This window comes from Prionailurus viverrinus, chromosome F1 (assembly GCF_022837055.1).
Source record: "Prionailurus viverrinus isolate Anna chromosome F1, UM_Priviv_1.0, whole genome shotgun sequence".
NCBI classification, from domain to species: domain Eukaryota; kingdom Metazoa; phylum Chordata; class Mammalia; order Carnivora; family Felidae; genus Prionailurus; species Prionailurus viverrinus.
This window is the reverse complement of record NC_062577.1, coordinates 45,490,218-45,778,575: the sequence shown is the minus strand read 5'-3', so window position 1 is coordinate 45,778,575 and position 288,358 is coordinate 45,490,218. Positions and strand designations below refer to the sequence as shown.

Below are 288,358 nucleotides of genomic sequence, written 5' to 3'. Positions count from 1 at the left end.
TGAGAAGGGGAATAGGAAAGTATCAACCAGAAAAGTGATCGTTAAAATTCTGTCATTGTGCCTGTAGCAACATACAGAAGGATGCAGTAACATTTTGACCAAGGGTGCGTGTAGTGTACGAGGCACATTTGGCTGGTGTGTTGTCTGGCAAAACATCTCATAGGTGGTCACAGCCAGTGTCTCTAAAAAATAAGTAATTTCCTTTGGACCAATTCTACAGTTAACCAACCTTCTGGTCTTAATTTGGTTTTCTTGGTAAATTTATCTACCAGGGAGAGAATGTATTGATAGGAGTGTCTGGTCCGCTTGGCAGTTATAATTGTAAAGTAAATTGGTAAAGTCTCTTTCAGGTGTACATTAGTCTACAAGTTTTATTAAGTTGTCTCAACTACCCAATGTCCTTATCACCTTCAGTGAGTGTACACTCAATGCCTCCAATCATAAGCTGAAAGGGCAGATCCTGGACTTTGGTAACTTCACTAGGAGACACACCCTGGGAGGCCCAACCTGGAGCCTGTTAGTCTCTAATCAAAATCGTAATTACCAGCCCACACAGAGCCCCTGGATCCCAGAGCTCATGATTACCACTTACCCTATGTATTCCTTAATAATTCAGCGAAGGTAATTACTGTCTCTTATAAAGCTTTTAATAAATTTTCACTGTATGATTCTGTCCATAATGCAACTTTCACCCCTAAGAATGCGGGGAGTGGGGGGAGGTGGAGGAAGAAGAGAGCAAAGGAGGGAGGAGGAGGGGAAGGGAGAGAGAGGGAGGGAGGGAAGGAGGCAGGGAGGCAGGGTAGGGGAAAGGGGGATGATAGGGAGAGAGAGGAAGGGAGAGAAGAAGGAAAGGAGGAGGGAAGGTAGGGAGGAAGAAAGGGAGGGAGGGAGAAAGGGCTCAGGAGCCAGTTAGTTGAGTTTGAATCCTACGTTTACTGCTTACAAGTTGTGTGAACTTGAATAAAATTACTTCCTGTTTTAGTGCTTTAGTGTCCTCATATGAAAAATGAGGGTAACAGGATCTACTTCACAGCTTATGAGAATTACACAATATGTAAAAATACTTAGAACAGTACCTAGCACATTGTGAATGGTTTTGCATTTTCTTTCTTTTTTTTTTTAATTTAATTTTTTTTTTTTTTTTTACTTAAGTAGGCTCCACACCCAATGTGGGGCTTGAATTCATGACCCTGAGATTAAGAGTCATAAACTTAGGGCAACTGGGTGGCTTTGTCAGTTGAGCATCTGACTTTGGCTCAGGTCAAGATCTCACAGTTCATGGGTTTGAGCCCCATGGCAGGCTCTGTGCTCACAGCTCAGAACCTGGAGCCTGCTTTGGATTCTGTGTCTCCCCCTGACCCCGCTTGCGCTCTGTCTCTCTGGTTCTCAAAAATAAACATTAAGGGAAATTTAAAGAATCATGTTGTCTACCAAATGAGCCAGGCAGGTCCCCCCCGCCCCACCGTTTTTTAAAGATTTGAGTTTTAAGTAATCTCTGCACTCAATGTGGGGCTCAAACTTACAACCCTGAGATCAAGAGTCACATGCTCCATTGACTGAGACAGCCAGGCACCTCTTGCATTTTATTTCTAATGAATTTTCTAATCCATTACGCTTTTGAATTTTGCTACTGAAACTGCAAATATCCTAAAATCAATAAAATCAAGTTCTTAACTGCAGAAAGTATAGCACACTGCCCACTGATTATGAAAACATTTCCACAAATATAAAAATAACCAATGAGGCTGTGCTTAAGTTTGAATGAGCACAGAAATTAACTGGGCATCTTGTTAAAATGCAGATTCTAATTCCATTCGCCTGGAATTCTGCATTTCCAACAAGTTCCCAGGTGATGCTGACATTGCTGGTCTAAGAACTACACTTTAAGTAGCCCAGTTATAGACGGTTTGACTCTAAATAAATAAATAAATAAATAAATAATAAACAAATAAAATGAACAAAGTAAAACATTTAAAATGCTAGGCACTGGGTGTTATGTATAAGTGATCAATCACTAAATTCTACTCCTAAAACCATTACTACATTATATGTTTACTAACTTGGATTTAAATTAAAAAATAAAACAAAATGCCAGGGATGGAGCTAGAGAGTATTATACTAAGTGAAATGAATCAGCTAGGGAAAGACAAACACTATATGATTTCATTCATATGTGGAATTTAAGGGAAAGAAACAAATAAAAATAGAGGAAGGGAAAAAAAGAGGGAGGCAAACCATAAGAGGCTTGACTATAGAACTGAGGGTTGATAGTGGGGAGGTGGGCAGGGGATGGGTTAAACGGATGATGGGGATTAAGGAGGGCATTTGTGATGAGCACTGGGTGTTACATGTAAGTGATGAACCACTAAATTCTGCTCCTGAACTAATATTACACTATATGTTAATAACTGGAATTTAAATAAAAACTTGAAACTAAAAAAAATAATAATTAATAAAAGAAAATGCTAGGAGAATGGCTACCAGTGGGGAGTACCCTGTAATCATCAGTATTATTATTGTTAGGAAGACATTATAGGTATGCCTCAGATTGTACAATAAATGTATTACTCAAATGTGTATGTACATATACATATATATATACTGCATTTATTTCTGTTTTCTTCATGTTTAACTGCATTTTAGGGACATCTTATTAAAAGAAATTATAGCAATACTTTTGTCACAAGAGTAATTGGCTAGTTTACTGATATGGTTTATTTACTTATTGTTTAGAATACAAAAGTAATATATTCTGGTAGGAAACATTTCAATCATCTCAGGACACTATAAATTTAAAATGAAAAATTCCCCACTTCAACCTTCCACTTCCCTGGGCCAGTAACTGTTGAGAATCTGGTGTGATACTCTCAAAAATTTTTCTGTTCTTACATATACACATTTAAGGTTTTTCTTCAGAAAATGAAAATGGATTTATACTACACCACTATAGTGCAACTTCCATTTTCCTCAAAAATATATCAGACGTCCTTCCATGTTAACACATAGAAATTTATCTCATTATCTTCAGTGATTGGCATAGTATTCCAATAACATACTATAACTTATCCTCCCATTCCTTTTTGCTATGCTTTTAGGTTGTCTCTAATTATTTGTATCAAGAATAATCCTATGATGAATTTTCTTACACGTCTGTATATAGTTTATAAATATATGTCTTTATATATAGTTTATATAGTTCTGCAAATACAAAGATAATATGGTTCTTGCAAGTGAAATTACTGTAAGGATATGTACCATCTAAAGTTTGAGAATTGCTGAACTGTTTTTTTTTTAATTTTTTTAAAGTTTTATTTATTTATTTTGAGAGGGACAGAGACAGCACTGCACTTGGGGAAGTGGCAGAAAGAGAGGGAGACAGAGAATCCCAAGCAGGCTCCATGCTGCCTACACAGAGCCTGATGCGGGGCTTAAACTCATGAAACTATGAGATATGACCTGAGCCAAAATCAAGAGTTGGATGCTTAACTGACTGAACCAGCCAGGCAACCAGTTAAACTGCTTTTCAAAAAGACTTCCACCAACTGGTTCATGAGCCTGCCTATTTATACCCACCCTGTAAAGTGGGAGTTTACAATCATTCTAACTTCTTGATAATCCGACAGGAAAAAGGCATCCCTTTAATATTTTGATTTGCATTTTCTTGATCACTTGATCACAAACGATTTACCATCTTTTATATTGCCTCTAGCCATTTTAATGTTTTCTATGAATTGCCTGTTCATATCACTTGCCAATTTTTCTACTGAGTTACCTTTCCTTCCCTTTTTTTTTGAGGGGGGGGTGGTGAAAGCTCTCTGTATATTAGGTATTAATTATATTTCTAATATATATCTTACATCTTGTTATGATGAAATTTTATTGTCTGGCTTTTAAGTTTTTGTGTATAGAAACTTCTATACAGTCAAGTATTTCTCTTCTGGATTTTATGTTTTATTTCTTGCTTAGGAAGCTTTTCTCTATCCCCAAATAAAATATTATCCCATATTTTTTCTAAAAACTTCAGTGTTTTAGTTTTCATGTTTACTTCTTTAACCATGGTATATATCAAATTGTTTTTAAAATACACTTGCATGAGACTTTTCCCACTGGTTTTATGGCTTATGTAATATTATACTACAATGCTACAAGAAAGTGTCACATAAGTTTATTATGGGGAATATCTGGATAGCCTAAAAAAGCACATAGGCCAGTGGTCCTAGCCTTTTCTATATGCAATTTTTATTCAACCTATTTTCATATTGAAAATCAAATCAATCAAAACAAATCAACTTTTATAAACCAGTTAACTATCACACATTATTAAAAATTAATATTCAAAATTATTGCATGTTGGTTGTCTGTATGAAATCCTCTTTCATAGTGCTGAGTCAGTACTACAGAGAAAATGCTCTTCATTTAGATCTCTGTTTAAATGTCATCTCTTCAAAGGCATTTTCCATGGCCATCCCATTAAACCTCAGCTCCCTCCATTCTTTTGAGCTGCTTTATTTACAGTTTTGGGGGTTTATTTTTGTCTTTTTTTTTTATAGTTTTTTAGTTTTTACAGGTTTTTGTTTTTGTTTTTGTTTTTTTTTAATAGTTCTTACTACTACCTGTAGTAGTAGGCTTGCCTATTACCTGTCTCACCACAAGGGCAGGGGCTTGATCTTGTTCGCCAATACATCTTCAGCATCTAGAACAACTCAGATATATGTTGAATACATTATCAAAGAAAGTTCTCAAGACATTAATATAATCAAGTCAAAAATAAAAAGAAGTACTTAGTATGCTAGAAGTGGTGAATCCGTCACCTATCAGCCACTGGATTTAGGCCAATTACCCACGAGCTAAGGAAAAGAACAAACTGAAGAACCTGCATGTTTGACTGATCTAGGAATTCATATCAGTTTAAAAACTAAATTCCTCCCCCCAAAATCAAACTATCCAGTTTGCCCATTTTATTTCTATGCTTTATCCCACACTACTGCAAGCCTGTTAAATATAGCATACCTACATAATGGAATACTAAGCAGCTATTTTAAAAAGATGTAATACAAGCATTACTTTTCAACATGAAAGGTTTGTGGGGAGAAAAGCATGCAACGAAATATTTAATTGTAATCCTGCTTTCATAAAAATAAAGTATCTATTATTACACATGTGAGTGTAATAGTGCTGATTATCTCTGGGTAACAGGATTAGACTTGATTTTCACCATTTTTTTCTTCTTAACATTTTCTCATTTCTCCAAAATAAACATCTCACTTCAGTGAAAAGAAAAATTGTTACTGTATAAGAATGTAATAATGTGTGTTTAATGGATTTACCAGCCTCCTCCTAGAATGCCTTCCTACTCTGCAGAGCCTGGAGAGCTAAAAACTAATTTCCTAGATTCCCTTGCAGAAAGTTAAAAGTAAGGCAGAGGCCATCCGACCTGGTGCTTTACCTATTCTGGGTGGCATCCTTAGCCGCGGAGAGGTTGAATTTTTCTCCAGTTCGTGTCTAGTCACTCGGTGACAACACACAGCTGCACCACATTCCTCATTGCCGGACCACAGCTCCCACAGCACGTCCTATCATCAGCGACTCCAATCGTGAACCCCCTGGACTGCTGCGGATGCAGCAGTTCCCCCGATATGGGCGAGGAATAGATGTTTTGCTAGGAGTCCTTTCTGGAGACCCAAACTTGAGCCTGTTCCTCCATACCTTCCAATGACTTTATAAGAAACTAAGTAGTTTCAAAATTCCCAGTATACTCCCCATTCCTCTTCAAATAGCTGGAGTGGCCTGTTTCCTGCAAGTAAGTTGTGATACAAAAATGATAAACTGCATATCATCTGCTCTAAAAATAATTTATACTGAACTCTACTCCTGAAACACATATTGTACTGGCATGTTGGCTAAAATTTAAGTTAAAAAAATAAAAATAATTTATACGACATCAATCTATTTTGGAATACGGGGAGGACATGCAAGACTAACACACAAAAACATGCACACATATGGGGAAAAAGGATCACACTAAAATGTCAATGTAGGCATCCCTGATGGTAGAACTATGGGTGATTTAAATTGTATTTTTGCTTATCTTTCTTGAATTTTTTTTAAAGGAAAAACCTTAAAAGTCATTGTTTTTCCTCAAAAGGCACAAAATCTTCTTGTAGAGAAGGAAAAAAAATGGAGTAATTTCTGAACGCATCTTGAAATGTTTTAGGCAACTAGGTTAACTAAAGTTATTAATCTGCATGTAACACCATATACACACTGAAGTATGGATCATGGTCTAAAGAGGGGAGCAAGTCCCAATGGTTCATGATCTCAGAACAAATATTTGTCTATTCTAGTGGCACAGTCAAGCTGACTGCTCTCTGCTAGAAAAAGGGCAGCTATCTTGGGAACTAAACATATGAGGTGAGACTACCCAGTACCGCAGCTGTTGGCAAGCTTTCTTTGTTTATAATAGCAAAAGTATATTGCTTACAGTTGGCTAGCTATTTTAAAAGGCACACAACAGAATGGAAGTGCTTTCACCTACTGAAGCATTAAATGAGATTTTAGAAAAGAAAGGGCAAAAGTGAAACGAACAAAGAAGACTTCAAATACTTTTTTAAAAAAATTTTTCCACATTAAGTAACATTTATATATTTCTGGATTGCTCTTTATTTGTCCATTTTCTCTACTCACCAGCTTCATGACTTAAGACCCAGACAAAGGCAAGTCATATTTCTTTATTCACTGGCAGACATTACCATGAAGGATCAGATCACAAAGCATTTACAGTCATCAAAGAAGCAGATAAAATAAATCGTTCTTAAGCTATGGAAATTCCTATCAAAGAATTTTATTAGAATTAGATTAATAAGAAAATATCCTTATACCTATTAACACAGTTTTATAAAGCTATTTTTAAATATCATTTGATACTAGTCACTCTTGTTAAAAGCATCTTTCAATGACAAGTTTTTAATTCCTATAAACACTGATTTTGGATCTTTCATGGTTATTGTTTTCTGTGACCTAAGAAACCTATGGCTATCCTCAAGTCACAAAGATATATTCACCCATGTTTCCCCCTAAAAACCTTTGTATTTTAACTAGTACATGAAGGCCTATGATCCATCTCAAATTCATTTTTGTGAAGAATGGGGGAGGAGCGTCTTGGTTCATTTTTTTCCACATGGATGTTTAGCTGTTTTGGCCTCATCTATTGAAAAGACTTTCCTTGCCTGTCAGATTGCTTTGCTACCTTTGTCAAAAATCAAGTAACCATATAAATGTGGATTTGTTTATAGGCTCTCTCTTGTATTCCACTGATTTAACTGTTAATCCTTATGCTAGAATCACACTGTCTTGATTAATGGATACTACTGACTACAATATTCCTTGTATTGCTTTACAAAATTTGGGCCTCTATAAAACAGGATATATAAGGGCACCTGGCTGGCTCAGTCAGGAGAGCATGCGACTTTTGATCTTGGGGTTATGAGTTCAAGCCCCACATCGGGTGTAGAGATTACTTAAAATATCGTAAATACAAAAAAACCAGGATATATAACTTAAGTTGAAATAATTGAATGATCTCAAGATGAGCCTAAAATAATCCTTATGAAATCATTTTTTAAAATTGTATCATGGTTTTGAAAACACTCTGTAATTACTATTGTATCCAGAGCAAAATACATTTACCCACAAACAAATGAGAAACTACAAATTCTTCTTTATTACCTTCAACTGAAATTGTGTATGAAAAATATTCATTAACTTTTCTACTCAATTTCCCACCAGATTTTCTCACATTAGTTTTTTAATAATACCACAATGTAGTTAAGTTTTAAAACAATCCTTAAAAAAATCATGTGTTTGAAGCTAGAAGATGAATACACAGTCCCCCTACATATGTTTAAACTTTTCCATAATAAAATGTTAAAAAGTCATGTATCAATTTCAGAAACGTATCTAGAAAAAAAAAAGTAGATAATTGCCTTTATAAAAAGAAGTTTTATAAAATCTCCTTTAAAGTTTAACTTGGAAAAGATTAGGAGCAAGAATACAATTATTTCATAGACTCAAAAACAAAGCAAATCCCAAAAGCAATTTTAAAAAATCCATTGTCAGCTAACTATACATGGTTCTTGGAAACTATTGGCTACACCAATTTCATTCAAATTGCCATAGAAGGATCCTCCACCATGACATCATATTTTTTTTAAAAAGCAGATAGCCTGAATTGTCAAACCTCTGATTTTCTTATAGATACATACAGCTTAGCAGTTTGAAAAATGTTGCCAAACTGAGAGCAACACCGAAAGTCTTGAAAATTTATCATTTGTTCTTAATCTGAAATTCTGTTTTGAAGAATAATACTCACACCTTCCTAAAATAATTCTATAATACATAAATAAATAACCCCAAACACTTAAAGAAAGTCTGCTAAAATAATTTGGACGTTTATTACTTTTTCTACTGGCAGCAATGAAAATCACTAAAAACTATACTTTTGTCTTTTTCAAATGGTCTGCATTAAAACCATACTTTCTCAAGATAAAATTCAGCTTTAAAATCCTCAAAATGTTTAGATATCAAAGACATATACCAATTTTCTTTTCATGATGAAGAGAAAACAAGAGATCCAGTTTAATCAAGATCTGACATTCATAAATTTTAAGCTTGTAACTGAACTAAGATTAATTTTAACAATTACAGGTAGAGAATATCATTTGTGCAATTTCTAGGTTCATTGTGATAGTATATATCCAGAGAACCAACAGAAGTTCTCAGATCCAATGTCAAATAATGGGATTTGGGCAAGCACTCTCAACATCACTTTTATTTAATATGCACCACATGCACATGATGCAGGTAGGGAAGGAATCCATGCATTAAAGACAAGACAGACTGGTACTACGCCAAACGTGCATTGAGTCAATTAGGATGTTGCTCAAAGTTCTTTATACTTAATGGTTTCCATGAAAATAAGTGCAGAAGCAGAAATGTGGACACATCCCAAAGCATCGTCTTCATTTGGTTTCCTGCACTTTCTTTGCATTCTGTTTTTCTTTTGCCTAGAAGTTAAAGATTGTATTCTATAAAATCTTAAAAGTCCATTTTAGGTCACATTAAAATTTGTGTAAGAGGGTATCCTTAAATTAAAAAGATTGAAACACATAGTTTTTAAGAGTTCTAGAGCATTATCTTTCATAACTCGAGACTTAGAACAAACTACTGCGGACAAATTATAGTTATGCTTTACCCTCAGTAAAAAAGGATCATGTTTGGTTTGTAGTTCTTTCCTATCTGAAGTTAAAATGTATTATTATAATGATCTAAAAATACATAATTACTAATTCCATAAAATCATACTCACTCATAAATATTTCAAAACAATATATTTACATATGTGTCCATTTCTCATTCAAATTGAGTAAAAGAAAAATCTTACATTAGTTTCTGCATATTTGAACAAATGAGTTTAACATCTCACTAAGGGATTATGTATCTGTAGTATTGATAAACTTTATTTATACAACCCAAAAAATGCTCTCACACTTTATTTCATTTATCCTCATAACAATTATATAGTTTGAACCCAGTAATTCTATTTTATTTTCAGCAGATGAATAAGACAGAGCTTACAGATAACAAACTTGACCTAAGTCACACAGCTAGAAGAAAATAAAACCTCGAGAGGTCAAAGACACCTGTCCTAGAGCAGTGCTTTTCAATGTACATACCAATAACCTGGGGTCCCTGTTATAATACAAACTGATTCAAAAAAAATAACTGAGGTTCTAAGTTTCTAACAAATTCTCATATGATACCAATTCTGCTGGTCCTCAAATGATACTTTGAGAATAATTCAGAGTACTAGAATATAATAGTCTTTCCACTATGCCACTTGAATCAGAAAGGAATAGAGTTTTGCTATTATACAACTAAGAAAAAAACATCCTTAGATTAAAAAATAGGGTAATTAGGACAATTACAATCTTTTTTATAATTCATTAGGTAGGGGTGCCCTTGTGGCCCAATAGGTTAAGTGTCCGACTTGGGTTCAGGTCATCATCTCACACAGTTTATGAGTTTGAGCCCCACAACGGGGCTCTGTGCTGACAGCTCAGAGTCTGGAGCCTGCTTCATATTCTGTGTCTCCCTCTCTCTCTACCCCTCCCCTGCTCACACTGTTTCTCTCTCTCTCTCTCTCTCTCTCAAAAATAAATAAGCATTAAAAAAAATTATAATGCATTAGGTAGTATAATTATTATACAAATAGTGTATTTTATTATGATAAAATAGAGTGCTATGACTTAGAATATTAAGAGGAAATATGTTGGGGCGCCTGGGTGGCTCAGTCGGTTAAGCCTCCGACTTCAGCTCAGGTCACGATCTCACGGTCCATGAGTTCGAGCCCCGCGTCGGGCTCTGAGCTGATGGCTCAGAGCCTGGAGCCTGCTTCCGATTCTGTGTCTCCCTCTCTCTCTGCCCCTTCCCCATTCATGCTCTGTCTCTGTCTGTCTCAAAAATAAATAAACGTTAAAAAAAAAATTTTTTTTTAATAAATAAATAAAAAATTTAAAAAAAAAGAGGAAATATGTTATGTGTATCATATAAAATAAAACTGCTGGGGTGCCTGGGTGGCTCTGTCAGTTAAGTGTCCGACTTCAGGTCAGGTCATGATTTCACGGTTTCTGAGTTCAAGCTCCACATCGGTCTCTGTGCTGACAGCTCAGAGCCTGGACCCTGCTTCAGATTCTATGTCTCCCTCTCTCTCTGCTTCTCCCCCACTTGTGCTCTGTCTCTCTCTCTCTCAAAAATAAATAAAATGTAAAATAAAACTGCTTGCATGAACATTTTTAGTTAACGGGCATAACTTGTAATTTGATATGTATACAATTTTTACAACAGAAATTCTGTTTCCAAATAATGAAAATACAATTCAACTTCAGATATAATTTGAAATTAAAATACATATTTTTTCCTTATTGACCCCTGAATATACAGAATGTTTAGTTGGATTAACAAAAATAAATTTACTGGTTTATGACATAAACTTTATAACATAATTAAATGAGCAAAGACATAATGCAGAGCATGTCCATATAATTATTAAAATATATAATTCAGATAAAATTAAGAAGAAGTTAAATAAGTTTTATAACTATGTATTTTTAGGTTACATCCTGAGCAGTGTTTATGTAATGTATATTCAACACCTCAGATAAGAGTAGAAGCCTTATGTAACAAAAGTACTTATAAGCCAAGATCTTAACCTAATTCATTATAGCCATATGCCCTTGGAACAAAGTCTTGATCTTTTCTTTATTATTCTGTAAAACAAAAAGATTTCCAAACCCAAACACTTTCATGCCATCACAGGCTATAAGCAACTGTCTGAGTCACTCTGAGATCTGATCCTGGACAGGTTTGGCATTCAGCGTCACTGCCGAGAGTAGTCTCATCTTTCCTGTTTGGTTCCTTCTACCCCTTTTATGCTTTGTTCCTTTATTCTACTTTCCCTTGGCATGGGGGTTTGGGGGGGAGGGGAGGAGCATTTCAACTTACTAATTTCTTAGTTAACTTCAACTTATCCATTTCTGAATTCTACATGTAATTTTTCTTAGAAGTATTATCATTAAGCATTTATCACTATTAAAGCCCTTGTATATAATTATAAAATCTCATCTTTATTCTTTCATTTGTAACATTAGCAGAAAGTGATATTCAATATGATACAATAACTCCTTTTTTCCAAATAAGATGAACAAAATATATTTGTGCTTAAGGAAGCGGACTTATTGGTAGACAATAAGCATTTAATTCTAACTACAGATTTAAAATTTTGTGGATGTGAAACTTCAAGGGGCATAGCTATTTAGGAGCCCCGCTGTGCTCCCCCCTGATCTTCAGCATGAATTTATTCTGGCACCTATCAGAACAATTCTATTCGACACAATACTATACTTGTTTATTCCTTGCCCCAACTATATCATGAATTGCTTAAGAGGGAAGACATCTCTAGACTTTAAGAGAGGTCCAGGAATAAAGCTGCAACTAGATAAATGATGAATGATTTTAAAATTTCAAAAACTTTTATCAGGTAATGCATCTGAATTCCTTTAGGGGATACTCCTTAAAGGATATATTCCTTTAGGGGAATCCCTTAGGGGATAACAGATATTGCATATGCACAAAGAATAAATGTAACCTCAATATTGCTTATGCAATATTATTAATCAAAAAACAGTTGGAAGAAAGAGGCAAGAGGTAGAAGATCAATAACTACCCCCTCAAAAAAACAGATGCAAACACAAGAACACACTGAGCTGGTGTTCCACCAACACCAGACGCTCATACTGCCACCCTGTGTCCAAACTAACGTCAACTCAGAAATTACAGTTCCAATGGAAAAGCTGAAAAGCTGTTCCAACTACACTTTCAAAAAACTCTGGGGATATACGGTCATTAAAATCAAACAAGAATGGTCGTTTTCCCAATTTGCACCAAAAAGTTTATTCACAGATCAATTTTGAAGCAAAATACATACATATTAAATTTCCCTAATAAACATTTGTCTGGCCTTTAATAACACTTATGTATATTTAGAATCTGATGTAACATGATTTAACATAACAGCCTACATATTAATATTTTAATATTTTTAATAGTGAAATATTTCATAGTGTTGCATGCAAAGAACACACTATGGAGGTACTTCGGAGACTCCCAGAATCCTAATTGTTAATCTGAAAATCTAAAAATCAGTTTCCCATCTTACACTTTTATAGCTTTAATACCCTGGGATACATGAATAGAAAACCTATATGGAAAAGAGAAGATTGAGGGCGCCCTAGGTGGTGGCTCAGTCGATTAAGTATCCGACTCTTGGTTTTGGCTCAGATCACGAACTCACGGTTCCTGAGATTGAGCCCCGAAATGGGCTCTGTGCTGACAGTGCAGAGCCTGCTTGGGATTCCCTCTCCCTCTCTCTCTCTCAAAATAAATAAATAAACATTTTTTTTAATTTTTATTTTTTAACGTTTATTTATTTTTGAGACAGAGAGAGACATAGCATGAACAGAGGAGGGGCAGGGAGAGAGGGAGACACAGAATCCAAAACAGGCTCCAGGCTCTGAGCGGTCAGCACAGAGCCCGACGCGGGGCTTGAACCCATGGACCGTGAGATCATGACCTGAGCCGAAGTCGGACGCTTCACCGACCAAGCCACCCAGGCGCCCCAATAAACATTTTTTTAAAAAGGGGAAGACTTAGCAGTTTTCTGCAATAATTTGTGTACTTAGTGCTAAAAGCAGAAGCACACGTTTCAGGATCTGGGTAATAGGTATACACAAAAACCATAACTTTCACTTCGTATCGTTTAAAATTTAAAATTTATGATGATATAAAAAAGCTGGGTTGAAATGTATCTTTGCTTCATACTTCAATTTTTTTTTTTTTTAACGTTTATTCATTTTTGAGAGACAGAGAGAGATACAGCATGAGCAGGGAAGGGGCAGAGAGAAGAAGACACAAAATCTGAAACAGGCTCCAGGCTCTGAGCTGTCAGCACAGAGCCTGATGCACGGCTCGAACTCACAAACCGTGAGATCATGACCTGAGCCGAAGTTGGACGCTCAACCAATTTGAGCCACTCAGGCGCCCCTCTTTGCTTCATACTTTAAAATTAATAAGAAACACATACCTACCATGTGCTCTGCTCTTAAGTTAATGATCCAAAATGTTATTTGCCTAGTACTGTCTTCTCAAAGTGTTTCCCAAAACGTGGTACACAAACAAGCTGCATTAGAGTCACTTAGGCTGGGGAGGGGCCAGGTAACATGTATTTTAAAGAGTATCCAGTGATGGTCACTTTTAGAAACACTGATTTACAGTATAAACTTAAAAACAATTTAATTGCATTGCATTTATTCAATAAATACTTAAGTGCCTTGTTCTGAAGATAAAAATCTTAGAAATCAGAATTTTTCACAAACCTTTGTTAGTTTTTCTTCAGCGGAAAGAATACTAGCTTAGGAATGAATACAAAAAACCTATTTCTTAGTCTAGGCTGTGGTTATTTTTTCCCCCTTCAATGTCCATTCTAGTTTTAAATTCTACGATAATTCAAATTTTTCTTAAACTAAAGAACAAAGAATCTATTATCTCAATTATTAACATTAAAAATTTGCTTTCAGAGGCACCTGGGTGGCTCAGTCAGTTAAGCGTCCAACTTCAGCTCAGGTCATGACCTTGCAGTTCATGAGTTCAAGCCCTGAGTCAGGCTCTGCTGACAAGCTCAGAGCCTGGAGCCTGCTTCAGATTCTGTGTCTCCCTCTCTCTCTGTCCCTCGCCTGCTCACACGCTGTCTTTCTCTCTCAAAAATAAATAAACGTTAAAAAAGTTTTTAATAAACAAATTTAATAAACAAAATTTAATAAGCAAATTTGTTTTTAATAAGCAAATTTAATAAAATATATATGTATATATATCTTTTAAAATGTTGCTTTCAGCTTAAAGAAAGGAAAATGTTTTAAATTTTATTCTAATATATTAGGTACATTCTGAGTTCGTAACACTAAGGATTCTGGAAGGCTAAACAGTAGGGCAATTCCTTATTTTTATTTTACAATATCTGGTTGAATTAATGCTTATCTGGAATATAAAACAATAGGAGAAAGCCAAAAAAATAAAATAAAAATGCTTCAACAAATTTCACCTCTACTCAAGCCAAAAAAAAAAAAAAAAAACACAACACTGTTTTGGGGGAATCTAAATCTAATAAGTATTCACCAGTAACTTACCTTTTCTACTAGTGGTATTAACTGCTGGTGTTCTGCTAAAGTCTTTAATAATTCCATAATGAAAGGCAGATAATTATGCTTCCTTCTGATATTTTCAATCTGAAAGTAAAACAAATATCAAAACACACTAACTTTACATTTCTACTAAGTTCCTAATATTGTAATTTTTGCAACCTACTCAATAGAAATGGGGAAAAAATCTTCCATTCTCATGAGAAAAAAATATTAGAAATAATGAGATTATATCCCCACTGAGAATAAAGACTAATACAATAAAAAATACGAGGAGTTTCTTGGGTTATGGTTTCCCACCCTTGGCTTAGCAAATAGCAGAGGCTTTTAAAAGTCTAAAATTATTTATGAAAACTTAACTTACGAAAGCAAACTTAAGAAGGCCCACGTGGTAAATTAACTTGCTATTTGCTACTATAACTATGCAAATAATCAGGAAAGCCTAATGAAAGTAGCTTTATTCTGCGATCAAGAATAATTTTTCTCTGAATTACTTTTAATCAAAATAGGGTGGACTATAGGGAAAGACCTATACTTCAAAGGAAAACTATAAATTGTCTAGGACACCTCTCCCAAGTTACCCAATTTGAGGTTTTCACTGCCATTAAGCTATTAAATATTCTGTCTAGCAATTTTTTTCCCTTCTCCCGTAGAGAAAAGTTTCCATCTTTAGTAAATTCATTTCAATATTCCTTCAGATAAACTTGAGCTTCTTGACTTCTCACTTGAACTAGCTGTGACATCTTACAGGTTCCTCAAATTAAATAATGAATTTAATAAAATCTTAACATATGCTCATTTTATATCAGTAGAAGAATCATTTTACCTTTTGGAACAAAGCATTCTCCAACAGTGTAGCAAGTAGAGATTCTGAAAACCAAGTGTGTGTTTTACTTTAGGCTAATATTAAAACTTGGTTAATTATGGAATAACCCTGCATAAGAATGCATAAGTGGTGGGTAGTTATTTTGTGTACCACATAAAATGGAAGATAAACATTCAAGCTTTTATTCCTTACCTCCCTGTCTCCATGAACTTGGCCCACCTTTTTCCTGCCTGGAATACTCAAGCCAGCCCCTACTTCCAACTAAAGAAATCTTACTAGTTCCAGGTTCACTTATTTTATTTAACGGTTATTTGTAGACTGTTAAATATGATGCAAAGCACTATGCTAACACTGTGATGATCCATTAAAAATTTTAAAAAAGACAATCCTTGCCTTCAAAGTGAGATTCAAATGAAAACCAATGCTTTTCCTACTATGATACACATGAGAAATAATATAACTACCATTTCCAAACTCACACAAAATTCAGAGCTCCCTTCACACTTTTTACTGTCTCTGAAAAAAGCTTATCAGATTGCAAATGAAGGAGAATGACATTATTAAAGATCACATTGCTTTATATTTGCCTTTCAATTACATGTTTACCATAATTAAAATTAAATAAAAAAATTTTAACACCCTAAAAAATTAAAAAGGAAAATAAAATAAATGAACCCAACTGTGTACCAAATTGGTGATAGAATCACACCAAGAGAAAATTTTCTGAAATAACTTTAAAAACATAGTAGTTTGATTATATATCCAAAATGGGATATATCCTAAGAAAAAACTTTCAGTTGTTATTAATGCTACTTACTACTATTGCTGTTTCTGTACCTTTATATATATACACTTATATATACTTACAAATATATGCACATGTTATATATATATAGCATAAAGCAAATAATTATTTGCTTATACATGAATATACTATATATATACAGCATAAAGCAAATAAGTAATTACGTTAATATTGTTAGGAATCAAGATTTTCAGCTTAAGAGAGAGAAATGTGAGGTGCCTGGGTGGCTCAGTCAGTTGAGCACCCGAGTCTTGATTTCGGCTCAGGTCACGATCTCAGGATTCACGGGATGGAGCCCCACATAGGGCTCTGCGCTGATAGCGCGGAGCCTGCTTGGGATTCTCTCTATGCCCCTCCCTTACTCATGTGTGTACTCACATGCTTTCTCTCTCTCTCTCTCTCTCTCTCTCTCTCAAAATAAGCATTTAAAAAAGAGAGAGGGAGAAGATGCAAATAGTTAATTTCAAGTATAAAGCCATTTAATTCTTTCTTTTTTTTTAAGTAGGCTCCATATGCAACACGGGTCTTGAACTCATGACCCTGAGATCAAGAGTCCCATGCTCTACCAGCTGGGCAAACCAGGCACCCCAAGTCCTTTAATTCTAAATTTGAATACTGAATTCACATTATATTTTCTCTTCAAACTAAAACAAGCAGCAAACAAAAATGTATTTCTTAGCTCTGAAAAGGCCTAGACATAATGACCAATTGGTATCACTGTGTACCCAAAGAGTGGTTTCTAAATACCATTTCCCAACAATAGGACACAGAGTTTCTTGAAAAAATGGCTAATCCAAGTTTGAAGCAGGAGATCTACAAGGTGATTCTGAAACATCTAGTCATGCTAGAAAGCAAGGAAACTATCAGAGATGAAGAGAATCCCATCAAAAGAACTTAGGAGACAGCTTGAAGTTGATCCTAATGGCCAAAGATGAAATAATCTGATCATCCATAACTGCAGTGAACTGAAGCATCAAATCAGTTAAAAAATCTGTTCATAACAACACTTCAAAAAAAAATTAAAAAGAAAGAAATCTCACGAGTTACCCTTTGTGGGGTGCCACGGAATCAACTCATTATTCTGAAAACTAGTAATTGATGGGGGAAAACAATCAAGTATTCAATATACTTTCATGTTAAAATATACTACTCTATATTAAAACAATAAAGGAACAAATAAAAGGAAAACATACCTTATATCTTTTTAGTTTCTGTACTTCTTCTTCAATAAGCATCTGATTTTTGGCAACCTCTGACTGAATAGCACTTAACATATTATTACCCTGATCTGTATCCATGGGTTCCTCCTTAGGGTAAAGAAAAAGAAACACCATACCCTAATGATTGAGGCTTGAGTCCAAAATATTTTAAAATTATATACATAGTACAATTATTTCCAAATTTTACTCTTAATATTAGTGACAGAATTCCAGCCTACTAACTGCAATATTAAAGGACAAAAGCCCTAAGTAGTACCATCCATATTTCTATGTTCTACAATAACACATATGCATTTTTAACTAAAAACAATCTATACTGCAATATGCTGTGTTGCTATAATCTTTTGTTCAGCTATAAAATAAATATGCTTAAATATGTTCTTAAGAATATGGGATCAAAGAATGTAAAAAAGGTACTATTACTAATTATCTTCTCCAATCATATTTACTACAGAAAGATAATCAATCATATAGGCTAGTAAAGATTACATGTATCTAAATGTACCCAATTAATTCTTTGAGAAATATATTCTAACTTGCTTAATTATATAATGAAATTAGTTAATTGCTAATACTTATATCCATTTAATATTTGTTTTAAGTGGCTTACATATATCATCTCATTTAATCCTCACAACAGCCTTATAAGGTAAATACTATTTTCATTTGACCTTAAGAAACTGAAGCACAAAGAAATATTCCAATTCATGCATCCATTAAGTGACAAAGCCAGGAGCTGAATCTAGGCAACCTGACTCCAGAGTGTATTCTCTTAATCACCACTCAGGACACTTGATTAAATCAGGAAGGAAGGAATGAGGAAAGAGAAGGAGGTAGGGAGGGAGGGAAAGAGAGAGAGAGAGAGAACAAAGGAAGTAGAGCAAGAAAGAGAGATAAAGAATACTTTCCCTAAAATAACTAAACTAGAACTTTGCACTTAAAAACATGGCCAAAAGGGGTGCCTGGGTGGCTCAGTTGGTTAAGCCTCCAACTTCGGCTTAGGTCATGATCTCATGGTTCGTGGGTTCAAGCCCCGCATCAGCCTCTGTGCTGACAGCTCAGAGCCTGGAGTCTGCTTCAGATTCTGTCTCCCCCTCACTCTGCCCCTCCCCCACTCATGCTCTGTCTCTCCCTCAAAAATAAATAAATGCTTAACAACAACAAAAAAAATTTAAAACATGGCCACAAACCTCAGCAAGTTGTCTTTGTAACTCTGCTATCTTCTGTTCATATATCATTTTTCTGTCAGACACAATGGCCATTAAGTTAAATCGAATTTCACCTTCACTGTACCTACAAAAAAGTTAAAGTTTATAATGTAATAAAGAATTGTAACACTATTACAATTAAAATAATCTATTGTGATTACCCTATGGTTCTCTAGGATAAACACAAATCTATCAACGGCTAACAATGAAAATAGACATTTAAAAAAGGCTTTCATATATGAAAGGGTACAACTGCAGTAAAAAACAACAACAACAACAACAACAACAAACACCTGGCTAAATTTAATCACAAACTTTTAAATGTTCTGACCTCAGAAAAAAATAACTAAACTAAGACTTCACATTTGTTAGATTAATTATACTGGCATTTTTATGGTAATTAACCACATTCCTAACTTACACTTTTTTCTAAGTCATTATATAGTTGCTATTTTTAATTAATATATTTTTAAATTTCACTTTATACTTTATATTTCATTATAAATAAGTTGTGAAATGTTTATGTATTTTATTAATGTGATTATATCCTGTTGTAAAACTTCCGAATGCTATTTTCACTACTCTGATACCAGAGTATCACAATGATATAAGCTTGTTTATGATAGGGATTGACAGTAGAAAAATTACTGCCAATATTACATGAATGGTGCTTATTCAAGATGTATATAGAAAATGTAAGCCTGTCTTTGCATTATTCACCTCTAACATTTTCTCATACAAAATTCTATCCACTGGAAAGCCCATGGCACAATATAACCTATAGTGCTTTGAACTACGTACAAATGTTGTTTATAAAACTGCTATGGAACTTCCATTTCCCTATTCCTCCCACTAAGAAAATAACAAACTAAAATACTAGACATAATATATACATGTATATATGTATACATATACACACATATATATACATACATATACATACATATATATATATATATATATATATATATATTTTTTTTTTTTTTTAAGGCAAGGAAAAATGAAAATTCTGAAAGGTGGAGAGAAGGCAGGCAAGCTAGGGAACCAGGACCCAAAAATGACACAGTGGTACACTCCTTGAGTTATCTCATTTGCCTTCGTATATCCTAGACTTGGAGAAGAAGCCAGCAACCAAGAAATGCCAACAGGCACAGACCAAAAAGAAGTACCAAAAAAAGTCTGCTCTTTCTTATCCAAATCGGAAAGGGGCAATTCATGAGACAGAAAACCTTTAGACAATAACCACTCTACCAGAGCTAAACACAGTGGAAAAACTGTGGCCCCAACCCTATCAACAGCAAAGGCTGAGCAGGGAGATAGGACTTTCATCCCTGTGGGTGTAATGACACCTATGTGCAGTGTCCAGAGGAGACCAAATGGGAAGCCAAGTGGGAAGTCACTACCATACCGTGGTGAAGAAGCCTCCCCCACTTTAGCGACAGTGAAGCCACATAGCAAGCAGTAACAAGGCAAACCCAGCCAGGGTGGTATCAGCAGATACTCTTTTAGGGGCCAGAACTCCCATCCCTGCCTAGCATAACAAGGAAACCCTCCCACCTTAGGTATCAATGGAGGGACAGTGAGGAACCTGAATTTCTACTCCCACCTGCAGTAATGAGGTAGCATCCCTGACATACCCTGCCAGAGCAGTGCCCATATAAACGAGCTTAACAAGAAGTTTTATTATACAGAGTCCAGACACTTATTATATAAAACCCCAAATGTCCAGGTTTCAATCTGTAATCACTTGTCATATTAAAAATGATGAAAATCTCAACTTGACTGAAAACACTAATCAAAAATAAAAAAGCAAGACTGGCTATATTACTATGAGATAAAGTAAATTTCAAAACAAAGAAAATTACTAAAAAGGGACATTATGTAATGATAAAAAGATCAATCCACCAAGAAGAAATGGCAACAAATGTTTATAACTCCAAACAACAGACCTGCAAAATATGTAAAGGAAAGCTGATAAACTGATAAAGCTGATAAAATCCTTGGGGCACCTGGATGGCTCAGTCAGTTAAGATCTGACTCTTGATTTTGGCTCAGGTCATGATCTCACGGCTGTGAGATCGAGCCCCATGTCAGTCTCTGCACTGAGCTTCGAATTTCCTCTCTCTCTCTGTCCCTCCCCAGCTTGTGTATATGTGCACGCTCTCTCTCTCTCTCTTTCTCTCAAAAAAAACAAACATTTAAAAAATTTTTTTTTAAAAGTAGACAAATCCATAACTGCCCTTATTTGCATATGGCATGATTATCTGTGTAGAAAATGCCAAGGAACTCATAAAAAAACCTTCTAAAGCTGGTGGGTAAGATCAGCAAGGTCAAAGGATACAAGAAAAAGAAAGAAAATAATCAACTGTGTTTCTACATATTAACAATGATCAAAGAAATCCTATTATTTGTAATCACTCAAAAGACTAAGAAATGCTTGGCTGTAAATCTGACAAAACATGTACAGGATTTGTATGCTGAAAACTACAAAATGCTGATCAAATAAATTAGAGAAGATCAAAGTTAATAGAGAGACATACCATGTTCATAGACTGGAAGACTCATCATAGAAAAGATGTCAATTCTCCCCAAATGGATATAAATGTTTGACACAATTCGTAACCAAATCCCAGCAAGAATTTTTATGGATATGAACAAGATTATACTAAAATTTATATGAGAAGACAGAGGAACTATAATAGCTGAAACAATTTTGAAGAAAAAGAATAAAGTTGTAGGTGTCAGTTTATCTGATTTTGAGACTTATAGCTAGAGTAATCAACACTGTGTAGTACAGGGGCATGTAGGTGGCTTAGTCAGTTAAGCATCCAACTCTTAATTCTGGCTCAGGTCATGATCTCACAGTTCATGGGATCAAGCCCCATGTTGGGCTCTGTGCTGTCAGACAGGCTCTGCACAGAGCCTGCCTGGATTCTCTCTCTACCCCCCCCCCCTACTCTGCCCCCCCCCACTTATGCTTGCACTCCCTCTGCCTCTCTCAAAATAAACATTCAAAAAAATTAAAAATAAAGGTGAAAAAAGACTGTGTAGTACTGGCAAAGAGCAGACAAATAGGTCAACAGAACAGAGTAGTGAACCCAGAAATACCCAACACAAATATACTCAAACTGGTTTTTTACAATTCTACCCAAATTTCTACAGGAAGGATAGCCTTTTCAACAAATGGTGCTAGAGCAACTGGACATGCACAGACAACAAAATGAACTTAGACTTACTTTACAACATATACAAAAATTAACTCAAAGTAGATCACAGACTTAAATGTAAACTGTTAAAATATAAACTTTTTAGAAAAAAAGACCAAGAGAAAATCTTTAGGATCTATGGCTAGACAAAGAATTCTTAGACTTGACAACAAAAATACAATTCATAGTAGAAAAGATTCATAAATTAGACTTCACTGAGATTAAGAGCTTTTGCTCTGTGACAGACTGTGTGGGAGAATTAGGGGACAGGTTACATACTAGGAGAGAATATTTGCAGGCAATGTGTCTGATGAAGGACTAGTACTATCCAGAATATGTAAAGAACCTCAAGGCTCAACAGCCAAAAAAAAAACACACACACACAATCCAATTAGAAAATAGGCAAAAGTCATGGAAAGATTTTCAACATCATTAGTCATTAGAGAAATGCAGATCAAAGCCACAATGAAACATCACTATCCACCTACTAGAATAGCTAAAATAAAAAGTTTTGACAAAACCAAATGCTAGTAAAGATGCGGAGAAACTGGATCACTCATACATTGCTGGTGGGAATGTAAAATGGTACAGCCACTCTGGGAAAGAGTTTGGCAGTTTCTTAAAAAATTAAACATGCGGGGCGCCTGGGTGGCTTGGTCAGTTGGGCGTCCGACTTCGGCTCAGGTCATGATCTCACGGTCGGTGAGTTCGAGCCCCGCGTCGGGCTCTGTGCTGACAGCTCAGAGCCTGGAGCCTGTTTCAGATTCTGTGTCTCCCTCTCTCTCTGCCCCCCCCCCCCGCCCGACCGTTCATGCTCTGTCTCAAAAATAAATAAACGTTAAAGAAAAAAAAAATTAAACATGCATTTACAACTCAGCAATGGCACTCTTGGGCATTTATCCCACAGAAATGAACTTATGTTCACACAAAAATCTGTACAAAGGTTTATTGCAGCTTTATTCATAATAACCAAAAACTGAAAGCAATCCACATGTCCTTCAATGCATAAGTGGACAAAAAAAAAAAAAAGGTATATCCATACCATTGCTATTACCCATCAAGAGAAAAGACTGAACTACTTTTAACAACCTGGATAGGGGCGCCTGGGTGGCGCAGTCGGTTAAGCGTCCGACTTCAGCCAGGTCACGATCTCGCGGTCCGGGAGTTCGAGCCCCACGTCAGGCTCTGGGCTGATGGCTCAGAGCCTGGAGCCTGTTTCCGATTCTGTGTCTCCCTCTCTCTCTGCCCCTCCCCCGTTCATGCTCTGTCTCTCTCTGTCCCAAAAATAAATAAACGTTGAAAAAAAAAAAAAATTAAAAAAAAAAAAAAAAAAAAAAAACCAACCTGGATAAATCTCCAGAAAATTGTGCTGAGTGAAAGAAGCCAGTCCAAAAAGTTTATATATCATATGATTCCAATTATACAACATTCTTTAACGGACAAAAAATTATAAAACTAGGGATTAAGGAGGCAGGAGGAGTGGCAGCAGGGGGAAGCATCAGTGGCTCTAAAAGAGGAAATCCTTGTGGTAATTAAATCATTCTATACCTCAACTATATCAATGTCAATATTCTGGCTGTTGACACTGTACTACAGTTTTGCCAGATGTTACCACTGCGGATTAAGGGTGCATGGGATCTCTCTGTATTATAGTTATAACTGAATATGAATACACAATTATCTCAAAATAAAAGTTTTAATTTAATAAAAAAAAATAGATGCCTAAAAACAAAACTCTACAAAACTATACAAAATATCTAAATGGAGATCTGCATGTCTAACTTTTATAAAGATGACATATTACTATGTAGAATTTAGAGATTTCTTCCTGAACACATTAATCCAATCCAAAGTAGATGTTCAACAAGCATTGCTAAAATAATAATAAAAGTTGAAAAAACAAGTTTAAATCCCAGAATACTATGCTAGTAAGATTAGCTGAGCATTTACTTTTGTATCCTTTTTTCTATGACTGGCCTCACTGCGCTGATCCAGTCATCTTGATTGCATGCACCTAGAAAAAAATTTGAAAGCAATTAAATCAAATAAAATCAATATTAAAATTATTTCAAAAGTTAGTCTAAAAGATCTTTTTATAAAAATTTTGGCAAATTCAGGATGGTAAAAATCCTTTTAGGATTAACTATCCTTATAAAACTTAACTATGTTAAGCTTCAATTCTTATTTTCTTAGTAATGGTAAGGGTAAAAAGCATTAATACAATTTGCATTACCACATTATTGTGTCACTTAGTAAGTGCTGAACAACTGTTCAAAAAAGTCACAAATCAGGAAGTTATCCTATTAAAATTCACAACTTTGTGAAATAAGAATAACTACCTCCATTTTAGTGATAAAACTGAGAGCAAAGAAAAATCATCATCGTACTAGTAGCAAAATAATCCTGACTCCCAACCATAATAACTATAAATTAAAAACTGAAATTCACACATAATGCAAAACCAATTTTATCCAGTTGTTTTAATCCTCTTTTTCATCTTAAGTTTTAGCATAGCAACCAGTTTTATAGCAAAACTGACTGTTCTGTTTGATCTTTTACTTCCTTTATATTTGATAGGCTCTAAGGAATACAGAATGGGTGACCAGATAGAAGCCAACAGAGAAAATGTAGAGATCAGCAACATGTCCTTCCTGTGTTATTTAACTTCATAAAGTAATGAAAAACTTAAGACTTTGACGACATTATACTACCTCACAGTTACCTTCCCCTTCAAAATCTAAGCAGTACTGTCGCTAAAATGAAGGAGAATACCCAATCTTTTTTCCTTGTCAAAAGTGAAATACCAGGAACAGGAACCAGAGTACCTAAATCAATCGGTCCTTCTCTTAATCCATCTAATTCATACAATCTTCCGTTTACAGGAACATAACTGACAAAATGAAAAGCATCTTCTTCTTTTGCGGACGTCTTTGCATCAAATTCAAACATTTGCTGTCTACAGTGAAGAAAAAAATAGTGAGACACAGACAAGCATGAAAGAAAGTGTTTATTTAACAAAAAGTCTCTTTACCTGGCAAAACTGTTGTGTACTTGTCGAATCACATCTGAATTGCTCAGTGCCAAACCTTTCATCTAAAATAATTTTTAAAGTAGCCTATTAAAAAAAGAATTATCACAAACTATCAAAAATGGAGCATTTTAGGAATAATATGATTATACTCACAGCTGCATCAAAACTTTGTGAAAATTCTTTAAACTCTGACAATGTCTCTCCTAAATGGACATCTTGATGCGTACAGTTCAGTAACACACTGACTATAGCTTGGGTAGCACAAGCATTGTTAATAACCTATAAAATATAAAAGCAAAATATTATAAATTTATGGTTTAAAAAGCAGCTTTTAAATGATGACAATGCCCTCCAAAATATGAATAAAGCTAATAGTTTTCAAAATTTTTTTCATATAGTCTTAACATAAGCATAATAAACATGTCTAATTCGGGCACCTGGGTGGCTCAGTCAGTTGAGCATCCAACTTTGGCTCAGATCGTGATCTCACAGTTTTTGAGTTAGAGCCCCACGTCAGGCTCTGTGCTGACAGCTCAGAGCCTGGAGCCTGCTTCGGATTCTGTGTCTCCCTCTCTCTCTGCCCCTCCCCTGCCTGTGCTTGCTCTCTCTCTCTCTTTCTCTCTTTCAAAAATAAATAAACATTTAAAAAAAATTTTTTAAATAAACATGTTTAATTCCATTCTAATATATTTTTTAGGAATTTACTGCAATTCTGCAGTTGAGAATTCTAGGAAACCAAATAAACTCAGAACATCAAGAAACCAATCCAGTTAGGGTAGCAAGGCCAATCTTTCCTGATCTAAACACAGCTGATGAAACCAACAGAACTTGTCTTCCCTCCTATTTACGTCTTCCTACATTCATTTCTACCTATCCAAATTTAACCCATATTTCAGAACCCAGCACAAGCTCCAACTTACCTATGTGGCTTTTAGAGAAATTATCCAACAACTGCTATTTCTACCCTTCTTTGATTTCCTAAAAAGGATATACATTGTCCACGCATTTTTTCATCTCAGTCATATATAGTCTTTACAGTGCTGTCATTTAGCCATTAACTATTTAAAAAAATGAGTGGACCTTACATTCTAATCAGAGTGAAAAAACATTCAGATAGCTCCTTACTATGTGCCAGGTACTTTTTAGGCACTTCATATGTATTAATTCTTTTAATTCTCTCAACAACCTATGAAGAAGGAGTAATATTATTCTCATTTTACATTTGTGGAAGCTAAGGTACAAAGAAATTAAGTAACTTGCCCAAAGGGTACAGAGCTAAGCAAGAGGCAGAGTCTGGTTCTAGAATCTGTACACTTAGCCACCATGTTAGGCTGGCTCTGTACATACATGTGGCCTCTCTAACCAGATTATAACCCACTATGGACAAGGGCTTCTTCCATATTCCCTCTAGCCCCTCCAGTGTTGAGATTATAGAGCTGGAAAGAACCTTAGACGATTACTGTGAATACCACAGCAACATTAACTGTAAAGTTGAACTAAATTTGGTAAATTATTTTTAAAAATACAACTTAGTCCTATTTCTATACCTTATTACTATGTTATCATTAAATACTATTTCTTTTTTTTAATGTTTATTTTGAGACAGAGTGCGTGCATGCTCAAGCAAGCGCAAACGGGATGGGGAGGCAGAGAGCGAGAGAGAGAATCCAAGTAAGCCCCACACTCTTTGCGGAGCCTGATTTGGGGCTCAATCTCATGACAGTGAGATCATGACCTAAGCCAAAATCAATAGTTGGACCCTTAACTGACTGAGCCACCCAGGTGCCCCTATGATTAAATGCTATTTTGGAATGAGTGTTTCCAAAAGGCTAATTCACTTATGATTTTACAATTTAGTAAACTATTTACATCCTGCTTGATTTCAGAAGAAAAACTTTCAATTATCTTCTCTTTTAAATTCCTATACTCTTCTACTTTTCATGTTGCCAGAGGCTTTTGAGGTCTTGTGAAATCCACCAATTCTTCAATTTTTTCCTCCTGTATGTTTGAAAAACTCCTTAGTAAGACTGCTTTCTCCACTAGGGAACATTCTCTTACACCCAATTCTCAAACAAATATAATGATACAACCATGCTTCTGTTATTCCTCTCTAATAATATCTTGTACTCAAAACTATCCCATAATTGACAAATAAGAAAAAAAGTAACAGGAAATCTAAAATCCAATTAATATTGCTGATTTATTTCAATATGTATTTTGTTATGAATCACAGTTCTTTCATAAATTTGGATAAAAAATTTTAATGATTAAAAGAAATTTCATAAAGGTGGTTAACTAAAAACTTTGTTAAGACTCAGTGCCCCTTTATCTTGGACCAAAATTATGTGGGGTGAAATTATCTGGGAGTGGGTTGGTAGAAGTGAAGTCAGAAGAAGTTAAAATTTATACTCATTCACACATTCTTTCAAATTCACACATTAAAGATATACTACGTACCCAGTGCTAGATGCTGAGGCTCTAACAGACAGGCTCAACTACTACTATGACCTAAGGACTTGAAATCTGTAATCCATCACTTGAGAAACATTTTCTAAAGAATCAGAAAAAAAACTCCTTCCAAACTCACCAAATTATATACATTAAATGTGTGGTTTCTTGTATAATCAATCAAATCTCAAGGTTTTTTTTTAAAAGGTAAAAAAAAACCGGCGGTTAATGATATTTATTCTTCGATGTTAATAATGATTCACACTGTCCACGATTTATTACAACTCATTCCGTGTGCATATGAAGAATAGTAATCGTGGTGTGCAGTATAAAAATACCTTTCAGGGTTTAAAAATGAGGTTAGCGCCACCAAGTGGTTATATTACATATAGTACAGAATTGCCAAAATTTTGGAAAGAAAAAAAAAAAAAACTTAAAAAAGATGCCAGTCACTCAAATATTTACTAAGTATCTATAGTGTGCCAGACATTGTGGTAAGTGTGGCATGCACAGTGAACAAGACAGTTTAGAGAGGTTTTTTGCCTCATGAAACTCCCATAAAAATTACCTTATATACATCTATTTGGGAGAACTTTAACTTTAGTTCATGTCACAAAAAATTCATTGCAGCATAAATTATTTAGTCCCCAACTTCTTAAATCTTTAATTTTTAAATCTTTATCCTGGGTATTCTAATATGTGCTCTGGCTTGTAACACATTTTCAAACAGAGTAGTAGAGTTTGACAGTAAAAGGAGGCTAGAGTAAGAGGTCACAAGCAGGGCTCCCCTGGAACCTGAAGATTTTGGTTTGAATTCCTTTGAGAGAACATATATTCTTTAGTTTGTCCAGACTCTTCCACTCCCTTTTCTTACACATGACCCGAGTCACACATGCACGCTGCCACCCTGACATTGCAGCCATGTGACCTGCAACCCCTGGACCAGAGAATAACTTCTTTTCAGAGCTGCTACAAAAGCATATAGTGGATGCTCAGAGAAATGCTCTTGAAATAGCGCATTATAAATGACCATCAAGCTTCACTGAGGTATAGCTATAAAATAAATTAATACATTTTCAATATTTATTTATAGTCAAGGAAAAATAAGGTTGAGAATAAAACCGTGACTTCCTAAAGAGAAGACGACTCTAGAAAAAAGACAAAACAAAGAAAGGATACAATAAATGTCCTGCCTGTGGAGAATTTAGGGAAAAAAAAAACCAAAACCCATACATGAAAAAGAGATGAGTAGAAAACCAAAATGATGAAGGAAGAAATAATCTTTAACTAAGTATCAGAGGTTTCTCTATGAATGTAAAATTTTAATAGAGCTTTGAAAGCTTGACAGGACCCAGGGAACAGAGAAGGAAATTCATTCAGGGAAGCAAGAAGGGTGTGAGCAAAGAAACAAAGTCACATACATGGTGCCTTCAAGAGAGGAGCATGCTGGTTCGCATTAGTATGGCTGTAGTTGCCACAGGAGGATATTTGCTACCTAGAAAATCACTGACCTTGTGCAATTAGTAGTTTGCCCTAGGAATAAGAGATTTTTTCATGCTGAAATAACATAATCAAAATAGATTTTTTATTATGAAAGATTCAGCTTGATGATTTACAGCAAGGACTCAAGACGGCTGAAAACAGAAACAAGATCAGCTGGACTTCCACCCTACTACAGATAGGAAATAAAAGGTGATAGATTAATAGAGTACATAAAACCTCTATTACACAAATATGCTAGTCAGAATTCTGGGAGTCAGGAAAACAACTAAAAATAAGATTAAAAAGAACAGGGGAATACTAAGAACAACCATATGAAACACTTTCATAAAATTAAGTTAAAATGGAGAAATTTCAAAAGAAAAAAAAAAATCTTACCAGAACTAAATCAAGAAGAAATAAGTAGCCTGAATAGCCTTTTAACTATTAAATTGAACCAGTAGTTAAAACATATACTCACAAAGAAAATATCAGGCCCAGATGGCTGTACAGGCCAATTCTATCAAAATATAAAGAAACAGCCCATCTAAATTTTATACAAATTCTTTGAAAAATAAAAAAAGAGGTAATTCCAACTCGTGCCATGAAGCCAGCAAATCCCTAATACTAAAATTAATCAAAGCCTTTACGAAAAAAGAAAATAACAAATGCAAAAATGCTAAACAAATACTACTGAATTAAATCTGACAGTGCATAACAAGAGAATACATCATGACCAACTGGGTTTATCCCAGATATGGAAGGATGATTTAATATTTTAAAAAGTCATTAACATAACTGACTGCATTTAACCTAAAGAAAATAAACATGATTATTTCAATAAGTACAGAAAAAGCATTTGAAAAAAAATTTAATAAAGACAACTTACTAAATTAATAACAGAACATCCTTACCTGAAAAAGAACATTTAAAAAATAAAAATAAAAACTAGAGTAAACATCATCCAGCACAAGAAAATGGTGAAAGTATTCCCTTTAAAATCATGATGATTTTACTGAAGGTCTTAGCCATGCAATAAGAAAAGAAAAATAAATTAGAGGCATAAGGATTTGAAAGGGAAAAACAAAACTGTTATTATTTGATATAATAATTTAAGAGAGAACTCAGTCAAAAAAAAAAAAAACCCAACAAATTATTAGAAATAATAGGAGAGTTTAGCAAGATAGCTAAATACAGTATTAAAACATAAAAGTGAATTGCCTTTTCATTTCACCAACACTGAACACCTAGAAAATGTAACTGAAGGGGAGCCTGTGTGGCGCAGTCGGTTAAGCGTCCGACTTCGGCCAGGTCACGATCTCGCGGTCCGTGAGTTCGAGCCCCGCATTGGGCTCTGGGCTGATGGCTCAGAGCCTGGAGCCTGTTTCCGATTCTGTGTCTCCCTCTCTCTCTGCCCCTCCCCCGTTTATGCTCTGTCTCTCTCTGTCCCAAAAAAAATAAATAAACGTTGAAAAAAAAAATTAAAAAAAAAAAAAAAGAAAATGTAACTGAAGAGAAGACAATTTATAATTGTAACAGAAATATCAATGAATTAGGATAAATCTAACAAATGAATTAGATGTAAAAGGCCTCTACAGAGAAAATAATGTAACATGTTAAAGATAATAAAGATCTAAATAGATAACATACTATGTTCATGACTTCATATGAAGATATACATTCTCCCCAAATTGTTATATTCAATGCTATTCCAGTCAAAATTTCAACAGAATGTTTCATACAACTTGATAAGATGCCTCTGAAATTTATATGAAGAGCATAGAGCCAAGAATAGAAGGATATTTCTGAAAAAGAGCAAAGAGAGGAGACAGGTCTATTAGATACCAGACCTTATGAAGAAGTGAAAAAAATTTAGACAGTGATATTGGCAGAGACAGACAAAGTGATCAATGGAACAGAGTACAGTCCAGAAAACACACACACACGTATGGAACTGATACACAACAGATGTGGCATGTCAGACAAATAGGGGAGACAACAGATGTTTCATAAATTGAGGATAGAAAAAAAATGATAATCCATATGGAAAAATATAAAATTGAACTCCTACTTCACATGATACACCAAAACCCAATTCCTGATGAATTATGGACATAGATGTCAAAAATTAAAATTTAAATACACAGGTCAATATCTTCTACAACCTCAGATAGATAACAATTTCTTAAACAAGGTACAAAAAGCACTGGCTCTAAAATATAAAATTCTATTCACCAAAAGACACCCAGAAAAAATAAAACAATAAGACGCTAACTTAAAGAAGTAATATCAAGAATACATAAACAACTCACACAAATCAAAAAAGAAGCACAACTAACCCCATAAAAAATAAAAATAACTTCAACAGAAATTTCACAAAAGAAACAGTTAAGGCCACTAAGGATATGAAAACGCTTTCAACATGATTGAGTGACCAGGGAGATGTAAACCAAGACCACAATGAAGTACCATTTTAGAACAACATGGCCGGCAAAAATTAAAAAGGCCTGACAACACCATACATTGGAGTATGTGGCTACATAGTAATTCAGAGATTGCTAGTGGAAGTATAATTGCAGCTTTGATGTATTTATGTAGTCAACTCTACTTCTATATACAAGAGAAATTTGCACATTTACAACAGGAGACATGTACAAAAATGTTTATAGCCACGCAATTGACAATAACTCAAATGTAAAACTCAAATGCCCATCTAGGAAGAGAAAGCAAATAAACCCAGCATTTTCATGTAATTGATATCAAACAATATGCAAAATTAAGGAACTACTACTATGATTAACAACTTAAAGGAGAAACTTAATGATAGAATATTAAGTCAAAAGAGTAAGTCCCCCAAAATTACACAGATGTGAGAAATGAAATGAAATCAATCACTTATGTCAAAGGGTTATAAAATGGAGCCAGGAGGCCATTAAGGAAATGGGCCTTAGGTATCCTCACGGGATAAAACCAGGAATTTTGAACTGGGCCAAAAGGCATAAATTCCAAGGACTCTGCCCAAACACCTGCAACTTGCTACAGTTAAAATTTGCTTAGTGATAGTCTTAGCAACCAATTATATTCAGCCAAGATTAGTTTTCTGTGAGCCAACACCAATCAAAATTCTTTGCAAACAACACAATAAGCATTAGTTTTGTTTTTTAAAACCCTTGGCTTTCATTCCTTAGGGGAACATGATTTGGGTTGCTACCCAAATCTACGCTCCCTGAATTGCAATTGAGACCCCAAATAAATGTTTTTATTTCAGCACTGCTTTTCTCAGTTGAGAAGTATGATACTTTTTATCTATTAAAAATTTTATATACACAGACCCTTTTTAGTATTACAATACATAAAAGGGAAAGCAAAGAAATAATATACCAAATTCAACATGAGGATTGCAATGGATGAAGGGAGGGAGGATGAGAGTTTTGCTGAACAATCAGTGAGAGAGAAGGAAATAACTAGATGAAGTTTGTTTGGGTAGTGAGTTCTTCAGTGCTTACTATATTACTTACAATAACCAAACAAAAGACAGGAGTCATGAGTGTGTGTCATCAATCAAGGAATGTCATAATCCCCTTCCACGTACCTACTATGTCTGCTGCTTTCATCTCCACATCCAACCCATTACCCATTAAGGCTGCTTCTTTATCATCCACTGAGTATTATTCAGATCTGTTCACATCCATCTCTACCACCAGTCTTTTATCTACTCTTGCATATACTTCTGCAAAAGCCTCCTGATTACTAGTCTAATATTCTATACTACCACCTTCTCCTCAAATGCATTCTCCACACTATGGCTACAGGGATCTCTTCTAAATAATAATCTGACTGTGTCACCCTTCTTTAAACACTTTAATAACCTTCTTTTACTCTTAGGATACAAACAGAAGTCTCAATCATGGCTTAAAATACCCTACATGATCTGAATTTTGTCAACATATGTGGCAGAAGGCTGATAGTTATTCTCTAATAACCACCTTCTCCTTCTTCCATATTCACAAAGTAACCCAATTTTTATCGGGGTTCATGAATGAACCTAGAATGAAGACAACTTTCCCACTCTCTTTTGCTGCTAAGAACAGCAATGTGACTAAGTTCTGGCCAGAGAAGTAAGCATGTGACATAGACAAATTCTAGAAAATGTTCATTAAAGGAGAAATGTGCTGTCCCCTTCTTGGGGTCTGGAATGTAGAATTGAGGTAGAATGGCGAAGGCTCCAATAATCATCTTGAGCCACAAAGTAATCTTTGGAATAGAATCCACACACAAAGGAACAACAACAACAAAAGAGCCTGTAACCTTGACAGTTCTTGGAAGTGAAAAACGTCTATTTCTTTTTTTTTTTTTTTTTTTTTTTTCAATATATGAAATTTATTGTCAGATTGCTTTCCATACAACACCCAGTGCTCATCCCAGAAGGTGCCCTCCTCAATACCCATCACCCACCCTCCCCTCCCTCCCACCCCCCATCAACCCTCAGTTTGTTCTCAGTTTTTAAGAGTCTCTTATGCTTTGGCTCTCTCCCACTCTAACCTCTTTTTTTTTTTTTCCTTCCCCTCCCCCATGGTTGAAACTAGACCACTTTCTCACACCATTCACAAAAATAAACTCAAAATGGATAAAGGACCTAAATGTGAGACAGGAAACCATCAAAACCTTAGAGGAGAAAGCAGGAAAAGACCTCTCTGACCTCAGCCGTAGCAATCTCTTACTCGACACATCCCCAAAGGCAAGGGAATTAAAAGCAAAAGTGAATTACTGGGACCTTATGAAGATAAAAAGCTTCTGCACAGCAAAGGAAACAACCAACAAAACTAAAAGGCAACCAACGGAATGGGAAAAGATATTCGCAAATGACATATCGGACAAAGGGCTAGTCTCCAAAAACGTCTATTTCTTATAAGTCATTGTATCTCTACACCTAACTATACCCAATTCTGATTAACATATGCCCTGCTCAGCTCCATATCATATGCCATCCCCCTTCTTGCTATCTATACTCCAGTTATACTGACCTTCTTCTAGTACATTTTACTAGTTATTACTTCCTTTTGCTATAAAGCTGTTATTAATCTGGGATGATCCTCAACCTCTTTCCCCCAGTTAATACCTACTTGAACTTTAGACTTCAGCTGAATTGTCACTTACGCAGAGCTTTCTCAGATCTCCTTGAAAAGGTCAAGTCCCATTGTTATATATAATAAAAAATTTAATCTTGCCCGAAGAGAGACCTTGCCTTTGCCCATGGCTCCTGGGAGGTATACTTAGCTCTTGAGAAGCCAGGCCCCATAAGAACATCTTTGTTTACCTGAGGGATTTGGTCCACAAAGGCAGTCTAACACTGTGACTTAGGGTGGAATCTGGGGTCAACAATATCAGCTCAGCCTCCAGGGTGCCGGGAGACTGAGGTCAGCCACGTGGGTGGTCAACTGGGTCTGCGTGACTAAGGCCAAATAAAAACTCTGGATACCAAGAATTGGTTGAGATTCTCTGGATAACAATACTCTGCACATATTGTCACATATCATTGCCAGGAAAGTTAGTGCCATCTGTAACTACTGGGAGAAGACAACTGGAAGCTCTTAGCAAGGGACTTTCCCAGACTCTGCGCCATGTATCTCTTCCCGTGGCTAAATTTAATCTGTATTTTTCACTGTCATAAACCATAACAGTTTTCAATAAGGTCTATGAGTTTTTCTAGCAAATTACAGAAACTGAGGGTGGTCTTGGGGACCCCCCTAACTAAACGTGCAATTGCCAGAAGTGAGGATGGTTTGGGGACCCTGAACTCCATAGCCAGTGTTGGGAGTGAGCATAGTCTCACAGATTGTTCTCGAATTTTGCAATATAATATGGTCCTCATTTCACTCCAGGTAGCACTTATCACACCATAATTGTGCATTTCATTGATTAAGACCAATCTCTGCCACTAAACTCTAAGCATGTTGCGCGCAGGGATTATAACTGCATATCATTCTCCAAACACCTAGCACAGTAAGCAATCATCCTTTCCTGAAAGACTGAACAGACTAGAGTCAGACAAACCCAGTACCACTACGGCACAATCTTAGCAAGTAAATCAGTGAATTGGTAACAAGACAATGATGCTTTGTAGAGAAGTATTACCGAAATGTCATTCCTGGCATTCCTTAAACACAATTATAATTACTAGTAATTACAGTTACTACTTTATTTCTTCAGTGAACCATGTACATGCACACCTATAATTACAGCATATGAATGATTAGTTTAAGACGGCCAGGATTAGTATTACCTTTCTAAATTGATGCAATTCCATCCATAAATACCAAAAATATGTATTTAGTTAATATGTATGACCGTATCATAAATAAATATAATTTTAATTATACTTTTAAAATTTCTAAAAATAGGAGACTCCTGGATAAAATCATTATTAGCTCTTGAAGCCTAGAATTAAGGATTATATTATTTATGTAATATAAAGTTTCTGGCATAGACTCATAGGAGGCATACACTAAAAAGACCAGAAGATATTATTGGGGAATTACAATTAAAAGATATTACTGGGGAATTACTGATAGGTCAGTTCAATAAGAACTGTTGACATAATATAGAACAAAAACCACCCAGGATTATTAGAAAATCACTAATCCTACACATTAATAAACATGGCAAGTATAATACAAATAAACCATTAAATTATAGTTAAAACAGAAATACAGAACTAGAAAAATATCAAGGAACTCCAGAAATTATAAATTGAAACTTTAGTAACATTTATTTTCTTTATAGAGCACTTTCTTTCACCTTAGAAATACCTAGACCTCTATAAATCAGACATCATTAATGTCTTACTGTTAGTGAATACCACTGTTAATTGTAATATTCTTAGAGATGAAGAACTCAGTCTACATTTATTGGATATCTACTATGTACCAGGAACGGTACGTAAAAATAAAATCCCAGACTCTTAGGTTCACAATTTAGTGTGGAAGAAATATAGCATGGAAGAAATTAAACACACACACACACACACACACACACACACACACACACACAAATTTGGAAGAATATAAATGATTTTCAGTGGCTATCTCTGAAGCAGGGATTATAAAAGGGACTTTTATTTTCTATATTATATATTTATAATGCTTCAATTTTATAAAATGAGTGCATATTTTTATATACCTTAAAAAATAAAAAATGTCTTTAAAAGGAGAAAAAAACACCTGAAGGACTTTTAAAATTGTCTGTCCCCTACTTTTTCTCTACTATCTAGATCTTGAAAATCAAACTGTGGTTTTAAAATTATAATAATTGTCAGACACAAATATTAGTACATTAGTAGTACAGAAGTACACAAATATGATATACAAATTATTTGTGTTAGGGGAAGAGTTAGAAACTCAAAATATTGATCACTAAGAGATTAAATAAATTATAGGACATTTATACCAAGAATACTTTTAAAGAGTCAGTGTTGTGATGTGGTTGAGAGCAGACACTTCAGAGATATAGTGCCCAGGTTTGCACATCAACTCTGCCAATGACTAGCTGCTTAACTTGGGCAAGTTTCATAATCTCTCTGGGACTCAGTTTCCACATTTGTGAAATAATAAGGAATCTGTAAAAACCACAGTGTTATTGAGGATCAACTACTACAAACAAATTAATAATAAAAAAAAATAATACATATCGGGGCACCTGGATGGCTCAGTTGGTTAAAGCATCAACCCTTGATTTCAGATCATGATCCCATGATTCCTGGGCTCAAGCCCATGTCAGCGCAGAGCCCTTTTGAGATTCTCTTATTCCTCTCTCTGCCCCTCCCTCAGCTTGCACACATGCTCTTTCCCTTTCTCTCTCCCTTTCTCTCTATCTCTCTGTCAAAACAAACAAATAAACACTTAAGGGAAAAAAAAAAAAACAACCTCATGTGACCTCAGGAAAATAAGTTAATTTCTCCAGGCTTCAATTTCTTCATCTGAATTTCTTCATCTGTGACATGAGGATAACAACCTCACAGAGTTGTTGCAAGGATTAAATAAACAATATATCTAAAGCACAATATCTGCTACCCAATAAGAATGATAAATGTTGGCTACTGTTGGCATAGTTATCATTATAGTTCTTATTAAGAAGAGACACGCCTTGTCTTGTTGACCATTATATATACCTAGTACCTAATACCTAGCACAAAGTGCTCAATAACGACTTGTTGACTAAATGAATGAGTCAAACTGTTAAAAGTAGTTGGTAGAAATGGGTGTAGGATTACAAAGATATTCACTTTTATCACTATGTATTTCTGTAGTTTAAGTTCTATCATAAAAAAAAAAACAACACAATAATGTTTTCTTAACCTGTAAAGTAAAAGCATGACAGTGTTAATTTCTCTAAAAACACTCAATTTTAAAAAGTTGGGGGGAAATGGAAAGAAGTAGTAAAAGAAAAAGGGAAAACAAGTTACTACGTGGAATAGCAAAGCCTTGAGCTAAAGTGCAGTAATGAGAATTAGCACTTTTATTTTTCGACCTTTCTAAAGGTTAAACAGATTATCCTAAGCAATTTTTTGAGTCTCAGAAATAAGTGCAATTTTCAAACAAGTGCAATTATACTTAGCTTAGTTTTAAATATCAAACCTGTCTTACTTACTCTCTGTTTTCCAAACAATGGACCAGATAGATATACGGCAGCACCTAATACTAAACACTTCACTGTATGTCCTGGAACAGCCCTTGTCAAGTGTGGTCCATGGAAGCCTGGGAATTCCTAAGACCCTTCTCAAGATGTTCATGAGCTCAAAATCATTTCTATGGTAATTCAAAGACAGTCCTTGCCTACTTCCCTGCTTTCATATTTGCACTGATAGTAAAATAGCAACCAATGGTAGATAATACTGCTGGTATTTTAGCACCAATCTAGGCAGTGGCATTAAACTGTTTCACTGACACAGATACACAGTTTAAAAAAAAAAAAAAAGCCAATTTTACTGAAGACTGTCTTTAATGAAGCAGTAAAAGTTATTTTTATTAAATTCTGACCTTGGAGTACAAGTCTTTAATAGTCTATCAAATGAAATACGTAGCACAAATTAAAGCACTTTCTGCTGCAAACCAAAACATGCTAATCATTTCAAGGAAGGGCAGTGGTATGATTGTTTTGAGTTGTGAGTTAAGTTGGCTGCTTTTAACATCTTGGAACATCATTTTCACTTGAGAGCACAAATGGAAGACAAATACGGTTTTTCAGACAGGGCATGTGGCAGATATTTTTCTCAGAATTGTGTAAAATGAGTCTGTTACTTCAAGAAAAAAACCTGACAGTATTTATTGTCTTGATAAAATTTAAACTTTCAAGTGAAAACTAGAATTTGGTATGACTTAGATCCTCCATTGTGAGTTTAAAAGTTTCCTGATACTTAACAACTTTTCTAATTCTACAGATGGTAATATTAATACATGTGACTTGTTGATAAGGTATGTAAACAAATGTGGCAACATTCAGAAGATCTGTAGAAGTCGGTGAATATTTGAAATGACCAATGCACAACGTTGCTGAATGCTGAATGAGTATAAGATCCATTTGCAGAGAAAGATAAACCAAAAAAAATTTAATATAACAAAGAACAAAGTTTACTGATTTCAGATTTAAAAGTTTCAGATTTCACATTTAAAAAAGAAACATTTTTAGAGTTTTGATATAATATCAAAGAATAGAATTCTCTGAAAAATATTATTAAAATACTCCTCCCTTTCCAACTACATATGTGTGAGACTGAATTTTCTTCATATACTTCAACCAAAAACAGAACAAAACAAAAACACTGCAAGTAGGAGTATAAAGTAGATAGGAGAATCTAGCTATGTACTATTAAGACAGACATTAGATTTGCAAAAACAATATTTATAATTTGCAAAATATTTACAATTTGCAAAAACAACATAAAATGCAAATGTAAAACTTCTTGCTAATTTTGTTTTGGTAAATGTGATTATATTTCATTAAAAAATGTGTTATTTATTGGGGCGCCTGGGTGGCGCAGTCGGTTAAGTGTCCGACCTCAGCCAGGTCACGATCTCGCAGTCCGTGAGTTCGAGCCCCGCGTCAGGCTCTGGGCTGATGGCTCAGAACCTGGAGCCTGCTTCCGATTCTGTGTCTCCCTCTCTCTCTGCCCCTCCCCCATTCATGCTCTGTCTCTCTCTGTCCCAAAAATAAATAAACGTTGAAAAAAAAAATTAAAAAAAAAAAAAATGTGTTATTTATGTTATCATGTAATACATTTGTCATTTTTAAATCAATAAGTAACTCTCAAATGCCTTAGTCTTAATGTCTAATATAATAAATATTGATAAATATAATCCACATAAACAGAGAAGCTCTTGGAGACCTCAATAATTTTTAAGAACGTAAAGGGATCCTAAGGCAAAAAAGTTTGAGGACTACTATACCATAGACACAAAAGTGAAATACAGTTCTTTTTATCAAAAGGATTGCTCTCAAGACTTCAGAGTATCCGAGGACCATACCTGCTTGGCAAAAAATATTGTGTCAAGTCTGGAGTCCTGAACTACAGAGCCTGCTGGTTCTTCTCCTGGCTGCCACTTGAAAAGAAAAATTAACCCATGAACTGGCCTACAAAAGAAAGTACAAATTAGTGGCACCAAACCTTTCTTGTTTTTTAACACACAGTCAATACATCACATTTCAGTCAGTTACTCACCAAATATATTGCGAATGAAGTAAGTTTGAGAAATTTTTTAAAGATTTCTATTGTTATTCATTGTCATTAAAATGTTGCCTAAGACAAGGCTAATAAACCTTAAAATTACATCAGGTAAAACAGAATTATAATGAAAGGTTTATTCTCAAATCTGGATTTTCACTTCTACCTTGTATCACCTCTCTTAAAAACTGAAAATAAGAACATAGCAAAACTAAAAGAAGCAGTTAACCCTATACTGAATTCCAATATAGATGAATAAACCCTACTCCTCGTCATATTCCAAGAATCCAACAACTCTCCCTCCAAAGAAAATTTCCCTAGTCCTCCATTTGCAATACAGGGTCCATTCTTACGGGCACAAGGTTGGGGATAAGAAGAGGCTCACAAGTCAGAAGCATGGGAGAAAGGAAGAAACTTCCTAGCATCTACATTTGGAATCTGAACTTTAACCTCACCAAGAAGCAAGGCAATAACACAGACAGATTCTGAATTACTATTAATGTATGCTATGTACTAAATATGCTTTGTAGACTAATATTCAGGTATTCACATTTTTAATGTGAAAATGTGTTCTGTCTTCTAGTCCTATTGATGTATAAGTGAATATTATAATAAATTAATCAACCATCTTGATATGGAATTACAGAGACTTAGTTTTTAATCCCTTGCAAGTTACTTATATGAGTCTCAGGTCTTGATTATGATATGAGAGTAATAATACCTCTCTCACAAGATGGAAAAAAGACTTAAGGAGATGACATATTCATCCTACTGTAATCCAAGTAAAATAGACAACAATCTGCTTAAAGTACAGACATTATTTTTAACACAACTAAGATAATACTTACTTTAATTTTTCAAAATTCTCAGGCTCTAAACTCCATATTTCTTCTACTTGGGCTCCTCGGCAACCTGAAATAAGAAATTATTTCTTCAGAAAACAAAATAACTCATTTTTTCCTTCACCATTAAATAAAATACTAACTGAAAGGAATGTACATTTAGGGGCCATGAGACATGACAAATTAAAATGGTAAAACTGATAAAGCTCACAGACAAATCCTTTTAATTCCTTTACTATTTCCTAATTATTTATAATGGGAGTATATTACTTTTACAATTGAAAGAGGTTTCAAGTTTATTTTCACTGAAACACCACCCCGACTTCTCAGTCCCTCTCAATCTGTCTCTTTTACAATCCACTCTTTCTACTCAATTGCTGTTTCCCTTTTACTTACACTTTTTTTTTAAGTGGTAATAAATAACTACCACTTACCAGTGACTTTCATATCACATATTTAGCTCTGACCCTTTCCCTAAATTCCAATTCTATACTTTTTATTTATTTAATTTTATTTTATTTTCAACTACCTCAGAGTCCGCCAAACATACCCTTCCTTAGTACAGTGGTTCCCAATCAGGGAAACTTTTCTTGTCCCTTGCCTCCCTAAGAAAGGTTTTATAATGTCTGAAGACATTCGTCACAACTGTCACCAGCGGGAAGGCCTTGCATCTAGTGGACACAGGCCAGAGATGCTAAACATCCTACACTGCACAAGACAGCCAAACAGCAAAGAATTATCTGGCCCAAAATGTCAACACTGCCAAGACTAAGACACCCTGCTCTAGTAGTACATATCAGAGTAACAGTCCCTAGTTTTCTTTCTCCTACACAGTCTTGGTTCCCCGCAGACGCCCGGTCCGGCGGGCAGCAATAAGACCCACTTTGCGGCCAGCAGGAGCATCTCTGTGGATAGCAGAGGGTTTGCCAATGTGCTGGTGGTTGCCACCTCCAAAAGGATGCTCCACGGGATTCATGGCCACACCACGCACACGTGGCCAACAATTCCTCTTTGCCTTATACTTGTGGTAAGCACGCCTAGCCTTCAGAATGGGCTTGTCAATGCGGCCACTTCCAGCCACCACACCAACCACAGCTCTGTTGGCTGAAGAAATTACTTTCTTTGAGCCGGAAGGCAGCTTCACTTGAGTCTTCTTGGTCTCTGGATTGTGGGAGATGACAGTGGCGTAGTTTCCGGAGGCTCGGGCCAACTTGCCCCGGTCACCAGGCTTCTCCTCCAGACAACACACAATAGTGCCCTCAGGCATAGTGCCCACCGGGAGCACATTGCCTATGTTGAGCTGGGCCTTCTTGCCGCAGTACACGAACTGGCCAGTAAGAGGCTGGCCTCAAAAATGCCACGGTTTGCATCCCAGCTCCTCCATTTACTAGCTATATAACCAACCTCTCTGTTCCCATATTCATGGAGTTGTTGTGAGGAATAAATGAGATAATTTTGTATGCATGAGATACATTTAATACAGTGCCTGGCACACTCTAAGGGTTTACTAAATGTTAGCTAGTATCATCAAAATACAAAAAAAACAGCCATATTTACCAGTGCCTTCTATGTATAAAGTGCTTTAAATGCATTTTCTCTAATCACTGCAAGGCAAGTATTATACAGAAGAGGGTTAGGGATGTTAAGTGTCTTGCCTAAATTCACTACAGCTAGTATATACAAAAAAAAAAAAAAAAACTAATTAAAATCCACATCTGGTTCCAAAGTCTGGACAGTTTTTAATATTCCAGATTATTGTCAAGTAAAAGCTAGAGAAGCCTTTGGCCTATCTGGAAAAAAAAAAAAGAAGTTACAAAAAAAATTCAGTCAACCAACTACATGACTTTGGGCATTCATACCATTCCAGGACTCAATTTGTTATATTCAGGAACTATCTATTAAGAATTCACTCTTGTATTAAAGATATATATACAAGGAGAGTTACTAGGCTGTTTGTAGTAGAAAACATCTTGATAGACATTTACATATAGGAAGCTGGGGGAAAGAACTTACAAATGTAAACCTGTATTTATGAGCATTGAAAAGGGCACAAAAGGACACTAATGCAATTGTTAACACTGGTTACTGCTATTGGAAATCAATTGTAAAAAGGCCAAACATTAAAACATAGTATACTAAAAGAACAAAAGTCCACTGCATGAAAGTGTCCCCAAATCTTTTGCACGGGTAGAATTTCAAGTGATGACGCCTGTTTAAACAACTTTAAGCTAAACAAACACACAACTTTTGGGGTACAAAAAACATACTACTCAACTCTTAATACCTATCTCCTTATATACATTCAGTATCTAATAATTCCCTTATGTACATTCAATTTCAAATAATGCATGGTATAGGAAAGAGAAGCAATGATTCAAGAGGCCTGGTTCCAATCCGAGCACTGCCTTAAAGTTCTTAAACTTGAGCAAGAACATAATGTCCTAGAGCCTCACTTTCCTCATGTATAAAACAAGAATACTTCCTGCTTCATCCAATCCACACAATTCTTGTGAGGTATACATTATCAAACACTAAATACAAAGAATCACTTAATGCAGACTCCCTAACATATATTAAGTAAAAAGGTGGGTGTGGGGAGAAGGCTTTAAAAAGTTAACAAAATGCTGGTATTTTACAAATACCTTTTATGTGCCAAGCATGGTACTAGGTCCTGGCATGGACAGAAAATAATAAACAATAGTCGCAATACTTAAGAACTTCACAACTAAGGGGAGCCTGGCTGGCTGGGTCAGTAGAGCATGTGACTCTTGATCTCAGGGTCCTGAATTCTAGCCCCACGTAGTGAGTAGACTTTATTTAAAAATAAACAAAACAAAACTTCACAACCAGTAGGAAACAGGTATATACAACTCAAAGTGCAGCATGCATAACATGCCTATGAGAGGTACACCAGAGAGCCTTCTGGAAGTTAAGAAGCAGGAGAGATCATTACTATCCTTGCTGATCAGAGCAACTTTCATGGATAGTTGAACTAGGTCTTAAACAGGATTAACATAGGATTTGTCATCCAAACCAGGACTCTGCTCCAAAATGAAAGGAAGTACGGAAATGAAAATGTTTGAGATATTTGTGTATTGACTAACACATTTGTATTATGATACTGGTGGCTCTGTAAAATAGTTCTATTCAAAAACTAATTTCAAAAATAATTTTCTTTAAAATATACCTGGAGCTTTTCTCCCGAAGAAAAATAACTCTGGGAGGGCCCTCTGTTGCCAATGCTTTAAATTTAAATGTAATGCTATCTTCCAAAAGTTTTGACAATTTGTTATTCCCCTAACCTCACCAAATCTACGAGAAGTAAAGACATGGCCCTGGCTTCTACACCTCCTACAAAAAATAGTCCCAGATATCATCCCTAACCATGTCATTCAATGGTATGGACAAATGTCTTTTAGTTAGTGATGTCACCAAGTAGGAAAATCTGCATTGTGGACAATCACCCCAAAAACAAGGACTAGACTCAAATATTTGTGAACCCCAAACTGGAGAGCTGTGAATTTGTATCCCTAATGAGAAGGCTCCATTTTGGGGTCCTCAACAATTATAAGCAATACTTGCTTCTAAGCATACTAGATGCACTCTCAAGTATACTTTGACTTTCTGTATGAAAGCCAAGCATTAACTTGCCTCTCTCCTCCAAACAAGGAAACATGTACCTCAGGAGAACTCCTAACAGAGCTTCATGTCAAGGAAACACTATATTGGCCCCAAAAGTCATTCAGATTTGTCTCAACTCCTGGGCCAGAGTTGTTGTGAATGATGGAATTCTGCAAGACTCCCTCCTGGCAAGCCCAGGAGGAGTCTGTGCAATTACTACCTATACCTGAATTATGGCCTTCAGCCAAGATGAAAGGTCAAAACAAAAACTTAAGGAGAAAGCCACTGCTTTCTAATGTAAACACAATAAGAGATAAATTAAACAGATTCGGTACCAGCTCTGTGGGTCAGGTCAGATTAATCAGAGAAGCTGAAGGTTTGGCATGTTTGGGGTAGAAAGGAAAAATGGATTTTATTGGGAGACAACTCTCAATGAGTTTCTCCTGTTTCTGCTTATCTTCTGGGAGGAGTTCTGGACTATCTTTTCAAGGATGTTATTTCAATAAACAGACTTAAAAGATAGATAATGTCTCCCCCTGGTGCAAAGACAAGACTTACTTGCTGTCCATAGTATCTTCCTAAAGCCAAAGGCCGAGCAGGTTTGCTAGCAGCCTCTTTAATAAAATTAGAAGTTCCCTAAACTCAGGGTTCCTTAGCTATGACACAGACCCATGTGTGCAACATCCACCTCTATCTACTGCCACTCCCATGGACTTGTAGGGCAAGGGATCCAATGCAAATGTGAATCTCCTGTTGCCTACTGTGCCAAGGCTAATACATAATACAGTCTTTTATCTCTTTATCAATATATCAATAATACAATCCTTTATAATATAAACAGGCTAACTTGTTAGCTGGCAAACAGGGTAAAATATAATAGCACATATTTCTTAACAGATGTTGGATTTTATCAAATGCTTTTTGTGTCTATTAAGATAATCATATAGGGGCGCCTGGGTGGCTCAGTTGGTTGAGCGTCCGACTTTGGCTCAGGTCATGATCTTGTGGTCCGTGAGTTCGAGCCCCGCGTCGGGCTCTGTGCTGACAGTTCAGAGCCTGGAGCCTGCTTCCAATTCTGTGTCTCCCTCTCTCTCTGCCCCTAATCCACTGGCATTCTGTCTCTGTCTCTCTCAAAAATAAATAAACATTAAAAAATTAAAAAAAAAAAAGATAATCATATAGTTTTTTGGGTTTTTTTGTGTGTGTTACTTTGGTGAATCACATTGAATCCCAAATATTAAACCAACACTGAATTCCTAGGATAAACCCCACTCAGTCATGACATATTGTCCATTTAATAGATTATTAGATTTGATTTACTAAAATTCTGTTTAGAATTTTTGCATTTATGGAGCGCCTGAGTTGTTCAGTCAGTTAAGCATCCAACTTTGGCTCAGGTCATGATCTCATGCCTCAAGGGTTTGAGCCCGCATCCGGCTCTGTGCTGACAGCTCAGAGCCTGGAGCCTGCTCTAATTCGGTCTCCCTTTCCCCACTCATGCTCTATCTCTCTCTCTCTCTCTCAAAAATAAATAAACATCAAAAAATATATTTTTTAAAGAATTTTTGCATTTATGTTGATGATGGAGTTAGGTCTGTAGTTTCCTTTTCTTGTAATGTCTTTTCTGTATTGGGTGTTAGGATAATGATGGCCCTCAGAGAATATTGGGAAATATTCCTTCCTCTCCATTTTTTCTGGGAAAAGTTTGTATAAAATTGGTATTACTTAATCCTTAAATATTTGAAATAATATACCACTGAAGCAATTTTGGCTACAGTTCTCTCTGTGGGAAGATTTTAAGTTACAATTTCAATTTATTTAATAAAGTAAGGCTATACTGGTTATCCATTTCTTCTTGTATAAGCTTTGGTAATTTATGTCTCTAAAGATATTTATACATTTCACCCAAGTTGTCAAATTAATTGGCATAATAATGTTTAGAATATTCCCTTATTATCTCTTTAATCTACAGAATCCATAGTGGTATCATCTTACTCCTAATATTGGTCATTGTGTCTCCTCTACTTTTTCTTTTCCTTTATTTTTTATTTTTTATTTTTAAGATTTTATTTTTAAGAAATCTCCATACCCAACATGGGGCTTGAACTTACAACCCTGAGACCATGAGTTGCATGCTCTACTGGGGCACCTGGGTCGCTCAGTGGGTTGAGTGTCTGACTTCAGCTAAAGGTCATGATCTCATGCTTGATGAGTTCAAGCCCCACACTGGGCTAGCTGCTGTCAGCCTGTCAGCACACAGCCAGCTTCGGATCCTCTGTCCTCCTCTCTCTGCCCCTTCCTGGCTTGCATTCTGCCAAAAATAAATAAATATTTAAAAGAGTTTCATGCCCTACCAACTGAGCCAGCCAGGTGCCCTTTTCCTCTCTTTTTTCTGACCAGGCTGACTTGGGGTTTGTCCATTTCATTGATCTTTGACAAACCAGCTTTTAGTTTCATTGATTTTCTCCACTACTTTTCTCTTTTCCGTTTCACTAATTTCAACTCTGATCTTTATTATTTCCTTTCATCTGCTTACTTCAGGTTTCATTTGCTCTTTTTTCTAGTTTCTTGAAATGAAAGCTGGGGTCATTGATTTGTTGTGGAAAAGTAAATGCAGTCCCTGCTATTCCATCCCGGCTGGAAACAGAAGTTTATAGCTTCTGTTTTTAATTGGTAGACCATCATAGTTTGTTTTGGTGCATTCATGAATTATGTATGTGCCACACCAATTAAAAGTATGTGTCTGCTCCATCAGTTTCTTAATAAGGATTTTGTTTTACCATGATGCTATAGTCCACTAAAATTTGTATTTATATATTCACTGACTCCACAAATAATTTCCCTTCCAATGAACTACCTTTTAAAATAAATTTACATTTGCATTCAGAACACAGTAAGATTGTCCACTTTTGAAAGAATGAACTTCAAAAAACTTTTTTAAAGCCAAGAACTGGCTAAGAAAAAAATGGAAATGATTGAAATACACTTTTCTCTTTGAAACTATCTGATGATGATATACAACTACCATCATTTAACTTTTTGCAACATTTTTCTGCTAATGTGGCCAATCCACTAATAGCAATTACTTTTAATTTGTGGTAGTGTAAGAAGACGCAGTTACATATTCTTTTATGCATGACTTTTATAATCATTTTCAATTCTAAGTTTTCTATACGTATGGGACTGAAGCAATAACTGTTAATGGAGTGGATTAATTTAAAAACAAACTTGCCTAGTATAGTATTTCTTAAAGTTAACTTTACTATGTCATAATAGCTAAGGTTTTAAAGGTAAGTTTTATGGCTAAACCTACAGACATCTCAAACTCAATGTCCAAAACTGAATTTTCTCATCCATCAAGCCTGTTCTCTTATACTTCACCTGCCATTCAAGCTAGAAACTATGGAGTCATTTTCCCCTTTTCCCCTACATCCAGTCAGTCAGCAGTCCTATTGATTTAAATATAGCAAAATTATTGCAATTACCTCCTCCTCTTTAACCTATTAGTTTATGTCAAGCTAATCACCTGACTCCAACCATTTTAAGAGACTTCTAGCTTCTCTGGCTTCATTCCACTCCACCCTGCACACTACACTTGGTAAGCCTTTTTTAATTATAAAAATGTCATTTCAGCATTCCATTATCTTTGACAGTTAAGTCCCCAGTAACCACAGGGCAATCCAAACTATACAACTCAGCAAACAATCTAGCCTCAGTTTACTTTTCAACTTCAGATTGAAATATTCCTCTGGTCTGTCACATACATTTTTAGTCACTTTGCTAGGTGTTTCCTATGCCATATACTTTAACATTACTACTGTTTATGTTTTTCCTTCTGCCTGTGCTCTTCCATGACCTGTGTTCCCGTTACATTCTGTACACACTCTAACACAGCAATTAATACACCATATTAGTTGGAGTGTCAGCTCTTTAGAGGAGCACTCGTGGTTCATTCACAATGAAAATTCCCAAACCCTCCCAGTGTGCCTAAGAACATACGCTTGATAGGTAAACATACGTAGGTAAGCAAACGTAGGTAAACATATTCTTGATAAATTATATTCCAAACATTCAGCTATGTACGATAGTATCTATATCAACGTTTAATTTTCATCTCCAGTACAAGTTTTAACATAATAGCTAGAATTAATAATACTTGGAAAAAAAAAAAAACGTAGCCATAAAAATAAACTTACTGCCCAAAGAAAAGGATGGGAACAAGAAGGGCAGGAAAGGATAAAAAGTCAAATATGCTGACTATTTAGGATGTAAGACAAGGAACACAGCCAGAAAAAAAAAAAAGCTGAGGAAAGCATGTGGCCTCTGGTCTAGAGCACTAGCTCAAGAAACCACTTTACCGGAAGCCAAAAAACGATCAGGGAGAATAACCAGCGAAGTGGCTCGTCAGTCCCACGCAGTGAGCCTGTGGGAACGTCCGCAGAACTAATCACACACTCAAGGTGTTCGGCTTTGAGTAACTAGAATCTCGGGTTCCTGCGCGGCTTGGGCCATATACCCTACCGTGGAGGAGGCACACCCTAGGTTTTCTTGCAGAACTGATGGCCCGAGACGTGCACCTGGGCACACCTGCCGGGTATAGGGAGCGCTCCGCAGAAGAGCGATGGTAGAAAGGGAAAGATACACACGGAAGGGCGGGGGCGGGGGGAAGCGCTCCAGTCAATTAAGCAAGTAACTGCCGAATCCTGATGATACGACAGTGCACAAGGCAGATACGTTCCCTGCCCTCGTGATGTGGAATCACTGCGGAAACGCGACTGCCCAGGACTGAGACGGGGACGAGAGCCCTCCGCGATCCAGGTTTCCAGAGTCGCTTCCCTTCAGACGCGAGGCGGCGGTGACCGCGGAGAACCACTCTATGCCCAGCCTGGGCCTCCTCCCGTGACCCCCGGCCCAGGACGGTCCCCTTGGCTCTCACCGAATCCTTTAATGAGCTCGGTGAAGACCCCGGGGTCGCTTTCCATGAGGCACCACTCCCCGGCATTGCCCGTCATGGCCCCGGCCACACACCGCCCCGCTCCACCTAAGGCTCTGGCCGCCCCCCGCACCAGCTGCCGCCGGGCACTGATCTCGGCAAACCCGCCGCTGAGCTCGTCAACCCCACGTCACCCCGCCTACTTCCCGACAGCCTCCGGGCGCCGTCACCTACAGCGCGACTAAGCGCGGGAGGACGCTCTAGCCACCCAAGAGACAGTGAAACTCTTCCTAGGCCGTGCAGGACCCGTAGCGGATTCGGAAGGGGCCGGGGCCTAAGAAGAAAGGGCGGGGACTCAGTACGCCGGAGGAGGTAACATCCGGGATCCTCGCCAGTCTGGAGCGAGGGCGGGGCAAAAGTAGAGGGGCGGGGCTCGTTCCCGGGAGCCGAACCTGCAGGCCCCGGCGTTGGTGGAGTTGGGAGCAGTTACCGCCCTAAGGGCTGCAGCAGCTTCTAGTCGTTTTCCCGCGCCTCGCAGGGCTTCTCCCAGTGGCGCTGCGGGTTCGGAGGGTCGGCCGGCAAGCACAGGTGAGGAAACTGCGGGAGGCCGACTGGGGCCCTTTGTGCGGTCTGAGCGGCCCCGGGGACGCGCAAGGTTTAGCTCATCCTCCATGTCCCTCATCCCGCATCCCTGCGACCGAGGCCGGAGCAAACACTTCGCCAAACCATCGTTCTCCACCGCCCTGCCTCCGCGTCCTGCCCTTGCTGGGTAACGAAACCAGCATCGCTGTGGGCACAACCTCGCTTGGCCAGGCTGAGACGCTCCCGAGGGTGGGCCCTTCCCGAATCCCGGACCGCTCCGGCTTGTGCTTCCATAGCTTCCCACAGGCCAGCGTCCGGAGGGTACGCTTTACTCCTCCTCTTCCTCCTCCTCCTCCCGCGGCTTCTGCGCCGGGAGGCGTTGCCCCGGCTCTGGGGTTTGGAAGAGGGATTTTGGTGCAAAGACAGAAGGCGAATTTATCCTCGATGGAATGACGAGAAGAGTGAGATCTGTTCTGTAATCCGTGGGGACGATAGACAAGTGTAAGGGGATGCGATGCCTAAAAGAAAATTAGATTGAAAAAAGCGTAATGTATTAATCGAACATTTGTAATGTTTCTAAGATTAAAGGAGTTAAACCAAAAATGCCTATTTTCGCTAAACCGTGAAAATGCCCTCGTTCAGCAGACCTCTGTTAAGATTATAAATCTTTAAGAGTATGTGTATTTATGCATCACTCCTTAAAGCTCTGAGTTCCAAGAAGGGCCTTTGGCTTCCAGAAAAAAATATTTTGGTAGACAAAACTGATTCCTTGCTTCACAAACAGGTGTCCTATGCATCGGAGTTAGCGAGCCCTGTGTTATGGACTAGGTGAAGCCATAAAATTAACATGACAAATATTACTGAGGGAAACAACAGAACAGTTTTTATATTGAAGCAAGCATGGTTATGGGGCGCCTGGGTGGCTCAGTCGGTAGAGCATCAGACTCTTGATCTCCTGGTTGCAAATTAGAGCCCCCAAGTTGGGCATAGAGATTACTTTAAAAAAAAAAAAAAGGCTTGGCTATATTGTGGAGTAGAAATCAAAATTTGTATAAAATGTTTGTTTGTTTGTTTGTTTTCATTTGAAACTTTTGAAGTTTGTCCCTAGGAGACAGGGAAAATGTTTGTGACGCACAGGAGTCTAGCTGTATTTCCTTAATGAACCATCCCTAGAATGAGTGTCATTGGAGTCCATAGCTGTTTGTGATAATGTGTGTTATTTTTTAATCTCTGATATTGCCATGAACTTGAAAGTGTTTTCTGTGCTGAATAAATACATCATAACTAACATTTATTTATGAACTTGGTGGCTGTAGTAGAAAGACCCCCCTAACTGAAAAATTAGCCCTTTATACAGCCTAGAAGTAACCAGAAAGGGAGTTTAAATTTTTTTCACTTACTTTCACATTTAATCCTAAATTTGCATAAAAAATCCAGATTTCTGGGTCTTTGAGGAAAATGAGAAGATTTGGTAATACAAAGTGCATACTACATGGCGACCACTTGGCTGAAGATGCACGCCTTCGGGATGGCATGCTGTCATGTTTGCAACAGGTCCTCACCACTTTTTGTTGCATCCCACATGACATGATCAACTCAGGTACACCAGCAGTCTGAATGATAGTTGTTTGACTTTATGGCCCCAGTTTTTGCAGTATTGTTTCTTTTAAGTTGTCTGGCACTCTCTCATAGGTGTACATCAGCTTTGACCTCATTTAAAAACGGTTAAGCTGCAAAACTTGTTCGACCTCATGGGATGAAACATTTTCAAGTAATAAACGGTCAAGAGAGTTTGCAAAGATATTCAGATGTGTACGTTCAAGAAAAACAGGAATCCTCAAAAACACTGTATTGTTAGTACTGTTAAAAGATAACAGTAAACGTTGTTCTAATGAATACAAAGCAGAAAGAACTGCTGTTACATACATACCACAGTACCCAAGGCAATATGTATACTGTAATATACAATATACATTTTGTATATTAATTACTGGCATTCACTGATTTTGCAGTCAATATTAAGAAAGAAAGAAGTGGGCAATGTATAAAATGTCCACAACCAACTTCCAAATTGTGTCTATGCCTTTAAAAATACTGTGACCTGTTTAATTCTTCCCCAAATTTTAATTTACAGAAGTTTAAAATAACTTCAGCTATATTAGAGTCTTTAGAATGGTGTGCTTTAAGAGCTCTGAATAGGACAGGCCAACCCAAAGAATTAACTGTCTTTTTTTTTTTTAATTGTTAATCTGGATTTACAACACTTGATTATTCAGGAGTGGATTAATTGATGACCAGGCTCTGACCTCACTCACTGCCCAACTGCCTTCTAAATCACTGACAGTGGAGCTTAAGCTCCGAGGGGGGAGATGATTGGAGTTGGGGAGAGGAGAAATTAAGATACTGTATATATCTGTGTGTATCTCAAATTGCTTTCTAAAGACAAATATAGGAAATACCTATAAATAAATAGGTAGATAAAAGTTAAATAGATAAATATTTAGATAAATAGTTAAATAGATAAATAGTTAAATAGATAGTTAAATATCATTTGAATGTCTATTTAAATAACTTCCCAAATATAGCCAATTTTTAGTTTTCGTTTAATGACAGATTTTGGAGATAGAATTGACGTGTCATGAAATTCACTATTTTAAGTATGCAATACAGTGAATTTTAGTATATTCACAGACTTGTGTTGACATAGGCAGACTGGGTCCATGGACCCAGAAGGAGTCCTGCAGGACCAGCCAAGAGGATCCTTGGCCTTAGGAAGGATAGACATCAAGTGAGAGCAGAGTTTATTGAAGATACAGAGAGGGGACAGATACAGAGTATCTGAGAGACTCAGAAAGGAGAGTAGAGTAGTCTCAGTTTTGTTTGGGCTCTGGTGCTTTTATTAAGGATTGTGGTCTGGTCCATATGTCTTCTCAGGCATCCAGAAACTGGTCAGAACGAGGAGTGCTCAGGTGTCCTCCATGAGTCACTTGTGCCCTGGAGCCAGGGATCTGGCGGCAGTGTGCCTGGAGTCGGTGTCTGCAACCTTGCTCTTTCACTCCGATCTGTGCTGGAAGACTCCAAAGAAATCATTAGCTCCTTGACCCTTACAGAAAGGGAATACATTTTTTGTACTAGAAGTGTAAAGCGTGTGTAAGGTGGGGTGCAGGTCCTAGCAAGTGTAGAAGCAGGAAAAGGAGCAAAAATACAGTTCGTGGAGTCACTTTAGTTTCTGTAGCTCAGTGTGAGCGTTCACCATTGTCTAATTTCAGAACATCTTCATCACCCCGTAAAGAAACCCCTCACCACTTTGGCAATTCTTCAAAAGGTTAAATATAGAGTTACCATATGATCCTTCGTTTTACAATGTATGTGGGTCTTAATTTCTCCAGCTCCTCACCACACTTCTTATTATTGTCATTTTGATTGTAGCCATCCTAGTGAACGTGAAGTGGGATCTCATTTCAGTTTTGTTGTGCATTTTCCTGATGAGTAATGATATTCAGCATCTTTTTATATATTTATTGGCCATTTGTACATCTTTGAAGAAGTGCCTGCTCAGATGCTTTGCCTGTTTTTTAATTGGGTTATTATCTTATTATTGAGTTATGAGTTTTTTATATATTCTAGATACAAGTTCCTTATGGTATGATTTGCATGTATTTTCTCCCATTCTCTGGGATCTCTTTTCACTTTCTTGAGGAAACACAGATTTTAAATATTGGTGAAGTGCAGTTTATCTTTTTTTTTCCTACTGTCCTTGTGCCTTTGGTGTCTGTTTTGACCCAGTTCTCTGACACAAACTCAGTGTTCCGCAGTTCAGTTCAGTTCAGTTCCAGAGTTAGCTTAAGATCCCACTGATGCGGTTTGAAGTGTTGGGGTTCGGAGCCAACAACCAAGAAAGAATTATTGAGATGTTTTCAGTGCAAAAAGGTGGTTTTATTAAAACGCGGGGACTGGACCCATGGGCAGAAAGAGCTGCACTGGGGTTGCGATGGGTGACTGATTATATATCTTCAGGGGAGGAGGGGTCTAGTCTCGAAGGTATTTTGGAAACAAGGTTTCCAGGACCTTGAGAGGCTAGCTGCTGTTAGGAAAAGGTCATTTATTACTGTTTAGTAAAAACTCAGTAATGAGACCCTTCAGATATCTATCAGGGGACCATAAGCTTGGAGTATGATTGCCAAGATATATCTTGGGGGGGGGGGGGGGGCAGGTAGTAGAGGTAAAGGAAGTTTCCAAAGGAGTTTTTATATGTTAAGTAGACATACGATTCTGGGGGGTCAGGCTAATAAGATTGCCTTTTGCCCTTAGCAAAGTCAACATCGAGGCAGCTGAGCTCCCAGAGGAATGTCAATCTGCCTGTCTTGAGGACTTGTCAATGGCCTGTAAGTTATAAGGAAATTTAATCTTTTATTCTTCTGCCTTTGTTTCCTACATCACCACAAGTTAAAGGGCAAGATCCCCAACAAGACTACTCTTTCTTGAGACACCTGTTATAAGTAGGGTCTCTAGTCTACGCAACCAACTATAAATTCAGGACTTCACACAACCCCCTCAGGGTCAATAATTCACTAGAATGACTCACATAACTCTCTAAAAACGCTATCCTAATGATTACAGTTAAATGATATGCCTGAGGACCAGCCAAATGGAAGACACCTATAAGCCAAACTCTGGAGGCAGGAGAGGGATACCCTCTGTGTGGAATCCTGGCTGGTCACACTCCCAGCACATCAGTTTGTTTACCAGTTAGGAAGCACCAGTGAACTTTGATATTCACAGTTTGTATATGGGATTTTATTACTAGGCATGATTGGTTATGATTGGTTGACTGTGTGGTTGAGCCCAATTTTGGGCCCTACAGCCCTCCTGGGAGTTTGATCTGGCCCAAAATTCCAACCCTCTAATCAAATGATTAGTCTTTTTGGTGACGAGCCCCCATCCTGAAGCCCAGAATAAATCACCACATTAGCATAACAAAAAGATTTATCAATCTGGAAATTCCTAGCATTTTTGAAGCTCTGCCAAGAAAAAAACTAGATATTCTTTATTATACCGCTGTCTTACCACCTAGACAATTTTGAAGTTAATTTATATATCAGCAGTCAGGTACCAGGAGAGTAGCTTAGAAGTAGTGCCATTCTGCTTTTCATATTTAACTTTAAATTTTTGAGTCTGATAAATTTACACAAGCAAGTAGAGAGGGGCCATTCATGCAATCTGTCCTACTGTTTTATGTTTCATCCTGAAAAGAATAGTCATAGAACCATGTGAAAAGCTGGGCATTTTTTCCTGTAAAAATGTTGAAAGGGTATGTCTTCATGGTTGTCATTAATATATGCAAGGATAAGATTCCATTGACACAGCTATGAATAAGTAACTACATTTCTTATGGTAGAGATTACAAGGATTACATTTAGGGATTTTTCTTAGGCATCTTCCCTAGATTTAAAAGTTCATTTTGCTGCTTGCTCAACAAGATACTTATACCTGATACTAAATGCATTAGAAAAACTTTCAAAGAAATACTATTCTCAAAAGACAGTTTTACTTAGTATTCATTACTTCCTCTTCATAACTTCTCATGTATTATTTTTTATTGTATATCCATTTACTGCATATAGTACTTTTTTCTAATTACAGAATTTATCTTAAAGGCTTGAATTATATTTTTAATTGCACATGTTGAGACTTATTTTTAAAAATGTTAGAGGAAAGAAAAGGCAATCATACATAATTCTTAGATGGTTCAGAAAATTACTTTAATATTGCTCTGTTATTCTTAAATATATATTACTAATTACTTAAGAGTGATATCCCAGGTTCAGAGAAGGGATACACAACTAAGACCCGGTCCCTGCTCTTAGTGGAACTAAAGATACCAGCCAGACATGCTGACAAAAAAATAATAAGGGAAAGAACTTTGAGATTTGAACTGGGACCTTTAAATCACACTTCTTGGGCTTTGGTTCAGGAAAGCTGTTGTATTAGCATAATTTGATATTGAATATCATTTCTATATTATTCAACTAATAAGCAGCAATAGCCAGGTGAAAGTACTACCCAAGGGTATTTTTGTAAAAGCTAAAGATGGGGCTAGCAATATCAAATTCAGTGCAAAGGTCAAAATAATAGAAAATTTTCTACTGGAATTAGCAGTTAAGGTGTCAGTCTTTGAGAAGCCTCTTATCCTTCTCAAAAGTTTTTTGGATTAAAAGGCAGCTAAACAGCCATGTTAAAGAGGGGGTAAGAATAAATAGCAGAAGCATCATTACTGCAGCAGCAGTTTCAGCCTATGCTGCACTCAGTAAATCAGTCCCTAATGACTAATATAATATGATCATTACACGGTGACACCATCTGAGGCCTAGGCCTCATAATGACACTGATTATTTCCAACACAATTCAAATTACTGTCCCCTGCCCCCTGTCACCTTCAAAATGTGAGGCTCTCCATTCTCCCATGCATTTATCCCCATATCATGATGTGTTCCCCTCTCTGAGACCCAACCTCATGGCTCCCTTACCTGCCAGACTTCCCTCAATCTCCTTATTCCTCTCTTTTCTCAAATCTGTGTACACCCTTAATGAAAGAGATGTCTCTCTTGCTGTCAGTAGGCCAGTCTCAACCTGGATAAGCTCTAAAGCTTCCTCTGTTTGACTTCTTTTAGTGATCTCATCCCCTTGGTTACATCCTTTACTGTCTTCCACTCCAAATTGAATCATTCCACTTCACCTCAATGTCTTCTCATCTCTCTTACCTTCCCTTTATGCTTCTGTAAAAGAGTAGTCCACATGTGAAGCCTCCCTCATTGCTTACTCCTAATCTCACTTACTTATTTTTAGAGAGGGCGTGTGAGTGGGGGGAGGGATAGAGAGAGAGAATCTTGAGCAGGCTCCCTACCCAGCGCAGAGCCCAACATTGGGCTCATTGCTGGGCTTGATCTCACAGCTGTGAGATCATGACCTGAGCCAAAAGCAAGACTCCGATGCTTAACCTACTGAGCGACCCTTGCGCCCCTCCTAATCTCACTTTGTTCAGGCTCCTTCTTGCAGGATTCTACAACAATTGCCCTTCTTCATTCACTCCTGTTTGCTAAATCCAGTAGTCATTTTCCAGACTTTACTTCATCTCTGAGCATTTGACATTACAGCTATGGACTCCTTGAAATTCTCTTCCCTGTGGTCCGTGATACCACTGCCCCTGGTTCACTTTAAGTCTGTGTACCCCACCTTCTCTTTCTCCTTTAAAGGGCCCTTTTCTCACTAGCTCTTAATTGTTAATATTCACGAGGATTCCATCTTAAGCCTTCCCTACAATATATAAACGTGCTTAAGCTTGTATCATCTTTATGATGATGTACAAGAAATACAGAATTTCTTTTATCTTGTGTTGCCCTTTAAGCTACTACTACCTTATCAGTTAACGTTACGTTACAGCTGTGTCAATATACTTAGTTCTTTTTCTAAAATCTAAAGACAGCAAGATTTCAGAAATCCCTTTCTGGAATACATTCCCCCAAACTTTATATACCAGTTTTTCAGTTTGCCTATTCTGCACAAGTCTTCCTGTATTATTGAGACAACATTATTTTATTCTCTGCTGACTCTCAGTACACTTCTATTAGAGCACTTAATTACAGTTTGCTTTGTATTGTATGTATATTTCTACCTCACTGACTAGAATGTGGGGTTTTTTTGAGGGCAGGGAAAAACATTTTTAAAAAATCTTTTTAGGGACACCTGGATGGCTTAGTCAGTTAGGTGTTTGACTCTTTTTTTTTTTTTCTTATGTTTATTATTTTGAGAGAGATAGTGGGTGGGGTGGGGGGGTGCGAGGGGGCAGGCAGAAAGAAAGGGAGACAGAGAATCCCAAGCAGGCTCTGTGGTATCCGACTCTTGATATTGGCTCAGGTCCTGATCTCAGGGTCGTGAGATTGAGCCCTTCTTCAGGCTCCGCACTGAGCATGGAACCTGCTTGGGATTCTGTCTCTCCCTCCTCCACCCCCTTTCTCTGTCCCTCCCCCACATGCACATGTGCACACACACACACACACACACACTCTTTTTCTTAAACACTTAAAAAAAACCTTTTAGTGGAACAGGGCTCTCTTTCATGTCTTACATCTAATATGCAATAAATGCTGGTTGAGCTTTATTTTCTGGTCGTGTTGTTTTGTCATGGGGAGAAACCTAGTGCACTATGGTGGTATAGACAGGAGACTTGGGGCATCTAGATATGCAGCTGTACTATAGTTGGAGTAGCAGTGGACTGATAAAGTAGTGGACATTGTGGTTGTTCCATTAGGAGGATAAAAAACGATATTGTTGCCATACAGCTAGTAGCTTTAGAGATAATAGGAGGAAGAAAGTACAGGTAGTTGATCACATAAATTACAAATGAGCACAGTTAATAGGATGTTAATCAGTATGTTCTCAACTACAGGTAACAGAAAACTTACAAACGGCTTAGCTATACAAAATTTCTAAGTAAAGATGCAAGGATACAGAATTTCTAAGTAAGGCATTTCCAGGTTGCTCGATGATACTATGGACCCAGATTCCTTCTACCATCCTTATAAATGAGTGTGTCTTCCTAAACTGGCTCCCCTGTGGCTCAAGATAGTTGCCACACTCCAAGCATCACTTTAAATGAATGTCTCAGGGTAGAAACGGAGCGTTCTTAGTAAGAGCCCAAGCCCACTTTTAAGAGTGAAGAAAACCTCAGAAGTATTCTCTGCAGACTTACTGCACACTGGTCAGTTAGATGCCCATCCCCTATACTTGTCACATGGCAAAAGAAATGCGAGCATTACCTGAGTGAGAATTTGTGATCAGTACAAATGTGTAGGCCTCACCCCAGACATAAACTAAATTAAGAAAGAAACTTTGGGGGTGGTGGGTGGAACACACAATTCTGGATGTTAAGTAGCAATTCAGTTACTTTGGATGCACACAGAGTTTGAGAACCACTGGCTTAGAGTAAATCAAGATTCATCCCATAGGTCTGGAAAAAGGTCTAGCCTCCCCTAAAGGACATTACTGCCAGGAAGAGAGGGGAGGGAAGGAACAGATGTTGGATATGCAACCAAAACTGTGTATGCAGTTATTCAGGGAGTAAGACCGTTCTTAGCCTCAGCTACCACAGCTGCTCTCCCTACCCCTTTTTATTTTCTCTCTGGGCCTTCAGACTGCATGCTAAATTGCCTGCTTAGTCTCTGACGCAACAAACTTATACCTCCAAAATATAACCTCTTTGTTGTTTCTGGTTATCATACTACCACTTAATGAGCCTAAAAAATGCTTTTAAGTTAAAAGACTTTGTAACAGATTTCAAAAAATATACATTAATAAATGTTTTCAAAAATAAATAAAAATAAATGTATTCCTTCTTATAATTTTATTGTTTCTTTCTAACTATAATAACATTTTGCTTTTTGATAGGTTTCTTAAAAGACAGAAGAATGGAGGAATCAGTGAACCAAATGCAACCACTGAATGAGAAGCAGATAACCAATTCCGAAGATGGATATGTATGGCAAGTCACTGATATGAATCGACTACACCGGTTCTTATGTTTTGGTTCTGAAGGTGGGACTTATTATATCAAAGAACAAAAGTTGGGCCTTGAAAATGCTGAAGCTTTAATTAGATTGATTGAAGACGGCAGAGGATGTGAAGTGATACAGGAAATAAAGTCATTTAGTCAAGAAGGCAGAACGGCAAAGCAAGAGCCTATGCTCTTCGCACTTGCCATTTGTTCCCAGTGTTCCGACATAAGCACAAAACAAGCGGCATTCAAAGCTGTTCCTGAAGTTTGTCGCATTCCTACACATCTGTTTACTTTTATCCAGTTTAAGAAAGATCTAAAGGAAAGCATGAAATGTGGCATGTGGGGTCGTGCCCTCCGGAAGGCTATAGCAGACTGGTACAATGAAAAGGGGGGCATGGCCCTTGCTCTGGCAGTTACAAAGTATAAACAAAGAAATGGCTGGTCTCACAAAGATCTATTAAGATTGTCACATCTTAAACCTTCCAATGAAGGTAAGCATAACAACCTTTGGGTTGGGGGAAGTTGCAAATACCGATAAATAGAAATATTTTATTTGAGGGGCGCCTGGGTGGCGCAGTCGGTTAAGCGTCCGACTTCAGCCAGGTCACGATCTCGTGGTCCGTGAGTTCGAGCCCCGCGTCAGGCTCTGGGCTGACGGCTCAGAGCCTGGAGCCTGTTTCAGTTTCTGTGTCTCCCTCTCTCTCTGCCCCTCCCCTGTTCATGCTCTGTCTCTGCCCCAAAAATAAATAAAACGTTGAAAGAAAAATTAAAAAAAAAAAAAAATTTTTATTTGAAACAGGCTTTCATTCTCAAAACACATTGGTTGACTAATTCAAATGTTTACTACTACCTTGGAATTAAACACCTACCACAGGCAATCCGGGCATTAGTAATCAAGAATCAAATGACAGATTTACAGATTAATTTAATATTCGAGATCTCACAGTGTCACTGTGCTAGCTAGAATGCTTACCCAAGTGATTACGGACTATGACAGCAGCATGGACGTGATGAAAGCTGTAGGAAGCAAAGCAGCTCCTAGCCAGTAGACGGCAGATAGCCAGGCTGTACTGTTCCAGCCCCTTAAGATTTTTCTTTCCCTCCCTGTCTTCCTAGGACATATGTTCCATGGAACCTAAAGGCTGCCTGAAATAGTGCTGAACTTAACAATTCAGGATGTTAATTGTCTCCGAGCAGTCAGCCAGGGGACATGGTAACTTGGGGCAGTTTTCTGTGTCTATGGGAAGAGACTTTTGAGAAGTTAGTTGGATGTACACTAATTACTTAGTCCTTCTTAGAAGGGAAATAAAAACTTTTGGTCAAGAAGAATGTAAAGTATAAACATCCACAAAAATCAACATGTCCAAAATTTGCTTTTTTTAATACCAGAAATGAAACTTGAAAAGACAGCTCCTCATGAATTCCTAATTTATCATTTTTTATTATGAGTGGACTTTTTCAACGTTTATTTATTTTTGGGACAGAGAGAGACAGAGCATGAACGGGGGAGGGACAGAGAGAGAGGGAGACACAGAATCGGAAACAGACTCCAGGCTCTGAGCCATCAGCCCAGAGCCCAACGCGGGGCTCGAACTCACGGACCGCGAGATCATGACCTGGCTGAAGTCGGACGCTTAAGCGACTGCGCCACCCAGGCGCCCCATGAGTGGACTTTTTAAAATGAAATTTAAGCAGTAAATTGTTGCGAATATTTACATATACAAACACCTGGATGTTTTGGTTTTTTTATTAGAAATTACATGCTTGTTTTAAATAGCTGGATAATACATAAAAATATAATACAGAAAGTAGAATCCTGCCTCTCAAAAGAAATTACTATATACATTGTATATTACTCCAGATTTTTCCTAAAATACATTGTTTTATTTAAAATTTTTTTATAGACCTTCTTTGGGTTTTTTTGTTTGTTTTGTTTTTAATGTTTATTTATTTTGAGGTGGAGGGGAGGGCCATAGAGAGAGGGAGACAATCCCAAGCAGGCTCTGCACTGTTTGCACAGAGCCCAGTGTGGGCCTTGAACCCGCAAACTGTGAGATCATGACCTAAGCCGAAATCAAGAGTCAGACACTTAACTGACTGAGCCACCCAGGTGCCCCTAGACCTTGTTTCAGTTAAAAGCAGATTGGTATTTCTTCAAGTCAGTAGAAATAGTTGCAAATATACCATTGAATGAATACACTATAATTTATTTAGTCTCATTGAAGACAGTTAAGTAGCTTCTGGGTTTTCATACTATTACAAAAATAGAGAAAAAATGTGTATAATGTAAATATTTTTATAAAGACTAAACCCACAAAGAGTATATAGAAGTGGCCAGTTTCCTGACATTTGAACAGTGACTATTACCAGTGGTTTTTAATCTTTGCCAATAGGATAGGTGAAAAATTATACCTTACTTGAATTTGTGTTTGTGGGCAAAAGTTTATCTTTCCATGTGCTGCTGCTGATTTGTAATTTGTTGCGGAGCATATTGTATCTTTGCCCTTTTATCCATTGAGTTGCTGTTCTTAATATTGATAGTCACTATTCATTCAACAAATGTTTATTGGGCACCTACTATGGATGGGCACTGTTCTAAGAACTTGGGACACTTAGGAATTAATAACATGTTATCATGCACTTTTCCCCCTTTTTTTCTTTGTCAATTTTTTTGATTGGAGTTTCTGGCACACTAAAGTTTGGAATTTTAATGTAATGAAACTTACGTGTTTTTATTCATAGATTTTTGTTTTGTGTTAGATTTAGAGCAGCCTTTTCCAACATAAAGTCATAAAAATATTTACCTGTGTTTTTTTCCTTAAAATATTCATGCTTTAATTTTTTACTTTTAAATTTTTGATTCAGTATGAGAAGAATGTAGGGATCCAGCTTTATTTGTCTGTTGAGACACCAGATGGTGGTGTGGACCTAAGTGCTAGTTCTAATTGGAAAAGTTGGTTTCTGAATTTGTGCAAATGGTTATACTGGGTTTTGAATTCTTGGTCGATAAAATGAAGAATTAGTAAATGTTTCCTAAACTTGTTCCCACAGACAGTATTCTTTAATTCTAAATTTTTTGAGGGCAGAACTCATACTTAAAATCTGGCGGTCATAACAGTATGTTCAGGCATAAGAGATCCCTAGGCTTCTCAGAGTGAAAAGAATTTAGAATCAAACTCTAAGCCACCAAGTAAGTAATATTTTATTTAAAAAAAAAAAAGTTTTAGTTTATTCATTTTGAGAGAGAGTGAGCAGGGGAGGGGCAAAGAGAGAGGGTGAGAGAGAATCCCAAGCCAGCTCCACACTATCAGCACAGAGCCTGACATGGATGGGCTTGAACTCCGGAAATACAAGATCGTGACCCGACCCAAAACCAAGAGTCGGACACTTAACCAACTGAGCCACCCAGGCGCGCCCCAAATAAGTAAAATTTTAATATTTTGACCGAAATGTGTATTTAAAACAGATGAAACAAGTCAAAATATGATTTAATTAATCAGGTATTTATTGTGTACTTAACTGTGTGGCCACCATAGAATTTGGGTATGATAAAAATAAGAAGACTGCCTTTAAGAACGTTTTAGTTGGAAAGACAAAATAGAAGACATGCTTACATATGAAACATTTAGTAATTTAAGGCAATATAAGATTTTGTACTAAAATCTGGAAGGTAACAAGTCACAGTACTTTACAAGTTTCTACATACTAATGTTGACTTTTGATCAAATTATTTAAATTAGAGACTAGGGACAACACATAAGCTCAATCTGCCTTAGAGATGGATTTTACTTGGCCTGCACAATATTTTAGAAAAAAAATGAATTCTTTGCTAATATCACTTTTGAAAAATCAGAAGATACATAAAAATACCTATCCTGGATACTTTTGAAAATACCCTTTTTGGCAGCACTAAGCCAAAACTTCACTAAAACATTTGTAGGGCATACTCACTAGTCCCACAGTCTTTTTTCTTTTTTTAAGTTTATGTATTAATTTTGAGAAAGAGAGCGAGAGCATGCGTGAGCAGGGGAGGGGTAGAGAGAGAGGGAGAGAGAGAATCCCAAGCAGGCTCCGTGCTATCAGTCCATGTGGGACTCAAACTCACAAATCATGAGATCATGACCTGAGTGGAAACCAGCAGTTGGACGCTTAACTGACTGAGTCACCCAGACACCCCTCTAGTCCCATAGTCTTAACCACTCTTTATTATATAACCTGTTCCATTTGTTTATTTTACCAACATTTACCCCGTAGACCTTTTTGAGTGTGATAACTCAAATCTCCCCTTCCGCATTTTACAGAAGTAAAACCTAAGGCCTGGAATGATCACACAGCCATCTATTGGCAGAATGTAGGCTAGAACCCAAATTTCCTCAGCCCCGCAATCAAGAACTCTTTCACTATTAAAAGAAATTATAGGGGCGCCTGGGTGGCTCAGTCGGTTAAGCGTCCGACTTCAGCTCAGGTCACGATCTCGCGGTCCATGAGTTCGAGCCCCGCGTCGGGCTCTGGGCTGATGGCTCAGATCCTGGAGCCTGCTTCCGATTCTGTGTCTCCCTCTCTCTCTGCCCCTCCCCCGTTCATGCTCTGTCTTTCTCTGTCTCAAAAATAAATAAACGTTAAAAAACAAAATTATAAAAATCAGAAAATGGAAACAAAATAAAATTTGAAAAAAAAAGAAATTATAGAAGATGGGGCACCTGGGTGGCTCAGTCAGTTAAGCATCGGCTCAGGTCACGATCTCACAGCTCGTGGGTTCGAGCCCTGCATCGGGCTCTGTGCTGACAGCTCAGAGCCTGGAGCCTGCTTCCAATTCTGTGTCTCCCTCTCTCTCTGCCTCTCCACAACTCACGCTGTCTCTCTCTCTCAAAAATAAACATTAAAAAAAAATTTTTTTAAGAATTTATAGAAGAAATGAACACATTGTTTTCCTTTTTTTAATTTGGACTGTAATACTTTATCTTTAAAAAATTATAAATTACCTACCTAACTGTCCACTTCCACTTACCTCTGCTATTTATAAATGCTTATTTATTTAGCAGCAGAAAGGGACAAGTGAAAGGAGATTAACTGAGACAGATCTGTACTTTTGTGAATTTTCTAAGATTGTGACCTGAGATAGGTATTGTCTACCCAAGTTTCTAATGCTGGTGTCTCAAAAAGAAAAAAAAAGGTTTATCGTAAAATGACTAATGGTATAAGAGACTTTTCTCCAGAGCTTCTTTTAAAACAATTATGATGGAATAAGCAAAATCCCTTGACTCCATTGGCTTGAATGTGTTTGTTATATCACAGAAAGCAGCCTCACAGCTTAAAAGGTTAAGCTCCTCTGTGTCTAGTTATGTATATCCCATACCATATTCTCATGCTGTTTGACTTCTTTATTTTCTTAAAGGACTTGCTATTGTAACCAAATATATTACAAAGGGCTGGAAAGAAGTCCATGAATTGTATAAAGAAAAAGCACTTTCTGTGGAGACTGAAAAATTATTAAAGTATCTGGAGGCTGTAGAGAAAGTGAAACGCACAAAAGATGAACTGGAAGTCATTCATCTAATAGAAGAGCATAGATTAGTTAGGGAACATCTTCTAACAAATCATTTAAAGTCTAAAGAGGTAAGTGGCTTATAGTATGCATGTGATTAAGCATGAGTAATTTGATATGTATCAGGTATTAAAATTTATGTTATGTATAAAAGTAATTTATGATATGTGATTTATATGGATAACTATACATTCAGTTCTCTTTAACAAAAATCTAAAATATATCTTGAGGTTAATATTTATTTAAAACACTTAATACAATGTCCAGATGGAGTTTGCATTCAGTTAAGTGTTATTTCTGCTTCAGAAAGGCTGGTTAATTTGCCTTGTTAATTAAAAATAAATAAAATTCTTCTATGTGATTCCTTCGTAAAATAGACTTCACTTTCTTACTCTAGTGAAGAGCAAGTTAATTTGATAAGTCTTTGACCAATGCACACAAATTTTTATTTTAGAAATACTTTGAACCCCATAAGAAAACCTTAAAGAATATATTCTTAATATTATACAGTTTACATATTGATTCATTTCCTCTCAATTCCTTACATTTCAATCTATGTTACTGCAATAGGTATGGAAGGCTTTGTTACAAGAAATGCCTCTTACTGCATTACTAAGGAATCTAGGAAAGATGACTGCTAATTCAGTGCTTGAACCAGGAAATTCAGAAGTATCTTTAGTATGTGAAAAACTGTGTAATGAAAAGCTGTTAAAAAAGGTAAGTATTGCCTTTGTTAGCTACTACTAATTGAAAAAGTCAGCACCTAAGTTTTAGAACTGTAGTCAGTAGAGTTTTAGGTGTTCTCAGACTTATCATACCAAATTTCATTTTGACTTTGAAATCTAAGATTAATATGTCCTCATTTTTTCTTTATGAAACTTATTTATTAGCTACAATAACAAAACCTAAAGACATAATGAGTATTTTTCATTTGATTTTTGATTTTCTTTTTGTCTCTGTCTTGTTTCTAGGCTCGCATACATCCATTTCATGTTTTAATTGCATCAGAAACTTATAAAACAGGTCATGGGCTCAGAGGAAAACTGAAGTGGCTCCCTGATGAAGAAATTTTGAAAGCTCTGGATACTGCTTTTTATAAAACATTTAAGGTAATGGTTTGACTTTTCATTTCATAACAAATGACCCAATTCGGACTTCATATATTTTATAAAAACACATTTTAAAGATGATACTTATAGTGTAACCATTTTTTATATATTCATGTGTTTTTCCATAGTTCATGTAAATGTGGATATATAGTTAGCATTGTAAGCTTAAGGATTTCTCCTCACCTTTGGATGATACCCAATTATCTTATCATTTTGATAAGTTTTGAAATACCAAATTTAAATTTTTTTATTCCTGTTGAGTCCTTTGACTTGGTCCTCTGTCATTCTGTTAATCAGTAGGGCATCTCTTCTGTCTTTATGGGAAGTGATTTTTTTTTTAGGACTGAAAATCCTACATTAAAGCCATAAGTTAAAATTTTTGGTTTTAAAATATTCTGGCCATTCAGCAAAATAGTAGCAACTAGGGGCATCTGGGTGGCTCAGTCGGTTAAGCATCTGACTCTTGATCTCAGCTCAGGTCATGATCTCACAGTTTGTGAGTTCGAGCCCCACAATAGGCTCTGTGCTGACAGCTCAGAACCTGCAGCCTGCTCTGGATTCTGTCTCCCGCTTGCTCTCTCAAAAATAAATAAAGAAAAAAAAAAAGGCCAGACATTTTCAAATACTTGTCAATTGGTACATCAAAAATAAGACCTGTTATCTTAGAAGTCTGAGTGAAAGATAAATAAATGCGAGTTTTAGAAATTTAATTTTAATTTCTTTGGTTGTTTTTCATGATTATTTGTTTTGGTTTTCTTTAGACAGTAGAGCCTACTGGAAAGCGTTTCTTGCTGGCTGTTGACGTCAGTGCATCGATGAACCAAAGAGTTTTGGGCAGTGTGCTCAACGCTAGCACAGTTGCAGCAGCAATGTGTATGGTGAGAACCCCTAAGGCCATTTCAGGATTTTTGCCACCCTAAAAAATGTTTAATGTGGGACAAAACTATGAAGGCAGATAATGATCAAGGATTATATTTTCATTTGTTTCTGTCATTTCATTTTATTTGGCACATTTTTATTTCAGTTAAATACTTCATATCTAAATATAATTAAAAATAAAGTTTTGAGTATACTGTATGCATATGGTAATATAGGTATATTTATAAAGCTTTCAAAGATGAATTTTAAGAAATTCAAGATACTGTATTTGTTTTACCCTAATCTGCTAAAACTTACCACCTTTGAATTTTTCAGGTTGTCACACGAACAGAAAAAGATTCTTATGTAGTTGCTTTTTCAGATGAAATGGTACCTTGTCCAGTGACTACAGATATGACATTACAACAGGTTTTAATGGCTATGAATCAGGTAAAGAACAGTTTGATTAAGTTTACTTAACATGTGTTATATAATAATCTTATATTGATGTCGTGACTGATACTAGTAAATTCATGAGAACAAATTGTTTCATCTCAATTTCTCATGAGCACAAAATAAAAATACACACTTTGAGAAGGTCTGTGTAGTGGCTCTAAGTAAAGTGATAATGTAAAAAATAGTATTTTTAAATATTTAATTATTTCAGACATCTCAGTATGGAAACTAGGGCACTTTTATTCTAATCCATGTTTTTGTTTTGCATTAGATCCCAGCAGGTGGAACTGATTGCTCTCTTCCGATGATCTGGGCTCAAATGACAAACACAGCTGCTGATGTCTTCATTGTCTTCACTGATAATGAGACCTTTGCTGGAAGTGTCCATCCTGCTGTTGCTCTGAGGGAGTATCGAAAGGTAACATTTTAAGTATTCTTTCATCCCAAAATAAGACACAGTTCTCAAATATTCACCGTTTTTCCAAAAACTGATATCGAAGATAAGTCTATAGCTTTGTACAGGAATACACGCCAGTTCTGAATGCAGCAGCACTTGAAATAAAAAGTATTGGCTATACATACATGATTTATTTCAACTAGTTCCAATTCTATACATTACTAAAAACATCCTCTTTAAACTGCTTTTGGTAACAATCAAAATAAAGTATCAATTGTGAGTTTTGTTAAAGGACGACATAAAATTAAAGCAAAGCTATAATCTCTGTTTTAAGTTTTATGGCTACTTCTTTGTTCTAATCAGTGCTCTCCAACTGAGCTCTCTGAAATCATGGAAATGTTATCTCCAGTATCCATTGTGGTAGCTACTAGTCACATGTGGCTGTTGAGCACTTGAATTATGGCTAATGTGACTGGAAAAAGAAACAAATTGCTGAAGAGCTCTGGTTCTCAAAAGGTGTTTTTCCTACCAGCAGCTTGGCCCGGGATCTTGTTAGAAATGCAAATTCCTGGACCCTATAGGAGACCTGCTGAATCAGAAACTGGAGAGTCAGACTGTGTTTTAACAAAACTCTCCTAGGGATTCTGATGAATAAGTATGAGAACAAGTGAGAGAAGAGAATTTGGAGTCAAGGCAGCCTGGGTTTTGAGTCTCTTTTACCCATTGTGGATCTAAGCAAATTATTTAACTGATGTATGTCATAGTAGTATATTACTACTATAGTATAGGTCTTAGTAGTTAATAGTACTACTCACCAGAGTGCCTGGGTGGCCCAGTCGGTTAAGCATCTGTCTCTTGACTACGGCTCAGGTCATGATCTCATAGTTGTGGGTTCGAGCTCTGCGTCAGGCTCAGTGCTGACAGCGTGAAGCCTTCTTGGGATTCTCTCTCTCCATCTGTCTCTACCCCTCCCCCCACAAAATAAATAAACTTTTAAAAAAAAGTAGTACTACTTACCTTTCAGAGTTGTTATAACAATTAGATAAATTATTTAAAGAGCTAATTATAGTTTCTGACATAGTGCATACTCAGTGATTGTTGGGTTTTTTCCAGAAATCAATTATTTTAACCTTAAGTTATAGCTATAGAGAACAGGGTCTTACATGTGACATGTGTATGTTATATATATAATAAAATCATAGATCTAACATTGTTAATCATCAGGAAATACCTCTTTACATATACCCACACACACTGGCCCCACTGTTTGATATGTTGGTAAAAATATCTGATGCCCCCAAGTAATCCTGACAGGTTTCATAAGTAGAAAGTCTCTAGGCTGCTCAGGAATGTACTCTGGCCCACAGAACAGAAGCAGGAATTTCAGGCAGATTGTTCACACAATTTTATTTTTTGTTTTTCTGAAATCACAGAGTCTGACTGAAAGATGAACAGATTTTATGGAGAAAAAAAAAAGATTGACTTTGTAATGAAAAGCTAGATAATATTTGAAGTGTTTTAACTTTGGAGGTTATTTGCTTTTGCTTGCATACAATTTTTTAATATGTATTTTGATCTTCCTACAGAAAATGGACATTCCAGCTAAATTGATTGTTTGTGGAATGACATCAAATGGTTTTACCATTGCAGACCCAGATGATAGAGGCATGTTGGATATGTGTGGCTTTGATACCGGAGCTCTGGATGTAATTCGAAATTTCACATTAGATGTGATTTAACCATAAGCACCAGCATGATCTAAGAGGTCCATTGCCATCAGTGATCTCGCTAAAAATATGTAGCTACTTCCCAGCTGATCTTACTTAATCCAGTGATGATAAGATGATAGTATAGGATGTGCGTATGTTACCAAAAAACAAAAACAAAAAGGAAGGAAAAATAAGATGAGCCCAAAGTTCTGTCTACTAAACTAGCTCTTGGGAAATAGCTTCAGCATACACTGTAGCTCCTTCTGTCTAACAGAGAACTTCTTATTGATAGATACCATAAAATAGTCAAACAGTTTTGCTGTGGTTAATAATTACATTTATACTTAAAAGAAGTAAGAGCCAAAAGTGTAAGTAGTTCCACATCATGTCACTTGTTTGAGAAGTGCTTAAAATTTTCTTAAATGTTTGCATTGGAAAAGGACAGCTTTGGTAATGTCCAAATACTCTGAAATGCACTGGACCATGTAACTGTGATGGAATATGAAATTCATCTGTAAATTTTTATACCAAGGGGTTTTAAAAAAAAAGACATTTGATTAAATTATGAATGAGTTTTACAGATTCCTTGGAGTTTTCTAAGATCACATAAATAGCAGCTTTCATACTCAATGAAAAAGATACTTTGAATCTGATATTTTTACACTTGTAGGATTGTTAACATTAACAAGAAACATGGTGGAGACCCCTGAGAAGAGACTATAAAGTTTGTGTCAGGTGAGGGTCTATCTGGTTTACGTTTTGTTTGTTTTGGTGCATTTTATTGCTGTGAGTGGGGAATGACTTCACAATTTTTGCTAAAATATAACATATCCACATGTAATTACACTTTTTTCTCACACTCTTAAATGAAAAGGACATACAATGTTTTAACCATTTAACTCCCCCACTCATAAATCTGAAAGTATGACCATTAGACTCAACTATAACCAGATTAGCTTTTTCCTTTAAAATAAATATTCTAATTACCTTTATTTTTTTAGCCAATTGTAAATGGGTTTTAGATATTTCCTAATTGTAAACATGTCAGTGACATATCTTTTTGTCCATTCATTTGTGACAAAACATTCTTTTTTGATAGTGTAAAAAAAATAATAAAGCAAGCTAGGTCTTTCAGGTTTGAAAGTCAACTTTTGAGTAACATTATCACTAGTCTGTAAGAAAATTTTTTTCTGTTTTAATTTGTGTATAAACCTTTTCACTACACTAAAGTGCATTATTTTCTTAAGCAAATGTCCCTTCTTTCTGGGGTGGTTTAACCTATTGAAATGCCAATATCTCTGCTCATAATTATATCATGGTTGTTTAAGAGAACATAAAACTTCAATATTTATATACTTTTCATAATAATGATTTATTGAGGATTTATAATGCTCTTCTCACTGTCATGGGAAAGTCAGACTAGTAAATGTAAATTATGGCCTTTTGTGTACTTAGGAATTACAGGTTTTGTTTCGAGCACCAAGGGGAAACTTTAGTAGTGTTAGAATTTGTGAAGAGATCTTCTCTTTTATAAGAAATTTGGGCTCTGGAAGTGACAAGAAAATGGTCCCTTTCAAACTTACTTGACATACTAATGCTGGCTCTATTACGTAGCCATTCTGCTGGTAGCAGTTTGCAAGTATGATTTATCTGAGATTTTTTTTGGTCAGCAAAGTAGTGCACACACCCCACCACCACCTCTATACTTTGCTTCTGGTGTCACCCTGCCAAGCATTGGATGTAAGGTGTTAGCTACATTTGATACATTAAAATATATGTTCAGATTGAATTTAAAGTTTAAAGAGCCTATTATATAATAGTATTTGGAGTTTCAAAGTAAACCCAAGATCTTAAATTAAAAATGACAACATGATCTAACTTTATTCCTAATAGAAATGTTAACTGGAATAAAGCATAAAAGTTTATTTCCTTCAGTCATGTACTGGTCATATAGTGCTTTTAGGTGTTCACAAGCTAATAGTAATACTCAGTCCATCAGAGAAGATTAGATGTCACCTTTTTGAAATATTTAGATACATACAATTAACTGGATTAGGGTAAGATTTAGGGAAGAAAAAATATATAAAGGAGGCCATTATAGAAGGTAACTTTATTTTCAAATCATGAAGTTTTAGAGCTGGAAGAAACCTTAGAAATTTTTAAAAGTTAATTTTTATCTGTAGCCTAGGGATCCAAGGTCTAAGAGAGTATGGCTTTGGAGCACTAAATCTAGCAATCTGGGCTCTTCATTCCCATTCCAGAATTCATCTCCCTACAAAATGGGTGACATAAAATTATTCAAGACTTTTATCTTTTTAGGTATTAGGAAATAATGTATATACATGATTGGTTTAGTAGTAGAAACACAAATTGTGAACATGTATACTTTTATAGTTCATAGTAACTCTCAAGCACAATTAATGTCTTAATAACTTGTGTTGCTATATATAACATAGTCCTATAGAAAAAAATTTAAAACTTTACCTCATTATGAGTAAAATGTACTCAAGTGATAAAGAAGTTTTATTTTCTGAATTACTTTTAGGATTATTGCTACATTAACATTTATGGAAATGTTGCTTTTAAAATAAATCAATCCTAAGAAAAACAACTAAACTTTATTTCCTAGAGAATATGTAAATATTTTCAGGATATAGTTGTAATTAGTGAAACTAAAACTAATCTTAAAATCCTACCGTTCCTTATTAGTTGAAACCTCCTGAAAATTCCATTAACACTATTATATATTATTTAGTTTAGTTTTATGGGAACATTAGTGAGGAAGATGCCAGTGAGTGGAATTTAGTGTTACCTCTTTAGAACCTCTTGCTTTATCTAACTTACTGTGTGAATGTAGACAACCAATTTAACTTACCAATTTTGTTATCTTTAAAATGTAACCTAGATGATGATTGGATCTTAGAAGAATCAACTATTTAACATCTATATAGAAGTTTAAATTAGGAGGAGGGCCTGCAATACAAATTAGAAATTTTTTTAATTAAAAGCATTCTTCACAGGAGTTAACATATTTTGAACAAATGTTTAGAAAAATATTCAGTAGGCTCAATAATTTGTCATTTTAACAAATTTCCTGTTCTGAATGGGAAAATGTGAAAGAAAAACGTTTATAGTGAAGGTGAGTGTTGACTAAGAAGTCAGTATTCTCTGGTCAAGAGAAAAGAACATATTCTGAGTCTCAGATCCGCCTGGATAGACCTAGAAGAACAAACTTATAGTCTAAGTGAAGAAACTATTAATAAGCATTTGATTAATCTTTTAACAGGTAAATCCACAAATGATAGAATATAATTTCGTCAGGCTTTTCCCCTCATTTTATGAGATTTTGCAGAAATAATATAAGATCGTTCTGGAAATTTAAGGCACAATTCCTGAATGAGTCAGAGGATCTGACATTTCAGTGCAGAACATTTTTAAAAGTACATCTAAACCGTAATTGAAGGGAAATCATTGTGATCACTTACTGGAAGTGCCGTAATTTGACCTAAAGATCTCATACCCACAAAGAAAAATGTCTTAAAAAGTGATGCCCTTACAGTAAGTTACCAAAAATGAATTTCTGTTCTTGTATACCACAGATTTGGGGTGACTGGTTAAGGCAGTATCCTCTCTAGAGAAATGTCATACGAGCTCATGGTAAACATACACAAGGAAGAATCAGAAAGAAAAAAAAAGATAACACTATGAATTTAGTTGTATTTACTGTACAGATTTTATTTAGTATTTTCCTATTATCTGCTCCCTAATCTTATTTGTTGGAAAATTACTTTTATACCTCATTTTTTCTTTTAAAATTACTTTATTCTCACATTTGTGTCCTCTGTTTCTCATCCTGCTCTTACCTGGGTAATAAAATGAATGACACAAAAATCACACATAGTTAGGTTTGGGATGAATCTTTTTGCAGATCTCCATTTGCTCAATATAGATTTAAGATCATATTTTTTCAAATTAATGGGCAGGTCTCTAGGAACAATAATTGGATTAGTATGTTTTCTCCCCAAATCAAGTTACATTGTATATCCTTCATGTTAGATGTTTGCAGAAATTTTGTGGCCTTTGGGTAAGATTATTCAGCCATTGTTTGCAATTATAGATCTAATTTGCTCTTAGAAAAATAATTAACTGAATACTCTGAGCACATCTCCATACTCATTTCCATATAATGATCACTTTCAAATCTTTCATCTAAGTACTTCACTGAGCTTATATATACATCTTTTGTAGCATAAAAGATCTTGTAAATAATTTGTATTCACATTTAACATTTCTTTAATTGGTAAGTTTATTTGCTTTTGAAAAATTAGGAAGTTAATTTAAAATTCTATGGTAATATTTTTTCATGTAGAAATTTAATGTAGTTAAGCATACTGTTTGAATAAAATTATAATGTGACATGTTTTCCTAAACCCTGAAAGTGTCAAATTATATTGGAAATTGGTAGAAAAATAAACTGAAGGAGTTACATTGCAACATCCTATTACTACAATTAAGGCATTTATTTTCAATGATTATGAATTTTGTAAATACAATGGAAATACACAAAAGCTGTTTCTGAGCCTAAAGAGATTTTTCCCTTTGCTTCTATTTAATTTAGCACCACCATGTATCATATTAACTTTATGAACACAATTGATACTTAATTTTAAAATATATTTAGATTTCTGTACTTTTAGAAGTTCAGTAAGAAAACTGAACAAAACAAATGGTAAGTTAACTACATTTCTGCTGGTTTCACTTAATGAACACTTGGATGGTTGAGGTTGTAAATGAGGTAAAACCTTGCTATTTTATATATTATTACCACATAAAATTGGTGAATATTGAAACTTAGGTTTAAAATACTTATTAGGCTTTATTTGCAATGTAAACTTTAGAATCTATATACAGCCAAATTAAGCTTAAAATATTATACAATGAATAGTAATCAAAAATGTTTCTGTTGCTCTATTATTTTAAATATGGACTATACGTAATGTGTCTTGGTATGACTAAACAAAGCTTTTGTAATGCATTTGAGTTACATTTTCTAACTTTATTGCCAGCTTCTGATAATGAAGAAATTCTCCAAAGGGATTGAAATCCTCTTTTTAAAAAAAACTGGTTGGGGGAAGGGTGTTACAATCTAGTTCGAAACTGTCCATTTGCTTTATATAAAGGCTTTGATTTCCATAAATGACCACTTACTATTTAAATTACACAGAATAATGCCTGCATAGAATAACATTTAAGTATGTAAGAGCCTTAAAGTGAAAAAAATGAATCTTCTGACTGCCTTAAAATATGACTAGCTCTCCAACAGGCATATTAGTTACTTTCCATAGGGTCTGTTCATTAAGTAATGCCTTAATAGTGTTAGTGTTTCTGAAGTACAGGAACTCTGAGGGTCTTTAGAGCTTTCATTGCATAATGAATGGAAATTTAATGGTTGAGTTTCATAACCTGATTGTACATTAGTAGTTTAAGCACCTATTAATAGGATAATCTGGGTAGACTGATAAGTTCTACATACATGACTGTTAACATCACTAATATTTTGTGGTAGTTTAAGGTTTTTTATTGTTTGGTATAACAAACTATCCAAGAAGCTGGACTTTATGTAACATAATCTCCAAGGACCAAGCTGCATATTTAAACACCATGAATGAAAAATACAGGTGTACAGTTTCAAAAATGATTAATTTTTTGAGGGAATTTTTGAAAACAAAAGGCAAATACTGTTTCAAGCCTATAAGCAAATTCATTCAAAGAAGTGAATACAGTTGTAAAACATTGCAATTGTTGCAATAAAGAGTATCCGGGCCAGTGATTTGTTTAATTACATTCACATTTTTACATTCACTTTGCCTTTCAAAGCAGGAATATTTTATAAAATTGAAAGAAAACTTTAAATTGTCAAGCTGGTGCTTAAGGATACAAAGTTTGATTTATACAAGTTTCATTTCAAAGGAAGGGACCCTGGAAAGGGGGGTGGGAGGGTTCTTAGCTCTGTTGATAAACTTACTGATGCTTTGTTGAGTCTTCCAAGTTTTCACTGTAAATAATATACCTAACAATGTAATTTTGCTGTTTTTCTGATAGAAAATGGATGAAATACTAAAGAATTAAATTTATTTCATGATAAAAGTTTTCACCAATACTGTGAAATTTTGACTTTCTCTCCTTTTCTAGCCTTGCAAAATCCCATACTGAATACATCATTTTAGACATGGGGTACAGACACACACTGCGGGAACAGTTTCTAGTCAACTGTATTGTAGAAATTGATAGACACACCAAATAAACTCTATGCACATCAAATAATTGTCTTTATTTCTTCAACGAACTAAGAATTTTAAGGTTATATAATATGTCTTATAAAAGCTAAGGCACTTAGTAATGTTATAATACTTGAATAAGATGAAATTGAAGTTTGATAATTAACACTGGCTTTATAATGCCTCTAATTGTATATAATTATATTTAAAATACATGTGGTTGAGGATTCTTTTGTAGATCTCTGGATTTAACCAAAATGCACATTCTAAAGGAGTTTTAAAATAGTTTTCTTTCGTGAAAAAATTACTCAGTTACCTTTGGGAAAAGTAATGTTAACACCAAAAATCAATTATGCCAGCAAAAAGTTTGTTTTAGTACCAATGCAGACATTTATTTTTTCTCTGAATTCTCATAACACTTCTGCTAAGATCTGAGCTGTAGGTTATGCAAAGAGTAAGTTACATCAGAATACACCTACGAAGAATTTGGACATCTTTGTTGACTTTATAGTTCTCTATTTCAAGATGACTGTCATTATATGAAGAAAGATCACAAGTTATACATGTCTTCACAGATGAGAAAACTAGACTTAAGAAGTAATTAACAATATTAAACCTTATCAAGAAGACGTGACTTTAAAAATATTGTTCAAATGCTAATTTTTATATTAGTAAACAATCCAGATATATTAAGACAAAATACCCCTTTTTTTTTCTTAACAGCTTTCCAGCTTCCCTGGTAGCTATGTTGTTGATTCAAGTATAAATTGATCAGTGATAAAATGAGAAACAAATGGCCCATGTTTTTAATATTGGTAGGCTACAGCAAACAGTGTATTTTTCATATCGTAACATGAAAAATTAAATAGACGGGGGTGCCTGGGTGGCTCAATCAGTTAAACGTCTGATTTCAGCTCAGGTCATGATCTCACGGTTTACAGGTTCAAGCCCTGTGTCGGGTTCTGTGCTGACAGCTAAGAGCCTGGAGCCTGCTTCAGATTCTGTCTCCATCTCTCTCTGCCCCTCCCCCACTCGTGCTCTGTCTCTCTCAAAAATAAACACTTAAAAAAATTCTTAAATAATAATGTTCTCTGAAAAGAGAAGGTATAATCACTGTTAACTGCTAGTTAACAGTTAACTAGCCCATTTCAGTTAAAACTAAAAGTCTTGGAGCGGGGTGGTGGGAGGTGGGGAGCGGAGCCTGGGTGGCTCAGTTGGTTAAATGTCCTGCTCTTGGTTTTGGCTCAGGTTGTGATCTTGCAGTTTCAAAGGTTTGAGCCCCTCATCAGGCTCCACACTGACACTTAAGAGCCTGCTTGGGATTCTCTGTCCCCAAGCTCTCTGCCCCTCACCCACTCATGCTGTCTCTGTCTCCCTTGAAAAAAATAAACTAGAAAAAAAACTAAAAGTCTTGGTCAAACAGGATTGGCACGTCAGGGCAGCTGCTCAGTCCCCAAGGCTGCCCCTCAAACCCCCACTTCAGATACCAATCTGCCTGACATTGGTTGTCATCTGTTATTCTGACTGACCAGCTATAGATGGGGGTTCCAAGAACCCAGTCCCTGGGACAACTGATTTGCTAGAAAGTTCACAACTCAGAGAAACATTTTACTTACTAGATTACTGGTGTGGCTTTTTTGTTTATTTGAGAGAGAGCGTGCTAGCAGGGAAGTGGTAGAGAGAGGGGGAGAGAGAATCCCAAGCAGGCTCTGCACTGGCAGCACAGAGCCCAACTCGGGGTTCAATCTCAAGAACAGTGAGATCATGACCTGAGCTGAAACCAAGAGTTGGACATTTAACTGAGCCAGCCAGGTGCCCCATTTACTGGTCTATTTTAAAAGGACATAGCAAGGGGGGCGCCTGGGTGGCTCAGTCAGTTGAGCGTCTGATTTTGGCTCACGACACGATCTCACAGTTCATGAGTCGAAGCCTCACGACAGGCTCTCTACTGTCAACGTGGAGCCCACTTCAGATCCTCTGTCCCCTTTTGTGCACCTCTCCCACTCACTCTTCTCAAAAATAAACATTTAAAACATAATAATAAGATAAGTAAAAGCACACAGCAAGAACAGCCAGGTGAAAGAGATACAGGGCAAGATACTGGGAAAGGGTGGGAGCTTCTGTCCTCTTTCTGGGCATGTTACTCTCCCTGAATGTCCGCGTGCTCACCAACCCGGAAGTTCTGCAAACCCTGTCCTTTGGGTTTTTTATAGAGGCTTCATCGCATAGTCATGATTGGTTAAATCACTGGCCAATGAGGGCAGTCAATGTCCAGTCCCTCTCCCTCTCCTACAGTGTAGGAAAGTACACTGTAATCACAGGGTTGGTTCTCCTGGCAACCAGACCCCATCCTTAAGGGCGTTCCCAAAAGTCTTCTCATTAACATAACACCTTTATGGCTCTCATCACAGCAAATTCCAAGGGTTTTAGGGGCTGTATGCCAGGAATGGGATTAAGACCAAATACATATTTCCTATTATAAATTACAATAACACACAGGTAACAAGTATATTTTCCCTACTCTCTAACAAAAATTTTACAACATAGCAAATGTAAAATTTCTCATGACGTAATGCAGAATAAAGGACTAAAGGACATTCCATTCTCTGTTCCATTCCAGCATTGTAGTTTGCCATATGAGAATGAAATAGTCCAAATTCTTGTTTTATCAAGGTCTCCTAATGGCAATTTAATAAGTCCATGGAGGAAGCATCATTGATGGCTTATAGCCAAAAAAGCTATCAGCTGTCTTCTGCAGAACTATCCCAGATTCCTTGGTCCAGCTAGACCAGAAAGCAAAAGCACTCTTCTCTTACAGTGCATTGTCCTCCCACCTTTGAGAAGTTTTCTCTTCCCAGCATCTGGCAATCTGCCCTGGTGACTCTGTGGGATCAGCCAGGAAAATGCTTCCTAGGAAGTGCACTTAAAAAATTCCTGTTGAGGGTTGCCTGAGTGCCTCAGTCAGTTAAGCGTCCGACTTCAGCTCAGGTCATGATCTCATGGTTTATGAGTTTGAGACCCGTGTCAGGCACTGTGCTGACAGCTCAGAGCCTGAAACCTGCTTCGGATTCTGTGTCTCCCACTCTCTTTGCCCCTCTCCTGCTCGTGCTCTCTTTCAAAAATAAATAAACGTTTAAAAAAAATTTTTTTTAACTCTTGTTGATAAGCTTGAAACAGGGATGTGATTAATAAAGTATCCAAAATATTTTTAATTATTCTAAAACAAGACTTCCAAAAGATATATCTTATTACTAAGATATAGTTTGAATCAGTCACAGAATCGAAGACTATCTACATCAGAAATTACTAGAGGGACAGTCTAACCTCCTACCCAATACTTTGATCTCTCATGGAACATTTCCAACACCCTTTCGACACAGTTTGGAAAGCAGAACTTTCCACCTTACAATAAATCTCAAGTACGTTTCTGAACTATTTCAAAAGTTCATTTTCATAAAATGCTGAAATCTTCCTCCTTATAATTTCTTCCCCTTAGGTACAGTTCTGTTCCCTGGAACTACTAAGTCATTAAAGGAGTAATTTGGTTTTTCTGAAATAAACTTCATTCCATCTGACAAATTTAATATATTTCTCTTACCCTAGAAGTACAAAGTGTGAAGGTTTGTCTCAATATAGTACAAGGATATCCCTACTGAGCTGACAACCATAACTGGGAGAACCTTACTTTTTTTTTTTTTATTTTTTTTATTTTTTTTTATTTTTGGGACAGAGAGAGACAGAGCATGAATGGGGGAGGGGCAGAGAGAGAGGGAGACACAGAATCGGAAACAGGCTCCAGGCTCTGAGCCATCAGCCCAGAGCCTGATGCGGGGCTCGAACTCACAGACCGCGAGATCGTGACCTGGCTGAAGTCGGACGCTTAACCAACTGCGCCACCCAGGCGCCCCAAACCTTACATTTTAAAGAGAAAAATTACAAAGCAGTCCTCACCACTGAAAGCCATAAAAGGTAAGGAATTAACTCCTTCTGAATACTACACAGAATAAAGAATCCCAAATGCTTAACTTCTAGCTCTTGGTTGTAAAATTCATATATAAATTCCTAAAGGCTTTTTTTTTTTTTTTTTTAAGTAGGTTCCACATCTGGAGTGGAGCCTAACACGGGTCTTGAACCCATGACCCTGACATAAAGACCTGAGCTGACATCAAGAGTCAGACACTTAACCAACTGAGCCACCCAGGTGCCCCCATATTTAAATTCCTAATAAAATACATTCTCTCCTCATCTTTTGATACAATTCCCTTTAGTTTTAAATATCATCCCCTTTGCTCAAGAATTGGCAAGTAGGAAGAAGAGATTTCCACAGCAATTTATTGCTCATTAGTTTTAGAACTTTCCCATAAAGATAATTTACATTTTTAAAACATCCTCAAACATTTAAAAGGCATTATCAGGCATGATCATTTTAAATCACTAACATTTTACTGGCAACATTATGAGCACCTACATCACTGAAATTCTTTCCTCTTACTTTTTTTTAAATAACACTGATGAACTAGTGGAAGCAGTTTCCCTTCTTTGTGAAGCCTATGAGTGTCAGTTGCACCTCCAATAAAAGTTCCATTGACAAATATTCTTGGTACCTGTTGGATAAACAAAAGATTAGGTCATCACTCTCTTGTTAGAAGTGTAAGACCATTTCACATAATAATAGACCCTCACACTCTGGGTAGTTTTATACACCAGATGTCAGACTACCCTCTTTCACAAAGTATGTACTTAAATCTTCACAACCCTTGAGGTAGGTACTATTTTTAGCCTTATTTTGGAGGGAAATGAGGCACAGGAACTTGTCCAAAGTCACAATGATAGTAAATGACAGAGCTAAGATTTAAATCTAGGGCAATCTGACACTTAAGCCCCTCCTTCTAATTGCTATGGCATATAAAAGGTAAAATAATAGTCTATAGTTATTGTTTATACGTTTAGGTGGTTCTTTCGTAGGTGGTTCTTTGTTTACTAAAAGGGAAGATATGCTATTAAACATCTTCCATGCAAACAGAAACAAAAAGGGAAATGGCGACATTGTATATTTTCCTGACAATGCATTTCACTGAATAAAATGCATATTACTGGACAAATTTCAGGAATCTAAAAACATGAAGAACTAAAGCACTCCTATTAGCACAGTCCCTGAAGACTGACCCCTGGTCTGTGCTGTTCAAGTAAAGGGAGGAAGGATTTCATCTTCGGAGCTCCAGGAGGACCTTAAGGATTCACAAAGACTCATGACAACACTATCACCCCACTCTTCCAGTCAAAACACACACACACACACACACACACACACACACACACACACACACACCACGCCAAGAATAAAAATAAAATGAATGAACTCTGCTGTATCCAGTCTCTGAATCTTGTTCCCAGATCTGCCATTTCTTTATCAACACAAAATTCTTAGAGGATGAGTGAACACCTGGCCCACTTTTCCTCACACGACAGTCCAGGCTCTAGGTGACCGAAGTCACCACCTATCTGGGGGAAAAGCACCACCAAAGATATACTCACGGTTCTTTCACCGGTCATTTTGTAGAGAGCATCTTGAAATTGACTTCCATGTTCAAGCATGTCCAATTCCACCACTTTATAGTTAACATTCATGTCATGGAAAAGTTTTTTCGCCATCGTACAGTAAGAACAAGATGTTTTTGAGAAAATCACCACACAATTATCAGAAATTGCTTCCTGAAGTCAAACAAACAAAATAATTATTTTAATTCTAGGCATTAACTCTTGGAAAGAAATCATGATTATAGTGGAAAGGGTATGGATTCTGGAGTCTCATGACACAGTGCTCAAACTAAGCCCCATCATCTATTTTCTTATCTATATATTGAGAATATTATTCATTTCCAAGGGATGTTTTTAGGTCAAAAGGATGTAACAGATGGAAAGCTGGCATGGAGTGATAACAATAATCACAGCCCATTCATATCCAGCAAACGTGTCTGTGTGCCAGACACAATTCTTAACACCTAACCTTTACTAGCTCATTTAAGCCTCATTATAATCCTGAGATAAGGTCCAGTTATTATCTCTACTTTACGGATGGGGAAAGTGAGACACAGAGGAAACTAAGTGACTTACTCATAGTCCTCATCTAATAAGAGTTGGAAAGCTGGGATTTGAATCCAGGCAAGTATAATTCTACAGTCCAGGCACTTAAACTCTGTTACCTTGCCTCTTAAATACTCAGTAGGTATTCAGAAGTTAACTCCTTACCGTCTTTAACTTTTAATGGTGAGGACTGACACATGATTTCTCTTTAAAATGTAAGGCTTTGGGGCACCTGGGTGGCTCAGTCAGTTAAGCAGCCGACTCTTCATCTTGGCTCAGGTCATGATCTCACAGTTTATGAGTTCAAGCCCAGTATCAGGCTCTGCACTGTTGGTGCAGAGCCTGCTTGGGATTCTGTCTCTCCTTCCTTCTCTGTCCCTTCTCTGCTTGTGTTCTCTCTCAAAATAAGCAAATAAGCTTAAAAAACAAACAAACAAAAAAAACAACCTACCCCTCAACTTGCACTCCTTCCTGTATATCTTTATAGTAAAAAACAAAAACAAAAAGACAAAACAAAAAAAAAATCTTATTACAGTATTGATAAGGCCTTCTTACACTGTTGTTCCTGGAAAACCCACTACCAGAAATGCTGATTCAACAGGTTTCATGCAGAAGTCAGAAACTACTTTTAAAAGGGGCGCCTGGGTGGTTCTTGATTTTGGCTCAAGTCATGATCTCAAGGTTCGTGAGTTCACGCTCCACATCATTCTCTGCACTGACCATGTGGAGTCTGCTTGGGATTCTCTCCCCTGCTTGTGCATGTGTGCTCTCTCTTGCTCACTCTCTCTCAAAATAAATAAACTTTAGAAAATAAATTTAAAAAAAAAGATACTATTAAAAAAAAAAATGTCCCAGATGATTCTAAGATCAGCCTGGTCTGGAAACAACTCTCCAGGCCTTTATCACAAAGACCATGAGACTTTGCTATGCATTTGTGTCACCTGTGAAATTTGTTTTCTTTTTTGTCTCTAAATATTTGAATGCCCAGGTCCTTCAAGAGATTCTGAACAGACGGGTCTAGCACCCAAACATCTGTCTAACTTGTTCTTATGTGGGTCATAAGCAACACCTTCCAGATGAAAGCCAAAAATCAAAGGGTAGAGTACCCAGGCAAAGTAATTCTAAAGGTACATCCATCATTTGGTGTCAGAACGATTTTAAGGCACAGTCTAGCTATCTGCAAATGGGTCTACTTTTATGCTTTCTCTTCTGCTTATTCATAATATTTAGTATAGAAGTCTGTCTCGGGGAAAGCCAGTCACACTGGAAATGTATTAATGAATCTATGTTATAGGTGAGAAAATTGAGGCTGACAAGTTAACAATACTAGGATTTTACCCAACCTGTCCCAACACCAAACCCAGTGTGCTCTTTCCTCCACCATGCTGCCTGAGGTTATAGGCACACTGAAACGTCATTTAGAGACAGCTGAGCATCCCGGGTGCTGACACGCAGTAAAAACAGTGAAGAGATTCCAAAGTGAGTTGAAAGTCAAGATGACGGTGACAGTTCCTCGAGTGATCCTTCTCACCTTCTCTCAAGCTCAACCTTGCTAAGTTTTCATGATTTTGTATTCTTTTCAAAGAGGCAATTCCCTCACAACAGGTTTCCAACATTGCTGTTACATTCATCAGCTGTTTTTTAGCCAAATAAATTAAAGGCAGAAATGTTTATATGTGGTGGTGGTTGGTGGTGAAGAACAGAGAAAGATAAACATGAGTATGTGATGTAGACTACAAGGGAAGAAAAACATACACACAAGAGAAGTTTTTTGAGGCAAAATTAACTGGGGCTTGCAGTGAAAGAGAGGAAAATAGTACACAGCAGCACATGGTGTTCCTGAGGGGATCATTTATAGAGTAACTACAGCGTACAAAGTTCTGTTAGGGAAGAAAGCTGTTAAACAGCTTCCCAGGCCAAAATCAAACACGATCCCTAGCTAAAAACAGCTTGACTGCTATCAAAAGTAGACCTGAGTTAGGTCTGATGGAAAGGAGGAGCTAACTTCACAGATCCAACTTAGAGGGAGTAAAGGCTCTATTAATAATAAATCTCGTAAATTGTGACTACCAAAATGATCTAGAACTTTCCTGCCACATGGATTATTTTGAGAGATTTTAAAATATATACTTAGTAATTCATTTGCTGAACTATGTCAGTTCGGATACTGAAAAAGCACATTAAATGTGTAAGACATAATTCTTTTTCCACATAGGAAAGTTTTTTCCTACATCTCCCACATCACTCACTTGAATCTGATTCACAGGAGCAGTTGCTGACTTCCCCAAAGATGATGATGTGCTGTTCCCCATCCTAAAAAGAATTTTAAAAGGCAATGTAGCTTTAAACATTAAAGATAACATATCATTAAAGACAATATATCAGACAAGATCCATTTGAATAAAACCTGATATGCAGATATAGATCCAAATCTATGAAACAGAAAAAATAATTTTACTTATTATTAGTACAAAATATCAGTTTACAAAGTATTTGTTTACTAAAACCAAAAGGGACTGTGTGCTTCTCTAACTAGCCTCCTAATGTCCTTAAATATTTGGTTAAGTCACATTTACTGTGTTTAAAGCCTGGTGCACTCTTATTTCTGAACACCAAATTTCAAACAGACTGTCCTAAAGACTGATCTTATGACCTGACCATTAGTTTAAAAATACAGTTCCCATTTTCTTATTAAAACATGCTAAATCTCCATGCACACCCTGTGAAACAGACAATCTACAAAGATTCAAAGATTTTAAGGAAACTAAGGTATCTCAACCACAACATCCATAGCTACAAGTTTCCCAATCCGTAAAATGGGAATAATAGTCACTCCTGCATCAAAGGGTTTTATGAAGATTAAATGAATTGATAAAAAGTAGAACAGTGCCTTGATCACAGTAAATGTTCAATAACGTTTAACATTACTAATATTATTCCCTAATTACAGGGATCCTCTAGATATTTATTATCCAAAACCTAGCTGCTGGAAGCTTGTAAAAGGGGCATTCATTGTAACAGGAATATAGTCACTAAAAATTGACTAGTTTTGTATCACCAAATCTCTATGCCTATGCCTAAAACCTTTACCCATCCACCTATCTTTCATCATCAGCCAGGCCTTACTGCATTGTCCAAACCATATCCAGCATCCGGATGCAAACTAATTAGAGTAAAATTACAAATCTTACAAAAGAATCATAAAATAATCCAGGTTTCAAGAGAATTACTCAAATTATATAAAGATTAAGAGAGTAAGATAAAGAATTGAAGCTTCAAATATTTCAAAAAATATTTTCCTTACCATTATGTTGCAAAACTCAAGTTTTGATAGAAAAAAATCTCCCTCTAAACATTTCATTCATTCACTGTGAGTGTTAAAATTTAAATGTTGGGGGCATCTAGCTGGCTCAGTCGGTAGAGCATGTGATTCTTGATCTTGGGGTTGTGAGTTTCAGCCCCACATCAAGGCATAGAACTTACTTTAAAAAAAAAAATAGATTTTTATATGTTATCCTTGGAGGATGAGTAACTGATCTATATAGCCATGCCTATGCAGTTAGAATAAGGATGCTATAGCAAACATCACCTTCAGTAATTACAAAAAGTTAGAGGCAGAGACCACTCCAAGGGAACATTATAACATTAGAACTCCCCAATGTTTACAATCTATTATTCCTTGCTTCCCAATGGTTGGCAAGGAAATATTTAAAACAAAAAGGGCCTGTGCACTTATCTCAGGAAAGGGTTAGGAGTAGCAAACTAGGGAGACTGCAGCCAACTTAGGAAGACAGCAGAGGGTGCAAACCAAGAAAAAAGCAGGCTGAGTTCCTGGAGCCTAAACCAGGGGGGGAAAGGGGGGCAGGGGCAGTAAGTAGCACTGACCTGGACCTAAGAAGGTGCTTTAATGTAATAAATCAGCAACCTGTCTGGTTTATCAACTAAGAAAACAAGTTCCATTCATCTCCAGTCCCACATCTAATTGTCATCCCCAAAACATCTATTACAATATTTACTATTGAAGTAGTTTCAACAGAACCTTCACAGGAATGTTTCCTTGGGGAGTGAGAGGAGTTAGGAGATGCATCTGAAATATCACCCTCTACCCACCCAAATAAAAGACTAAGTTTCTGGAAAGCAACTTTCTCCTCCGATTCTGGTTAAGCTTGGCAAAAGTTATTACCCAATAAAGAAAAGGACATTAACTGAGAAGTGCACAAGCAACTTTTCACTTCAGTACTCATGTACCCACTGGCCAGAACACATTTATGGAGCACCTACTAGATACTAAGTAGGCAAAATGCTAAATGCTCCAGGAATACATATCATTGGAAAAAAACACCCAAGGACCTGTCAGTCAAATAATTAATACCACGTGATTAGTGATTAGCACCTTCCCAAGTGGGTCACCAACTTAGCCAATAAAGTTAATCAAAAGTTCCTGGAGTCTTGGGGCGCCTGGGTGGCTCTGTCAGTTAAGCGTAGGACTCTTGATTTTGGCTCAAGTCATGATCTCAGAGTTCATGGGATGGAGACCCACCTGGGACTCTGTATTGACCACATGGAGCCTGCTTGGGATTCATTCTCTCTCTCTCTCTCTCTCTCTCTCTCTCAAAATAAATAAACATTAAAAATAAGAAGTCTGGGGCGCCTGGGTGGCTCAGTTGAGCGTCCGACTTCAGCTCGGGTCATGATCTCACAGTCTGTGAGTTCGAGCCACGCGTGGGGCTCTGTGCTGACAGCTCAGAGCCCGGAGCCTGTTTCAGATTCTGTGTCTCCCTCTCTCTCTGACCCTCCCCCGTTCATGAAATGTCTCACTCTGTCTCAAAAATAAATAAACGTTAAAAAAAATTAAAAAAAAAAAAAAAAGAAGTTTGTGGAGTCTTGCAGAACTGGTCGGAGTTACCACACCAAGTAAGCAGAAAGAGACTCCAAGACAGAAGGATGGATGCACCGTGGCAGGCACAGATATGCCAGCTGGCAGAACCACCTTGGAGCAGCGGCAGGGGCCTGTGGGTGACACAGCATCAGCCCAGGCAGTGGATCCTCCACAGCACTGGGGAAGTACAAGGAAAGCAATCCTCGGTCTAGCCAGAGGCGACATCAGCCTAAGTCACAATCCCCATCCTCAAACACTTGGCCATTTAGCAAGGAAGCGGCTCCTTCACTTCCTGCAGCAGCCTTGCCAGGTTTAGTTAGCAAATAAAAATGCAGAATGCTCGATTATATTAGAACTTCATATAAAGAGCAAGTGACTGTTTAGTCCAAGTATGATTCGTGCAACGTTTGGGATACACTAAGACTAAACAAATATTCTCTGTTTATCTGAAATCCCAATTTATTATGCGGGGAGGGCGGGGGGGGGGAGGGTATTTCCATCCTAAGAGTCACAGGAGCGGTCAGTCTACACAACCGCTTAGGGCACCATTCTCCCCCCACCCTTCCTGAGCTCCCGCCACTTTCGAGGGCCCCCCACCCCGGCGCCAGGGGAAGAGGCCCCCGCGCCCACCGCTTGGTCCAGACCCCCGCGAGGCCTCCGCGCCACGCCGACCCCGTACCCGGAGGCTGCAGCTCCGGCCGCCCGGCCGAGCTGGCGCGCGGAGCCGCTCCCGCGCCGGATCAGCCGCGTCCCCGACAGCGCCGCACGCCACCAGGACATGATCGGAGCGCCGGCCCGCGGCGAGCGGAGAGCGCGGCGACCGCGGCGGCGGAGAGCCCGCCTCCGCCGGCGGGTCCTACCTCCGCACGCCCGGCCCCTGCTCCGCCGGGCCCGCCTCGCCCCGCCCCGCCGGGCTGCCCGCGCCGCCGCCGGTCTCGTCGGCGGGGCCGCGCGCGTGCTCCCAAGCCCCGCGGCCCCAGAGCGCAGAGTCCGGGTCAGCGCGGCCCACGTGTAGTTAAACAGCCGTGCAGGCCCACGCGACGCCTCCCCTGCTGGCCTCGAGGGTTAGGCCCTGCCCCACACCTGTTTCTGTAGGGGGTTAGGGACGCTCATAGAGACTCACTGGCCGGTGGAAACAGCGCGTCGGGACTGTAGCCACCATCGTGGCGAAACGGAGAAGAAAAAAAGACTGTCTGAAAGAGAATCGAAGTGCTTGGGATGTTTACATAAAGATGGTAGCGTCATCGCAACTTCCGGTCGGACAGGTGTGCCTCTCTCCGTGAAGTGAGGGCCTAACTATGTCCTCTTAAAATTAGGCTACTGATCAGGAACCCATATGAATCGTGTGACTGGGAGGTTTACATCCAGAATTGAAAGAAAAAAGGAACCGAACGCAGAACGTTCATTCCAAAGAAAACAAGAATTGTGTTCATAAAAAAAGTGAAAGAACATAAAACTTGAAATAGTTCGGAGGTGTTTTGCCGTGGCTTTGAAAATAGGGAAGTGCTGTTAATGACAACATTGTGCCGCTCGTGGTAATAATAGCCCTTTATGCGTCGCTATGTAAGTTGAAGGGGTCAGGCCTTTATATTTATTTACTGAGGACATTGAGATCTATTTGTTAAGGGCAAAGGGCAAATACGGTATTTTTAAAAATCGAAGCAATTATTGGAACAACGCAGACCTTTTTGGATCCTTCATATTCAACTAGCTAAGTGTCAAATTTGTGTTACCAAGTTACAAAATTAGAACGTCTGTTTCTGACGTTTTTTTCCTATTTTCAAATGAGTTGTTTCATTACCTCATAAAAGGATGAAAGTTAGTTGCAAAAACAAATACCCCAAAAGCTGTGAAGTCATTCTTCATAAATCCAAAATTAACTTTAAAATTTAAGATATGGTATCTATAGTGTTGTGGGTTTTGATTTATTTTGAATCAAAGAAAGCTATTTAGGAAATTTACCTTTTTATTTTCGTTTTGAAGTAGAATTTTACCTTATTGTTTCAAATTGTTTTACAAAATAAAGGCCATTATGAAGTGAAACAATCATGTCACCATTCAATTTTAATATAGTACAGCCTATGGTAAGCACAGAATTCACTGGACAGATTTTTTAAAGGGAATCCTCAAATGAAAGTACTTCAAACAAAAGTATTATGTCTGAATTAAGTGTAATCATAATCTTCCAACTTCATTATGCTTCATTGCTTAGTTACAGAAGTGATGATTTTGGTCCTAATTGTGATGTCTATGATAGTACCTTAACAAGTATGCCTGCTGGCTGTTCACCGAAATGTATGGCGTGAACATAATGGGGGATGGCCAGTATAGGTAGATCAAGAATACATGGGTAAAGGGGCACCTGAGTGGCTCAGTCAGTTAAGCATCCAAATTCGGCTCAGGTCATGATCTCCCCATTGGTGAGTTTTAGCCTGGAGTTGGGCTCTATGTTGACAACTCAGAGCCTGGAGCCTGCTTGGGATTCTGTGTCTCCCTCTCGCTCCCTGCCCCTCCCCCACTGGTGCTCTGTCTCTCAAAAATAAATAAAAACATTAAAAAAAATTTTTTAAGAATATATGGGTAAATGCAGCCTTACAAGTTCTATACTTTTTTTCATGACTCAATGTGATATCAATTAAAATAATTGACATACCTTTAGATATTCTTTCAAACTTTTTTTTGAGAGAGACAGAGAGTGGGGGAGAAGGATAGAGAGGGGGAGAGAGAGGGAGAGAGAGAGAAAGAGAAAGAGAGAGGGAGAAAGAATCTTAAGCAGGCTCCATACTCAGCATGGAGCCTGACATAGGGCTCCATCCCACAACCCTGGGATCATGACCTGAGCCAAAATCAAAGAGTTGGGACACTCAACTGACTGAGTCACCCAGGCACCCCAAACTTGTTTTTTGTTGCTTAAATTGTCAAGTAAATCTCATACCTTTTCTTTTTGACTTCAAAACAAGTCTATCCCTTGCCTAGGGTTGAAAGCTACCGTTGAAAAACAAAATTCAGTTGCATAGATTTGAAGATTTAACTGGCTTTATTCAACAATTCATAAATTGGGCAACATCTCATCTGGCAAATAGAAAGGAACTCTAAGATACCGTACAAATGGAAGGCTTTAAAAGGCACAAAGGATGTGGGACAAGGAAGTCATAAACCTATCTCTGGGGAAGGGGGTCTTTCAGGCAGCTTACCTCACTAGTGCTAACCAGGAAATTCCTGATTGACCTACCATGATTATGTTCCTGGGAAAGGCTGAAACTGCAATTAGGTTAGATAGTAAGTCTCCGTTTGGTGATGTGGACTTAGCACCAGTGACTCCATTGGGACATGTTATTTCTTTTTTAACACTAAGATCAGTAAATTGTGAAATCTTCTACATGAGAGGGCCCCTATGGGAGGTCCTCTATACTGGGTCCAGCCTGTGAGTCTTAGCCATGTGGAAAACTTCAAAAATTCTTCCTGCAAAGAAACTTTTTAAAGAAAAAAAAAAACATGATTATGAACCCACAAAGATCAGCTATTGTATTTGTATCCTAAGGCTGCTGTAACAAATTACCACAAATATGAAAGAACAAAAGTATATTTTCTTACAGTTCTGGAAACCAGAAATCCAAAGTCAGACAGCACCATGTTTATTCTAGAGGCTACTGTAAAGGAGAGTTCATTTCCTTTATCTTCTACCTTCTAGTACCTCCAGGTGTTCCTTGGCTTCTTTGACTTGCATCCACATTACCTCAGTCTTTTTTTTAATATTTTTTTTGGGGGGGGTGTTGGACAGAGGGAGAAAGGGGGACAGAAGATCCACAGAAGGCTCTGTGCTGACAGCAGAGAGCCTGATGGCAGGGCTTGAACTCAAGATCTGTGAGATCATGACCCAAGCCAAAGTTGGACACTTAAGCAACTGAGCCACTCAGGAACCCCATATATCACTTCAGTCTTTGCCCATATCTTCACATTGCCTTCTCATCTGTCTGTGATAATGACACTTGTGATTAGATTTAGGCCATCCCTGAATAATCCAGGATAATCTCATCTCAAGGTCCTTAACTAAATTGTACCTGCAAATAGTTAGTTTTCCAAATAAGGTAACATTCACAAGTTCCAGGCATTTGACCTGGATATATAGGATCATTTTTTTAGCCTACCACAATGACAATACTCAAACAGCCTGGATAAAGCCTGATATTTCATTATTGTCTTATGTAATTTGTTAAACTTCTGTGAATTTTATGTTATACTCATTTTCTGTTTTGGTTTTACTGCATTCATTCATCCTCTACTATGTCAGTCACTGGTCTAGGTAACAGGATACAGACAAGGTCCCTTCCCATAAGACATAAAATTCTATCTTTTCTCCAATTTTTTGAACATGGTATAAAACTCATGGTTTATAAAGGTGTGTCATGTTTTTACTTTGGTATCACTGTTAGATATCCCCATTTGCAAAGGTCAAAACAAATTTCTGTATGCCCATGCATTGTTTTAGACTAAACAACATCTCCCCCTTATGTTTTTCCCCAAATATATTACAGCGGTATTTAAGATCACATTAGTTTAAAACCATTACTGAAATTCGTTATAACCTTTTTTAGCATTATAGAGTTTCTCATTCTACGAGTACAAAAATTACAGCATATTATTATTTCACAAGAAGGCTTAAGAAGGACCGTTTGTTTTTCCAAACCACAACTGATTTTCCAATGCTCTCATATCAACTGGGTATTCTACAACTCAGTTCAACTCTGACAAGAACTACCTGCAGTTAGTATAGACCCCACAGGTTAAGGGCTCAGTCCTACAAGACTGCCTCTACTTCAGACAACAGCCTGCACTTCTGCCCTGCCAACTACAAAATTTGGTGCTATCATGACCTTCCCTCAGGTTCAAAAATTTGCTAGAAAAACTCATTAAACTCAGGAAAATACTGTACTTACAATTACAGCTTTATTATGAAGGATACAACTCAGGAACAGGCAAATGAAAGAGATGCATGGGGTAGGTTGGGACAAGGTTAGGCCAGACCTTCCATACTCTCTTCAGGTGCACCACCATCCCAGCAAATCAATGTTCACCAACTTAGAAGCTCCCCCCAAAACTTGTCATTCAGGAATTTTCATCAAAGTGTCATTGCTAGGCATGATTGATCAATGGCATGATTTGCCATTGGTGGTTAAATCAATACCAGCCCCCTCCCTTCCCCTGAGGAGTGGAGGGTAGTGGATGGGGGGGGGGGGGGGGGGAAGAATTGGAAAGTTCCTTGAGTACAGCCAGCCCCTCCTCAAACGAAGGGCCCACCAACAACCACTTAATTACCATAAACTCAGGTATAAGGGAAAGAGCCTTGTTATGAATAACAAAAGACACTTCAGTCCCTCCAGAAATTCCAAGGGTTTTATGGGAGCCAAGGACCAAAACTCAGGGCAAAAACCAATCATAGGGGTGCCTGGCTGGCTCATTTCGTGGAGGATACAACTCAGGATCTCAGGGTTGTGAATTCAAGCCCCACATTGGGTGTAGAGATTACTTAAAAAATAAAAACCTTAAAAATATTTTGAAAACCCAAATATATATATTTTTATTATACCACAAAGATCTATCTTGTTTTTTTTATAGAAACCCAGGGATAAAAAGCCATAACAAATGGAGGTGTCAGATGTTATTTGAAGTTCTTATATTCAGAAAGCATGTAGTTCAGATTCCTAATTCAAGAATGAAATGAATAATAATAATAAAAAAATACCTTTGTTTGATAGAATATCCACCAGAAGAGTAAGAATGGAAATGATTATTTAAGGATTTACTCAGAATTTTTAAGTGTCAAATTGAAAGATATTTAAATTCTTTGAGCCAAAAGAACAGGGGAAGGAAAACTAGATAGTGAGTTATTATATGGAGTTATATGGAAGAATTAGGAACAGGATATTCCTGAACCAAGTATGCCTCGGATGCATTTATGAAGGCAATGAAAGATATATCACGGATTAGGGGGATTTCTGTTAAAGAATGTGGTAACTTCACTACTTCAATTCATTGAAGAATTAGCATCCAGTATGCTGTAACAAAAATATTTATCTAAAAAGCTTTTTGTTTTTTGCCAAGCACTATTTCCTTCCCTCTGTATCATTTCTATGTCCATAAAATATGTGTTTTTAAGTCTCTGGGTCAATAGACTTGGAATGATAAGACCAGAAAATATGTTTTCTTTTGAAGTGTGAGCAAATTACTTCTTTAAAGATCTCTATAAGCCTTGCACTAGACAAATTTATAACTAACTCAGAGTGCCATCTGGTGTTGAACAAATAGCATTATGTGATAGATGTTTCCTAACCTTTGCATTATGAAGTTTTGTCTTTCCTATCTCTATGGAGAAGTCAATGTCACTTTGCCCAGTCTTATTTTCTTTTTGTCAGAAGGAGGCTAACCGTGTGTTTTTATTCTTACTTTTCTTATAAATTCAAAGAGAGAGAATGAGTGGGGGAACTATGTTTTCAACTTTACTGGTGAATATAATCATATTTGAGACTAAAAATTTACTTAATAGTATGGAAAGGTTTTTTTTTTAATTTTTTTACAGATTTATTTTTGAGAGACAGAGAGACAGAGCATGAGTTGCGGAGGGGCAGAGACAGAATGAGAGAGAGAGAGAGAGAGAGAGAGAGAGACCATCTGAAGCAGGCTCCAGGCTCTGAGTTGTCAGCACAGAGCCTGATGCAGGTCGAACTCACAGACAGGATCGTGGGATCATGACCTGAGCTGAAGTCTGCTGCCCAACGGGCTGAGCCACCTAGGTGCCCCAATAGTATAGAAAGTTTTATCTGTTGGTGCAGATGAATAAAAGATGTGTCTTGCAAAATTTATGAGAGGCACATGGTAAGGAAGTAAATTCATGTTCATAATATAGTAACATTATTTGGTTCAGACTAAAGACTAAGAAATTTCACTGATGTGTAAAAAAAAAAAAAAACTATAGTAGTAGCTGTGTTCCACAGAATGTCTAACTCTTTATGATGTAATGATCGATACAAAAGTGTGAGGGAACAATGCAATAGGAGTGCATCTAATCCAAATCTCTTAAACTTAATTCAATTCCCCTTTAATCTTAGAGGCCTTTCCTCATCAATCTATCTAAAATAGTACCTTTACTCTGCTTTATTTTTCTCCAGGACAATTTACCACCAACTGACTTTGTACATAGGTATATATGTATGAATTGTCTTCTTCTCTGTGAGAACGAAGCACCAAAGGGCAGAAAATTTGTTTTGTTCACTAGCAGATCCTACAAAAATTTCCTTAAGAAACTAGACTTTTGGGGGCCCCTGGCTGGCTTGGTCAGAAGAGCATGCAACTCTTGATCTTGGGATCATGAGTTTGAGCCCCACAACAGGTATAGAGATTACTAAAAAATAAATAAACTTAAAAAAAAAGTGTAGAGTTTTCACTATAGTTGCAGAAATAAACAAATATTTGTGAGTTGTTTTTTTTTTAACGTTCATTTATTTTTGAGACAGAGAGAGACAGAGCATGAGCAGGGGAGGGTCAGAGAGAGAGGGAGACACAGAATCTGAAACGGGCTCCAGGCTCTGAGCGGTCAGCCCAGAGCCCGAGGCGGGGTTCGAACTCACGGACCGTGAGATCATGACCTGAGCCGAAGTCGGCCGCTTAACCGACTGAGCCACCCAGGCACCCCTGTGCGTTTTAAAATTAATAAATGTGGGGAACCTGGGTGGCTCAATCGGTTAAGCTTCCGACTCTTGATTTCAGCTCAGATCATGATCTCACGGTTTGTGAGATTGAGCCCTGCTGTGGACTCTGCTCTGACGGTGCGGACAGAGCCCACCTAGGACTCCCTCTCTCTGTCCCTCCCCTGCACATGATATCTCTCTCTCAAAATAAATAGATAAAAAAAAAAAAAAGGTAGGCTGATAATTTACAGGGAAAAAAGAAACCTATGATGATCTTGTTACTCATACTGAATTTTAACTTAAAATTAAATGGTTTCTACAATATAAATATGTAGAAAAAATAAATATGGTAGAAAAAATAAATATGGGAGAGGAGAGGGCAATGCAATAGGAAGATGTATTTTTTAATGTTTATTTATTATTGAGACACAGTGTGAGCAGGGAAGGGGCAGAGAGAGAGGGAGACACAGAATCTGAAGCAGGCTCCAGGCTCTGAGCTGTCAGCAGAGTCTGACGCGGGGCTTGAACTCATGAACTGTGAGGTCATGACCTGAGCTGAAGTCTGACGCTCAACCAACTGAGCAACTCAGGCGCCCCTACAATAAGGAGATATTTAATCAAACTCCTTTTAATCCATTCTAGCTCCTTTTTCTTTCTTTCTTTTTTTTTTTTTTTTTTTTTTTTTTTTTTGAGAGAGAGAGAGAGAGAGCAGTGGAGGGGCACAGGAGGGAGAGAGAGAATCTTTTTTTTTTTTAAATTTTTTAATGTTTATTTACATTTGAAAGAGGGGGGGGAGGGGCAGTGAGAGAGGGAGACACAGAATCCAAAGCAGGCTCCAGGCTCTGAGCTGTCAGCACAGAGCCCGACAGGGCTCAAACTCACGAACTGAGAGGTCATGACCTGAGCCGAAGTTGGACACTCAACTGACTGAACCACCCAGGTGCCCCCGGAGAGAGAGAGAATCTTAAGCAGGCTCCTCACCCAGCCCAATCTCGGGGGCTCAGTTTCATGACCAAGATCAAAACCTGAGCTGAAATCAAGAGTTGGATGCTTAACCGACTGAGCCACCCAGGCACCACTATGCTTTTTTTGTACATGAAGCAGCTTGTCATAATATTATATGAAATTGCTAACACATCCTTTTCTCTCTATAGCACTTACTGCTTTATTTTCCTTCAGAGCATTTATCACCTGACATTGTACGTCTGTTTGTCTTCATTATTTGTGTTCCCTCAAAGAATATAAGCTCCATGAATGCAGGGCCTTGACTATTTGCCTCACACCAGGTTCCCAGATTTTAGAACTGGATGTAGGATGCTGTAGATGTTCAAAATATAAGTGATAAATGTGTGAATTATTTCACTACATTTGAGCACAGAATATCTTAATTTAGCAGTCATTGAAACAAGTTCATAGCAGTCTTTTGAAAATAATTTTTATTACAATATCTCATATGGTGTAATTATCTCATAATTAATCCAATATTTCTATTCTGTTTCTAATTTGCAAGTTGTAGAAAAGAAGGTATTTGACTCTAGCATTTTAAAAAAGAAAATCTTTTTATCATTTGCTCTTCCAAACTAGAACCTCTAGCAATTCCTATTTCAGAAAGTGCAAAACGTTTTAAAGCCATTCATAGCTGGCTGATCTCCTTTCAAACTGCAAAAAAATAATATTAAGAATACACACTTGCAATATATATATATCAAATTATTGCATTGTACACTTAAAACAAATGTTATAGCAATGTTATATGTCAATTATGTCTCAGACATAGCAACCTATGAAGCAGGTACATTCTTCTTTTTTTAATTTTTTTAATGTTTATTTATTTTTCAGAGAGAGAGACAGAGTGCAAGCAGGGGAGGGGCAGAGAGAGTGGGAGACACAGAATCCGAAGCAGGCTCCAGGCTCTGAGATGTCATCACAGAGCCCAATGCAGGGCTCAAACCTACAAACCGCGAGATCATGACTTGAGCTGCAGTCGGATGCTTAACCAACTGAGCCACCCAGGAGCCCCTGAAGCAGGTACATTCTTACTTCCGTTTTATCTGTAAAGAATCCAGAGCATGAAAGGTTGAGTAACTTGCCTAAAGTTACTCAGTTAATAGATAGGTTTTTAACCCAAATAGTGTGACTCCAGAGCCCAGGCTCTCAATAACCATACTATATTGCCTCCTGCCATGAAATATTTTTATCTCTAATTAGTGGTGAAAATGGAAAGGCAATAAATAAATAAATAAATAAATAAATAAATAAATAGCAACAAAAGGCAAATAACACAAACAAGACTACACTTACTAATGATAGAATTGGGATTTGACATGAGTCTAATTCCAATGTCACCAACTTTTCACTGTGCTAGGAGGGCAAAACACAGAACAGAGACCTGCTAAACTGCTTGCTGTAAAGTGTATCTAATAGAGCATCTAAGATGGGCAGTCAGAACAATAGTAATGAGAGAAGTCAGTACAGCCTTCTCCCTATGGACAGATAAAGAGCAAAACTGTTTTTGACATTCAAGATCTGGATTGGCACTAATAGCTAGACCATTATGTTCTTCTGTTAAATGTAAATATTTTGACAGAGTGTCAACATCAGATGCATCTGACTGTGATGAATGAAGACAAAACAAGGCCAGTCAGTAGTCGCATTTGAACACATACCCCGGATGACCACCGTGATTGACTGCTGCTCCTTTGCCAGTTACAGCTTTAACTCCACTTCATTCTTCCCATCTTCTTGATAAGGCAAACTACAGACCTGCCAGCCAAATCTAGGCCTTGACTGTTCCTGTATGGACTTTGAGCTAAGAATGGTTTTAACGTTTTTAAAAGTTTTTTTTTTTTCTAAATGAAAACAAAGACAAATATGTGAGAGAGACCATATGTAGCCTGCAAGGCCTAAAATATTTTCCATCTGGCCATTTATAGAAAGTTTGTCAGTCTCTGTTGTAGAGAAAATTAAGATACCCAGTCATAAAATTACCTTTGCTTCCTGACAGGATCCAATACAAAGTAAAGCTCCACATCCTTGAATGCTCTCCAAAATTACCTAACACAAACCCAAAATCCCATAATAAGTCTTGTCTAACACCATGTTACAGAGATACTGCACAGATACCAATGATGTATGGTCTTCCTTATAACAAACAGTCAATAAGCCCAACTTTGACTAATAAATGTGTCAAGAACAATAGTTAGCAAGCCCAGAGTTGGCCAAATCCCATCTATAGCCTGTTTTTGTATGACCTGAAAGGTAAGATTGGTTTTTATAAGTAAAAAAGTCGTTTTAAAACAAACAAAATGAAGAGTATGTGACAGAGACCATCTGTGGCCCACAAACACTAAGGGATTTACTATTCAGCCCTTTACAGAAAATTTGCTCAGTCCTGGTCAAGAACTGTGAAGGGGCTGAGATTTTATTGTATTTGCAAACTGACAAGTTTATCTGTAACAATTTCATGGATGATGACCAAATACATGAGATTTCTGGATCAGAGATGAAGGGCTTTATGAAAGCAGTAGCCGAAGTATCAGCATATTTACACTGGTTTCCTGAGCCCCAATTCCCAAAGGGAGATGTGGAGGGCTACGCGACACAGCATAATCAGTGGGGTGCTTTATAGGAGAAGAACCCAAGGCTAAGGGTGCAGCACTGTCTGAGCAAGCAGCAACATAATAGCATGATGCAATTGAACCAGTTCCCCTCACCTGGGGAGGGAGCAGTCCAGCAGTCATCATGTTGCAGTTACTTTGTTGCCTTTGTGACTTTCTACAACAACTGTTCAGGGTCAAGAGATGGATAGATAAACCTTATAGTCTGACAGCCTTAGTGAAACCACTCAGGGAAGCTCAGGGCCGGCCCATAGCGGACTGCCTCTTCCCACAGTGTGCTCTTGGTGGTCTCTGTTTGAAGGTCATGACAAAAGTGAAGTTTCCACTAAGATTCAGCAGAGACCTTCACTGCCACAGACTGAAACGCTTGATTTTCTAGTTTGGACATCTGAAGTCTCTTGTGTCTCCTACTGGTTAAGGCCATCATGCCTTGAGTGGGTGGCAAAATTTATGCTTAACTGAGCTCTGACATTTTTGTTGAAGTCCTTCACATTGGGTTTTCTTGCCTTGTCTTTTGTTTCATTTTGTTTCTTAGGAATAAAGTCTCCTGGGATCCTTCTGTTATCTGACAGATTAGAATTCTTCCTTAGTGAAGCTGTTCTCTAGCCTTCTAGCATTTTCTCCTGTGGTCTGTCTGCCTGACTAATAGTGGTCTATCAGAGAACAAGTCTATAGGAAGAGGACAGACAAAGATCTGTCTGCCCTTGAGCTGGCCCCAGGGGCACAGAAGTTCAGGATTTTAAGTCAACTTTGCCTTGAGTCACCTTTAAAAATTATATAAAACCTTTCTCCATAGCCTTGTCTTTGTGCCCCTGGTTTGTTTAATTTCATCTGCCTGGAAGCAGGAGGTTTGTCCAACCTGTGCTTGGTGACAGTCTTCGGCCAACTTTCAAAGATATGAGGTTGCACAAGTACCATCTTTAGGGAACATTGCAGTTCTTTTTCTTTTTCTTTTTTACATTTATTTTTGAGAGAGAGAGAGAGAGAGAGAGAGAGCAAGCAGGGGAGGGGCAGAGAGTGAGAGGGAGACACAGAATCCAAAGCAGGCTCCAAGCTCTGAGCTGTCATACAGAGCCCCACATGGGCCTTGAATGTGTGAACTGTGAGATCATGACCTGAGCCAAAGAAAGACACTCAACCAGGCACCCCTGGAACTCTGCAGTTGTTATAGGGTCTTCTCAAGTGAAAATTGCCACTTCCATGCCACAAACCTGCTTCCTTAATGTTTTCACACTATAACATTAATTTGTATGTTTCTCTCTTTAACTGGTACAATTATACCAGGGAAAAAAATTGGGATTATACTAGCCACTTCAGCTACTTTTGACGAGAACAAGATTGTTCATTTAGGAGGTACTGTGGAACAAAAAAGGGAAGAAACCCTGATGAAGAAATTGTCTTGTTTGTGTACGAGAAAGAGAATTTTTTATTTAAGGTAAGAAATACCTCTTCCTTTGTATCCATACTATGAAAATTAATAAAGGCTGGCTTTTTAAATTGTAGGGCTAAATAAAACTATCAAGGGCACAAGTTATCCTTTAAGTCAACTATAATAAAATTATTTTGCATGTGTGCATGTTAAAATGAGTATTTTTTTTTTTTTAGTTTATTTATTTGTGCACACACACATGCACGAGTGGGAGAGGGGCAGAGACAGAGGGAGACAGAGAATCCCAAGCAGGCTCCACACTGTTAACACACAGACCAATGCGGGGCTAAAACTCATGAACCGTGAGATCATGACCTGAGCAAAAACCAAGAGTTGGAAGTTTAACCGATTGATCTACCCAGGCACCTCAAATTAGTATTTCTATATAAAATTCTCTCTTCTCTCTTTGCATAGAAAATATAAATTAGCTTTTTACAGTGGTGACTTCATATGTGACAAGCTGACTCCTTGTCATTGTGTTCTGTATTTCTAGGAAAATTTAAAGATTAACTGATGGTTCAAACAGACAAAAACATTTAGTTTTTATGTGCTCATTCTAGAAATATCAAGTCCAGAAAATGTAAAAGATCTAAAAGAAAAACCAGTTGCCAAATTCTTAGTGTTTACTTTGTGAACCCTGAAAATCGTATTTACTGAATAGCCCTTATTATAGTTACAAGACAAAATGACAAAGCTTTGATTAGTTCCAAAATAAAAGAAGAGCTTTTGGTATGATTCAGAGTTTTTTTTTTTTTTTTTCAACGTTTATTTATTTTGGGGACAGAGAGAGACAGAGCATGAACGGGGGAGGGGCAGAGAGAGAGGGAGACACAGAATCGGAAACAGGCTCCAGGCTCTGAGCCATCAGCCCAGAGCCCGACGCGGGGCTCGAACTCATGGACCGTGAGATCGTGACCTGGCTGAAGTTGGACGCTTAACCGACTGCGCCACCCAGGCGCCCCTGATTCAGAGTTTTTATATTTTAATTTACCATACAAATATAGTGTCAATGCAATATTTTGTTTGAATAGAACTAAGGTTAAATTTTCATGATATAAACTTCCTAACTTTCCTATGTTGGTTTTATAAGTTAAATGAATTGTCATTGTTTCTATAATATGACTAAAATTGTGTATGTATATCTGTATACATACATATAAATATATATAAATGAAACATATGTAATCATACTCAACTAAATGAAATGATGATAACAGATATCTTTGCAAGGGTTACTTTTTTTTTTTTTTAATTTTTTTTTTCAACGTTTATCCACTTTTGGGACAGAGAGAGACAGAGCATGAACGGGGGAGGGGCAGAGAGAGAGGGAAACACAGAATCAGAAACAGGCTCCAGGCTCTGAGCCATCAGCCCAGAGCCCGACGCGGGGCTCGAACTCACGGACCGGGAGATCGTGACCTGGCTGAAGTCGGACGCTTAACCGACTGCGCCACCCAGGCGCCCCTGCAAGGGTTACTTTTAAGGAAATTCTCACAATGCTACAAATATAAGGATTTAATATGTTAGCTAAGATTTTAAATTCCAGATCCCTAACTAATTTTAAGACTTTAAACAAATGGTTAACTATGAAGTCATCTTTTGATCCCTGGACAATTTCTTAGTAAAATGTAGATTTAAAAAATTGGTTACTGGGACACCTGGATGGCTCAGTCAGTTGAGCATCTGTCTCTTGATTTCGGCTCAGATCATGATCCTAGGATAGTGGGATGGAACCCTGTGTTAGGCTCCATGCTGTGCATGCAGCCTGCTTAAGATTCTCTCTCTCTCTCTGGTGCTGGGGTGGCTCAGTTGATTAAACATCTGACTCTTGATTTCAGCTCAGGTCATGATCCCAGAACCCTGGGATCGAGACCCACATCCAGCTCCTGAGCATGGAGCCTCCTTGAGATTCTCTCTACCTCTCCCCGCTTTCCCCTTCTCCTCTCCCTCACTGGTGCTCTCTTTCTCTCAAAAATTTAAAACAAAATTGTCTCCTTCTGCCCCTCCCATAAACTCTCTCTCTTTCTCTTTCTCTCTCAAATAAACTTTAAAAAATTGGTTACTAAACATAATTTTATTTTATTCTTACTTCTTAGAATGTCAATACTTTAAGAAAATACACAAATGTCTCTGGGTGACATTATATATGTATCTGTGTGCTTATCTTTACTACCTTAAAATTGTTAAAATGATATAAAATGCACATTCATGCAGAAGAAAATAGCTAAGCAACTGTTCATAGTTTTTTGTCCTCTGATATTCCCTTTTGTTTGGAGAAAAGGAAGATGATTACTTTCCTGAAACTAATGTGGCATTTTGTATCAACTGTATTCAAATTTAAAAAGTTTTTTGGGGGGCACCTGGGTGGCTCAGTTGGTTAGGTGTCTGACTTTGGCTCAGGTCATGATCTCATTGTCTGTGGGTTCAAGCCTCGCGTTGGGCTCTGTGCTGACAGCTCAGAGCCTGGAGCCTGCTTTGGATTCTGTGTCTCCTTCTGTCTCTGCTTCTGCACCTCTCTCTCTCTCTCTCTCTCTCTCTCTCTCTCTCTCTCTCATTTTCTCTCTCAAAAATAAACATTAAAAAATTGTTTAAACCTTTTTTTTTAATTTATATGATCATATAAAGGTTTTTAAAATGTCATAAATCCTCATGCATTTTCCTAGTGCCATTGTTTTCTTTCTCAGGTTACTATGGACTTAAGTTAGAACTACAAAATTATTAAAAGACTAGTTTTAAAAATTAAAAAAAAAGAAGATAGTTACTTTGCGTTTATTATTTTATTAATGTTTATTTATTTATTTATTTATTTATTTATTTATTTATTTATTTTTTTGAGAGAGGGAGAGATAGGGAGAGGGCATGAGTTGGGGAGGAGCAGAGAGAGAGGGAGACACAGAATCCGAAGCAGGCTCCAGGCTCTGAGCTGTCAGTACAGAGCCCGATGCGGGGCTCGAACTCACAAACCAGGAGATCATGACCCGAGCCGAAGTCGGAGGCTTAACTGACTGAGCCACTCAGGTGCCCCAGGTAAGTATGATAATTAATATGTACACCTAATGTACATTAGGTGACAATAATTACACAGAAATACAAGAATGTATGGTAGACAATGCATATGATTACTGTTTATTGAGAGGTAGTACTGCTTATCAAGATGTTAATATTAAGGCTATTGTTAGAAACTTCAAATATGTTATTTATATATTTATATATTCATTTGTGCCTAAATACACATGTATGTAAAGGTATACTTCTAAATCTCATATTGCCAAAGTTATGTGAATAATGTAGAAAAATAGTAAGGCTAGAATATGGGTGTTTTTTTTCTGTAAAATGATTCAGTTATTCAGTGCCCAAATTAGTAGAGGTTCCTTTCTGTCATCAAAATAATTGTTAATTCTTAGTGCTTTAGCACATATTCTTAAACCATTTTGAAAAGACTTCCCCCCCTTTTTTTAAAATACAGTTTTATTTACTAAATAATCTCTACACCCAATGTGGGGCTTGAATTCATGACCCAGAGATCAAGAGTTGCATGCTCTTCCAACTGAGCCAGACAGGCACCCCAAAAAGACTCCTTTTTAATTTTGAAACATTCTGTTTCTAATACCATTGTTATCTATTACTATGTTTTTACAATATTGCCTGTAAATATTTCTTGTCTTTATTATTATTATTATTTTATTTTAGAGAGAGAGAGTGTGTGTGTGCACAAGCGGGGAGAGGGGCAGAGGGAAAGAGAATCTTTTTTTTTTTTAACGTTTTTATTTATTTTTGAGACAGAGAGAGACAGAGCATGAACAGGGGAGGGTCAGAGAGAGGGAGACACAGAATCCGAAACAGGCTCCAGGCTCTGAGCTGTCAGCACAGAGCCCGACGCGGGGCTCGAACTCACGGACCGCGAGATCGTGACTTGAGCTGAAGTCGGCCGCTTAACCGACTGAGCCACCCAGGCGCCCCAAGAGAATCTTTTTTTAATTAAAACAATTTTTAATGTTAATTTGTTTTGAGAGAGAGAGAGAGAGAGAGAGAGAGAGAGAGAATCAGCGGGGTAGGGGCAAAGAGAGGAAGAAAGAGAGAATCCCAAGCAGGCTCCATGCTGTCAGCACAGAGCCTGATGCAGGCCTTGATCTCACAAACCATGGAATAATGATCTGAGCTGAAATCAAGAGTTGGATACTCAACTGACTGAGCTACCCAGGTACCCCTGTTGTCTTTAGACACTTAGAAAATTCTTGCTTACTCTAATAACTATTCTTAATTTTTCTTTTTCTCAATTTAGGCCCCAGATTCAGAATAATGCCAAAACTCTCATTAGGTCTCCCAAAATGGCCATTAGGAAACAAAAATAATTGCTCCTTTACCCTAAACGTGAAAGGACAATAAACATAATTAGGTATTCTAGAATTATTCAAGTTTGAAAAGATTATTATGAGAAATTGTTGTTTACAAAAGTTAGGGAAAACAGAGAACAAAAAATGAGATTCATCTTCTTAGGCTAATCATATGTAAACAAAATGTGTTAATAAAAGTATTTTTGTATGATTGTATACTTTCAAAGTTAAAAGAAGCCTATCAAAATATTTTGTTTCCAGGATCTTAGATTAAAAAAATCTTTTTTTTCTTTTTGTTCATGAAAAGTCTGAAACAGCACTAGGGGTGCTGACTCTTTGTAAATTTATTACTTATTTCAGACTTCCTTTAGATCCAGTAACCAAAGTACACTCATCTTGTCTGAGAGCTGTAAGAAATGGTGGTAAAACATGGGAAAACTTCAATTAATTGTTCTAGGGTCTCCACTAAACCTATTGTTCTGTAAGTCACATAGCCTTTTCCACCCACACTTCTCAGGTAGTTGCCTAACCTCGTATAAAACACCCTTGTGTCCCTCACATAGCACTATCACAACTAATCCAGTTGTGGATTACTTTACAAAAGGTAAGAGTATATATGTATGTGTGTTTATGTAAGTATATATATGTATACATGTATATATTTTGTATGTGTGAGTGTTTTCTATATTTCAATAATGATAAGCTTATATACTATGCTGTCTTCATCATAATAAAATCCTAATCTTCAAGTATTAATGTATATGTATGTGTATGTGTGTGTGTGTGTGTTTGTGTGTGTGTGTGTGTATGAAGTGTGATAAGACATAAATTATCCCATGACCTTGGAATGCTTTGAAAACAAAGAGAATCCCTAACCTCTACAGTAACCTGTTAAAATGGACAAGTTAAACACATTTAGATGCTTTATTTACTATTACTTAAGGAAAATGTAATTTAAAAGGTGAATTTTAACCAGAATGCCCCGTGATATCAAACAAAATAGCAGAGATAAACTAACAACAATATGGAACCAACATTAGTGGAGTAATTGTAAAGGGATTACTGAGAATGTTTCTAATGTGCATTTTATGAATCAAGGACATAATCCATGCAAGACTGTAAACATAGGAAATGGACAGAAGCCAAAGCCTTGAGGCTCCTTTGAACATTGCAAAATGGATTTTACACAAACTCTTCTAGTAATAAGCTATGAATATGTTCAGGTTATTTGTCAACTCTTAGGATTGGGCAGAAGTTTTTCCTTGCTGGGAAAGTATAGCTCCATATCTCCATCTTCCACAAACTTTAGGAAAATGAAAAAGAATTAATGGAATCCTAAAATTAAAATTAGCAAAGCTCTCAGAAAATTTTGAATTTTGATGGCCTTAATTTTGCTGTTGGTCTCAGTGTCAATAAGATTTACCCTCTCTGAAACCCATGGATTATCTCCTCATGAATTAACAATTTACCCCTGTCCCTTCCATTTGAAATGTTTACTTTTTAAAAAATGTTTATTTTTTTATTTTGAGAGAGAGAGAGCATGAGAGGGGAGGGGTAGAGAGAGAGAGGGAGAGAGAGAATCCCAAGCAGGCTCCACACTACTAGCACAGAGCCTGACACGGGGCTCAAACTCATGAACCATGAGATCATGCCCTGAGCAGAAATCAAGAGTCAGATGCTTAACTGAGCCACCCAGGCACCCCATTTCCCTTTCCTTTCCTTTCCTTTCCTCTCCTCTCCTCTCCTCTCCTCTCCTCTCCTCTCCTCTCCTCTCCTCTCCTTTCCTTTTACTGTTTAATTATTTGAGTGAGTGAGCAAGCTGGGGAGGAGCAGAGAGAGAGGGAATTAGAGAATCCCAAGCAGGCCTTGAGCTTTCAGCATAGAGATCATAACTTGAGCCAAAATCAAGAGTTGACGCTTAACCAACTGAGTCACCCAGGCGCCCTTGAAACATTTACTCCTAATCCTAGATTCTATTTATTACAGACTAATATGAATAAATACAAGTGATTTGTGATCCCTCCAGAATTATCACTAGAAAGTTCAAGCTGCATTTTCAAAATACGTACTTTAACAAACCCTTCCTAATTTAAAACCTGGATATTTAGTCATCTGGTAAACGTATCAGAATACAACCATTCTTGGACATTGATGGAAAGGATCTTATCAGGTATTGTTAACAACGGATATAGCAGCAAAACTCTAAGATAATGATCTCTCATCCATGGTTTTCAACTAAAAAGATGTACCACTTTATCCCAATTGCTAGACATTTATTCTCAAGAGAATTCAAACTGAGAATTGTTAGGAATTTTTCAGATGCTGATGACTGGAGAAGTGGGCAGCTTTCACCCAAGACAAAGAAACAAGACTGATTTTCTAATTTTTTTTCTAGTTAATTTTCTAAGTTTTCAGATCTAGTACTAATCTTTTCTTCTATGATACAAAAATTTTTAATGTTTATTTATTTTTGAGAGAGACAAAGTGTGAGCAGGGAGGGGCAGAGAGAGAGGGAGACACAGAATCTGAAGCAGACTCCAGGCTCTGAGCTGTCAGCACAGTGCCCGGCTTGGAGCTTAACACACAAGCTGTGAGATCATGGCCTGAGCCAAAGTCGGATGCTTAACTGACTGAGCCCCCCAGGTGCCCCTAATCTTGTCTTTTATTGATTGTATTTTGACATGAACATTACTGAACCAATATTACTGGGGTAATGGCACAGGATTTAAATAAAAACAAAATGATCCATGCATTTCTTTAACTGTTATAAGCAACAAATTACTAATGCCATATCTCATTACACTGAGTTTAAGAATCACTATCCTCAGAACCACAATTTTTCCTAAAAGAAAGACTGTCTGGTCATTGCTATAGATTGAATGTTTGTGGTCACCCACCCCATCCCCCTTCATATGTTGAAATCCTAAACCCAAGGTGATGGTGTTAGGATGAGGCCTCTGGAAGGGGATTAGGACATTATAAAAAAGACTCCAGAAAGCTTTTTTCTTTCCACCATGTGAGTATGCAATGTGAAGTCAGAGGTCTATGAACCAGAAAGCAGGCTTTTACCAGACAATGAATCTTCTGGCATCTTGACCTTGGATTTCCTAGCCTCTAGAACTATGAGAATGAATTTCTGTTGTTTATAAGCCAACCAGCCTAAGGCATTCTCTTATAGCAGTCTGAATGGACTCATATAGTCATTATTTGTGTATGAAATAAAATTAAGAGTCATTTGAGTAGACTATTATTGGCTCTTCTACCCATTAAAGACTGAGTTTGTTGAACTCATCTATCCATTTATTAATTTAACATTTTCTAAGAGCCAATAATGTGCTAGACACTAGGATATGATGATACAGGTCTATTGCCCTTTAGTTTTGCAGGATGAGGCAAGCAAGGAAACTAATGTGGGCTCTCAAGTAATACTGGGTGCTCTCATACAAGTATGAATAGACACTATGGGAGATTAGAGAGTAGTAAGTGCTTCATTGTGTCTGTTTTTGTGGTGAGATTCAGGAATCTACCACAGGGATGGAACATTTGCAGAATAGACAAAATTTCTCAAATTCATTTGGAAACTCGCTATAGATAGTATAGGAAATAAACCATACACTTCTATATCTCTCTGTAGTGCACATAATAAAAATGGATCCCTTTCAAAGCAGATCAAAGTATTTGGTTATGTCAGTCAAGAAATAGCCTCCCTCCCTCCCCTTTCCACTATAGTAAAAGGGATAAAAAAAATTATGGCCCCCACGGAATATGTTCAGTTTAAGGTATACAGGCCACAGTATATTGAATTTATTTCATTGTTTCCAGCACAGCAAGGACACCCTTTAGCCTTCTGAGTGCCAATAAAAAATCAAGTAATTCGAAAGTGTTCTGACAGCTTGGAGTTTGTGTTCTCCTTTTCATTAGCATCTTTGAATAGAGCTATTTAAGGGTACCGCTTTGGGTCTGGCAGGAAGAAGGGGCCAGGATGGAAAAAGTCATCATCCAAGGAACTGAAGTGGAAGATCAACATTTATGATATTTTGTTGATTTGCTAGATGCTTTCTTTCATCTTATTCTCATACTAAGTTCTTTTTTCCACTAGCCTATTAATGCTGTAAGAAGGTATGTATCTTGTCCAAGGTCAAGCAGCACGTAACAAATACAGGTACCCGGGATTGGTCTCCTCCGGACTAGGTCTTTACCACTACGTGAATACGCTAAAAACAAAAAACAACCCCCAAACCGTACCCTGCCTCCAAAACCTCACCCTTTTAAAGGGACTTAATCGGATCACTAAGACCTACAGGCCATTTAATGGGTCCCCTTTAGTTGGGAAGGTACTCTTAGCGTTCTGGAAACCTTTTGCCAAGTTCCACTCTCGCCCAAGGAACGGCCCGAGAGCCCTTGGCCGCAGTCAAGGTGGGTGGGCGGTCACCCAGTGCGTAGTCTGGGGACAGAATTCCCGGGCTTCCTTGCAGGTGCGCGCGCACCTGTCGCTAGTCGCGTGCGCGCTGCGAGGGACGACGGACGAGGTACGTGTCCGCGCGCGTGCGCCCGGCAGTATTCCCCGTACGTGCTCCGTACGTGGGCGCGGTGTCCCTGCGCTCCGAGTTTCGGGCCGGGATTCGGCCCGGTGCCGAGTGGGAGTCTGGGAGGGGCGTGTTCCTGGTCGGTCGTGGCTCCCCCTGGCGGCGGCCTGGCTGGAGGCGCGCAGTCAGGCGTTCTCCGCGGGCAGCCGGCGGCGGGGCCTTGCCTTATAGCGCGGGGTCCTCGGCGGCCTGGGTGTCTACTGCCCCTGCTGCTGTCGTAGGCGAGGACGGCTGCTAGTGCGGCTGCTGTTGGTTCGCGGCGGCGGCGGCGGCGGAGGAGGAGGAGGAAGAGGGCGAGGCGACAGGGGAAGAAGGAGGCAGGCGCGGCGGCGGCGGCTTCGCCCGGGGCCGGCGGCGGCGGCGGCGGCGGCGAGGGGGGGGAAGATGGCGGACGTGCTCAGCGTCCTGCGACAGTACAACATCCAGAAGAAGGAGATTGTGGTGAAGGGAGACGAGGTGATCTTCGGCGAGTTCTCCTGGCCCAAGAATGTGAAGACCAACTATGTAGTTTGGGGGTAAGTCTGGCATGGCTGTGGCCTGGGGTTGGCCAGGCAGAGTTGGGCGCCCCCAGGCGACCTCTTTCCGAACCCCTCCCCCCGATTCCCTTTGGGGATGGAGAAAAAACGGGTCTCTGGGTAAAAGTTTTTCTCAAGAAAAGAAGTTACACTTTTAGGTGAGGAGGAAATAGGAGGAGGTGTATCTCCATTTCTTTAAGTCTTTGGGACGCCGAAGGGGAAGGTACCACAGGAGTTTCTGACTTTCCTAGTTCATTTTTACCGACGTGTGTAGGTGCAGAAAGGGGCGTACCGTCCGGTCCTAGAGATGTCTTTTTGTGTTTAGTTTTTTCTTTCTCTTCGAGGCTACCATGTGTTGTCACTATCCCACCTGCCCCTTGCAGCTCCTGGTCTGTTTCTTTTTCCTTTCGTAATTCCCTGAGGTAGAGAGAAGGGAACTAACTATGTGAGATTAGAACGGGAAAAAGATTTGGTCACTTTGGAAGAGTCCTCAAAACCCGTGTTAGAGGTGAAGGCAGGAATTTCTTCAGGGAGAAAGTTATTGGTAAAATGGAGTGAGCTTTACAGATCTAAGTAAGATATTGATGATGGTGTGTGCTTGTAGGAAATGGGTTTTAACAAGAAATATTTGGGAACGTTCATCTACGCGGGGCTTTTTGAATTGAAGGCATTAAGGAAAATATCTAGAGATAGGTCTGATAATGGTTTGGGGCCTTTTTAAAGGTGATCTCTCTCTCTTTGGTATTTCATCTGGATGATTAGAACCTTGGGCTAGAACTTCCATACTCATTTTGCTTGATTGAGTGGAAGCACTGGGCTTTGTGAAGAGTTGATGAAAAGCTGGGGAAAATTTAGTTTGTTGGTTTCTAGCTTTTTGGCCCTGAGGACTTATGATTTGATTAGCTTTATGAAATGTTGATGCAATGACATCATTCTGAGTTTCTTGCGTTTTGTCCTGTCAAAAAAAATTTGCACAGACAGAATTACATTTGATTGGAATTTTAACGGATTTATTATTTTTTTTCTTTAAAAAATGGTTTAGAAGTACTCAGGATGTAGCGTGGTTCAATTTGAGAAATAGAAAATTCTTAGCACCTTGGTTCCTGACTCAGGGGAGGTTAACTTAATCAGAGTAGGTGAAATAAAACATAACTTGGTAAGAATTGCATTCTGGCTCTTGAGAGTAATCACTTCTAGCTTGTGGTATTAGGAAGGGTTTCATAGAAATATGTTTGGCGTGTAGACAGGCTACAAATTTTCTTGAACAAATGAATGAACAGATGAGTAAGCCTTAAAGAGTGAGTTAGGAACTTTGAGGGTGACATGATGGGTTAGGTCTTAAAGGACAGGGAACTGTATGCTTAAAGCCATGAGAGCTGGAAAGGAAATATTTTGATAGCATTTCAGTGAAGCTAGTAGTGAAAAAGGGGTGCTTAGAATAATTTCAAACTTTAACAATAGCTAATTACACCACTAAACATATTTTTGTTTTGTTATTCATTTCTTTATGCACATGTACATATGTCCAACTTCGGAACTTTAAGCAATACTTATCCTTATTGCATGTAGTACGTTCTATTACTTTGCTTTTCTGTATTGTTAAAAACCCTGATTACCTGGATATTACGTGTTATTGTACAGTAACTGGTAGTGATGTATGGTTTGAAATAATGTCAATTCATAGGAAAAGTGGAAATAAAGGCTAGAGAAATGTAGATGAGGGCTGACTATATTGCACTGTATTCAGATGAGGTCAAATAATACGCTGACGTTTTTTAGATGGGAATGTAGTAGGAAGAGTGAGATTGGACACAAATATTGTTGAGGCAATAGTATTATGTGGTTTCGTTAAAGAGCTTGCACCTCTAGACTGCATTGGGGCGCCTGGGTGGCCCAGTCGGTAAGGCGTCCGGCTCTTGAGTTGGTTCTGGTCATGATTTCACGGTTCGTGAGTCTGGGCCGCATATTGGGCTATGTACTGACAGCACAGAGTCTGTTTGGGATTCTTTCTCCCTCTCTCCCTCTCTCCCTCTTTCCCTCTTTCCCTCTTTCCCTCTCTCCCTGCCCCCGCTTGTGTTCTCCCTCCCCCTCTTTCTCTCTCAAATAAACATTAAAAAAAAATAAACCTTTATACAGCATTGCTTTACCACAGGTAGAATTGATTATGATTTTTTTTGCATCATTGGTTTAATTTAAGGGATGTCATAAGAATTATACCTCTGAAATTTATTATTGTGTTTGCTGTAAGAATGTTAAGGATGTTCTTTAGCAGTATCTTATTTAGGAGACAAAGAATAAATTTCTAGTAAGTTTAGAGTTGTGCTTCTTCTAATCAGTTTTTCTCTTGTGGATTCTCTCCACTCTGTAACTGACTAGGTTTCTCTCTTTATTGGCAAAGACCAGAATGAAGTTTGGGCCAAATTCTAAAAAGTGTGTAGTACCTTAGAGTATGAATATGGTGTGCTTTCTTTTTTTTTCATTTTCTCCCTTTGTGTTCTTTTACTTTAATGACAGTTCCGCTTACTAGATTTCATACTTTATGTGTATTTTTGTTAACCATGTTAAATCCATTCTTGAGTAGCAAAGTGAATATAGATAAATTCATACATACAAGTCTAAGGAGTTGAATTAAAATTGAGTAAAAATCTTAATTATTTCAGGACTGGAAAGGAAGGCCAGCCCAGAGAGTACTACACATTGGATTCTATCTTGTTTCTACTTAATAATGTGCACCTTTCTCATCCTGTTTATGTCCGACGTGCCGCCGTAAGTAAAATTCATTTTAAAACTTAATTTTTTTTTTTTTTTTTTTTGGTTAATAGGTATTATTTGGCATGGATCACTTCCCTCATGGGTTTCAAATCAAAAAAATAAAAGGTTCATCTGTATGAAAGCCCACTAGAAGTTCAAAATTAGATCTTTGCATGTTTTTAGATCTGTGACTTTCATGTAAAATGTGGGCGCTGTTTACAAGAACAGAAGTTTTGAAGATATTTATAGGAATATTAAAAAATATATATATAAGCCTGTAGAAGGACCCTGATATTCAGAACTCTGATCTCAAGAATACTTTTTTGGGGTGTGCCTGGGTGGCTCAGTTGGTTAAGCATCTGACTCTTGATTTTGGCTCAGGTCATGATACCACAGTTTGTGAGTTTGAGTTTGTAAGCTGTGCTGACAGCTTAGAGCCTGTTTGGGATTCTCTCTTTCTCTGCTCCTCCCCCATTCATTCTCCCTCTCTCTCTCAAAATAAATAAACTTAAAAAAAACTTTTTTTGGGTTTCAGAATCAAGATTAACAGACAACTTTATTATTATTAGAGGGAGAGAGTGTGTGTGTGTGTTCACATGAGCAGGGGAAGAGCAGAGAGAGAGAGAGAGAGAGCGAGCGAGTGAGAGAATGAGAATCCCAAGTAGGCTTCACGCTGATGGGGGGCTCAATCTCACAACCATGAGTCACGACCTGAGCCAAAATCAAGTGCCAGAGACCTAACCAAACCCAAGTGCCCCTAACACACCACTTTAAAATTAATTTTAATCTGTTTAATAAACCTCTTTTGAACTTTATTGATAAATTCATTTGTTTCCAGTTTTTTTGCCTTCAGCATCTCAGTATTTGAACTCTGCTTTTCTGAATGGGAAATATTCAGCGTTTAATACATATAGAAAAAAATACGTAGGGTGAAACTACGTATTGAGATTTGGGAAATAGTGGGATAAAAATAACAGCATCTTTATGAAGTTATGTTACTTCATCTTAAATCTTTAAAATCTGAATTAGGCAGTAATTAGAATGTATTGTTGGCTATATCCATTCATTTTGTGGTAATAAAGATGATCCAGATGCTTGATTTATATATAGAGATTATGTTCTTGGCAAATAGTTATAACTATAACTGATGGCTGTAATTGTTACTGTGGACCTTGGGACCCTTGCTCACATCAGATTTAAGTCTTTTGTTTTTCTTAAATACTTGGCAGATTGAAAGGGCAGAATTCTACAGTTCTAGGGTTCTACAAATTTTTTTTCCTCCACTGTGCTACTTGCTCTTTCTTGTGAGCAGACCATGTCTGATGCAAGTTTTCTGGACCCATAGCTCCTATTTTAGTGTGAGTAGACTTATATCTTTTTCAGTTGGCTGTATTATGTCCATAATTCATTATTAACCAAATAATGAAGTATGTTATCAGACTTAGAAACAGTAACTTAACAAAATTAATTCAAATCTTTTAGCTATTTATGATACTTCATGTAGACTAGTTTTTAAAAACAAGCACACAAAAACCTGTGGGCTCTTAAATGTTTATACTCCTAGCAGAAATTAAAATTTAGCCTACCGTTTAAAAAAAAGGTTAATTTTAAATGATTAAATATAGTTAAACTCTATCATCAGGGAGTGTGTGCAGAATGTTTGAAGTGAAATGTAGTTAGTATACAATATAAGATAAATAGCCGAAGTTACTAAGGATTCTGGTTATTTATCATTGTGTATATAAAGTGACAAAGGGATTTTAATTATATAATCTTGCAGCCACCAGGCTTTCTTATACTTAGTTTTTTTTGTGTTTTTTTTTTTTTAATTTTTTTTTTTTAATGTTTATTGTTGAGAGAGCACGAACGGGAGGGACAGAAAGAGAGGGAGTTACAGAATCTGAAGCAGGCTCCAGGCTCTGAGCCGTCAGCACAGAGCTCAACGTGGGGCTTGAACCCACGAACCATGAGATCATGACCTGAGCTGAAGCCAGACGCTTAACTGACTGAGCCACTCAGGTGCCCCTTAGTTGTTTGTTTACATTATAAAAATGATATTGAAAATTGTGGTAATTACAGGATTCATTGAATTTATGGCCTCAAGATGACCTGGTGACTAAAGTATACAGCTGTATTGTTAGTACACCTCTTTACAATGACTAATGTAGGAGATTTAAGGAAAATTATCCATTTTACCAAAATAGGTACATTTTCCAGATTTAATTTTTTAGTCTTTTCCCCTTCCTTACAGAATTTGTGTGCATTCAAAGATAAAAAAGAAATATGTAGCATGGAAAGTAAGCAACTGACATTAATGTTTTGCTGTATAATGTCCTAAATTTTTTCCCACGCTTAAACAGTATACCTATTGTTTTGAAAATTTAGTTTTTATGGCTAAGTTAGTGTATTTCAGAATTCAAGTAGAATATTTTGAGAAGTCTGTTTTGTGTTTGAGAAAAGAAAGCACTTTGGAAACATTGCATGTAATGATCAAGCAATGGGACTAAAAAGATAATTACCTCAAATATGCATGCAAAGTATCATGAATAAAATAAAAAAATACTTAAAGTAAGCCAAAGGAACAAAAAAGACTGGAATTGATATTTTGAAGAGGGATTGGTCATTGTTTCTAATGATTATCTTTTAGGTATCTTAATTGAATTTCAAGAATGAAGTTATTAAAAATTAATATCCTTAAAATTTTTGAAGACTTGGGTTAGATTTTTTTAGCCTAGTAGTTCTTTAAAGGTAAGATTCTGAATAAATATTACCAAGATCTGTTGGAATAAAATTCAGATATTACACAATGTTTGTTTTTATCATATTTCTTGTAATTGTTGTTGATTTGATAACTAATTAAAAATTTTGATTTCAGACTGAAAATATTCCTGTGGTTAGAAGACCTGACCGAAAAGATCTGCTTGGATATCTCAATGGTGAAGCATGTGAGTAATTTTTAAATTGCTCTCACTCTTAAATAGCCATTGTTTCTTTCTTTCTCCTGTGAAATAAGAAGCAATGGGAAGAGAATTTGTATTTCCACTAAAAAATTAACCTTCCAGCGGCTATGTGCATATGCTCTCCTTTTTTTTGTGTGTTATGGTGAATACACTACCTTCATTCCTAAGACCGGTCACCACTTCTCTGTAGATTCCATTTCCTTTCACACTCTCAAAGACTCTGCTTTTGTAAATTATTGCTTCTGCCTTGCGTCATCATCTTCCTCTTTTCCTCTGCATCATTCCCTTTAAAGTGCATACAGCAAGATCTCATTTAAAAATGGTTTTTTGATCCCCCCCCCATTCCTACTATCTATTGTACTGTTTGTTTTTTCCTTTTTATTGCAAAATTCTTTGTAACAGTTGTGTGATATCACTGCTTCCCTCTTGAATCCATTCTGGTTTGGCTTTCCTGTTCATGTCCCACTTATATCACTGTTGTGTGGTTAACACTGACTTAAGGGTTACTCATTCCTTTGGTTTCTCTTATTTGTATCTTGCTTGATCTCTCAACAGCATTAGATACTGTTGACTGCTTCCTTTTGGAAACCCTTTCTTAGCTTGGCATTTGGGGCACCTGATTCTTTTGGTTCTCTTTCTATTCATTGTCCATCTCTCATTTTCTTTTGCTTACTTCCTTATATTCATCCTATTTCTAAGCTTTAAATTATAAATCCACTCCACATCTTTCCTTGGATATTTAATAGGTATCTGAAATTCAATGTATCTGAAATAGAATGCCAATTTCCTCTTTCCCTTCTCCCCTCAAACAAAATAGGTCTGGTCTCCCACTGTTCCCATCTCAGTAAATGGCATACCATTCATGTAGTTGCTGAGGCCAGAAACCCTGGGGAAATCTTTGATTACTTTTTTCTCACATCTCATTTTGTGAGCAGGTCCTTTTCTTTAAAAGGATGAGTTTCTTAACCATTCTACTCCCACTATGTTCCATCCTTCCCCTTTAGAGTTGTATAGCCTTTTCACAGTACCCTACTCTGTATTTCCTAGTATAGTCTTTGCCTACCCACTAGAGTGACCTGTTTTGAAAAACACATATAAGCTTGATTCACTTACCTGCTCAAGTCCATCCTGTGGCTTCCCGTCACATGTAGGATAAAGCTCATATTCCTTATCCTGACCTATGTGATTTTGCTTCTGCCTAAATATCTGTGGCCTCATCTTCTTCCAACTTTCATTTGCTCACAGCGGTCCAGTCTTATTGATTCTTTTAACTATCCTGACTTTTCAAGCCTTTGTACTTTCTATTTTTTGTGTTCAGTTCTGTTTCTCTACATTGTCACATGTCTTACTTTTTACCACCTCAATCTGTGCTTTAATAATCTGTCAGAAAGAATTTATCACTCTAAAAAAGAAAATAGTGTTGTTTTTCCACATATATCCATCTGTGTATAGTATCTTCCTAATTTATATTTTGTCAAATCCCTTACATTGACTTGAAATTATATATTGGTTTACTTATATATTATTTGTCTGCCCCACTAGAGGGTAAACTCTAAGGGGGCAGGTAGTTAAATACCCAGTATTTATGGGGCGCCTGGGTGGCGCAGTCGGTTAAGCGTCCGACTTCAGCCAGGTCACGATCTCGCGGTCCGTGAGTTCGAGCCCCGCGTCGGGCTCTGGGCTGATGGCTCAGAGCCTGGAGCCTGTTTCCGATTCTGTGTCTCCCTCTCTCTCTGCCCCTCCCCCGTTCATGCTCTGTCTCTCTCTGTCCCAAAAATAAATAAACGTTGAAAAAAAAAAATTAAAAAAAAAAAAAATAAATACCCAGTATTTAGAACAGTGGTTCTTATAGGTGCTTACCTGTGTAAGTGAGTAATCATTAATTTGCTGTCTTAAAGAATATGAATAAAATTATAAGTTGGTACAATTAATAGAATATAAATTGGTGAGTATGAATAAATTGATATAATCATATGATAGTATGAATAAATCAATATGAGACTGTTTGGTCGTAACCTTTCTTGGAGTGTTTACTACCTTTCAGTCATTAATAGCTGTCTTGTTACATATTGAGTTCCATGACTTTAACAGTAATACTGATTTGCATGGAGTCTTTTGCATAATGGAAAGACCATGCTCAAGAGTATTATCTTTCTGTACTGTCCTCTGAACATTTAGCAAGTACTTATTGAGTGGTTATTCTTAAAGTAGTGCAATTGCTGGGTCATAGAGTGGTTCTATTTTTAACTTTTTGAGGAACTTCCACACTTTTCCAGAGTGGTTGCACCAGTTTGCATTCCCACCGATAGTGCAAGAGGGTTCCCCTTTCTCTGTGTCTTCTCCAATACCTGCTGTTTCCTGAGTTGTTAATTTTTGCCATTCTGACAGGTGTGAAATGGTATCTCACTGTGGTTTTCATTTGTATTTCCCTGATGAGAAGTGATGTTGAGCATTTTTTCATGTGTCTGTTTCCCATTTGTATGTCTTCTTTGGAGAAAAGTCTGTTCATGTCTTCTGCCCATTTCTTAACTGGATTATTTATTTTTTGGGTGTTGAGTTTTATAAGTTCTTTATAGATTTTGGATACTAGCACTTTATCCAATATTTCATTTGCAAATGTCTTCTCCCATTCTGTAGGCTGCCTTTTAGTTTTGTTGATTGTTTCCTTCGCTGTGCAGAAGTTTTTTATCTTGATGAAATCCCAATAGTTCACGTTTGGTTTTGTTGCCCTAGCCTCCAGAGACGTGTCTAGTAAGAAGTTGCTATGGCCAAGGTCAAAGAAATTGCTGCCTGTGTTCTCTAGCATTTTGGTGGTTTCCTGTCTCATGTTTAGGTCTTTCATCCTTTTTGAGTTTATTTTTCTGTATGGTGTAAGAAAGTGGTCCAGTTTCATCATGGTCCAGTTTTCCCAACACCATTTGTTGAAGAGACTTTTTTCCATTGAATATTCTTTCCTGCTTTTTTGAAGATTAGTTGACCATAGAGTTGTGGGTCCATTTCTGGGGTCTCTATTCTGTTCATTGATCTATGTGTGTGTTTTTGTGCTGGTACCGTACTGTCTTGATGAATACAGCTTTGTAATACAGCTGAAGTCTGGAATTGTGATGCCTCCCACTTTGCTTTTTTTTTTTTTTTCCTTCAACATTAGTTTGGCTATTAGGGATATTTTCTGGTTCCGTATAAATTTTAGGATTGTTTGTTCTAGCTCAGTGAAAAATTCTGGTGGTATTTTGATAGGGATTGTATTGAATTTGTAGATTGCTTTGGGTGGTGTAGACATTGTAACAGTGTCTGTTTTTCAATCCATGAGCATGCGATATTTTTCATTTCTTTGTGTTTTCTTCAGTTTCTTTCATAATAAGTGTTCTATATTTTTCAGAGTACCGATCTTTTCCTTGTTTGGTTAGGTTTATTCCTAGATATTTTATGGGTTTTGGTGCAATTGTAAATGGGATCGATTCCTTGATTTCTCTTTCTGATGATTCATTATTGATATATAGAAATGCAACAGATAGCTGTACATTGATTTTATATCCTGTGACTTTGCTGAATTCATTATCAGTTCTAGCAAATTTTTGATGGTGTCTGAGTCTTTCGGGTTTTCCATATAGAGTATCCTGTCTTCTGTGAACTGTGAAAGTTTGACTTTTTCCTTGCTGGTTTGGGTGCCTTTATTTCTTTTTGTTGTCTGATTGCTGAGGCTAGGACTTCTAGTACTGTACTGAACAACAGTTGTAGGAGTGGACATCCCTGTCATGTTTCTGACCTTAGGGGAAAAGCTCTCAGTTTTTCCCCATTGAGAATGATATTAACTGTGGTTCTTTTTTGTATATGGCCTTTATGATATTGAGGTGTGTTCCTTCTATCCCTACTTTCTTGAGGGTTTTTATCAAGAAAGGATGCTGTATTTTGTCAAATGCTTTTTCTACATCTGTTGAGAGGATCATGTTGTTCTTATCGTTTCTTTTATTAATGTGGTGTATCATGTTGAGTTATTGGTGGATATTGAACCAGCCCTGCAGCCCAGTAATAAATCCCACTTGATTACGGTGAATAATTGTTTTAATGTACTGTTGGATTTGATTTGGTGGTATCTTGTTGAGAATGTTTGCATCCATGTTCATCAGGAATATTGGTCTGTTATTCTTTTAGTGAGGTCTTTGGTTTTGGAATCAAGATGATGGTGGTCTCATAGAATGAGTTTGGAGATTTTCCTTCCATTTCAATTTTTTGAAAGAATAGGTATTAACTCTTCTTTAAATGTTTGGTAGAATTCCCCTGGGAAGCCATCTTGTCTTGGACTGTTTGTTGAGAGATTTTTTTTACTGATTCAGTTTCTTTGCTGGTTATGGGTCTGTTCAAATTTTGTTTTTTTTTTTAATTAAAAAAAATTTGTATTTATTATTGACAGAGTGCCAGCGGGGGGAGGGGCTAAGGGGGGGGGGGCAGAAGATCTGAAGTGGACTCTGTGCTTAGAGCAGAGAGCCCCAGACTAGGGCTTGAACTCACGACCTGTGAGATCATGACCTGAGCTGAAGTCGGACACGCAACCAAATGAGCCACCCAGGCACCTTGTTTGTTCAAATTTTCTATTTCTTTTTCAGTTTTGGTAGTTTATATGTTTCTAAGAATTTATCCATTTCTTCCAGATTGCCCTATTTGTTGGCATGTAATTGTTCATAATATTCTCTTATAATTGTATTTCTGCAGTTGTGGTTGTGATCTTTCCTTTGTTTCTTGATTTCATTTATTTGAGGCCTCTCCTTTTTTGTTAAGTTTGGCTAGGAGTTTTCAATTTTATTAATTCTTTGAAAGAACCGGTTCCTCATTATATCGATAATGCTATGTAGCTTTAAAAAGAAAGAATGCTCCACATATCAGTATGCTAGAGCTCTTTTGTTAGGATAAAAAAAAAAAAAAAGGTTCAGGACAGTGTATATAGTATGCTATCTTTTATGTGAAAAAGGGGAAAGGGACATGTAGGTGGCTCAGTCAGTTAAGCATCTAACTCATGGTTTTGGCTAAGATCATGATCTCACAGTTTTGGGGATTTTGTCTCTCCTTTCTCTCTTGCGCTCCTCCCCACCCCCCATAAACATTAAAAAAATTTAAAAGGGGGGGGGAATAAAGGTATAAGTTTGTATTTCTTGTATCTACAGAAAGAACCTCTAGAAAGATACACTCTAGACTTAAATAGTCATATAGGGTGGTGGGAACTAGGTGGATGGGACTAGTTTCATTATTTTCAACCTTTCACAATTTAAATGACTTAATTTAAAAAGTAATTGCGGGGCGCCTGGGTGGCTTAGTTGGTTAAGTGTCTGACTTTGGTTCAGGTCATGATCTCACAGTTCGTGAGTTTAAGCCCCATGTCGTGTTCTGTGTTGACAGCTTAAAGCCTGGAGCCTGCTTTGGATTTCGTGTCTCCCTCTCTCTCTGCCACTCCTCTGCTCACACTTTGTCTCTCTTCTCTCAAAAATAAATAAACGTTAATAAAAAATTTTAATAAAAAAATAAAAAGTAATTGCAGTGTTTTTTCTACCAATTGTGAATAACTAAAATTTGCATTTTTGAAGTGAATGCTAACTTAAGTAAAACCTTTTCCTATGGATATGTATTTATGTATTTATGTTTAGATACATTTTATGTGCATGTGTGGTAACGGAGTATATGTTCTTTGAAGTGACCAGTTAATTTCAGTCATCGCAGTAGTTTGTAAGCTAAATTGTTAAAAATTATTTGTCCTTTAAAGACTTTTAAATATAAATTAGTCTTTTATAATAAACTGTTTTACAAAGCTGCTTTAAAACTTTTTCCCCCCTCAGGAAATTATACATATAAAGTAAGAAATTACAAATATTGAGCATTTTACTTGTAATAATGTCTAGTATATGTGTTCAAATATTGAGCTTCTCACCTAAATCTTTTTAAATCTTCAGCAACATCAGCAAGCATAGACAGAAGTGCCCCTCTAGAAATAGGTCTTCAGCGATCTACCCAAGGTATGTTTTGGTGTGTATTTATAATGAACTTTTAAAAACTTACTCCAAAACCATATATTTACTTTTCTTTTTTTTTTCTTAAAGTCAAAAGAGCTGCAGACGAAGTTTTAGCAGAAGCAAAGAAACCACGAATTGAGGTAATGGAATTTTATTTTAAATATGAATCGTAGTGTTACAAAATTGAGATTGTATATGAATACAAATTCTTTTTCATAGTAGTCCTAGGAGTTTTTTTCTGGAAAAATTGTCATAGTATTATAAGTGTTTGATTAATAGCAGTTGAGGTATAATTTAAGATCTTTCACAGGGGCACCTGGGTAACTCAGTCGGTTGAACATCCAGCTTCAGCTCAGGTCATGATCTCACAGCTTGTGAGTTCGAGCCTCGTGTCAGGCTCTGTGCTGACAGCTCAGAGCCTGGAGCCTGCTTCGGGTTCTGTGCCTCCCCCTCTCTCTGCCCCAACCCACTCGCATTCTGTCTCTCTCAAAAATAAACAAACATTAAAAAAAAAAAAAAAAGATCTTTTATGTACAAACTGTGTGGTGGACATATCACTTTATTTTTCTTTGCCTCTTCGATGAAAATGTTGGGCTTCATCAGGAGTTGGGAAATTTCTTCTGTAAAAGTCCAGATAGTAAATATTTTAGGCTTTTTGGGCCATTTAGTTTCTGTTCAGCTATTCCACCCTGCTATCATAGTGTGAAAGCAGGCATAAGCAATACGTAAATGAACTGACAGGACTGTATTTCAGTAAAATTTTATAAAACAGATGGTGATCCTACCTTTGGGTTGTAGTTTGCCTATCCCTGGAATAACATGGTATGAGAATTTGCTGTACTCTTTTTTTTTTTTTTTTTTTTTTTAATGTTATTTATTTTTGAGAGGGAGAGAGAACAAGCGTGAGCGGGGGAAGGCAGAGAGAGGGAGACACGGAATCTGAGGCCGGCTCCAGGCTCTGAGCTGTCATCAGAGAGCCGGATGCAGGGCTCGAGCTCATGAACCATGAGATCATGACCTGAGTTAAAGTCAGATGCTTAGCCAGCAGTGGAATACTGATATTGGTAAATAAGGATAGTTCACATGAAATAGAAGCTGTATGAGAAATGCAGTTAACTTTAGAAAGAAGCATAAGACAGTTAAGCCTTGGAAATTTTAATTATATGAGTATAAGACTCTTTATTTAAAATTTTTAACAAGTCTCAGATCAGTTACATATAAAACCCAGTGCAAATGGAAGATTAGGTACTAGAGATACACTTAAAATCTGAGAAATAAGTACCAATTAACAGTATAGGAAATAACACTTGTAGTCATCATTAATTTAACGTTACTAGAAACCATAACTCTTCTTTTTACACTTGTATAAAAATCAAACAGTTGTACCTTTGGCCTACTACATAAACAGCAGAGCATCCACAATTAAGGATAAAAAGGTAACTGTTAAAGGGACAGAGTTGTCGACATGTAATCTTTATATATTCATTGACAAAATTTGATGCTGAAACAGTAATTTTAATTAATTAATTTTAAAACAACGTAATTTTCATTAAGCAAACTCTGAGACATGGACATGGTATTTTAGTTAAGGATAGTAATGATAGTTAGCTCATTGTTGCTACTCTGTTCTGGGTGACGTTTTATACACTTTATATTAGCTTGTGTAATCCTAAGCCACAGCCTTCTGAGGTTGGCAGTCTTGTGCATGCCATCAATGAGCAAACACCTCAGACGGAACAAGTTACTTGCTGAGGTTCACAGAACCAGGAATAGAGTCTAGACGGTCTGGCTCCTAGCCATTCCACTATATATACTGATTACAAATTTTTCAGCAATAAAATGAGTTTCCACCTGTTCTCTCTGTATGAAGGAAGATTGGGACCCACTGTGAACAAAATGAGTGAATTTAAAGATATTAATTACTTGGAAAACCCGAAATTTACAGTTTTAATTATTTGGAAAACAATTGAACGTGTCAGAAATGCTGATTTGCCTGGATACCATTAACTTGAAAATCAACAAGAAATAGCATAATAAAATTCTTTCCAGAGTATTTATAGAGTTAAAAGAGTTACATAAACAGTTATGTTACATTAGCAGTTTTTAGTTCACCGTGTGTATGTTGGGAACCTGCAAGGCACTAGGCTCAGAGAGAGAAACCTTGAGGGCAAAGATTCTGAACTTATTAAAGTCTAGGCTGCAGTTGTCTTTAAAATCAGTAGTTTCCTAAGGAACTTGAGTTCCTTGTGCTGTACCTTCATTACAGATGTCTAAAATTTAATGCAGTTTGCTAAAATACTTTGTGTTCATGTCAGTAATATGTCTGTTTTAAATGCTAGGTTAATAATAGAGCATGAATTGGAGCAGAGCATCTTTTTAGATCTCTTGAGTATACTGATGGCATTTTATACAATATCATATTTTGTTAGCCATAAACACTGACTCATTTCCTCAGTTGTCTCATTTGTTGAATGTGAGCATTGAACTAGATCAAGTTTTGTTTTGTTTTTTTTTAATGTTTTTATTTTTGAGAGCAAGCGAGCTTGAGTGGGGGAGGGGCAGCGAGAGGGGGAGACACAGAATCTGAAGCAGGCTCCAGACTCTGAGCTGTCAGCACAGAGCCAGATGCAGGGCTCGAACTCATGAACCGTGAGATCATGACCTGAGCCAAAGTTGGACGCTTAATCGACTGAGCCGTGCAAGTGCCCCAATCAAGTTTTGGTTTTAAATGAACATATTTCCGAGTAAATTTTACCTGAAATTCTAACATGCAGGTTAGAAAAAAGCTGAGCTACCAAGATTGAATTCAGAGCAGTGTCCCATGGGTCACTTTGTAGGAAAAGCCTAATGTTCCGAGGAACATGCTTTGAAAACCATTAAAGTTACACTTCCTGTCATCAGAAATGCTGATGGATTTACGACCTGGGGCAACAGATGCAAAAAACTAGCTCCAAAATGAAATTTTTGACTGTGGTGAGGGCTTTTCATAACATTTACTAATCAACTTTTCTGAAGAGAAGGAATTTATTTGTGGTGTATTTTTATGAATAAAAGTAGCTGTGTTACATTATGGGAAGAAAAAAGCTGCTGTGGAACACCTGGGTGTCTCAGTCGGTTAAGCATCTGACTCTTTAAATTTAAAGTTTATTTTTGAGAGAGAACACAACCGGGGAAGGGATAGATAGAGGGGGCAAGGCAGAATCCCCAGCAGGCCCCACATCAGCACACGAAGGAGCCTGAATCGGGGCTCAAACTCCTGAGCCAAAATCAAGAGTCTGCTGCTTAAGTGACTGGGGCACCCAGGCGCCCTTTAAGCGTCTGACTCTTGATTTTGACTCAGGTCGTGATCTCAGTCTTGGTGAGATTGAGCCCTATCCTGTGTTGGGCTCCATCTGACAGGCTGACAGTGTGGAGCCTGTTTGGGATTCTCTCTCATCTCTCCACCCCTCTCCCCACTTGCCCTCTCTGTGTGTCTCTTTCCTTCAAAATAAGTAAATAAACATTAAAAAAAGTTGCTGAAGTTCTTTGGTAAGCTTTTAATCAGTTCTACAGTTTAATCAGTGATCAGTTTAATCAGTCATCTAATATTTACTTATTTATCATTATTTTTTCCTTAATTTTAGTTGAGAGAGGGAGAGAGAGAACTTACAAACAGGGAAGAGGGGCAGTGAGAGAGACTGGGAATCTTAAGTAGGCCTTCACACTCAGCACAGAGCCTGGTGCAGGGCTTGATCCCACCACCTTGGGATCATGACCTGTTGAACCAAAATCAGTAGGTCGCTTGACCAACTGAGCCACCCAGGCGCCCCCCCCAACTTGTATTTATGTAACTAAAAGTAATCTTAAAGTTGAGTTGATTTAAGGCCAGTGATGCCTAGAAAGTTATAGGCAGGAACTTATGTAAAGAAAAGTTACATGTAGTTTTTTTTGTTGTTGTTCTAAAAGTTAAATAAAGGGCCACCTGGGTTCCTCAGTCAGTTGAACATCCAACTTCGGCTCAGGTCATGATCTCACAGAGAGTTCGAGCCCCACATTGGGTTCACTGCTGTCAGCCTGTCAACACAGAGCCTGCTTCATAACCTCTGTCCCCCTCGCTCTCTGCCCCTCCCCCACTTGCACGCACTATCTCTCAAAATAAATAAAAGTTAAATAAAAATTTAGAATATTCACTAACCAGCGATTATTTTCAGGATGAAGAGTGTGTGCGTCTTGATAAAGAAAGATTGGCTGCTCGTTTGGAGGGTCACAAAGAAGGGATTGTACAGACTGAGCAGATCAGGTAAGATTTTCTTTAGTAGAAAGTGTTGTATAAGTGTATATGGAAAAAGAGATATTAATATGCCATCTGCGTTAATTTTACCTTTTGCATTTATTACGTGCTTCTGTGCCCTAAGTTTAAAAGATGATGTGTGAGCCTATTTTATGGTAGGGGAGATTGAAAGCTAATGATGCTTTCTGGAAAGCCTTGTTCTTGGTACTATTACCACATTGATCTTTCCTGTTTAAAATTACTCCATAACCAAGCCACTCATTTATTTTGTGATCTCTTGTTGATTTATAGCAGAGGTCAACAAACTTTTTTGTACAGTGACACGTATTAAATACTTTCGGCTTTGAAGGTCGTGTGGGGGTTTTTTTTGCAGCTATTTAATGCTTGTGGTAGGGAAAGCAGTCTGTGATTGCTCTAATTCATAAGAGAATTAGCATGGCTAGATTTGGCTTGTGGTATTATTTTGTTTATCTCTGAATTTTACTATAATTAGAATCCCTTCATAATTTTTCCTTGGCACAATATAGTGCTTTGGGAAATTCTATCCAAACTAAAAAATTCAATGCGGATCTTTAAAAGCTTTATTAAAGATGATTAACATAGCAGGAAGCTGCACATATTTAAAGCATATTTGTTGATAAGCTTTCACATATGTATACATCTGTGAAACCATCATCATAATCCAGAACATGAATGTAACATCACTGCTATAAATTTCTTCTGTACCTTTATGATTCCACACTTCTACCTGTCCCTACATCCTTCCCTCTCCAGGAAACCAATGATCTGTTGATTAATTTTTTTCTGGAGTTAAGTATAAATGGAGTTATGTAGTATATACTTCTTTGGTGGTCTGGCCTCTTATTTAGTATAATTATTTTGAGATTCATCCATGTTGCTGAATGTGTCAATAGTTCATTCTTTATTATTGGTGAGTAGTTTATTCTTTTCCATTGTATAGGTGTAACAATGTTTTCCTAGGCAATTGTTCATGGACATTTTACTTGTTGCTGTTTTTTGGTTATTACAGCTAAAGCTGTGATCATTTGTATACAAGTTTTTTATGGACATAAGTTTTCATTTTTACTGAGTAAATACCTAGAGGAGGAATGATTGAATCATGTAGTGTTTTGTTTTAGATTTACCTTTTTAAGACATCACCAGACTTTTCAAAGTGATTATACCATTTCACATTTCTACCATGAATATATGAGTCCTACTTTCTTCACAGCCTTGCCAACACTTGGTGTGATCAGGCTTTTTAATTTTAGCCATGCTAAAAGGTATGAGATGATATCTCATTATGATTTTGTCTTGCACTTACCTCATGATTAATGAAATTACGAGCATCTTTTTGTGTGCTTGATTTGCCATCTTATATCATGTTTAGTGAAGGTTCAAATTTTTGTCCATTTTTTTTTTATTGGATTGGATTGTTTTCTTATTATTGGGTTTTGTAAGTTTGTTGTATGTTCTGGATAGAAGTCCTTTTTCAGACATTGGCTTTGCAGGTATTTTTCCCAGTCTGTGACTTATCTTTACATTCTCTAGCTGCCTTTTGAAAAGCAGCTTGTTTTAATTTTTGTGATGTCTCATTTATCAGTGCATTCTTTTGTAAATTATCTTTTGGTGTTGTAATTAAGGAATCTTTGCTTGAACAAAGTCACCTAAGACTGTCTTGTATTTTCTTGTAGAAATTTTTTTAATTTTAGGGTTTACATTTATGTATTTATTATTATTTTTACTTTATTTTTTAAAATTATTTTTGAGAGAGAGCACGACGAATGGGGGCGGGGCAGAGAGAGAGAGGGAGACACAGGATCTGAAGCAGTCTCCAGGCTCTGATCTGTCAGCACAGAGCCTGATGCAGGGCCTGAACTCCCAAAACGCGAGATCATGACCTGAGCTGAAGTCAGACACTTAACTGACTGAGCTACCCAGGCACCTCTAGGTTTTACATTTAAGTCTGTGATCTACCTTTAGTTAAACTTTTTGCATGGGGTGCACAGTATGGCTCAAAATTCATTCATTTTTTATGATGTAGGTATTGAAGTTCAGTTTTGTGCCAGTTGTGCCCAGTAGTTTCAGTGTTACTGGTGTCCAATTAATTCTTTGCACTTGTGTAAAAAATCAGTTGTTTCTGGATCCATTCTATACTGTTCATCTGTTTGTCTTTTTGCCAGTGCCAAACTGTTTCATTAGTTTTAAAATCAGATAGTGTTAGCTTTCCAACTTTGTTTTTCTGTTTCAAGGATGTTTTTGCTCTTTTAGGTTCTTTGCATTTCCACATGAGTTTTGGAATTAATTTGAGTTAATTCCCTGGGATTTGATTGGGATTGCATTAAATCTATAGACCAGTTTGAGAATTGCTATCTTAAAAATTTGAGTCTTCTGACTTATGAATAAGATGTACTTATTTTCCCTTCTAGTAATGGAAAGGTATTTAGATCTTTAATTTCTTTTAATGTTTCATGGTTTTCAGTGTATAGGTCTTATACATCTTTTTGTTGTATTTCATACTTTTTGGTGCTATTGTGATATTTTAAAAATATATCAATTCTTGATTTGCTGCTAGTATAGAAATACAGTTGATTTTTGGGTATGGATCTTGTATCCTGCAGTCATGTTAAACTCATTGATTAGTTCTTGTAACTTTTTTGTAGCTATCATTAATTTTTCTACATAGATAATTATGTTGTCTACATATAAAATACATTTTTTTCTTTTTTCTCTTTTTCTTTCTAAACTGGATGCCTTATATTTCTTGTCTTATTGCACTGGCTAGACTCACTAATTGCTTATTAATCTGATGTTGAAGAAGCAGTGAGATTAGACATTCTTACCTCATTCCTCATCTTAGGGGAAAGCAGTCTTTCACCATTAAGCATGTTAGCTTAGGTTTTTTTGTTAGATAGCCTTCAGCAGGTTGAGGAAGTATCTTTTTGTTCCTAGTTTGCTGATAGTGTATCAGAAAGGAATGTTAGCTATTGTCACATGCTTTTTCTGATTCTACTGAATTGATCATGTAGTTTTTCTTTTTTGTTAATATGGCAAATTAATGTTTTGATGTTTGCATTTTCATGGATTAATTCTACTTCATTTTTTTTTAAAATTTTTTTTAAGTTTATATATTTTGAGAGAGGGAACAAGTGGAGGAGGGGCAGAGAGAAGGAGAGAGAGAATCACAAGCAGGCACTGCGCCATCAGCATAGAGCCCAGTTTGGGGCTTGAACTCACGAACTGAGATCATTACCTGAGCTGAGATCTAGAGTCACTTAACCGGCTGTGCCACCCAGGCACCCCTTTACTTCATTGTTTTATTGTCTTGCTGCATAACAAATTAACCTGAAACTTAGTGGCTTAAACAGCACATGTTTATTTATTTTTAAAGTTTATTTTGAGAGTGAGCAAGGGTGGGACACAGAGAGAGGGAGTGAGAGAGAGAATCCCAAGCAGGCCCTGCGCTGTCAGCGTGGAGCCTGATGTGGGACTCTGACCCACAAACCATGAGATCATGACCTGAGCTGAAAACAAGAGTCACATGCTTAACTGACTGTGCTAACCAAGTGCCCCAGAAAGTATGTTGATTGTCTTACAGTTTTCTGTGGGTCAGGAGTCTTGGAGTGACTCTGCTTTAGGGCCTCTCACAGTGTTTCAATTAAGGTGTTGACCAGGATTGTGTTCTCATGTGTAGGCTTGATAGGAGAAGGATCTACTTCCAAGCACACTCATGTGCTTGTTGGCATAATTTAGTTCCTTACTGGTTGTTAGACTAATACTTCAGTTCCTCAGATGTTATCTAGAGGACTCTCTTCGTTCTTTGCCACATTTGGTCTCTCCATAGAATATTTCACGGTATTATATCTTGCTTCATCAGAGTGAGCAAGTAAGAGTGGAAGAGAGCTGTCAAGCAAGATAGAAGTTTTTTATAGCCAAATCTTCAGAGTGACACCCTGTCACTTGTACAGCATTTTAATTTTTAGGAGCAAGGTTTAGCCCACACATACACATAGGAAGAGGATTACACGAGTGTGAATGCCAAGAGGTGGATGTTGTTAATAATCATTTCACTAGTTGCTTACCATGATATGATGTATTTTTGTTATATGTCATTGAACTATACTTTAAAAATTTATGTAGAAATTTTGTACTTATGTTCATGAGGTCTGTAGTTTTCTTACGATGTCTTGGTCTTGTTTCTTATCAAGATAATTCCTATCAAGATAATCCAGCTCAGAACGAGTTGGAAGGTATTTCCGTTTCTTCAATTTCTGGAAAACTTTGTTTAGAATTAGTATTATTTCTTCCTGCATTTGGGAAAATTTATTAGTAAAATTGTACTATAGTTTTCTTTATTTTTATGTATTTCACATAAGATTTTCAACTACATCTTCAGTTTAATAGTTATATGTTTATTCTGGTCTCTTTTCTCTTTCTGTCCTTTGAATGTTTCTTTGAAAGAGTTTGTCCGTTTCATCTATATTGTTCAATTTATTGTCGTAATGTTGTTCATAATTTCCTTTTATGGTGTCTAGGATCTATAATGATGTCCCCACTTTCATTCTTTGATATTAGCAATTGTGTGTTTTCTGTTTCTTTATTGTCCAACCAAAATTGATCAATTTTATTGATCTTTTCAAAGAATCAGATTGGGATTTTCCTCTTTAGTTTTTTTTTTTTTTCCTCTTTGTTTTTGATTCTTCAATTCTGTTCTGATCTTTATGATTTACTTTGTTTTGCTTACTCTGGGTTTAATGTGCTCTATTTTTTATAGTTTCTTAGAGGAAAATCAATAACTTCAGCTTCCACTGTAAGTACTGCCTTCATGGCATCTCATATTTTGGTATGTTGTGTTTTCATTTTCATTCAGTTCAAAATTTCTAATTTTCCTTGTGATTTCTTCTTTGATTCATGGATTGTTTGCAAATGAGGTGTTTAGTTTCCAAATATTTGGGGTTTTCTAGAGATCTTTGTTATTTCCAGTCTATTACAAAGTATGGTTATATTTATATGACTTTGAATCCTTTGATAAGTATTAAAACTTGTTTTTTGGCCCCAAATATGGTCTTTTCTGTAGGCACTTGAAAAGAATGTTTATTTTGCTGTTATTTTGCAGTGTCTTGCAATGGGCAGGAAGGTCAACTTTGTTGATAGTGTTAATCAAGTCTTCTATATCCTTATTTTTTGTCTTACTTGTATTATTATCAAGATAGAATTATTGAACTCTCTGGCTGTGGATTTGTCTATTTTTCCTTGCATTTCTATCAGATTTTGTTCTCTGACTACTTTGAAGCTCTGTTATTAGGTGTAAATGTTTAGCATTCTGTTCTCTTGATGAACAAATCTTCTTATTGTTATAAAATGACCTTTATCCCTAGCAATATTTTTTGTTGAAAAAATTTACTTTCTCTTATAATTCACCTAGACGCTCCTCCAGCTTTTTTTTGGCTTATGATATCTCTTTATTCTTTTACTTTCTGAAACAAATTGTGGTAAAAAAACACATAACATAAAATTTATCATTGTAACTTATTTTTTTATTTTTATTATTTTAAAAATTTTAAGTTTATTTATTTTGAGAGAGAGAGCAAGCAGGATAAAGGCAGAGAGACAGAGGGGAGAGAGAGAACCTCTGTGCTCACAGTGCAGAGCCCAAGGTAGGTAGGGCTTCAACTCATGAATAGTGAGATCATGACCTGAGCTAAAATCAGGAGTTGGACGCTTATCTGACTCAGCCACCCAGGCACCCGTATCATTGTAACTGTTTTAAAGTGTGCAGTTCATAGTCTTGAGTACTTTCATATTGTTGTGCAACCATGTCCAGAACTCTCTTCATCCTGAAAACTGGGATCCTTTTACTTTTAACCTGTCTATAGTTTAAGTGCCTTGTTTGTGTGTTTAGATCTTTTATACTTAGTGTGATTATTGATATGGTTAATTTTAGTTCATTTTGCTTATTTTTTATTGGTCTCTTCTTTGTCCTATTTTTGGAATAAATGAATATTTGTTATAATTCTGTTTTTTCTTATATCTGTTGACTTACTAGTTACGTTTTGTTATTAGTGTTTGCTTTTGGACTTTTTCTATGTGTGGTTTATAGCATCACAGTCTACCTGCAAGTGTTAGGCTACTTCATATATCATATGGGTACCTTAAAATACTTAGACGTATGCATGTTCTTGTTTAAAGAGTTCTTTTTTAAAGAGATTTAAGTAAGAAAAAAATATTATGTATTTATAGATACCATTTCCATTGTTCTTCATTTTTTTGTGCAGATCCTCTTAACCTGTTTTTTTCTATTCTTGAAAGACTCCTTTTCACATTTCTTCTTATGTAGACCTGCTGGTGATTAATTCTTTCAACCTTTTTTAAAATAAGTTTATATGTTTTTGAGAGAGTGTGCATGTGCACAAGTGGGGGAGGGGCAGAGAGAGAGGGCACAGAGGATCTGAAGAGGATTTGTGTGTCAGCACAGAGCTCCAGGCAGGGGCTTGAACTCACAGATCGTGAGATCATGACCTGAGCTGAAGTTGGACACTTAACCGAGCCACCCAGGTGCCCCTCAACTTTTTTATTGCTAAAAAAGTTTTTATTTTGCCTTTTTTTTTTTTTTAAGGATTTTGACTGGATATAAAATTCTTAAGTTATATCCTCTTAAGGACAAATCTTTGACTATGATGAGTTACATCCTCAGTCATAAGCCCAAAATGCGTTTAATACACCTTACCTACCAAACGTCATTGCTTAACCTAGGCTACTTTAAATATGCTTAGACCACTTTCATTAGCCTGCAGTTGGGCAAAGTCATCTAATATAAAGCCTATTTTATAATAAAGTGTCGAATATTTCATGTAATTTATTGAATACTGTACTGAAAGTATAAAACAGAATAGATGGATGGGTACAGAATGATTTTAAGTATCAGTTATTTATCATGGTGATCGCACGGCTGACTGAGAGCTGTGGCTTGCTGCCATTGCACGTATCATGAGAGAGCGTCATACCACTAGCCTGCGAAAAAGTGATAATTTGGATCATGGTTTCTACTGAATGCATATCTCTTTTGCATCACATAAAGTTGAAAAATTGTAAGTCAGGACCATTTCTACTTTAAAGATGTACCACTGTCTCCTTGATTACATTGTTGTTGATGAGAAGTCTATCAGTGTTTTTTAAATTTTTAAATTTTTTAATGAAATGTGTCTTTTTTTCCTCTGGCTACTTTAAAAGTTTTCTCTATTACAGGTTTTGAGCTGTTTAATTGTCCCATAACTTGGTGTTTTCTTAATGGTTTTTGTGCTTGAGGCCCATCGAGCTTTTTCAGGGAATGTTTTGTTCATAATTTTTATTGAATTGAGAACATTTCTGTTTTTTCACATATTTGGGTTCTTTTTTTCTATTCACTTGGATAGTTTAATAACTTTCTTCTGTGATTATATTTGTGATATATTTGTATCCATTGTATTTTTTTTATCTCTATAAGTTGGTTAAATATATACTCCATGTCTCTTTTTAATTTGTTGAATGTGTAGAATCGAGTTACAATAATTATTTTAATGTCTTTGCTAATCCTGCATCTGTGTCAATTTATAATTGTTTTTGAATTTTCCTAAATTTTCTTTAGTTTTGTTTTGGGATATAGTAAAATCACTTGGAAATAGTTTGTTCCTTTTGTGTCTGGTTTTAAGATTTGTTATGTGAGCAGCTTTCACTTAAGATAATTATTCCTCACCCATTGCCTGTACAAGATCATTCAGAGTACCTACTGCCCCAGGGGTGTGAGGTTTTCATTCTGCTTGTGGGAACAGGAACTAACCTTTACCCTCTGTGAGCTCTGGGCATTGTTCCCTTTAATCCTTTTGGCTGGTTTCTATACCCAATTTTTATTTCCTCATATTCCTGTGCTAATCAGTATTCTGCAATATTGTATACTTCAGTGTAGCTCTTTCTTCTCCAGTACTTAGGCCTCTGAATTCCAGCCACTTTGGTTTTGCTGGACTCTCAGCTCCATTTCTCAGCTCAGGTAATCCACTTAGTTTTGCCTGGATTATCCTCCCTGTGCCATTTCTGGAAACTTTCAAGGGTGTAAACTGCAGCATTCATAGGGCTCACTTATTCTGGTTTTCATTTGTCATAGATCATGGTCTCTTACTGCTTGATACCAGGTATTTAGTAAGTTACTCTTTAATGTATTTTTGACTGGTTGTTTCGAAGCAGGAGGGTTAATCAAGTCTTTGCTCCTTGATTTTAGGTGGAAGTAAAACTCCAGTGATTGAAAGTTCAATTCACTTTAATTATAATTTAGGAAAGTATTTGCATTTGATTCCAGATACACTGGTATGCTTTAGATCATAAGGAAAAATTGCATAGCATTATTTAAAATGAGTCAAATACTAGATGCATGTTGAGCATCTGCTATAAAGTACCTTCATATTTTATATAAACTAACTAGTGTACTATATAATACTACCATATTTAAAACTGCAGGAATTCTTGTCCTTTTTCCAGATGTTGTTTAAATGTATTTCAAGACTGTCATCTTGTGATTAGAATAATAATTTTGTCAACTGTTAAGATACCCAAACCCTTTTTAACTCTTTTTCTCATTTTACATTGTAAAAAAAGACACTGAACTTATCATCTTAATGAAATTTATACTTTGTGTTAAGTCTTTTTCTTATAGTCTCCAACCATAGCCCCTGTTTGCTGTTTTGCCTGTTACTTGAAAATCAAGTAAAGGAAGGAAAAAGAAAACTGCAAAATACGGTTTAATCTTTCAGATAGTATAAGGAGTATATGTTTATGTGGCATATAAAAACCTCCATCACCTGTAAAATGGGTATGTTGTACATTATGACATGTAAGTTTGAAACCTTGAAATGAATTTCAGGGAAAAGCTAAGCTTTGAATTCTTTACAGAATGAAATTTCTCTCACCACCCCCCCCCACCCCCGCCCCGGCATGGTGGCATGTGTTTGTGTATGTGTGTATAGTTTCTGTGGATGGAGAGGCATTGGCAAATAAAAGTCTGAGAAAATGTTAAGCATCTATATTAATGGGTTCTACCGTTTCTGGGGGGAAGAGCTAAACACATGAGAAGATTTGTTCTGCATTGATCCTTCTAAGAAATTACTGATTTACTCATTGAGTAATATTTCTACGTGGACTTTTTATAGATCTTAACGTGATTATTAAGTACCAAGTATGTAAGTTTTAGATAAGATCTTAATTATTGCCACTTAAGGCATTTTTACCAGGTACTTATAAGTGTAACAAAATATATTTATGACGTGTTCAAAAGATCCTGCTGTAAAATTTTAAAAGAAAAAATTGCTTTCAGGTCTTTGTCTGAAGCTATGTCAGTGGAAAAAATTGCTGCAATCAAAGCCAAAATTATGGCTAAGAAAAGATCTACTATCAAGACTGATTTAGATGATGATATAACTGCCCTCAAACAGAGGAGTTTTGTGGACGCTGAGGTGGATGTGACACGAGATATTGTCAGCAGAGAGAGAGTATGGAGGACACGAACAACTATCTTACAGAGCACAGGAAAGGTAATTAAAGTATTTCACTCATTCATTAGAGTGAGTGTGTGTGTATCTAATCTGTGATTGGTTATACAATTGTCTAAAATTTGCTATTAGGAGCAATTTTCAAGTTTTATCTTTGAAAGGTCAGTAATAATACAGGTTTCTAAGTGGCCATAGTTACTATTCCATCGTAGTATATAAGAAAGTGATGAAATGTCTGAAACACAGTGCAAGTCCTTGATTTACTCCTCTATTGTAAATCCAAAGAATAGCCCAGTTTTCTTGTTGATCAGGTTTTTGGTTTACTCTAATGAACAGGGAATATTGATGGCCAGCTGTGTGGTCATTAAAATAATTATTGTTTTTCCCCACAAAGTAGAAACTTATGAGAATCAACAGTCATTTATTTGTGTATTTTATACATATTTTGTTGTGTGGGTGTAGCGATATTTTTCTTTATTAATGGTTTTAGGTGGTTTTATTTTGGTTTTTTGGTTCTAGGATTGTGGGATTCCCCCCGCCCCCCTTCTCCTTTCCTCCTTTGTCTCCTTCCATCTTATTTCATGATTACACATAATGCATTAAAAAAATCCTCGTACATACACCTTTATGCATTTATTTGTATACAGTAAAAGGATTAATTCCTAGAAGCAAATTTCTGGTTAACAGAGATGTATACTTTAAATTTTGAAAGATAAAAATTTGAGGGGTGCCTGGGTGGCTCAGTCGGTTGAGTGTCCGACTTCAGCTCAGGTCATGATCTCGCGGTCCATGAGTTCGAGCCCCGCGTCAGGCTCTGTGCTGACCGCTCAGAGCCTGGAGCCTGCTTCGGATTCTGTCTCCCTCTCTCTCTGCCCCTCCCCCACTCATGCTCTGTCTCTCTCTCTCTCTGTCAAAAATAAATAAACATTAAAAAAAAAAAAAGGAAAGATAAAAATTTGAAAGATACCGGATATTTGGTATCTTTTTTTTTTTAATGTTTTTTTTTATTTTTGAGAGAGAGAGAGAGGGAGAGCAAGAGCGAGAGAGCATGAGACTCACACACACACACACGCATGCACGCACGCATCAACACATGAGTGGGGGAGGTGCGGAGAGAGGGAGACAGGATCCAAAGTGGGCTCTGCGCTGACAGCAGAGAGCATGATGCAGGGCTCAAGCTCACGGACTGCGAGATCATGACCTAAGCTGAAACCAAGAGTCCTAGTCACTTAATTGACTGAGCCACCCAGGCGGCCCTGGATATTTGGTATCTTAATGGATCTCCATAAAGAGTGCATTGGTTCTGTTTGATTTACATATTTCCATCTGTCTTTCTCTCCCTCACCTCCCAATTTGCTCTTAAATATTAGTTCTCCACTGATGTGCAGTTGTTAATGGTGATTTAGTAAGGGAGTTTGCAGGAGTGTGTGAGATTGCCAATGAAAGCAAACTTTAACATTGCTTTAGGTGGTTTGGTTTTATTTGCAGATTTTGGATTCTGGCCTTATAAGTTTACTGTGCCTTGTTACTATGAATCAGATTACTTGAAAAGAATATATGAAGGAAAGAATTTTTGTCCTTTTGTATTTTGACATGTTTTACAAAGTACTTGGGGTCAAGATTAGGAATCATTTTCCAGAGCTTAGAATTATATAGAGAAATCTGAGAATATAAATAAACTTCAGTTTTTGTATTTACTGTAAAGTGATCTGCCGATACTAATTTTCATTGCCTAATGTGATTAAAATTTGAATATCACAACCTGCTAATGTTCTACCAATGTTCATTATAGTAGCCAAAATTTTTGAATCTCCTAGCAAAAGAATAAAACTTAGGTGCTATGCTCCATCTTACTTTTGGAATTGAATTTTCAAGAAACTGAGATGAACAATTTTCTTTGAGCTCTAGGTGGCAGGGTTTTCCCATCATTTCAAAACTTAGTGTTCTAATTTCATTTAGTGTTATTGCCACCAGAGTATAATTTAAGAAATAGTGGTTTAAGAATTGTTTGGTAGCTAAGTTTGTTTCTATGAGTGTTAACATTTTTAGAAACCAGAAACAATGTTTTGACTAATAGTCTTTCTGTATCCCATTTTTATCTTCTAAACACTAAAAAATCTTTTAGGTACTCTGTCTGAAAGGCCCTGTGATTTGATTTGATTTGATTTGATTTGACTTCATTTTATTCTATTATTTTTTGATGTTTATTTGGAGAGGGAGAGAGAGTGTGAGCAGGGGAGAGGCAGAGAGAGAGGAAGAGAAAGAGTGCAAGCAGGGGAGAGGCAGAGAGGGAGAGAGAGAATCCCAAGCAGGCTCTGCACTGTTAGTGCCGAACCCAACGCAGGGCTTGAACTCACAAACCATAAGATCATGACCCGAGCTGAAATCAAGAGTCAGACGCTTAACCAGCTGAGCCACCCAGATACCCCCAGGCCCTATGATTTTAGATAGACCTTCATTATTCCAGGGATGTGGAATAAAATGTTCTAGGTACCATGAGAAAAATAAGTATGTTACTTTATAGTTATATCATTATTGCAAGCACCCCAAATAAAGCAACCTGATTTTATAATGCCATTAAAAACATAACTTTTAAACTTAAAAATTAGTAGTGTTCCTTGTTGAAAAATTGATTGGAAGAGATCATTAAAAGGAAGATAATCACTTATAATTCTACTACACAAAAATAACTGATAATATGGATTCTTCTGGAGTAAGTGTTCTCACACAATGCTTGATTATTTTTAAAGTAATGAGATTTGATTTTCAAGTATTTTCAGTGACTTTCATAGTAGGATTAAGAATTTATTTGCATTTGTCCCTGTGTCGGCCTTTGTACTGCTGGTAAAAAGCAGTGGTTGGTTAAGTGCTGGCATCTTTGCATGAGTCAAGTTTTTACAGATCTTTTAGGGGCGCCTATGTGGCTCAGTTGGTTGAGCAGCTGACTCTTGATGTCGGCTCAGGTCATGATCCCAGGATTGTGGGATTGAGCCCTGCGTTGGGCTCCAGGTTGAGCATGGCATCTGCTTAAGATTCTTTCTTTCTCTTCCTCTGCCTCTCTCCTCTGCTCATGTGTGCTGTCTTTCTCCCTCTTAAAAAAAAAAAAAAAAAAAAAAATCTTTGAAAAGTGTGCATTGACTCCTAACAGTATTTCAAAACTTTCCACATCTCATATAAATTGTAGCAACATCTCATATAAATTAGTACTGGAGTTTATCATATCTAGAAGAAGAGATAGTAGTTGATTTCTTTAAGAATTAAGAAGCCTCTTTTGATAATATATCTATCATTTTTACTTCAGTGTTAACTTTTTTCCTGGCTACATATTTCAAGAGAGGCAGAATATGAATATATTTATAGCCAATGAAACAGTTTAAGTAAAATAAAAATAATAAGCTGTGTTTATAGTATTTGGTTTTTGGATCAGTTTTTTAGTAGTAGTAGTAGTTTGATTTTTATTTATGTATATACTAAAAAACACTTCAGAATGATGTAGTAGGGAAGAACTGATAGGAAGAAAACAGTCTGAAGTTATTTATTAAATAAACTTACTCTCTTTGACTATTTAATTTTAAGTGGGCTAATTAAAATCCATTTATATTTTAGAATTTTTCCAAGAATATTTTTGCAATTCTTCAGTCTGTAAAAGCCAGAGAAGAAGGACGTGCTCCTGAACAGCGACCAGCTCCAAATGCAGCACCTGTGGTAAGAATGTTTTCTTGCTTATATATTAATTAATTAATTAATTAATTTTGATGAAAATGACTCTTGTTTTTCAGTATTGTAATTTTGATTTAAAAAATTTTTTTTAAATTTATTTTTGAGAGACAATGTGAGCAAGGGAGGGGCAGAGAGGGAGAGGGAGAGGGAGAGGGAGAGGGAGGGAGGGAGAGAGGGAGAGAGAGAGAGAGAGAGAGAGAGAGAGAGAGAATCCCATGGGCTCCACACTATCAGCACAGAGCCTGATGCGGGGCTTGAACCCATGGAACTGTGAGATCACGATCTGAGGCGAAACCAAGAGTTAGACTCTTAACTGATTGGACCACCCAGGTGCCCCTCAGTATTGTAATTTGAAAACAAAGTTTTTAAATCAGTAACTTTTAATTCTTTCGCTGCTTTAACAGTCCTGAAGGATTTGAAAATCTTCCCCACTGTTAAAACTTACACAATGAGATCTCACCACTTACACAATGAGATTCGCCACACACAAGTTAAAATGGCTTGTATCAAAAAGACAGAAAGTGTGGGCAAGGATGTGGAGCAAAAGGAACCTTTATGCATCCTTGGTGGGAATGTAATTGATGTCACCACTAGGGAAAACAGCATGGAAATTCCTCAAAAAATTAAAAATAGAACTACTGTATGAACTAGCAGTCCTACTTCCAGCTATTTATTGAAGAAAATGAAAACAGTAACTTGAAAAGATATATGCATTCTCATGTTCATTGAAGCATTACTTACAATAGCCAAGATATGCAAACAACCTAAGTGTTCATTGATGGATGAATGGATAAAGAAACTGTGGTATATACAAACAATGGAATATTTTTCAGCCATAAAATAGATTGTAATCTTGACTTTTGTGACAGCATAGATAGACCTTGAGGGTATTATGCTTAAGTGAGATAAGTTAGAGACACATAGCTTATTCTCTCTTTTATATGTGGAATCTTAATACCAAAATCAGCTTCTAGATACAGAGGACAAATTAGTGGTTGCTAGAGGTGGGGGTGGGTGGGAGTGTGAGAAATAGATAAAGGGGGTCAAAAGATAAACCAACAACAATAATTTAAAAAACCCCAAGCAACCAAAACAAAAAAAAGTTACTTCAGCAATAATTCTTAACTAGAGACATACTTGGGTTAGAATCTGAAAGTGGTAAATCTGTTGTAAAAAGTAATGTACCTACCTGGGGCGCCTGGGTGGCTTGGTCGTTTAAGCGTTCGACTTCGGCTCAGGTCATGATCTCACGGTCCGTGAGTTCGAGCCCCGCGTCGGGCTCTGTACTGACAGCTCAGAGCCTGGAGCCTGTTTCAGATTTTGTGTCTCCCTCTCTCTCTGCCCCTCCCCTGTTCCTGCTCTGTCTCTCTCTGTCTAAATAAATAAATAAATAAATAAAACGTTAAAAAAATAAAATAAAAATAAATAAACGTTAAAAAAAAATAATGTACCTATTCATTTTTGCTTGGGAGAGTCATTACCATTGTTAGAGATATAAACCCTATGAACAGTCCACACTGGGAGCTTTTTCTGAATCATTCGTATCTGTGACTTCTTGGTGAATGTATTGTGTTTCTCTTGATCACAGATCATTTGGTTCTTTCATTGTACCTTAGTTTTAGCCACTTGGGGGGTTGACTGCCTCATTGAGTTTCCACTTAGGACTTTTCCAAAGTAAATTTCATGTATGACCTATAGCCTATATTTAAACCCAGATATACCCTCCAGTTTTGTTGAAACTCCTTCGAGCTAGTCATATGATTCAACAAAAGATAAAAAATACAAATAAGATTGTTTTTATTTTATATAGTTTTCAGAAGCATATTAAAATTTGAAAGAGCACTAATACAGTCTGCAAGATCTAGTAGTTTTGCTTGTTCATGAAATCATTGGTATTTAATTTTTTAGAGGTAGTGGACTTTTGTTGGTATTTAGGTTACTTTGAGTTGACTTTCCAGCAAGTACTTAAGTGCCTACTGTTTGTCAGACAGTGTGCTAACAAAAATAGAAGAGATAGCTGCCGTCTTGGAGCTTAAAGTCTAGTAGGACATAGAGATGAGTAAAAAAACTAGTGGAACAACTTACGGTGATAAAATAAGGGTACTTATAATTGTGAATTGGTTAATGTTTTGAATAGCGATTGGTAGGAAACTTATGTAAAATCTTAAAACAGTTAAACCGTTATCCTTGTGATTTAGTTATCTCTGTCTTTCCATAATCATTAAGATATATAAAAATTTTAAATTTGGCATTTAACTACAGAAGTATATACTTAGTGACAGTCTTGAATGAACTATCTTTTATCTGGATTAATACTTAAGGTAGTATCCTATTGTACCAAAATGAAGAGTATTTTTTTGTCTTTTGGAATACCATGAATTTCCCAAGCAATTTTGGTAATATTCCTTAAATATGCTTTTTTAGGTTATTATAGGCTGAATTTCAGATAAAGTATTTGTGAATTAAGTTTATATCATTAGATTGGCAACTTATTCTAAGTATTTTAACTAAATAATACCGTAACTTCAGTCTTATCTCGTACATTTATATGGGTTTATTGTCATAGTTGTCATATTTATTTAATTTAGGGATTAACAGCAGAATAATTTAGGTAGAAGGTTCTAAAATGTCAGTTCAGTAAACTGAATTAAATTTTTTTTTGTTAAAAACAATTCATAATTGGAAGAAGTTCATTTTTTCATAAAGAAATTGAAGTAATCACAGTGAAATTATTAAGCACACCCATTTTCTTTCTACAGTTTCTAAGAGGTTTGCATTTTACCTTGATACAAGTTTACTTGGAGTCCTTTGCTCTTGTCCCTTATAGGATTGGTAATTTTTTAGCAGTAAGCATTATCTTGAAAATAAGATTCATATGACTCCCCACTTTTGTCTTATTGGCTCTTGTAAGAAAAAAAGCTTAGAAAATAATATGTTTATTGTGGTTTTTATTCTGAGTTTTAAGTAAGAAGTTAAAATATTAACATGTACCTCCTAATTTTTCTACAGGATCCTACGTTGCGTACCAAACAGCCTATCCCAGCTGCCTACAATAGATATGACCAGGAAAGATTCAAAGGAAAAGAAGGCAAGTTATTTAATTTTTATTTCTCCCTTACTGTGGTGATGATGAACTTGAGAGGTAGTGTGGCCTGATGTTTATGAGCAGGTGTTGGCAAACATCTGCAGGCCAAATCTGGCCCAACACGTATTATTATAAATAAACTTTTGCTAAAACATGATGGTGACATTTATTTATGTATTATATGTGGTTCCTTGGTGTTGTGACAGAGATTGTGTAGCCTGCAGAGCCTTAAAATACTATCTGGTCTTTTACAGAATAAATTTGCCAACCCCTGGTTAACAGCCTGGATTCTGGATCTGGATTGCCTGTGTCACAGTTACTTTTTGTGTGAATTTTGATAAATTACTTTAACTGCATTCTTGTTTCAGTTTCTTCTTGTGTTACATTGCAATACTAATAGTAGTAGTAGTATCTATCTCTTAGCTTTATTGTGGGGTGAAACTGGTTAATAAAGCCCCTAGAATAGGGACTGGTATATAATAAACTGTCTATAAATATTTGCTGTTACTAATATTCTGCTTTTCAGAAGTTTAGATTGGAGGTTCTGTATACCAAATCATATTTCTCAAATTGTAAATGTATACATTGAGAACTTGGGAAGCATAGATTGTAGTAACTTTATAAGGACTTATTTTGTGGTAGCCTACATGGTATGCTGGCTAATGTGGTAGTGAACCATTTCCATGTTAGTGTGGTGGTTAGTGAAGTGGCACCAATGTCCTTGTAATTTCATTTGGCACCATCATTTATCTTGACTTAATTTGTGAAAAAAATGAGATAGAAGCAACTGTAAGTTTAACGTTTATGATTTTTCTCTGCAAAATCTGAAATCTCCATTTAAGTTTTAGTAAAGGATATACTGCTTCTATATAGTGAATTTTGGGTGCTGACTTAATATACTGGATAAAGGTGTGTTCTGTGAATACATGCTGTAGAAGTATAGTGGTTCATTCTTTTATTCGCTGCAGTGTTTTTCTTGTGGAATGAATTATGTAAAGTAGGGTTTGGCCAATTACAGCCCAGAGACCAAATCTGATCCTCTTTGGGCCAAATCAGGCTGTGCCCATTTGTTTACATATATTGTTTATCTTGCTTTTGCACTATAACTGCAAAATTCAGCAGCTGTGATATAGACAGATAGCTTGCAACGTGTAAAATATTTAATGTATGACCTTGTATGGAAAGGTGTATTGAGACTATCCTGGAACCTTTATCACACTGTTTATGGCATTGCTTTTCTACAAATTATATAATATATGCATATGATTATAATTTTGAAACCCAACTTTTTATAATTTAAGGTCTTCTCATGATATTAGAAGCTTTTAGTGCTACTGTAATTGAGTATTAGGAGTATATACTTTGGACGTTATATTTTATTCAGTCCAATTTTTTATATTCCCACCTAACTATATGACTGTTGAGCACAGTTGTATAGTCTTAACCAGCTTCTACACAAAGGGCTTGCTGGTGTGTATTAAATACTTTTTTTTTTTTTCAACGTTTATTTATTTTTGGGACACAGAGAGACACAGCATGAACGGGGGAGGGGCAGAGAGAGAGGGAGACACAGAATCGAAACAGGCTCCAGGCTCTGAGCCATCAGCCCAGAGCCTGACGCGGGGCTCGAACTCGCGGACCGCGAGATCGTGACCTGGCTGAAGTCGGCCGCTTAACCGACTGCGCCACCCAGGCGCCCCTTAAATACCTTTTTGAGACTAGTATCCCTTTTAAAGTTTTTGTCTTCACAGGTATGTAATTTAACTTTATATGTATAGTACATTGGATGTTTTGTTACACTATTTAACTTTCAGATTATAGTGCAGATGATTACTACAGGTTTGTTATTGATCATAAGATACATAAAGTGTAACCCCCTTTCGCAAACCCCCTTTTTTTATAGAAACGGAAGGCTTCAAAATCGACACTATGGGTACCTACCATGGTATGACGCTGAAATCTGTAACGGTAAGTCATTTCGACTGCAGGGGTTCTTTTGTCCCAGGCATTTGATGTGAGTAGCAGATGTCGAGGAAAATCTTTGTTCTCCATTATTTCCTATTTCAGACATTTATCTTTAATGACTAATTGTGCCAATAGATCTGTATGGTGATTATTTGATTTGCGGATATCCTCTCTTTGGTTTAACTGAGTAGTGTGTATAAAAAAAAGCTGTTTTGATTAACTTGCAAGTAGGGTGGATGCTACCTGGTTAGAGTATTTAATGCCACTGAGGAGTTACAAGGTCCAATCTGGGAGAGTTATTTTCCATAATATCTTATGTTCTTTAAAACGTAATACCTTTTGCTCTTTAAAAAGACAGATTGTAATAATGGTTGATGTAATACTTACAAAATGTATACTTGTCAGAACCACGGTCTTAGGTGTACACAATTATAAGCCTTCGGGTCACCTTTACCAGACTTTCTTTTATATATTTTTAACTGCCTAAAAATGGTTATTCCTGGATGTTCTGACTAGGCTGTATTTAACACCTAATTTTTATTTAGTCAGTGATAGGAGTTGGTGATGTAGAGCAGGAATTCTGCTAACCCTATTTTGCATATTTATATTATAGATTATTATACCTTTTATATTTTAAAATACTATGTGTATATATTTTAGAGTACCTATATATTTTAAAGCTAATACCAAACTTTGTCTTTGTTTACAAATCATCAGATCTTTGAGGACTCAGTATGACATGGAATCATCATATATATTTGCTGTGATTTCTCAGAATTAAGATATATCTTGTCATGCTTTTCCAGAACAGATAGCAAATGAATATGGAGAATGTGATATTAAAAGTTGACCTTTCCTATTTTCTTTTTTTCTTCCTTTCTTTTTTTCTGGACAAATTGGAATTGAGTATTAGATATTTTGCTGATACGTTTGTTTTTAAGTTGTTATCAGATTTGTTTTTGTATTATTGAAAATGTCTGTGAACTCAATGATTCATTTAACAAGTACTTAGCACGTGTGTCACACCCTGTTCTAGTTGTTAGGACTATAGCTATGAATTAGACAGGGCTTCTGTAGAGAGAGTAGTCAGAGAGACCTCTCTGAGCAGGTGACTTTTGAGCAGAGATCTTGCAGAAAAGCATTCTATGAAAGACAGCTCAAGGGTCAAGATTGAGGCCAGTAGAGCAACAGCATGAAGGCCAGTGTCTCCATGACCTAGTGAATGAGGTAAAGGTGGTAAAAGATAAGGTACACTCATCTTACGAGATGTGCCTAGTTCTTCCTACTTCAAAATGTAACTCACGGCTGTAAAATTTAGCTTAAAAAAAATTTTTTTTTAAGTTTATTTATCTTGAGAGAAAGAGGGGGCACAAGCAGGTGAGGGGCAGAGCGAAGGGGAGACAGAAACCCACGTAGGCTGTGCGTTGATGCAGGTACTGAACTCACAAACCCTGAGGTCATGACCTGAGCCGAGATCAAGAGTCAGACGCTCAACCGACTGAGCCACTCAGGCACCCCTTAACTTAAATTTTTAAAAGATTAATTTACTGACATTTTCTTGGGAATTGAACTTGCCTACTGGCCATTCCCTAAGTGAATTATTGTGAACTGCAGTTGTTATCCTGGGGTAAACATCAGGGTAAGTTTTTTATGGTGGTTGTCATTGTTGTTTTAACTTTTGTCTCACCTGAAATGTCATGAAATTGGTTTCATTACTGAGCTTCTGTGGAAATAGTAAAATCAGTGACAATTTTTATAGCGATGGTTTTTACAGAACAGTTTTTCTGAAATTCAAGGACAGCTTCTTAATTAAACAGTTTGAGAACGATATAGCTCTTTTTCCTCATTAGATTTTGCTTCTAAATATACTTAAAAGAGAGGTGAATTTAAACAAATTTATGGTGTTTGTTTTTACAGAAATAATCACATAAAAGACATTGTGTAGGAATGCAACAGAAAGACTAAAAATGGTCAGATTGCTGGTACTTTTCATAATTTAATACCCCGTTGAATCTCTACTGTTTGTGACTTGATTTATTTTAGCAGTTGTTAGAGAATATATGGAGAGGTTTGAACGTGAAAGCTCTGAAGTTGCTCTGATAATTGTTTCTTTTATTTGAATCTCAGTCTTAATGCTTCCAATATAATGTTTTTTCCTTGTCTTTTTTCTTTTGGAATTATTACCTATTTATGAGCTTGTGAGTTTGACCAACTTTCTTATTCTCCAGTTAAGAAGATTTCTCTTGGGATATCCACCCAGATACACAAAGCAGTTAAATGTATGTTAAAGGGTTTGTTGCACAGGTATGACTTCCTTTCTAGTTTACGTATGAGCTCATTTTAGCTACCGCTCTTTTTCAGAGTTTTGACACATTTAGTTGATCTACATAGTTACTAAGATTAAGATAATTCTACATTACAATTGGTCTGCGTATCTTTTAAATGTAAGACACTAGAGTTCTGTTAGATACAAGACTAAATAAATTAATCAGGTTATCAAATGGCTAGAAAATTTTTATACAGTTGATTTTTTTTTTCTTCATTTGTTACAGAGAAAGGAGTATGTGTTTGGACAATAAAATTTCATAAGAATCAAAAGGTATTGAGAGTTATAAAAATTAAGGGTCTGGCAGGGTATTTGCTAATACTAATATTTTATGAAGATAGTAATTTAGAGAAATTCATTATAGGAATGGAAGCCCAGGTATATTTAAAGTTACAAGGTTGTATAGTTGAGTCTGGTTAACTTTTGAGTCAGGTCAAGAAATACAGAGGCATAAGACATGGATGTTGGAATTGCTAAGGGACTTTTCCAAGTTGGGAGACTTTCCCCAAAATGTGTTAGTTGGGTTGTATAATGTTTAAGAAATACTAGATTAAACATTCTTTGGTATAAGAATCTCATTATTTTTAATATATAAATATATAAATTGGAAGACAAGAATATGCACTCATTCCCAGGCTTGTTTGCCCCTTTCCTCGCTCCTGTTGAGAATACTGGGAAGAACTAGAGTTGTGTAGGATCAGTTAAGTGAAACTGTCTTAGTAGTTTTCGACTGGGAGTAGAAACCATTGGGTTGGGAGTAGGGAACACTGGAATGTGTTTACATGGGTTCCTTTTTTGAAAGGAGCCATCTTAGACTAAGAAAGTGCCACTTGACAGTGCTTTTCATTATGTAGAAAATAAGAGGAAATGATGAAGACCCTTCTTTTTGGGTAGTAGTCAGGAACTCATCTGTGGTTCCCCTGGAGAAGGAGTGAAAAGATAGGATCACACTTCACTCTTTTTATTTGTGAGATTTGGTAATTGAATTGGGAACTACTTCATTTTAGCCTCCCATTCTAGCTTGTTAATGTTTAGGTAGGAAGGTCACATACTCTTTTCCTTGCTTATTCTTTATTCTTTTCTTAGTTCATATTGAATATCATTGACTCTCAATTACCTTGCTTTCTTTATTTTTGAGGAAACATTTTGCACTCTGAAGTTGTGCAGATCCAGTGCTTTCCTTTAAGACTGTTTGAATGGACTCCAACAGATATTATAGTTCTTAAAACATTTTAAGCCTTTTTTTGGGAACCATTTTCCTGCTAGTAAGTGAACTTAGATGGGTATTCAGTACCTACATTAGAGATGTAATATCACCATCAACTTTCATTATTTAGAAAAATCCAGAATCACAATCTCTCTATAGAGTTATATTCTTGTTTTTAAGTTTATTTATTCATTTTGAGAGAGACAAAGACAGTACCAATGGGGGAGGAGCTGAGAGAGAGGGAGGGAGGGAGGAGGGAGGGAGAGCGAGCGAGCGAGAGAGAGAGAGAGAGAGAGAGAGAGAGAGAGAATCCCAAGCAGGCTCTGCACTGACAGCACAGAACCATGTGATCATGACCTAAGCTGAAATCAAGAGTCAGACACTAACCGACTGAACCACCCAGGTGCCCTTATAAAGTTATATTCTTAAGCAGGAATGCATATATTAGTAACCTACCAGCTCCCCTGTTTTATAAAATTTCCTTCATTCTCATTTGATTGTTAATTGTTCATCTCTGCTTGAAGTGTTATGGGAGTATTATATTAGCAGTAATGCTCTAGAGTTATGTCTAGAGTCTAGGCCAGCAGAAGATAGAGACCACTGATTAAGACTTTCTTACTGAACACTCTTCTTTCCTTCCCTTCTTTTCTTTAGCAAATAATTTTCAAGTGCTTATGTAATGTTATCGTGTAGATTTTAAGGATGCCAATGGGAAAATTTCTTTCTAGAGTTAGATGTATCCTGTTTATACATGCTAGTGCACTGACATCATATGCCTCTCTTAGCATACTTTCGGGATCATTCATTGTGCCAATCTAAACATGGCCCCGCATGTTTTATTAGACATCAGTGTCATTTAAAATTTTATTTTATGCACTAATATTTAAAAATAAAAGTATGTCGCGAAGTCTGGATTTTCAGCTTCTTTTGAAAAGTCATCTGGCATGACTGGGTACTGGGTGCACATCTAGAGTAGCAAGAGTCACACGGATACAAAGCAGTGACTACCTTCTTTAAATGGGAATGTTTTCTTTAGGTTGCACATAGGCCTCACTACTCTGTTGTTTTTGATCTAGTGGTCTTGACTTATTTATACAGTTGACCCTTGAGCAACATTGGGATTAGGAGCGCTGAGACCCCCCATCCCCTTCATGCAGTTGAAATTTTGCATATAGCTTCTGACTCACCCAAACCTAACTACTAATAGCCTACTGTTGACCTGAAGCCTTAACTGATAACAGTCTATTAACATATTTTGTGTATTGTATGTATTATAACTGTATCTTATAATAAAGTAAGCTAGAGAAAAGAAAATGTTTAGAAATAGAGAAGAGAAAATTTATGAATTTATTTACTGTACAAATTTATTTACTATAAAAAACCTACATACAAGTGCATTCATGCAGCTCAAACCCATATTGTTCAAGGGCCAACTGTACCACCTGCTTAGACCTCACTGGCCTTTCAGTTTGAAATTCTTGATCTAAATAAAGGCAGTGTTATCTTCTTAAAGAGAAGGTAGTAAGTTGAAAGCACATATGAAAGAACATATTTGTTTGAAGTCAGTCCTGACTGAGTCCCAACTTTTCCACTCACTGTGCCACTAATGAAGGAGAGATTGTTTAACTTTTCTATGAGGGGTCTTGTTTTTATTTCATAATAAAGATAGTAGGACTTACATGATAGTACTGTGAGGATTAAAAGAGAGTGTGTAAAATGCTTAGCACAAAGAGGACTCAAAAAAGAAATGATGGTTACTTTTATTATGAATTTATAATTTTGTATATAATTTCAGTTTGACATAGGTGTAAATTTGGCAACTGTAGCTTCATTGGTGTATTTACTATTATGTGTTTAATGATAACGTGTTCATTCAAAGTTATGAAGACTAGTTTATTTAAATATGAGAACTCTTTTCCTCTCTAGTTATTGGGATATTTTTACTGTGTCTTGTGTATGTTTATTTTAGCATTGTTTATCATGTGAGAGAAAATTGCTGCAAAGAAGTTATCATATAGAGGGAGATAACTTAGGTAGATTAGTTAGGCTTTTCTGTCTACCCATTGAGGCTCATATAAAGAAATGAGGGACACCTGGTTGGCTTAAGGTGGCAGAGTATGCAACTCTTGATCTCAGGGTCATGAGTTCAAGCCCCACATTGGACATAGAGCTTACTTAAAAAATATTTTAAAAAATAAATGAAATTTATTTAAATTTAAATTATTTAATTTGTTCAAAAAGTATATTTGGGGAATGGGCAAGATGGGTGAAGGAGATTAAGAGGTAAAAACTTGCAGTTATAAAATAAGTCACAGGGATGAGAAGTATAGGTAGGGAATAGAGTCAGTATTGTAATATACTTATCATGGTGAGCATTTAGTAATATATATAATTATTGAATCACTGTTTTTTTATATTGAAAATGCTTTAATATATGTTAACTATACTTCAATTAAAATTTAAAAAATTAAACAAAAAACATAATAAGTATTGGGATTTTAATACATGGTCACAGAATTGTAAGTAAGAATGTTAGTTTTATAATCCCTAATTGTTTGCATTCTAATTTAGATAGCATTCTGATTTAGATTATTCTGCTTAGATATTACATTGCACTTGAAATAATTTTCAGAACTTGTTGACTGTCTTAATATTTCAGGGAACAGGGTGATTCTGTCCTGTCATCATGATCAATATAAAGTGTACCCCCTAAACGAAACAAAACATTTAGTTTCTGCCAGTAACTCATTATATGTCTTAAGCTTTTGAAAGTTAATTTTATGTGTTTACTACCTGTTACATGAAGTAATGCTTAAATGTTAACGTATTAATACTTTATACAGTTTATTTAGATGTCTTTTTATAGACTTTTCTAAGAGTTCATTACTAGATTTTCTGTACTCCCTCCTATCCCTTTTATAGTAGCTTTGCCCTAGTGTTTTCCCCAACATTTTTTCTTTCTTTTTTTTTTTAACATGCTCATTATAGATCTGGACTGTGTCTGTGTACATGGGAGATAAAGTATAAGAGAGATCTGTTATTATTTGTTGGCCTGTTTGAGCAAATTAGGCTTCAGTTTTCTCATCTGAGAAATGGTATTATAACTTTCTCTGGGATTTGTTTTGAGGTTTACACATGAGGTTTACATGTGTACAGGTATACCTTGTTCACATTGTTTCAGTGCTGTTTGTGGCACTGAATTCATTGTAGTTATTGTGGAAATATTTTTATATTAGACATACGTAACATTTGTAAACTCTTTATACTGAATGATACAGAAAACAGTCTTCCCTTTTTTAAGTTGGATAGTATTTAGACTGAACACTTATTTAGATGGGCTGGGTATTAGTCTCCTTACGCTGATACCTTCTTGAGATATTAAAGTCTCATTTTATCTTAGGTTGTGTCAGCATAATTGACACTTGATGCTAATATAACTCGAGAAATGAATTATAAAAACATTAATAGGTGTCAGGAACGTTTCATGCATATAAAGTATGTTATTTTTATAATACTGCTCTTTATGTTTTTTAGTTTGTGTGTTTTATTGAGCTTTATTGAAAAACCCATTGCACAGTAGATAGTACTTTTGGTATAAGCCAATTCAGTTAAACTGCATTAATATAGCTTTTCATTTCTTTAAAGACTAATTATTGGTTTATCCAAAGTGTCTTAGAGATTTTAATGTATCTATAAGAATATCTTTAAAATTAATCTACCCATGACCATGTAGTTAATATCATGGTCACAGAACTTCTGAGATTTATTTTGGAAAGACGCATAGACCAAGTTAATGTTGGCACATGTGTCAGAAGTAATCTAGAAACTGTTGGGTCATTTTTAATAAAAGTATTAATGTCACCTTTTTTCAGTGTTTTAATACTGATTAATGTAAGAACAGGAGAAAATAGAAACCAGTTTAGAAATAACAATATTTCATTAACAGCATGATAAAAATTTATACTATGAAGTCTCAGTTTAATTATATAAATCTTTTAATTGTAATTCCATGTGTATGGTTATAGTTATTTATGACTCATGTGCACAAAAGCAAACTTTAACTTGTTTTTAATATTCTGTCTTGGACATGCTATAGTATAGCTTTTTATTCTGATTTCTAGTTACCTTAATACAACTTCAATCCATTGGACATACTTCACTTTTAAATTCTAACTCCTTCTCAAGTATAGTTTTAGACTAATCACCATTGTTGTTTAACACAGACGTGATTTATTTTATGTATTATATATTTCTCTTCATTATTTTGAGGAACAAAGGTTAATATTTAATGTTTCATTTAATTTCATAACAAATTATTTGAATCTGTTTATTCATACAAAAAAGCCCTAGTATATTTAATAACATTATATAATTGGGTGTTTAGATATTTTCTTGATGGGTAGGTACTTTTCTGTTGGCTGTTGTTGGCTGAGTTTTAGTTCGCTGTATCAATTTCCAGGTCTTCGTAAATTGATTTAAGTCTTCAGTGAATTTCCAATCTTTTATATAAATACATTCAGATTTTATTTTCTTTGTCGTCTTAGTATATTTGTCTTTATATTCATTGCATTTCTAGTTAGTTCATCCCCTTCCCTTCCCTCTCCCCAATCCTGCCAAACCTCATTTGATCTTTAATTCTAAGTTTTGATTTCTTTTCCAGGTCTTTTTCTTGATGGATGTTTCTTTTAGTGTTGTTCTTCTTGTCTTTCCTGCTTCTCATGTTCCTCTGTGAGTGACTGTTCCCACATTTATTTTAAGTATCTGTTTTTAAACTCTTATTTACTTCTGGTCTGGACAAATCTTACTGTTTCAAAACTACATTCTTTGAAATTTTCAGAATGGTGCTTTGTTGTGAATAAGTTGAAGACATTCATTTGAAATGCTAAGGAATTAAAACTTTTTTAAGATTTTTATTTTTTGTTTCATTGGAGATGAAAATCATACCATAGAACTCAGGTAATTTTTTTCACTATTGAAGTTGTCATATTTTATGTTGTCATTGAAAAAACATTTGTTCTTTGCATTTAGAGTTTTGCAGTAGTATATAAGATCAAACAGTTATTTTGAAATCAAGTCAATTTAGTATTTACAAATTTTTAAGTCAGAAATAACTGATTTAATACCATCATCTACAGACAGTGAATTCTGGACACTGTCAATCTAATGATTTACCTTCCTAAATTTGATAGGTGCATCAGACATGCAGCGTCTTTTTGTCATTTCTATCTTGTGTATGTGCTGCTATAGACCTTCTGCAATTGAATTCCTTATCTATTTTAATATCAAATTTGAGAACTAAAATTAAGCACCTCTTTTACTTTTCAGAAGAATTTGAAGGCTTCTAGTTTCCTTTATTAAAAAAACCCAAAATTCAGATTCTGATATGATTAAAATATAATTTGTCTTAAAGGGTTATATAAAATATTTCATTGTACTCAGGAATTGTTGAGTTTTAACATGCAGCTACGTCATAATAACCATTCTGGTGGTAAATTTGTGGGTACATTATAATTCATCAAGAACCTTAATATATATTGTCTTTTTTTCCTCTACAAAAGTTATTTTAACAGGAAAGATAAACATTAAAAGCTTAACTTATTTAAAAAAATTTATTTTGGTAACATTTTTCCATTATCTTAATTAAATGTAAGTGATATAATTGATCTAGTATCATCCAATAAATTGGTAGATACCAAATTCTGGGAGATCCATGGTACACATTTGATTTCTTTTTGAACATTCTGAGTCATTATTAATATTTTTGAAAAATTTGTGTAATTTATTTTTTAAAGCTTTAAACATCAGCATGAAGGTCATAGTATGGTAGATTTTACAAAAACATGCTTCATTATGGCATACTGGTAAGATTACATTTATATTTTATATTGGAACCCTCATGTGGATTACTAAAGACCCAATCCATGGTCATATAGTCTGGTTCTTACTGCCTTAAGAATTTTTGCCAACAAATTTGTTATATAACAGATCAAAGCAAAAATAACTGCTGATGATGAACAGTGACACAAAAGGTTATGCTCCCCTGGAAGATTCTCAGGTTGCCTAATAGGGTGACATTTCCTTATTAATTTGCTATGGCCCAGAGAAAGGCTGAGAAACTGGGTAATAATAGTGTACCATGAGAGATTGATTTGTTATTCAAGCTTATGAGAGTAGCATTTGAAATGCTAAATGCTGATTTATTAATTTACACTGAGAAGTATATATTGCACTGGACACACAACTTTTTAAAAAATTTTTTTAAATGTTTATTTATTTTTGAGAGACACAGAGACAGAATGCAAGTGGGTTGGGGCAGAGAGAGAGGGAGACACAGAATCCCAAGCAGGCTCTAGGCTCTGAGCTGTCAGCACAGAGCCCGACGTGGGGCTCGAACTCATGAGCTGCGAGATCATGACCTGAGCCGAAGTCGGACGCTCAACTGACTGAGCCACCCAGGCGCCCCTGGACACACAACTTTTATATTTAGCATATGCATATTCTCCATGTAGACAAACTCATGGGAGATCATGGTATAATGACAAGTTTGCACTATGAACACATATTACATTATAGCCTTTAAACATTGAATAGTATTAGAGTAAAACTGCTTGATATTTGCATCTCTTTTAATAAAGACAGACCTGTTGCAAGGTCAGAGAACCTTTCTCCCTGGCATTGTCATTTTTCATTGTAACTTTTGTTCTTACTGGTGTGTCTGACTAATTCCAAATGAATATGATGTATTTTTTTCTTTTTAATGTTTATGTTTGAGAGAGAGAGAGAGAGAGAGAGAGATAGAGAGAGAGAGTGTGTGTGTGTGTGTGTGTGTGTGTGTGTGTGAACAGGGGAGGGGCAGAGAGAGAGGGAGACACAGAATCTAAAGCAGGCTCCAGGCTCTGAGCTGTCAGCACAGAGCCCCATACAGGACTCAAACTCATTAGCTATGAGATCATGACCTGAGCCGAAGTCGGACGCTTAACTGATTGAGCCACACAGGCCCCCTCAATGTATTTTTTTTAGATATATTTTTTTAGGTTACTCCTTCAGGTTTAGGACTGATATCTCACTCTGTTCTGTTTGATTTATTAAAAAGTGTTGGTTAGAGACTAGGTGTTTTGAATTTAAAATTCATGATAGAGATGTCCAAAAGTTCTGATTTGTCACTAGAGAGAGTAGGCAATGCTAGATGGCCTGGCTAGAAATCTGAGCTGTAGATCTAGGATTAGTCCTATTTAGTTTTGTTGATTTGGAAGGGGAGATCAGGAGCAAGGATTTCCTACAGGATTCTGAAAACCACTTATTTCTATCTTCCACTTATTCTCAGAGTGATAAATTAATATAACTTAAATCCCATTCTGCCAATTAATTCAATAATTTCAGTGCTACAAAGACATTAAAATTGAAGTGTTTTCTTAGCATTATATAAAAGTATTTAAGACTTAGAATGCAGTCAGAATGAGTACAGAAACAAATGTGATTAAAGTACAAATGAAGAAGTACTAATATGAGTAGTGTTGTAGAATTTATGTATAATTATGTAGTCATGCTGTCTTGGGATAAACATTTTACCCAGTTTAATGCTTCTTTGGCATATTTATTTGGAAGATGTACGTATGTACATAGTGTAACGCTAAGTACTAAGGATTTTAAAAAATAATGTTTTAAAGTGTATTTATTTTGAGAGAGAGACAGACAGAGGAGAGCACAAGCAGGAATAGGGCAGAGAGGAGAGACAATCCCAAACAGGCTCTGCGCTGATGGCCTGTAGCCTGAAGTTGGGCTCGAACTGTGAGATCATAACCTGAGCCAAGATCAGGAGTCTCACACTTAACTGATTGTGCCATCTATGTGCCCCTGAGGATTTTTTAAAAATAAATATAACTAATCGTATAGAAAATTTTCCTGATTTTAGTTTACAATTTACGTGGTTATACTTCTTATTTATTTATTTAGTGAGCGCGGGTTATACTTCTTATTTATTTATTTAGTGAGCAGAGAGAGAGGGACAGAGAGAAACCCAAACAGGCTCTGTGCTATGAGCGTGGAGCCCGACGTGGGGCTCAATCTCCCCAACTGTGAGATCATGACCTGAGCTGAAATCAAGAGTTGGAGGCTTAACTGACTGAGCCACCCAGACACCCCTGTTGGTTATATTTCTTATATAAAATTCAGTTAGACAGATTACCAGAACTATTTTCAGTAATAGAAGAAAGGTAATTTTCTTATACGCATATAAATGTACACAACATGCCACATGCTCCCCTGGCCCCTATAAATGCATGAATAATTCTGATAAAAATGTGCTTGAAGTCTTCATTGGTACATTTAAACTAAGTTTGCTAACATTTGTATCTGGCCTACAGTGAAAAACTTTTATTTAGGCTTTCATTTTTTTATGCTGTATTAATTTTTGGTGCTCAGCTATAAAAAAATAAGCAAGCCTTCTATTACTACAATATGAGTTTCACATATAAGCTCAGTTTTGCCTTGTAATTTTTGGTTGAATTCATTAAGAAACAATTATCAAGTCTGTAGGGAAAGCTAATTTCTAAAATACTCAGTGTTTGTTATCTAAGCTGAACTCTTAAAACTTTACTGTGAAATTGTTTTTAATGAGTGCAGAGAAATGTAGAGTTTGGTATGAACAAAAGTAATTAATGTAAAGGAATTTTTATGGTTTAAGTATGTTTTCATTATTGCCTTACATTTTCTAGTGTGTATGATTTAAAAGGTTTGAATGTAATGATTAAAATTGGGGGTTGGCAGACGTTTTCTATGAAGGGCCAGATAGTAAATATTTTAGACTTACAGGTAAAATCAAAGACTTTAGAGTAGGTACTTAGGTAACAGGAGATAAATAAAATCTACACAAGTTTTCGATGACAAATATAGTAATAGTACATTTTTGTGTGATACTGATCTGCTAATGAGAAGATTGGAATTTCTTTTGGTGGCATGAAAACATTTTGTGGTTCAAAGTTGGTGTTCTCTATCACCAAAATTGTTTGTAAATGTCCATCTGTTAAAGATTGATCTGTAATGAAAGTTTATGTATTGTGTCTCTGAAATGTCTTTTTATACAGATAGATACTGGCAAATACTTGTATCAGTCCATGAACATATGATATTAACTGAGCATATTTGTCATTTGGAAGGCATTTCTTGAACTGTTAGATTATTTTCTTTATAATTGCCTTTTTAGCACATCATTACATTTCAGATTTATTATTGTCAATTGAAGGTTAGGTAGAAGTTCCAAAATTGCAGTTGAAGCTCAGATGTTGCTATATGGACACATATGGGATACACAGTGTTTCTTTTCATTTTTTCAACCAATATTTGTTGTGTTGATTTGTGCCTGCCATATGCTGGGCAGTAGTATACGTTCTGGGGATGCAGTGATAAATAGAGGAAGGCAAAATATCAGTGATTAATTTTTAGAAAATTAAAATAGAATGAGATGATATAATTGAGTTCATGCAGTGTGCCAGTCAGCAGTGCTCAATCACGAGAGGTCTCTGTCTCAAGTACATAAGTGCTGTTGTAGTGCAAAGTTATAGGCAGTATATAGTGAGGTAGTGTGATTACATTCCAATAGATGTAAAATTTCCTTTATGGATACTGAAATTTAAATTTCATGATTTTTACATATCACTAAATAGTATTACTATCATCTGGATTTTTTTTCTCAACTTTAAAAATACAAAAACCAGGGGCACCTAGGTGTCTCAGTCAGTTAAGCATCTGACTTCGGCTTGGATCATGATCTCACGGTTTGTGGTTCAAGCCCCACTTTGGGTTCTGTGCTGTCAGCTTGGAACCTGGAGCCTGCTTCAGATTCTGTGTCTCCCTCTCTTTCTGTTCCTCCCCCTCCTGTGCTCTGTCTCTTTGTCTCTCAAAAATAAATAAACATTAAAAAAATTTTTGTTTTAAATGTAAAAACCAGGGGTGCCTGGGTGGCTTGGTCAGTTAAGCTTCCGACTCTTGGTTTTAGCTCAGGTCATGATCTCATGGTTCTCAAGTTTAAGCCCTGTGTCAGGCTCTGTCGTAAGAATGCAGAGCCTGTTTGGGATTCTCTCTCGCCGCCTCTCTCTGTTCCTTCCCCGCCTGTACACGCATATGTGGTTTCTTTCTTTCTCTCAAATAAGCTTCTTTAAAAATTGTAAAAGCCAGTCATGGCCCATGAGACATACAAAAATAGGCAATGTCCATATTTGGTCCACAGCTATAGGTTGCTAACTTTTGGATAATATTTTTTTTCTTTGTTTATAACAATTTATTTTCTCAGCTCCGGAGGCCAGAAGTCTGAATCAGGATGTGAGCAGGGCCATGCTCCCTCTGAATCCTATTGGGGAATTCTTGCCTTGACTAAAATTTTTATGAACTGATGTAAGATAGTAATTTTTAAATACTGAATCAAGCAGTCAATACTTGACTTGAATTTTATGGCCTTAGGAATTGATATTTAAATGAATTTTAGGAAGTATCCTATTTAAATACACACCTGGCATAGTCATTAAGAACACTAACTTCTGACATTAAATTTATAAGAGCCATTGTTTACATAATGGCTATTGTCCTATGTACTGTAGTTAAAACTATTATTTCTATTTGTCTTAGGAAACTCACAAATATTAAATGACAATTGTTAATGAGGGACTTGGCTTTTAGACTAACAACAGTGTGAAACAATCTATTTCCTAGTACTGAACAAATTAAAATTTTATTAATTTTTTACAGTAAGGAATTTTTTATTGCTTAAAGCCAAATAAAATGGATTTTTGGTCGCTTTTTAAAAGAAAATTTCTCATAAAGAATGTATTGAGTTTTGCTAAGACATTTTTCCTGATTTGTGAGAATATGATATTTGGGGAACAAAGTTATAAGGCTTTTTGGTCTGTCAGCCAGACTGGGAAAACATTTATGCAAAAATAGAGGAGCAGTTGATAGTCTCTTCAGGTAGATGAGGAGTGAGGAGAACAGGATAGTGTAACAGGCATGGCCAAGAAGAGAGCATTGACGAGCCCACCTTCCTGCAGTTTGCAGGGCCTCCTTAGTGTTCCTGCCTTAAATACACTAAGCTGCAGAGGTGTCTACAGCCTATTCCAGTTACACAGGTGGAAAGGGTTCCTGTTCAGTTAGTCATTATTTGACATCCTGAGAACCATCTTGTATGGTCCAGTTGCCTAAGTATAGCATTCCCTCACCCCCATCCAGATTTTTTGTTTTCTAGCAGTCATGAAGATTCCAGTGACTTGGCACACTGCATTGTTATATAATGCATTAGTAAAGAAGCACAAATTACCTAGCTACTCCTCTCTCTCCTACCCTGTTCTTCCAAAAGGCTAAACTAAATCAGTACTTGTAAGCTTAAGATGATAACTTATTCTTTTTCTTAAACCATTACTATTTCTAATACCAAGATATGCTAGTTTGATCAAAGACTAATTTTCTAGGTCCAGGCTGCTGATGATAATGGGAATTTATTTTTTTCTCTGAAATGAGTGCTGTTAGACAAGAAGTACATACTCGTAAGATATGAATAATACCAAAGCAATTTTTACTACTGTCTTCCCTGAACATTTTGAGGGAAGAAAGAGGAAAATCCTAGTTAGCTTGCACCCTCTTAAGTCAGACAACCTAGTCTGGGATATCATCAAACTGGAGAAAGGGGCATCTTTCTTAATTTGTTCTTCAAAAGACAGTGCTTTGTAAGTTTTTTTTTTTGCTTCTAGGGACTTCTTTTTGCAGAACAACTAATGAATCCACCCCCCCCTTAATTATGAAAAACTATAAATATAATTAGAGAGAATAGCATATGATTTTCTATCTGCCCATCACACAGATTACTATAATTATCATTATAACAAGATCTAGTGACAGATCTAATAAAATGCCAGAATTTTAAAGTGTGAACATACATATTTCAAGATCCCTGTAACAGTTGTAATGTGATATCAAAATACCTGCTTTCTGTTGGTGACAGAGTCATGCCAGTGTTAGTAGTGCTGTGGTTTGTTGCCTACATTCATGAAGGAGGGAAATGTTAATTTCTGTTACAGGTTAGTGAAAATAAAATTATAATTTTATTTTAAAATTATTTTTATTTCAGAATTATAATTTTATTTTTTCTCCCATCCAGATTAGGGATCCACAACTCTTTGCGCTATGGTAAAGGTTTTTTTTGTTTTGTTTTGTTTTGTTTTGTTTTGTTTTGTTTTTTTGGTAAAGGTTTTAAGGAAGGTCCCGACTGTAGTTCTGTTTTAGTGTTTATTTTCTGTTTTTCTGCAAACTTGTCAAATTTTTCTCAACCTTTTGGCCTTTCTTTGTCTTTACAGTTCTGTTTGTCTTGATCATTCTTCCTCTTGCTCTTAATAAGATTGGCTCCTCCTGATTCAGACCTTTGTTCAAAGGTCACTTTCTCAGGAACACTGCCCTGTTTTTCTTCTAGTAATCTTGGTTTTATTTGTTTATTATGATGATTTTCTCTGAATATGTGGATCTGAAGGTAGGAACCCCATCTTTCTTGCTCTCTAGTATATCTCTAGTTCTGGTTACAGAGTACCTGGCAGAGAGGTGTTGCTTAAAAAATATTTATTAAATTAATGAATTTGTCCTAAGCTCATAATATACATTGTATTTTTACTTTCCATTCTTTTATGAGTACAGAGTAGTAGTTACAGTTTGCTATTGTTATTGATGTTTTAGTAATACATTGACCCTCAGTGCCACTTCACAATCCTTTTATATATTTCTTGATGGCCCTTTATTATGCCTTCCTTGGTCAATTAGGATCTCATACAGTGTTTCTCTCTGTAAACATGGCATCATAATTTCCTCAGTGCCCAGGCCAGGATTTTGGGCATCATCCTTGTCACTTCCTTCTCCCTCACCTCCAATATCTAGCATCATGAAGACCTGTTAACCTTCTAACATCTCTGGAATTCTTTATTTCACTACCATACTTCTGCTCCAGATTATTTTTATATCTTCCAGGATTATGCAGTAGTCTCATAATTGCTCTTCTCATATCACTCATATGTTTTGCCAATATGTTCTTCCTGTTATAGCCAGTGTGCTTCAGAAGGAGTTAAGACAGAGGCCCTTAGACATGAACTAGCCTCAGCTTTTTTTCTGTTTTCCAAATATTGCTGTGTCTTCAGTGGTTTTCCATTACTCTTAGGATTAAAAACCATAGTTTTTTTTTTTTTTAATGTTTGTTTTTGAGAGAGAGAGCGCACGAGCAAGTGGGGGAAGGGGAGAGAGGGAGACAGGATCTGAAGCCGTCAGCGCAGAGCCCTATGCAGAGCTCGAACTCACAAACTGCGTGATCATGACTTGAGCCAAAGTTAGAGTCTTAACAGACTGAGTTATCCAGGTGCCCCAAACCATAATTCTTAATATGTGCTATAAGTGTTCATATGGTTTTATCTGTCTCCCCCCTCCCCCTCTGCCTTTTTTAACCTTTCTAGCATCAGCTTTTAATAATCTTTCTCTATATTTTTGTGCCTTGGTTTGTTTTTTCATCCTTAGGGCCATTGTAGCTGTTGTTCCTTCTTCCTGGAATTATTCCCCCTTTGCCTGAATCCCATCTAATTATCTCTTAGACATTAGCTTTAACATTTCCTCACAAGGCTTTCTGACCCTAGGTGACACAGATTAGGTTAGATCTCCTGTTAAATGCTTGCGAGGCATTTTGTTTTTTTTCTACATGACATATAATCACATTTGTCCTTTCATTCATTAAAAAAGTGGGTTTTTTTTTTTTTTTTAATGTTTATTTGTTTTTGAGAGGAAGAGAGACAGCACAAGCAGGGCAGGGGCAGAGAGAGAAGGAGACACAGAATCTGAAGCAGTCTCCGGGCTCTGAGCTGTCAGCACAGAGCTGGAAGCGGGGCTCGATCTCAGGAGCTGAGAGATCATGACCTGAGCCGAAGTCGGATGCTTAACCGACAGAGCCACCCAGGTTCTCCTGTCCTTTCACTCATTTTTATGAAGATTTGATAAATGGTCAAAGGAGTATTATCTCCACAATACAGTGATTGTTTTTGTTCATTGTTGTATCTACAGATCATGACTCAGTGCCTAGACTCTCAGTAAATATTTATCAAGTAAGGAACAGACTTCTGAATGTTTCTTCAACTCTAAAGAGGACTGGGCTCAAGAATTGTTTAGCCTAATGTTGGAGTTCTAGAATTTTAGTATGGTAAAACTGGTTTAGGGAATCATGCCCAGTGGTTTCATGTGTATTGAATTTATATTGAGGAAAGCTAATGTTTCTCCTCTTGATCTTCGTAGGCATAATAATCCCTGGTTAGAAATGCACTGATATGCAGGCTCTTAAAACATGTGGCTTTTGGTAAGCTTGATCATTAGCACTTTCACCATTGCTTCTCTGTTTATGATTGAGTTCTAATAGGCAGTTTGTAAATCCATTTCTGTATAGTCCCAAGATGACTGAGAGGAATTTAAAGTTTGTGTAACCAATTATAGTTACTGTTTCCAGGATACTCATACTTTTTTTGGTCAACATATATTTTCTTAAATATTGCTTTATTATTTGCAGTATAGGTGAGCCAGTATCCAAATCAGTGGGTGAGTTTTATCACTGTAGAGAAAAATAGATTCGATACCTTAGAAAGGTTTCCTTTCAAATAAGATAAAAATACTTTGAAGCCAAAAACTGAAGTTGTTTTATTGAGTCAGATTTCAACTCAGGTTCTAGTCTAGGATTTGTTGTTGTTGTTTATTGCCTTGAAAATTAATCTGAAGGAAGACAGGTAGTTTACAGAACAAAGGACAAGGCACAGATAGCGATGAGAAGATTGGGCAGAGATTATTAGCAAGGAAGAGACCCATTTATGGATCTTGTCGCTAGCCAGTGTTCTTGTTCCAAGAACACTGGGAAGCATTTAAGCACTGGAGTAATGTGAACAGCTTTGTGTTTTGAAAGTGCCATTCTGGCTGTAGTACGGGAAACAGATTGCATGAATATGAGGAAACCAATTGTGAAGTTATTGCAGGTTCATGTGAGAGATACTCATTTGAACTACCAGAGGAGTAGGATGAAGAAAAGTAGATGGATTCCATTCAGAATCCAGATTTGGGGGATTAAAAGATATGGTGATAACAAGAGAAGGAAGTGGCAGGGATGACTGTTGGTGTTCTCATGTGGCCACTGACTGGCGATGGCCATTCACCAAGACGTGAAATGATGAAAAAGTATTAAATGTCAAGATGAGAGAGGATAACTTCAGTTTAAACATATTGTTAAATGTAGGTATACATATAGACACTCAGACATATAAATAGTTTAAATTTGGGGTTATTGCTTATGAAGTTTCTTTAAAAATTCATTTTATTTTTGTAAAAATTATCTTGTTTTTGTCCAGCTGTTAGTTTTCTCTCTTAAGTGCAGAGGAGTCATTTATTCTCTTTTCTCTCTTAAATAAACCTACTAGGAAGAAGGTTGTAACTGTTTCTTTTTTTTCTTTTTTTTTTTTTTTTTTTTTTTTTGCTTTTGTTTATTTTTTACCTTGTCAGACAGATTTCTGATAAAGGAATACAGATTTATTATTTTTTTTAATCTTTTATTTATTTTTGAGAAAGAGCCCATAAGTGTGAGCAGGGGAGGGGCAGAGAGAGAGGGAGAGGAGGATCCGAAGCAGGCTCTGTGCTGACAGCAGAGAGCCTGATGTGGGGCTCAACCTCATGAACTGTGAGATTATAACCTGAACCAAAGTTGGACACTTAACTGACTGAGCCACCCAGGCACCCCCAGGAATACAGTTTTAAGTAGCAAATGTGAAATGATATAGTCCAGTCCTCCCTTCCCTGTTCATTACTTTTTAAGCTCAGACAACATTTTACAGTGTATCAGGCTCAGGCAGTCAGTTTTTGTTGTGACTTTCCAGATGTGTTGGCTCTCCCTCATAGTAGTATGACTTCAGGAAGTGAGGTCCCAGACTCTGTTTCCCTGATCTCTCCTCAGCAATAAGGTATTTATAGCAACATGGTCTCAGTTGTGTTATTTTGTATGCTGAAAACAACTTTGTTGCTCTTTTGAGGGTTGAACCATGGATATGGATGATGAACAGGTCTGAAATTTTCAGTGTGTTTTCTTTAGCAGAGAAGTTCCTGGATCCCTTTGCACTCTTGATTTCAGGTAGCAGAACACAGGGCATGGTCTTATGGAGCATTCATCATAGGAGCTAGGGATCATTTTATTACTTCAAAATTTCCTGGTGGTAGGTTTTCTGTCAGGATTCTTTGGTAACTAGCAAAAATTGAGTCTAACTGTAGCAAAGAAAAAAAGTACTGAAAAATTATATGTAGGTGAGCTTAGAAAATCAGAACCCAGTGGCAGAAGGGACAGGAACCATAAGCAGCTTTGAGGATCTAGGTAGCAAGAATTAATGGATAATTTCTTCAGGGTACTGAAGTTCAAGTGAGTTAGCTCTAATCATTTTTTCTGTGTGTGTGTGTGTGTGTGTGTGTGTGTGTGTGTGTGTGTGTGTGTTTCCCTTAGGGTTCAGCTTACTAGAAAAGAGGGTCTTGGGTTATTTTAGCTTGAGCAGTGCAAGGCAGGCTACCTTGATTGAAAGTCTTCCTAGAGCTTTCTAAATTGAGGGTGGAGTAGGTTTCCAAGGAAAATCTGCCAGTGTTGTGAATTTTCTAGAAGTTTTTAAAGATTATGATGGATTTTTATAGGAGTATAGTTTAAGAATACATAGTTTTAACTCAAATCTGGTGTTCTCAGTTTTAACCTTTTTCTTCTTTTTAATGCTTAATAAGCAACTCCTCTTTAGTCTATGCTCTGTATTCTTACATCCATCCTAAACCACAGCATTTTGTACTTTGGAAAGAAGAGGGTTCTGTACTTTTCCCTTGTTGAGGCACAGTGGTTATCCAGATCTGAGTCTGTTGTTTTTCCTTTAATGATGCTCAGAGTTCCCCTTAATTCTCTCAGTCATCCTCCTATCCCCCCTCCTCCTGCCAAATACATAATGAGTGTGTGTATATAAAATCAGTCAACCTGTATTCATTATTTTCTTTTACCCTTTTTATGATGGTATCCTTAAGAATAAGTAATACCTATTCTTTTTCAATAAATTTGCTTTTCCACACCTATTCTATTGAAGATGTATATAAGGACAGGCTTATATGGATAATCAGTAGAAAGAAAGAATTTTCTTAAATAGTTCATAGCATTTCCTAATCATACTAGCATAATTTCTTGTGTGCTCTGTTTTTCAGTAAAAATTTCAAAATAACAATGCTGATATTATTGTTTACTATAAGGTAGTCGGATATAATTTTTTCCTTAGACTATATCCCACTATGAATATATAGTCCAATATGTTGTAGTGTGCCTTGGTTTATTTAACCAGGCCTATATGGATGGACATTTAGGTTGTTTTCTGTCCTCTGCTATTACTAATCATGTCCTAATGATTAGTGTTATGCCTACTGAATATCATATTGCTATCAAGTGTTTTGGGAAGAGATTCCTAGATGGACAATTGATAAGTAAAGGGTAAATGCTTCTGTACTTTTGCAGGATGTTATCAAATTCTCCCCCCCCCCCCCCCCCCCCCATTAGGAGTTGTACCATTCCCACCAGTGTGTCTTAGTGTGCCTATTTTCCTACAGGTCTATCAAGGGTATGATGTCAGGCTTAACTTTCTGTTAATTTGATAGGTGAGTAATGGTTTCTTAGTGGTTTTTATTTGCATTCTCATCAAGGTTGATTATGATTAAGGGTCTTATCATTTCTTTCTCTGTAAACTAATGTTTTTCCCCATTTTTCTGTCAGAATGTTGGTCTCTTCCTCTTCCTTTTTTCTTTTGTATCATTTCAGTATATTGGGGATATTAAACTTTTATAGGTTGCAAGTATTCTCTCAGATTGTCATTTGTCTTCTGATTTTGTTGATTTTTTATTGCCATGCCAGAGTTTCTTTCAAAGTATTTTGTAATCACATTTATAAATCTCTTCTGTGGAAAGTAGTTTTGTCGTAATTAGGAAAGTTAACTCTTCTCCCAAGTTATAAAGAAATGCACTCCCCCCGCCCCCCATTGAACTGGTTTGTTTCGTTATTTACATTTAGATCTTTTATCTGGTTGGAAATTTTTCTAATACATGGTTGAAGAACAAATCTATTTTTTTTTTCTTATGGCTGTCCAAGTAACCAAACATCATTTATTAGATAGACCATCTTAACTGGTTATCATCATAGTGTCTGTACCCAACATATTGTAGTCTCTCAAAAGATGTTTGAATGATTGAAAAAAGTACCTCAAAGGTCTTCTAATCCTGTCATTTTATTAAAATTTTGATTATCATATATACTTCTAGAAAGTTCTTTAAAAATATTAAAAATTTATTAAATCTTAGAACAGCTTTAGTGAACATGTGCTAATAATGCGAGATATAGTACAAACTTTGATATGATAGCCATTAGCTTGTTAATGAGAGAGACAGAGACAGCACAAGTGGGGGAGCGGCACAGAGAGAGGGGGAGAGAGAAAATCCCAGGTAGGCTCCACACTGCCAGCACAGAGCCTGATGTGCTCCAACTCACAAACCATGAGACATGACCTGAACCAAAACAAAGGGTCAGATGCTTAGCCAACTGAGCCACCCAGGTGCCCCAGCTTTATAGTACATTCTTTAAGATCACTTTCAGTATTTTCTTAGCTACTGATACCTTTTTTCCATATTAATTTTATAATCATTTTGTGATTTCCATCCATACACGCTAAAAACTTTAAAAAATATTCATTAAGATTTGACTGGGCTTACTACAACAGTTTTTTCCCTACTTGGAAAATACAGATGAAGAAAACATGCTGATTGGGGAAGAATGTCCATTTTTAAAAGTAGGTATTCTTGTTAACTAAAAAAAAAATGGTGTGTTCTTACTTGTCAGAATTTTTATACCTCTTGGTAAAAGTTTAGTTTTCACCAGAGTTTCCTCTTACTTGTGATTATCCCTTATTTTTAAAATGTTGCCTTTGTGAATTTTATTTCACTATTTGTATTGTATAATGGCTCGTGTCTAAGACTCTTGTTTTCGTATTTTAATCTTTTTTTTGACTGATTATCTGAGTTCCTTTTATTCTTTAAGTTGATATGTTGGATGTTATATGATGAGTAAATACATGTATTTTTATCTTTTCTGTAGTTGTATTTCAGTTCAAGAATCATTGAGGTAGTTTTCAGTAAACAAACAAAAAGCAAATAAACATTGGTCACTCTTTTCAAATGAACTTTGACATGGAAACTTTTCATTTAAACATAAAATTGCAGTTGTACTAAAGTGAGGGCAGGACTCTAAAACACAGCTCTCCTGGTTTTACTAATTATAGTAACTGAGACATATGAGGAAATTAGTTTGAAAACTGTTGTTAAACCATAACACATTATCTCATTATGGGCTTACTGAACATTTTTATTTCTCTTCTTAATTTTATCTGATAATCAAGGAGATTTTAGCTGGGGCTTATGGTAATTTCTTCTAGTTCTAATTTTCTGATAGTATTTATTTTTCAAATCATAACTGGAAACAGTTTTATGAAATTACGTTAAATAACTGTATTGTGGTTTTAATGTGATTTTTATTGTTTCAAACCTTCAGTATATTAGAAGATTCTCATCGCTGTCAGAATGTCATGTTAATTCCGTTATCTATATTCTAATGTTTTAATAGCATTTTAGTTATGGCATACACCCTTATTTTATTCTATTGTATAAATTTGTGATTTTAAATATTTACTTAAAAATTCATAAAAACATGAATTCAAGATTTTTCATATAATATTATATAGTTTTCTGTTATTTAGTATTTTTATGATCTATTAGATCTGTCGATCTATTTTTTTCAGTGTTTAGGATACTGTCAACAGTGAGATTCAAATTTAGAATCTGTCACATTCAGTTGGAAGTTGAAATGATTAGATTAATAGACTGAGACAATTACGTTAGCTCCAGTTGTCCTTTAGCACAGATATTTGCTCTGGTAAAGAGAGAAGAAACAATTCCTGTAGATACAGAAACATTTTTCTTCCTCTTTTGACATATTGTATCTTGAAATAGTAAGATTTATAGTTATATCATGCTTAGAGGAAGGTTGTGCGTGTGTGTTGATGTAGTGTGTGACAGGTGTCTTCCTGAAACTCAGAACGTCACTTTTTAGTATTTGTGTACATTCTCTGTTTTTTTGAGAGTACTGTTTAAGTGATAAACTGATATTCTGTGAGGTCTTTTAGAAATGTATGCATAGTGGGGATATTCTCTTTTGTCTTCTTAAAGCTATGTTAATTTAATAGATTTTGTAGTTGAGCAGTAAAAACTGAAAAGGGAAAAAAAAACCCTGAAATCAGTTGGATAAAAGGATTTTACCACCTCATCCCAAAACAGTAGGTGACTGACTAGTAGAGTAAATGCAGTGCTACTTTTGTCTGTTACTAATGATCTAATGTGCTTCCAAGTAGGCACCTTTTGTAATTTCTAACTGCGACATATGTCTGTTGTTTACAGATGTATCTCAGAGCCCAAAGAAGCAAGAGATAAGCAGTAAACTTAGGGTTTTCTAAGGTTTTGGCCACCAGATGTAAACGGTTGAAAAGAAGAAGAAGAAAAAAAGAGGGATCAGATTTCCTTTCTTTTCCCTTTCTCTATTTGCACCTAACATCAGGTGCCCCTCCAGTGTGAGAAAATGGTTATGAAGCCTTCCCTGGCAAAAGATGAAGAATAAGCAGAGAATAGTAGAATTAGAGGACAGGCCATTTTTGCTTAGCTCTTTAGATCTTACTGCAGGTGTCATATGTGAAATATACAGCAGAATAACATACTGGTTGAGAACATGGTCTTTAAGATGGAGTTTTGCTGCTTTTATTAGCTGTGTGATCTTAGGTATGTAACTTCTTTCATGAGTCTTTCTTTCCTGTCTCTTAGTGTCATTTGTAAGGATTCTGTGAGATCATGTGTGGAAAGTGGTGTAACACAGAACCAGGCATATAGTGTATGCTCTATCAGTAAATAGTTCCTGCTGCCATTGTTGCTATTATTGTCATAGGGGTTTTTGGTAATAGATATCAGTAAGATTCCAGTTGAGGTTATATGTGATTCTGCTGTATACTAAAAGGTGAGAAATTTAAATTATTTACTTGAATTAGACTTTCACTACCTATAATCTTGATCAAAACTAGTGTAACTATCAAAAGTTTTGGTATTTTTAATCTTCTAAAATATTTATTAACACTTTGAGCATAAAGATTACATAGTTGTTCCTGATTTTTTTCTTTGACCAAATGTAGTGCAAATAGAATTTAACATTATATTTTCATGTGTAATCATAATCACATAGTACTGGGCATGAATAAGGCACAGCTACTATTGGTGAGATGTTGAGATATTATAATATAAAAATTCATGTTTTCTGAAGAATTACTCTTGCATATTGAGAGTGGAAGGTCAAGAATAAATTAATAGAATATTTATTTTAAAATACAGATTTTCAGCAGCATTAGGAAACTTTATTATTTGATCGAGTTTTCTTTGAGAACTCTATGTTACCAGATTACTGTCACTTCTCAAGATAGTATTCTCAGGGATATTGAAATGATTTTAAATTGATGTGTAAGATAGGAGGGATTTAGTTGTCTGTTAAGAATTCTGTTTTTCAAAGTCAACTTTTTAAACTTGAATTTTTCCAGAAGAAAAATACTATCTTTTAAAGATCCTGCACTATAATCATAATTTAGGCAGATAGTGCTTGGGTTCTGTTTCTGGGTACATAATTGCGCATGCATACATGTACACACATATACCCTTTTTTAAAAAGACTTCTGAAGTAGAAATGAGACAATTACTCTACATTGAAGGAAAGATTACTTTTGTCTTTCCTGAAACTTACCTAATTTGGTATTATCCTCTTATGTGTGACTTTTATTTAATGAGTTTGGCATTTAGTAACTTTAGTGTTTTTATAATCATATAGAATAAATTAAGTGAGAAATGGACTTAACCAAGAGCTGGGATGTTATATAGCTTGGCTTTCAAAATTACTCTATGTAGAATAGAATACTTAAGACTACTGAATTGAAAATGGGAGATATATTCAGTATAAATAGAATGTAACATATTAAATAATAAGTACTTAAACAGTTTCTGTGATTCTGAACTTTAACAATTATTACAGTTCTGTTTTGGTACAATATCTCTTCAGAATAGAATCAAGGATAAAAATAATTGTCACTACAATTAGGATAAATAACATCTTCCTTAGATTTAGATCGTTAAATTTTACATACTTTTATGAATTAAAAACACTTTCAAACTTAGTGGGTTACTATTTCTTGATTTTAAACTTTGTAATGGAACCAAACAGAATTACTGTGAAAATATTTGTACTGTAACACTCAGTAAAGATTTTTTTGTTTACTTTTTTTTTTATTAAAAACTTGGTAAAAGTGCGTTGTATACATTGTCATCCTAGAATCAAGTGTTCATCAAACGTGTAGTTTTCCCCCATCCCTCCCAAAAAAGGTTTTAAATTGGTGACATGGAAGAGTTGTCGTCTACCAAATTAAAAACTGCAGGTTTGTAAACTTGGCACTCAGAGAAAGAAGTAGGTGCCATAAAATGATTAAGTATTGGCATGTGTACACCTGCTGTCAGGAAATAAACTTCCCATATGTTGCAGTTTGGCAGACATGCATCTTAAAAATGTATTGAATGAAACTGCTGCTGCACTCTTTATCCTGTATCTTTTTTCAACAGTACATTCTCTTTGTGCCTGCAATTACTTTTGCTTCAGTTGGAGGAACCTGTTGTATTTTTACAGATATCCTTGAAGTTAAGTGGTAGTACTCCTTAAGAGTGCAATAACTGATCTAATAGAATAACTCATTTAAATACTAGCTTGGCCCTTAACACCGACAAGGAAACAAACTGTCTATTTTGAAACATTTACTTTTTTTTTCTTATAAAAACTTGAGCCTGAGACACATTGATTTTTCACATTTTATCACATGTCAAAATAATTTTCCCCCAATATATGTATTAATAAAAGAAAATGAGTATCTCAATTGTTATTAAAAGGTAAATACTTAAATGAAAATTGCATTGATGAAACATCTGAACTTTATAAATGTGTTTATGGAGTAATTCAACTAAATCTTATTGCATGGAATATAGTTTTAGAACCCTAGAATAGTCAGGTCAGAAAATTTGTCCTTTGCACAATTACAAATTTTCCTTAAGATTGACAATAATGTTTTATTTACATTTAATTATATGTTAAAATGAAAAACTGTATCTAAAATGAGAAGGGTCTTTTGACTGTCTCCATTTCTTAAATTAAAATTTATGTGGAAAATATATGCAAATACATCTTATTGGCCCTTAACGTAAGCCTTGAACCATTGATGTGTGCATGCTTTTTATTGCATGTTAATACACAGAATCCCCTCATACAGTTTTTTTTTAATAGTTTCTTTTGGGATACCTTTTTTGTTATATAATGGTATTTTTAAGAATTACTTTCAGAAATTAAAAAAATATTTTTTGAATTTCTGTATGTGATGAATTTTAACTAAAACTTGTCCTATGGATGTAATCAGTTTTAACTATACATGCTTTTAGCAATATTTTACAGATTGCACATTTGAAAAAAAAAATTGTCTTTTCTAGTGTAATTTACGATGGCGATACCTGCCTGCCTTTTCTTTTGCTGCGTTGGCACAAGCGTTGTGCTTATTTTGTTGTAAATGGTTCCAGTATTTTATCAGTTCACTAGGCTGGAACTGATGAGAGGTAATTAGGTGGCTGTATTTACAGCTTGAATAAGAAACTCGCCAGTGATTGAACACAAACTCGTTGGGAGGGGGCACAGGATCAATTCTCAACTTGGCAAGACAGATCCCTACGTATACATCTTCCAAGTGCAAACGACGGATACTTAAAGAAACTTTAAAGATCTTCTCTGCCAGATCTCCAGAAAAAACATAACCAGTCCCAGAACAGAAGACAGGGTAGCGTTCACTTGGGTAGAGGTCTGGTGGCATGTACCACTTGCTCTCTTTGTTTCGATTGGGTGCGTATCCTCTCATTAGGTAACCAGTGAAGTAGTTATGTCTGGGAGGCAGGTCTGGCTTCAGTAACTTATGTATTAAATATTCAGTGTTGACAAACATGTCACTGTCAGTTTTCATAACATATGGAATATGTGGACAGTACGTTGCAACCCAGTTCATGCCCATTAGTGTTTTAATTGTCAAATTGTAGTATGTATCTAAATATTCCTGTTGGACTATATCATGATATTGTCTGCTTTCTTCCAGTATTGCACGTTGAAGGTAGCCATTTAACTTAATACTTACGCCCAGCAAAAAAATTCTTGTGATTTGGATACCAGGTGCTAGACTTTCATTGCCCCAAGTTTGCCGAATAGCTCTTCTAGCTTCTATTTGTCCAGGTTCTGCAGCTATTAGCAGTATTAAAAAAGGGCTCTTCTCTTGGCATTTTTCAGGTTCATTGATAATATATTTGAAATGGTATGAATTCGGATGTCCGATACCTTTTTCATTGTAAATACTTCCATTGGCACTAAGTGTATTCTCTAGCCCTGTAACTCCCTGTGGCGACAGGTCTGTGTTATTGGAGTTAGTTGCTGTTTGAGGCCTCAGAGTTTGAGGGACTGTTTCTTTCCAAATGTTCCGGAGGGAGCTGTGGTTTGTCTCACTTTTTGTAGAACGAAATCCTCGGAAAGTGTATGTTACAGGGTTTTCTTTAAATCCAGCTCTGCCTGGCAGCCAGTCATGATGATTGAAAAACAAAAACATAGCAAAAATAAACACTAGAGAAAGTACACCAATAAGATGGGTACGGAACAGAGACCTCTTGGCATTCCAGCTCATCTTTGCAAAGCAGCAGTGTCTTCTCCTCCACTGAAGCATGTTGTAAATATCCAGTAATGGGATATGAGATACTGGAGGCTGAAAATGTTTCCTTCTCCTGAATCAATACTTTTCTTTGGTAATCATTTTTTAATTCGGTCACGTTGTCTCCCATGCAGTCATTCTATAAAGATGAAGCATAAAAATTTAAAAAATGCAAAATATTATAGAACTGCCTGAAAAGAGACTTTGGATGTTAATAATATTAGGGCAAATAGGAGTTTTTAAGTTGTGAAAATATGATAACCCAGGGATGAAATTTATAGTTTGTTTATCCTTGGTAACATACAATCACTGGGAATAGGATGAGCACTTTAAAGAGAAAAGTGATGGATTAATTTTCTTCCACTTATTTCGTTGTCTGAGTAGTTCTGGTCATTTGTGCTTTTGACCTGAGTTAAAGATTTAAAAGTTGTATGCATGTAGAAGAGAACAATGTTCCTAGATTCCTGAGAGAGGCCACATAAGAAGGCCTGAGAGCAGATGGAAAATTTATTGGCATTAATTAAAATTGATTTGACATACCATTGGTGGTATGGTGCACAGTCAGCGGCCTTTTTTGTAAAACGGTCATGTATCAGTTGTGGGACAGACGGTGCAAGGTTGATTATGGCAGAGTTCTGTTAGTCACAGTACACTGCTTGGCATGTTTCCATTGGCCCCTACTGTGTTGAGAAAGTCAATGAGAAGATGCACCTGTCAAAATTAATTTTCAGGGTCCAGTAACTTCAGTACAGGATTTTAAGACTAATAAATGATGAACATTTTCAAATACTCTTTCTAATTTTAACCTTCCACTTCAAAGATGAGGTATTCAGGAGATCATAATCCTTACTTAGACTTAAGACTGAGTTTTAAAATATAGTAACTAATTATCTTTAATTATCTTTGGCCTTGGCAGAACACTCTCACATATCTCAGTTGAGTCTCCATGTTAGAATTAAACAAAGAACTACTTTGAACAATCCTTTCAGGTTTGTTACAAAATACAGGCACTAGGTACTATCATATCCAGCTGTTTAAAATTTTGAATTTTACAAAATGCATTTTAAAAGATTCTTGAGTTTTGCTGTGTTCTACATTTGTGTGTAGAGAATTTGTTACATTTTTAGGACTTCTGGTGGTGTGACACTCATTAAAGCCCTAGATTATTTTTCACTACTATTATTATTATTTTAATGTTTATTTGTTTTTGAGAGAGAGAGAAGAGAGAGAGAGAGAGAGAGAGAGCGAGCGAGAGAGCTTAAGCAGGAGAGGGGCAGAGAGAGAGAGAGATTGAGAGAGAGACGTGGAATCCGAAGCATTAAAGCCCTAGATTTTAAGATGTCAGTATGGGAGGTTCATTATTCTCCATATTAAAAACTGCTGGTGTTATCTTTTAGCAAGGTTTTTCGGTTCACAGCACAGATTTTTCATGGTTTTCAGTTTGTTCTTAGTTTTTCTAGATCAAGGAGTGGAGGTAGAGGTGGGTAAGGGGCTGTAGCTTGAATTCTATTTTTAAAGAGAAAACCCTTCTCAAGAAGGGGATTAATAATTTCAATTTCTTCAACTTTTTCTTATGAAAATTATTTCTTTAAGCAAAAGAAACTAGCCAATTTAAAATTTTAATTTAGAAGGATTTTGTTTATTTAAAATTCTGTACATACATACCTATGTGTTTGTTTAGCCTGTGATATTAAGAGATTCGTGCTTAATGCCAAATTTGTTTAACTTTGACATGAAACTTAATTATTTTGGGAAAATAATGGTAGTTACATGGAAGCCTTCATATAATTGAATAATTATAGTAAAACTCACGTATCAGGTGTATGAAGTACTTTGAAAATATTGATTGAAAGTGTTAAACATATATGAATGAAAGTACTATTCTAGTAAAAGCCACTAGGAGGAGCAAGTGGGTGGGAATTTGAACAAATTTCTAAAGTATAATACTAAAGGCGCCAGCTTTTGATAATTTTTAGTATCCGAAATTATGTAGTACTTTTAGAAGTTATGGTTCTCAAATGTAAAAAAAAATGTTTAATCATCCTGTGAGATACGGAAAAGTGATTCTTTTTTAAGTATGGAGGTTTAAAAACATAGAATCTATTTTGCTATTTATTAGAGTTTATTTACATGAATTTTAATTTCACATTGCTACAATAAAGACCAAGGCTGTTCACTGTACCAGCAAAACATAGCTGCTGTGAGCTAAACTGAAAATAGGCTGAGTGTTCTGATTTAGAAACTCAGTTTTTTCCTTCCTGTACTTGTTAATAGTTTGCCATTCTATTTAGACCAGGAAACTCTTTCTAATCTTTTATTTTCAAATGAAATATTTTATAAATAGCAATGGTTATTCCTCCACTCCGCATAGAAGCCAGTAGATATAAGGGTTAGGTGTATAAATTTAAAAGAAACAAAGTTGCTTTTTAAATTTATTTAGAAATCCATTGTAAACATTCCAAAGCTAAGTTAAATATGTCAACTTTTTGTTGATATGTGCTTGATATCTGGTTGAAGTCCAATCATTTACATCTTTTAAAAGTATAAATTTGATGGTTTGAGAAGCAATACATACTAGGTCAGATTTTTGAATAAATGACTGAAGAAATGAAGATAAATATCATAGTAATAAACTAATATTTTTATGAAAGCAACATACCTGAAGTGATATCTCTGAAGTATTTCCATGTTACAGAAAACAGCATATTGTTATATAGTATAATCTAGCATAAATACATAGTTTATGGTCCTATATGATTTTGTAGCAATAAGTGATAGAGATGCATCTTAAGTTAAATTCATGACTTAATATTTGTAAATATTAAGCTTCCCAGGCTTAAAATCCATATACACTCATTTGGTAATCTCCCATTGATAAATAAAGTATATGTGTCTAGCTTTAAAAATTTCTTTATGGAAAGTTTCTCAGGCATTCATCATAATTTCTCTGTTAAAAAGAAAGATTAAAGTAACTGTTCCTCCTTTTTATTAAATGTCTAAATTACTCTCCAGTTATTGCCTGTTATATATTCTTAAAAAGTGGGAACATGACAAGAAAGTTAAAATATTTTTGTCAATCTAAATAGTTTCACACTTCTGCATTTTCAGCATAGAAGTACCTTTGATTTAGCTCTTAGGGTTTTTTATGATAATTTTTTCAAGTTATTAATGTATACTTACATATTATGAATTGTAGTACATGGAGAGAATGTTGCTGTGAAATGTTCAGTTACTTCTCACATGCTTGCACTCTCTCTCTTACACACACACACACACACACACACACACTTTTTATCGTTTGTCTTTAAAAAGTGTTGATATCTAGTTTATTGGAACAGTCCTAGATTAAGTGGTGCTTGAATAAAAAAATTCTATACTTTTGTTTTGAGATCTAGTTTATAAAAGTGTTTAATTGGTGTTGTTAACATTAACAGAAAAAGCACTAAGAGAGACTTGAGATTTTTACAGCTGTATTTTTTTATTTAATACCATCTGATTTCATTCTATAGTGGAATAAAAATTCATGGTATGACAGAGTTGATGTTGAGATGTAATAATAATAGGGCTTGATAAACTTGTTTAATCTTAATTTTAGAATAGAATGCTTACATATGTCTTTAAAATATTTGCCTTTTGTGATTATTAAATAATAGGTTATTGAGTTGTATTGTGAGATTGAGCAAATATCAGGTTCTCTAGTAGATTGTAAAAAATATTTGAAATATATTTGAGCTCCTGACCCATGAGTTGCTCTTCTGTGATTGTTGTTTAAATAGTTTATTAGATTTATTTCTGCCCTGCACATACATACCATGATGGTAGTTCATTAGCACATATTAATAGCCTAGAAGCACAGTAGCTACATTTATATTTAATTTTTTGTCCTTGTATTGCTGTTCATGAATATTTTTATATCAGGTTATTTTCACATTATGTTTTGAATTTCACTGAAAAATTATCACCAAGGACAAATCTTATATTTGATCATTTAGAATGAGTTGCTTAAAATGAAAGTTCACTGTTTCAAGTGGGGGAATTTTTAGCAACTATTGCTGTTTCTTTGTTTAAAGTTGTATTCATGGACACGGTAATAACATGCAGATCTGCTGTGGTGGTGTTCTGTGCATAAAACTCACACTGCCTTGTGTGATCCTGTGCAAATGCTTTCCTTTTAATATTCTTACAGCTCGAGAGTAAGATTTGTTGATACTCTCTTAGATTGTGTTTGTTGTCTTTATTTAGGGAGATGGATCTGGGATAATTTTGTTAGTAAAAGCTGTTATATGTTAATAATTTGTTTGAAAAGGACTTTGGAAAAAAGCTCCTAATATTAAGATCATCTTTGATACTATTTAATGTAATTTCACTGCATTGTCTCTTTGATAGCCATTTTTAAGAGATCACTTTATTTTACTGGATAAGAATTCATTTTGACCTAATTTGGTAGAGGCTTGCTATGTTTTCTTTAGAGGGCTAGTTTTTTTCTTTTTAAGTTTAATTTTTCAGAGAATCCTTTAAGCACATCTTGATACTATTTGCCTGTTCTCTTTTATACATCCATAATCTGTAATTACTCCAGGCTACATAATTACTTGAATATAGCAATGACAGTTTTAACAATGACAGATTTTAAAATCATATATCTAGAAACCCTTTCATAGTTTTCAAGGACGGTGAACAGGATGAACTTGTTTATCAGATATTAGTGCCTCCAGGGCTATAAAAAGGTAGCAGACATTTAAATGAATATTACACACAAGATATCGACATACCTTCCTTGGTCAGGCCATTTATGTGGAGAGGATTATGCCCACTGAAAATACTTTTGGCACGCCATCACTTCAGCAAAAAAGATGCTATCGAACATGCGCACATCCCCCAATAGTCTGCCTCCTGCGATTGCTTTTCACAGTATCCAAAGTGTCCATCTGTCTCCTTGTCTTCGAGTTACCCTCCTTGTTCATATGGGTCCTAGTCTTCTGAGATTTTTCCTTTCTTTCATTTTCTTTCTCTTTCTTTAAACAAAAGAGCTGTAGTTGTCCGGTCTATTCGGAGCACTGTTGACTCTTGCCGACAGTTGATGCATTGAAGCTTTTTACATCTGCTGTTTTCCTGGCCGGACAATGCAGTGCTGTATTCTCTTCTCAGTATCCATATTTCTAGTAATAACACTGAGCTGCAATGTAAAGCAGCCGGAGCTAGAATGTAGTGCTCCGATTGTATTGGAATAGAATAGGATTTAACTCTCTTTCGTTGTTGCCTGGCAGCTGCAGGAAGGATTTTGAGCAGTTTTACTGGGGTTTTAGTCTATAATATGAAATCCACAGTTCCTCAGCTGCTGCACAGGCAGGCAGCAGTTTAAATGTGGGCTTGACAGATGCTCTCTCTGACAGAGCAGAATTTAACGTCACTGCTTGGCTGAATCCCACGTGATTGTTTGCATTCATTTTGACTAAAAACCTAAGGTAGGGAGAAGCTTAGAGATTTTGCTTCTGTGAGATAAATTATATATATTCAGTGTAAGTATAGTGGTGAGTGCATAATATGAAAATGGGATGATTATGAAATGGTTATAATTTTATTTTTTCCTTTTTTTTTTAACTTTATGCTTAAGCACAGGCTTTCTAAATGTTTTCAGTGTTAGATGTTGGTTTTCATGTTTCTTACATGGTTTTATAGGACATAAGCAATATAAGCTTTTATAAAATGTAACTTGGTGCAATTTAACCCCTTCAGTGCACTTCTTCCTTTGAAGTTTATTTTCTCAAATTATTCCAATTTTACTAATATCTAGAAAAGACTTAGACCATTTATTTTTTATACCACTACGCCCAATTTTCTGGAGTTTATAAATCAGCTTGAGTGGATTGCTTTAATGATGCATGATGTGACATAGCCCACCTCTTTTTTGCTATTATGTGGTTTCCAGTGTTCTTGAAGGCAGCAAAACTTTATTTTTAATTACTTTTTAATGTGAGCATTTATTTTTTTATTTTTTATTTTCTTTAAAATTACATGTATGATAGAATTCAATAAAATGATGCAGTGGATACAGCACACTTGTACAGGATCTTGGTGGATAATGAGGTTTAACTAATCATATTTACTTGTCCAAATATTTCAAGATTGTTTAGTAACTTGCCTCCAAGAAGATTTTTTAGTAAGCACTAGATACTTATTCTGAAATATTTCTTTGTATGGTTAGTCTCCTGGGCACCTTGCTTTTTTTCTGCAGAATACTGGGGCATGGTCTTTTTTTTTTTTTTAAATAGCCTGAATTATCAGTTTTTCCTGAGACTTGAGGGACATTAACTCCTAAAAATTTATCGTTTTAGAACCTAAGCTATATATTTGTAGTCATAAATATGCTTTATCCCACCTGTCTTCCTCAGTTAAGTCTGTTACCTTTCTCTATTATTTTTGTCCTATTTTTTTTTTTCTTGGAAGGCAGGAGGTTTATTTTATACGGCTGGGCTCAGAGGAGATACTTCTCCAGAGATCTGAGATGCAAGCACAAGTATGGGGGACAATTTATAGTCCGTTGCTTCTGCATTCTGCATTAGTAGTAATTTGGTGCACACAGCAAGCAGGGCAGGAAGAAGAACCTGGAAGAGGAGTCTCTAAGCTAGGAACTAGAGCTTATATCAGTCCCGTAGGCCATGTTATGGTGCATAACTTTACTTATTTTCTCAATATTCCCCTCTTTGACTCCTCTTTCAAAAATCTTTTTAGTAGGCATCACCCTTTGGCTCTAGGGGTTGGTACTCTTGGATGGCTAAGATGCGTGTTGCAGTTTGGTGAGCAGTGGTGTTTGCAGTGAAGCGTACCAAGGTGTTTAGAATATAGGGGCCGGTGGTCACAAGTAAAATTTTGGAAAGGAGGACTCCTGCCAGGGCAGGGAGCCAGGATGTCCAGTTTGTGGGGCATCCTCTATTAGTCCAATGTAAGGAGCAAGGTCAGGGTTATGACCCTGGTAAGGAGCAAGGGTTTGCAGAGTTGCATCTGAGCACCTGGACTTGGTTCACACACTGATTCCTCAAGCTTCTGCTGTGTGCAGGCCAGCCAGCTTCCGGGGTAGAGCTGGAGTAGGGCTGAAGATCCCAGGGGCCAGCGTCTTTTTGAGGGTCAGCTTGAGCGGGTTGACTAGGTCTGAGTCACTTCACCAGGTTGAGGACTCTTCCAAGTTGGCCGCCTTAATTCTGGAGTGATGGACCCATGGGGTCTTATTATTATCCCCACAGAATAATGACCATAGAAGATTGTCTATACATGAAATACTGTGACAATTTTTCTGTAGTTTACCTCAAGTTGTCTAGTTTAGGCAAACAACAAACATTTAAAGACAGAACTAGAATTTAAATCTATAATGGTGCATTGTTGAAACACAGTTTTTTCTCTCTAAAATCCCCCATTTCCAGAGATAGCCAAATCAAGACCAATGCATTTGTAGAACAAGTCCAGTCTTAACAAAACCTGGCCTAATTATTTACATAAGCTCAGCAAGAATAGCTATTGATCGTGAGGATCTTTTAAAGTTTGCTTTGCTAGAACCTTTTATAAGGAATCTCCAGATTGAACTTTTAGTAGTCTCTCCAGGCCAGAAGCCTAGCCAAATACTTGTCATCAGACAGGCCTCCAGTACCTGTAGAATTGGGTGAATTCCTCTTCACGAGGTCCCCAAGATATTCTGAGGTTCTTGCACCTTCCAGGAAGTGACCTTCTTTACTCACCTGGTGTGGCTGCTGGGAACTCTGTAAGCGAGGTATTCAGCCAACATTTCCAAGGGGCTTTATGACTCCACGTTTCATAAAGCCAGCCTTAGTTCCTTAAAGCTGTCTGGTCATATCTGAGTCTATGAATGTCACTCACAAATATGACATTCCAGTCAAGGCCTTGGTAAAATAACCAGTATTTCCAATGGTGACCTGTTACAAGATGAACAGATTCTTATTGAACTTATGCAAACAATTGTAATTGCCATGAAAGAAAGAATACTCACTGAGAGTTTTTGTATTTCAGAGGGTTTAGGTAGAGAGAAAAGATAAATGCTTCAGTTTACAAATGAATACTTTATGACATTTCTGTGTATCATCTTAAGAGAAAGTTTCCTTAATCCGGAAGAGCAAACGTTTTCATTTAGTCCCATGTTCCTAATTCTTGTTCAGTTTGAATGCAGCTTTTTAGTTCTGGAAATCTTTCAAATACCTGTATTTGTCCTCAAATTCCTTTTTACAAATCTAAATGACAAAAATCTCAGAAATAGACATTGGTCATTATGATGCAGTTGACAAAGAAATTTGGTTATTTCTGTGACACGTAACACTTCAAGTAATTAGTTAACAGCATTTACCAGTGCAGTACAACCTAAGGTTTATTACCATTGTGTGACAGTGCTTTTCCAAGCAACTTAGCATCCCAAATAAAAGGGCCTAATTGGTCAAAAAGACTTCATTTAAAACTGTATTTATTATAGCATTATATAGTTGTTAGCAAAATCTAGCTCCTTTAACACTGAGAAGTTTTAACTAAGCAGTCAAAGACCTGATACAAATGAAACCTAAAGCTTTGGTTTTCCTGGCAGTCAAAAGAGAAGAAAACCTTTGTTTACATTGTCTTCAACAGTCAAAGAAAACTTTGTCTTTTGAAGAGAGAGAAAAGCAGAATTTCAGCCTCATACCAGTGTACTTTTAAAATTCCATGCATCTCAACCTTAGTCCATCCTGAGCACACATAAAATTACTTACCAAAGATTTTCCTGCACGAACCTTTTACAACTTTCCTTTGCCTTCAAACTTTGTCCCCAAACCATTTCTCTCCAAATAGCCAGTCTCAATTAGGACAAAATTATTTTCTTTTACCCTCAATAAAAGATGTGTCTTGCATACCTCCTACTTTCCTACATACAGGGTTGGTACACTTCAGATGGTAAATTCACGAACCTATTAAGCACAATGCATGTTTTCCAATAGGTCCAAATAGCCTTAGTTTCTCTGCAATAAGAAGTTAAAAACACAAACCTATGTTCAGTAATCAAAGCTTTAGCACTGCGTCATGCAATCAAAACTTTAAAGTTTCAGGTTACCAATTTGAAAGATATCTTAGCAATTACCCATGAAAAGTTTGGGATAGACAAAATTAACTATCATTTTAAGTCATCTTTTTGCTAACAAATTGCAGCAGAGATAACATGAGGTTATTTGATCTTTAGTCAACCTTGGTAGAATGGAAGTTTCATATTTAATGCTGATAACTTTAAAGACAGAGCCAACAAACTTAAATTAGTTTCACTTGCGTCCACTTAAAAGTCAATCAGTCTTTCCCCATTGTCAATTTTCACCTGGGACACCAGTGGAGGTTTCTGAAGTGGGTGGTCCAAGGGAGTGCACTTTGCTCCGTGACCTCGAGGGTGGGAGGAGGAGCCAGTGGTACCTGAGGCACTGAGGATGGTATAGGAACCAGTTATGTGGACCGCACGCAAGTTGGCACAGAAACAGGAGGGGAGGGGAAGGCAGAAGAGGCAAGGTGCCAGCAGAAGGCAGAGAAGGAAAACCCGATTGAAAACCTTAGCTCAGACAGAGGAGCAGACGCCATGTTTTTTTCACCAAAGTGGAAATACGGAGTCCACATCAGGCCAGTGAAGACCTGGAATTTCCCCAAAACAAATAGAGTTTCAGCAACTGCTTGAGAATATTCCTTAAAGTCCCCATCCCGAGGTAGACTAACCACAGTTGGCTCCAATTATAGCTGTTAACCCGGGAAATGAATGAGGGAGAAGCCCTCACATCTTAGGCAGAGGAACAGAGAGAGAGTCAATGTCCTCTTCAATCTGATTCTATCTCGGCCAAACCAATAAGGCCCCCTTCTCAAGGTTCCTTCTGATAACGGCTGGGTTTTGGAGGCCCCTTCCGATTCGGGCACTCATTCTTTTCCCTTTTCCTTGTAGTAGACACATTGGTATTTTGCTAAGGGGGGGCTCTGGGCTTCCCCCCTTTTGGCGGCTGGACCTTCCCCATCCCGATGCCGCCATAGACTGTATGCTATTCACCACAGAATCACCCACGGGCTCACTCAGGCACCGTGGGCTTTTGGAAACCTTAAGGGTGCCCGTCTGTGGAGCCACAGAATCGAACTTGGCAGGCGAGCCAGACAGAGTCACACATTGACACTCACACACACACCAGAGGTTATTACATTCCCTCCCACAGAATTCCTGTAAGACATCTGAGGTCTGTCTCCGGGGAGTGATCAGGTTCCTCTTCCACTCTTGCCAGTGGCCTCACTAGATTGGGGCCCCGGACTTACTGGTTCTGACGTCGGGTCCAGGTCCTCACCTGCCAAGTCTCCTTGAGTCCAGAGGGGACAGCGGAATGGGGCCGGCCCTAGGCAACCGAGCAGGAGACTGCCGAAATTCAGGCAGGGCGCGCCTTCTCCCTTGCAATTCCTCATTCTGTCACCCCTCGCCCCTCTCCCAAACCGGTGGCAACAGTGGGCCAGGGCAGTTGGGTTTCCCAGTCAGGGAACCAAATATGTTATGGAACCAGGCTGGAACGCTGGTGGAAAAGCCAAGCGGCACTCAGAGATCTTGGAAGCCCACCGGTGGGCTCAGAGGAGATCCTTCTCCAGAGATCCTGAGCCTGTCCTATTTTTTAGTGTAGCTGATGACATGTGTTTGGTACTTGTAGGAATCTCCTCTGACTTTTTTAAGGAGTATTTGCAACTTTGCCAGAAATGCTAGAAGGAATGTTAAAGAGTTTTATAAATGGGAAGCCTAAGGCCTAGAGCTTTGGCTTTTCCTAGTTAAATATGAAGGAGAAAATTGAAAGCCAGGCTTTTATTTTAGTTCCTATGTCCACTCATTACATGCTCACTACTTTTTTTTTTTTTTTTTTACTTAAATGTAGGTAGCAGAATAAGGCTTAAGTGCCTACTTAAAATAATGTATTTTACACGAGTGGAAGTGGATTTTAGAAGATCAGTATTGTATTTATCAGTAATTCCTTACATAGGATTTGACTATGCAGCTAGCAGCAGTGACTATTATTTACCCAAAATCAGATCACATGCTAAGCCTACCTAAATTGTTAGGTAAAAGAATTTTTTTTCCTCATAGTAGTTTTAGTATCAGAATACCCATTTTAAAGATGAGGAGACAGTGCTTAGAGTTGTAAAATAGTTATCCCAGATACCAGCTAATTAGTGATAAGAGAGTCCAGCTGGGAATTAAAGCAAGATTATGTAAGTCTTTATGCAGTGTTCTTAACCATTATACTGTATAACATTGGAGAAATTGTGGGGAGTTTTTTATAGGAGTGGCACAGCATACCCAGAAATCATTCATAGAATTATAAATGGATGTTGGTTTATATTTTCACTTACCAGATACATATTGATAAAACTACTTTTTGCCAATATATGTAGTTAGGCACAGTTTATTAAATATTAGGGAGACAGAGTCTTAGACATATTCCCTATCTTTTCTCTAGGAAGGATAAGACAATTATTTTTGCTACTTCTTTTGATTTGACTCTTTTTTGGTGTCCCATTGAATTTATTATAGATCTTGATTATTAAGAGAGCGTTATTAGATAACCTACTGGTTAATGGTTCTCCCAGTACTGATTGGAGCCCCTGAATTCCCAGCAGACTGTTGTTTCAGTTATGCTTGCTAAGGGTTAATGTAGCAAAAGAGACTCCTAGAAACTAATAAAAAGGTGCCTGTGTACTTAATCAGAATGTACTTTAAACTTTAGGTACACCTGCCATCAGTTTCTTAAGTTTAAATTAAACTAGCTAAGCACTTTACATAAAGTACAGAAAAACAGCAGACATGAGATAAAAGTTCCTTTAGTGACTTTTTCTAGCAACCTGCATGTTTCCAGCCAAGAGAAACTGTAAAAATCTTATGACAGGCAAGCTTGTAGAAGTTCTTTCTTTAGTCTAGTTTCTTTTAACATCTGAATTCTATGGTTAAACTTTCTCAGTAAATGTGACATGTTCTTTGTCACACTCAGCAAACTGGCAGCTATTTTATTAAGTTTTATAGTCATAAATGCCTTGTAATTTTTACTTCCATAGGTCTACTTTTTAATCTTGTAACACATCCCTGATGGAAGAAGTAGGCTGTTATTACTCTGTTTTGGCCAGAACTGTCCAGGTTTTTTTTGTTGTTGTTTTGTTTTTTGTTTTGTTTTGTTTGGATTTTCCTGGGCATGTCTACAGTAGTTCTCTAGGAGACAGAATTTAAAGACAGGATTTGCAGTGCCTCCTGACTCTTAATTTCTATTGAGTACAGAAGTAATTGTTACTTTATTCATGTGGTTAGTAGCTTTTGAGTTATTATTACATGATAAAATAGGTATAGATTTGCTCACTGATAGTAAAGATAAGTCATTTCATGGAATTCTACTTTCTGTATAAATTCAACTAAATGTCCTTGGTAAAAAGAATGAGGGAGAGGGGTGCTGGGGTGGCTCAATCGGTAAGCGTCCAACTCTTGGTTTCGGCTCAGGTCATGATCTCATGGTTTTTGTGAGTTCAAGCCCTGCATTGAGCTCTGGGCTGGCAGCAGGGAGCCTGCATGGGATTCTCTGTCTCCTCTCTCTCTGCCCTTGCCCTACTTGTGCTCTCTCTCTCAAAATAAATAAACTTAAAAAAAAAAATGAAGAAAAGGGAGTGGGGGGTAACAATTCAACCATGGCAAGGTGATTCACTGAGAATGAGCAAATATCCTTGAATCATTTGAGAAGAGGAGACATGAATCTGGTTTTCCCTACATTGGTCTTCATTCCTGTTTGTACTTTAGCATGAGGAATTGGCCCCTAAAAGCCAGCGAGTTTTTTTATTTTCAGCCAGTGCTCACATGAAGAACTAGTTCTTTTTTTCCAATGTTGGAGAAAAATCTTAATGTTTTGGATCATGTGTAATTTCCACCATAGTACTCTGAAAAATGCCATTTGACATAGTTATTTAGAGACCAGTTTTAGTTTTAATTGAGATCAGTCAACAGTTCTGCACAGTAATGTTTGCTTGAGGTTTATATCTTTTGACTTAAAGTCAGTTGAAATCTTTTTCATTATATATAAGATATGGACAAATGGTATATTTTTGGATTTTTTTATTAGTAAGTAGTTTTCTCTTTTTGAAGAAAAATTAACTGTGTTCATTAAGAGTTTATAATTTTCCTTTGAAGTCAATAGATGATTTATGAACCAGTTTTACTTTTCTTTGAACCTACAAAGCAGGAATTAGCCTGATTGTAAATTAGCAATCTCAGAATGACCACAAGTGTCAGTGTTTGCCTGCCTTATTCTTCTTCAGTTTTCACTAACTTGTGCAGCAAATATTCATACTGCCTAAGAATTTCTTTTGACTTGAAAGCAGAGCCAAATTTAAGGGTCACTTTTAGAACTAATTATCAATATCCTTATAGTTTTAATTTATACAAACTGTTAATGATCCTAAGGGAAAAGATAAGCATGAAAATCAGTAGTAGTTTATATTATGCTTGTATATTCTTCAGTTTCTTAGTAGTATAGCTATTTCAGTTAAGCATAAATCAGCTGGCTTCTTACAATTGTTATTTGACGCACGGGAGATGCTCTTGTTTAGAGCTTTGGTTGTCAATGGAGAAATAATACTTCCTAGGTGGTATTCTAGAAATATTTTTGGTTGACAAAATAATTGAAGTGCATTTAGTGAGTGAGGCCAGGGAAGGAGGTCTGTAGTGGGTGGTACAATTTTAAATGAACCTAGAACATAATTGAAATGCAAAGTATATTTTGTAAAGTTTTAACATTAAGCATTGAATTTCCCTAAGTATACAGCCACAGTGTATATTGAAGATTGTATTCAACTTTGTTCTGAACTTGGCCATTTTGAAAAATCCTGTTGCCTGTGGCTGTGATGCTTATAGTAGTTGACTTAACCAGTAGAGTATACCAGTTGTGGACATGTGTGATTGTTACATTCACTGTGATTTTTTGAATGGGTACTAGTATTTGATTAATTCATAATGTCTTCTGGTGTAATTTCTGAGATTCACATTGAAATGCTTGTGCTTATCATAAATTTCTTATAAAATTTCATTTTTGTGTTAGGATATTGATTTTCATTACATTACATACATAGGTTGCTTATATTGTGCATTTCATTTCAGATTGTTAGAGGATCAATGTGTAATATTTCTCACACAAAGGAGACATATTGAGTTTGATAGGGGTGTGAAGCTCACTAGGTCAGCATCTTTGAATAAGTTATTTCAAGCATCTTAATCCTTACAACTGAATACATGGATAGTATTTAAAAATTTAAACACTATTAATTCATTACAAAGTATAACAAACAATTTGTAAGTTCAAGTAGATGTAGTATGTTGAAACTTAAAACTGCTTAAACTTCACAAAGAAGCATAATTATTCACATATGAATTATTAGTATCAGAAAATACTTTTTATTTAATAGCTTCAGTAGTTAAGGAAAGAAAGCAAAAAGTTACAAGTAAGTAAATAGAATGTTTTTCCCAAAGGGCTTTTTTGAGAAGAGCTGGGAGCGTAAATATACTTAATTCTAAATTCATGGAGCTCTCTTCAGAGTGATTGTTTATGATCTGATTGGAAATAGGAACTTTAGTATAAAGAAACTTTGCAAAGCAGAAAAGAGGCAGGCAAAGGTTATAGGATTAGGAAGGGGTAATGTTTAACTTTAGGGTTTGATTTTCTTCCCCTTCTTCAGGTTCTTAGAAGATACCTAAAGGATTCACTTATATTCAGTAAATACTTCGAGAATTTTTTATATGCAAGCTACAGGGGGGGATATAAGATATGTCATTAGGTTCCTTTTATTGAAGGAATTGATAGAGCTAATGGATACGTAGGTTATTATATAGATAACAAAATAACTGAAAGAAAATATTATATAGTTAAGTTTTTTTCAAAAACCATTTGAAATTGTTTTATGCAATTCATTGTGGCATCCCTCAGTTTCACTCTTTTGATACTTTTGATCTTCCCAGTTGTGGTTGGTTTGCATTACATTTTTATCTTCTTAATTTTTCATGCTTTTCTAGTATTTTTATTCCCTTCAGATAAATAACATGATGTCTCACAAATAATACAATTGCTGCGTTTTAGTGAACCAAACGTGAAAAATGAAAATTTGTGTTTCTGTTGTACCATCCATTTTTTACCATCTCCCTGATCATTTACTAACATACTGAGTCTCTTTCTTTTCCATATTCTCATAGTTAGCTGACTTTGAATTTTTTCTATATTTTCTCTGTAATTTTTCACAGATTTTATATTTATTAAAATTTCTGGCATTTGTAATGTTGCAGAACATTTCAGTTGACTCTCTGTTGGGAATGTGGGGGTCAAATAGTTAAATATATACACGTCTATGTTTTATTTTGGCTTCTTGAGTCAGTTTATTGAATTATATTAAATGGTGAAATGTTGAATGGTTTCTTTCAAAGCTTAAAATATTGTTATTTTCTTTTCTGCCTCTATTCCCAGTATCTATAATTATGTGATTCTCAAAAAACCAAGTTTAGCTAATTCCAAACATGTACCCTTTGATAGAGGGAGCTGGGCAGGAGAATATTATGTTTTTATTCACATGGAACAAAAGAAGAGCACATGTTTATGGCTATACCAAGAAGCCCATGTTGAATTATGTCTTTAAACTTAATCATTTAACTGGACATTGAGGTTGTACTGCAGTGTCATAGTTCCTAGTGACAGGGTATTACTTATATTAGAATAATGGAATTTTAGAGCAGAATTAGGCCTTTTTAATCATTAGAAATCTAGTTTCCTCATTTTAGAGGCAAGTTCATGAAGACCCTGAGATGTCATTTTCTCAGAGCTCCCCACTTTAATATGTCATAGCCAGAACTAGAACCTGGGATATAAGATTTCTTTCTTTCTTTCTTTTTTTTTTTTAACATTTATTTATTTTTGAGAGAGAGAGAGCAGAAGCGAGGGGGTGGGCAGAGAGGGGGGGGGGGACATAGAGTCTGGAGCAGGCGCCAGGCTCTGAGCTGTCAGCACAGAGCCCAACGTGGGGCTTGAACTCATTGACTGCGAGATCATTACCTGAGCTAAAGTCAGACGCTTTAACCAACTGAACCACCGGGTGCCCCTGGAATATAAGACTTCTAAGTCAAGTTTTTTTGCACTGATTTACACTGCCTCTGATTACATCAGTTTTTAGTCCATGGACCCATTAAGTTATGCAGATGATCCCTTACCCAGTCCCTCTGCCACTATAAAAACAAGCCCACCAGTTTTAAATGAGAACATTGTGCATTAAACCTTAGTGACACATATAAAAGAATTGCTCATTTGTGCTAGAAAGGTATGTGACCATTATTGAATTTGATATTAAAGGAGATCAATTCCCATACTTCTGTTTGTTTCTGATTTGCAGTTTTATAATTAAACATTTCATTGACATTTATGTGGATATAAGTTTTTAATCTGTAGATAAATGAATGAAAAAAATTTTGACATTTTCCCATTATATAAGAATGCCCCTTTAAAGATTTTGTGTTTTGTCTCACTCTCTTTTCCTCTCTTTTGATCCAAATTTCAGTTACTGTATTTGTAATAGTCTGGATTCTCCAGAGAAACAACCTATTGGATGGATTAGATGTATTGGGTGGATGGGTGGATGAATGGATGAGGAGGAATTGACACATGTGGTTGTGGAAACTGAAAAGTCCCAGGATTTGTAGTCAGCAAGCTGGAGACACAGGAGAGTTGATGGTACAGCTCAAGTCTGAGGCTGAGTCCTGATGTTCCACCTTGACAACAGCCAGGCAGAGAGTGAATTCTTTTTTATTCAGCCTTTTTGTTCTGTTCATTTCTTCAGTGGATTAAATGAGGCCAACCCACATTGGGGAGAACAATCTGCTTTACTCAGTCTACTGATTCCAGTGTTATTTAATCTTATCCAGAAATATTCTCACAGACACATCCAGAATGATGTTTTAACTAGATTATCTGCACACTCCATTGCCCAGTTGACACATAAAATTAACCTTCACAGTTATCCTCTGAAAGCATTCTAGAGAATGATGAATGGAAAACTGGTATTTAGTTTTTTTTAATCAATGAATATCTTCTTATGTTATTAACACTTGTATTTCAGTTTTGTCTGTGACTATAAAGAAGATGTATATTCCCAGGTCAAAGTTTTAATTCTATGAGTGGATTTGGATAGGGATAAAATTTTTCTTTTTTCTTCATTGAGATTAAAATATTTACTTTATGCTCCTTTGATTTCACATAGCAGAAACTTGCTCAAGTCAGCCAAAGGAAGAAAAGGAAATACATGATAATGGTATAAGAATATTCTGCAGAACCCAAGACTGAGAAATATAAATTGGCCTTTCTTAAAGAACACAGTGAGAAATTGGAAAACTTTCAGGAATCAAAGAAGCTTTTCTGTTTCTGTGAGGTGCCATATGATTATTTGTCATTTTTTCTGCATCTGCACCCCAGCTCTCTGGTCCTTTGTATACCCAGTCCTCCTTAAAACCAGTCTGGCTACAGGCTACAGCTACAGATAACTGTAGCTCACATTGCTAGGCATATCTCAGTATGGATTTCATAATTCCAAAGAAGAGAAGATTTGATAGGATCACTGTAGTTCATGAGTTTATCCCTTGTGGGTATAGTCCAGCTCTGAAAAGGGGAAATTGGGTGTTGTCTCAGTAGACATCCCTTGAAAAGTCTGCCATCATTTGTAATTGGACTGTGTTTATTTTTATTTAAAAAGTTTTTTCCCCTAATGTTTATTTATTTTTGAGACAGAGAGAGACAGAACATGATCAGGGGAGGGGCAGAGAGAGAGGGAGACACAAAATCCGAAGCAGGCTCCAGGCTCTGAGCTGTCAGCACAGAGCCTGACGTGGGGCTCAAACTCATCAACTGTGAGATCATGACCTGAGTCGAAGTTGGACACTCAGCCGACTGAGCCACTCAAGCATCCCGACTATGTTTATTTTTAAAGCGTATTTTATACTTTTTTAAGAAGACTTTTTTATTGTTGAATTATATATATGTATTTATATAAATATGTGTGTATATATACATATATGTTTATAAATGTTTTAAGGGTACACAGTTCAGTGGCATTAAGTATATCCATAATGTTAGGCAACCATCACCACTCTGTGTCTCCAGAACATTTTCATCATCCCTAATTGAAACTCTGTACACATTTAAATAATTTCCTATTGCCCTCTCCTCAGCTCCTGTAGCCACTATTCTACTTTTTATTTCTGTGAATTTAACTCTTCTAGGTACTTCATGTAATTGCAGTCATACAGTATTTGTCTTTTTGTGTGTAGCTTACTTCATTTAGCGTAATATTTTTAAGATTAATCCATGTTATAGCATGTATCAACTTCATTCTGTTTTTAAGGCTGATTTATATTCCAGTGTACACGTAAACTGTAGTTTGTTTATCCATTCATTTGTCAGTGGATATTTGGGTTTTCACCCTTTGGCTATTGTGAATAATGTTGTTATGAACATCAGTATACAAATACCTGTGCAAGTCTCTGATTTGAATTCTTTAGGTTCTGTACCAAGAGTTGGAGTTGCTGGATCACATGGTGATTCTATGTTTAATTTTTTGAGGTTCCATCGTACTGTTTTCCACAGCAGCTGCTTATTTTACATTCCTACCAGCCATGCACAAGGGTTCTAATTTCTCCACATCCTTATCAGTTTGTTTTTTTGTGTGTGCTTGACATTAGCTGTCCTAACAGGTAGAAGTGGTACCTCATTGTGGTTTTCATGTACATTTCCTGAATGATGAGTGATATTTGAGCATATTTTCATGTGCTTACTGAGAATTGTCACTTTCTCTGGGGAGATGTCTATTCAAGTTTTTTTGCCCATTTTTGAATTGGAATGTTTGTCTTGTGGTTTTGAGTTGTAGGAGTTCTTTATATATTTTGGATATTGGCCCCTTATCAGATAATGATTTGCAAATATTTTCTCCCATTTTGTGGGTTGATTTCTCACTGTGCTGATAGCACCCTTTGATACAGTCCAATTTTGATGAAGTCCAGTTAATCTGTTTTTTTTCTTTCTTTGTTACCTGTACTTTTTTGTATCATAGCCACAAAATCAAGGCCAAATTTAATCTCATGAAACTTTTACTGTGTATTTTTCCTAAGAGTTTTACAGTTTTAGCTCTTGAATTTACACCTTTTGATCTATTTTGAATTAATTTTTGCCTATAATGTAAGATAATGATTCAACTTGGTTTTTTTGCAGGTGGATATCCAGTTTTCCCAGTACCATTTGTTGAAAAGACTTTCCTTCCCCATTGCATGGTCTTGTACCTTTGTCAAAAATCAGTTGACCATATATGTTGAGAGTTTTCTGTATTTTCCATTGGTCTATATGTCTGTCTTTATGCCCATACTACACTGTTTTGATTACTGTAGCTTTGAGTAAGTTTTGGAATCTGGAAGAGTATGTGAGTCCTCCAACTTTATTCTTCTTTTTTTAAGATCAGTTTGGGGTCCCTTGAGATTCCATATGAAATCTAGCATGGATTTTTCTTTCTCAAAAATACCATTGGGTTTTTGGTAGGGATTGCATTGAATCTGTAGATTGCATTGAATCTGTAGAATTGAAATCTTAACATTATTAATTCTTCAGTCCATGAACATAGATCTCTTTCCACTTATTTATGGCTTTAATTTCCTAACAGTAATATTTTATAGCTTTCAGACTTTAATTCTTTTGCTTCCTAGATTAAATTTATTTCTAAATATTTTATTCTTTTTAATGCTATTAAACATGGAATTGTTTCATAATTCCTTTTACAGATTGTTTGTTGTTAGTGTATAGACATGCAGCTGATTTTTATGTTTTTGTTTTGTATCCTGCAGTTTTGTTGAATTCATTTATTAGTTGTAACAGGTTTTGTGGAATATTTAGGTTTTCTACATACAAATCTTGTCATCTGCAAAAAGATAAGTTTATCACTTCCTTTTGAATTTGGATGCCTTTTACTCCCTTCTTCGTCCCTCGTTTCCTTCCTTCCTTCCTTCCTTCCTTCCTTCCTTCCTTCCTTCCTTCCTTCCTTCATCTTAATTGCTCTGGCTAGAATTTCAGATGCTATGTTGAATAGAAGTGGTCAAAGTGGACATATTGTTCCTGATCTTAAGGGAAAAGGTGTCCATCTTTCACCACTGAGTATGATGTTAGGTGCTTGGATGTTTCATGCTTAAGTTTTTATTATATTGAAGTTTACTTTCTCTCCTAGTTTGTTAAGGTGGGTATGTATTGTTTTTAAATCATGAAAGGGTATTAAATTGTCAAATGCTCTTTCTGCATCAGTTGAAGTGATCATGTATTTTCCCTTCATTCTGTTAATGCGATATATTGTATCTGTTGAGTTTCATGTTGAACCATCCTTGCATTCCAGGAATCTGTGCCACTCGGTCATGCTATATAATCTTTTTAATATGCTACTGAATTTAGTATGCTGCTGAACTTGGTTTGCCACTTCTTTTCTTATAAAGAATGTTTCTTTATGGAAAGAAGTTGGTTTAATAATTATTAGTTGCTCTTTATTTTGGGAACTGAGCTGAACATACACATATAGATATATACACATACACATTAATAGAAAATACACATATATATTACAAGTAAGTAAATGTATATGTAATTATATTTATAATTTTTGAACTTTCATTCCTTCACTGGTCTCTTCCATTAGATTGCAAAACTTCATGAAGGCAGGAAGAAATACTTCTTTTGTTTATACTGATGCATTCCCAGTTTTTTATTTGGTACTCAGTGCTCTTGATAAATGTGTATGGAATGACAATGTGTATGGAATGAATAAACAACAATTAATGTTGTTTAATTCTCTCAATAATCCTTTATGATATTTCTACCACTTTTATTTAACAGATTAAAACAGTTTAATAGTTGTGAGTCAGTAGTTCTAAGGCAAATGGAATTGTTTTAATTAGTTGATGTATAGTTTTAAGGATGTACCATGCACCAGGCAACCTGGAATAGGCATTGGAGGCATAATAGACAGTCCCTGACCTAAGATAGCTTACATTCTGGTTGAGAGAAATAGACAAGTAAGTAAAGAATTCTAGAGCAAAATGAAGAATTGATAATAGGTATCAAATCTATATGTTTTATAGATACAATATATTTTAGGAATGTGTTTTCTATTTTCCACATTGGCATACATTGTATGCATATACTTCTGGGTTATAGTAGGATTTAGAAAGAGAATTGTGCTTATAATTTGTGTTTTGTTCTTGAAATCTTTTATGTTTTCAGCCTCATTGTCATTTGTCTATAGAGATACAGTTTTCTTTTTGTACATAGCTTTTCCAAAATACTTTTTTTTAAAGGACTCACTCAGTGTACTTTTGCCATCATAAATACAGTAGTCAGGAGGGTAGATTATAAACTTGTAGAGTCTGTGTATATATTCTGTGTGTATTCTTCGTTTAGAATTTCAGTATTTCATGAAGTTGCATGTAAATAGCATTTTCCCAAATTGAGTAAGTATAATGCATTCTTTTTCATACTGACAATTGTTACACATATTTTTCTTATGATAGTACATATTATATTATTTCCTACTTGTTTAAGCAGCAACCAATATTCTGTCTCCCAGTAACGGAAGATTTTTAGATTTTTCTCACTTGCTAAAATAAGGCAAGTAAGGATTATAAACAGTACACTCTGTTTTGTCTTGTTGTGTTTTGCAAAAATGATTCTATCACTTCTCTGTCACCCCACTCCATTCTTTATCAGTTATTTCTTTTCTGGAATGCCTCAAGTCTGAGTAGAAATTGTAATGGTTCTGACTTTTCAAGAGAAAGCAAGTTTTCCTCTCCAGTTAGCGTAATTTTTCAGCTCTTTTAGTTGTTTTTTTTTTTGCTGATACTTTTTTTTCCCAGATGGGTATTATTTTTTCCCCCAATCCAAGTATCTTTAAAAATGTAGAAGTGTCAGTCTCTTGCATATTACTGCCAAATTATTATTCCTGTTTCTTAATGTATGCCAGATATACCACTTTGTAGTCTTTGGAAAACTTCACCTCTGTCTCTTCATCTTTAGAGTAAAGGGTGGTGGTTTTTATATGGTTTATGAGCTTCTTAATGCAATGAGTTCTATAATTTTATTTCAAAAGAGTGCAGATCAGAGTGGAATGAACTTTTAGCTCTTAGTGTTGGCTAGGGAGCCCTAAAACAGCCATAAACTAATGACATGATTAGCAAAGATTTCTTCCCTCTTTTCTTTCATGGAGCCCATAGTCTCCTATTTAGTAGGTTTATAGCTGTGTATACACAGTGGGTGTGAGAGAGAAAATGTGTGAATGTGTGCTTGCACTTATGCTTACACTTATTTGTGTTTACTAACTCCAAAATTAAGCAGTGTTATAATGATTTTGGCAACTCAAAATTTTCAGTACATCTGAGAAGACAAAATTGGATAAAACTCTCTTCAGTTGCAACTAACAAACTGCTCAACTAACTGAGGTAAGATGTGTGTAGAATTGCATAGAGTGGTGAGATGAAGAATTGTAAAGGTTCACATAATCGAGAAGAGGTAGGGGGAGAATAGGCCTTGCAGGCTATTTTAACTAGATAGGTTTTATAAGGGATGTCATATTCCACCTTTTTTTTTTTTTTTTTTTTGCATACTAGTGTCATTCTGTCCCTCATAGATGGGTGTTCCCCCATGAGTCAAAAGGTAGGATCATCTGTAATTTTTAGTTTACTGCCTTGTAGCCTTTATACAACTAGAGGTATAACTTGCTAGTTCTAATTTGTAAAACAGATCCTGAGGGAGAACTCTTGATTGACTTGGCGTAGGACATATGCCTCCCCCAGTAACCTAAAAGGCTTATTGCCAAAAAGGAGTAATTTGGAGAAGGAGAAGGTCAAACAATGATAGCTTACTTTGCAAACAGAAAATACCCATTTTTGTCATTTAAAGGGGTACCAGTTTTAAGTTTCCTCAAAAGTAGATAAAAATACTTAGGGGTTATGATTTGTAATGAATAATACTTTTTTTCCCATAGTACTCATATCTGCTTGTACTTTTTGCTGACCCATGTTATAATAGCCATAGCTGGTCATATAGTATAAGTATATTTTAGTAGTCAGCTGAATTAGTTTTGGTTTGGATAGTTCTCAGTTTGCACCTAGTGCTGTGTTCTAGTGATTCTGAACTTCATTTACTCTGTTCAAAAAAAAGAGAGCTTTGATTTGGATCCAGCCAGCCTTATAGTCAAATGTAGACAGAAAGATGTCTGCATATGTGTGTGCTCATTATCTTTCTTCCCGTCTCATTTATTTTTTCTCTGTTTCTGTGGGTATTCAAACCTCACCCCATGAATCAGCATTTTCATATAAGGGTTTCTAAGTAATATGGATAACATTTATTTTACTTTCATGTTTATTATATAATATCTAGTTTATTCCTCTTTATGCAGGAACAATGGTATGGAAAGCTAAAATCTCTTTAATTGATTTAGTTTAATAAAAAAAACCTTGTGATAGTAGTCTACCATTCCAAATGATTTTACTATGTAAAATCTTTAAGTTTTGAAGAGAATGTATTATGGTTAAAATTAATATTAATTAGGAGCATTTCTTTAGAAATACTTCTGTGATTCTAAAACTTTCTATTATGGATTTATGTAAATTCCCTGCTAGTTATCAAATTTCATTTGGTTTGAGTACAACTAGAGTAAGATTTCCATAAATTACTAGTTGTTTTGAAATTTACTTTTGTAGCTTTCTATTAAAAATGTTATAGGGGCACTTGGGTGGCTCCGTCGGTTAAGTGTCCAACTTCGGCTCAGGTCATGATCTCACAGTTCGTGGGTTCAAGCCCTGTGTCAGGTTTTGTGCTGACAGCTCAGAGCCTGGAGCCTGCTTTGGATTCTGTGTCTCCCTCTCTCGGCCTCTCCTCGCTCGACTCTATCTCTCTCAAAAATAAGTAAACATTAAAAAATTTTTTTTTTTTAATGTTACAATGAAGGGTTGGCTGGGTGGCTCATTTGGTTAAGCGTCCAACTCTTGATCTCAGCTCAGATCTTCATCTCAGGGTTGTGAGTTTGGGCTCCATGTTGTGATCTGCACTGAGCGTGAAGCTTACTTAAAAAAGAGAGAGAGAAAAGGAAAAAAATGTTATAATGAAAAGTTTGGTGTGAATATTATTGAAACTGTAAAGTAAAGATAGTAAACTGTACAGTATAGATAGCTTTTTAAGATCTTAAACATTTCAGAGGCATTTGTTCCTGAGTATATAAACATAACATCTTAAATGTAACAAATCTCATCTTTATAAATGTGATTGTTTTCCCTGAATATTTTAAAGGCATTTAATTTGAAATGTTTGTGGGTTTTTTTTAATGTGTTCCAAAGTAACATTACTTACATCTTTCTAGTGTGAGATTATGTATCATTTATTTATTTTGAAATTGTTCAATGGAAAAAAGATTGACTTGATTTTAAAATGGATAATGATACTTCTGAGAATATTAAAATTGTCAACAATTAAGCAAATCATTGAATATTAGAAAAATATTACATGCTTATGGTAACTACTGTGTGGTAATGAACAGTTTAAATTTATTTTCTACCAAGATTCCTATTACTGCTTCAAGACCAATAACATAAAAGATAAATGAGGGTTTTTTTTTTTGTTTTGTTTTGTTTTTTAATGCTTGGGATCATAGCATGGTCAGTAGAGGGGCTGACTGAATGAGAGCTAAATATGGAATTTCTTTGCAGTAATTAAATGAAAGTGTTTATTATGTAAAGGAACTCTGGCATCATGTGTCAATTTTTATTCTTTTAAAGGAGGGTGCATCAGCCCGTAAGACCCAGACTCCTGCAGCACAGCCAGTACCAAGACCAGGTAAAAATATAAAACTTTGGCTTTGTTTTCTTTTTTTGTTGTTTGTTTGTTTTTTAATGATGACAGTGAAATTTTTTGATATGTATAATGCTGTGCAGGAATTGAATTTTTAATTAAAGTATTTATAAAGTAATAAGAACATTTATTTGAAAACAATAGGTATAGTTGAAGAGATAAAGAAAAGTTTTTTTTAAATGTTTTTAAATTCTTAGAAAAATATTGTTTGTTTTTTTTTAAGTTTGAGAGAACGTGAGTGGGAGAGGGGCAGAGAGAGAATCCCAAGCAGGCTCTGCACCCTGATGCACAGCTCGAATCCATGTACCATGAGATCATGACCTGAGCTGAAATCAAGAGTCGATTGCTTAACTGACTGAGCCACCCAGGAGTCCCTTTAAAAAGCTATCTATATGTACCCATCCCCTCACCAATTCCTTGTTTGAGTTCCCTGAGAGTACATGTGGATGTGATTTTTCGGCCCCCCGTTAGAAGCACAGCACCATAATTTTAATAGACTCTTCTATAGCTTTGATTCTTGGACTATCAGATGTCTGTGTTATTGATCATATAAGTTTCTGTAACCAGGTTTTGTAAGGTAAACAAAGGCATTATTGAAGTTATGTTAGAAATATTTTTCTTCCCTCTTCCTAGTTCCTGAAAAGATTGATGTTTATAAATGCATGTAGATACCAACATTATATCCATTTTAGGTGCTTTGGGCTTGACTTTGGTGTGTGCTTTATTTTTATATTTAGCGTAATTACAGTGTTAGGCTATACCACATGTCTTTTTTTACTTCATTAGTGCTGTTGAAAATGCTGTGAAAAAAATTAAAAGGATCAGAAAGGCACAGGCAAGAATTTAGGCGATGTTCCTCTTAAATTTGGCAGTATCAGTAGTGTGGATTTGGATGTGTTATTATTCATAGTACATTTACAAGCTAACCCTAAAATTATGTAGGTTATATATACTAAATATTTCTGGAAACACTTTAGAAGTATGGTGTGAAGATTATATGTGGCTCATGTTGGAATAATTTTGTAGGCTGTCTCACTGTGTCCTGGATCTGTACATTTGAATCTTGACACGACTAATATTTGCTTTTTTTTTTTTTTTTTTTTTAATGACAGTGTGTTTGAAATCTTTCTCATTCCTGTTTTTGAGAAGGAGTAGGGAAGAAGAATGTTCCATTAGTCACGTGTTGAATTTGGAGAACATTGGATAAATTTATTTCAGAAGACAGGACTGTCAGACTGTTTTTAAGTCGAGAGGACCATAGAGGTGCCTGGGTGGCTCAGTTGGTTAAGCATCAGACATTGGCTCAGGTCATGATCTCACAGTTCATGGGTTCAAGCCCCACGTTGGGCTGTGTGCTGACAGCTCTGAGCCTGGAGCCTGCTTTGGATTCTGGGTCTCCCTCTTTCTCTGCCCCTCCCCTGCTCATGTGTGTCTGCTCTCTCTCTCTTTCTCGCTCTCAAAAATAAATAAACAATAAAAAACTAATAGTACGTAGAGAACCTTACCAAAAGCCATTATAAGAGTATAAGGAAGCGGGGTAACTGGGTGGCTCAGTCAGTTAAGTGTCTGACTTTGGCTCAGGTCATGATCTAGCGGTTGATGGGTTTGAGCCCTGCGTCAGTCTATGTGTTGACAGCTCGGAGCCTGGAGCCTGCTTCGGATTCTGCGTCTCCCTCTCTGCCCCTTTCCTGCTTGTACTCTTTCTCTCTCTCAAAAATGAATAAACATTAAAAAATTTAAAGAGTATAAGGAAGAGCAATTAAATTCAATAAATATTAGTCGAATGCCTTCCATGTACTCAGTGCCAGAAACCAGGAAAAGCTAAGAAGGATCTCTCTTTAGGAAGGAAGAAAGTGAAGGAACTGAGTTGGGCCCAAAAAATATAACATCTGAAGTAGAAAGATATTGTAGAGGTAGTTGAATGATTGATACAGAATTGTTTTTCTTTGGAAAGGAGGGATGGGAGGTTATAGTTGGTCATTCTAAAGAAGATTGCCTTAGAAATTCAGAAAGAGTTTAAGAGAGTAAATACCACCACCTAAGTGAGGATTTTAACCCAGTTTTGTGTTGTGTAATGTAAAATTGTCTCTCATTTCTCTAAATCATTGTCTCAAAATCATTTGGCAGACAAAGGAAAGGGGTAGGGAGAGGCACTAATACTTAAATCAGGGTGTTCAAATATATCATGTGATAAAATGAAGTTAAGGGAGCTGGATTCTACCAGCCAGTTTTGTGACCTTGGGGAAGATCATATGTAAATAAAGGAGCTCTGAGTCTTTTCAACTCTTAATATTCTAACATTCTTTTTCAGTTGTTCTACCGAGGTGCACTGGCAATTAAACTGATTGAAATTAATGTGAACTAATGTCTCATAACAGATATTCTGCTGCTCATCCATGTGAGGTCTTCTCTTACTGCTTGACTCCCATAGGTTCTCAGTCCCTACACACCATTTTATTTTTATTTATTTTATTTTATTTTATTTTTGAAAAGTTTATTTTTTTTAATTTATTTATTTTGTTAATGTTTACTTATTTTTTGAGAGAGAGAGAGAGACAGAGTGCTAGTGGGGGAGGGTCAGAGAGATAGGGGGACACAGAATCCGAAGCAGGCTCCAGGCTCTGAGCTGTCAGCACAGAGCCTGACATGGGGCATGAATCCTCAAACCATGAGACCATGACCTGAGCTGAAGTCAGCCGCCCAACCGACTAAGCTACCTAGGCGCCTCTATATTTGAAAAAAATTTAAATTTATTTATTTATTTTGAGAGAGAGAGAGAGTACGCATGAGTGAGGAAGGGGCAGAGAGAGAGAGAGAGAGAGAGAGAGAGAGAGTGAGAGTGTGTATGAGTAAGCAGGGGAGGGGCAGAGAGGGAGAGGGAGAGAGAGAGAAAATCCCAAGCAGGCTCTGTGCTGTCCATGCAGAGCCTGATGTGGGGCTCACACTCATAAATGGTGAGATCATGACCTCAGCCGAAATCAAAGTGTCCGAAATTTAACAGACTGAGCTACCCAGGCACCCGCCTGTACACCATTTTAAAAGCAAAAATTGGGGCATCTGGTTGGTTTAGTCAGTTAAGCATCAGACTCTTGATTTTGGCTCAGGTCATGATCACACAGTTGTTAGACTGAGCCCCATGTTGGGCTCCACACTGGGCGGGCTCCATGCTGGGAATGGAGCCTGCTTAAGACTCTCTCTCTCTCTCTCTCTCTCTCTCTCTCTCTCTCTCTCTCTCTCTCGGTAGCTTAGTCAGTTGAGTGTCCAACTTTTGGTTTGGTATGGAGTCATTGTCCCAGGGTTGTGGGATTGAGCACCGCGTTGGACTCCTCGCTGAGTGTGGAGCCTGCTTGAGATTATCTCTCTCTCCCTCTACCCCTCTCCACTGCATGCGTGCGCGCTCTCTCTCTCTCTCTCTCTCTCTCTCTCTCTCAAAAAAAAAAAATATATATATATATATATATTCTCTCCCTCTCCTTATGCTCTTCCCCGTCCCCTCTCTCAAAAAATAAAGTAAATAAAAATAAAAGAAAAAATTTTTTATAAGTTTTTAGCATCAATAAAACCTGGTTTGAGTGGATGCTAAGCAGTTTGTCGTGTTTGTCTAGATTAGTGAATTTTTCTTCTGCTGTAGAAATGTTTATTGTGTTTGCTTATGGAATGCTGCCTAATTTTTTTTACTAAAGATTTTTTTAAGTTTGTTTTGAGAGAGAGAGAGAGAGAGAGAGAGAGAGAGAGAGAGAGAGAGAGAGAAAGCACGAGTAGGGGAGGAGCAGAGAGGGAGGGAGAGAGAGAATCCCAAGCAGGTTCCACACTGTCAGCGCAGAACCTGACTTGAGGCTTGAGGTTAGGAGCTCTGAGATCATGACCTAGCCAAAATTGAGAGTCAGATGTTTAACCAACTGAGCCACCCAGGTGCTCTGATGCTACCCAATTTTGAAGGGATATTGTGTCATATATGACATGTTCATTATGTTATCTTTTTAAAATTGAAAAAATAAGAATGCTCAAAACATATCTGACAGTGTAGTAGGCTATAGACAGCAATTATGCAGTTATAATAACTGTTACTTGTAGGTAGAATTGGAATCATTTATTTTTTCCCTCTCCAGTGTGGTAGCTCAAGTATAGAATTCCATTGTTGATTATTGTTTCCTTTTTATTATTCTTTCACCATGTATTTATTGGGCACTAATTGTGCCAGGCAAGTCCCTGGGTAAATTTAATATTCAAAAGTGTCTAAAGTTATTCCCAACTTCTAAACATTTCTTTAGAGAACATAACTAAAAAGTACATGTTTTTCAGTGGATTAGAGAGGAGAAGCCTTTGATGAGCCATAGTTCTGTACCTGACTGTCATTTTCTTTTTAACTATCTTTTTTTTTTTTTAGAAATTTTTATTTTATTTTATTTTTTATTTATTTATTTATTTTATATATATGAAATTTATTGACCAATTGGTTTCCATACAACACCCAGTGCTCATCCCAAAAGGTGCCCTCCTCAATACCCATCACCCACCCTCCCCTCCCTCCCACCCCCCATCAACCCTCAGTTTGTTCTCAGTTTTTAACAGTCTCTTATGCTTTGGCTCTCTCCCACTCTAACCTCTTTTTTTTTTTTTTTTTTCTTCCCCTCCCCCATGGATTCCTGTTAAGTTTCTCAGGATCCACATAAGAGTGAAACCATATGGTATCTGTCTTTCTCTGTATGGCTTATTTCACTTAGCATCACACTCTTCAGTTCCATCCACGTTGCTACAAAAGGCCATATTTCATTTTTTCTCATTGCCACGTAATATTCCATTGTGTATATAAACCACAATTTCTTTATCCATTCGTCAGTCAGTGGACATTTGGGCTCTTTCCATAATTTGGCTATTGTTGAGAGTGCTGCTATGAACATTGGGGTACAAGTGGCCCTATGCATCAGTACTCCTGTATCCCTTGGATAAATTCCTAGCAGTGCTATTGCTGGGTCATAGGGTAGGTCTATTTTTAATTTTCTGAGGAAGCTCCACACTGCTTTCCAGAGCGGCTGCACCAATTTGCATTCCCACCAACAGTGCAAGAGGGTTCCCGTTTCTCCACATCCTCTCCAGCATCTATAGTCTCCTTAACTATCTTTTTTTAATGCTTATTTATTTTTGAGAGAGCGACTTTGACTTTGAGAGAGCGAAAGAGCACAAATGGGTGAGGGGTGGAGAGAGAGGGGAACAGAGGATCTGAAGCGGGCTCTGAGCTGACAGCAGAGAGCTGATGTGGGCCTCAAACTCACAAACCATGAGACTGTGACCTGAGCCAAAGTCAGACATTTAACTGAACGAGCCACCCAGATGCCCCTGTCATTTTCTTTTTAGATTAAATCTTTTGCACATATCCCTGCTTCCTGCCTCTTTCTAATGCATTTACATTGCATACTTCACTTCTCCAGCTTTAATTTTCTACTTTTATTTCATAGATTTCCTGAAATGGATAGGTGGCCCGTAGCTCTGGTTTATCTTCTTACATGTGATTTTGAGAGAGAGAATTAGCCTCTCGTGTAATTTCAACAGATTGTGCTGATTGTACTATCTCATTCCATAGTTTTAATCTATGTGCCGATGATTTTCAAATTTGTATTCCCAATTCAGACATCTCTTCTTACCTTTGGTATCTTATACAAACAATCTCTTTAATATTTGGATATGCCATAGGCATCTTAAAACTGGTGTAAAATCTCTGTTCTCGGATTATCTTCTTCATGAATACGTGGTACCACCATCATCTATGTTTCTTAAGCAAAAAATTCAGGAGTTATTCTTCATCCTTCACTCTTCACATTTGCTTATTGCTCTTATCTAATATGTCACTGACTTCTGTCAAATTTACTTTTTCTGTGTTTCAAATTTGTCTCTTTATCTTCTCCCACAACTCATTTGTTTACATGAATTACATTTCTCTATACCAGTACATCATGAAGTCCATGACCTATTTCTGGTTCCCAACAAGATACATATAGAAATTGGTAGTATGATACTGTCACAACATCCACGTGCACGATCATTTTCTAGCAATTCATTGTTACTGCATTTTATTCACTTGACCTTGGATTGGAAATTAAAAAAGCAAACAAAAAAACCCCCTTACCATTACACCTGAGTAGCACCTTTGTGGACTGTTGTTACGAGTCCTGACTGAGCTTTCTGCTTTCATGCGTGTCCCCTTTTGATCTCTTACCTAAATCTATTGTTTTTCTTTTACAGAAGATGTGACATGAAAATCAAACTATGTCACATGCTGCCTTAAAAGTTACAGAGTTCTTCAGTGGCACTTGAATACAAACCTAACATTACCTAGAGGCCTTATATAAATTGGTTCCTGCGTGTATTTTTAATCTCATCTCCCGCCACTCTTTCTTTTGTCCCTGTAGTGTGCACATGTGCAGTTCCCTATGCACAGCAGTTTCTTCCTGTCTTTGGCATTTGCTCACATTCCTACCTCTTGTCTGGACCATTCGGACACTTGTTCTTTGCAAGTTGGCTCCTTTTCATTCTTGAAATCTTAGTTTAAATGCCACTTCCTTTGAGAGGCTTTCTGTAAGCATTCTAGCCAAAGGATACTTTTCTGTCAGGATATGTTCCTTTTGCTCTTTAATATCACATGTTCAAATTTGTTTATGTGTGTTTGTGTGCTTGCTTGTTCATGCTCTGGCTCCCCTACTTCACTGGAGAGTCTTTGAGGGCAGGGATTATTTCTGTTTTATTTATAGTAATAAGAGTGCCTTGTACATAAGGCTCTGAATATTTAAGGGAAGACTGTAATTATATTTGAAATCAAACATAACAATAATAATTACTTACTCTCAGCTCGTACATTTTCAGTCATGGCATTTGCTAAAGTGCAGTGGTAGTGTTAGTGGTACCAGGAGCGGTAGCATTAAGCATTTAGCTGTAGCCACAGGGTTCACTAAATATTGAATATGCATGCGCCAAGACCTGATTAAGGAGTTAAGGTGCATTGTTGTCTTTAAGATTCTCACAGCAGTTTCAGGATATAGAAACTATTATTACTGTTTTATAGTTGAGGACAACCGAGACTGAGCAGTCTCTCAATTCAACTTGCTAGGGTAATTTGCCTAGGAAGTGGCAAAATGGGGATAGGAATTGAGATCATCTGAGTACAGATTCTTGCTCTTAATCACTTTGCCATATGGACTGGTGTTATTCTACACTTTCCTCCCCCTCTCACTTTGAATTATGTCTATCATAGGGGTACCTGGGTGGCTCAGTCGGCTAAGTGTCTGACATCCAGTCAGGTCATGATCTCACCTTTGGTGAGTTTGAGCCCTGCATCGGACTCCGTGGCTGGCAGTGTGGAGTCTGCTTGGGATTATTGCTCACTCCTCTCTCCCGCCCCTCTCCTGCTTGTGCTTTCTCTCTCTCTGTCTCTTTAAAAAAAAAAAAAAAATCAAGTTTGTCACAGTGTCTGCACCTTGGTCCTTACTTTACTGGGGAACCTATTTATATTTTTTTGTAGCTTTTTTTTAAATCAAATCTTTAGACTTTATTTTTAATATGTGAGCTTTTATATTTTGTCTTTTTCTTACATCACATCTTCTCAGCCTTGATTTTAGTGAATTTTTTCCTAAATTCAGGAGTCCATCGTGAGCTTCTTTACCAAACCAATGTTGTTTCAAAGATTTCTTTTTTGTTGTTCCCCCTTAGTCATTCTCCTAGCAACTCTTGTCTCCTGTTTATCCATGTATTCTATCCATCCTGTCATTGCTTTATTCCTCTAACAAATACCAGATATTTACTGAGACTGTATTATATTCCAAATGATGCTATCTAGCTAATCAAGTGTATCTGTGAATCCTAGTTCTAAAAATGATTTAAGAAAGTTTTAGGGTTTTTTTTCTCAGCAAGAAGAGATGAGGACACTATAATAAATATGTATGTGTGTGGACTTCTATTTATATATATCTTTCTCTGCTTTATGTGACTGGAAGAATCCTACTGCTGGACTCCATAGAAGTTTACCACAATAAATAGCTATTACAAAGTATTAAAGTAAAATGTAGAATTTTACTGCTTTTAAAATAGAACATATTCCAAAAATGCATGTATCCCTTTAAAAATGGTAATCTGTTTTTAACAACTGATGTTGAGTTAGAATTTTAAATCTACTAAATTTTTATTTATTTTTATGATTTTAAAAAATGGAATTTCTAACACAGTACATGACACATAGAAAGCAGTCAGTATGTTTTTATTATATATGTAAATACTGAAAATTGAATGTACAGCATTTTCAAATTCTAAAATATATTAATCTTGAACCAGTCTGATACTACTCTTACTATACCAACAAATGTTTCTGTGCATTATAAAGTCTATTACATATACAAATAATGAGAAGATGAATATTTGTGTTTTTATAACACATTCACAATTATTAATAAATATAGGCAGTTCAAAATAATATAGGCCTTCACATGACTCATTGCCTGTAATGTTTTCTTCTAATAAACAAAAAACAAATGTAACAAAAATGTAAGAAATATTTTAGGTCTTAGTTCCCATTAATACCTTTTTCCTCCCAAATGTTTAAGCACATTTTCCCCTCCCAGTCCTTCCCACAGTGTTTCGTGTTCTTGTAATATTCTGTTTTTGCATTTATTACATTGGTTATCAGTTAATTAAACTTTTTGCTTCCTTTGCTAGACTTTAAAATCCATTAATGTAGATACTCAGTGTCCAGCAATGTAGTATATCCACTTTCATTGTTACTACAGAATGTTGAGTATTGGTAGGACATTTTAATGTTTTTGTGAAACAGAGAAGTAAATTATTTGAGAAGATTGAGGTTATTTGAGAAGATTCCAGTATATTTTAAAATTTTATAACTGGTCATATGTAAATACAAATAAGTTTTAGGCCATATCTGTATTTTTATTTTTTACTTTATTTACTTATTTTATTTGTATTTGTATTTTGAAAATAAAAATGCGATGTTTCTAACACTCAGTTTTTTCCCCTCTTAACAGTTTCTCAAGCAAGACCTCCCCCAAATCAGAAGAAAGGTGAGGTTGTGCCTATTGATTCTAAATTTATTTTAAAAAGTAAAAGTAAATAAGCTAGATTACAAAATGAAAGCTGAGACTCTGAAGTTACACCAAATGTTTGTGCTTGGTAGTCAGTGCTCAGGTCATACTCATTACCAAATATTTTGAATATTACTGCTAACTTAAAATATTTTTTTAGGTCAGAGGAACTAAGATTATAAATTTACAAACTTCAAAGTTTTAATTGGGCAAGTCTGTGTCTTTTAATGATAATAACAGCATATTTGGTACCTTTAAAATTTTGTCTTTACAGGATCTCGAACACCCATTATCATAATTCCTGCAGCTACCACCTCTTTAATAACCATGCTTAATGCAAAGGACCTTCTACAGGACCTGAAGTAAGTAATTTGTTAGGATATGGAGATAATGTTGAGAATTAGTAGTTAAGAATTTGGTATTCCTCATCAAAACCTTAGAGGAGAAAGCAGGAAAAGACCTCTCTGACCTCAGCCGTAGCAATCTCTTACTCGACACATCCCCAAAGGCAAGGGAATTAAAAGCAAAAGTGAATTACTGGGACCTTATGAAGATAAAAAGCTTCTGCACAGCAAAGGAAACAACCAACAAAACTAAAAGGCAACCAACGGAATGGGAAAAGATATTTGCAAATGACATATCGGACAAAGGGCTAGTATCCAAAATCTATAAAGAGCTCACCAAACTCCACACCCGAAAAACAAATAACCCAGTGAAGAAATGGGCAGAAAACATGAATAGACACTTCTCTAAAGAAGACATCCGGATGGCCAACAGGCACATGAAAAGATGTTCAGCGTCGCTCCTTATCAGGGAAATACAAATCAAAACCACACTCAGGTATCACCTCACGCCAGTCAGAGTGGCCAAAATGAACAAATCAGGAGACTATAGATGCTGGAGAGGATGTGGAGAAACGGGAACCCTCTTGCACTGTTGGTGGGAATGCAAATTGGTGCAGCCGCTCTGGAAAGCAGTGTGGAGGTTCCTCAGAAAATTAAAAATAGACCTACCCTATGACCCAGCAATAGCACTGCTAGGAATTTATCCAAGGGATACAGGAGCACTGATGCATAGGGCCACTTGTACCCCAATGTTCATAGCAGCACTCTCAACAATAGCCAAATTATGGAAAGAGCCTAAATGTCCATCAACTGATGAATGGATAAAGAAATTGTGGTTTATATACACAATGGAATATTACATGGCAATGAGAAAAAATGAAATATGGCCTTTTGTAGCAACGTGGATGGAACTGGAGAGTGTGATGCTAAGTGAAATAAGCCATACAGAGAAAGACAGATACCATATGGTCTCACTCTTATGTGGATCCTGAGAAACTTAACAGGAACCCATGGGGGAGGGGAAGGAAAAAAAAAAAAAAAAAAGAGGTTAGAAAGGGAGAGAGCCAAAGCATAAGAGACTGTTAAAAACTGAGAACAAACTGAGGGTTGATGGGGGGTGGGAGGGAGGAGAGGGTGGGTGATGGGTATTGAGGAGGGCACCTTTTGGGATGAGCACTGGGTGTTGTATGGAAACCAATTTGTCAATAAATTTCAGAAAAAAAAAAAAAAAAAAAAAAAAAAAAAAAAGAATTTGGTATTCCTTATTTGGAGAAAACAGAATTTCAGTGTCTGTACTATCGACTTTACAGGTAGTCTGAAATATTATTTTCAAAACAAAGTACAGTTGACTCTTGAACAATCCAGGGGTTTGAGGTGCCGACCCCTGCACAGTTGAAAATTTATGTACTACTTTTGACTCCTGCAAAAACTTAACTACTAGTAGCCTAATGTTGACTGGATGCCTTACTGATAACATAATTAATATATAACATAACAGTCAAATAGCAAGTATTTTGTATTTTATATGTGTTACTCTATCCTTATAATAACATAAGCTAGAGAAAAAATTTCATTAGAAGAATCACAAGGAAGAGAAAATACATATATAGTACTGTATTGTATTTATATAAAAAAAAAATCCATGGGTAAGTGGACCCATGCAGTTTAAACCAATGTGGTTCAAAGATCTGCTGTATATTCTTTTCACTCTGGATCCTTTAGGGAAAATTACAGAAATTTTTGGCTAAAGTTCTTAATAAAAAGGGTACTATTATAGTAAATTTTAATATGAATTATTTTCTTTTGACTTTCACCTGAAGAGCTTGAGGAAGTTCTAAAACAAATTCGGTTTCTCTCCCTCTGCCCTTCTCCCAAGTTCTAGTTGAAGAATGGGAAAAGTGATACCAACTTCTGTATATATTAGGTATATACCTTGTGAGGTGGATGGAGGTTGGGAACGTAGTTTTTTAACCCAGACCTTGGGAAAAGTTAGTTGGATGAAGCTCATATCTTATGTTAAAATTTCCAGATACTTAGCTTTCTGAGAAAAAGTTTTTAAAGTATTATTGACCTTTATTAGTTCCAGGTGAATAGGGTAAAGATTTAATATTTGTATATATTGCAAAATGATCACCACAGAAATCTAGTTAAATCCATCACCGTACATAGTTACAAAATTTTTTTTGTTTTTTTTAACTTTGATAAAATAATTTTTTTATTTTTAATTTTAAATCCAAGTTAGTTAACATATAGTGTAATAATGGTTTCAGGAGTACAATTTAGTGATTCATCACTTACATACAACACTCAGTGCTCATCCCAGCAAGTGTCCTCCTTAATGCCTCTCACCCCATAGTCCTTCTTCCCACCCAACACCCCACCAGCACCCTTCAGTTTGGTCTATGTATCTAAGAGTCTCTTATGGTTTGTCTTCCTCTCTGTTTTTACATTATTTTTGCTTCCCTTCCCTTATATTCATCTCTTTTGTATCTTAAATTGCACATATGAGTGAAAACATATCATATTTGTCTTTCTCTTTTTTGTTTGCTTAGCCTAGTGCACTCTAGTTCCATCCACATTGTTGTGGATGGCAAGATTTCATTCTTTTGGATTGCTGAGTAATATTCCATTGTGTATATATATAGCACATATACCACATCTTCTTTATCCATTCGTCAGTCAGTGGACATTTGGGCTCTTTCCATATGTTGGCTATTGTTGATAGTGCGGCTGTAAACATTGGGGTACATGTGCCCCTTTGGATCAGCACTCTTGTATCCTTGGATAAATACCTAGTAGTGTAATTGCTGGGTCGTAGGGTAGTTCTATTTTTAGAAACTCCATACTGTTTTCCAGAGTGGCTACACCAGTTTGCATTCTCACCAGCAGTGCAAAACAGTTCCCGTTTCTCTGCATCGTTGCCAACATCTAATGTTGCCTGAATTGTTCATTTTAGCCATTCTGACAGGTGTGAGGTGGCATCTCATTGTGGTTTTGATCTCTCTTTCCCTGATGATGAGTGATGTTGAGCATTTTTTTATGTGTCTGTTAGCCATCTGGATGTCTTTGTTGGAAAAGTATTCGTGTCTTTTATACACATCTTCACTGGATTATTTGTTTTTTGGGTATTGAGTTTGGTAAGTTCTTCATAGATTTTGGATACTAACCCTTTATCTGATATGTCATTTGCAAATACCTTCTCCCATTCCATCAGTCGCCTTTTAGTTTTGCTGATTGTTTCCATCTTTGTGCAGAGGTTTTTTATCTTGATGAGCTCTCAATAGGTCATTTTTGCTTTTGTTTCCCATGCCTCTGGAGATGTTTCAAGTAAGAAGTGGCTAAGGTCAAAGAGGCTGCTGCCTGTTTTCTCCTCTACGATTTTGATGGCTCCCTGTCTTAGGTTTAGGTCTTTCATCCATTTTTAGTTTATTTTTGTATATGGTGTAAGCAGGTGCTCCAGGTTCATTCTTCTGCATGTCACTGTCCAGTTTTCCCAGCACCATTTGCTGATGTCTTTTTTCCACTGGATATTCTTTCCTGCTTTGTCAGAGATTGGTTGGCCATACTTTTGTGGGTTCATTTCTGGGTTCTCTATTCAGTTCCAGTGATCTGTGTGTCTGTTCTTATGCCAATACCATACTGTCTTGATGATTACAGCTTTGTAATACAGCTTGAAGTCTGGAATTGTGATCCCTCCAGGTATGTGGTTTTGTTTCTCAGGATTGCTTTGGCTATTTGGGGTCTTTTCTGGTTCCATACAAGTTTTAGGATTGTTTGTTCTAGCTCTGTGAAGAATGCTGATGTTATTATTTTGTTAGGGATTGCATTGAATATGTAGATTACTTTGGGTACTGTCGACATTTGAACAATATTCTTCCAGTCCATAAGCATGTAATGTTTTTCCAATTCTTTGTGTCTTCTTCAATTTCTTTCATAAGCTTTCTATAGTTTTCAGTGTATAGATTGTTCACCTCTTTGGTTAAGTTTATTCCTAGGTATTTTATGGGTTTTGGTGCAATTGTAAATGGGATTCATTCCTTAATTTCTCTGTTGCTTCATTATTGATGTATAGAAATGCAGCCGCTTTGTTCATTGATTTTATATCCTGCGACTTTGCTGAATTTCATGTATTATCAGTTCTTTAGTGGAGATTAGCAGTTTTTAAAGTGGAGTCTTTTGGTTTTTCCACATAGAGTATCATATTGTCTGCAAAGAATGGAAGTTTGACTTTCTTCTTGCCGATTTGGATGCCTTTTATTTCTTTGTGTTGTCTGATTGCTGAGGCTAGGACTTTTGACACTATATTGAATAACAGTAGTGAGAGTGGACATCCTTGTCGTTTTCCTGACTATAGAGGGATAGCTCTTTTTTTCCCACTGAGGATGATGTTAGCAGTGGGTCTTTCATATATGGCCTTTATGATCTTGAGGTGTGATCCTTCTAACTCTCCTTTCTTGAGGGTTTTTATCAAGAAAGGATGCTATATGTTGTCAAATGCGTTTTCTGCATCTATTGAGAGAATCATGTGGTTCTTATCTTTTCTTTATTAATGTGATATATCACATTGATTGATTTGCAGATATTCAACCAGCCTTGCATCTCAGGAATAAATCCCACTTGATTATGTCGAATAATTCTTTTAATGTATTGTTGGATCCGGTTTGCTAGGATCTTGTTGAGAATTTTTACATCCGTGTTCATCAGGGAAATTGGTCTGTACTTCTCCATTTTAGTGGGGTCTTTGGTTTTGGAATCAAAACCTTGTAGAATGAGTTTGGAAGTTTTCCTTCCATTTCTATTTTTTGGAACAGCTTCAAAAGAATGGATGTTAACTCTTCTTTAAATGTTTGGTAGAATTTCCCTGGAAAGCCATCTGGCCCTGGAATCTTGTCTGTTGGGAGATTTTTGATTACTGATTCAATTTCTTTATCGGTTATGGGTCTGTTCAAATTTTTTATTTCTTCCTGTTTCAGTTTTGGTAGTTTATATGTTTCTAGGAATTTGTCCATTTCTTGCAGATTGCCCAATTTGTTGGCATATAATTGCTCATAATATTCTCTTACGATTGTATTTCTGCGGTGTTTGTGATCTCTCCTCTTTCATTTGTGATTTTATTTGGGCCCTTTTTTTCCCTTTTTGATCAGTCTGGCTAGGGGGTTATCAATTTTGTTCATTCTTTGAAAGAACCAGCTCCTGGTTTCATTGATCTGTTCTACTGTTTTTTTGATTTCAGTATCATTGATTTCTGCTCTGATCTTTATTATTTAACAGCTTCTGCTGATTTGGGGCTTTATTTGCCGTTCTCTTTGTAGCTCTTTTAGGTGTAAGGTTAGGTTGTGTATTTGAGACCTTTCTTCCTTCTTTAGGAAGGTGTGGATTGCTATATACTTCCCTCTTACAACTGCCTTTGCTGCATCCCAGAGGTCTTGGGCTGTTGTGTTTTCATCTTCATTTGCTTCTGTGTACTTTTTAATTTCCTCTTTAATTTCTTGGTTAACCCATTTGTTCTTTAGTAGGGTGTTTTTTATATCCAAGTATTCATGGTCTTTCCAAATTTTTTCTTGTGGTTGATTTCAAGTTTCATAGTGTTGTTTAAAAATATGCAAGGTATGATCTTGATCTTTTTGTGCTTGTTGAGGGCTGACTTGTGACCCAGTATGTGATCTATTCTGGAGAATGTTCCATGTGCATTTGAGAAGAATGTGTATTCTGCTGCTTTAGGATGAAATGTTCTGAATATGTCTGTTAAGTCCATCTGGTCCAGTGTGTCTTTCAAAGCCATTGTTTCCTTTTTGATTTTCTGCTTAGATGATCTTTCCACTGCTGTAAGTGGAGTGTTGAAGTCCCCTACTATTATGGTATTATCATCAGTGAGTATCTTTATGTTTGTGATTCATAGAATTATATATTTGGGTGCTCCCATGTTGGCATAAATATTTACAGTGTTAGATCTTCCTGGTGGATAGACCCCTTAATTATGATACAGTGTCCCTCTTCATCTCTTGTTTCAGTCTTTGGTTCAAAATCTAGTTTATCTAATATAAATATGGCTGTTCTGGCTTTCTTTTGATGACCATTATAATGATAGATGGCTCTCCATCTCCTTACTTTCAATCTGCAGGTGTCTTTAGGTCTAAAATGAATTTCTTGTAAACAGCATATAGATGGGTATTGTTTTCTTATCCATTCTGATACCTGATGTCTTTTGGTTAGAGCGTTTAGTCCATTGACATTTAGAGTGAGTACAGAAAGATACGAATTTTGTCTCATTGTATTGCCTACAGGCATGTAGAGTTGGTGTTTCTGGTGATGTTCTTGGTCCTTTCTAGTCTTTGTTGCTTTTTGTCTTTTTGTTTTGTTTTGTCTTTTCCCCGCTCAATGAGCCCCCTATGATTTCTGGCCAGGCTGGTTTAGTAGTCACAAATTCCATTAGTTTTTGTTTGTGTGGGAAACTCTTGATTTCTCCTTCTATTTTGAATGACAGCCTTGCTGGATAAAGAATTCTTGGTTGCATATTTTTCCGATTTAGCACATTGAATATATCCTACCACTCCTTTCTGGCCTGCCAAGTCTCTGTGGATAGGTCTGCTACAACCTGATCTGTCTTAACTTATAGGTTAAGGACTTTTTTCCCCTGGCTGTTTTCATAATTCTTTCCTTTTCTGTGTATTTTGTGAATTTGACTATGATATGCCTTAGTGATGTTTGGTTTTTGTTGAATCTAATGGGATTTCTCTGTGCTTCTTGGATTTTTATGTCTGTGTCCTTCCTCAGATTAGGAAAGTTTTCCAGTGTTATTACTCACATAAACCTTCTGCCCCTTTTTCTCTCTCTTCATCTTCTGGGATTCCTGTGATTCAGATGTCATTCTTTTTTAATAAGTCACTGAGTTCTCTAAGTCTTGTATCGTGATCTTTTCCCTTTGTTTCCCTCTTTTTCTGCTTCATTGTTCTCCATAATTTTATCTTCTGTATCACTGATTCACTGGATGCTGTCGTGGCACCCATTTGAGTTTGCATCTCGGTTACAGCATTTTTAATTTTGTCCTGACTATATTTTATTTCTTTATCTCCAGAGAAACCCATTCTATGCTTTTTTCAGCCTCAGTATTCTCATTATCATGGTTCTAAATTCTAGTTTAGACGTCTTGCTTATATTTGTGTTGATTAAGCCCCTGACTGTCATTTCTTCCCCTTCTTTCTTTTGGAGTGAATTCCTTTATTTTGTCATTTTGGTGGAAGGAAAAAAATTAATAAAATAAAAAATAAAAATTAAAAAATTAAAACCAAAAAAAATCAAGTAAAGGAAGCTAGATTCTAGATGTGTTTTGGTCTGCTTGTACAAAGAAGCTTGATAGAATAGAGAAAAGGGGGAAAGAAAAATGGTAAGAAAATTAAAAATTAAAAAGAAATTTATATAATAAAATAGAATAAAATTAAAGAAAATGAAATATAACAAAAAGTTTAAAAAATTAAAAATAAAGTAAAAAAAATAAAAAATTTCTTTCTATAGCCAAGAAAGAGGAAGAAAGGAAAGAATGAAAAAAAAAAAACAATTTAAGCAAGGAAAATGAGTAAATGAACCAGCAAACGGAATGAAACCCAAATAAAGTTACATCCAGTTTGCCCTAGAACTGAAACTGTGAAGCCTTCTATAGTTTGTAGGCTAAGCAGGTGGAATGACTTGTGCTGGTCTTTTAGGGGATCTGCTTGGAGGGCACAGTTGGGTTGGGCTTGGTGTAACAGCTCCATTCTCCACGAGTTGGCATTGCTTAGCTTACTGGGGTGGATCAGTGTGACACGCATCTGTCTTTACGGGAGATGTGGAAATGGCTTCACTCAGCTCCCTAGTCTTCTGGCACAGAAACTTTGTGCTCTCACCAACTTGCCATCAAGCACCCCTCCTTTGTCTCAGGCCTCTGTCCACTACCCTTTCCATGTCCAAGCTGTCTACCTTCCAGGTGGCACTTCCTTCCAGAGTTTTATCTCAGATGGGGTTGTGTTTCAAAACCGCACATTTCAGAGACCCCTGTGGCTTGGACCTGCTCCAGCTCTCTGGGGGAGGGTCTTGCTGAGCAATGGTTGGGTGCCGGCTTGCTCCAGAAAACCTTTGTGCAATCACACAGTGTCAGAGGTTCAGAGATTATGGCAAATCACAGCACACAGCCGGTGCTAGGTTTCACCACACTCTGGGGTCTTTGTCCCAATACTAGCAAACGTGGCTGCTCTTCAGGGTCCTCTGGGACCTTTGCCTGTGGGGAGACCATATGGCTTCTACCAAATGCACTCCAAGCAGAGGAACCGCTTCTTCCCGTGTGGCCCTCAGACCCCACAGACCCCTCTGCCTTGCTCCTGGGGATTTGCCCTACTTCCTCACCAGAGCACTGCCAGGCACTGAATTCAGAAACTACAGACTTTGTTCCACTGTTTATAGAATTTTGGTGGTATTGAAACCCTCTCTTTTCTTCCTGTCAGTGGTTTTGGGGAACAGATTTCTTGTTCAGTGCCCTGTGTTTTCACTTTCTCTCTCTCTCTCTCTCTCTCTCTCTCTCTCTCTCTCTCTCTCTCTAGCTACTCTCGGTGGAGTGCTTTTCTTGCATGATCCTGATGTACCGTACTCTCCCCCTTTCTCTCTTTCTGTCCTTTTTCCGCTAAAACAGCTCCCTACTCTCCATGGCTTTTCTCTTCCACAGTTCACCTCTCCGTACTGTGTACCTGCTGAGTTCTCTGGCTCAAGTTATGCAGGTTGTTGTGTTAATCCTCAGATCAAGCTCCTAGGTGTTCAAAACGGTTTGGTGCTGATCTAGCTGTATTTCAGGGATAAGACAAGCTCAGGGTCTCCATGCTGCTCTGCCACCTTAACTACCCCCCTCCCCCCAATGTTTTTCTTGTGATTACAGCTTTAAATATCCATTCCCTTAAGTACTGTCAAATATGCAATGCAGTATTATGCTATAGTCGATATGTTGTACATTACCTGTGATTTATTTATTTGGTAGCTAGAAATGTGTACCATTTTATTTGTAACTGGAATTTTGTATCTGAAATTTTTAGTCTCCTCCTTCCTCATTTCTTGTTTAAAATGAGTATAGTCACAGTTGTATCACTTTGCTATAGTAAACACAGATCATGATAATGTGTACAAAGTTAATCTCTCCCTTACCTAGCTAGCTTCTCTAGAAGTATTTATCTTCATGTTAATTAATATGAATAGGTGTGCCACTTTTAGGATCATGATTATTATTTTTTAATCTTTATGCTACTTGTAGTGGTTGTCATTTACAGAAGAAAAATGGTGGTGCTAAAATTGTTTTAAATAATTTGCAATGATATGTACATTAGTAAGATTTAAAATGGGCGATAGATAAGTGATTTTCCGAATGCTGTCAAGTTTATGAACATTATTATTAGCATGGCAGATAATGAGTGGTTGCAAGTGATTTCTGGATGTCTACTTTTGCTTTTGATGGGAGGATATCCACTATGTTTTCCTCTCTTTTTAAATTTCATATACCAGATTCTCATGATTTATTTGTGCTCTTGGCCTTTTGCTGTTTGCATTTGTGAATTGTTAGTGGACTTTATTCTAAGGCATTGCACTTTTATGTAGTGTACATTAACCTAAATTAACTATCTTCTTTCATTAAAAACTGAAAGGGGTGTGTGTGAACGTGAGCTTGTGTGCATGTATGTCTGCATGGCGGGGCGCAAGTGTTCTCAGCCTCCTTGCTCAGGTAGTCGATATTTGTGTCCTTTTTTTTTTAAATTTTTTTTTTTTAACGTTTATTTATTTTTGAGACAGGGAGAGACAGAGCATGAACAGGGGAGGGTCAGAGAGAGGGAGACACAGAATATGAAGCAGGCTCCAGGCTCTGAGCTGTCAGCACAGAGCCCGACGCGGGGCTAGAACTCACGGACCGCAAGATCATGACCTGGGCCGAAGTCGGCCGCCCAACCGACTGAGGCACCCAGGCGCCCCTTGTGTCCTTTTTAACACAGTTAAAAACATAGTTGCTTACGTAGTACTAGGCGTAATAAGTTAAATAAAATCATTTTAATAAAATATTTTCAAGGGGAAAAATTTGTTTTTTCCTGTTCCCACATAGAGGCTCATGAGTTAAGACAGAATAATTTATAAACATTTATTGCAGAGTTCATATAGCTTGAGTGTAGTAAAATGCTATTCTGAGGAAACAGTGGTCACTCTATCCTGTGGTGTTTGTCAATTAAATTTTTTCCCATCATGCTGATTATTAAAATGGGTGAATATATATTGAACATTCGTGGGTACTTAGGGTTTTGTTTTAAGGTAGTTCATTCTGTTTTTTATTGGGTAAGTGAAAGAAAATGGAAGAACCCAGCATAGTGTTTTGGAGGCTAAGAGTGGTGGTGTGGTCATTAGTTGGAGAGAAGGGGGTTAAATGTATTCTGCAGCAATACTTTTCTAGTGTTTTGTACTCTGTTTTGGTACTCCTTATTAAATAGAGGTTGTCAAATTGTCCAGTTATCTTATACACATGGCGATTAAATCTTGGCATTTGTTATGAATTTGGACTTTTGCTCACTAAGCTTTTTTAACCTTAATTATTTGAAGAAGTTCTGGATCGAAGACACACCCTTACATAATTATTTTATAAACTTGTTTTTGTTGGGTGCTGCAGGAATGTAATACATCTAAAGTATTTTTTTTTATGTTAAATTCTCAATTCAAGGGGTTGGCCCTTGGCTGACAAATTATCTGGGACTCCTAATGTTATGCCCAGAATTCGTGATCCCCAAAGACCACTAGGGAGCCGAGTCCGATGCAAAAGCAAAGAGCCTTTATTCGAGCTAGCTCGAGCTCAATCCCCTACCTGCACCGACTGCAGCGGTGAGATACCAGGGAAAGAGAGCAAGTTTCAAAAGCACAAAGGTTTTATAGGGGTCTAGGGGCAGCCGATTGGCTGGGGAAGTGGCGTGTTTTGATCAGGAAGCTTGAATGGGTGAGCGGGAGGTCACTCAAAGGGAGGAGGCGTGGTCTAGGTGAAGGACACAGAACAAGATGGAGTCGGCTGGCGTAGGCCGCCCTTTCACTTTCTTCCTCCCCTACTCTTGAACCAGATCAAGATGGATACACGTCTTTAAAACTTGGAGAGGCGCCCAGGTGGCTCAGTTGGCTGAGCCTTTGACTCTTGATTTTAGCTCAGGTCATGATCTCACGGTTCATGGGATCTAGCCCATGGGGCTTGGGATTCTCTCTCTTCCTCTCCTTCTGCCCCTCCCCCACTTGCTCGCACTTGCACTCTCTCAAATGAATAAACTTTAAAAAAAAGAAAACTTGATTAGAATTTTTTCTCCAAGTTCATCCTTTTGTTGTTTGTTTATTTACCTCTTCTAAGGTTACAGTTCTAGCTTCTTTGTGCCCTTCCTTTCTGTGGGTGGTAAAAACCAAGTCTCAAGCAGGTATTCCTATCTTCCACTCTCATCCACTGCAGCATCAGTTGATTTCTGACTCATGACTATTTTCTTTCCCATTCACCTATGCATTTCAGGTATTTGTTATATTTTATCTGACATTTCTTGGAAGGATTTTTATAATTACTGGAACACTGTGTTATTGGAACTGGAATTTTATAAGGTGTATTTAATTTTTCTATATTGAGTTTATTTATTCAACACTCATAGAACAGTAACTAACAATCAAAGTGCTATGTAGATAAATGTTCTGCGAGCTCAGCCTTTTTGGAGCTTACATGATAGTGGTGTTAGTGTACTAGGAGTCACCTATTGCAACTGATGAGAAATAAAATATGTTCCAGCATTTGGGATAAAACTGAATCTTAATGCCTTATTATTGAGAGTATAATGAAAAGTATAATTTCTTTGACACCAGTTTATAAACTTAAATCGCATCTTGAAGATAAGTTCAAAATCAGATTAGACCTCAGCAATAATATATCAGCCATGAAAACCTTTACCTACCTCCTCTCATAAATTATGTGGTGTTAGTGAGAAGGTATGTAACTCTAGTGATTTTTTTATAATCTAAAAAAATACTTGAAAATTACTGTTTTCTAGATTTTGAGACCTAAAAAGGAATCTCAGAATATACTCTTATTCTCAATGAAAATGCTGAAAGATAACCCTAAAACCTACTCTGGTAGTTGCAGAGCAGAAAATACAACCAGGTCTCCCAATGTCCAGTTTAGTTATTTTAACTTTTGGATAATGGGGATTCTTAACCAACATTCTGATTAAGAAATTGGGTTTTATTCTGGAACAAAATACTCTTTTGCAGTATTCAAGGTCTTACATTCACTATTAATTACAATAACAATATTTTTTAATTTGGTTTAACAATGAAAATTCTTATTAAATATTTTTAGTGGTAACTAGGAAAGTATTTTTGCTCATTAACATAATTTGTAGCCAAAGGAAGAATGTGAATGCTCTGCCTTCTCTCTTGGTGAAATAACAGTGATAATTCTTGAAGAAAGAAAACAAAAGCAACTTTACTGCCAAACAGAAAATCATACTGCTTCTAAACTTATGACTAATTATAAATGAGACACAAAATGAGTTGTAAAACTTGCTAATTTCAGGTTTTACCAAGTGCAGAATTGGATATAAGTGCCTGTGTCTTAAAATAGCTGTATAAAAATCCATGTAATATGACACATACCAATATATCTGTACAGTCTTGTTTAGTACTTTTGAATAAAATTTTCACCGAACTTTTTTCCCTTAACAGTAGGGAAAGAAGAAATTTTTGTTTTTATTATTTAGTGTTCTTACAGTGTTGTGGATTACTCAAGTAATTCCTCATGTCATCTACAATCGGGTGAATAAGATATTATTTTGGTCTTCTTTGAAATAGATTTGATAATGTAACTGAGACTGTGCCAGACCCATGCAAAAAATGGATTTGCTTAACTGCTTTAACTTTTTTTTTTTTTTTTTTTTAGTGTGAGGATTCATGTGTTTTCTTTCCACCTAATGAATATACAAGAGTTGTTTTTTCATTGTTTATATTCTGTGAAATATGTATCTATTTTTTTGTTTTGTGATGGCTTCTGTGTTTTGCATCTGGCACCCAGTTGGAATTCACAATTCCAACTAAATTGTGAATTCCTTAGAGAAAAGGGCTTGTTACTCTGTTGTCATTTGTATCTCCGTTGTTGAAAAACAGTGTTTGCCCAATAAAGGATATTAAGTAAATGTCTAGGAAAATGAGAAGCAGAAAGGATCACACTGAGAAAATTCGACAGGGGTAGATTTGTATATCTGAAATTCAAGGTTTGTTTTCTGTGTGTGTTTGTGCAAGCTGTAAACTCATTCAGTGCATTTATTTCAAATTTCAGATTTCTTTTTTTTTTTTTTTTTTACATTTGTTTATTTTTGAGAGATGAGAGAGACAGAGCATGAGCAGGGGGAGGGGCAGAGAGAGGGGGAGACACAGAATCCAAAGCAGGCTCCAGGCTCAGAGCTGTCAGCACCGAGCCGGACGCAGGGCTTGAACCCACAAACCATGAGATCATGACCTGAGCCAAAGTTGGACCCTTAACTGACTGAGCCATCCAGGCGCCCCTCTAATTTCAGATTTCTTTTTTGATATATGATAGTTGTATCTGTACCTGGGACTTGATTTTAGTTCCTGTGAAGTGTCATTATACTTGTTGGTATTGCGTTTTGTGCACTTACTGTATTTGGATCAGGTGATTTTTAAGGTCATTTTTAGCTCTTTGATTTTTATGATTTGTGAATTTGGTATTTCCAACTCTCACAATTTTTAATAATTGACAGCTGTTTATAATTTTTATAAATATCTTAATGGTTACAGAAAATTCACAGTAAGATTTTGGAGTGTTTAAAAAGAAATTCTATCTTTACTTTTTCATTCTCCAGAACCTTTGCAGTGCTCATCTGAATGCATTACAAATCTAAATCTTAAATATTGTTTATAATGGTAGATAGTAAACAGTGCAAAGAAATCACAAAGTAAATTTTAGTGTTTTTTTTTCCCCCTCTTTAGGCTTACAACAGAGAAACCAAACAATTAAATAGACCACATTCTTAGGGTAGACCAAGCCTAATTTTTCTTCTAAGTATAAAACACTCCCTTCATTGTTTAACACCTCATTGCAACTGACATCTCCCCTACAGTTTGAGTCAGCTGGAGGCTTTGCTATGTAATTAATGCATAATTGAAACCTCCTCCACACAATTACAGTACTGGCTGTACCCCATAGCTCATTTTGGCATAGATTCTATTTGGTTTCATGTAAAATTAAGGATTCTTCCTTTTTTTTTTTTTTTTTTTTTTTTTTTGGCCCTTCAATAAAAAAATCACACAAAAACAAAACCCTTAACCTTTAACATCTGTAAATAACAAAATTAAGGTTGTGTTATGAAAGTATTAAAAAATATATTTTACATTCATAAATGTGATCCTGAGAGAAGTTTTAGTAGGACTGTAAGTTTATTTAAAATAAAATGATTGGATGACACTCGTGATTCTGGCCATTATGGTAGCCTCACAGGACCAAGGTTCCAAAGGGGAGAGATTGCACATAGAGAGTGCCTCAAAGATATGCGGAGGATTCTCTTTGCAGTAGTCAAATACTGTGGAGTACATTCATGTGAGAAAACTGCTTGATGCCTGGGGAAGAAGCAAGCAGAACAGATACTGGAGTTTATACCGGACCATGAATAATTCATGTTCCAAACAACCACAGGTAATGCAAAAAGATTCAACCACTTTGGAAAACAATATAGAAGTTTTTTCTTTTAAAAAAAAAATTTTTTTTTAACATTTATTTATTTTTGAGAGACAGAGAGAGATAGAGCACAAGCAGGATAGGAGCAGAGTTAGAAGGAGACACAGAATCCAAAGCAGGCTCCAGGCCCCGAGCTGCCAGCACAGAGCCCGATGTGGGGCTCGTACTCATGGACCGTGAGATCATGACCTGAGCCGAGCCACTCAACCAACTGAGCCACCCAGACGCCCCTACAATATAGAAGTTTTAAATTTTTTTCTCTTTACATTGAAGATATTATTGCACTATCTTCTAGCTTCCTTTGTTGATGATAGGTCAGCTGTTAGTGTGATAATCCTATGAAGGAAGTCTGCTTTACCTGGTTATTTTAAAGACCATTTTAAATTTATCTGCTCTGCCTAGATGTAGATTTCTTATATATCCCATTTTGGGATTCATTAAAATTGAATGTATGGATTTGTGTTTTTCATCAATTCTGAGTCTTGGCCCTTATTGCTTTAGATAATACCTCTGTGTTGCCTCCCCCCCACCCCCCCTTTTCCCTTCTTTTTTGGGACTTTTTCAATTTCAGTGGTTCTATTTAGTTCTTTTTCAAATCTTTGGTCTCTTTCAAAATAAATTTTTCTCCTGTACATATTTGCAAGCTTGTTTTGTAAGCTCTGATCTTTGATATTTGCATTTGAAGTCCTTAGTTACCTTTTGACTGTTTTGACTGTTGTTTCATTCATGATACCTCTCATTTCCCTGCATGTTTAATTTTTTAGTACATTTAATATTTTTGATTGTCTTCATTTACTCATTTACGGTTCATTTTCCTTGGAGTTTTTTTCTGTGGAAATTCTTTGAGTTCCAAATTGAAGGTGGGTGGATGGCAGGGGTGGAGGGGACTCCAGGAAAGGTTTACATTTGTGTTTGCAAAGTACCTAGGAGCGTTGCCAATATTACATCACTTTAAATGAAATTTTCAGTTTGAGGGTTTTTAACATCCAGACATTGTTGCTTTTTCTTGTCTTTTCTCTACTTTTCAAATTTCAACTTCTTTTATTTAGGAAAAAGGAAAACTGTATTTTTTTATAATTTTTTTTTTCAACGTTTATTTATTTTTGGGACAGAGAGAGACAGAACATGAATGGGGGAGGGGCAGAGAGAGAGGGAGACACAGAATCGGAAACAGGCTCCAGGCTCTGAGCCATCAGCCCAGAGCCTGACGCGGGGCTCGAACTCCCGGACCGCGAGATCGTGACCTGGCTGAAGTCGGACGCTTAACCGACTGCGCCACCCAGGCGCCCCTTTTTTTAAAAAAAATTTTTTTTTTTCAACGTTTATTTATTTTTGGGACAGAGAGAGACAGCATGAATGGGGGAGGGGCAGAGAGAGAGGGAGACACAGAATAAGGAAAACTGTATTTTTAACCTGCTGGGAAATATTCATAAACTTGCTCTGTTTTAAAAATAACATACAGTTTTGAACTTAACTTGGCTATATCAACTGTTTGCATTTTATTCTTTGACAATACTAACATAGTTATTTCACTAGAACTGTACCAGTTTAGATAGTAGTAACTTTAGTCCTATCACCCATACTCCTTCACTCATGGAATGTAAAATAGAATAAATAAATTGCAAATATTGGATGAGTCAGTGGACATCATAATATTTCTCCAAATTACATATATTCATCTACCATATCACATGTGCATTTCTGGTTGTATTTGTTAGAACACTTTAAATTGGAAGCGATAAATACCAATTTGTAGTAGCTTTACCTAAAAATAACTTATTTGGCTCAACATGACTGAACAGTCCTGGCTTCTGACACAGTGCTAAAATGATATCATCAGGGGTTGGTCTTTCCATCTCTTGGGTTCTCCCCCTTCAGGGTTGAAGATGACTATCAAAAACTCCAGGTTATCTAGCACAGTAGAAGGACAGTGCCTATTTTCCAATAATTCCAGCAAAAATCCAGGATTAAGTCTCATTGGCCTGGCTTGGATAATGTGTTTATTTCTCAATTAGTTATTGTGGTCAGGGTGCTTAATTCCTGCTTTAGATTCAAGCAAGGGTCAATTTACAATTCGGAGATTTGATTTTCCTTGCAGTTGCCAGGGCGTTGATAAGAGCTAGGGGACAGGAAAAAGAGTGGGCAGTGGGTTTATTTCTAGTTTACCATTATACTGAACTTAACCCCTGAGAGTCCTACCTTTATGAAAGAAGGAACTTCTGTTAGATTCCCTCCCTTGAGCAGAATTTGACCTTTATTTCCTATTCCAGGAACTGAGTGAAATAAAATAGCTTGAGCTTAATTAGTTTGCCAGCGCCTTCCATGGACGGAAAAGTCTGCATTGTTATTCTAACTTTAAGTTTAGGAGAGTAGGTTAGAAGATCTATCCTTGTGTTAATACATGAGATCAAAGCTGAAAAGCATTTTGAAATACACACATTTTACTCTACAGAAGGCTGTTATCCTAAAGAAAGACCTAGATATATTCAGAAATTAAAAATACTAGCGCATGTAAAAATTGTAGGGCATTAGTTGTAGGATGTTAAAGAACCATGTTAATACTCTGAACCTCAATAAAACTTTCATCAGCAAATAAGTGAACCTGCAAATGCTATGTAACTCCTTCCTTACACTTTAGAAGTTGAATTAGGTGTTTAATAGACATTAAAGTTGGATATTATAAATCACTCGTGTGTGTGTGTATAGTAATTTATTAAAGTTTATAAGTAATTGTATACTTTTATAACATTTACAATTTCAAAAGCTAGAAAATAGATTCAGTATTATATTTAAAAATGTAAACATTTTAATCCCATCTGGATGGAGAGGATTGAAATAAAGCATCTTTCACTTGCCAGTGAGACAACTTTGTTCTTTGTATCTGGAGCATAAGCTTCAAGAGGGCAGGGACGGTGTTTTGTACAACTATGTATATTGTGTAACTTAGCACAGTGTATTACTGTTCACTTAATACATTTTGTTGTAGCTTTATATTAAAACTGTTTCCAACAGTGCATGTATATTAATTTTAACATGTTTAATGATTCAGAGTGTTAGTATTTGGCACTTCCTTTTTTGTTTTTTTAAAGATGTTTATTTTTGAGTACACACTCGAGTGGGGAAGGAGCAGAGAGAAGGGGATAGAGGATCCAAAAGCGGGCTCTGCACTGATAGCAGTTAGCCCAATGTGGGGCCCTAACTCATGAACCACAAGATCATGAACTGAGCCGAAGTCACCAACTGAGCCACCCAGGCGCTCCTATATTTGGCATTTTCTTTTTTTTTTTTTTTAATAATTTTTTTTTTAATTTTTTTTTTTTCAACATTTATTTATTTTTGGGACAGAGAGAGACAGAGCATGAATGGGGGAGGGGCAGAGAGAGAGGGAGACACAGAATCGGAAACAGGCTCCAGGCTCTGAGCCATCAGCCCAGAGCCTGACGCGGGGCTCGAACTCACGGACCACGAGATCGTGACCTGGCTGAAGTCGGACGCTTAACCGACTGCGCCACCCAGGCGCCCCATATTTGGCATTTTCTAAGTAGGCTTGATTTATAAATAAACTGAATCCATAGGGAGCAAAATGATTATCTGGAGGAAATTTTTAAATTTATGGAAATCTTAACTTTTCCATTAGATTTGGACATGGATATGAAAATAGCTCAGAAATGAAGTTTAGTTTATCACAGTCACTATCTACTAAAGACCTTCATGAGTATGAGACTAGTTTTACTAATGATGAACCCAGCATGTGATATTCAAAATTTTCAGAGGACTTTAATAAAATATGCTAATAGACTGTATTAGGAGTATGCAGCTAAAAAAAACCACAAAAAACGACTGTTTTGAAATGCTTTGTGAACACCAGCAATCTAGAGGTGGCAACAGCTCTGCAGATTGCTGAGTTATATTTGAAGATAATCTGTTGATGGTACAGTGGAGAATTGAATCACATGGTAGAGTTGGTAATTTACTAAATTACTAGCAGTATTTACTAAGACGATTAGCATACACTTATTTAATTTCCTCCTTAAAAATTTGCAAAGCAACCCTGAAATTAGATGGCATTTTTCTAATTTTGCTTAGTCATAATCCATGAAAAGAGGTATTTTGTGAAGCTCTTGGATATACTAAGTCATGTATCTGGGAAGAACCCACATCATCTTATTTCAAGTGACCTTTTGATTTATAATAGGATATCCTTCTAATAGCATTTGAAAAACCAAGGATTAGTATGGTCTTTTATGTAACTTTGGAGAATGCTAAGTGCTAGATGAAAGAACATAAATTGTGTGTGTCTCTGTGTGAGCCAACTTATGGACTAAGTGATCTGAGTACTATTTGGCATGGGAAGAAAGATTATACTCTCTACACATTGTAATCTGTACATGCAGAAGCAGGTTCATTTAAAAAAAAAGAAAGAAAAAAGGTTTGGTTTAAAACTATCAGTATTTTAAAAATAATTTCTAACTTATTTTCCCATTTGTGTCCCACTGAATCATTTGACCTTTTTTCATCTCTGTTTTTTCAAAGATTTGTCCCGTCAGATGAAAAGAAGAAACAAGGCTGCCAACGAGAAAATGAAACTTTAATACAGAGAAGAAAAGATCAGATGCAACCAGGGGGCACTGCAATTAGTGTCACGGTTCCTTATAGAGTAGTAGACCAGCCGCTTAAACTTATGCCTCAAGACTGGTAAGATTATTTCTATTTTATGTAGTCATTAATTTTTTTGTATAATTAAAAAGTATCAAGTTTTGTCATGAGTTCTAGATAGAAACTATCCCTGAAGACATTGTTAGTGTCTAACTTGGTCATTAATAATGTCCATGTTTTAGTAATACCTAAATAAATTTGTATTCTGGATAGCTAAACATTATTTTACTTATAAGAAACACTGACTTCTGGAAAATTTAGTAAAAATTCTTAACACTGTTTATTTGTTCTGGATCAGCTTTTAGAACAAAACTTCCAAATAGACTAATGTTTTGAGAACCTATTGTTTTAGTTTTTTGTTTTGGAGAATTCACATTTTGGAGTAAGAAATGATAAGTGAAGAAATTGTTACTTTTATTATGAGGACTAATTTATTAATAAAAACAACATGATCACCCTACCCTGGTTTAGCTCTTTAATTGCATTAAAATGTTCTTTAAGGGGCGCCTGGGTGGCTCAGTCGGTTAAGCATCTGACTTCGGCTCAGGTCATGATCTCGCGGTCCGTGAGTTCAAGCCCCGCATCAGGCTCTGTGCTGACAGCTCAGAGCCTGGAGCCTGTTTCAAATTCTGTGTCTCCCTCTCTCTCTGACCCTCCCCCATTCATGCTGTCTCTCCCTGTCTCAAAAATAAATAAACGTTAAAAAATTAAAAAAATAAATAAATAAAAAATAAAAAAAAAATTAAAAAAAATAAAAATAAAATAAAATGTTCTTTAATAAAATATTAAGGTATTTTTAACAGTGTCTATTAGCTCAGATACATGAATTACCTTACATCTTATTAATATAAGGTAGAGTAAAAACAGTCTTGAGAGTGTATCTCTGTGTGACGTAAGAGAATGCAACACATTGATGCATTAACTGAAATTTACCTTTGAGGTACTTACCAGTCTTCACACATTAGGAAGTCAGGGCATTGAGAATATAAGTATGTTAAAAATGTTGGGGCGCCTGGGTGGCGCAGTCGGTTAAGCGTCCGACTTCAGCCAGGTCACGATCTCGCGGTCCGTGAGTTCGAGCCCCGCGTCAGGCTCTGGGCTGATGGCTCGGAGCCTGGAGCCTGTTTCCGATTCTGTGTCTCCCTCTCTCTCTGCCCCTCCCCCGTTCATGCTCTGTCTCTCTCTGTCCCAAAAATAAATAAAAAACGTTGAAAAAAATTAAAAAAAAAATGTATTATATGAAGTAAAATGAGAATGTCAGTTATCAAGTTTAAAACTTGTAAGAAAGTTATTCCATATTAGTATTACATGTTTGCAGTTATTTGCAGAAAATGATAATACAGTGTGTACAAGTGCCATCTCACTGTGCTACAGAATAATGCTTGTATATATTAGCTAGGTCCCTAGTCATTGGTATCTTAACTTAGGAATATTTTCCTTACCTTTCTTCTTTCCTTCTCTGTTAATCCTTTCAAGAATTCACCAAGAGTAGTATTTATATTATCCTGCTTACATGCTAACCCTGTGAAGCCCAGTAGGATCTAGGTGATGTCTCTCCAGCAAATTTCCTTTAGTTTGGGAGGTACCTTCTGCTTTCAACTATTGTATGGCTAAAGCTAGGTCATGAAATTAAGAGGTCATTTAATACTGAGCTCTATTACCAAAGATCATTTGGAGTATGGGACATGTTTTCCATGAAAGGAGGAGATTTTTAATTTAAGATTTCATTTTAGCCTTAGAGATTTTGAGCAGGTTAGAATTTTAAGCTGTGGTTTTTCACAGTAACTTGAATTGTTGCTGTAGATCTTTTATCTGAATAGAAGGTAGCCCTGGTTTAATTCTTTGTTGGATGTGTAGAGTCTTCATCTAATGCAATGGTTATTAAAAATGTGATCTTGGACCTCTGGGCATTCCTAAGACCATTTCAGGGAGTTGTAAGGTTAAAATGATTTCCGTAATACTACTAAAATGGCTGTTCTCATGATTTATCAGTCCTCACCCAGGAACAGTAGCATAACCGGGGCACAGGATCAGCCATTCCCTCCCTTTCTTCTTCTCACTCCTCCTCTTCTTCCTTTCATTTCTCTTCTGCAAACGGACTGTCCATGCCCTTCTGTTTCCTCATCTGTAAAATAGGGTAATAATAGCACTCGCCTCATTGGATTTTTTGGAAGATTCAGTGTATTAACATAGGTACTGTGTAAGGTGCTTAGAACAGCACTGGCACATAGTGAATGTTCATAATAAGTCTTATTAATGTTAACTGTTACTGTTTATTATGGTTTTGTTTCCACCTCTTTAGTTCTAGGCATAAGCTGTTTATGACTGTTACACTTATTATAATTTCTCAATTTAATTAAATATTTTGTGAACTAATGAAATACGAGGGCCTAGAAAAAGATTTGTTCTTTTCAGAAAAATAAAGTCTAACAGTTAGAAAAACAAGGTTTTAGAAAAACGCTTATAGACTGGGTGCCTGGGTGGCTCAGTCGGTTGAGCATCCGACTACGGCTCAGGTCATGATCTCACGGTTTGTGAGTTTGAGCCCCTTGTCAGGCTCTGTGCTGATAGCTCAGAGCCTGAATCCTGCTTTGGACTCTGTGTCTCCCTTTCTCTCTGCTCCTCCCCTGCTCACACTCTGTCTCTTTCTCCTACAAAAATAAAAAAAATAAAAACATTAAAAAAAAAATTAGGGTGAGTGAAACAGTTGTAAAACAATTGGAAAAAATTTTAAGAAGTCTGATGGTTTCTATACTCAAATTACTTTCCAAATAGAAGAACTCAAAAATAAGGCCTTGGGGCTTCATAAAATGATTGGTGAGTTATTTATAATGTTTTTAATTAATGTAAAATATTTAAGATCTACTTGAATTAAATGATTTCCTTTTAAAACCAACTTTTTCAATTAATACATCCATCAGTGTTCCCTATTGCATTGGAAGAGTGGGCCTGTTAGTCTAGGAGAAGGGCAAATTAAAAGATTAAAAAGATTGCATATAAGGATTGTGTATGTAATTATGTTTAAAAGACCCAGGTGCAGTGCATGAGACGTATAGCAATCATTAATGTATTTTAATGGTAACGTAATGAAGAGTTGTGGTAATGGACTTTGTTTGCCTCACAGATGTGTTGACAGGAGACTATATCACATGAATCATTGAGTCCTTTTCTTAAGGATTTACAGTAACCAAAGTTCATCTATGAGATACTGTCTCTCTATTCTAATCTTCCCCCTTTTCTATTTATAGGGATCGGGTTGTAGCAGTTTTTGTGCAGGGTCCTGCATGGCAGTTCAAAGGCTGGCCATGGCTTTTGCCTGATGGATCACCAGTTGACATATTTGCTAAAAGTAAGATTCTCTTTATTTTTACTTTTACTTTAAATATTCCTACATTTACCAATATAGAAATGCTCTTGCTTTATGTAAGAGAAAGCCATCTATGGCTGTGCATATACAATGTGTGTATCAAAGGATTCCTATTAATATATTTTAATTTTTAAGCACCTGTGAACTACTTTTTTTTTTTTTTTGGACATTATTATTTTTTGTGTACTTATATCTAAAAGTGAATTATCCCCTGAGTTAAATAGAATTACTTTAGGCCTTAAACTTCAAAAGCATTAATATTTTTGCACGTCCATATATTTTTATTAAAACTGATGACTAGTTTTAAAATGGGTTGACTTTTGCTAACAGTAGTGTATAGCTGTAATTTGAAGTGCCATATGATTTTTACCAGCTGTTTCCACTGTCTTGAATGATTATAGCATGATTGACTTTTTCTTTTCATTCAACTCTAAATTCAAATATTCTCTCCTTTAGAGAATCCTTCTCTGGCCATCCTGGAAAGCGATTACCTCCTCCCAGTTACTCATTAAGCCCTTTTATTTTCATGATAGTACTTGCTGCTGTTTGGTATTATCTTGTTTTTATATCTTTATTTTCAGTCTTCCTGGTTATAATGGCAAGTTGCTTAATGGGAGGAGCCTTTTCTGCCTTGTTTGCTCTTGTATTGTCAGCACAGAAGAGGGCGTGGCATAAAGGAAGCATTCAATAGATACCTGTTAAATTAATGGATTTCATGTGGCTTCTATCTTTTGGTATATTAATATATCATTATATACCAAATGTAGATTAATCTGGTCTATTTTTTTTGCTGATAGAGATACTCCAATTATTATTTAATTCAAGTACCCAATTAAGTTAGTAACCACAGTAAAATTGTTTTTAAAAAACCATTCTAATGAAAACAAGTATGTTTATTAGAACTAACAGCTTCAGTTATTATGAACGTAGAGTGTGCTACTGTAAAATCCAGCCTCTTTTAAAGCAGCCTCAGTTTTTGTTAGTGGTATCACCATTCTTCCAAGATAGAAACTACCCAAGCTTGAAAGCTTTACTCATTTATTCTGTTCTGCCTTCATTCATTTTAATTAATTATTCTAATATTACTAATATTATGATAGCTTTTTATGTTATTTCTGAAGCTACAGAGTTGATAAATAGAAAGTTAAAGATAGAGAATGGGGATTTTAATGAAAGTAAAGTATCCATGAACACGAATATTTTACCTACTTGCTTGCCTGTTGAATAGTGTTTAAATAAAAAGAATGATTATGCCTTTGTAAATGCTGTCTAAATTTCATTTAGAATATAATGATGTTGTAGTAGTTTCGTTCGTATTGGTAGTCTTCTGAAATTTAGATAACTTGAGTCTTTTTTTTTTTAACAAAGTTACGATTTTCTTCCATGAATTATTCTCTTTTTAATCTTCCTTCTTTACTGAATCCTTTCTGTCAGCATTTACAGTGAAAGTAAATCCGACTCTTGATTTTGGCTCAGGTCATGATCCCAGGGTTGTGGAATCAAGCCCCATGTTAGGCTCCACACTGCACGTGGAACCTGCTTGGAATATATTCTCTTTCTCCCCCACCCCCACCCGTGTGAGTGCGTGCATGCGCTCTCTCTCTCTCTCTCTCTCTCTCTCTCTCTCTCTCAAATAAAAAGAAAATGAAAGTACTCTTGCCTCTTCCCTCTTAAAATAAAACCCTTTTTCCTGACTTCAAAGCTCCTTTTCTTTTTCCTTTTATGAAATTTTGAAAGAAATATCTCTACTAACTCATTTTCTATTCAGTTCTCAGTCCTCTGTTCAGCTTTCTTGCTCTCCACTAAACTGTTCTCACCAAACTTACCAGTGACCCAGATATTAGATCCCTTTGACCTCCTTATCAGACTTAAAACCTTCTTTTCCAAGGCTTATTACTCTTCTTTCAGACTCTAGCTACTTTCCCTCTGGCTTTCAACTACCTGTTAATATTTTGTTTCTCTTTTCCTTTAAGTATAGATACTCTCTCAAGGAGATCTGATAGCTTTCAATTATCATCTATATCCCTCCCCTTATTCTAAGGTTTCTAGCTTATATTCTGGGCCTGTATATCTCAGTAATTACCAGATAACTCCTCTGTGAGGTCCTGTTGGTATGTCAGACTCAGCTTGTTCCATATGAAATCGTCTTGTTCTCTCCCTCATTCCCAAACTGTTTCTTTTCCTCATTTAGTTTTCTTTAGTAATTTGCCTGAGCTAGAAACTTAGGAGTATTATTATCTCTTAGCTTTTAGTTGATCTCCTTGTTTTTACTCTTGCCTTTTCTAGGTTTTCACCCTTTGCCCCATAACACACTTAGAAAATGGTAACATCTATATAGCATAGCGGAAAACTGAGGGTTTTAACAGGAGCATCTATATGGGCCATGGTAAAAGCTTGTACTATTTTTCTTCATATTGCATAATAGTAAAATCAAAAATTTTTCAGAAGATATTAAGTATTGACTTGTGTAAAATGGGCAAATAAAATCTTTTAAACGTTACAAGAAATTTGAGCTTACAACTGCATATAGCTTTTTAAAAATATTTTTAGGGGCGCCTGGGTGGCTCAGTCGGTTGAGCGTCCGACTTCAGCTCAGGTCACGATCTCGCGGTGCGTGAGTTCGAGCCCCGCGTCGGGCTCTGGGCTGATGGCTGAGAGCCTGGAGCCTGTTTCCGATTCTGTGTCTCCCTCTCTCTCTGCCCCTCCCCCATTCATGCTCTGTCTCTCTCTGTCTCAAAAATAAATAAACGTTAAAAAAAATTTTTTTTAAATATTTTTATGTTTTTAAATATTTTATGTTTATAAATAATGTTGACAAGATTCATGCGGTTTGTAAAAAATGAACAATTCTGAATTGTGTGAAATACTTTGCTTCAGTACTCATTGTGCTACCAGTTAGAAGACTTGCTTTCTTATAAAAGAACTTCATTTGTTCTATTTTTTTGCTGAGGTTTGTAAACTAAAAGTCTTTTTCTGAATCAGAAAGATGTTTTGTATAATGTCTTGGTGTAAGTTTGCTTGCCTTCACTGCTTCATGCCAATAAAATTTTTGTATAATGAGAGAAGCCTTATGCTTTCTTATTTGTGACTTAGACTTTTTAGACTCTAATGTTTCACCATTAATTTTAAAAGTTGTCTATTCTGGTGGAATAAATACTGTATAAACTAAATCTATTGAAAGTAGGGAGTGGAGTACTGTATGCTTTTATAGATTTAGATAAATCATTTTTAAAAATATAATATATTTTTAAGAATGATTTAAGGTAGGGGTGCTTGGGTGGCTTGGTCAGTTAACTGTCCAACTCTTGATCTCTAGCTCAGGTCATGATCTCACAGTTCGTGAGATCGAGCCCTGCATCAGGTTCTGTGCCTCCCTTCTCTCTCTTTCTCTCTCTCTGTCTCGCAAAAAAAAAAAAAAAAAGAGAATGATTTAAAACAAATCATACTGAGAAAATTAGAAAAGTGAAACATGTGGTAAGGAAAATAGGAAGTATTGAAACTGTTGACTTCATTTAATTTAAAAATTTTCTAAATTAAAAAATTTTTACACATATAAGTATTTTAAAAATGGGTTTTTTGAAGCTATAATGTGTAGCCCCTTTAATGAATCAGTTTAATTCATTAAATTGAATTAAACTCAAAATGAATGATGTGTTTGGTGAGGGGACCTTTAATTGGAAAAGCAAATAGTTTAGAAGTAATGTTTAAGTGTTTCTGTTTGTGAGCACAAATGATTTGTTTTGGATTTGCATCAAGAATTACACTTCGATTCATTGTTAACATCCAAAGCCAGGAGGCTAGCAAGCAATGTGGAATAAACAGTCCGTAACGTAGCTATCAAAAAAATGAACGAAGTCAATCATTTTTCTCTTTAGAGACCCCTAATACTAGATGATGATGATGGTAACAATCATATCTTATATACAAAAAAAAAATTAATGGAAAGAAAAGCTAACTCTTACGTGTGTACCTGTAAAACAGAAGCTTCACTGATGGTAAACTGATTGTAGATACAAAAGTAAGATTCAACTGGATGATCAGGGAGAGAGATTCAAAGTCAGTATTTTATGGTCCATTTGTTAACCTTTTGTAGGATACACCAGCTGGGAGGATTTGCCCGCTAGAGTCTTTTATTCACCCGACACTAGAATTAACTGTTAACAATGAAAATCAGATAATTTCATCTTCTTGCTTTAATCACTTTCTAGTGGTTTACTATCACATTTGGAACAAATTCAGATTTTTTTTTACCATAGCCAAATTTTACAGTATAGGACATTGTCTACAGAAGAAGTTATTCTTGTTTATAGGGTGTGTGCCAAGCTTGCTTTCATTTCAGAGCCCTTTACCACTGTTCTTATGCCTGAAATCCTCTTCTTGATCTTTGCTAGACTCGCTTTTTATATCATTTAATTATCTCCTTCTAGGTGACTTTCCAAATTTTTCTTTTTCCCTTTTCATCATTTCTTACCAAGTCCCATTCGTTCTCACTCCCTAATTATTTCTTGAATCTTTCTCTTGCCAGGCACGTACCTTCTCCCTAGTTGAGCAAATCTCTTTCTTCTCTAGATTGTTAAATTGTATCAATAGTCGCTGCTAAACACTTTGCAGTGATTCTCCATATCTCTTAGATGAAAATCCAAACTCTTTAATATGGCCTACAAGGCCAGCATTGTTCTGAATCTGGGGTCTTACCTTTTGCTCATTCTTTACATTACTTTGTATGATGCAGTTCCATTAAATTTCTTTAGTTCCTAGATGAAACTGTTTTCTCTTTGAGCATGTTCGTGCTAAACAAAAGTCATTTTCTGTGTTTGCTTAATTCTTACTCAGCCTTTAGGTCTTACGTTAGATATCATTACCTACGCAAGACTTTCTGAACTCCATGGTCTGGGTAAGACACTCTTTTATGTTTCTGTGGTACACTCCTAACTTTATCATACTGTATTTGAATAGTTTTTTTCTTATTATTATCCTTCACAAGACCATATGCATTTTATTAGCCTCATGATATGCATTATTCCTCATTTCAGTCCCAGTGACCCAATCCTTGGTAGGTATTTGTTGAATGTTTTTGAGGATACCACAGTACTTAGTAGAATCTATTTCAAAAGTCTCTTTGGTTATAATGTAGCTTCATCTGGTTGAAGAAAGATTGTTTTTTTTTTTTAAAGTTTTTGTTTTCTTTTGAAAAAAGTTTTTTTTTTCTTAATGTCTATATTGGGGTGTTTTTATTCTTTTATAAAATATTTTTATAATTTTGATCGCAGTTTGAATTAAAAATATTATTTCCCCCCATACAGTTAAAGCCTTCCATCTCAAATATGATGAAGTTCGTCTAGATCCAAACGTTCAGAAATGGGATGTAACAGTATTAGAACTCAGCTATCACAAACGTCATTTGGATAGACCAGTTTTCTTACGGTTCTGGGAAACATTGGATAGGTAATTCTGATCCTAAAATTCATTTACTTCTGCTTTATTATAGTAATTTTCCTTTCTCCTCAGTTAGATTTTAAGCTCTTTAAAATTGTATACATATCCCCCAGTTTCCTTTTTTGAACATTGTATGATGCTGATCTCTAGTAGATATTAATAAATATCTTTGTTGTACTGATTTTAGAAATAGATGGAGAAAGGGCTTATAAGCTTGTTAGAACAGTAAACTCTGAGTCAGAAGACCTAGATTTTAGTTCTGATTTTATGATCTGGCTGTAATGAACTGTGTGACCTTTTTGAACCTTGTGTTCTATCTATCCCAGGGGCTTGGATTTATATGATTCCCTGCAGGGTTTTTTGTTGTTTGTTTGTTTGTTTGTTTGTTTTGTTTTTTTGCCAGCATCAAAAGGTCTCTGACTGGATTTGAGTTAAGGGTAGCCTGTGAAAGGAATTCAGGTTTTGAATTTATTTTAATTACTGTTATAAACAGAATTCTTAAAGTCCGTTTACAGTAATATCAATTTTGTAATTGGAAAATTTAAGAACAGCCTTATGATCACAGTACCACTGAATTTATTCTCATGGTGCTCTTTAAAATCTGTCACTTTTCTTGGTGTAAGTCTCTTCTGAATATTAAGGGTTTTCTAAAGTCAGAGGTTACTGAGGTAACCCAGTGATTATAATTGATAATATATTAAAGAAAAACATTTATTATTCTAGCCAGAAGCTCTGATTATAGAATTTAATAAGAGGAGTGTTTCTTCTGGCTTCAGAAGTTCTTATTCTGTATTCCCAAAGTATAGTATCAGGCTTCCAGTTTTTTAGAAAACAAAGCATCCTGTTCACTTTTGAATTTTAAGTTTAAAAAAAAAGTCAACTTATTTTTACATTTCTAAAAATTCTAAAATTCCTATAATCATTATAACCTATTATAATATTATTTTCCAGGTACATGGTAAAGCATAAATCCCACTTGAGATTCTGAATTTTACTTGGTTTCCCTTTTTCTGGAGATCTGGATTAAGAAGCATGGATATACCTTGACCTAAAGACTGAGTCTCAAGCTTTATGAATTTATCAAGAACTTACAAATGAAGAAGGTCACAGATCCATCTTTTATAAGACCTTATTTGATGCTTTATGCTTCAAAGGGATGATGCTTGTCATCCATATAAGCAAACTTTTTGGCTTACAACTATTTTTTTAATATTAGCCTTCTAGTCTGTAACAGAAATTGTATATTTTGATAGAAGTTTTTTCTCCATTGGTTAAATTAGCATTACTTAAAATTTGTTTCTTTAGAAAATAAATGCAGGTTATAAATGTGTGTATATTTAGAGGTTATAAGGCTCTCTAAGCCATCTTCTGATTTTTCATTGCTCTATAATTCCTTTTATTGAAAATAGTATGCTATGAATGGTATCAAATTTTAGTCTCTGGAACTTCCAAAACTAGCAAAGGGATGTGACTATTTTGAATGAATCAGAATGTCAACCTGTATGTATACTATACCTATACTTATTCTTTATTTAAAAAAGAATAATGAAAAATCAAGAACAATTCTTCAGCTTTGGTTGAACTGTTCGGCCTTTTCAAGACTTCTTTACTTACAATGAATACATTGAATGAATGTACATTCTTCTTTCTCACTGACTTTGGTGATTTTAAAACTTAGAATGATATATTTCTATCTGTGCTATCTTTCCACTTGAAAAATCTCAGAAGACAGATTAAAAACATGATAGGCTGTAGTACTTTTTGTTTTGGGAGCCAGAGTATGTTTGGGGGAAAGAAATGTATTAGTCCTACTACAATGTAACTTTAACTTTCTTATCTTTCTCATAAGTTCACCTTTGAATCTTACTTTGTATGTATGGTATAGGTTTTGAGTCTTCTGTTTGTAGGCATGTTGATCTTGGAGTTCTTATCTTCCATTATCCCTAAATATTGATAACTCTCCCAGACACCAAAGAACACATTTGCTTAATTAAGTGTCTGAACAGAAACAAGATAAAAACACTGGTATTTTTATGTGCGTATTCAATATCGTATAAAATATAAAACCTATATTTTAACTTAGTAAAATATTTTACTACTTCTCTAGAGTGTTGCATCCAAGGTACAATGAATGAGCATTTTCCTTGAGTCTTGATTTCACCTTTTATTACTTAAAAGCAACTGGAACCTCTACTCCCCTAAAGAGTTTTCGCCATTAGGATTGTTGCTGATTGTTCATCTTGTGTCATTTTTTTCTCCATTTTTTCCCCAGTGATCTCTCTTAGATGAACATTTTTTTAGTAAACATTTAGCTCCTTCTTATGTTATGCTGACATTACCTAGCTTCATTTTGAAATTTAATGCTATCATAAGAATGAGAAGCACTTATTTATTTTTAAAGTAATCACAAAAGTCCATACCAATAGTGGATAGAAAAAAGTATTTATTCATGTGAAATTCACTATGTTCTTAAGAAAAGCAGTCAGCATTTTAAATTATTAGATTATAGGATATTTATAAGGTTTGAACAGATTCTACCCCCTTCCTTTCTGTGCACCTCTCTTCTTGAAAACAAAAGAACTCAAATTTGTTCACTTTAGACTTGCTCATCATATAAACTGTTTTCAAAATGAATTAATGTATTGTATAAACTTTCTCCATGATGAAATCGTCAAAGACTAGAATCTGTACTATTTTAATGTAAGATTACTTGTTAAGACTACTACAAGTGGACGAGAACTACCTTTCTATAAAAATTTTTAGTATTTATACTTATGTCATATATGAAATTTACTTGATACAGAGTGTGGTTAAAATTGGGAACATCTCCTTTAAACAGGGTTTATTTTTCTATCTTGAATTTGCCTTATGTATATTCAAAGGCTTCTGGAAATACTGTAAAGGAACATTAGGAAAAGTACAAATATGCTATGCTGTATGTATTTTAAAATCAAACCCTTAGTATGTACTTAATTTTCTTTTTCTTTTTTCAGCAGTTCAGTCCCTCATTTAGGTCCATGTAATTAATGTAATAGTCATTAATTCCAAAACAATTTTTTTTCAGCCAGTCATTATTCGTTATCTCATGACTCCCAAGTCCTACAGCAGCACCTATCACTGTGCCTTGCACATAGTAGGCATTCAGTAAATATTTATATGCATGAATTAATGAACTTTTCAGTGTGACTGATTTATTACAAAAAGTTCTTTGACTAGGTCTTGGAGTTTGAAAATACAGAAATACAGGGAATGAAGAGGTACACACAGATGTTTAATGGAAATGAGGTATACATTAATGACCTTGACTTTACCATAAGTTACTGTTAACTGGAGACACCCTTGCTTGTCCCATTGGTAAAAGAAAACTCCCATTTCTTTATTCATAGGACACTTTTCTGAGTCAGGTAACATTAAGAAACTTGTAGGTTTCAGTCAGTTAATTGTTCAACCTTGACTGCACGTTAGAATCACTTGGGGGACCTTTTAAATATTTATTGCCTGATTCCTGATTCTGATTTAATTTGTGCTGAGACCTGATCATCAGTATCTTTAAAAAGTTGTTTAGGTAATTTCATGTTCAGAAAGGATTGAGAATCACTGATTTAATTTGTTGTTGAAAACAATGCCAGTATTAAATGTCGTATTTCCTCATCTCCCGCCTTCCCTCCCTCCCTCCCTTCCATCCTTCCTTCTCTCCGTTCTGCCCTCCCTCCTTCTCTCCCTTCTTTCCTTCTCCCTGCTTTCCTTCTTTCATTCTTTCTTTCCTGCTTTTACTTTTCCTCTTGGTGGCCACCCTTTGCACTAGACTGACCCCCTTATTGATGGTATTGGCCTGTAGTTCCACATAACAAATTCAAGTCTTATTTATTTAATATAGGAGTATTTTGCTGTTTAATATTTAAACAATGTTTAATATATTGCATTATAAACTAGTATTATAGTTTATGATTTGTTTCCCATGTGTCCTTATCCTTATTTTTTTTTAACAGCAGCATGATAACAATCCATACAGAAATAACTAGTTCATAATGAGGAAAATTTCATAATAATTTTTAAGGTAGAAGAACGTAAAGGATTAATTTCTTATCTGCCATGCAGAATTAGTTTGCTTATGAAAGGAAAGAGGCATACTTTTTAATTGGTCTGCACAGAAAAGTAAATTATTCATTTAAATAAAATTCATTATCAAACATTGAAGGAAATATTTTTCCAAAATAAAAATTTTTGTGACTCCTAACAAAGTTAAAGTGATACATTGTTCTTTTTTGGAGGGTGGGGAGGGAGTATTTAGTTTCCATATTTCTTACTATATAACAATTCCATTTTATTGGTATTAACAGTAGAAAATGATGATAGGATACACATTATGTGGCCAGAAATAAAATGCCACTTTGTCAGATAACAATTATCTGAGTCTTAGTTGTTGAACTAATTAGTTTATAAAACTTTTTGAGACCAACAGTGTATTTTATAAATATTATAAAAGCTGACCAAAATTAAAACATGAAAAATAAATTTGATTACATGAGCCTTAAATATTACTTGACTGAATTTTTATTCACTTGGATTTGATAGTCAACTGGTTACCCTAACCATAGTAAATTAACTTTAGAAATAAAAAAGTAAAAATCACTGAATTTGACTTAAGAACTGGATTAGGAATTTTGAAATGTCATGTCCTGTATGTTCTGGCCTATCCATTGCCACATTTGGCTGTATAGTGATGCCAGCATGGTTTCTATCTGTATATGTTGGAATGATAACCAAGGAAAAATTGGAAATGTATAATAGGTGTATAAAAATTACATTTAGTAAATGCATAATATGCAGTAATACTTTCAGGTCATTCATCTTTTGGGGCTTATATGTATTATTTTAGGTAGTGTTTATTAGACTGATCTTGAGAGTTATATATAAGTGTATGCCATTTAAATGAGTAAAGCTAAGGAGATTAATTTTATTGCCAAAATTCAAAAAGTGAAGTGATGCTATGTCAAATTTAGGTAGGTGATGTATCTCTCTGAGAGTTTTGTTTGCTACTGAATTCCATTTCTATCCAGTTTAAGTTTGCTAAAAGCTACTTAACCTCCAAGTTTGGTTATATAGTGCTTTATATATAATGTAGTTCATTTACATGGTATAGGGACTATAAATGATTGTTTACCCCCCAGTTTGTATATTTCTCATGCAAAGTGGGTTCTTCAGTGGAACTTAAATTTAGGCCCTGTGACCTGATTAAATGTTCTACTCATTCTTACTCCATTTCAGTGGATTTTTAAGTTTCAACTTGTAAATAAGTTTTGGGTATATTCCCACCCCCACTTCTGCCCTAGTCTTCATCCTTCCAACCAAAAACACATTCAACCAAGAATACAGAAACTGTATTGTGGTGTAGGATATGGACGATGACAGTCTTTTCAAAAAGGGATTTATGAGATTTTTCAGGCATTGTATTTGTTTTGAAAATAAACGTAATGGAAGTTTTCACTTTGAAAACTAAAGAGTTAAGTACATTTACAGTCTTCTGTTAATGTGTTAAATGATGGAGAGAATCACAATTCTTCCTAAAAGTAACAAGCTACATGCTCTAATGAGCTTAGTTTGGTTATTGTCCAACTTACCAAGTCCTTATTGTTAGAATGTTATTTACCAGCATACATTCTTAATTCTATTATCTTTCAGCAGTTTGGGCACCCTGATTTTAACATTTTGTAGTTTGAAAACAAACTGCACTCCGCATATAATCAAATCATTAACAACATCATGGTATTATTGGTGGTGCCAGTAATAATGTTTAACTCTTTTGCAACAAAATTCCTTTAATGAAGTGTTTAATGGGCCCTATTCAAACTTAATTTCCATTCAGTTCATAAGTGCCTACTAAATATGTATTTTATCCTGCTCTTCTGTTCATTTGATCATCTGCTTTTAGACAGATGAGCATTCACATAACTAAAATAGATACAGCAGGAGTTGTAAATGCTGTTGGATTTTTTAAGGCTCAAAGGTGCTAGTATATAAGAGCACATTGCCAAATAAGCTTTTTTTCTTCTCATTTTCTAAAACAGTTTCCATTTATTTTTAATTAATGATCAGTGTTTATGGTGAGTTGGAAAACATCCTCTTAATTTCCTTCAGTGACCATAAAAAAAAACATTAAAAAAGCAGCTCTAGAGAAGGCTATGGTGTTGAGTCTGTCATAATTATTTGTAGATACTTTATCATAGAACTGTAGTTTATAATTCACTGTCATCTAGAGAATATTGATTTATATTACATGACTAATGTAAATAGGGCTCAGGCCACATAAGACCGAAGACATCAGAGGTTTAGTTAATCACATTTGAATATTTTATTGCGCTGTGATTGATTTGCCAAAAAAAAATCCAAATGGAAACACATTGGGTTATACAGCATTGACTATGATAAAATATGATAATGTATACTCACAGAACTTGCCTTCATGGAGTTTAACATGTTAAAAATGTAAATATGGTAATGGCATCAATTTCTCTTTTTAAAATTGTTAAATAATGATGTGTTTTTCTTTAAAATGGAATAGTTTGAAATTTTATCAAGTTGGTGTATGTAATGGTTGGGGAAGATCAAATGGGCTTGCTCATGGCATATTCAATCATGACATAACTAATGTTTATGGTCATTTTGACTGTAAAGCAGTTTTAAAGTATTTGTATTTTTATTTACATGTTTTTATTTCATAATGCACCGCTGAGTACAAAAAAGGAAGTATAAGGGTTACTGATGATGAAATAAAGTGAGGGTGTTAATGTAGATTAAAGCAAGTTGATGTAGGAATTTGAGGAGAAGGAAGAAATTATATGGGAACTCACAACTCCATGGGGGAAAAAAATACATAGTAAGAATTGGGCAGTGATGTATCTTTTGGGGGATTGGTCATAAATTTAAATGAAACGAGGCAAACTGTGGTGTGATTTTTTTTTTTTCCCAGCAGCATTTAGGTACTTGATTCCAGGTGTAGAAAAAGCAAATAGATTTTTAACACTTGATAGAAGTAGAAACAGACCAGGGAGGTGAAGATATTCACAAAGGTGGTGATTATAGTACCAGAACATGGAATCTAAGCTCTTCAAGGGATAAATGATGGAGAGGAAGTGGTGGATTGTATGAAAGTGGTGCTGACCCACGAACTGAAACCTTCAGTGAAATGAAGCTAAAAGTGAGCCTAAAAGACAAGAAGGTGAGAAGATTGGGTGTGTGAAATCAGGATTTTAGATGTGATCTGATATTGATGAGGAAAAGTCAAAACCTTGGAAGTGACTGAGATAGAAGAAGGGCTCTTTGAGGTGGGGAGTCAAAGATCTGAGGCCATGATTACTCATGTGAATGTTGAAATAACTGAGAACTACAAGAAATAAAGGTGGCAGGGAAGATAGCCACAGGCTAGTGACTCAACTTGATAGCAACAGGAAAATTCTAACTAGATAGCATGAACTTTAAAGGATCCATGCTCAAAACAAAAATCTTTGGCTTTGTTATCAAGAGATGAGTGAACGTACATTTAGATATTTTTAGATTTTTTTTAAAGGTATGGATCATCATTTCAATGCCCCCCTCTAACGTGCTTTTTTAAATAAAATTCTGTACTTGTTCCATTAGGACAGATTATGAGGGCTTTTACTATACTAAGTGTAAATCCTCCTTTTTGACAATAATAGCCTTTCTACCTTCTCTGAGTCTCGTTTTCTCCAATTTGCTCCCACATCAGGCTAGTTCTTGTATTCTTTGCCTCTTCTGTAGCCCAATAATAACTGGAAGTGGGAAAAAGTCTTTGTTGGAAGACCTGAGCACTGCTCTGTTCTGAGGTTTCATAATGAGCCCAAACTGAGGTCTCTCCTAGTTGTATGTGCATCTTACTACTAAGGGAGAACACCTTGAATGGTTCCCATAGTGGGTTCAGGGTGCTGGAAAAAAAGAATACTTGGAAATATGGGAAATTGAAAAGGGTTTTTCATTGACTTTTCTGTGGACATCTTATTTCCTCAGTTTGTTTTGTTCTAGATTTTGGATGAGAATTCTTAAAATGTTGCAAGCTTTTTCCCCCCTATACTGGGATGGGCTAGATGTTATTTTGAGCCTAATCTAAATCTTACCTGAATCTCTTTCTTTCTTTGGTTTCCTTGTTAACATGAAGTGGTATATATTTTCTTGTTTGGTGGCTGATGGCTTTATGGCTTTTCCTTTTTTCTCAATCCCCTACCAATTCTTTAGCTGTTAAGTATGATCGAGCTATGATCCCACTTGACTTCACTGTCTTCACCCAGAAGTGACCTTACCTATTTTTGGTGGAGGAAACAGAAGCCATGGACTTCTTAGTACTTTATCTCACAAACTTGTGTGCATATAATAAGCATCCTTTCTTTCATTCCTCCTATTACAGTGATTTAAATGTCCTGTCACCCATCAAGGACTTGTCTATTCATATGTTCTCCTACTACAGCCTTCCCCGCTGTCATGAGTATTGCTGTGTTACAGTTTTCCCTCTAGCTTGTGTCTTCATCCTGTCACCCTCTACTTATACCTTTCCACCCACATTTAAACTGGGTTGCACCTTACATCTTAAACAGGGTTCTACGGAGTATGTGAGTGCCTCCCAAAGATCTGTGGGCTTAGATGTATCACAGGTGTGGTACTAGGAAGACTACTTTCAGAGTACCTGCTGAGCTGCTGCGTGGTAGGCTCTCAGTTCCTGTTTGTATGGGTACTGGCATCTTTCTGGCTAATATATCCTTAGCCCACAGAAGTAGAGATAACTGGCTTGCTTGTATTGCTCACAGGTTTATTGCCACTTGTACTGTCCCACAGTTTGACTTGTGCAAAAGGGCAAATGAGTAGACAAAGGAAAATAGTAAAGAAGTCTACAGAAAAATAGGAGGACATTCAGAAGTGGGTGGTGGTGAAAAAGAATTGCTGGTGGAGATGGATAACAGCTTTAATTTTGAGAAAGCACATGAGGAAGTTCAATCAGTGTGAAATAAACTTTCTATAAATTAAAACAACAAAAACCCAATGCATTAAATGTAGTAGAAAAAGAGGGAAATGGCCACTCCTGAGGACCAAATTAGAGGCCTGGATGGAATATGTGCAGTAGTAGTTACCTCTAGAAACGCAAGGCCCAAAGACCTGAAGATTGTAATAAAAATGAAAACACCTTGAAGAAAAGTTTGGATATTTAATGTGAATAAGTAAAGAACCGTAAGGAGGAAAGAAAGGAAACAGACTTAGGAAAACAGTTCATAGATACTAGAGGAAAATTTCCCTGGTTTGAAAGAGCTCTCATTCTGGAGGCTCCCTGTAACATGGAGGGAAGGGGGAGGACACTTAGGCAGACATTTCATTCAAATATTTATGGTCTACTTCATGTCAATGATAATACTATTTTAGTCACTGGAAGTCAGGGTAAACAATTTTGAGCCATGCCCTCATTGAATAGGAAGAGGTAGATAATAAAATGAATGTGTCAGATGTGAATAAGTGATAGAGAAAAAAGTGAACTAGAGTGACTAGACAGTGCTGGGATAAGGCAGAGGCAAGATACAGTGTTTTATTGGGTGGTTGGAGGCAAGGTGATATTTGAACAGCAATTTGAAGGAAGTGAGGGAGCCAACCTCGTAAATACCTGTGGCGAAAATAAGGAACAAGAAGTTTAAAAGTCCTAAGATCGTGAGTCCACCTGGGTGGCTCAGTTGGTTAAGTGTCCGACTTAGCTCACTCAGGTCATGATCTCGTGGTTCCTGAGTTTGAGCCTGCATCGGGCTCTGTGCTGACAGCTCAGAGCCTGGAGTCTGCTTCCCATTCTGTGTTTTCCTCTGTCTCTGCCCCTCCTGCCTTGAGCTCACACTCTCGCTCTCTCAAAAATAAATAAACATTAAATTTTTAAAAAAAAAATCCTAAGGTAGTATCATATCTGCAACTCAGAGACTGGCAAGGAGGCCACTTGGGCAGAGATGAGGCAGCAAGAACAGTTAAGAGATGAGTGCAGAGTAGGAGCTGGGAACAAGATTATGTAGGACTTTGTAGGCTACTGTAAAGCTCTTAGCTTTTATTCATTGGTACATAGGGGAAGCATTGGAGAGTTTTTGAGCAGAAGAAGAGTGACCTCATTGTGACCTTAGGTTTTAAGAGGCATAATGCTCTTAGAGAATAGACTATGTGGTAGTAAAGGCAGAGGCTGGGAGATCAGATCATTGGATATTACAGTAATTTAGATAAATGATTAGGGCTTGGGCCAGTGTGGTTACTGGGGAGGAGTGACAAATGGTCAGATTCTGGAAATATTTTGCAAGTAGATGGATTGGGTGTGATGTGTGATAATAGAGCCAACAAAAAGGTTTTTTTGTTTTGGGTTTTTGCCTAAATAACTGGAAGGATGTAGTTTTCTGCTTACTCTGATAAGAAAGGTTATGTAAAGGTCATATTTGGGGATGGTATTAGCTAAGGGAAACTGGAGTTTTGAGGAATGTTGAGTTTGAGATGCTCATTAGACATGCAGGAAGAGATAATTCAAATTCTTTAATTTCAGGGTAAAGAGAGGACTTCATAAAGGAACAAAAAAAGAAAAACCGTCTCCAGGCTTTAAAGAATGACTACAAATAAATGTTTCCCAAGTGAGACCATTTATCTTGAGGATATGCAAGGATCCAAAGAGTATATCTCCCAAGTAACCTCGGTTGAGGAACAGGGACATTAGAACTTTTAAGAACTTCAAACAAATGACGAATTAAAGATCTGTGTTCTGTGATAGAGTGGGAATTTGAAATGTTAAGTGGTAAGTAAGAGTTCCTCAAGTGGGAAAGACATACTACCTGGAAAATCTCACATCAGTAACTACAGATATTAAGCTATTTCAGCAAAGATGTGGGGGCTGAGCTGAGCAGGGAGTAAAGAGTGAGCACCCTAAATTTCTCATCCCTGATGAGAAAAATGATTTCATGGAAGATGACCAACACTTGTTCTTGCAACTAATCAGAAGTTCTATATTTTTGACAAATAGCTTTCTAAAACCTACTTAAAGCACTTTGGAGTATTTAGGGGGAAAAAAACAAACTTGTTTTAAGGTTTTGGAGATTTTTAAATAGGTCAGGAAATTATTTGCAAGTTGTGAAATTGTGAAGGTATGAACATTTTGATAGGTATATTTATGTTTTCAACGCAAAAGCACAAAATAAATATCTCCAATAACCATTTTTAAAATGTTATTTCCATAGCACAATTTTTTTCCAACAGTAATTACTTTCTTGTTCATTCACAGACTTCTGATCATCTGACTTCATAGTAATTTCTAACCTTGTTATTTAGCAAAGAGCTAACTTAGGTTTAAGAGGAAGGTCAACTCTCATTTTCTTGTTCCCACTTGGTTCCATTATTACTGTTATCTTTGTGTTTTTGTTTTGTTTTGTTTTTTCCCTCCCTCCTCAGAGATCTCTTTATGCCACTTTTCCATTTTGTAAAGTATCTATAAAGTGTTGTCTGTTTCATTATGCTGGATGAGGGAATGGGAACTTCATTGTCAGGTCTTTTTCTTCCCTCAGTTCACCTTGTACTGTGTACAGATAAAGTGAAGGCATCTGTGTCAATTCATATATTAACTATTAATAAAGCTTAACTTAAATGCAAATATATATTTATTGTCTTCTTCCTGCACCCAACTGAATCATCTTGCATGCACCCTGGAATGTGTTTGCCCTACTTTGCAGACCAATAGTATGAAGTAAAAATGTTTCATACAGCATTTGTCAAACAGTGTTGTGTGTGGATCAGGAATGTTAGCATTCCAGTGAGGGTGAATTGTGTAACTGTTCAAATGCGAATTCCTTGACCTTTGTTTCAAATTTACTGAATGGGTTTTTGTGGGATAGAGACAGAGAATCCACATATATAACAAGATTCTCAAGTGATTCATGGATGTACTATTTTGAGAGTCAATGACTGAAAACCTGAAGCCAGATTATATTTTCAACCTCATCAAATGCTTCCCTCCCAAAAATTTAGGTCCAGATATACTGCCTTGCAGTCTTTCAACATGCCATCCATTTTCACAGCTCCATGCCTTAGTAAATGTCCCTTTCTCTGCCTGGAAAATGGGTTCTTACCTTTCAAGACATTCACACCTGTGAAATTCACATCTCTACTTACAAAATAACATATTTGTGTTTTTGTGATTTCTTCTGCTCATTACGAGCAGCATGAGGGATCTGCCATTGTTAGTATTATCCCATATGAGAAAAAAATCAGAACAAAGTTTATGTTCTTAAAACCAATTGAACAGAGATGTGTTTGCATCAGTCATCTATGTACTGATTAGGAATGGACAACCAGATCTTCATTTCCCATATATATGATGCTACAACTCACTTTAAAACCTTAAAGAAATCTACCTATGCAAGGATTATTACAGAGATTGTCTTGAAAGGAATGAAACACAATAATAGAAATCTATATGAAAGACTAAGCAAAGTTATACCAGTATCTAGTAAGGAGTAAGTATTCACATTTTTCTTATGTGTATTTATAGTACCAGTGCACTGTAATTAGTCATGTTTTAAGATTTTAGGGTTGACCAGTTATCAAGTTTACAATCTCGGCTCCAAATCCACCCTTCTTTGCCCTGCTTTGTAATGGCTGGAACTGGGCCCTGTACAGGTTTCTCCTGTACAGGCTGAATGTTAGGCTGTCACTGGAGGAACAATGTAAGGTCATAACAGGGGAAAGAGTGTCTTTTAATGATTCTGGTGGACTGTATTCAACTTGGCTGCCAGCAGATTAGCATGCAGAAGGTCGGGGGCACCCATTCAACAGCCTTCATGGGTCATCTGCAGCCTACATCTTCCTGAAAGTTACTCTGCTGGAAGACCCAGCTGTGGCCCACCCATAGTCTCCATGGACCCCACCACTTGGTGAGGTGCTCCAACTAGGCCAACACCACCATCCCCTCCAGCATGTTTCTTCCAAAGTCTATGTTCCTGTGTGAGCTAGGCCCTCTCCAATGAGTTCTGAATCTCACTGGAGTAGGGGTGGGGTGGCTCTTACAAGTTCTTACTTTCTTTTTTATTCTCCCACCACTATAGAGGGAGTAGTTTCTTTCTGCTTCTCTTATTTCTATATCCATTAGAATCTTTTTACACCACCTTTTATTAACAGTCTCTAAATTTTCTGAATCAAAATTACTGATGTGGTGGTTCCTATCTCCTGATTGGATTCTGACTGATACATGGGGTATGCTGCTCAAGAGAGATTACTTTGAGAGTGGGGGATAAACTACTTCCTAAAAGTTGTGTTGAATCAGGGAGAACATGTGTTAGAATTATGGTTTACATAAATATTTGAAGTCTCAAAACAGCAAATGAGAAAAACAATACTGTGATGAAGTAATTGTGTGGAAATGAGAGAACGATTTGGTAGAGTTTTGGTGGCTGACCTGATTGAAACCATGCTGATGGACATGGGAAACTTCAGATCAATAAATATTAATTTATTCACATGTCACAAAGAAAAATACAAAAGGAGGTAATTACTGTGTCCAGATTCCTGGGGACCTTCCAGAGCTATTTTGTACATAAATAGATGAATAAATAACCACATCTCTCAGTCTCTCTCCCTTTTTTTTTTTTTTAACATATTTGGCATTCTTCTGTATCTTGCTTTGTTCACCTACAATATATCTTGGAAATTGTTGTATGTTTTTTCAGGTTTTTTTTTTCTGTTTTCTTAATTTTTTTTTAAGTGAAGTAAACATCATATAGTGAATATGTTTCCTTTGAACCGGCTACATGCTATTTCACACTATGGCTATGCCAGCACTATGAAGAGACATCTGGGTTGAGTACAGTTCTCATTATACCATTATAAACAATGTTGCAGTAAACATCCATGTACATATTTATTTGTACATGTGTTTGAGTGTGTCTTGGATAAATTCCTAAAAGTGGCATCACTGGCTCAGAGGTCATGTTATTTTTTTTAACTTTTTATTTTGAAATAATTATAGATTCATGGAAAGTTACAAAACTACTACAGAGAGGTTCCAGGTGTCCCTCTCCCAATTTCTCCCAATGACATCATCTTATATAACTATAGTACAATATTAAAGCCAGGATATTAATATAGTCTACAAATCTTACTTACATTTCATCAGTTTTACATGCACTCATTTGTGAATGTGTGTGTATGTTCTATGCAATTTTTTCACAAGTAGATTTGTGTAACCACCACCAAAGTCAATATGCAAAACTGTTCCATCAGCACAAAGATCTTTTGTGCTACACTTTTATAGCCACACCCACACTCCTCCCTTCACCACCACCTGGTTCCTACTCCTGGCAATCAACTAATCTGCTCTCCAGCTCTATAATTTTGTCATTTTGAGAATACAGTAGACCCTTCTTATCTGTGGTTTCACTTTCTGCAGGTTTCAGTTACCCATGGTCAACAGCTGTCTGGAGGGAGATGATCCTCTTTCTGACCTATTGTCAAGAGGTCAATAGTAGCCTAATGCTATGTCACAGTGCCTGTGTCATTCACTTCACTTCATCTCATCATGTAGACATTTTGTCATCTCCCATCATCACAAGAAAAGGAAGGGTGAGTACACTGCAATAGGATAGTTTGAAAGACTACATTCACATAACTTTTATTACAGTCTGTTGTTATAATTGTCCTATTTTATTATTATACTAACTAAATAATAGGTACCTACTTTAGTTGTTAATCTTTTACTGTGCCTAATTTATAAATAAACTTGATCATAGGTATGCGTGTATAGGGAAAAACAATATATATGTAGGGTTCGGTATTCCTGGTTTCAGGCATCTAACGGGGGTCTTGGACTGTATCCCATGCAGGTAAGGGAGAACTACTATATTCTATAAATGGAATTATACAACATGTAGCCCTTGAGATTGGCTTTTTTCACTTAGCATAATTCCCTTGAGATCCATCCAACATTTGCATGTGCATAATTGTTCCTTTTTATTTCTGAGTAGCGTTCAATGATACAGATGTACCACTATTTGGTTAACCATTCACCAGTTGAAGGGTGTTAGGTTGTTTCCATCATTTGGCTATGATGAATAAATTTTCTGTGAACACTCATGTACACATTTTCGTGTGTTTTCTTTCTTTGGGATAAGTGCCCAAGAATATGGTTGTTGGGTTGTGTGGTAAGTATATTTTAGTTTTTTAAAGAAACTGTCAAACTATTTTCCAGAATGATGGTACAATTCTACATTCTCACTAGCTGTGTATGAGAGACCCAGTGTCTCCACATCCTTGCCTGCATTCTATATTGTCATTATTTTTTTTAAGAGTTTAGCTGTTTTAATAGGTGTGTAGTGATGTATCTTCATGGTTTTAATTAGAATGTCCCCAGTGGCCAATATTGTTGAACATATCTTCGGGTACTAATTTGCTGTCTGTATATTCTCTTTGGTGAAATGTCAAAATGTCTGCTTATCTCTTGCCCATTTTCTTTCTTTCTTTTTTTTTTTTTTTTTTTACTTTTGAGTTTTGAGGGTTCTTAAACAGGCAATTCTCACTTTTCAAGTTCTGATATATGTGACTTTTTTTTTCTTTTTTATTTGGAACAGTTCTTTTTTTCTTTTTTTTTTTTTTTTTTTTTTTTACCCCACCAGCTTTATTGAGATATAATTGACATATAACAGTGGGTAAGTCTAAAGTATACAGCATGATAATTTGATACATGTATATATTGTGAAATGTTTACTACAATAAGATTAGTTAACACATCCTTCACCTCACATAATTACTTTTTTGTTGTTGTTGTTATGGTGACATTTAAGATCTACAGTCCAAGCAAACTCACCCTACTGTACTAGATCCCCAGAACTAAATCTCACCTACTAAACTCACCCTACTGTACTAGATCCCCAGAACTTAATCTTCTTGAAGTTTATATGCTTTGACCAACATCTCATAATTTCTCTCACTGGCCAGTCAGTCCCTGGCAACCACCATTCTACTCTCTGCTTCTGTGAATTTGGCATCTTTAGATTCCTCATTTAAGCGAGATCAGATTAGCATAATGCCCTCAAGGTCCAGCCATGTCACAAAATGATAGGATTTCTTTTTATTTTATGGCTAAATAATATTCATATACCACATTCTTAGTCATTCATCCATTGATGGAAATGTCAGTTGTTTCTATGTCTTGGCTATTATGAATAATGCTGCAGTGGTAATGAGAGTACAGATGTCTCTTAGGGTTAGCGATTTGGTATCCTTTGGATATATACCCAGAGGTGGAATTCCTGGATCATATGGTAGTTCTATTTTTAACTTCTTGAGGAATCCCCATACTAGTGGATGCACCAATTTACCCTGTTCCCACCAAGAGTACACAAGGATTCCCTTTTCTCCATATTCTTACTCACACTTTATCTCTTGTCTTTTCGATGATAAGCATCCTAACAGGTGACACTGTGGTTTGGGTTTGTATTTTCCTGGTGACTAGTAATGTTGAGCACCTGTTCATGTATCTGTTGACCATTTGTATGTTTTCTTTGGAAAAATGTTATTCAGATCTTTTGCCCATTTTTTATTGGATTATTATTTTTTTTATACTGGGTCATATGAGTTCTTTATATTTTTTGGATATTATTGCCCCTTAACAGATTTATTTGGCTTGGATATGTTTTCTCCCATTTGGTAGGTTGCCTGTTCATTTTGTTACACGTTTCTTTTGCTGTGCAGAAGTTTTTTTGGTTTTATGTAGCCCCATTTGTTGATTTTTTTGCTTTTGTTCCTTGTGTTTTTTGGTATTATATCTAAAACAATCATTTCTAAAATCAATGTCAAAGAGCTTTTTTCCTATGTTTTCGTCTAGGTGTTTTAAGGTTTTAGGTCTTACATGTAAGTCCTTAATCCATTTTGAGTTAATTTTTGTGAGTGGTTAAAGATAGGGGTTTATTTTCATTCTTTTGCATATGGATATCCAGTTTTTCCAGTACCATTTTTTGAAGAGACTATTTTTCCCTCTTGAGTATTCTTAGCTTCATTATCAAATATTAGTTACTTTATAAACATGGGATTATTTCTGGTTCCTGATTCTGTTTCATTGATCTGTGTGTCTGTATTTATGCCAGTACCACTGTTTTGGTTATCATTGTTTTGTAATATAGTTGGAAATCAGGAAATGTGTTGCTTCAGCTTTGTTCTTTGTCAAGATTACTTATTGTGTTTCAGGTTTTTTTGCAGTTCCATACAAATTTCAGTGTTTTTATTTTTTCTACTTTTGTAAAAAAAAAATACCATTGGAATTATGAAAGAGGTTGCATTGCATCTATAGATGGCTTTGGGTAGTATGGACATTTTAATAATATTAACTCTGCTGATCCATGAACATTAAATGTCTTTACATTTATTTGTATCTTCTTTAATCTTTTTCATCTATATCTTAAAGTTTTCAGTGTATAGATCTTTTACTTCTATCTTTTACTGGTTAAAATTATTTCTAAGTATTTCATTGTATTTGATGCTATTTTAAATGGGATGGTTTTATTTCTTTTTCAGATAGTTTATTGCTAGTGTATAGAAACACACTGATTTTTTTTTTTTTTAATTCTGGTTAGTTAACAGATGGTGTAATATTAATTTCAGGTGTACAATATAGTGATTCAACACTTCCATACATTACCCCTTGCTCATCACAAGTGTACTTCTTAATCCCCATCACCTATTTAACCCATCTCCTTCCCATCCCCAGCCTCCCCTCTGGTAACCATCAGTTTGTTCTCTATAGTTAAGCATCTGTTTCTTGGTTTGCCTCTTTGTCTCTTTTTCCCTTTTCTCATTTGTTTCTTAAATTCCACACAAGAGTGAAATCATATGGTATTTGTCTTTTTCTGACTGACTTATTTCACTTAGCATAATACTCTCTAGCCCCATCCACATCATATCAAATGGCAAGATTTCATTCTTTTTTTGAGTCTGAGTAATGTCTTTTCCTACCAACATCAGTCCATAAAGTTTGGAAAAGGTGACTGCTTCTTCAAATGTGTGACACCTATGTAAGGCTAAAGGGATCATGAAGAATTAGGGAAACATGACACCACCATAGGAATATAGTAAACTTCCATTAACTGAGTACAAAGAAAAGGAGATACATGAATTGTCTGACAATCGTTCTAAAGATGCTCTGAAAGCTATAAGAGAACACACATAAACAACTCAATGATCAGGAAGACAATAGAAGAACAAGACGTTCAACAAAGAGATAGAAAACATAAAGAACTAAACAAAAATTTTGAGACTGAAGAATACAATGATTGTAATGAAGAATTCAATAGAGAGCTTCAACAGCAGACTGGACCAAGTGGAAGAAAGAATCTGTAAACCCAAGGACAGATCATCTGAAATTATCCAACCAGAGGAGCAAAAAGAAAAAGACAGGAAGAGACACAGGATTATTGAAACATCATTAAAAGGAACAACCTACGCATTAGAGTCCCAGAAGAAGATAGGGAAGGGGGGCAGAAAACATATTTAAAGAAATAATGGCTTAGAACTTCCCAAAACTGGTGAAATATTTGCACATCCAAATTCAAGAAGTTAATAGGTTCCCTACAAATTCAACTCAAAGAGATCTTCTCCAAGACACACTATAACAAAACTGTCAGAAACCAAAGACAGAATCTTGAATGCAGCAAGAAGAAAGAAACTAGTCATTTACAAGGAACACCCATAAGACTATCAATGCATTTCTCAGCAGAAACCTGACAGGCTGGGAAAAAGTAGGATGATATATTCAAAGTGCTAAAAGAAAAACACTGCCAACAAAGAATACTTTATTTGATACTTATCCTTCAGAAATGAAAAATAGATTAAAAAAAAAAAAAGAAGTGAAAACAAGGTAAAGACTTTTCCAGAGAAACAAAACTGAGGGAGTTCATCAACACTAGACCTGCCTTATGCCTTACAAAAGATACTGAAAGGAATTCTTTAGGCTGAAATGAAAGGATGGTAACTAGAAACAGTAAAATATGAAAATGAAAATGTAAAACACACTGGTAAAGGTAAGCGCAAAGTCAAATTTGGAATACCCTAATACTGTGATGTGGTGATGTGTTAATCACTTAAGTGTAGTATAAAAATTAAAAGAAGTATAATATAATATCTTATATAAAATATCATATAATAATATATAAGATATAATATAACTATACATATATATTATATAATTATATATAAAATCAATTATATTATATATAGTTAATATAAATTACAATGAATATATGTTAATATAGTGAATATGAGTTAATATAGTAAATATAGTTATAATGAATACACAATATAAAAAGATTTAAATTGTGACATCAAAAACAAAATGTGGGGGTGGTATAAAAGGGACAGAGTTTTTAATGCAATCATAGTTAAGATGTTATCAGCTCAAAATTGACTGTTATATCTAAAACATGTTGCATGTGAGCCTTAGGGTAACTGCAAAGCAAAAACTTACAGTAGATGGACACAAGATAAGGAGAAGGGAATCAAAGTGTACCACTACAGAAAATCATCAATTCACAAAGGAAGAAAGCAAGAGAGGAAAAATGGAAAAAACAAAAAAACCTGCAAAACCTCCAGAAAACAATAAACAATATGGCATTAGTAAGTCCTTACCTATCAATAATTACTTTAAATGTAAATAGCTCATAATAAATGTTGAACAGGAAAAAGTCATTATATTTCCCTACAATCCTTTGGAAGCTCTTGAAATCTAACTTTTTACAAAATATGTTTACATGATAGCATCTATAAACTGAGCATGATTAGTGTAATCAATATGTTGAAAAGCTTACCTTGCAATGCTGTCAAATTGTAATTTTTGTGAATGTTAATCTTTTCATTTTCCTCCAGTTGAAATTTTCATCAGGCCTTTTACTCTTGTGCTACCTCTTACATGATAGTATTATAGTTATTTAAGTCATAAATATAGGGTTAACTCAGATATTTATTAAGCAAAACTCAAATTTGATTTAATGCCACATCCCCACACCCGTTCTGGCTGGTTGGAAGCACTGAGTGGGGGGGTGGGGGGGTGGTCAAGGTTCGGCAGCTTCTCTATTTCTCCATTTCCTCCTCCCCAGTTTTCTCCCCTCCCAAAGCTGACCTGCCCCTCTACCCCCACTTCAACTCCAAGTCTAGAGTTAGGAGAAAGAAATGGTTAGACATGGGAAATTCTTATAGGAATTACTATAGGTATACAGGTATACCTATATAGGTATATATTCCTATAAGTACTCTTGGAAGTTGACTTCATACCCTTTTAGCCTGGCATAGGTTCAAAGCAGACTTTGGCTCTTGTGGGTATATTTTGTGGATTCTCAGAGGTTTCCTGCCAGGTGCCTCTCTTCTGCAGTTCAGTGGGCCTGGGAAACTCTTTTCCTGGTGGCTTCTGTATTTTGTTCTTGTTCTGAGAGAGGGTGCAAGTGAGCGAGGGGCATAGAGAGAGTTGAGAGAGAGAAGTGGGGCTCACCCGAAGCAGGACTCAAACTCTCGAACCATGAGATCATGACCTGAGTCGAAGTCAGATCCTTAACGACTGAGCCACCCAGGTGCCCTCCTGGTGGCTTCTTGAAAGAACTTCTTCCAGTCCTAAGAATATAGTGTTCACTTCCAGCTTTTTGTTTTCCAAGGTCACTGTGCTTCTCCAGGAGACAACCCACACCAACTGCGTCTCCTTATGGCCCATGGAAAACATCTGCCCAGCTGTAGCTCAGGCAGCCAGCCCTCTGTGTTAGCTCTCTCTGACATGAGGTAGCACAAATTCTCTAAGATCTCCAACTGCAAGAAACATTGTTCCAGTTCTCCCTGGGGTCCTGGTGAGACCCCAGTGAGAAATCACTTCATAATGCTTGAAGTGACTAGTGTCTCCTCTACACCTCTAACCCTTGTTATCCCCTCCCCCTCTCCCCCAGCTGCAACATGGTCTCCAATTCTCTCTAAAGGTGATCATCTCAAAAATAAGTCTTCTCCTCTGTGTAAGTCCTTTTATATCCTCTTACTGGATGAGTCATTTCAAAACTCCAAGAACAAGAACGTTCTCAATACTGCCTTTGTGAATTATGTTGATGATGATTAGGTTTTAGAATTTTGAATCTGTTGTATCTTGTATCTCAGTCAAAGCTTTAATTTTAACATCCTGTTACATTTCTTTATTACCTGTCTTCCTCAAATGAAAGTCACTAGGATTTCTGAAGTTACCAGTATGGAAAATAGGAGCCTATCTGAAGTCTCCTAGGCTACAATAAGAGAGCTATATGATACAATCTCTTCTGGACTATAAATGAGAGATGAATGTTCTTTTACTGAAAAGCCCAGGAAGTATTATTAGTGGCTTATATCAGCTTACATTCTACATGGTCACACTCTTATTCTGTACCAAAACATTAGAAAATTACTTTAAATGTATTATTTAGCCTGCCACCTAGGGCGGTGGAAAAAATTTAGTCCTTTGCTTAATAATGCCACTCTTTTAGAACCATTTCTAAGAGAAGAATCTGATTTCTGGTCACTTGAGAAAACTAATCCTGCTTATTCACACAAAACAATATCAGTTTAAAAATATGGAAGTCAGCAATCAGCTTAGTGAAGTTATCAATAATATTGGTCTTTTATGTGCAATATATTTTTTCACAAAGATGTAGTTAATCTTTTTATTTAAAAAAATTTTTTTTAACATTTATTTATTTTTGAGACAGAGAGAGAGACAGAGCATGAACGGGGGAGGAGCAGAGAGAGAGGGAGACACAGAATCGGAAGCAGGCTCCAGGCTCTGAGCCATCAGCCCAGAACCCGATGCGGGGCTCGAACTCACGGACCACGAGATCACAAGATCGTGACCTGAGCTGAAGTCGGACGCTTAATGACTGAGCCACCCAGGCGCCCCAATCTTTTTATTTTTTAAATGTTTACTCATTTGAGAGAAAGAGAGCACCTGTGAGCAGGGGAGGGAGAGAGAGAGAGAGAGAGAGAGAGAGAGAAAGAATTCCATTCAGGCTATTTTGATCAGTCCCTTAAAGAAATTGAAGGCCTTGAACCTAAAATTAAGCTTAAAAGAGTCATAAATCCCACTTCAATTTATTACTGTACTTTTCCAGTTATTTTATTTATAAATTCATCTTAAAAGATTTTTCATGGCCTCAGAATTGATGACACTTTTAGCTCCCTTATTCTCAACAACTACTATTTTAGAGGAAGAATAGCTTTAGAATATAACAAACCACAGAAAAACTTAATGGCTAAAACAATAAACATGGGGCGCCTAGGTGGCTCAGTTGGTTAGGTATCTAACTTTGGATTAGGTCATGATCTCACGGTTCATGGGTTTGAGCCTTGTATCGGGCTCTGTGCTGAAAGATCAGAGCCTGAAGCCTGCTTCAGATTCTGTGTCTCCTCTCTCTGCCCCTTCCCTGCTCATGCTCTGTCTTTCTCTGTCTCTCAAAAATAAATAAATGTTAAAAAAAAGACAATAAACATTTATTATTTTTCATGATTCTCTGAGTTGGCTGGGCAGTTCTTCTGGTCTGGGCTGGCTTGGCCAGAGCTGAATAGTCTATGACGGCATCACTCTCGTGACTGGCAATAGTTTTGACTAGTTAGTCTTGGTTAAAAGCATCTGTATGACCTTCTTTAGTTGAAAGCTTGGTCTGGATGGGGCTCAGCTGGGACAACTTCTCTCTGTTCTATGCAGTGTCTCATCATCCCACAGGCTAGCAGAGGCTTCTTCACAGGTGGTCTCAGGGTTCTAAAAAACAAAACAAACCAAAACAAAAAACAAAGTGAGAGAGCCCTAATGAACAAGCACTTTTCGCACATCTGCTTACGTCATGTATGTTGATGTCTCATTGGCTAAAACAAATTATACAACCAAACATAGATTCAAAGTATAAAGATGTAGACCATATTTTTTTAACAAGAGGAGCTGTGAAGTCATACTGCTATGGGTATGTATATGTGAACAAAAGCATTTGTAGTCACCTTTATAATCTAACACAGATGTCATAGCTTTTTTTTTTCTCTCTCTTAGTTTTATCAAGAGGCTATCATTTAACAAACTGAAACAACAAAAGCAACCTCTTGATAAAACAAATATACTCAACCTTAGAATTTGTGTTTTGTTATTTTTTGCCTTCTAAATAAAGTCATATAATCCTTTTATGTATTCTGTGCTTTCCTTTATATCCACTCTTATTCAGCATATCTCCCCTTTATAGGGTTAGGAGCCCACAGTCCATTATAATGATAATAACTACAGTGCAGCTGTTTATTTTTTTCCCCTCCAAATACTATAGGGTGACAAGAATAAAATTTTGATTTACAGTTGAGTTAGAAAATGAAAGAAAAATTGTAATAGTTGGTAAATTTAAAAACTGTTTTTAAACAGTGTATGCTGAATCTACCCAATTAACAAATATTAGTTCAATTGAGAACAAATATTTATGAAGATTCTCTGTATGCCAGACACTTCTAGATGCTGAGAATACAGTGAGCAAGACAGACAACACCCTGTTTTCACTAAACTTACCTCTGGTGGGGAAGGCAAATAATAAGCAACTAAACAAATAAGTGAATGAAATAATTTTGTATTTTTATTAGTTTTATAAGATAAATCATTAAAACTAATGATGGAGAAAATATGAGTATCACTACTATGAACATATAATAGGCTAATTAAATTTACTAGTTGAGTAGCTGATTCTATATGTTGATGTGTGCAAAAGCCCAGTTTTGAATTTAAACAAGTAAAATAAAATCCAACAAACAGAGGCTCACAGTTCTGAAAATAATAGTCTCTTATTCCTCCATTAGGAGATCTAAGAAAGAAAAGATTACAATTGCATATATCGTAAGCATATTTATGTTGAAAACTTCAAGAAAGCTTGCATTAGTGTTCTTTGGTGGTAAGCAACCAAAATCAATTTTAATTAACTTAAGGGGAAAGGCCTGGAGGGGGATGGTAGAGTTCCCAGGATTGAAGGGAAGGGTAAAGAACTAGAAGGAAAACAGAGAAGAAGCACAAGAGTTTGAGTGGCTTTGGGTTAGTATATATAACAGATTGCATTTAATGACTGGGATTCTTCATCTCCTCTTGTAGGTACACTCTTTGTCATGTAACTTTGCAATTTTCTTCCACTGTGGATGGGGTTTTCTGCCATACTCCTTAAGTGGGACTTGTTTCAGTCAACAGGGTGTAGTAAATGGACATAGCAGAAGTTTGAAAAAGTGTTTGCACAATAATGTTTGTTTGCTCTTACTGCTCTGTCATGACCACGAAAACATGCCAGGTTAGCCTACTGGGAATGAGAGGCAAATAGCCCAATGTCTCATCCTCATATTTAGCAGTCAGCTCCCTGCCAGACATATGGACAAGCTCATCCATGACAAGAAGAACTACTCACTTTCTGATCTGCAGATTTATGAGCCAAATAATGCCATTCTTTCAAGGAACTGGGACTTAGAGTTGATTAAATAATACTACTATTATGGCAAAACATAACTGATACAATGTAGATCTCAGAAGAGTAGCTGATGGATGCCTATTTTAGGCACAGCTATTTTCAGTTATTTTGTCCTCCTGCTCACCATTCCAATTCTGTAAATAAACACATAAATTGACCCAACTTGGGTCATGTGTGCACACATTGGCTAGAAGAGAGCAGGTCACCTTGTCATTTCCACCAGTCCTTATCCAATGGAGGATGTGCTAAATCTCCTACAAAAGGTAAATGAATATTGATTTGACAAAAATACTTACAAGGGCCCTTACTGAATAACACCGAGTATTTGTTTAAAAAGTGTTTTATGATATTGACAAATATTTAAATGTTAGGGTGTTTATTTATTTATTGTTTTCACAAAGATTTTGTGAGATTTATTTATTTATTTTATTAAATATAATGTATTGTCAAATTGGTTTCCATACAACGCCCAGTGCTCATCCCAACAGGTGCCCTCCTCAATGCCCATCACCCACTTTCCCTCTCGCCCACCCGCCATCAACCCTCAGGTTGTTCTCTGTATTTAAGAGTCTCTTATGGTTTGCCTCCCTCCCTCTCTGTAACTGCTTTGTTTTTTTAATGTTGGGGTGTTTAAAAAGAAAAAAAATTATTTAACAGCCAGCTTGATTAGGAATTCATATATTCATTCACCAAGTACTTACTGACTTGCTACCATGAATAAGGCACTGTGCAAGGGTTAGAGATACAGAAAAAGCAAGTGTGTGTGTGTGTGTGTGTGTGTGTGTGTGTGTGTGTTTCTTAGATCATCACCATGTGGAAAGACAGGCAATGAATCCCATGATTATATTGCAGTAGAGTGCTTGAGTTCAAATATGTATGGGATGAGTGAGAGAAGGGGGTAGGTGGGTCCTATCTCAATGTAGGGGTCTCAAAGAGGAATACAAGAGAAGATAATGCTTTAATTCATCTTGAAGGTGGATGAGAAGATTGTTCCAGACAGTTCATGTGCAAAGGAAAGAAGGAATGAGAGAAAATGGTGAATTGAGGGAATTACTTGTATGTGATATAACCAGGGTGGTTTAAACGGAAAGACAGACAATGGCCAGATGGTACAAGACAATGCTTGAAGTGTGAAGGACTTTAGACTTTGTCCAAAGGTGATAGAAAACTATTGAGGAATTTTAAATAAAAGAGTTGTGTGCTCATTTAAAAAAAATTATGATAAAAACCACATAACATAAAATTTACCATCTTAGCCATTTTTGAAGTATACACTTCAGTAGTATTGAGTATATTCACATTGCTGTGAAACAGATCTCTAGCTCCCCTAAAGTGTTTTCCTGTCAGCTTTGGCTACAAGAAAGAGAAATCAAAGTTATAAAGATAAGAGATCCTTGTCAGAGGTCTTATTTAATGAAAACTTCCCTTGTGCCAAATTATTTGAAGGGTGTTTGTTTAGAATCAGTTCTTCAGAGAGAAATATTTTCTTTGTGTGCTTCATTATTTGTAACTTAGTTCACAGTACCTTGAGTAATTCACTAACAGCATCAAGATGAACAAACATACAAATAGTATGCTCTACTGAAGCATAGTTTAAAAAATTAATTCAGCAAGTATTATATATTTATCTGATTGCTTTGATTGTTTAGCATGCACTTGGCATTGTGCTGATTTAGAGGCTTCAAAAAAATTCTTTAATATTCATTCTAATGAAAAGCTTAAGACTTTTGGGAAATGTAAAAAAAATCACAAGATACATTAGATAATAGTACCACTGAGAATTACTAGATTAGATGTTAATGTAGAGCTACTACTCTGATAAGGTTGTGCTTGAAAATCATTCTGAGTATATTTATCTAATGGTGTGTCACAAAGGGTCCTGAAACTTGATGACTTAACACAACAAAAATTATTATCTCATGCAGTCCAAGGTCACAAATCCTAGAGGGGGTTAGCTAGGTGGCTCTGGCTCAGCATTTCTCTTGAGGTTCCAAACTGCCAGTGAGGGCTGCAGACATCTCAAGGCTTAACTGGGCTGGAGAATCTAGCCAAGCTGACTCATATCAGGATCAGCCAGTCTCCATTCTTTTATGGCTGTTGGGGGAGGCTTTAGTTCCTCACCATGTAAACCTCCCCAGAGGGCTGTTCACAACATGGCAGCTTGCTTCTCTCAGAGTCAGCTATCTAAGAGGGAAACAGAATGAATGCCCAAGGTGGAAGTCACAGTCTTTCTATAACCTAACTCGAGAGTGACGTATCAGACTAATTCTGGTAAAATGTGTCCAGGACTACACAAGAGGGTGGGTATCAGGAGGCAAGGTTTATTGGGAGCCATTATGGAGGCTGTGGACTACACAGGCAGGTAGATCAGCTGTGCAGAGGAAGAACGGCTACTCATCTGAGGCAGCTGATGGGCTGTCCTGTATAGCTAATGAAAGGCCTCCAAGATCTTGCCTGCTGGCAGCTGGCCTGTTTATAATGGTCTGCTTGGGGCCCACACGGCTGGCTGACTGAGATAGCCTTCATTTCAAGAATCTTGAGGAGATGTGGGCAGCTTACAGTGGCAAGAAGTCAGAAATATAAGATTTGAACCATCCCTTTGATCTTACCTCTGTCTAGCTACCTACATAGCCTTTAATAAGCCTATTTCATCCCAGCATATGTAGTGAACCCTGGAGATGCAGTGGTGAACAAATAGAAATGATTTTGACCCGTATAAAACTTTCTTTTTTTAACGTTTATTCATTTTTAAGAGACAGAGACAGCGCGCAAGCAGGGGAGGGGCAGAGAGAGAGGGAGACAGAGAATCCGAAGCAGGCTCCAGGCTCTGAGCTGTCAGCACAGAGCCCGATGCGGGGCTCGAACTCACAAACTGCGAGGTCATGACCTGAGCCGAAGTCGGTGCTCGACCGACTGAGCCACCCAGGCACCCCGACCGTTATAAAATTTTCAGTATGATAGATGAGATATGTATTAACTAATTTCACAGGTAATCACTTAATTACAATTAGTAATGGCAGCAGTTTTTTTCAATATATGAAGTTTATTGTCATATTGGTTTCCATACAACACCCAGTGCTCATCCCAAAAGGTGCCCTCCTCAATACCCATCACCCACCCTCCCTTCCCTCCCACCCCACATCAACCAGCAGTTTTGTTTTAAAGTCCATAGAAAGTGTCAGGGCCTCTTCTAGGCATGGACACAAAGTCAGCTTCGAACTCCTCTTCAGAGGCCTAAGAGTTATGCAACCGTAAAATGAATGGGCAACTGTTACCTTGGGTTTAGAATAAGGTCTTTTTTTGTTGTTGTTGTTTTTTAATTTTGGTAGAGGAGGTAGGTTGCTTGCAAACTGCTGCTTTTGTTGATGTGGTGAGTTCAGGGAAGCCAGCTAGAGTTCTGAGAACAGAACACACGTCATCTCCTATGACCTGATCCTTAGGTTCTCACTATAACTTCAGCATGTTGAACAATAGTGTTTCTGGGAAGACTTACAATTACAGAAATTTGTTTCTTTTTAGGATTCATAATCTCTGCTGCCGCCATTAGACACATTCAAAAATAAATTAATAATCCATTAAAGGTATCGATGCTTGGGCAATTAGTTTATTTAATATTTGATGTGCCTCATATCCTCTAGTTTATTTATATTAAAAAAAAACAGTTGAAGTTTTCGTCTTCTTTTAGTGCATTAAGCTTTTATCAAGACTTTTAGGTTAATTGGTCACAGTTTTTGCTTTGTTTCTGTGGTTGTGTCACGATGGTATCTTAAGTTGTCTTTTGATAGAGACACACTTTTTCCTACAATAAATATATAGGAGTATTTTTACATGTTGAAATAAATAGGTTTTCCCCATTTTTCTTGAAACACAAAAATGCTTGGTCTGCCTTCCATTCCCCCACACGTGAAGCAAATATATGTAAGAAATAGTTCATTTCCCTCTGCTCTTGAAAAGAAAAAATAGCACATCCACACTGATAAATGCAAACTGATATTTGGCCTCGAGTTAAGGCAGCAACATGGAATAGCAGAGACTGTGGCAAACTGGTGAGTGGGCACCGTGTTAAAGGACACAGCTGCTGCTCAGGTTTAGCCCATGTTGCCCTTTGGGAATGCGGGCCCATTGTTGGAAAAGCTTCCAAATTTTCAAGAGACACTCTCACTCCAAATTTTTGTGTGAAATCGCCTGGCATTTATTTATTTTTTTTTTAATTTTTATTTTTTTTAATGTTTATTTATTTTTGAGACAGAGACAGAGTGCGCGTGGGGGAGGGGCAGAGAGAGAGGGAGACACAGAATCCGAAACAGGCTCCAGGCTCCGAGCTGTCAGCACAGAGCCCGATGCGGGGCTCGAACCCACAAACCGTGAGATCATGACCTGAGCCGAAGTCGGACGCTTAACCGACTGAGCCACCCAGGCGCCCTTGCCTGGCATTTAAAGGTCAATCTTATCAGGGGCGCCTGGGTGGCTCAGTCAGTTAATCCTCTGACTTTGGCTCAGGTCATGATCTCACAGTTTGTGGGTTTGAACCCTGTGTTGGGCTCTGTGCTGACAGCTCAGAGCCTGGAGCCTGCTTCAGATTCTGTGTCTCCCTTTCTCTCTGCCCCTCCTCTGCTTGCACTCTGTCTCTCTGTCTCTCAATACTAAATACATGTTAAAAAAAAAAAAAAAAAGATTTAAAGGTTGGTCTTATCGGATATGTCACTTGCAAATATCTTCTCTCATTCCATAGGTTGCCTCTTAGTTTTGTTGATTGTTTCCTTCACTCTGCAGAAGCATTTTATTTTGATGAAGTCCCAATAGTTTATTTTTGCTTTTGTTTCCCTGGCCTCAGGAGACGTATCTAGAAAGAAGTTGCTGTGGCCGATGTCAAAGATGTTACTGCCTGTGTTCTCCTCTAAGATTTCGATCGTTTCCTGTCTCATATTTAGGTCTTTCATCTATTTTGAATTTAGTTTTATGTACAGTGTAAGAAGGTGGTCCAGTTTCATTCTTTTACACGCTGTTGTTCAGGTTTCCCAAAACCATCTGTTGAAGACTGTTTTTTCCCATTAGCTAGTCTTTCCTGCTTTGTCAAAGATTAATTGACCATATAGTTGTGGGTTTATTTCTGGGTTTTCTATTCTGTTACTATTGATCTATGTGTCTGTTGTTGTGCCAGTATCATACTGTCTTGATTACTACAATTTTGTAATATAACTTAGAATGGTGATGCCCCCGGCTTTGCTTCTTTTTCAAGACTGCTTTGACTATTCGAGGTCTTTTGTGGTTCCATACACATTTTAGAATTGTTTGTTTTAGCTCTATGAAAAATGCCATTGGTATTAAAATCAAAACTTAAAAAAAGAGTGCCTTCTCTAATAAAAAGTAAACGAATAAAGGTCAGTCTTAGACAAACAATGAAACACCGTTTAGGCCAAACAAAATTGATCGGAGGCTGAGTTTAAGTTGGGAGCTGCCACATGCTGGGGCTTAATGGTATGTGGAACAGACACCCAGGGTTCCAGCACCATGTGCTGTGTGGGAGAATGAGAGCCACGCCGGCCAAGCAGAACCACACCTGGGGCACTTGCACAGTCTGCCGGACACCACAGAAGCACAGGCAGGCAGTCGACCTTGTGGGCCCAGCCCTCTGTTGAGAGAGAAGTGACACTGTGGCGGGCCACTCGGACTCCACTGTGCTCTGCACTTGGAAGCAAATGCCTTTGGACTGGCTGGATTCCTGTGTGCCTGGATCATGCAGGGAAACCTCAAGAAGGAGAGGGCAGGCTTCCTTTTTTTTTTTTTTTATTTTTATTTTATTTTATTTTATTTTATTTTATTTTATTTTTTTTTATGAAATTTATTGACAAATTGGTTTCCATACAACACCCAGTGCTCATCCCAAAAGGTGCCCTCCTCAATACCCATCACCCACCCTCTCCTCCCTCCCACCCCCCATCAACCCTCAGTTTGTTCTCAGTTTTTAAGTCTCTTATGCTTTGGCTCTCTCCCATTCTAACCTCTTTTTTTTTTTTTTCCTTCCCCTCCCCCATGGGTTCCTGTGAAGTTTCTCAGGATCCACATAAGAGTGAAACCATATGGTATCTGTCTTTCTCTGTATGGCTTATTTCACTTAGCATCACACTCTCCAGTTCCATCCACGTTGCTACAAAAGGCCATATTTCATTTTTTCTCATTGCCACGTAATATTCCATTGTGTATATAAACCACAATTTCTTTATCCATTCATCAGTTGATGGACATTTAGGCTCTTTCCATAATTTGGCTATTGTTGAGAGTGCTGCTATGAACATTGGGGTACAAGTGGCCCTATGCATCAGTGCTCCTGTATCCCTTGGATAAATTCCTAGCAGTGCTATTGCTGGGTCATAGGGTAGGTGTATTTTTAATTTTCTGAGGAACCTCCACACTGCTTTCCAGAGCGGCTGCACCAATTTGCATTCCCACCAACAGTGCAAGAGGGTTCCCGTTTCTCCACATCCTCTCCAGCATCTATAGTCTCCTGATTTGTTCATTTTGGCCACTCTGACTGGCGTGAGGTGATACCTGAGTGTGGTTTTGATTTGTATTTCCCTGATAAGGAGCGACGCTGAACATCTTTTCATGTGCCTGTTGGCCATCCGGATGTCTTCTTTAGAGAAGTGTCTATTCATGTTTTCTGCCCATTTCTTCACTGGGTTATTTGTTTTTCGGGTGTGGAGTTTGGTGAGCTCTTTATAGATTTTGGATACTAGCCCTTTGTCCGATATGTCATTTGCGAATATCTTTTCCCATTCCGTTGGTTGCCTTTTAGTTTTGTTGGTTGTTTCCTTTGCTGTGCAGAAGCTTTTTATCTTCATAAGGTCCCAGGAATTCACTTTTGCTTTTAATTCCCTTGCCTTTGGGGATGTGTCGAGTAAGAGATTGCTACGGCTGAGGTCAGAGAGGTCTTTTCCTGCTTTCTCCTCTAAGGTTTTGATGGTTTCCTGTCTCACATTTAGGTCCTTTATCCATTTTGAGTTTATTTTTGTGAATGGTGTGAGAAAGTGGTCTAGTTTCAACCTTCTGCATGTTGCTGTCCAGTTCTCCCAGCACCATTTGTTAAAGAGGCTGTCTTTTTTCCATTGGATGTTCTTTCCTGCTTTGTCAAAGATGAGTTGGCCATACGTTTGTGGGTCTAGTTCTGGGGTTTCTATTCTATTCCATGGGTCTATGTGTCTGTTTTGGTACCAATACCATGCTGTCTTGAGGATTACAGCTTTGTAGTAGAGGCTAAAGTCTGGGATTGTGATGCCTCCTGCTTTCGTCTTCTTCTTCAAAATTCCTTTGGCTATTCGGGGCCTTTTGTGGTTCCATATGAATTTTAGGATTGCTTGTTCTAGTTTCGAGAAGAATGCTGGTGCAATTTTGATTGGGATTGCATTGAATGTGTAGATAGCTTTGGGTAGTATTGGCATTTTGACAATATTTATTTTTCCAATCCATGAGCAGGGAATGTCTTTCCATTTCTTTAAATCTTCTTCAATTTCCTTCATAAGCTTTCTATAATTTTCAGCATACAGATCCTTTACATCTTTGGTTAGATTTATTCCTAGGTATTTTATGCTTCTTGGTGCAATTGTGAATGGGATCAGTTTCTTTATTTGTCTTTCTGTTGCTTCATTGTTAGTGTATAAGAATGCAACTGATTTCTGTACATTGATTTTGTATCCTGCAACTTTGCTGAATTCCTGTATCAGTTCTAGCAGACTTTTGGTGGAGTCTATCGGATTTTCCATGTATAATATCATGTCATCTGCAAAAAGCGAAAGCTTGACTTCATCTTTGCCAATTTTGATGCCTTTGATTTCCTTTTGTTGTCTGATTGCTGATGCTAGAACTTCCAGCACTATGTTAAACAGCAGCGGTGAGAGTGGGCATCCTTGTCGTGTTCCTGATCTCAGGGAAAAAGCTCTCAGTTTTTCCCCGTTGAGGATGATGTTAGCTGTGGGCTTTTCATAAATGGCTTTTATGATCTTTAAGTATGTTCCTTCTATCCCGACTTTCTCAAGGGTTTTTATTAAGAAAGGGTGCTGGATTTTGTCGAAGGCCTTTTCTGCATCGATTGACAGGATCATATGGTTCTTCTCTTTTTTTTTGTTAATGTGATGTATCACGTTGATTGATTTGCGAATGTTGAACCAGCCCTGCATCCCAGGAATGAATCCCACTTGATCATGGTGAATAATTCTTTTTATATGCCGTTGAATTCGATTTGCTAGTAGCTTATTGAGAATTTTTGCATCCATATTCATCAGGGATATTGGCCTGTAGTTCTCTTTTTTTACTGGGTCTCTGTCTGGTTTAGGAATCAAAGTAATACTGGCTTCATAGAATGAGTCTGGAAGTTTTCCTTCCCTTTCTATTTCTTGGAATAGCTTGAGAAGGATAGGTATTATCTCTGCTTTAAACGTCTGGTAGAACTCCCCTGGGAAGCCATCTGGTCCTGGACTCTTATTTGTTGGGAGATTTTTGATAACCGATTCAATTTCTTCGCTGGTTATGGGTCTGTTCAAGCTTTCTATTTCCTCCTGATTGAGTTTTGGAAGAGTGTGGTTGTTCAGGAATTTGTCCATTTCTTCCAGGTTGTCCAATTTGTTGGCATATAATTTTTCATAGTATTCCCTGATAATTGTTTGTATCTCTGAGGGATTGGTTGTAATAATTCCATTTTCATTCATGATTTTATCTATTTGGGTCATCTCCCTTTTCTTTTTGAGAAGCCTGGCTAGAGGTTTGTCAATTTTGTTTATTTTTTCAAAAACCAACTCTTGGTTTCGTTGATCTGCTCTACAGTTTTTTTAGATTCTATATTGTTTATTTCTGCTCTGATCTTTATTATTTCTCTTCTTCTGCTGGGTTTAGGCTGCCTTTGCTGTTCTGCTTCTAGTTCCTTTAGGTGTGCTGTTAGATTTTGTATTTGGGATTTTTCTTGTTTCTTGAGATAGGCCTGGATTGCAATGTATTTTCCTCTCAGGACTGCCTTTGCTGCGTCCCAAAGCGTTTGGATTGTTGTATTTTCATTTTCATTTGTTTCCATATATTTTTTAATTTCTTCTCTAATTGCCTGGTTGACCCACTCATTCGTTAGTAGGGTGTTCTTTAACCTCCATGCTTTTGGAGGTTTTCCAGACTTTTTTCTGTGGTTGATTTCAAGCTTCATAGCATTGTGGTCTGAAAGTAAGCATGGTATAATTTCAATTCTTGTAAACTTATGAAGGGCTGTTTTGTGACCCAGTATATGATCTATCTTGGAGAATGTTCCATGTGCACTCGAGAAGAAAGTATATTCTGTTGCTTTGGGATGCAGAGTTCTAAATATATCTGTCAAGTCCATCTGATCCAATGTCTCATTCAGGGCCCTTGTTTCTTTATTGACCGTGTGTCTAGATGATCTATCCATTTCTGTAAGTGGGGTGTTAAAGTCCCCTGCAATTACCACATTCTTATCAATAAGGTTGCTTATGTTTATGAGTAATTGTTTTATATATTTGGGGGCTCCGGTATTCGGTGCATAGACATTTATAATTGTTAGCTCTTCCTGATGGATAGACCCTGTAACTATTATATAATGTCCTTCTTCATCTCTTGTTACAGCCTTTAATTTAAAGTCTAGTTTGTCTGATATAAGTATGGCTACTCCAGCTTTCTTTTGGCTTCCAGTCGCATGATAAATAGTTCTCCATCCCCTCACTCTCAATCTAAAGGTGTCCTCAGGTCTAAAATGAGTCTCTTGTAGACAGCAAATAGATGGGTCTTGTTTTTTTATCCATTCTGATACCCTATGTCTTTTGGTTGGCGCATTTAATCCATTTACATTCAGTGTTATTATAGAAAGATACGGGTTTAGAGTCATTGTGATGTCTGTATGTTTTATGCTTATAGTGATGTCTCTGGGACTTTGTCTCACAGGGTCCCCCTTAGGATCTCTTGTAGGGCTGGTTTAGTGGTGACAAATTCCTTCAGTTTTTGTTTGTTTGGGAAGACCTTTATCTCTCCTTCTATTCTAAATGACAGACTTGCTGGATAGAGGATTCTTGGCTGCATATTTTTTCTGTCTAGCACCCTGAAAATCTCGTGCCAATTCTTTCTGGCCTGCCAAGTTTCAAAAGAGAGATCAGTCACGAGTCTTATAGGTCTCCCTTTATATGTGAGGGCACGTTTACCCCTTGCTGCTTTCAGAATTTTCTCTTTATCCTTGTATTTTGCCAGTTTCACTATGATATGTCGTGCAGAAGATCGATTCAAGTTACGTCTGAAGGGAGTTCTCTGTGCCTCTTGGATTTCAATGCCTTTTTCCTTCCCCAGTTCAGGGAAGTTCTCAGCTATGATTTCTTCAAGTACCCCTTCAGCACCTTTCCCTCTCTCTTCCTCCTCTGGGATACCAATTATGCGTATATTATTTCTTTTTAGTGTATCACTTAGTTCTCTAATTTTCCCCTCATACTCCTGGATTTTTTTATCTCTCTTTTTCTCAGCTTCCTCTTTTTCCATAACTTTATCTTCTAGTTCACCTATTCTCTCCTCTGCCTCTTCAAGCCGAGCTGTGGTGGTTTCCATTTTGTTATGCATTTCGTTTAAAGCGTTTTTCAGCTCCTCGTGACTGTTCCTTAGTCCCTTGATCTCTGTAGCAAGAGATTCTCTGCTGTCCTGTATACTGTTTTCAAGCCCAGCGATTAATTTTATGACTATTATTCTAAATTCACTTTCTGTTATATTATTTAAATCCTTTTTGATCAGCTCATTAGCTGTTGTTATTTCCTGGAGATTCTTCTGAGGGGAGTTCTTCCGCTTGGTCATTTTGGATAGTCCCTGGCGTGGTGAGGACCTGCAGGGCACTTCCCCTGTGCTGTGGTGTATAACTGGAGTTGGTGGGCGGGGCCGCAGTCAGACCTGATGTCTGTCCCCAGCCCACTGCTGGGGCCACAGTCAGACTGGTGTGTGCCTTCTCTTCCCCTCTCCTAGGGGCGGGATTCACTGTGGGGTGGTGTGGCTCGTCTGGGCTACTTGCACCCTGCCAGGCTTGTGATGCTGGGGATCTGGCGTATTAGCTGGGGTGGGTAGGCAAGGTGCTCGGGGGCAGGAGGGGCAGGCTTAGATCGCTTCTCCTTAGGTGATCCACTTCAGGAGGGGCCCTGTGGCAGCGGGAGGGAGTCAGATCCGCTGCCGGAGGTTTGGCTCCGCAGAAGCGCAGAGTTGGGTGTTTGCGCGGAGCGAGCAAGTTCCCTGGCAGGAACCAGTTCCCTTTGGGATTTCGGCTGGGGGATGGGAGGGGGAGATGGCGCTGGCGAGCGCCTTTGTTCCCCACCAAACTGAGCTCTATTGTCAGGGGGCTCAGCAGCTCTCCCTCCCTTTGTCCTCCAGCCTTCCCGCTTTCTGAGCAGAGCTGTTAACTTATGACCTCCCAGACGCTAAGTCGCGCTTGCTGTCGGAACACAGTCCGCCCGGCCCCTCCGCTTTTGCAAGCCAGACTCGGGGGCTCTGCTTGGCCGGCGAGCCGCCCCTCCGCCCCGGCTCCCTCCCGCCAGTCCGTGGAGCGCGCACCGCCTCGCCGCCCTTCCTACCCTCTTCCGTGGGCCTCTCGTCTGCGTTTGGCTCCGGCGACTCCGTTCTGCTAATCCTCTGGCGGTTTTCTGGGTTATTTAGGCAGATGTAGATGGAATCTAAGTGATCAGCAGGACGTGCGGTGAGCCCAGCGTCCTCCTAAGCCGCCATCTTGTCGCCACTCCAGGCTTCCTTTTTTATAATGCTGGTGGGTTCTGGACAGTTCAGTGGAGGGACTGAGAGAGGCCTATGTTTAGATCTGATATTGGTGAAGCAGGCCACAAATGTTACCAGTGCTGAGGAGTGGGGAGAAGGTGTAACAGAAGGAGGTGACCTAGTCTAGGGGTCAGGAAAGCCTCCCCAAGAAAATCTGAACAGTGAGTGGTAGTTAGCCAGGCAAAGGGCAGCAAAAGAGATGTCCAGGTAGAGGAACTAGCCTATGAGCTGACCCTGAGGTGGGAAGGATCATTGTGCTTTTGAGGAAATTGAAAATATGCAGAAAAGGACAGCGATTCTTCTGAAGCTGGAGCCACACTGTAAAGGTAAAATGGTAATGATATGGGGCACCTGGGTGGCTCAGTCGGTGAAGTCTGACTTTGGCTTAGGTCTTAATCTCCTGGTTTGTGGGTTCGAGCCCTGCGTCGGGCTCTGTGCTGACAGCTCAAAGCCTGGAGCCTGCTTCTGATTCTATCTCCCTCTCTCTCTGCCCCTGCCCCACTTGCACTCTGTCGCTGTCTCTCTCAAAAATAAGAAAAACAAAACATTAACAAAATTTTTTTTAAGTTATAATGTTGTAGGTGTTGTAATAGTTTTGACCTTTAGTCCCAAGACTGATGTCAAATAGGAGGATGGCATGATCAGATCAGTGGGTTTTTTAAAGTAGACTTTTTGTTGAAGTATAACATGTAAAGAAAAGAGCGCAAATCATAAGCATGCGGTGTAATGAAATTTTACAAAGTAAACACTGTCATGAATGAAACTAGTACCCAGATGGAGAAACAGAAGTAGTAGTACCTAGAAATCCTTCTTCCAGTTGTTACCTACCCCAATGCTACTCCCAACATCAGAAATTGGTTTTGCCTAAACATCCTAGACGGTTTTTTTCCCCAAAGAAGACATACAGATGGCCAAAAGGTACATGAAAATGTGCTCAACATCACTCATCATCAAGGAAATACAATTCTAAACCACAATGAAATGTCACCTCATACCTGTTAGAATGGCTTTTATCAAAAAGGTAAGGTATCACAAGTGTTGGCGAGGATGTGGATTAACGGAAACCCTGTGTACTGCTTGTGGGAATGTAAACTGGTTTAGTCACCGTGGAAAACAGTATGGTGGTTCCTCGTAAAATTAAAAATAGAACTACCATGTGATCCAGAGATTTCATTCCTAGTTATATACCCAAAGGAAATGAAAATAGGATATTGAAGAATTACATGCACTTCCATGTTTATTGCAGCATTATTCAGAATAACCATAATATGGAAACAACCCAAGTGTCTGTCAACAGATGAATGGATAAAGAAAATGTGATATATATAGAAATCTTGCCATTTGTGACAACATAGATGGATCTTGAGGGTGTTATGCTAAGTGAAATAAGTTGGAGTAAGATGAATGCTGTATTACCTAACTTATATGTGAAATTAAAAAGAAAAAAAGTCAAACTTATAGAAACAGAGAGTAGAATGGTGGTTACCAGGGGCTTAGGGGTGAGAGATGGGGAGATGCTGTTCAAAGAGTGTAAGCCTTCAATTCTAAGATGAGTAAGTTCTGGGGATCTAATGCACAGCCTGGTGACTATAGTTAGCAATACTGTATTACATACTTGAATTTGCTAAGTATTCTCACCACAGGGGCACCTGGGTGGCTCAGTCAGTTAAGCATCCAACTTCAGCTCAGGTCATGATCTTGCAGTTCGTGAGTTTGAGTCCCACGTCAGGCTTTGTGCTGACAGCTTGTTTCAGATTCTGTGTCTCCCTTTCTCTCTGCCCCTCCCCTGCTCATGGTCTCTCCTGCAAAAATAAATAAACATTAAAAAATTTTTAAAAAACCAACATTCTCACCATATACACATACATGCATGCACACACGCATACGCTCACACATACACAATAACGGAGGTAATATATGTGTTAATTGACTTCGTCATGATAATCATTTCACAAAGTATATATGAAATTGTCATATTGTACACTTTAAATCTATACAATTTTATCTGTCGGTTTTGCCTCAATAAAGCTGGAGGAAAAGAACAAAGTGGCTTTGCCTAATTTTGAGCTTTACATATGTGGAATTATAAATATGTACTTTGTGTCGATTTACTTCAGTCAATATCATGTCTCTGAGATCCATCCATACTGCTGTGTCTACATGTAGCTCATTCTACTTTCTATGCTCTGTAGAATTCCAGTGTACTCTTTCTACTGATACGGACTTTTGGGTTGTATATGGTTTGATACTATTACAAATAATGATGCAAGGAATGATCTTGTACCTGTCTTTTGGTGAACATAGCATATGGATGCATTTCTGTTGATTGATGTTTTAAAGAGAACATTGTGCTTCTGTGGTAGCATGAAATCGAGGGAAGGCAAGAGTAGACGTGGAGAGAAATGGAGAATGTCTTGCAGTGGTCCAAGTACCGAGGTGGGGGTAGCTTGGACAAAGGTGTTGGCAGTGAAGATGACAGATTGATGGGTGACAGATTGATGGATCCTGGAGCTTGTCACAACTTAGTTACTGATCATATATAAAGGATGAAATAAGGGCAAATGTCAGTAGTACCTTCAATGCTTCTGAGTTGTTTAATGTGGAAATTGATATTTGATTCCTCATTAAGGCATTCTCGTTTTACTGACTTGAAGCCATTTGTAGAAGTGTATGAGTTATCATTGCCTGAGTTCAAAACTTTGATTTAAAAAAGCAATGATTTTAGAAAGTAATCTAAAACAAAGCATAATGATTTGCATGCAATTTTTACAAAAAAAAAAAACAACAAAAAAACAACCCTGATTGCTGTAGTCCTAAGCTTGCAGAATACATACTTATATATTATCCTTAAAGTGGTTTTAAATGTACTCGTTTGCAATATTCCAATTAAAAAATGTTCACCTTTAAAAAGATGTAGATGGGTAGGGAGTAGATTTCCATTCCTAAGAGAATTACTGCACTTTTCACTTCTGTCATGGCTTGATAGAGATTGAATTATATCACTTGATGGCTGGATATTGTGTAAAATGAACCGTTCTCAATTCCATTTCTTATAGGCCAACACCTTCACATCCCTCAATTGCTGTTTCAATAGCTACTTTATTGGTAGTCTTAGCATAGGGGCTAAAGCAGACTGAGCAGAACCCCAACCATTGATTTATTTGGATACAGGCTAAGAAGTTTAAGTATACAATGGTGTGGGAACTTCCAGCACCTCAATTGTTGAAACGAGGATTTTGTTTTACAGCATCAAACTACATGTGGTGCCTCACTAAAAGTCAGGTTAATAAGAAATGATATGTGTTGCAAAGACTCTTGGAGTCTCATTTAATGATTAATTTGTTTCTCTTTCCTTTCCCTTTTTAAATTATAGGACATTGTATGTGGAAAAGGAAAATAGTTCAATATAAGGACAACTGTAACCTTTGCTTTAGGTATCAATGATTTTATTCCTTTATTATGGTACTGTCTTTGGACAAATTCTAGTTTTCCTCATCTATAAGTTCTGCAGATGGTTGTGGCTTAATTTCATGGCATGTGCTATATTTATTCTTTTTCATTAGTGTGTTTTTAATCTGTGACATGTCACTTCTGGCCTTTGCTCTGCCCCTGAGATCCTTCTGTTCTATTCTCTGTGTTTCTTTTCACTGACGGGACTCACTGGGCAAAGCACTGGGTGCCAAGCAAGATATGAGTCATAGAGAACCTGATTTTTGCCCTCATGTTCTCCAGGTTTAAATATGGTTCACATAGAAAGTCGGAGTAGTGTTGTTTTTTTTAACTTTTATTGTCTTCATGTACACAAGGCCTGATCAAATGTGCACTATGCTGTTTTCATGGGTGTGGCCCATGGTTCACTCCACTGCAAGGCATGAGTCACAAACCTAAGCAATAATTCCAGCTGGGTGGCTTTTTTTTTTTTTTTTGCCATCTAATCTTTTGACAGGTCTCAAAGACTCTGTAAGCCTTGGTTTCCCCATCTGTAAAATTAGAATAGTAATATCTGTTCTAGTGACCAGATGAAGTTGTTGTGAGGGACAAATGAGACACCAAGAAATACTTGAAAAATTGAGATGTGCTATATGAATGTACCATGAAATTGATATTTTATAATGATCAGTTGTACTTGTTAAATTGTTGTTTTGACTGCTTGCAACAGAGACTCAAATTAACAGCACCTTGAAAAAGATGGAATTTTATGTCTCTCTCATGAAATGATGTGATATGCACAGTCATCAGGGGCTCAATCTTTTTTTATCTTGTTGTTCCACCATCTGTAGATTTTTGTTCTCATTTGCAAGGTCCAAGGTGGTTCATAACTTTGTCTAAATTCCAGCTAGCAGTGGGAATGAAGCAAAAGGAATGGAAGAAGGTACCTTTTCTCTTTAAAAGCCACATACCACTTCCTTTCATATACTATTCACAGTGCAAAGGGGGCCACCCTCAGCTGCACGGGAGGCTGAGAACTTAACCTGCCTAGCTGAAAATTATAGGCACTATCACCAGAAAAGAAGATGGAACAAAAAGATATTGGGATACATCTCTAAATTTCTGCCACATGAATTGAGAAGAAGAATAATGGAGTGAACTTTAAAAGGTGTATTATAGAACAACCCTGTCAAATACATAATTTCTAAATCTCTAGTAGCCACATTACAAAGTAAAGTTAATTTTCATAATATGCTATATTCTGTATATTTTCCACTCCACATCCCACCAGAAGTAGCTCTTAGTCAGAATAAGAATTTGAGAACAGTAGATATAAGAATACAAGTGGTTTCGCAGAATCATGAGGGAGCTCTGTATTCACACACAAGATCAAGTAAGTCAGGCATAGGTTATTTGGGAAAGAGACATATGGAGATGTGTTTTCAAATCTAGATCCAAAGAGGAGACAGGATGGCTGTGTGGTCCTTATTTAAAGCTTCAGAGGATTGGTCCAGTCATTGAGTATTCCTCATCCAAAGAGCAGATAAAAGTCCATGTTGGCAGGTGCTTGGTTTCATAGCATCCAGCTGGGGAGTGGTTGGTTTTTTTAATTGTTATTATTTTTAATATTTATTTATTTATTTATTTATTTACTTACTTACTTATTAAATTTACATCCAAGTTAGTTAGCTTATAGTGCAATAATGATTTCAGGAGTAGAATCCAGTGATTCATCCCCTACATATAACACCCAGTGCTCATCTCAACAAGTGTCCTCCTTAATACCCCTTGCCCATTTAGCCCATCCCCCAACCCATAACCCCTCCAACAACCCTCAGTTTGTTCTCTATATTTAAGAGTCTCTTATGTTTTGTCCCCCTCCCTGTTTTTATATTATTTTTGCTTCCCTTCCCTTGTTCATCTGGTTTGTATCTTAAATTCCACATATGAAAGAAGTTGAAATGATATTTGCCTTTCTCTGAGTAATTTTGCTTAACATAATGCACTCTAGTTCCATCTACGTCGTTGCAAATGGCAAGATTTCATTCTTTTTGAGGGCAGAGTAATACTCCATTGTATATATATGCCACATCTTCATCTATTCATCTGTCGATAGACTTTGGGCTCTTTACATACTTTGGCTATTGTTTATAGTGCTGCTGTAAGCATTGGGGTGCATGTGGCCCTTTGAAACAGCACACCTGTATCCTTTGGATAAATACAAAGGTGCAATTGGTGCAATAGGGTAGTTTTATTTTTAATTTTTTGATGAATCTCCATACTGTTTTCCAGAGTGGCTGTACCAGTTTGCATTCCCACCAGCAGTGTAAAAGAGTTCCTCTTTCTCTGCATCCTCGCCACATTTGTCGTTGCCTGGGTTGTTCATTTTAGCCATTCTAACAGGTGTGAGGTGGTATCTCATTGTGGTTTTGATCTGTATTTCCCTGATGATGAGTGAGGTTGAGCATTTTTTCATATGCCTGTTAACCATCTGGATGTTTTCTTTGGAAAAGTTTGTATTCATTCCCTTTGCCCATTTCCTCACTGGATTATTTGTTTTTTTGGGTGTTGAGTTTAATAAGTTCTTTATAGATTTTGGATACTAGCCCTTTATCTGATATGTCGTTTGCAAATATCTCTTCCTATTCTGTCAGTTGCCTTTTAGTTTTGTTGATTGTTTCCTTCACCGTGCAGAAACATGTTATCTTGATGAGGTCCCAATAGTTCATTTTTGTTTTGTTTCCCTTGCCTCTGGAGACATGTTGAGTAAGAAGTTGCTGCGGCCAAGGTCAAAGGGGTTTTTGCCTGCTTTCTCCTCTAGGATTTTGATGGCTTTTAGTCTTATGTTTAGGTCTTCCATCCATTTTGAGTTTATTTTTGTGTACGGTGTAAGAAAGTGGTCCAGGTTCATTCTTCTGCATGTCGCTGTCCAGTTTTCCCAACACCATTTGCTGAAGAGACTGTCTTTATTCCATTGGATATTCTTTCCTGCTTTGTCAAAGATTAGTTGGCCATACATTTATGGGTCCATTTCTAGGTTTTCTATTCTGTTCCATTGATCTAAGTGTCTGTTTTTGTGTCAGTACCATACTATCTTGATGATTACAGCATTGTAATACATCTTAAAGTCTGGAATTGTGATGCCTCCAGTTTGGCTTTATTTTTCAGGATTGCTTTGGTTATTTGGGGTCTTTTCTGGTTCCATACAGATTTTAGGATTGTTTGTTCCAGCTCTGTAAAGAATGCTCGTGTTATTTTGATAGGGATTGCATTGAATATGTAGATTGCCTTGAGTAGTACAGACATTTTAACAATATTTGTTTCAAGAGTGGTGGTTCTAAGAGAAAGTCCAGCTGTTAGGAGTGCTGGGCTACTTTCACTCCAGATTTACCTAGAAGGGAACAAAGAAGGGGTGACTCGGTGGCTCAGTTGGTTGAGCATCTAAATTGATTTCAGCTCAGGTCATGGTCCCAAGATTGTGGGATCAAGCCTTGCATCAGGCTCTGCACTGAGTGTGGAGCCTGCTTAAGATTCCCAGTCTCTCTCCTCTCTTTCTCCCTCTGCCCCTCCTCCCTGCTTGCACACGCTCTCTTTCTCTCTCTCTAAAGAAAGAAGGGGACAAAGCAGAAGCCCTGTTACTAAGTCTCATAATTCAGGGTGGGGACCTAGGAACCAAGGCCAGAACTTAACCAGACACAAGAAAGTTCCAATTGCCAGATGATATTTCCAAGCTTAGGGACAGTAATAGTACCATGGTTTGTTGTGGGGCAGAAATCTGTTGATATGGATTAAGGAGCTTCATTTGGTCAAGTTTGAGGGCATACTGGGACAAAAATCTATCATTCTTACATGAAATCAATGTAAGTAATAGGAACCGAGTAGTAATATTAGAGAACAAATAGCACTAACACATTGTTAAAATCTAAAGAACAGTGTCCTAATAAGGTTCTCCTACCCCAAACTGCCAAAATAAACACTAGGATCTGGGCTCCTCAAGATGCAATGTGCAATTAGGTGGAGGTACTGGGTTCTTGTTAAGGATTTGATTGAGATAAATAGGCCTGATGTACATAAAACATGATCTAGAGCAGTGGTTCTTAACTCTGGCTATGCATTAGAATCACCTAGGGGAGCTTTTAAATTTCCTGATGTACCAGCCTTATCACAGACTAATTAATACCAAAATCTCTGGGGAGTTGGTCCAAGCAGCAGTTGGTTTTTAAGCTCCCAGGTGATTCAAAATATACAACCAAGGTTGTATACCATTCTTCTAGAAGAATTTACCAATTAAGATATGGAGTATCGGGAGCAATGGCCAAATGGAATTAGATCTAGAATGGGGAATAAGGTGGTAGATGATTAAGAATTTGTTATACCACTAAAAGTGAATAGTTCAGATTAAGGCAAGGGGATATTACATCATTAGAAAGTTAGTTTATAGCCAAAAATAGGTAGATGCCATGCTTCCCTATTATTCTGGCTTCTTGGAATTTCTTAATGAAATTTCTAGATGCCTTCGCTGTAATGTTTGTTTGCTGTAATGTTTGCCAATAAGACCAACTGTGTTTGTTATATCATTGAGGGAAAGGCATTTTTCTTTCTTTCTTTTTCTTTCTTTCTTTCTTTCTTTCTTTCTTTCTTTCTTTCCCTCTTTTTTTAATTTTATTTTTTATTTTTTAAAATTTACATAGAAATTAGTTAGCATATAGGGCAACAATGATTTCAGGAGTAGATTCCTTAGTGCCCCTTACCCATTTAGCCCATCCCCCCCCCCACAACCCCTCCAGTAACTCTCAGTTTGTTCACCATATTTATGAATCTCTTCTATTTTGTCCCCCTCCCTGTTTTTATATTATTTTTGTTTCCCTTCCCTTATGTTCATCTGTTTTGTCTCTTAAAGTCCTCATATGAGTGAAGTCATATGATACTTGTCTTTCTCTGACTGACTAATTTCACTTAGCATTATACCCTCCAGTTCCATCCACGTAGTTGCAAATGGCAAGATTTCATTCTTTTTGATTGTCGAGTAATACTCCATTGTATATATATACCACATTTTCTTAATCCATTCATCCATCGATGGACATTTGGGCTCTTTACATACTTTGGCTATTGTTGATAGGGCTGCTATAAACATGGGGGTACATGTGTCCCTTCGAAACAGCACACCTGTATCCCGTGGATAAATGCCTAGTAGTGCAATTGCTGGGTCGTAGGGTAGTTCTATTTTTAGTTTTTTGAGGAACCTCCATACTGTTTTCCAGAGTGGCTGCACCAGCTTGCATTGCCATCTTTCTTTCTTTTTTAAAATGTTTATTTATTTATTTATTTTGAGAGAGAGCAAGAGAGCGAAATTGCACACAAGTAGGAGAGGGGCAGAAAGAGAGGAAGAGAAAGAGAGCCCCAAGCAGGCTTTGTGCTGTTGGGGCTCCATCTCATGAACCATGAGATCATAACCTGAGCTAAAATCAAGAGTCTGATACTTAACTGACTGAGACACATAGGTGCCTGAGGGAAAGGTCTTGTCTTGTCTTCTCTTGTTTTGTCTTCTCTTGTCTTCTCTTGTTTTCCCTTCTCTTCTCTCTTCTCTTCGTTTCTTTTCTTTTTTAAACATTAAAAAATGTGTATTTATTTTTTGAGAGAGAGAGAGAGAGAGCACAAGCAGGGGAGGGGCAGAGAGAGAGGCAACACAGAATCCAAAGCAGGCTCCAGGCTCTGAGCTGTCAGCACAGAGCCTGACGCGGGGCTCGAACTCATGAACCATGAGATCATGACATGAGCCAAAGTCAGATGCTTAACCAACTGAGACACCTAGGTGCCTCAAAAGATATTTTTTAAATTAGCTTGTTTTATGAAATGCTCTTCTTTGTGAGAAGGAAGATTCCAGTGGAATATAAAGATAGATAAAATGAGACAGCTTGGACTAATTTGTTGCTGATCAGTCACAGTTACTTGAATTCTGAATGCTCTTTCACTGACTTCAATATATTTTGAAGTGAGGGGCTCCTGGGTGGCTCAGTTGATTAAGACTCTGACTCTTGATTTCTGCTCAGGTCACGATCTTAGGATTATAGGATCAAGCCCCACATGGGGCTCTGTGCTGAGCATGGAACCTGCTTAAGATTCTCTCTCCCTGTCTCTGCCCCTACCCCACTTTCTCTCTCTCAAAAAAAAAAAAAAGAATAACAAAAATATTTTCAAGTGAGGTATGCAATGTATGTGAAATGAGATCAATATGGTAAGAAATTGTTGATATTTTGCCTTGACATAACCTTGATTTGCTTCATTCATTCATTCATTCATTCATTCATTCATTTTGTCAGTTCCTTGACTAACTCATCCTGAATCCCTTATCCCATCTTAGAGTGCTGTGCTGAGCATTATAAAGAACCACGAAGAAGACAAAGATGAGTAAGGCTCTCCTTGCCCTTAAGAAGCTGGTAGAAGAGAGAGAAAATAGAGAATTATTAAACAGTATAGAAGAATAGTCATAGAGATACACATTAAAAGTGGGGCAGGGAATCTATGAAGGCTTCTTGGAAGAAATGTCAGCTTTAGTATAAAAGGATAGTTAAGATTAACCTTGAAGCTACCAAAGAGAAGGCCATTTCAGAGACAGAGGCAGATTTACCTTTTGAGTCATTCTATTTTAGGTTCAGGAGAAAATTGCTGAGCATTGGTTATATGCACAGAAGAGTAATTTATGACTTCCATCAGTATTGGGATCACATATGAATTTATAATACCGTAGACAAATGGAGTCAGAGAGTTACTGTTCAGATTTATATGTTCTGAGATGTGTTTTTTATTAGTATTATATATATACATATATATGTATATATATGTATATTTTAATGCTTTATGTACAGAATAGAGCTTTCTAGGCAGTTCCAGATACATTTTAATAATAATAATAATAATAATAATAAACACTTAATGAGTACTTACTATATGCAGGCTCTATTCCCAGTACTTTATAAGCATTAATTAATTTAATCCTCACACCCAGCCTATGATATACATGAAACACTTAGAACACAAAGCAGTAATATAGCTTGTTCAAGGTCGTCTATTAATGAGAAAATCCAGAATTTGAACCAAGGCAGAATTTTACTGTTGACTCTCATCAACAGTCTTAAAGCTTCCATGAAGAATAATAGAGCATAAATCGGAAAGTATTAAAACATTGAGTTTTAATATTTCTCTGGGTGATAATATTGCCATTCATCTTTTTCTGACAATGATAAATGCATGGATAAAGCTTGATTGGGAAGGAAGTCTTTCACTGGAAAAAAAAAACTGAAGAGAAAGCACATTGAAACCAATTTTAAAGTAGCATTTGAGGAGCTGAGAGGAGAGCAGTCTCTTAACACAGTGCTCCTCAAACTGCCTGTCACAAGAAACTTCCAAAAGGAATGCGTGGGGGAGGGGGCAGAGGGGACACAGAAAACCTGTGGTCACTCTAACTCCTTTACCAAATAAAAAATGGATTTTGAGAGCTACAGCATATCAGACGCTTGTCAAAATATCAGCCCAGGAGAAAGCTTGCCAAGAAGGAACTTGACAGACTGCATGCTTGGGGGAGCACAGGAAGCAGACGTTGTCACGCACGAGCATGCAGACAATTACAACAGAGACTAAAACAAAGTATTTCACTTGAAGAAATTCTAATAATAATAAAGAAAATTCAGTGTGTGTCAGTACACTACATTATCTCCCAAAGGGAATGATGCTATCAACTATTAGACACATTTACCCATCACAATTAATTTTGAAGGAAAAGATGTTCCAAGTCTGTCTTGTTACAAGTTATGAGGCATAGCGTTTAGCCTAAATCCTATTTGTTTGCATCAGTTTCACACTGGTTTCAATTCATTCTGAAAGACTTCACTTTAGTGAGGAAAAAGCATATGGCAGTAAAAATTCACAATCCCTCTTATGTAATTCTGAAATCTAAAATTCTCTGTAGGGGCACCTCTGTAGGGGTGCCTGGTTCAGTCAGTAGAGGCTATGACTCTTGTTCTTGAGGTTTTGAGTTCAGACCCCACATTGGCTGCAGAGATTACTTAAAAACTAATAAATACAAAAATAAAATAAAATTCTCTGTAAAGTGATATTTTTAAAAATAAGTCTGGCATCACAATGCATTTGGATATAGAGGTGCTTGGCTGGCTCAGTCAGTCAAGCTTCTGACTCTTGATTTCCATTCAGGTTATGATCTCAGGGTTTGTGAGTTTGAGCCCCATGCTGGCAGCGCAGTCGGCTTGGGATTCTTTCCCTCTCTCTCTCTGCCCCTCCCCTGCTCTCTCTCTCTTTCTCAAAATAATTAAACTAAAAAAAATGCATTTGGATATAGAATCTGACCTGACCTGACATGAGATTATGTATGTTTTTATTTATCACATTCAGTGTGAATATTCATATATTTTGTAGCAAAATGAGTTTAATTCTGTGGTCCTTTTCCAAACTCCATTGTGGGTATTACATAATAAATTGTGTATATACCATATTACTTCTCTAAAATCCAAAAAATTCTGAATTCTCTTGTGCCTCTGGCCCCGTGGCTTTTCAATGAAGTATTGTAGACATGTACTGGCAAACTGAATGAACTGTGAACTTATTTTTAATTTGGATTATATTCATTTTATTCTCCTAGTTGCTTTGAGAAGAAACATTATTTATCAAGAGTTAAGTCTTTATGGAGCAGTCAATATTTAGTCTTTATGAATCATTCTTATTATATTAACAAAGCAAGATAAAGTGCTAACTTTTTTTAACATTGTTTCACAGAAAAATTGAGTTTTTCTTTTCTGAAGGCAGTTGAGTTAAAACTGAGATAGGTCAGGGCACCTGGGTGGCTCAGTCAGTTGAGCGTCCGACTTCGGCTCAGGTCGTGATCTCGTGCAGTCTGTGAGTTTGAGCCCCGTGTTGGGCTCTGGGCTGACAGCTCAGAGCCTGGAGCCTGCTTCGGATTCTGTGTCTCCCTCCCTCTCTCTCTGGCCCTCCCCTGCTCATGCTCTGTCTTTCTCTCTGTCAAAAATAAGTAAACATTTAAAAAAAATTTAAACTGAGATAGTTTCAAATCATTAGTGGTTTACATATGAAAAGATTAGATACTTGTTAAAACAAATTTCTCAAACACATATATTTGCTACTACACAGCACAGTTTAAGTCTTAAAAAGGAAACCAGTAGAAAGACAAAAAGGACTGTTTCAAAGGGTAAAGTATGGGCAGATATACAATGTCCTGGAGAGTTTCAATAAAACTGGTAAATTATATACCCATTTGGTTACTATTTAACAGATCAAATAGGCTATCATACTTTAAAAGTCAATTTTCTTTAAGGTTTTAAAGTTTTATTGCATGTGCCAGATAAGCAGCTATAAAGTGATTGTACACTTAGCAGTTTTAGATTTTTGGCTAAACCTACAAAAGGAGGAACGACTGGTGTGAACTGTGAACTCTGACATGGCACAAAGGACTTGCCCAACACTGTGCTGAGAGATTTGACCAAATTTTAACCTGGATTCCACCTGCACTAGACTATGTTCCTAATGATGACCCCAACTCCCGTGCTGAGTTTTGCTTAAGAAAACACAATGCTGCCAAACCACAATGTGCCCATTCTCTCCACCCACCTTGCCAACCATTTTCAGCAGGTCTCCACTTACCCCCCATTCTGTAATTTCCCATCTACCCCCTTGTCCCTCTTTTGTTCCTCCCTTTTCATGACCCTACGTGCCCTTTTTTGTTCCCTCAGGCACCTTTGCCTTAGAGTAGAGCTCAGTTTATATGGAGTCTCCTCTACTGTAGTAGTCTGAATAGCATCTGTCCTGCTGCCTTGAATAAGTGTCCAGCACAGTTTTGCTTTGACACTGGTTTCTGGTCTGGTGTAGAAGGACTTTGGAAGTCATCACTCTAACCTAACAAGTAAAAGTCTGGATGGAATGAAAAATCAGCATCTCTTCTTACATCTGTCAGAAAACTGAGGTCACAGGACAAACCATTGCCCCCTAAATGGCAGAGGCAGAAAAGTAGATAGTCACACTTATTGAAGCAGAAACCCATGAGCAGAAGCTTTCATGGGAACCAGTGTTAGAATAGGAAATCTGAACTGAAACTGATGAATCCCTGGAGGCTTAGTGTGGACAGGTCTGAGAATTAAAACCTCCAGTCTTAGGAAGACCCCATATTTTTATAAATTTTATTTCCAGGAGCCCGACCAAGTTCTCTCAGTGAAGATTGGAGAAAAGTCCTATTCTGTTTCAGAGGGAGGAGAAAAGTAATCATTTTGAAACATGCATTCTTTTCTTAATAAATCTTGCTGTCAAGAGAAACTATTTTACTGGAGTCTAAAATACTGGTGGGGATGCAAAATAGTACAGCCACTTTGGGAGAGTGTTTGGTGGTTTCTTACAAAACTAAACATACTTTTATCCAGCAACCGTGTTCTCTGTTATTTACACAGAGAAGTCAAAAATATTTCCACCTGAAAATCTGCACATGGATGTTTATAGCGGCTTTGTTCATAATTGCCCAAACTTGAAAGCAATCTTTATTTCTGCTTCCTTTCTTTATGGAGATTTGAGTTTCCGACCTCCATCCTTTACTTTTTCTCTGAAGAATTTATTTTACTATTTCTCGCAGGGCGGGTCTACTGGCAACAAGTTAAGTTTTTGTTTTTCTGATATGGTGTAATTATTCACTTTTTTTCCCCCAGTGAACATCCATCTCCAGACATAGTTAACAGAATTTTTTTTTCTTATGATTAAGAACGTTTACGATTTTAGCAACTTTCAAATATGCAATGCAGTGTTATTAATTCCACTTGCCACGCTGTGCATGGCATCCCCATGACTTACTTATTATATAACTGGAAGTTTGTACCTTTTGATCACCTTCACCTGTGTTTTCTACCCTTCGCCTCCACTTCAGCAAGCACCAATCTGTTCTTCATATCTATGAGCTTGTTTTTTTTAAATCTACACATAAGTATGATCAGATGGTATTTGTCTTTCTCTGTCCAACTTATTTCACTTAGCATAATGCCCTCAAGATCCATTCATGTTGTTGCAAATGGCAAGATTCTTTTCTTTTTTTAAACATTTATTTATTTTTGAGAGACAGAAAGAGACAGAGCATGAGTGGAGGAGGAGCACAGAGAGAGGGAGACACAGAATGGGAAGCAGGTTCCAGGCTCTGAGCTGTCAGCACAGAGCCCGACGTGGGGCTCCAACTCACAAACAGCAAGATCATGACCTGAGCTGAAGTCGGATGCTCAACCTACTGAACCACCCAGGCACCCCTCTTTTCTTTTTTTCAATGGCTGAATAATACACGATTGTATATATCTTTGCTATATATAAATAATGTTGCAGTGAACATGGGAGTGCAGGTATCTTTTCAAGTTAGTGTTTTTGTTTCTCTTGGTAAGTGGAATTGCTGGATTATATTGTAGTTCTATTTTCAATTTTTTGAGGAACATCCACACTGACTTCCATAATGGCTGCATCAGTTTACATTTCTACCAACAGTGCATGAGGGTTCCCCTTTCTCTGCATCCTCACCAACACTTGTTATTTCTTGTCTTTTTCATGATAGCCATTCCAATTGTTGTGAGGTGATGTATCACTGTGGTGTTGATTTACACTATCATTCACTTTATGGGGTGCCTGGGTGGCTCAGTCAGTTGGGCGTCTGACTTCGGCTCACGTCATAATATCACAGTGAGTGAGTTCAAGCCCCGCATCAGGCTCTGTGCCAGCTCGGATCCTGGAGCCTGCTTTGGATTCTGTGTCTCCCTCTCTCTCTGTTCCTTCCCCACTAGCACTCTGTCTCTCCCAAAAATAAACATTAAAAAAATTACATTATCATTCGCTTTTGAAGGTTAATTTTGCTGATAAATTATAGTTTGATGGTTCTCTTCTTTTCCTACTTTAAGTATTTCTATTGATTTCATGCTTGCATGATTTCTGAGGAGAAGTTTGATGTAATTCCTATCTTTATACCTTCATAGATAAGGAGTTTCGTTTTACTGGTTTCTTTCAAGATTTTCTCTTTGCTTTGTCATTCTGTGATTTGAATTTTTATACCCACATGTAGTGTTTTTGCTATTTATCCTGCTTGCTATTCTCTCAGCTTCTTGGATTTGTGGTTTGGTGTTTGTTATTAATATTAGAAAATTTTCAGCTATTATTACTTTAAATATTTCTTCTGACCCATTCTCTTTTTCTTTTCCTTATGATGTTCCCATTACACATATGCTATAACTTTTCTAATTGTCCCACACTATTTGAATATTATATTCTTTTTAAAAAAATTCTTTCTCTTTGTGTGTCAGTTCAAGTTGAACTGAATAGGAAGTTTCTATTAAACAGATGGAAGTTTCTATTGACATATCTTCAAGTTCACTTATTCTTTCCTTGGCCGTGTCCAGTTTAATGATAAGCCCATCAGCAACATTCTTCATTTCTGTTGCAGGGCTTGTGACTTCTAGAATTTGCTTTTGATTCTTTCTTAGAGTTTCTATCTCTCTCTCTGCTACATTACCATTCTATTTTTGCATTTTGTTTACTTTTTTCCACTAGAGCCTTAACATATTAATCACAGGAAATTATATTGCTGATTATTCAAAAATCTGTGCCATATTCAAATCTTATTTGGATGCTTGTTTTGTCTCTTCATATATATTTTTTAGACTTTTAACATGTGTTGTAATTTTTTGATGAAAGCCACACTTAATGTGTCAGGTTAATAGAAGCTGAGATAAATAGGCCTCGCACATGGAGTTTTATGTTACTTTGGCTAGGAGCTGGAGTATGTTAGATGTTTGCTATAGCTATAGTTTCTGGTAGTGCCCTTATGGTTTTCTTCCTCTGTTGTCTTTGGGTTTCCCTAAGAACTGTTTCTCAGATAGAGTCTGTCTTGTAGCCATATCAATTGAAATTCACTATTATTATACTAGAGCCCTGCTGATGTGATGATAAGGTGGGTAGGAGGAGAAATGTTTTTAATCTTATGATTAAATCTCAATCTTTTAGTGTGCCTAAGTTTCTGGGCTGTGACCTTCGTAGGTGTTTCTTAGCATTTTTTTTCTCCCTTTAGGTGAAATTGGAAAATAAGGCTCCCAGATAGATGAAGCTCTGATAAAGTAGTTTCTCTTGAATAGAAAGCCTTTGCTATGCAGAATATTCTGGATTTATTAAAATGGATACTTTCCCCCTGCCCCTGCCTGAAATAATAGTATTTTTTCCTTCAGACTTTCACTATGAGAATCTGTCGAGTTCCTGGAAGTAAAACCCACAAAACACTGGGCCCCCACAAATTTGTCGCTCATAAACCTAATCCACACTCTTCCTCCAGCAATTGGTCAAAATTACCAATTAAGTTTTTTTTATCAATTTATGGCTCCAGTGGCTTTTGTTCCAGGTAAGCTGGTGTTGATTGTTATTCTCTATATTTGCCTGTGTCTTCAGATTTCAGGATGATCATTCCCTGTTACCTCATTTCTTCAATTGATTTAAGAAAAGTGATCTGCAGTTTGTTCAGCTTTTTCTCTTGTAAAGACAGAAGTGATAGTTTCCAAACTCTTTTCATGTTGGAACTGAAATTAGAAGTCCTTTATTGCATTTAAAAATACATCATGCAGAGGCGTCTGGGAGGCTCAGTAGGTTAAACGTCCGACTTCAGTTCAGGTCATGATCTCCCAGTTCGTGGGTTCGAGCCCTGCGTCAGGCTCTGCACTGACAGCTCAGAGCCTGGAGTCTGTTTTGGATCCTGTGTCTCCCTCTCTCTCTGCCCCTCCCCCACTCATGCGCTTGCACTCTCTCTCTCTATCTCTCTCTCAAAAATAAAAAGACATTAAAAAATTTTAAGAATACATTAGGCAAAGGCTTTTTTTCTCCATGGTATAACCATTTTAGTTAAGGTGTATAGTAATGGGAATTATTAAAAGAGCAAATGGGCTGAAGTGATCTTCAGGAATTGTTACTATCTGTTGAGTTAAAGAGTTTACTTAAAAATAAAACTGGAATTCTTTATTTTCATGAAAAGTATTTTTTGGTCTGAACTCTAGCTATATTTTTGAATAAAATAGTGTCAAATTAAGATAAAAATATCAATACAAACAGCTGATAAGTGTTATATTCCTTATAAATTACCTAGGAGATATGTATATATTTATAATATAGTTCTGTGGATTTTTTTTGGAAGTTTATTTATTTATTTTGAGAGAGGGAAGGGCAGAGAAAAGAAGAAAGGGAATCCCAAGCAGGCTCCGTGCTGTTAGTACAGAGCCTGATGCAGGGCTCAATCCTACGAACTGTGAGATCATGACCTGAACCAAAATCAAGAGTTGAATACTTAACTGAGTCACCCAGGCGCCCCAGTTCTGTAGATTTTTTTTCTTTAATCAAATGACCCAAGGTTTTGAAGTTCATTTGCCTGGCACTGATTTAAGCACTGTGGATGTACCAGCCTTTAAGTACATTATAATCCAATTGGGAAGCTAAAACTAACACAAAACAGTGAGACACCAAGTGCAA

The 288,358-nt window shown here is 36.6% G+C and overlaps 5 protein-coding genes, 1 long non-coding RNA gene and 1 pseudogene across 14 annotated transcripts; 2 read left to right on the top strand and 5 right to left on the bottom strand.

Moving 5' to 3' along the window:
• Positions 1-8,809: 8,809 nt before the first annotated feature.
• UCHL5 (ubiquitin C-terminal hydrolase L5) lies at positions 8,810-49,348 on the bottom strand. 4 transcript variants are annotated; one of them, XM_047841628.1, is made up of 11 exons: positions 49,147-49,347; positions 40,596-40,659; positions 39,551-39,656; positions 25,257-25,382; positions 25,104-25,165; positions 24,898-25,028; positions 24,023-24,086; positions 18,849-18,951; positions 17,632-17,742; positions 14,796-14,894; positions 8,810-9,062 (listed from the first exon to the last, which is right to left on the bottom strand). In XM_047841628.1, exons 1-11 carry the CDS (start codon positions 49,220-49,222, stop codon positions 9,018-9,020), a joined length of 987 nt encoding a protein of 328 aa, XP_047697584.1. In that variant the 5' UTR covers positions 49,223-49,347; the 3' UTR covers positions 8,810-9,017. The 4 variants fall into 4 exon arrangements, with proteins under 4 accessions (XP_047697584.1, XP_047697582.1, XP_047697585.1 ...); XM_047841626.1 differs by having other exon boundaries at positions 17,632-17,745; positions 49,147-49,346; XM_047841629.1 differs by lacking the exon at positions 17,632-17,742 and having other exon boundaries at positions 49,147-49,348.
• On the bottom strand, positions 41,401-43,570 carry LOC125155602 (60S ribosomal protein L8-like; annotated as a pseudogene).
• Positions 49,349-49,591: 243 nt separating the features above from the next.
• On the top strand, positions 49,592-75,673 carry RO60 (Ro60, Y RNA binding protein). 3 transcript variants are annotated; one of them, XM_047841623.1, is made up of 10 exons: positions 49,592-49,731; positions 54,037-54,110; positions 59,170-59,769; positions 64,674-64,894; positions 65,394-65,540; positions 65,795-65,932; positions 66,694-66,810; positions 67,127-67,240; positions 67,518-67,664; positions 69,230-75,673. In XM_047841623.1, the coding sequence occupies exons 2-10, from the start codon at positions 54,104-54,106 to the stop codon at positions 69,380-69,382; spliced, it is 1,644 nt and encodes a 547-aa protein (XP_047697579.1). In that variant the 5' UTR covers positions 49,592-49,731; positions 54,037-54,103; the 3' UTR covers positions 69,383-75,673. The 3 variants fall into 3 exon arrangements, with proteins under 3 accessions (XP_047697579.1, XP_047697580.1, XP_047697581.1); XM_047841625.1 differs by lacking the exon at positions 49,592-49,731 and adding an exon at positions 50,113-50,226; XM_047841624.1 differs by lacking the exon at positions 54,037-54,110 and having other exon boundaries at positions 49,602-49,731.
• On the bottom strand, positions 67,463-68,521 carry LOC125155869 (uncharacterized). Its single transcript, XR_007148390.1, has 2 exons — positions 68,459-68,521; positions 67,463-67,646 (listed from the first exon to the last, which is right to left on the bottom strand). It is a non-coding gene; the product is annotated as an uncharacterized LOC125155869 (long non-coding RNA).
• Positions 75,674-79,944: 4,271 nt separating the features above from the next.
• On the bottom strand, positions 79,945-87,790 carry GLRX2 (glutaredoxin 2). 3 transcript variants are annotated; one of them, XM_047841633.1, is made up of 4 exons: positions 87,677-87,790; positions 83,964-84,027; positions 81,166-81,342; positions 79,945-80,234 (listed from the first exon to the last, which is right to left on the bottom strand). In XM_047841633.1, exons 2-4 carry the CDS (start codon positions 84,024-84,026, stop codon positions 80,100-80,102), a joined length of 375 nt encoding a protein of 124 aa, XP_047697589.1. In that variant the 5' UTR covers position 84,027; positions 87,677-87,790; the 3' UTR covers positions 79,945-80,099. The 3 variants fall into 3 exon arrangements, with proteins under 3 accessions (XP_047697589.1, XP_047697588.1, XP_047697587.1); XM_047841632.1 differs by having other exon boundaries at positions 87,717-87,782; XM_047841631.1 differs by lacking the exon at positions 87,677-87,790 and adding an exon at positions 87,273-87,471.
• Positions 87,791-108,285: 20,495 nt separating this feature from the next.
• On the top strand, positions 108,286-245,748 carry CDC73 (cell division cycle 73). Of its 2 annotated transcripts, XR_007148093.1 has the most exons (18): positions 108,286-108,759; positions 111,420-111,525; positions 114,386-114,455; positions 120,410-120,472; positions 120,557-120,609; positions 124,660-124,748; positions 134,080-134,296; positions 137,861-137,959; positions 140,984-141,062; positions 142,963-143,027; positions 196,382-196,439; positions 205,478-205,513; positions 205,809-205,896; positions 225,167-225,328; positions 228,538-228,638; positions 233,960-234,101; positions 235,044-241,311; positions 244,654-245,748. XR_007148093.1 is itself a non-coding variant. In XM_047840234.1 (17 exons), the coding sequence occupies exons 1-17, from the start codon at positions 108,629-108,631 to the stop codon at positions 235,078-235,080; spliced, it is 1,596 nt and encodes a 531-aa protein (XP_047696190.1). In that variant the 5' UTR covers positions 108,286-108,628; the 3' UTR covers positions 235,081-245,748. The 2 variants fall into 2 exon arrangements, 1 of the variants encoding a protein (XP_047696190.1); XM_047840234.1 differs by having other exon boundaries at positions 235,044-245,748.
• On the bottom strand, positions 168,034-176,850 carry B3GALT2 (beta-1,3-galactosyltransferase 2). Its single transcript, XM_047840235.1, has 2 exons — positions 176,277-176,850; positions 168,034-171,643 (listed from the first exon to the last, which is right to left on the bottom strand). Exon 2 carries the CDS (start codon positions 171,517-171,519, stop codon positions 170,251-170,253), a length of 1,269 nt encoding a protein of 422 aa, XP_047696191.1. The 5' UTR covers positions 171,520-171,643; positions 176,277-176,850; the 3' UTR covers positions 168,034-170,250.
• Positions 245,749-288,358: the final 42,610 nt, after the last annotated feature.

What these genes read in the sequence shown, in the direction of transcription:
- B3GALT2 (XM_047840235.1), bottom strand. Translation starts at nt 171,519, where the DNA reads ATGCTTCAGTGGAGGAGAAGACACTGCTGCTTTGCAAAGATGAGCTGG.
- GLRX2 (XM_047841631.1), bottom strand. Translation starts at nt 87,373, where the DNA reads ATGTCCTGGTGGCGTGCGGCGCTGTCGGGGACGCGGCTGATCCGGCGC. An exon ending in GCCGGAGCTGCAGCCTCCGG is followed by an intron (nt 84,028 to 87,272) that starts GTACGGGGTCGG and finishes AATTCTTTTTAG; the next exon opens with GATGGGGAACAGCACATCAT. An exon ending in AAATGACCGGTGAAAGAACC is followed by an intron (nt 80,235 to 81,165) that starts GTGAGTATATCT and finishes TTTATCCAACAG; the next exon opens with GTACCAAGAATATTTGTCAA.
- CDC73 (XM_047840234.1), top strand. Translation starts at nt 108,629, where the DNA reads ATGGCGGACGTGCTCAGCGTCCTGCGACAGTACAACATCCAGAAGAAG. An exon ending in GTACAGACTGAGCAGATCAG is followed by an intron (nt 124,749 to 134,079) that starts GTAAGATTTTCT and finishes AATTGCTTTCAG; the next exon opens with GTCTTTGTCTGAAGCTATGT. An exon ending in AGTTGACATATTTGCTAAAA is followed by an intron (nt 228,639 to 233,959) that starts GTAAGATTCTCT and finishes CCCCCCATACAG; the next exon opens with TTAAAGCCTTCCATCTCAAA.
- RO60 (XM_047841623.1), top strand. An exon ending in ATCATTTAAAGTCTAAAGAG is followed by an intron (nt 64,895 to 65,393) that starts GTAAGTGGCTTA and finishes TTACTGCAATAG; the next exon opens with GTATGGAAGGCTTTGTTACA. An exon ending in ATGAAAAGCTGTTAAAAAAG is followed by an intron (nt 65,541 to 65,794) that starts GTAAGTATTGCC and finishes TCTTGTTTCTAG; the next exon opens with GCTCGCATACATCCATTTCA.
- UCHL5 (XM_047841626.1), bottom strand. Translation starts at nt 49,222, where the DNA reads ATGACGGGCAATGCCGGGGAGTGGTGCCTCATGGAAAGCGACCCCGGG. An exon ending in TACAAAGACAACTTGCTGAG is followed by an intron (nt 17,746 to 18,848) that starts GTTTGTGGCCAT and finishes CTTTACCCTAAG; the next exon opens with GAGGAACCCATGGATACAGA. An exon ending in AGAAACTAAAAAGATATAAG is followed by an intron (nt 14,895 to 17,631) that starts GTATGTTTTCCT and finishes TTTTACTTTCAG; the next exon opens with ATTGAAAATATCAGAAGGAA.